The following is a 288,358-nucleotide window of genomic DNA, read 5'->3' on the forward strand; positions in this document are numbered from 1 at the left end:
TTATTACAGAAAATGTAAAATTAATTTCAAGCTCCAGCTTGTAAAGTGGGAACGTGAGACACCTGTCAACATATAGACTGTGGCACACAAAACAAGGGACTGTTGTTCAAGTAAACATTGTCGGGCCAAAGGATAAATCACCACTGATAGGGAGACTCAGAGGGCACGGGATCTTTATGACCCCAAATCCTTCGCCCTGACCAGTGGTGAAATCCCAAAGTACTATATGTACACCACCCACACATAAACACACACACAGAAAATGCAACTAATGCAAAGCGCTTACCCATTGACAGTGTACATTTTGTTTCTCCCCACTAACTGGAATAAACTTGTAATAACATTCCTAAGCGTATATTGAAACATTGAAAGCCATTTCAATAACTATGGGCTTCAGCTTAATTTATTCAATAACAACAGGCTTCAATTTAAACTCCCTGTTACAGCCTTACTGGTCATTGCAGATTTTAAAAATCAAAACTCTTTCCCACTGCCTTTCCTTACTTACATTTGTATATCAAAGCATTGCACTCAATAATTTCCATTTATAGCCACATGGGCTTAAATATGAGGACACTGGAAATACACAGATCACTATACTCAAGTGCAGAAGCAGTCAGGGCAACTCTTGACTTTGCCCCTGCACAAATGAAGGAGGTTTATGCAGTAAGATGAGCCCAGTATGCAATTGGTGATTCCATATATAATATATAACATAACTGACATTTAGCAGACGCCTTTATCCAGAGCAACTTACATCGGTTACAGTTTTTTACGATGTTATCCATTTATACAGCTGGATATGGACTCAGACAATTGTGGGTTAAGTACCAAGGATACTGTAGCAGTGCCCCAGTGAGGGATCAAACTGGCAACCTTTCAGTTATGAGTCCTGATCCTTAGCCACTGTGCAACACTGCTGCCCCAAAAATATGGTTGCATATTGTGGAAAAAAGGCTGAGATGCAGGTAAAAAAAGACTGTGAGTCACCTACAATCCCACACAGTAAGGGACTGTTGATGAGCTTTACTCTTCAATTTAAAAACCAAACTGTTGTATACCTGCACCTGACCTTTATGACACCAGCTATCTGTGACACACTGCCAACATTTGAATAAGGTGAACCAAAGAACTAGTAGTACAAAATTAATGTACAGTTCATGCCTCCCTGGGATTTCTGTTCAATCTGTATAATTCCAGTGAGCCACAGAAGAACCATTATTTATCACTTGATCCCAGGAGTGCTGTAACGTTCCAGGCCTGGCAATCATGGATCAACTGATTTCAGAGCCGCTGCCAGCACAACCATGCATATACCCTCCTGTGTCTGTCTGATGTTGAGTAAACCTTGACCAAAGGCTGCCTCACAAAGCACAGGTGTGTGCTGGGTGAAGAGGTCAAACCAACATTGATATTTACTTGTGGTTGTGACAACTGTATGCTCCATGTTAGTACAGGCTTTCAAACTTGATTCCTGAATTGACTAGTATTGGCTCCTACCAAGTCCTGTGGCCTAATCAGTCCAATTAGTTATTTAAGGAGGTTATTTAGGCAAGGTGTTTGTTTTACCTCCTTGCATATACAGTAAATACCATTTATTTCTTAGAATGGGAACTGGGTGTTTTGCCCTAGAATTACAAGCTGAGGTACCTAAAAAAAATCAGAACCAGCTTTCAATTCCAATTCGTGTCTCACAAAAACAAATTAAAGAATCAGACAGCCTGAAAGTGGGTTGCTGCATACATCAATTCAGTTAACCTCAAGACATGGTGGAATCCAATGTTAAGTCTCTCCTCCCTTTTAAAATCAACAAAGTGACTGTTTCATAAGGTCATACTTTTTCAAAACAAGAAACACCTACTTGTCATTTTAAGAATTTGTCAACAGTGCACACACCTGCTGGCTAAATCAAATGCAGTGAAAGCTTGAGAGTGCAGAATCTAAGAAGGCAGGTAAAAGCCATGATGTAGAGATAGGTCAATAGTAGCTAGCTAATTATTATATAGCTAATAAATGAAAAGAATGTTTCTGGAAGGGCCCCACATGATACACTCGTTAACTTTTCATGTTAGCTCCCTTTCTAAGCTACCTAGCTGATGAGATAACTACCTGGCTACTGAACTTAACTGCATCTCCCACTCAAGTACTAGCTCAGCACCTTGATACTTACTGTAGGCACAACCTGTTTTAACATTTAATTCTCCTTTACTGGTATCAATGATTCAGTCTGTAACTAATTGAAATTTTATTTCCTGATGTTAACAATTAACCTCTTACTAGCTGTAATTAAGAACACTACTGTCATATTTGCATGACTCCACAATTATTTACCATTTACTCCTGTTGCAAAAGATGGCACTGGTTAGCATTAAGTACATCATTTAACTGGTGCAGGTTGGCCTTTCGTAACAGTAAAGGCTAGGACACACATGCATTTATTAATAGCTAGACAGCTGGGTACTTCAGTTTGGTGGAAACTCTGCTCTGTGGCCTTTGCTGCCATGTGTGGATCATGCAACACTCAAGCAACTGGAGAGACAATTTCAACCAGCCATTCTCCTGTGAGCCTTTTCTTCTCATGCCTAACGTTCAACAGTGAATAAATAATTCATGTTTAATTATACATGAACCATCACAAAGCAAAGTCCTAATTAATTAAATCACAATTGTTTGTTGTATACTCTGCAGGTAATTATTATTGTTCTTTGGTTAATAATTAAAATCAGTGGCTTGCCATAAGCAAACGCTTGAACCCACTTCAAAGTGTATTGATCTTTATGTATTTGTGTATTGATCTGATAATGTATATGGTAATGTAATCTGTTAATGTAGTCTTCTAAATGTGTAGACTTTAAAGGTTGATTTGTTTGGCTTAAGACAAAGAACTATTCCTTCCTATAAAATATGAATTTCATCCCAGGATGATGCAAGTTCATAAGAGAGTTTACTAAGCTTACTAAGAGTTTACTAAGCGCTTACATCTTCAGGTGTTAACAGAAAAAGGATTAGCCACTTTTGTGTGAAAGGAGAGTCTCTACATTAAGTACAATCAAGTAAAAAAGAAAACAGCTGCTAATGGGATGGGTGATCCTTTAAATTGGAATGCCTCTTAATCATGCAAAACAATGATCAAGAAAGCAGATTAAGGTTAATTATCAAATTGAAGTATATTATCTGTTTCAGGTACTTTTAACTTGCTGATGTAACCAAATCTGGCTGTGTAGCAATGTGAGTTTTAGGTGGGTGAGACTCCAGACAAACTTGAGTCACAAGAGTAAGTTTAAAAAGCATGCCAGGTCATGGTGCACCATGAGGCCAAGGATAAAAAGGCATGAGACGAAGGATTAGAGGTGAGCACAGGATGCAGTTAGAAGACAAGCAAGACTGTCAGGGAGGCCTCAAACATGGTATACATAGGAACTCTAGAGAGAACAGGCATCTGCTCTGTGACTAAGTCAAACTAGAGCAAGGCAGATATAAAGAAGGGGGAACCATGGTGCAAAGAGAGGGCAGACAAGCAGAGGAAGAAAGTCAGCAAGCTCATCTGGCAGGATGTCAGGAACATGGAAGAGAGAAAATATCCAATTGTTTCAGTGATCAGTTCATTATGGCTCAGCTAACACTAACATATCTCATTACAAGGGGCCAACATGTTGTCCTAGTTGACAACTAAGAATCCAGCTAATTTAGAATTTAGTCCATTCCTCATGTGAAAATGAGGGAACTAGGGAAAATTTAGATTTCATCATGGCAGGGTTTCACTTGTTAGTCCTTGCTGACAGCCCTGTGTTGTCAAAGGGATGTAGTAAAGAAAGCCTGTACTTCAGAGTCTCACAGCAGACATTGTTTTAGCTACAGCAGAGCTCACCACCACCCATGGGCGTAAATTATGGGGGTACTGTGGGGGTTGTAACTCCCCCAATAATCAAAACCGGCCAATACAACCCCTCCCAAATAATCATATTCATGGAGACCTCAACCCCCCCAATGTTCAACCCAAAGTTACGCCCTTGCCAGCACCTGTCTGATTCTCATCATCTCAGTACCTTCCCTGGTTCACGTCATGACTTAGAGCAGAGCTGAAACATTCAGTAGGCTTCCACCTGAGGTGGGTGCTCTTAGAGATGAAGGCCACTGCCATCATATCACAGTGACAGAGGCCTTTCACATGTGACATTTGAATCCTAACATACAGTCCTAAGATGTCTCACTTAGGTGTAAACAAAATTATGAGAACTTTGTTTGGTTTCACAACGGTCAAATGATGCCATCTTCATGTCCTTGAGATGTGTGATGCAACTTGTTTGTAATATTGGTATTTTACTAATTCCAGCACGTGTTTTAATTGCTGTGAATAAAAAGTGATGTGTAAGAAACAGAAACACCATACCCTTACTGAAAATACATTCCTAATACGTTGATCCTGGGCCTTGGTCCCAGACATGACCATCACTTGCACTGCCTGTGCTCAGTTCTTGAATTACCCAAGCCCCCTAGGGCCAAAAAATGGTATCATACTAGGGAATACATCAGTGTAAATGTATCCAGGATATACATTTCAAGTAATCTGATATTTGGGTATGCAACAACCCGCCAAATCAAATATTTGAGTAATGGCATTCCTGTCATCAGTGCTCCTTTTATGAATTGTTGAATAGTGAATTACCTTGTTTCTGACACAAATCATAGTTGTCTTCTCTGTTCTGTAGTTACAAAATTGTTGTTCAGCTAATTCCTGGAGACCTAAAAAGTAATTTACCACCTGCTATGTGCCAGTCGAGAGTCTGGACTACAATGGTTCTTTCCAACAACGTGTTCATCTGTTTCAACTTCAAACCTCATGTGCCAATCCACTTATCTGGGAGAGGGTAGAATTCTATTGCAAATTGTGAAGAAAATTTCCATTGCTCTTTGGTCATACTTAAAATGGCACCGCCAGCAATAAAATACTCTAACATACCCCATAAACATCTATAATATGGGGAGTCTTTTTGTGTCTACTGAGCCTTCCAGTTCTGACATGGATTTCTTAAAGTGTTGCGCCAACTATATGCACCAAAGTTTTTCTTTTTATGCATTAATGCAGATGAAATTAGGGTATTACTGGAAATGAGAATGCACTGAACAGGGCTTTGTAAAATGGTTTTGCATCACTTCATAATTAAATTTGTTTTCCATTAATATACAATGCACTAAACTACCCTTAAAATGTGGTTGCTGTGAGCAGACTGGAAATTAGTGACTCTAGGAAAAAAGCACCTGTTGCATGAGACCTAAGATTTTAGGGGGGAGTGCAAGTAACCTAATTTGTCCATTACATTAGATTCATAAATTCATATACACAGCTTTATAAGGAGTAGGGTGGTGCTTGTGAGTAGGTAACAATGAGCAATTCGGTTTTCATCAGACTAAAAGCTGTAGGTGAGTTAAAACAAATCCAATAAAGCCTAAACAAAACACCCCTTGCCTCTCTCCACAGTACCACAGAGGACTTGAACCAAGCAGAGAGGAGTGGAGGCAGCAGCAATGTGGAGACAGAGAAATGGGCTCTGATAGCCTCTGAGACTGCAACAACCAGGATGTGTGAACAGGGAGCAGACATCACTGTATACATTTGAGCAGACATTACTGTATAAATTTTCCTCCATGAATCTGAAAATTATATTTTAAGAAGAAAGTAAGAGTGAATAGGAGATGGAAGATTCAAACATAAGCAATATGGAAGTTCAAACAATAGCCTAGCTTGATCTTCAGTAAATTCAATACCTCATTATATTATGGCACTTGATACACCCCCATTTCCAGGGGAATTTATAATGCTTACCCATCTTACACATTCTGCCATCTGACATCCAACTTTCAGGGTACAAATCATTATATCATATCATACCACAGGCCACATGTTGTATCTATGGGATAATTACGAATAAAGGCTAAAGGAGTAATCTGACTTTTGGTGTATCCCTTCTGGCAGTGAATGAATATACAGTATGTACCTCATCAGCTCATCTCATGGCAGTGTTTAGTGTAATAATACAATAATTGGTCCAAGCCCTTATGCATTCCTGAATGCAATTCCTTTCTTGCTGGCTTCCTTACCTTTGGTGTGTCAAAACCATCCAATTTAATGTTATGTCATCTCTCCACATTGTCTACTTGTTATGACTCAAATTCAGTCTAGTGAGCAGAAGGGAGAACAGCACCCTCATACTAACAATCTACTATCATCAAATCCTACCCTGCTCTCAGACCACTTTGCTCTGCTTCTTTTAGTCATCCCTTCCTGGAATGGCCACTTATATCAGTCACATTGCTGTTCTACTCTGGTCGCAGAGTGGTTGAATGAGTTCCCCACAATAGTTAGGACAGTGGGGTCACAGTCCGTTTTCCTAAAAAGACTCAAAAGTCACAAAATCTGATTACATTTTTGGCTCCCCACATTCTAACCTCTCCCCCTCCTAAGACTGTGTTAAAACCTGATGTCTGTTTAAGCATTTGAGGCAGTAGCCGGGCAGCAGTACAATCTAGCAATAAAAAAAAAACCCTTTGTAGTGATACAAGCTCAGTAGTAAGCTTGGTGACTGAAAAATAGAAGCACATGGTACTATGCAGGTAGTAGTATATGTTTATGGGCCTGACAGTAGCTGCTATCTCCTTTGTGAAAAAATGTTTCCACAATAACACCATATTTCATAGATGGCAACCCTAATGAATCCGGTTGTCATAAACTACATTGGTTATGAGCATCAGCCAAAGGAATAAATGTAAATGTCTAACAGGTACACTCATTCAGCAACACCCATAACAAGAACATGACCTAGGAACCTTTTAAAGTCACACTGTTAAAACATTGTTTCTGTTTGTTTAATCACATTAGAGCATTGCACTGAAATTGATGTTTCCTTAAATTTACAATGGTAGCACTTGAATGCAAATACTTATGTAAATTTAGAATTGTCAAGATATTTTGTATTATCATGCAGACCCAAAAATGTATAACAAAAACAAATGTTAACCAAAGATGAATTACTCTTGATTCTCAGTGGCCATATTGAGACTTTACCCCTAACACAAATTGTACTTGTGTAGATGCTTGCCCTATGGTCATGGGAAATCCAATTATTTGCAATGGCAGTAAAATTGGATTTTCAATAAACCCATACTCTAAAGACCCATATACCTTCTTTCCCTGTGTCAGCTAATCCCGGCTCATACATATTAATGACTGCTTTTTCAAAGCAGTATTTCTCACAATCCTAATGAGACATCTAATTATTAGACCTGATCCTATAATAGATTAAAGATTTATTATGACAACGTAACAGCAATGCGACAGCAATACAATATTCAGGTTTCATGTTCCACAGCATATTCGGACTAATTTCTTCACAGCTTCATTTTTGTTTTATGGTTCTTTTCCTTGTTCCCATTAAGCAACTCTGTGACAAATGGACACATGTCATAAATTTATTTTTAAGACAAAAAGAGACAAAAGCTATATCATTAGGTTATTGTGTAACTGCATCACAGCTTATGCTTACACTATGGGTTAAAGCGATCTTCAACATTGCTTAACTCATGTTGCCTGCATTCCTTACAGCTGGTTCATTTGAGTGAGAGTGTTGGAAATTTGCTCCTGTTTATAAGGCTAATCAACAGATAATAAGATGCTGACATAATGAAAAGTAGGCAGGAGAGGGAAAGAGTGACAGCCTCATTGCGCCTCACTCCTCCTTTTACACAGCAGCCAGGTACACCCCTGCATGAGATCAGCCCCTCCATAAGGGAAAAAGAGCCCTTCCCAAAGAGGGGTACACATTATTTATGTGTGGCCTGTTCCACATACAGTTGTGTATCAGACAGGTGTTCCTTGTTGTTGGAATGGTCTGCATCTCATATTAGTAAGCAAGAGTAACCGAGCCACTGATACCAACATCATAAAAGCATTCATGGAAATATCATTGATAGAATACATCTTGAATACACTATGAACACACATTTCTGTGAACAGATACAAGACCATGCTAACTTGTCAATGCTTAGACATGATGCATGTAAATTACTTGTAATACGTGGAAATATTATTGACAAAAAAAGGTGCACTTTCAGCTTTGGACTTGTACCATTCCATTTGAATTTATACAGCATTTGGAACCTCTGGAGCACCATGGAGATGTATTCTACCGCTTTACAATATTTTCAATATTCAATATTCAATATTTTCAAAATGAGTCCTTCCATTTATACTTGTTTCTGTCAGGCTGACATTGAGAAATGCATGTTCAAAGAGCCAGATGTCATTTGGACCAGATGTGCCGTTGGATGTTAAACAGTTTGATGATGAAATGGATGAAAGATGTACAACTTGGCAAAACCAGCCCTGTTTTACCTGCCAAATTCTGCATTTCTGTAGCTCTCACCCTGGAATAAGTGAAGTGCAAAAATTTTATCTGAGCCCAATATTTCACATTTGGGGTAATTCTAAAGGCTCTTTATAAGGAAACCTTTATTTAAACTACATATTGCTTCTTTCTTTAAAGCAGAGATAGTGTTAAGACCCAAACACCAAGGCCAGATATCCCCACGTCTAATATGCTGAGATGAACACTAGTCTCCACAGACCTCCTTCATCCATAGACCTAATATGCGGAGGCTTGACTGACCAAGACTGAGATTAAGACCTAAGACCAACACTAAGACAGACCAACTCTCATATGCAACAAAAAGAAGCAACAACAAAAATGATTTTACCATATTTTATTTTGAACGTAATACTGTCCATTGTACAATACATGTTTGATTTTTTTTTCAAATTGAATTTAGATAACCAAGTATTCTTCCTGCTAACTGTGACTTGTGTTCTCTTTGGGACCCAGGTGTTGACAACCTGACTAAAACCATGTTTATGTGGTCTTCAGAGGTCATGAGACTGTAAGCTCATGACTCCATCTCAGGAATTTCTTTTATGTGAAAACTTCAGACAAATAGTTTCTGAAAAAAGTAGAAATGAAATCTGGACTCATTGATGAATTTGAGTTGATCAGTTAGCTCTGCTTTTGAGAAGGTATTTTTTGAGAAGGAAACAATTAAACAAGGTCAATTCACTTTATTTATTTATTTTTTAAAGACCCACCACCACTCCCCCTCTTCGGAGGACAACTTTATTTTTAAATAAAGGCAATACATTCGTAATAATATGGATATCCATAAAAGGGGGGGATTGTGTATAGCACAACATACAGAAAGTGAAATAAAGAAAACGCAAGAAAAAACAAAGTGATGAGTAAGACGGGACGAGTAGGACGGGACAATAGCACAGGACTGGGAAGACAGGACTAGACAAGACAGTTGACGAACATGAGGAGGCAAGTTATTAAAGATTGAATAAAGTAAGCTATGATTCACATTGGGTGGTCACGGTTTGGGGATGCTGAAGGAGGTTATCAGATATATTCAGTGTAAGTGACATGTGTCTATGTGTATGTGTAATTGTGGTAACTGATAGGCAAAATAAGTAAATAAATTAAAGAAAGAAAAAGGGGGGGGGGGGTGAACCGAGAGTAGGGATGTTAGGGGTCAGGGGGTGAGCTGGGGTGGGGGGAGGGGGGCGCCAGAAAAAGGGGAGCAGGGGGGTATGTGTCTGGTAATATACACGGCTTGTAGTTATATTTGGATTGAATTTAGAAAAGTTAGAAATGGGTACCAAATGTCTTCAAAGGCTGATATTTGGTTCTTTTTGTGAGCATTACTTTTTTCCATTGAAATGTATTCTGAAATTAGATTAGTCCAGTGAGTGATGTGACAGGATTTCCTTGATTTCCAGTTTTGGAGGACTACTTTCTTAGACAGTTAGACAGACAGAGAAATGAGCAATGGATTCCTGAGTTTTGATGGGATGTGAACTTTGGAGATATCACCAAGGAGACAGAGTGTTGAGGATGGTGGGATTCTATAGCTCAGGATGGTGGAGAGTGTCTCAGTAACCGTGATCCAGAAAGACTGGACTGGTTGACAGAGCCAGATGGCGTGAAGATCGTTGTCTGTGCATTGTGAACAGATATCTGTGTTGGCTGGTCCCATTTTAAACTTTATACTTTGAGTGATGCGAGTTCTGTGAATGACTTTATATTGTATGAACTGCAGGTTTGTGTTAGTGGTCATGGAGAAGGTATTCTTACAGATTTGTTCCCAGAAATCAGGGTTGGGAGAGAGGGCTAGGTCAGCTTCCCACTTGGTTGTTGGTATTATTATATTATTTGAGTTGGAGATCAGTATATATAGTTTGGAGGTTAAATTTTTAGAGTTATTGATTTTCATGAGTTCATCAACTAATTGAGAGGGTTGTAATGTGTTGTTGGTTAAACTGGTTTTGTCTTTAATTCTGAATCTAAGTTGTTGATATTGAAGGAATTGGTCTCTCCCAACCCCATATTTCTGTATGAGTGTGTTGAATGATATGAGTTGATGATTCTCAAACAGGTGGTGAAGGTGTGTGATTCCCTTTTGTGCCCATGTGGAGAAGTAAATAGGTTTGTTCTGCAACATGAAGACTGAGTTGTGCCAGAGTGGGGTGAACTTATTTAGTGCTAGTGATGATTTAGTGATTTGATTCGTTTTCCACCAGGCTATCAGAGTTGTGGAGATAGTAATGAGTTTACAGTAGTTAGATTTTTTAATTGATTGTGGGAGGAGGGGGAGGTCTGCAATTGAGATGTTTGTACTTTGGTTTTGTTCTAGTTCCAGCCAGGGGTAATTGTATTTGTGTATTTGGATCCATTTGACTAAGTACTGTAATTGATTTGCGAGGAAGTAGTGAAGGAAGTTTGGTGCCTCAAGCCCACCATATGATTTTTTATTTTGTAGTGTTGAGAGTGAAATTCTGGGTTTTTGGTTTTTCCAGTAAAATTGTGTTGTTAATGAATTGACTGTTTTAAACCATTTATCTGTAGGGGTAGTGGGGATCATAGAAAATAGGTAGTTAATCTGGGGTAGGGTTTTCATTTTGACTGCGGCAATTCTTCCGATAAGTGTGAGAGGGAGTTTGGTCCAGCACTTGTAGTCGTCTTCAATTTTTCTGTGGAGGGGAGTATAATTGAGGTTAAAGAGCTCTGACAGCCTGGGGGAGATATTAACCCCTAGGTACTTGATATTGCCAGTGTGAAGAGAGAGGGGAGAGTCCTGAGCTCCAGAATCCCAGGCATCCTCTGAGAGGGGTAATATGACTGATTTATTCCAGTTTATAGTGTAATGTGAAATTTTTGAGAATTTATTGATGATATTGAAAATTTCTTGAAGTGATACGTATGGGTTCTGTAAGTAGAGTAGTAGATCATCTGCATATAAACTGATTTTATTTTGTGTGTTGGCTACCTGAATTCCTTGGATTTGGCTGTTCTGTCGTATTGCTGCTGCAAGAGGTTCAATGAAAATAGCAAAGAGAGAAGGCGAGAGTGGGCATCCCGGTCTGGTGCCCTGGTGCAGTGTGAAACTTGGTCAATTGGTCAATTCACTTTAAATTTGGATGGATGGGGATATGACATAGACCAGCTCAACCAATCTGTTTATGCCAATGCAAAAATGCACTAGAATAAACAACACATCTTCATGTGTTTCCATTACAGGGCAATATTGATTCATTGATTCAAAAAAATCATTCATGGTTTGTACATGATGATGATGATATATGGCAAATTATACAAATTTCAACTGGCAGAAAATCATTGAATCCCATTTCAAAAATAATCAGGATGCCATGCTCTCCACAATCAACATCAAAATAGTCTGCATTATACTGACTAATCTGAATTTAGTACAGTGGTCAGCGCTAGTATATCTAATTACATCCCTTGGCAGTAAGATACAAAAAATGTACAGTATATGTCTGAAAAATCCCTCTTTCCTGAAATACAGGTTTCCAACAAGCAATCAGAGATAGTGATGCTGAATAAGGCCTCAACTCCACATAGGAGTGAAGCATTGTATTATGCTGATGCAGGACTAATCATCCCACCCACCCAACAGAACCAGGTGCTCCACATGGACCAGAGCCAAGACGAGGCCATCTGGAATCTGAGAGGTAGCTCTTTTTGGACACAATGCTTGAGGCGCAAACAATGCTGATGGTGCAGTTGATATTAAAAGATGGCTTGGCCTGGCTTGGCCTGGCTTGCAAAATTCATGACTTAAGTAAAGGGATCTCTATGTCATGAATTCATGACTGTACAATTATTGATTCATGAGACTTTTTTTCCTTCAGCCTGTCTGTAATTTAAGGCATCCATTAAATATACCACGAAATGACCTTGTCATTGGTGTAAAATATGGCTTAAATGTATGTTATAGTTATAACCTGAGTTATAACCTGACCGGTCCATATTTATAAAGTGAACCAAGCCAGAAAGGTCATTCTGTTCCATCTAAAAGTCACAGAAATTGAGTAATCTAGTAGCTTCTCTATATTTTTTGGGTAGATATGTTTCCCATCCATCAGACATAAATTAGGCCTGAGGCTTTCGGATGAAGATTTTGTGCAGAGGCAGACAGCTTAAATGAGAGTACCAACACGATTGAAGGAGTCAGTGGGGAATTCAAAGGTTAAAGAAAACCTCAGCTGCCAGAACAAATAACTAAATACTCTCTGCTAACTGCAGTGAATGTTTCAGAAACTCTGACATGAACACCATAGAAAGATATTTTTAAAGATGATGAAAATGGCATTTTTGACATTTTAGCATGAGCAAAGCTTAACCTTGCTTTAATGATTTAACCAATATTTGTCATTGGTGATTTAAATGAATTTTAATTTCTCTCAAAGATGTCCAGAAGTATTTCCACAATAAATCCACAATAAATGGGTGCTTGGCTGTATCAGGGGCACATATTTAGTAGACTGACCTTAAAAAGCTCTTTAATGAATGCCTAGCACATCAAACTCTTTCCCTGAGTTTGGGTCTGTCAGAGAATTATGTACTGTATCATACAAAGAGAGAGAAAACTCTCCAGCATATTTTCGAGAGAACAATATGATCTTGTCTATATAACATAATTTATTTTTGGTGTTATTGTTTTAGATGTCTTGTCATGTCAATATGCTGCAATCATTTTTTGTCTCCATTAAAGCAAAGTGTAATAATAAATAAACACACAGTTAAAAGACACAAATAAATGTGGATGAGCTGTAGAACTATGTGATTCATTGGTGCTGAAAGGAATTCCTTTGCCAGAGAGGCAGTCAAAGATGATTTCTTTTGTGGTCAAGATGTGGGATTCCCAGGGCAAGGTGAAATGCAGGTGCATTTCACTCACAGAAACATTTTCATTTCCATTTAGATGGTTTCCCCATTCACAAGCATGTGGATATGCTCCATACTTTACATTAACCATCAATCATCAAGTGGATACACTGTTTACACTGTCTAACTTTAAAAAGACCTGGGAGACACATTATGGGCATTTAGTTTCCAAAGGAATGACGTCAATACAGCTGCATATGTGCGTAAATCCTTTGTATTAACATGCCCTCCACAGCAAGCATATAGCCCCATTCTTTCATTTTTAGCAAGGAATATGCTTGCTTTTCCCATTTTTGTCCAGGTCTTGTAATTTGCAGCGTCACAACATAAAAAAGTGCTTTGTGCAGTCTTTTGCATACCCCAGACAGTGGTCTTCAAAACCTCACATTCAAGAGCGAGAAACTTGCATTTCAATAGGCTGGGTGCTGACAAAACACTTTCTAGATGTTCAGCACTATGTTTACCAGCATTATTCGTAATTATATCATAATCTCAAAAGAACTACTGTAGGCATCTGAGCCTGGCAAGAGTCAGATGAAAATAATCTCTTATTACATCTTCTAATAGCTGATGTAGCAGTTTCTCCTCTTTAGTGAGTATGCAATAAAAATATTTAGTCTAAAGGAAATCTTTCTGCAGTTGACAGGATTCCAGGACAACAAATCAAATACCTTCACTATCAAGAAATTGATTCTCAAGGTACAGAACAAAGAATCAGTCCCACAACAGTGTGTACTGTGTGAGACAAGAAAGTGACAGAATTTAGCAATCGTATTGTTTTTGTGACCCATTATTATTATTATTATTATTATTATTATTGTTGTTGTTGTTGTTGTTGTTGAAAAACATCAAAATTGACACTTACAAGAGGTCACACTTTGGACTGTGTCATACTTGGACTTGCACTTTTTGTATATATGTTGTCTGACTGCTCTCAGGCAGTGTCATTTACTTTTATTTTGTTCATGTAAAATAACTACATAAGATTTCCTGCGACAATTATTATTTTACTTCAATGCAATGTCAAGTTCCAAAGAGATCATTAAAGGTAAGTGAAATTATTGTGAAATTTAAAACTTCAATCGAGAAGTTCAAGTTTTTATGATTTCTTATTAATTTACTATTTCAGACTGTAGAAAAAGGCAACTGAAAGTGAACAGGTTAAATCACCATTGTTTCCATTTTAATGCTACCATCATGTGCATCACTTTCTTTGACTTTTGTGGGAATAAAGTCAGTTTCTACACAATAACCATTCAGATTGTGTAACAACACATAAAGCCAACACACAATAATACATTCTTTAACATATCCATAGCTCGCCATGACTGAAGCTTGATAAACAGGAATACATACAAATATTTCAGTATGTTAAAACAGGGAGGATCACATGATTTTTATTAAAGTCCTGTCTGCTTCGTCAAATTTCCAAGGAGTGCGAAGGCAATCGTGACTTGGAAGAAAATACCTGCATACACTCTATGCTGGGATGACTTGTTCAGGCTAACGGACAATGTCCTCAGGACAACAACACTGCTTCACTGATATTTCCACAGGTAATGCTTACAAAATCTAATGCGCATCACATATACCCTGTAAATATTAATACTGGCTTTCAGCTGTAAAAGGGTAAAAAAAATATTATACGTTTCTTCTCGAGGTCAGTGATATGAAGAGAGGAGAAGTCATCATAAATAATGTAAACAATCTGTTCCATGTGAGTGGCCTCTGCTAATACACTTACCATGATATCTGCAGTATCTCTGTGCCCTATGCTTCAATCTTGATGCTAGTCAGCTAAACCCCTCCTCCCTGTATGGATCCTATATGGGGTACTGTACCCCTGTAACTGTACCTCTACAAAAATGCACATAAACCAACATAGTATTTTTGCAGGCACCTGCAGTTTTGATTGTGGCCAACATTATCATGCTGCAGAAGAGACTACCCCAATACATATCCTTACAGTCAGTTTGATCATTGGTTCCATACACAGAAGAGAATTATCAACGCATTCAACTTTTCTGAAAACATTTTAGTTTGTTTAGTTTATTATATATTTAGTTGCACAAGGCATGAAGCAAGGACATGAAAAACAAATACATATCTTTCAGTCTTTATCAGTATGTTTCTTCACAGTTACAACAGGTATTTGGCTGTACCTGGAAGAAGTAGTCAACCAAATGATTGGCAGTGAGTAACAGTAACAATGTTTTACCTCCAGTGTGCAAAAAAGGGCAGCAGGTGCCATTGAATAGGGCCTGTTCAGCTGTGGTTATGAGTGAAGACCAAAAGAACAAAACATGCTCACATCCTTTCAAAGGATGATTAATTAGTGATATATACAAATATAACTGAATCCTCACCACCCAGAAGAGGTTGTAAAAATTAACACCAGGTTTGTAGTAAAGTGAACTGGCAGAAGGTGTAAGCAGCTTCCCACAAAAGCACATGAGACTCCCTGCCTCTAGGGGGCACTGACAGCGACGTAGGGTCGCTACGTCGCTGTCAAACCTCTGGCACCCTGAAGAGCAGTTGACACCATGAAATTCCAATGTCAGAGGAACGGTGCCATGCAGCAGAGAGCCAGGCCAGAACACTGTGCACAACAGCTCTTCAGCCTTTCATTGGTAATTTCAAAACATTGTCTCAAGGTGACAGCCGTTTTCAGGTGTACTGAATACCTTAAGTGGCCGTAAGCATCATGAAAAACGAGATAGATTCAAATTGCTATCCCAGAATCCTGTTTAACTATAGTTAGTACTCCCCATCTATCTCCTGTTAGCCAGTCTGTAATGGGAATGCTAAACAAAGTGACTTTTCAGTGAAGTTAGGGAAAAGCATGCTACTGTTATGCCTGCTTGTGTTTTTACAATTTATAAATAAGATAAAATATTAAAGGACAAAGTTCAAAAGCTTTAAAATGTCACATTTCATTGTCATTTTGCAACATTGGTCACAATAAACGTTACTCTTATGGCCCAGGTTTTGAAACCAGCTGTATCATTTACCAACAATGACCAGGACAACTGTGGAGCAAATTGACCCTGCAATTCTTTAGCCACCCATGAGTTGCATGGATGACATCAGTGGAATAATGTTTACCCTCTAATGAGTGTGCAGTCCCCTGTGTGCTGTAGTGTGAAAATTAGGCTTTGGCTATGTGCAAGTTAATCAGAGGATTGCATTTGTACCATAACAAAGTGCAGAGCTTGTTGTAGTAAGACCAGTGTAATATAAAATTGGAGAAAGTGTTGCATAAAAAGCAGTTTTAATATTTTCTAAATCATCTTGAATAGGAAACATGACAAAATATTCAAAAGTGTGAGAACTGTTGGCCTCAGAGACTCATATAGTCAGCTAAAGTAAGGATCTCTGTCTTTAAATTCACCCAAATTGGATAAAAAAAAGCTGACAATATCCAGTGGTTTAATCAATAAGCAGTTTATAGAAACCTGAGAGGTCACTGGAAAACTGCTGTGGTACACTGAAAAGTATGTTCACATGTACTGTGCTTTTACAGTATTAACAAATATTTTGCATTCTAAATTGCATTCCATGCTCTATAGAATTCACTGACACTTACAGTAGACTTTCCATCACTGTATGTGACTGAAAGAGCAAATAACACAAGCTTGCAGTATCAGAGGTGATACAGCTCTCCGTAGAAATTCTGCCATACTGGAGATATCTGTCAGCCCGTCAGAGAATAGTTAAACTAAATCACTCCAGCAAAGCTGGAAAACAAAAGTAGAGGAGGGAGAATGATGGCAATCAAATTTTGACCTCATTCACTTCATGCTAAGCCAGTTGATACAAAGGAATATCATTCATATCATATCAATCATTCATACTTAAAACAGTTCTCCCCCATAACACTGCTAAGACTTAGAATCACCAGGATGTCACTATGTAACGCAGTTCGCTGTTTCATAGAAGTGACACTAGGATGATACAGCTGCTGACTAAGCACCTGGAACTGTCTAGCCTTGTCTCCATGACCCTCATGATAGCTTAAGGGTCCTTAGGACCATTCCCTGAATAGTGAACAGTGGTTTTCAATTACCATTCAACATGCCTATCTTATTGGACCCTGAAACTAATTCGAGGTCTCCTGGAAAACATCAGTAAGTGTTTTATAATGAACCCCAGGGAAAACATTTAGTTGGATGTTGGATGGCCAAGCACATACTAAGTTAACTGCCCTTACAAGTCAGATTTATCAGTGCAACCTGCAAAATACCTTTCCGGAGTTTCATTTTCTTATAGAAAAAACGTGTGTAAATGTCACTGTGGGAGTTATACACCAAAACTTTTATGTAGAAGATGGCATTTTTTGTAAGTAAATATATTACATGGGAATTTCATTTTGCTGTAAGATGAAAGAAAAAGTAGTTATTGGTGTAGTCATAGATGTAACAAGCTCCTCATTTTCAACAATACTTGGTTCAAGTGCCCTTTTTAACAACAAAAGCTCACCATATGAGCTGTTGGAGTACAGCTGCAATTTGATTGGCCTGTATCATGTCTAACTTTATCTATTATATGAAAAGTTCCTAGGACAGTTAAACATGAGATACCTTTTAAAATCTCAAATGAAGTACTTTTAACAGTACTGCCAGCAAAAAGTACTTAGTCTAACTGGAACACAGTTGGACTGGTTTGTTGATAATTGTGAGTGCCTAGACAATGTTCCGTATGAGCCTGTATCCAATTAAATGTTGACCCTTAAATGATGCAACCAATTATGCAAAGACAAACAAAACATGTCAAGCTGAGAAGCAAACCGATGACCAACAATTTCATATTACTAAGTGCTGAAGCACTAGCTCTCAAGCTGCAATTTGCTGTTTTTTCAACATTCTCAAAATATTGCTGCAATGTTGAAAGAAGGTTATGTGTTAGGTAATATACAGCTGTGACTCTTTCCTGTTGGACAATGCCACAGCCTGGAAACCTGATCAATAGCCTGATGATGTAAGATGGAGGGTTGTATTGTTTAAACTCACTCAGCAAAACACTGCAGCTCCTGGGTGTTGTTGCTAGAGGGTGGCGTGGGAAGGGAGGGGTACACCACCTCCCTTGAGCTACAACACATACCTGCAGTGTTTTTGACTGGTACATTTTCAAGGACACCAACAGCCCTTCTCCCAAAATTAGCAGAGTACCTCATAAAACATCAAATCAGAAAATGAAATTTAAATTTGTTGGGAAACCTTCAATGAGTATGAGAATGTAAAAATGTTTAGCTGCAAAGCAACACACAAACAGCCCATACTATATAGATTTAAGTTTGGTACATTAACTACATAAACTTAAATAAACACATGAACATAAACTTTTATTAACCTTCAAGGATTTACATGTAGTTCGGCCATCAGTTCGAGACCTCAAGCTAAAGCGCACCTGGGTTCTGCAGCAAGACAACGATCCGAAGCACACCAGCAAGTCCACTTCTGAATGGCTAAAAAAGAACAAAATTAGGGTTTTGGAGTGGCCTAGTCAAAGTCCTGACCTGAACCCTATTGAGATGCTGTGGCATGACCTTAAAAAGGCTGTTCATGCCCGAAAACCATCCAATCTGGTTGATCTTAAACAATTTTGCACAGAAGAGTGGGCCAAAATCCCATCACAGCGATGTGAAAGACTCATCACCTCTTATCGCAAACGCTTGACTGCAGTTATTGCTGCAAAAGGCGGTTCAACCAGCTATTAGGTTTAGGGGGGCAATTACTTATTCACATGGGCCTATGTAGGTTCAGATGTTTTTTTTCCCTTAATAAATGACATTGGCACTGAAAACTGCATTTTGTGTTTACTTGTGTTTTATCTTTGTATAATATTCAGGTTTGCTTGATCTGAAATGGATGAGCGTGACAAACGTGCAAGAAATGTCAGAAATTGGTCAGGGGGCAAATACTTTTGCACAGCACTGTATGTTAGAAAGTGGTTAGGTGTTCCTAGGTGCTTGGGTGGCATTGTATGGAGGAGGTACTCTTCAGTTACCAGTTCCTAGCCTAGTTGAGGAGTTTAAGTGAGCAAAGTTAAAGTTAGAGTTAAAATTGTCAGGAAGTAAGGATACTTTAGTAAGTAATCTGGTGCCAAATATAGCTACAAGGAGGAAGTGGAACTCAAGGCACAGGCAGCTCTGAGGCATATAGATATTCTCTTCCATGACCTCAGGTAAATACAGCTGAGACACTCTACATGTTAGTTTTTCAAGCACAGATGTAGCATAAAAAATTACAATAATAAAACAAACAACCACTGTAAAAAAAGCCGCTGTATAGGAATACCATAACCATAACAAATTGTCAGCCATGCCAAATTCCTGTAGGAAGTACCTGAGAGACTCTTTACTCACCTGTCACCTGTCCTCTGTGGCTGACTAAAAGCCCAAACAGCTCAAATTGCTTCTCACTCAACTCCTTAGAGGAGTCTCACAAGACGTTTCCAAATGCATTTAACATTCATGTGGAAAAGAAAAACATCTGGGGACTAGGGCATGAACTCCCTGCCATGAAAGTATAACACATTTACTCTTCTTCTTACTCTTTACTCTTCTGACTCAGATTATTGTAGGAGCCCGTATGGCTTTTGAGTCAGTTCAGTGTACCATGACCCATTCTGATCAGCAGGGCCAACTGTTAATGTCCTTAGAAGCAATTTACACACAGCTGTTCAATCTCTGATTGAGCACTGAAAATGGAAATTAGCTGATTGTGCCTAATTAACATCAGATGGCTAGACCATTTTCCAAAATACATTTGGTGGGAAGAAAACATTTTGTCAAAGGTAATAGTAAAGGACAGTAAACAAATATTAGTTATCACAACATCAAAGGTCATTCAAAAGGAAGGCTTTTGATCCAAAACAGGTTTGTTGCAAAAAATCCAAATTTTATTCCTGTATTACTCCAGTGGTTTCACCTAGTGACTACACAATTCCCTGGCCATGTATTCCACAAACAGAAAGAGTGGGGAGCTTCTCTGTATGGTGGGCAGATGATAATCTTCAGGTGTATGCATGCCACATTGCAACCACACTGTCAGCTGCACACTGTCTGTCACACATGGCCATGGCAGCATAGGTTACTTAGATAATACAGCAATCACTGTTAGCTGAACAGAAGCTCATTATAAAAATCCTTCCCACTGGGTTTCATCAAGGGCTGGTGTCCAATTAGCACAGGCACTGATGTCTGACAGGTCCATCCAGCAGTGTCACGCCTTTTGTGGATCTATTCTGGACATGGTTAATCAGGGCTTAAACTGAGATATATATATATATTACAAGTGTACAGGTGGGTCTTGGGAAGAGATGAGGCACATCTTCCCTGACAGCCTCATGCAGGGCTTCTGAGACACTCTGAGCAGATGTACTCTGTTTCTTTAATGCTCTGAAGTGGAATGCTTTGGAGTCACACCCCACACACAGCTGCAAGTTCTCCCTCATGAGAAAACAATAAATGTTAAAATATAAAATCCCAATGTGATGTTAAAGTATATTCCTTTGTCAATGCAAACATAAAATCTACCATAAATCTAGTGATTATTTCAGGTTTTATGGATGAGTTTTATACATACACTGTGTAAAATATTGTACAGGCAGTGCTGCTGATTTTCTGGCTCAATTACTGCAATAGATAAATTAGCTTTCGGATGACAGGCACTGTGGGTACTAAGCCTTCATTCCAGGCATCTGAGTGGTGCAGCACTTAAGTCCATAACATTAACACTTTTCACATATTCAGAATGCTCCTAAAATCAAATGGGGGAAGACTGAACCTCTGTGACCAAGAACCAGTGTAGATATGCAAAATGGCTACACTTAAGATTATGATGTCCTGTTCAATCAGCATTGGTGCTATGGAGGTGTTTATTGCACCCCCAAATGGACCTCAGTGCACCCCCAGTTCCCTCCTTATATAAATTCTATAATTCTACATAGAATTTATTATGTTTTTTAAGATGTGACTTTTGGTGCCCCCCACCCATGGATTGCAATTGTCACCCCTCCGTATTTTCTCTGTGGTGCCAAGCCTGTGTTGAATCCATATTTCTACTGATCTTACCAAATACAAACTCACAGGTTGGCAACTGTTTCTATACAGTACTATCAAACTACCAGAAATATCCAGTATGGAAATGTCATTAATAAGTATGACAGCCAGGGTATTCGGAAGAGGGGACCCTGAAGGACATATCTGAAAAAGCTGTCAGTAGGGAGTGAATTAAATGTAAACCAATGAGGGAAATTACACAGCTAATCCACTGTGGAATATAATCTTAATAATTAAATTTCAACCTCGGACCATTAAGTAGTTACATACCACCAATTGCTTATATATCTGCAACTGCCCCTTATGTCTGCATTTTTTCCTTATATTTTTCTACCCAAGAGCAGACATAACAGCAGGGCTTTAGTCTCTGATTGTCAATCCCCTGACTGCCATAAAGAAACCCCCCAGCATTCTCTTGGATTCCCTGTTTTGGATTCCCTGATCCCCTCCCTCTTTATTCTCTCTCTCCTTTTCTTTCTCTCTCTTCCTCCTCTCTCTCTCCTCTGCAATGCAGTGTCAGCCTTTTTTCCCTTCCTTTTCTTGGGCGGTCCCCTCATCACCCGAACAGAAGGAAGTCCTGCATGGTGCAGTAGCAGTATAAAAATCTTTCTGCACCATTTCCACTTTATTCACAACCTAAGACTACAGCTCCCCCTGTTGAGCGTGGTTGGTACTACAATCATATATATCTATCCAATATTGGCATTGCGTGATGTTCTTTCAAAATTCAGGGATTATTCAGCCCTCCTATTTTCCAGGTTTTGTACAGCTTTGACTGAAATATATATGCACTACACTCATCATTACTACTAACTTTTTTCATTAACATAAACATTCACACTCAAACTTAGTGTAACAAGTAACAAAAAATTACTTTAATTTTGATAATAAATGTTCAGGAAAAGCAGATAATGTAGATTGATGAATCTTAGTCTTGCACATAGGCATAATAGTGAAATCTCCATTTGAGACCATTAGGCAGTTAAATATTATCACTCTGACAAACTGTTTAGATACCTGCAAATGTCCTTTCTGCCTGTATTTTTTCCATAAGGATAAAGCAGACTGTAGACCAAACAGAGGCTTTAGTCCTGCATGTCATTATAAATACACAAAACCTTTAAGGTTTGGAGAAATTGTCTCAGAGCTAGTAACAAATTGTTTCACAATTGGAGGATCTCTCAATCTTTAGGGCATGAACTCAAAATACGACTAGATATGATTCCAAACTACACCACATGAATGAACACATCCTTCCTGGATGGCCTGGTGCTATAATGGTAAATTGGTATAGTGGTAAGTTACCTTATGTGTGTGTTTGTTTTTGCGTGTGTGTGTGTGTATGTGTGTGTGTGTGTGAGCACACATTTGGGGATGGATGAATCCTCTGATGATGTGACAAGTATTCACTTGTCCTGTCTGGTTTAACTGTTAAAACAGAATGATTAAGAATAACTGCAGAAACAATAAATGGCAACTTTTAAATGACTGTCATTTTTAGTATTGCATGTTTCCCCATGAGAACCACATTAGGAGGTTGTCGAGTTTTTTGGGTTTTTTAACATCCCATGATAATGGCTGATACTAATGAATATTAGCTACTACCTATTTCACCAAGTCACATAAAATCAGGCTCTCCGATTTGCTTTTTCCCCCCATTCCAAATGACCCCTTAATTATTCAAATGAATTGAGTGCTCTGGCTTCAAGCCACAGTGGCCACTGTGTGAACCTAGACTGTCAAAATTAATTGAAACTATCCTCATTAATTGAAACCTCCTCATAACCATAGTCAAAATATAATAGTGCTGAACGCTGGATTCTGGAAGGGTGAGACGAGGTTATCTGTATCAATAGCGAGACCATTGTGGAAGATGCGTGGGACACAGCTGTCACAAAATTCACAAATATGCAACGATGCCATTAAGATAAGACAGTAGCTTGTCGTTTTGATGTTCCAAATTAGCTCAGTGCTAATTCATCTGTAAAGCCTGTTGTGCATCTCATTTATGCTGCATTCCTAATTGCTTCTGGTTGCAATTCAAAATGACTTTTAAAGATACAGATTTCAAGTGGAAATGACAAACGGAGGTTTGCGAAGAGAATTATCAATGACAAGTTGTGGCTGACAGTGTCTTTCATTACACTGAGGTGAAGACTCAAATCTCACTGCACTGTTCTTTGCCCTTCAGTTTGAGTGATGAATCTGATCACGTTATTTGTTGTTCTTACACAGACGTTGTGTGTTCATTTCAGGGTAAAACAGAGCTCACAGTTCTATTTTTGAATAAAGTTCCTCCTTAAATCATCAGCTCAAAGCACTCTACATTTTTCTGAGCACTCTTTCCCAGAGCAGCTTACAGAGCTGAAGGTTTTTACATGTTCTCCAGTTACACAGCTGGATGTTTATTTGGGAATTCAAGTTAAATACCTTCCCAAGGGTACAACACCAGTGGCCCAACTGATAACAGAACCCACCCTGCTCCTTATAGGTTTATAAGCAGCAAAGCACATTTTGATTAGACTCAGTCTGGGCATAAATCTAAGCTTGAAGTGTACTCTATTAGGCAAACTGTTATTTAACTTATTCGAGATCTCAAAAGGGTATAAATAGAGTATAACTGAGCACTACAGTATAAGTCATAGTTAACATCTTGCGTGACACAAAAGTCGCAAGAGAAGAGTTCTACTTTGGACACTTTGTTGGCAAAAAATGCACCTGTGCTCAGTATAATGCAACATGAAACTTCTGCAATTAGTCCATCATATATTGTCTTTGCGTAGCTACTCGTCCTCCTTCAGGGCAACTTACAACATGCACCATTTTACACCGTTCACACTCTGCCATGCCTCTACACAACCGTTCTTCCGCTGGTTGGTGGAGAAAAGCACTCTGCTTAAGGACACAACCGCAGTGTCCCGCCTGGGTTTGAACCCGAGACGTGCAGTTTTTTGACAGCCCACTCCTCCTAACTTCAGAAGGGGGCAGGATGATCGAACGTGGAGGATGGGAGAAAGGGTTTCTGTCAGCTCAATAAACCAAAGATAATTAAACAAATCCAAGTGCATATCTGCAGCTGCGCATTTGCTCTGCCGCACTCCGGAGCGTATAAACACGGGGATGAGCTGAAGTCAGCACTCTGACTGTTCTAGCAGTTGAGTCCTGGCCTCACTCTCTCTCTCCCCCAGCCAGTCACATTGTTTGAGCTAAGCAGATGCAAGCCATCCTGGTTTTGTCTTTTCGGAGACAATGCTGTTGCATAATGGGCTCTTGTGTTGGTGCGTAGAGCGCCAATCAGACAAGTCCACTCTCATCATGTGATCACCAGGGGTTCTGGACTATACACACCTACAGACTGGCTCAAAGGTAGAGGGGCTGAGCTTTAAGATCCAATGTGATCTGGATAGAGAGGAATTGTGTCCAATTCAAGCGTATTATTTTTTTTTTTTTTTAGCTCAATTGCAGATGTGCACTTTATCCAGAAACCCTTATAACTGTGTTTTGAGAATTGAACCACCAGAGCAAATTTCTTAGTTTATGTTTATACTAAGAATTTTCATCTTATAAGCATCATATACTCTACATGCTTCCACATAGTTAGGGGCCCTTCAACAGTTTCACATGAACCTCAGTAAGGCGCACAATGAGAGAAAGGCTCTTGTTTTTTTTTTTTTTTTCTCATAATATCATGCAGGCATTAAACAGTATTACTGGTAAAAAGTAAGTAAAGCTCAGACCCAAACACAGAATACAGAAGTAAATAATAAAAACACAGTAATTCAACATCCTGTTAATGGTTAAAATGTAGTGACTACATCTCCCATGAATATTACGAGAACAATGATCAGACATCAGCTGTCATTCCCCTAGAGATTCAACAGCTTGATTATTCCCCTGTGTAATGAACCTAGGTCTTCCATTCAGTGAGGTTGTGCAAGGGATTGTTAAATTGCTGCTCAAATCACTTCCATCCCAAACACTATATGAAGTCTTTCTGTCTACTGGGTTTTTCAGACATAGGGCATCATGTCCTTGAACAGATTAAGAGGAGATCATCAGATATTTTTAGCGATTAGCAGACACCCTTATGCAGGGCAATTTACCTTGTGCCCAACCTAAAATGTAGTTGAATGTTTACTGAAGTGATTAAGGTTAAGCACTTTGGTGAGGTGAACAGCGGTGTTGCCTAAACTGAAATTCAAAATCGCAGCCTTCTAGACATAAGGCCTGTTCCCTATCCCACAGAACCTCACCGCTGCTTCCTATATCCATGGTCAAATTCCTGTGACAAAAAACATGTGTTGCAAGTTGACATTAATCACTTGTAGCTAGAGGTTATTACATGTCCCTAAATTCTTACGAGAGCTGCAACTCAAATTGCTGAAGAAAATCAGTGTCCTTAATGGACTTCTTTTTTTGTGTTCAGTCAACATATGTTGTGGTTGTAACCAGGCACCTGTTTCTCCAAACAAAGAGAGGAGAGGTTCAAACATTCAGGGATTCACGTATTTGTTTCTATACCACAGTATCTGAAATTTGTAAAATATTGTTTTTCATTTAAATTATATTGTTAGGTTAAACGGTAGAATATGTTTAGTAAGCACTGAAATATGTTCATTTTCATATCATATACACAGCAAATATTTTTATCTTCTACAAAAACTGACAGAATTGTCCTTTACTGGAAAGCCCCTACTGAGAGAGGTGACAGGAATGGACATACCTAGTGGGTTATCAGATCACTTCACTAAAAATACAAAAATATGTGTACTGATTAGATGAAAAAGCACAGGATAAACATAAATGACAAACATCAAACAACACTGAGTCAGCAGGCAACCCGGTCCTTGGTTTGACTTCCACTTCCACTTGGTTTGTATGCCCTCAGGCTTACAGGTTACAAGTGGAGACAATAAGTGAAGGTGACACTCTGACATTCCCAAATAAGGATGAAACAGGAAATGAAGCTCATTAGATCCATTATTCATCTCTAAATCCAAGTTCAAGCACCCCAACCAAATCCTGGTGCGGGGCTCCAAAGTTTAATGATCCGCTGAAGCCCAATTTGAACATTCATGTTGAGTTTCAATCATGAATACATCATCAAAAGGCCAAGGGCGACAAGTTGGTTAGAAACATGCTTAGATGAGCTCACTTTAGTTAAATGATTCAAAAAGACTCTCTTTTCACTCTCTGGTTAAACTCACTAACTACCTACATTGGAAACTAGTGTGAATTTTGAATCTATTATTGTGTATATTTTTTCATTGCATTTATTTGTCTAAAAACTAAGAGTGAGCAAGAACTTTCTTTGCACGCTATTCTTCAAAGTGTCAACTTAACAGCAGGAAATAGGTGAAAACATGAACTGCCCCAATATCACTCAGGACTACTGTGATTAAATAAAATACGAAAAATAATACATGGATACAAAATAGATCTGTAAGTAGTACGTATTCAAATGTATTGTGTCATATTTTCTTCTATGTCTCTTGAAGAAGTTATTAGAAGAGAGAAATGCCTCATGAAAAATAGGGTTGGCCTTTCTAGGATATGGCTGTTTGGCTGAACTCTTAGTTTGTCCCACCCTTGTTCAGATCTTTCTTGTAAACAGTCAAAAAAATAAAGGGGAGGGGGTGTTTTTTTTTGTCATTAACGTGTCAGATGTCATGGCAACTGGGCAACTCTGTCCCTTGATTGGTTAGACCCCCAGGATCGTCCGTTCCCGTTCGCAGTGAGAACTGCTGAGTGGACCCTGCTTTTTAAAACCCCCCCTTGGGAGTTCATGGCCTCCCATTATTTAGCAGATTTGTTTTTGCATCCTGGCTGAACCTTCTAGTGTGAGAGCAAAATCTCCATTAGGATTATATATGTACCTTTGCAGGGACGCGGGGGGCATAACCTAACAAATGTGTGGGGTCAATTGGTAAGAGCTACTTTCAATTTCTTATTCATCTGGAGTTTGGGGGGGGCGGGGTGGGTGTTAAAGTCTTGTATGTAAGTAAATTGTTTGGTGATCGGTTGTGGTGAGCACTTTTCCTAGGGGAGGGGTGGGGTGGAGGTACTGATAAGTTGGAGGGAGGGGGGTCTTAGACGTTTAATAGGGGATGTATAAATGTTGTGATTACAGTAAACTAAGCAGAAATTACCCTGCACTGTTCATCACAAAATTAAAAAAAATATGAGATGGGATACTGAACGTGTGCAGAGTCAAAGATTGTGGAACATACTGCAGAGTTCTTTTTGCCTAACATGCCTTGTTTTAATATGATGGAGCCCAATAGTGATTTTACTGGAAAAGAAAGAGGATGTGCATTTTCATAACTAACATTTCATTAGGAAGATGACTGTCCATATTACAAAAGGTATAAGCAGCATCTTACGTCAGAGCATTGGCATTGTGCCACACAAAAAGCTGGATTCAGAAAATGCTTTGGTTTACCAATTTGCCACAGGCTTTTAATTATTATTATTATTCAAATCTAGTTTGCTTTATAACATTGAGAGTGACCTACTGTTTGCCCAGCATGGTGTTCTGGTTAATACAGATCATTACAAAGACACTAAGAGCGAGCTCCTCTTGCTAGTTGCTACAGGGCAGACCAGAGAGAAGAATGCCAAGGTTACCTGCTTCTGGCTCAAGAGACTTCAGCGACCGGTCAGTAACGATTGACAGCAATCCAGGGCATGCCAAAGGTCAGACAGAGGTTGGAAGCTGATGTAGACCCACCTCCACAGACCTTCATTATCAAGAGGTGTGAGAGTGAGGGAGAGAGGGAGGGAACAATCACTGAAAAACAGTTTGCACTGCTTAGCATTGCGCTAAAATGATTTCAGAACAGTTCAGGACACACAGAGGAGCATGCAGGTCATGAACAGGACCACCACCCTTACTTAAAGGGAAGGATGCACCATAACTAGGCACCTCTCTTTCTGCTGGGTAAGCCTGCTCCATTCATTAGGGACATGATACTGACTTTGGAAGAAAGGCGCGTCTTGGGGGAACAAATGATTGCACACTGGACTATTACTGCAGTTTCGGAGGATGTTGCTGAAGCCAACGTGAAGACAATCAAAACTGTACAAAGGACTTAAACCCTGGAGACTGACATTAAGGAGATGCCCCCTTGTCCGGGCGACCCATGCTGGACCCACCACTGAGGACAGCTGTGCATTATGGAGACCCCTATTATGGAATTATGGATTTTTTTACAAAACAAAACATAGAGGAAGCAAACACCTCCCTCCTGTTGCCAGGCATCTTCCCCTTCTGCTCCCATGAGGATAAAACCATGAAAAAAAACCTGTCCTGAAATATTTTCTTTTCCTTAGCAGCAGTCTCACAGCAGTGTGTGTGGGGGGGGGGGGTAGTCACAAACAAACAATGTTGGCCTAGGTATATTTGACATCGACCTCAGAACACAATGGCTTCAGCAAGTCCCTCCTGAATCTAAACATTGCTAGATTTCTCTCTGGCCAGTTAAACTGTGCTCAACCAGCAAAAGGCAAACAATTGAAGGTTTTATATTTTCCAACGTACTCAGCAGTCATAACTCGGAGGGCTGAGGGCAGTGGATGTATATAAAAACAAAGCAGCAGGTTACCAGCGCTTGGCTGGTCCAGTCCTCTGTACAGCAATTAGGAATGCACAGCACTGGATCTGAAGGTGCCACTAGTAAGAAGGCTAAATGGTTGTCGTGGTGTTTTGGTGAGGAGCACAGCTGGTTGCAGTACTATATTATTCATTAGGACCATGAATGTGGCCACAGTCAAGTCAAACTAGGCCAAGTTTGCTATGGATCAAAAAGTAGAATGGGCAAAGTGGCAAATGTGGCAAAGGGATGGATAAGCTGGAAAAAATTTTAAACGATGGCCAGAGGCTAGAATTAAGGTTGAACTCAGGATTATGATATTATACAATATGTTGCTGTGGTTGTTAGTGTGTATTTTGTGGTACAGTTATCAACCAGCAAAACCTTGACAGTGCTTAGACGTGTATATGAGCTCTGTCAAGTGTGTGTGCACTGTATGCACAAACAGACCATTATTTAGCACATACAATGAGTAGATACAGCTAAAAATAGTGAAAATAACTGAATGATTACCTATGTAAGTCAGCCTATAGCTGTATCTGTTTTAAACATATTTCTACAATAGTAAGGCACAGTTTTGCTCATTTTAACATAGTAGTTGTTACCTACCAAGCGGAGTACGTTAATGTAGTTCTCCGATATCCACTAATTATCTTCATGCGAGAGCGCGAGTGCAAGCCGCAAGTCAGCATTAAGCAACTGACTAAAATTCTGACAGTACATGCAAAGTGTATGAACAATATTACAACAGATGTTGCACGGAAGCTGGCGTCTGTGGGTGTTGAGACAAACAATCGGGAAAGTGAACCCATTGTGTAGGTAGCAACACAAACTGCTAAATCATGTATTCATTATTTCTTTCATTTGAGATTTCTTTCATTCTTTCTCTTTGAAGAGTTCCAAGAGAAATGCATGCACTGAGGATGATTCAAAATGTCAGTAAGCCCATTTTTAGAGGGAAAAAAAGTAAAGTGGTGAGTTCTACAATATTAGCTTTTGTAACTACATAGAAAGGAGGAAGGATATTAAGGCTCTGAAACCACAGCTATGTGCTGTTTTATGCGATTTTTACTTATATGCAAATAAATCATATCCCACTTGATGACAGAAGTACGCAGTGTAATGAAGACTGAACACTGACATCTTCAGACATTTAACAAAGAGTGCATTCTCGTATATTCACCTCAGAGCAAGCGGTGAATACTGTCACTAATGTGGTCCCTTCGATTTGTGCTCCAGATGTCATTAAGGTCACTATGCATACAAATTTGCAATGATCAAAACACTTTTATCTTACATTGATGTAGGTGTCTCGAAGCCCAGTATCACTTATATAATTTACTATAGAAGATTGGACATAAACTGTCATGGAAAATAACTGGCATGGGTAAAATTTATTTTATGGTGCATATACAGTACATGTCTTACAACACCAAAGGGCCTGGTTAGTGCACATTTGTCTTGATGAATGAATCCTTTTGTCAAACTAATCACAGTAAAACAGATCATGTAGAGGTAATATATTATAATTACTATCATATATTATTGTGTTGGGTATCTTCAGTGTATGAGACCCTAATTGGAGCTGCACAGAAATGTCACTGTCAATAAGCGGTGTTTTCCCTTATTACAAATAGATGAACTCAACACTTATACACATTTTTAGATAACAACATTGTTTCTCTGCAACAAATGCAGCAAATATCTACAATATATACCTAAATACAATATGTTCCTTAGAATAATATATATATATCCTAAGGAATAATAATATATATTAAGAACTATACATAAAGAATTATATGCTAAAAAATCAATTAAATAGTCTTAGTTACAACTTAGTTATATGATTATCATATTGCATAGATTACTACATACAGTGTTATTAAAATTTCTACTTTGTCATGAAATGTGCCTATGCAGACGAGAGGGTATGTCATAGTTATCCTTTGATTTATCCTGATATTCACCAAAAAACAAGCGTTTTTCCCCAAAAAGACGCTTGCTACACCTCCCTATGGTTGCAATTTCTACTTCAGCCAAGATGTACCTGACAAGCACAGATGTTTGATGGAATAATGATAAGGGGAACATTTTCTTGCAAAAGTACTCAGTATTCTCATTATGACTTTAACCTTTTCTCCTACAATTAGGTCAATGCGTACTGTCTTGTTACAAAGTCAAAACTACAAGTACTGCAGTGTGCTGTAAATTACAACAGAATCTTACATCTACCAGGCCTTTCTGCTTTTTGTGCTGAATGTTACTGCAATGAAAATTGATTTGCTGAAATACATATTTGTCCCAGCAGTACTCAAGCACATAATAGCAGTACGATTTGATATGGGTAAAATGGTAGGCACCGAAAACGGTTGAGATTTACAATACCGGAAGTTAAAATTCCCTTTGTGCATACCCATATGAAACATTGTGCTACTGTACCTTGCTACCAAATAATTTAGCCACCTATTTCATTATTTGAGTTATTACCAACCACACTAGACAGGAGATCCCCATTAACTTAGGCATTAGCCATCATTTACTAGCTAGCTACTTGTGAAACATGGCAAGCTAGTTATTCAGAAGGCCTACTGTCTAAAACAGTGGCATTATAAGACCAGGCTCCTGATCAAGGCTGGAATGTAGCACTACGAAGCTCTTGCCAGAAACTACCCATTTAGCAAATGATTGTTAAATACATACATTTGTCAGACTTGGCACATCTTATCAATGATGGACACTACAGGATGCGTCCTACCTCTTACACCAATGTTTTGGGGTTTTTTTGTTGCACTTTTTCCCCTTTAACACTCATTTTCTTAGTCACTAATTATGCATTTAAGCTTGTCACCAGTGCAACGACAAATGTTGAACCATGGTGCAAGGCACCAATTTGTGGACTCCTGGCCATTGTCAGCAAATGGCACACCCGGTTTTTAAACCATGCTGTAAGGGCTCAGCCTATGCTTGCAACAAGTGCTTTTACCACCTGAGCCCTGGCAAGTGTAAATGTATAAGCGGGAAAATATGTGTCAGGAAATGAGCCCTGGTTGCATACCCCACATGGGAGTGACATTACCACAAAGGCAGCAACAGGAGTGTACTGCCAACATATGCTCAGCATTAGCATCTGCACTGCTAATTAATCACACTCAATAGTTTTCTGAAATATCAATTTTATGCACAATCTACGGGTAAATGATTGTGAACACAAAAGCTAATGTTATAGCTGCTTCCAAGATCCATGTCATCTGCTTCATCCTCATCATATCTTTGTGTGCATCACAGTGACAAGATGTATATCTGCAAACTAAGTAGCTACAGAGGTAGCATAGTTATGCTGTATATCTGAGAGAAATCATTCTACACAAGCTTTTATTCAATTTGCAAGCAAACCAAAACTGATTGTTTTGCTGCATTATACTGACACATATTTTGTTTCTGTCTATCAATGTAGTGTACATTAGCTGGCAATAAGCCTTCAAGTGAGAACTTGTGCTAATACTACTCCTCTCAATATGAAAATGTCATGCAAACTGAAAAGGTAACAAATCTGAATGAAAACACCTTTGTATAAATGTAACATCCACAGACATCTACTGCCTACAGTTTGCAGAGATACTGTTTGATAGCAAGTATTCATTTTCTGTTTAAGATGGTGATGAAACTTCCAGATTCCAGCGCATGATTAAACTATTCCTATGAATATGAACATAAACTATGCAGCACAAAAACAATAAAGAACTGCTTAAACTGATGAGCATCTAAATGGAATACTATGACACCCATTCAGTAAATAGTTCTGAATTTCAATCTTTCCCATGCAGTGACTGGTCAAGTTATCAGTAGGGATAAATAGGTAAGTAGTAGACTACTTAGTTTGACTTACTATTTAGATAAGTAGATAAGTAGTAAGTCAAACTCTCCCACACACTTGCCAGAAGTGAAGCCAGAGGAAGATTACAGAAGGATCGTGCCATGAGTTCACAGAAACAACCTGATCTGCATATATTAGAAATGGAGTCCCTTTAAGGTCTAATTGCGCATGAGTATAGTTTATAAACATAAATGTACACAACAATCTTCGTACATTTGTACATTCCTTCCGAATCGTTTTGATAAATTATGTTCAAATGGATATGAATTCTACAAATACAGTTGAATTAAAATGATCATATGATCAATTTTGAAAATTTTCTAAATTGTTAAGCAGACTGTCAACAACGTATAAATTAACCAATGCAGTTTATAATCTCTATTTTCATTCTAAAGATGAATTTCAAGAAGCATTTCTGTGAAACCTGTAAAAAATGTCAGAAAAAGATCCTTTGATAGCTTGCGCTATTACAACTCAATGAACAACGATTGTCAGGAGAGACTATGCTTCTGATTTGTACCATTAAGAATTCCCAAGACCATGTGTCTCCTTGAGCATTAAACATTCCATATCCTCTTCCAGGTTTCCCAAAGGGACGCTACTGAGAAGCTGGCTCACCAAGTCCCGGCCCAGACTTCTGTTGCTTATCGCAGGATTAAAGCGGCCACAGGTGACGCTCATGCGAAGGAAAAGGATGAAGCGCACAAAAGTAGCAAAGGCCACGTAAGCGGTAAATATGGTTATTGTGCATGTAAGACTGACCAAAAGCAGATGGAGGCTTGACCCTGTAAAAAGATACCGACAAAGAGCTCCCCCTGAAGCTAAGGTCCGCGAGAGGTCTTAACGTACTGTGCATTGTGTCACGTCTTTGTCCATGGATGACAGGATACAAATAAATGTTTGTTTTTTGTTCTGTTTTCAGTAAAGCGAATGCATTTCACAATTGCAGATGAATTTTAAAATGACAACAATAAAGGAGTGGATGTTCCTGACTACGTGTTAAAATTGAACTTTTAAAAACAGCAAATTGCACATCCTGCAGTATATTGGTCATCTTTAAAATTCTAAAAATCAGAAAGATGCCAGCCATTTTGAGAGAAAACGATGAGGAAAGACCAGAACCTCCCCTGAAGTTCAAGATAGTGTTAAAGCTCTGCTCTTTGTCTTGCAGAACCTCCGTTCGAATGCCTCATTTCACTTGAGTCCTTGGCACAGAGGGCGTCAGAACCTGGGTTAAATATGGAAGACCAAGACACCACAGAAGATATAAGTTTTCGATCCCTGCAAAAGCGACGAACTAAAAGCCAAAGCAAACAGAAAAAGGGATTCAACACTTGTTATGGAAACGAGGAATCCACCACAGAAATCTACCCCACCTGAATAAGCGGTCATTTAATACACAGTAATTTGTACATCATCTCTTAAATACACATTTATTATGATTCATTATATAACAATGAGTGTGACTGTAAATTATTTACATTCAGTGCCAACATTTAGTTTAATAACATATTTAATATCCTTGTAATCTCTGGTAATTTCTTTCTGGTCCGAGATCTGATTTGTCTAGATTAACTGTGTTCAAGTAACAGTGCCACTTCATAACTGCTGGATACTAGTATACCAACAGCTCGTAAAAAATCTCTGCTACCCTACTTTTTCAGGATAATTCTAACCCCAATCACTGTAAGTAATAAGTGGCTGCTGATCCAGAATCAGCACTTGGGGCAATATGTATATATGTCTACATGTATACCAGCAGCTCTATGCAGTGTTTCATTGTTAAGACAACAGACAAAAACACAGCTTCCACTCCAGAACCTTCACCAATCTGCAATAGTACTGCAGCAGGGCTAGGAGGAAAAAAAAGTCATTTTGCAAAGGCGACAAAGTGGCATCTACCTATCGGCCACTCCCACGTATATGTAGACATGTGAGGTCATCGCAAGTGTTTTTATTAAATTTATAACTTCGCTCTGCATTTACTACATACACATTTGCAAAACCTGAACAAACCAAGATAAGGCTAATTTTGATCAACCCACAATTAAATAATGTTGGGCCATAGAAAAGTTATTTTTAAGATATCAGCATGTCATTCACGATAACGTCGCATAATTTAAACAAATAAATGTATTATTTGGATTTGTATCACTGAGCATGACTCAGAAATAAGTTTCCTTTATGGTAGGCTGAAAAAGATATAAAAAAAAATTAAACAAAAAATCTCTGCATCCAAAAATTATCCTAAATAGAAATAGGGTTTTAGTGTTTTTACCTGACAATCTGATTGAAATTCCTTGAAATCTGCCTTAAGTCAAGTCCATTTACCGTCTCTTGTACCAACGCAGTGAGTGTTAATCCAAAGTGCTAGTTACTCCTTCTTTTAAAGATCAGAGCTCACAGCTGAAAAATATATTCACTAAATCCCAATGTACTGTTGTGTAATGATAGACATTAAATAGTAGCCATTTTTTCTTCATATTACGCATTAATATTTCCATGTAATATAACTGCATAGCACATGTGGCACATCAGTTTAGCAGCTGTTCTCGTAAATTACCAGTCGTTTGTGGACAAACTTCATTTTTCTAAAATCTGAGTAGGTCTGACACAGTTAACAGTTTTCCAAAAATATCACAGATAAAATAGCTCATATGGAATAATTGTTTAAAGATCAGTCAATGTGTTCATTTTTTTAAGGTTGAGATCTGTTTGTATATATCTGGTGAATATGTCAACAGGTTTAGGGATAAGATTTTTTTTTTCTATTCACTGTTTTGTAATTCATTTGATTTTCTTATATATGATCTTCTGTCTGGGGCAGGGTATACAACGGCAGACACCAGTGACCTTCACATTTATGAATATCACTTTTTTTCTGTTGAGTAAAAGATGCCGTTTTTGTTGTACCTCATGGGTGTGAAATACCTTTTTTGCTTGTATTGCACATGGTACTTTTCAGAAAAATTAGGAATGCTTACCACTGACGCCCTCCAGGATTAATTTCAGTTTCTGTTTCTACTGAGCCCCCAAAATATAACAAAGGAAAACAAAACGCACAGGGGGCCAGATATTGTCAGAGCCAACAGTCTTGGTTTATAGAATTGGCCAGAGATTCTGACTCTGGTGAAACTAGTGCATGAGGATGCACTGTAGACTGGCCCGCGCTTGGCCATCTTAGTAAAAGGATGTGTTTTGACCCCAGCACCACTATGGGTGTTGCTACTTTGCGGTGAATTTTTGCTGGATGAGTTTGTACTTCACAAGGTCTTGGTCCGACACGGATGGCCGCAGTCTCTCAAGCGCCTGCCCAAAGTCCTCTGCTGACAGTGTGAGAGGGGAATCCTCTGTATCCAAACCTGAGAGAGACAGGGACAAAATAGCTGGTGAAGTAAATTCCTTACCGTTTTCTCTCCTTTACAGGGCAGCCATTTCCTACACATGTTGTAACTGAGCAGGGACTGCCCACTTGTCTGAGTGATACATGGTGCCTTTGGTCCTATGGTTGCTGCTCCTACTGCTTTAGCGGTTTAGCTGACCTTGGCAAAGCTCTTTGTGGTCCTCACCACAAACCCCAAACCCCAGTGCAAGTACCACTCACAGGCCCTATTGTAAACCCTACATGAGTTTACTCTCATGTTTGTCAGATCATCCAGACAAGAGGTTTTAAGACTAACAAGATCCTATTAGCTAACAGTACTATCAGCTATTCATTACACTGTGCATGCACTGTAAGAAATATACACTGATACAGTGCATTTTTGCCTAGTCATGGCACATCTTTTGCATGAAATTAGAAAAGTGGATAACTAAAGCAATAACATTTCAAATACTTCCCCAGGTACTCTGGCATTCCCTCACACTATTTCAACTAGCTACTAATATACAACTAGCAAGAGGGAAAAGCCCTCTTTACAAAGGTCATTCAAGGTAATGCATAGATATCTAAAGCATTATAAGTAAATTTATTTATTTATATTTATTGATTAATGAGCAGAGAAGCAAGCCCTAGTAGGTGTGTGACAGAGTGGTGTGGTAGATCAAATTAAAGGCCATCTAAGAGCTGACCAGGCAGCTGTGAGTGTAGCAGTAGCTTTTCTTAAATGAAAGATGTCACAGCAATGTCTGAGCTGATGTTTTCCTGTAGAGGTCTTCAATCTTTCTGAATGAGCGGTGGCCTTTTACTAAACTGATGAAGGACAGAGGTGAGGATGGCAATGTTTAAGGGACTTCAGAGTTCTCAGCTCTTAAATTTGAGGACACACTGATGATATTCAGCTAATGACTACATCATAGAAGTAATGAAGGGCAATGGGAAACAGAGGAAGAATATGACAGACTGAGATATCTCCAAAATGAGGCATAGCAAGGAATTTATAGGACACTGAAGAAATAACAGAGGGTGATTTTTTCCCCAAGACTATACTTTCCCAACGTTGTGAAGTGAAACGAGCTGAATGTTTGTATTCTCCAGTCCATCACTGAGAAAGATTTTATTTCCCCTTTAGAATTTATTTTGAGCAAATCTTCAAAAGTGCTAATATTTACACAAGCTTTGATCTGAGAATGTTTTTTTTTGTTTATTTCATTTAATGTCAATTTGTTCCATCTGTAAGAGTTCTGCCAGGTTTCCCAAGGTATGGAAAATGTAAATACCATGTGCTGTTCAATTGTATGCAATTCATTTTACGTTCAGGAAATGTCTCTCACAGCCATTTTAAATCCAACCGAGCGAGTAAGATGTGAAATTCATCAAGGAGTTCACCAGTGAGTCATAAAGCTAGATTCACCATGAGATTTGCTGACTCTTTGATACTATAAGTAATGTGGTGGGGGACCACATTAGTCAAATTAGATGAGCCAGGGTATATAATCCGTAGAGTCATTCACAGGGAAAAAGGAGATTGACAGTACAATTTGAATTTGGATAAATACGTGCTGTGTCAAGAAAAAAGAACAACAAACTATACTGAAACAATGTTCTAAGATGCTGTTTTTGCCTATCATTCACTGCTTTGTCTTTAAACTTCACTATGGCATTTTAAGTCAAAACATAATTTTAAGGATTTAAGTACTGTCAGGTGAAACAAAATCTGTAACTTTTTAAAATTATTTTCATTTTGATGCCTTTATTTCCTTATGCCCAACAAGTGGATTATAACTATCATTTACTATGTATATCTAATTAGAAATTGAAGCTTTGATCTAGAAGATGATTTTATGTTTTCTGGAAATCCAACCTAATCTAGGTAAACTGTTCAGTTGGATGTACTTAGCACATGCCCAGTCAACTATCCTTTCGGGAAAGGTACTGTATACAAATGCTTACTATGTACATCAGAACAATTTTCCTAGATTTGCATTTCTCATACAACCAACCTTTTTGACCACAAATGTTATTTTGGAGATAGAGAAGTTTCATGCAGCACACATGAAACAGGTTCACCAAGTAGAGTGAAGCCAAAAAGAACTTTTTGTCTCATCCACTGTTTGAAAGTTTCTGTTTTAACATTGAGACAATGGTCCATGTTCATAATTACACATTTGTGCAGCATATTGTGAAAACTGAGAGAATTGCTGATTTTAACACTGCTAGCATATGATAAGGGTTTTCCTCACATACAATGACACAATTATCATTTTACTACGGTTTTATGACACTAAAGACTCAGTGCTGATGATCAGCAAACATGAATGTGGGTCAAGGTAAGAAGAGTTTGAATCCCAGCATGCAATTCAAGGGCTTTTGTTTAAGTGATTCTCAACAATGGAGTTAATAAGACTTCAGAGGCAGCATGACAGGGGGCCTCAAGAAGCTTGAAGCAAGGCACAGACCTTCGGTGACGAGGGCGATTTTCCGCTTGATGGCCGATGTCATGGCATCAGAGCACAGGGCGTACATGTCAGCCCCCGTCAACTGAGGGGGACAGCGTTCGGCAATGTTGGGGAGGCTTACGCTTGGGTCCACCTTGAAGCTGCGAAGAGGAGCGCAAAGAGAAAGAGAGAGAGAGAGAGAGAGAGACAAAAAGAGAGAAAGAGAAACCAGGTGTTTATGCGTCTAACACAGACAGTCAGGATCGGCTGTTCTGACAGTCCCAGTCTGAGGACTGACCAGGGCCTTAACACTGAGGGAACGGAATTGGGACGAGGCTGGATGTCAATGAAGCTGATGGAACTCCAACTGAAGTGGAAAACGTTAACGAATAAGAACTCATTTTCCAGAAGAGGGAAACTGATCTGGCTGCATGTGGTGTCAAAGAGAATGAAAGACCTGAAAAGAAAAAGACTAGAGATGTACAAATGAAGGAGTAGGAGGAATAAGTGAAAAAAGGTGTTCAGGGAAAGAAAGAGCCTGGATTTTGACAAGTGGTATGAGGAGAGATATGATGCTGTAATACTCTGCATTATGTAAATTCACAGCTGCAATTTAAAGCAATGATATCTCAAAGACTGTGTAGAGTGAATGATATTGTAATCCGCAATCCTCTGTATTTTTTTTTCTTTTCATTCTAGAGCATTATTTCTTTAAGTCTAGCAATAAAGAGTGCAAATATACTGTAGCGTATTGTGTGGTTAGATGGGACCAAAGGAATGGCCTTACCAATCATTCAGAACTGTAAAATTATCTGCTGCCTCTGAGACACAGAATTTCGATAAATGAAACAAGCATTTTAAAACTAAAACATTTGTGGTTGGTGTTTTATCACACTTTACACAGCATTCATGAAAATTATTAAGAGTTAAAAAGATTTAGAAATTGACTATTTCTAATACAGGTCACAAGGGCCTCAATCACTAAAGTTATGAAACCAATGTAATTATGGAAACGATTTTCTGTTCTGCAAAAAAGTAGGTGTAAGACAAAGTGTGCAGAGCCCAGGGCTCAACATTGATTTTTCAGCAATAACTGCAACCAAATTCACTTTACAATACAAAGCCTTGTAGGAATTATGCTTGATTATGTCAAAGAAGCCCTTTTATTAGCATTTATTTAATCTTAAAATGCTTGTTTGAGGTCTAATATTTTCCAATTTCTGACAGTGAATTCTAATACCTACTTTCTGACAATGGCCTTTAGGACGTGAAGCTGAGACTCCTTGTCTTCACTGATCCCAACATAGACCAGCTTGTCAAACCTGTTGATAGAGACAAGAAAACAACCTTGAAATTTGGTGATGAGTGGCACACCATATGACTGTTAAGTTTCAACGACTGATCTTCTGAGAGCAGGTTTACCATTTGGATGATAAAGAAATATCAAACATACAGTACAGGCACTGAAGATGACAACACTCCATATTTCTGATTAGTAGCTCTGGACCTACCTGCCAGGCCTGAGCAGTGATTGGTCAAGCAGGTCTGGGCGGTTGGTTGCTCCAATCACAAACACATCCCCTGTTGAGTGCAGCCCATCCAGTTCAGCAAGGAGCTGTGACACCACCCTTTATTAAGAAGATCAGACATGTGTCAAAGTCTTCTTTACCCTACAACCTCAACTGTGGTTGGATACCTATTTTTATACTCCTTACATTCCATTTCTATTTTACTTCTACTACTCCAATCAGAAAGAAATTGAGGGGTGAGATCAACTGGCAATGCTGACAGAAGGTTTAAAATTATGTTTAACTTCATTTCCCATGAGTACCTCTGCAAAAATGGTGCACTTGGTTGTACCCTTTACTGGCGAGGATCACTTATGTGTCCGTGGTGTGTGTGTGTGTGTGTGTGTGTGCGCATGCGCGTATTGTTAGAGTTACTGTCTGTCAGAACACGACCCACACCCACCGGTCCATCACTCCCCCCGAGTCCCCACTGCGGCCTCTGTTGGGGGCCAGGGAGTCCAGCTCATCAAAGAAGATTATACAAGGGGACGCGGCTCGAGCTTTGGAGAACACTGACAGAAACAAACAAGATTTACTCAATAATCGATTAATGTGTTCAGGCAACAGTGTGGAGAATGTAAGTCCTACTATATTACAGCCAACCTTGTTTAACCAAAGTTGCTTCTGTAAGAATCAAGCTGTAGAGATGGATAATATTTAAAATGTGATATATGTTAATCTATCTGGATATTCCACAATACAATGTACACAAAATCACGTACATCACGCCAACAAATAAAAAGCGGATTTTTTTTTAAAAGCTCACCCTCTCTGACATTTTCCTCACTTTGTCCCACATACATGTTGATGAGTTCTGGTCCTTTTACACTAAATCAAGACAAGACAAATTCAATCAACCAAGGACATTTGTACCCATACAGTGTCCTCCGCAATGAACTGCCATAGAGGAGCCTCAGAGTTGACTACAGGCAAACACATGTTCACTATAAAAGACAGCAGTCTGACCAAAGAAACTGAGACTTTCGTAATATTAGAGCAAAGGGGATCTTATCTTGTTCTTAAACAGAAATTTAATTGAAACACCATAAATGTAACAATTTCATACAAATTACACCTAAAATAAAAGTCTCACTATCCTTTCAACTGAGATGTGCGGCACCTCCAGACATACAAATTTTGTTCTACGTTCAATTTTATGTGGTTTATCCAACAGGCAGCAGGCCTGGGATAGAGATGCACCAATGTGAAGGACTATGGCAGCCTCTCTCACTGGAGCTCTGCTGCAGTCAGGTTACCTGAGGAAAGTCATGGCACATTCAGTGGCCACAGCCTTAGCTAAAAGGGTCTTTCCAGTCCCGGGGGGGCCGTAGAGCAGCAGGCCAAAGCGCCGGAGCCCCAGGGACACCAGCTCTGGGTGCTCCAGGGGAAGCTGGATCGTGTCTAGGATCTCCTTCTTCACATGCTGCAGGCCGCCCACGTCCTGCCACTTAACTGTGGGAATCTGCAATGGGACACACAAAAAAACAACACTACCTTTGGTTCAATGAAGGGCATTAACATACCACACTATACAAAGCATGGATCTGAGTGATCCACCAAGCATACACACAAAATTAACTGCTTGCTTGGCAGACTTTCCCGCCACATCCAGGAAAAGCGAAATGCAATACATTACAATTATTCTCCTTCCGTGCATGGTTTCGCTTATTGCCATCATCTTTTAATATGTATTCAATTCCTTTTAAAATGTATTCAATTCCTTACATACTAACTATTTTTTACTTAAATGTGTGTAATGTAAGAAAGTAGTTCAGCTGAATTGTGTAGAACAAACACAACATTTGGCCTGAGCACCCACAGATCACATCTTGCATTTTTAGAACGATGCTCCTGAAGTTTCATTACCGGTGAGATGACACCTCTGCAGGCTTCCATTCCAGAGAGGCGACAACAGTAACATGTAACTGAGGTGTATTCAAATAAATGAATTTCTTATGCTGCACTGAGATATTGCGTTGCAAAATATTGTTGTTTTCACATTGTCTTATTTCAATCCTGTAATATCTACGCCAGTGAAAGAACGGCCACATGGTGATGGGCTGTCTCTTTCAGGAGGTGATCCTATCAGACAGCACACAGGCACAGGTTCATACAGCACCTTGGGTGCTCCAATAGCCTGGGAGTGGGCCTTCTGCAGCTGCTCCACAGCGCTGGCGAAGTCCTCCGCCAGAATGGACACTCCTGAGGCTCTCAGGTCTCGCTCGTCCTGGGGACTCGCCCCTCCCGGGAAACTGCACAGTAACAGGCAACAGAAGCCGATCCCAGAGTGTCCACCAGCCCAAGAGCAACAACAGGTCGCTTTACACTTAGTCTGATCCGTGTCAGTCCAGCTCACAAGCGAGAAAGCAAAAACCACACTACCCCACTGATATTAAACCACATTGAAGCAGCACAGCGCTAGTGCCACATCCCGAGGATGCCGGGTATCGGTTGACCAGTCTGACACAGAGGCACAATCTCATTGTCCAACAATATTACTACAGAGATTGCAACAGAGACTCATTTTTACAGCAGTACTGCCACAGACAGTGCACGGACAGACAATCTGGACAAAACCAGAGATATGACATCTCAGAAAAGAGCCAGGCCCAGGGAAACGTGTACCAATTCAGCCTGTGAACCATACTAGAACACTGTACTAGCTATACCTACCGTGGACTACCACTATACCCTAAGGGACAATGGGTAAACCAATAAACGCATGAAAAATGATTAATAAGTTGTATGTGCAAACACATAGTAGATATGAGTGTGGGTATATGCATGTGTACACATGTACATGTTCATCTATGGATACGTGAATGTACATTATTACAAGTATCACAACGCAGTATATAATTGTCACTGCCATCGTTATTTATGTTTGTAACTTGTTCTTCTATACTCAATATAGTCATAATCATTATTTCTGTACTGTCATTCAATCTTGACCATTGTGCTGCTTTTTATATTACTTTGAATGAGGAACTTAAAGTATTTGCATTTCTTCAGTTCTAGTATTTCTCACAATTTTGTTTTATGTTCATTTCAGTGACTAAGTCATGATGTGTAAGATTTGAAAAAAAAATGCAGTACATACTTAAATTTGTCACATACTAAAGGAATGATTGTGTTAAATTTGTCAAAGGTAAGGACAATTCACCACAGTGGTAAAACTATATGCCCATTGAGCTGCTAAACAGGTATTTGATGATTTTCCTTCATCTAATAGATTCCATCTTCCTGTTATTTCAAATTAGTGTATAAGCACAAGAAACCAGGCTAAAAATTTTAGTTACCATTCAAATTGTTTTCCATTCAACACCATGTTTTCTTTTTGTCTTCCAGGTGTGTGGATTGTAAGAGCACAATAACCAACTCACCAAGAATTTAAAAGCCTTCGGTGGGCAGCTTTACCGGCGCACGTCATCAACGCACAGAAGTCACCCAACAGAAACCCCTGAGAGAGAGAGCGAGAGAGAGAGAGAGAGAGAGAGAGAGCGAGAGAGAGAGCGAGAGAGAGAAGGAGAGTGCAAATACTCATATAACAACATTAACAAGTTTTAAATCCTTGCAAACAATACCCAAAACATGAAGCACATCTGAACAGCTCATTGTTATGTATATCACTTACACATAGCTATCATATACAGCATGTGGTTGATGGTACTAGAATGTTAAAAAAAAGACACAGGGGGCCAAAGCATGTGATTTCTTCTAGGAATAAATGTAAATGTCATAAATGTAATGTGCACTCATGTAAGAAAACTTCTACATTCTCTGTGACTTCTACCTAGCTCATGCAAATGCTGCTGGAGCATTGCTTTGACATTGCACGAACATTACATTAGGGTGCATCCCTTTGAGCTGAGTGGTGCGGTGCAGTGCTTGGGAAAAATTCTGCGGCTTGAGCAGACCATAATCTCGACTACTGCAGACACCGTGGTGGGGCAGAGATGGGCCGTGCTCCTCACCGCTGTCTGCTTGGCCATCTTCCCCAGGTTAACATCCTTCCCCAGGGGCATCCCTGCGCTCAGGCTGACCAGCATGGCACGCCTCTGCTCCTCCGTGTGGCTCTCCAGTTCCACCTGGTGGACGAACGCTGCCGTCACATCCGGCGACAGCTTGTGCGCGTTGCACACCGTGCCAACCACAACGACACTGCAAGCAGGGGAGAGGAGAGGTAACAGTTATGAGACAGACATAGCACAAAACTAGCTGTTGCTTTAGGGGCCAAAACCAGTTTCTCCCACCGCTCACAAAGAAAGTGATCATGTTAACACAAAGTGAAAGTTATAATTTTCAATAAGAAGGAAAGTTAAAAAAAAAAAAAAAGCACTGCTCTAGGTGATCAAGATGCACTGAACAAATCAATGCAGAATCGAGTGTTATCTAAATGATCTTTGCAACATATTGGTCAATCTGATACATACACATGACAAAAAAAAACATGACATAGCTGCTTTTGATGTGAAAAGCAAAGAAATAAATGTGCGAAATGCGACCTGGCTTTCACCAATGGGCCACATACTGCTGGCTCTACTCATCCGTCACCGCCAGAGGTCAGAGCGGAGACGGTTCACCTGGCTGGGAGGCCGGCGATGAACCGGCAGAGAGCAGACAGCACCCTGGGCTCCTGGCTGGCTCCATCGTGCTGTTGCCCCAGTAGGTGCAGGTTGCTTAGCAACAGGATGCAGGGATGGTGCAGCCCAGCCTGGGAAAAGGCAGTCTGCATCCTCGCTTCGCAGGCCGCAGGCGTGTCTGCGCAGAGGGTGACGCAGTCCACCTGCATGGTGCAGATATCCGAGTCATGCAAGGCCTTGCAACAGCGGCTACAGATTGCTATTAACAAACTACTGCCCCTTCTTTGCAAAACACGTACTTATGAGGGGAACAGGACCGTTACGTATAAAGCCCTCAGTATAAAACACATGCAGCACTAATGTTAATGTGGGCCTGTGGATAGGAAGATACCTTCAGAAAGTGCAGATTTAATCTCCTGCACGCTGCCCTGACAGTTGTGACTTTGCCACTTCCGCTTGGTCCCGACAGCAGAACAGTGCACACGCCCATCAGCACAGCAAAGCTGTGCAGTAAGGGAGATCACAGCAAAGAGGCAACAGAGAAGGCACTGGTAAAGGGTACTAGTAGAAAAAAAAAAAAAAAATCAACAGAAAATGATATACCACTCACAAATGAACATTACACTCGTTTGTAAAACTGTTGCTACATACGGTTTATGAACAGTAAGGTTAAAAATTTAACAGATTTAACAGCTGTTTCAGGTTTCATCAAAAATAGCTTGTGGTTGTTTGTTGTAGTTCAATTGCAGTCAAAAAATACAGCACGAAACAGAACTCTGTCCAGCTTTTCTGTGCCAAAACTGAACTGACCCTCCATTCACGTAAGGCTGGATGACAGTGACGAGTTGCTCTACTGTATTTGAGAGTCCAGGGGGAGACAGGCTGGTCCAAAATGATGGCGTGTCACCCAAACAAGAATATGGGACAAAGCTGTTCATGGAGCCACCCTTAAAGGTGAGAAATAAAAGAATAGACAATTCTCACCACTACAGACCTAGCATAACATGTTTTAAGAATAAGGCAGTAATGTTGTAACACCATAATGATGTCACAATTATGCTATGGATTCCTCCTTGTTCAGTCTCAAATTTGTCCCTCTGTACACAACAGAAATTTCTGCTCAACAGCCATTATGTTCACCAACTGACTAGTTTGTACAATCACCATTATAAAAAGACCTCGCGTATGATGCAAAGCTATTGTCGATTCAGATATAGGTGACACTTATTAATTCACGGGATCGTGGATGTCAGATTCTACAAATCAAGGACGATTGCTGGGTAAAACTAACTAGCAAATGGCAGCACTGATAGTCCTTCAGAAAAGCCTTCTACACATCGACAGCAACTCAGAACCAAAAGTGTAACTTAGCATTTTACCAGTACTTTAAACAAACTTTTTTTTTAAAATCCTCACTCAATGTAAGATGACCACAGAAAGCCACACCTGTACTAATCTGCATCCCTACATTAGTTACGTTACACATAAGCTAGTGACATCCAAGAAAGCAACACAAAAAGATGCATGTACTGGCTGGGTATAAATACAGTCATACAATGAGCCAGTATGATTATTGTAACTTGATTTAATCCATATTCCTCACCATGTACAAAGAGGTATGGACTGTATCTGCCAAAAACCCTGATGGACTGATGCCTCCATTCTCTCCAGCGGTGCCACAGACATTCTTGACCTTAAAATACAGAACTGGCCACCTGCAAAAAGCAAAAATCTGTACAGAAGACAAAAGGCAACACCACATTTCCATCTAATGCCCTAAAAGGAAACCAGCACGAGGCTTTCACACAGACTGAATGTGTATACGCTCCAAGTCACACACAAATAACCACAGCTAGCCTTATTTTCCACTGTATGGCCACTGTAGTCATACCGTCTCTTCTACACGCAGTTACAGCAAAGGTCAAACTAATACGAGACGTTTGTGGAATAGGTTACCTCAAGAATCCGTCCGAGTTATTCTCCAAAAACTCAGCACGACCCTCTGTGGGAACGGCCAACACATCCCCCTGCTGCACCAGCCTGCAGTGATAAACAACACACAGCCGGGTCAGGGAACCTGCAGCATTCAATGTTCCCCCCCCACCCCCTTCTAAAAGCCTTCACTAACCTGGGTGTGCTGAAGTGCTCAGACAGGATGCTGTCAAAGGCCCCATGGGAACTGTAGTCCGGAGATATAATAGTTTGGATGTGGAGCTCTTTGGCAAACGGTGGCGACGCTGTGCGGGACCAGCTCTCTGACAGCTGTATGCCAGGGTGAGGCTGTGGGACATTGCACCTCTGAAAGGGTTCGAGGAAACAAAGAGAGCAATACAAACAAAACAATTAACAAAATCAGTGCAAAAAGCAAGATAAGCAGCAAAGCCTTGGTTTGGGAGGGGTGGTGGAGGGTGGAGGAAAGGGTTGATAGAGCTCGTGACAATGAGTGAGTGAGTTTATGTTCAAGTTCATTAAGCTTATGGTTCAAGTCACCTTCACTGGTTTGAGAACATTCTCACAACTAAGAATCAGAACTTTTCAGAGGAGACAATGGGGCACAAAACAACCCTAGAACCACACTGTCACAAAGCCCCACTCTAGGACAATGAAAAGGGAAAAGGAAGGGGCACAGAACTCATCATCACAAAGTGCAACCTATGTGGTACCACAGGTCCTTGCCTAAAAATAGACTTTTGTACTTGCTTTGCCCCTGCCATAAATAATTCTGTATATTTGTTAACGGGCCTCTCATGCACAATGGACCACCACATTTGGGAAATACACAAGTGTAGAGGCACCATTTCCATTTATTACTGACTTGCTTCATGCCAAGTACCTGCAACTACACTGAATGTACACACACGTTACTGTATTCCAAGGACCAATTACTCTCCAAAAAGTTAAATACAGAAATAAAAAAGAGTGGGACAACCACATTTGACGGCCGTATTCCTGACAGGACCAACAACGTGTACACACACATCATCATCATCATCATTTGGAGACAATGAAACCGAGAGAGTGCACGTAATACTAAGTTCATTCAATTGTAGATACAGGGTTGATCCCATTCCCCTGGATGTCTCACCTAAGCGTGGTGTTACTGCTGCTTACCTTTATTTTCATCACTCTGTTGGCAACGGGCACTATGTCTCCATTCGACAGGCTGAACCACAGAGCCGGGGAAACGAACCCCATGTTGTCTTGCAGATCCAAATCGGGAGACTTCACAAAATCGACCACGACGACTGAAGCGAGGTGGACGCATCCTCTGCTCTTAGATGCATCCTTACCAGAGGCTGGATCGCCAGCCCTCCCGGGAAACGGCGAGTGCTCTCCTCTTGCAGAGGTTTTCGTTTTGTCCGAGGCGACGCCTATCGCCGACAGTACAACCCATTCTTGGTTGAACAGCCCGAGTTTAAGAAGTAAATGCTTACTTACAAAAACGGATCCATCCACGTCTATCCCCGCTTCATGTTCTTCCTTTGGTTTAATCCTCCCTTGCCTTATCAGGCTGGCGACGTCAACAACTCTAACATCAAGCCTGCACTCCAATGCCTGAAGGAAGGCAGTGAAACCCGAATTCACCAATTGCTTGTTGTCTAACAAAGATCTGCCGCCCAGACTATCTGCGTAGTGCGCAAAATCTGAAGCGTACAATGAAGTTAAAGTTCTAGCGGTATATGCATTGTTTGACAACTCCATCGCGCCATGGTTCTGCGCCAGCTCCCTGCAATCCGTGACCGTCACACTCGTATTGACCGTAATGACCCCTTGTGTCACAGGTGTGCATTCCAACACAACCAAGTCAAACAGATGCTGGTGCACTTGTGCAATATCATCCCCGAAAAGCGGATGGTAGGGCAATAGCAGTACGTCGCCTTGCCTGGCAACAAGAGTTTGCTTTTGACAAGACGCCAGTATGAGCAGCCCATTAGAGAACTTATCCGAACTTGCCCACTTGAAGCTCTGCCTGCTCCGTGCACCTATCACAATTTTACTCAGACCTATAGGTGATATTAAACGCACGGTGCCCTCTGTGCCCATTTGAATGCTATAATGTCGGTGGAAAGTCTTGCTTGTGAACAGTTTCAAAGGCGCATTGCAGCTTTGGACTGGTCCGCACTCAGTTGTTTCTTCTTCGGTCGACAAATGGGCACAAAGTAACATATCCAACTTCGCACTAGACTGTCGTCTCCGGGTAGACAACAAAAGCACACACCTGTACTCACTACTGTTCGGAAATAAATTACTAAACTGATATTTAGAAACAACGACGTTCAGAGGGTTTAGTTGAGAGGGGAACGTCTCCAAGCAAAACAGTTCCACTTTGGCCGCCATATTGCCAAAAGCCGCATGCGCTGATAAACATAGGCTTTCGTGTGGAGTATCGAGCAATCAAACATGATACAATTCATAATACTGAACGTTAGAGGGCACTATACACCAAAAATTGGTCGAAATTTCTTGCACATCCTCTGTTAATTTATTTACAAATCACGAGGTGAATTAATTATGGACTCAATTAACTAAGTAGGGCTAGTGCTAGTTATCCCTATTTTCAGTCGATCTAAATATTTTATTTTTCAGCTTTACATACATAAAATATGAGCATCATCCTCAACAATGTTTATAATTGCCTGAATTATATTATTAATTATACGACGCTTCCGCAGCAGCAGCTTGTAAAGTTTTAAAGAAGAAGAAGTTTACAAGTTTCCTCAAACGTATTTGAAACTTACAATCCTTTGCTTTTGGCCTACGGCTCAGACGGCTGTGAGGCAAAGGGCCACGTCCAGAGCGGATTAAATGTAATCATAGACTGCAAATTTCTTTCAAAATCATCAGTAAGGACTGCCTACAGGCATCTGCTCTGAAACACAAAACACAAAGACTACAAAGACGATTATAATTATTAGAAATTATGAGACTACAAACAGACACCGAAGAGCTGAAGAAGACTTAGCTTGATGCGGTTTTAATAGATAATCCTGGTTCGGTCCTTTGAAACGCAACTAAAAACACATTAAGAAAAGTCAATCCAAACACAATGACTGCTTCCCATAAGAGAAGACTCTTCATATTTCCGCGCTACAGAGGTTTTAGTAGAGTAGTATTTTAGTTTCGAGTACTATTCAACAGCTGAATGCAATACAATCAGCTGACGTGTGATAGGATATGGTTAAGTCGTCCGACAACGATCCATGCATTATTCAAGCTCTTTGTCACATCTGAAAACATTAACAATGTCAACAGCAATAATTGTAGTGGTAGACCAGATAATGGTTAACTTAATTAAATTGTGTTTTGTTTCTAATTGAAAAAAAAAAAAACATTCCGCAAAAAACATATTTCAAAGATAGGCGTGGTAGTTTACAGTCCATCATAGTTCAACAAATCCTCATTATGAAAACAAATAGACCCACAACGGTGGCGATGATTATGTAATAGCAAGCTATGTAAGCTCCACGTCTACAAGTAGCAGCCGTGATAAATATTTCGGACGGCAACGTGAAGGATCTGACAGAACCGCACCGCTAAATGATGTGTCCTCAAACCTATCAAACGGCGCCTGAGGTAATTTAACCCCTGAAAATTGTGATGGGGCGGGACGCTATAATTCTTTAAAGCTGAATGGTGGCGTGCACGGAATGCCGGCGTGGATAGAGGTCTACGGAGAAGAAGCGAGAAGTTTAGCAATTAAAGTGGCAAAGGCTGACAACATCACTTGAGGAAAATGACCTCCAAGTGTCCTAGATGCGAGAAACCTGTCTTTTTTGGTAAGATGATGTCGCTTTAAGTGCGAGTCGCTGCAAACCAAGGTTACTGTTATGAAGGGAGATGTCTTTTTCACTGCTGTGGCTATGGGTAAATAAAACCGCGAAAGGAAGTTCAAAGTTTTGTGACTACAATTTATTATTATTATTATTATTATTATTATTATTATATATATATATATATATATATATATATATATATATATATATATATATATATATATATTTTTTTTTTTACAAAAGTATTCATTTATAGCCTGTAAGTTGTTCTTGTGACAAGTCATCGCTGTATTTATTAAGTACACGTAACACTCTAAATGGCAGGTGATATGTCAGCCGTTGTTCAAGCGAAATTAAATGCTTAGGGCAGCGAATAAAGTTGTCCTGGCAACATGGATTTTATTATTAACGTTGATTTTAGTATGCTTTATGCGCTTATAATCAACAACATTTGGAAACAATTGAGATTCTGGAAAGTGCGGTTTATTGTTGGTGTTGTGAATAACCTGTGGATTATTTTGTCAATTAGTAATGGTGTAGAATAGATAACCCGTTCACAAGATAACCGAAAAGCTTAAGTAATTGGCCTGTGCTTCATTTGTTAAGCATGAGCTTCGCCAAAATAAGCAGTTGTGGTATTGCACAGTATCGTACTGCTTTTATCAGATTTTTGTCTAGTTCTGAAGTGAACCGTCCACACTCTCGTAATAACAATAGCGTATGTGTGCATTTCAATGCATGTTGGAAAGATTAGGGCAACGCAGATGTACACGATTTCCTATATTCCCTTGCATAGTTGTGCATTCAGCACTGTACTGGGAACTCCTCATTTCAGCATAGAATATGCATGGGACTCCCCAGTTTGGTGGGGGGAAAAACAAGTTATGTAATAGTCTTGGCAGTGGATGGAATGCAGAATGCAGAGGCTGTATCAATAGGCTATTGTCACTGCAAGGAGCATCAGTTCTTGAGAGGAGCCCCCTCGGCCTTGCTGTAATTGTATTAGGAGGTGATGTGCTGTTTCTAAGAGCAGTGATTACTTCAGCAGACCCAAAGACAATGCTTTCTTTTAGGGAATGGGTGTAGACCAGCGTTTCCCGAACCTCTGCTGGAGGAGACACCTTGTCCTGCATGTTTTAGATCTCTCCCTGCTCCAACACAGCTGATTCAAATGATCACCTCGTTATGAACTGCTGAAGCTACTTAATAACAAACTGATCATTTCAATCAGCTGTGTTGGAGCAGGGAGAGATATAAAACATGCAGGACAAGGGGGTCCTCCATGAGAGGTTTGGGAAACGCTGGCGTAGACGATATCCTAAAGGTGTCGTATCCCCACCCCCCGTTGCAGTTCGCGTTAAATGTACACTAAGGTTTTAGTGAAATAATGTACAGTTTGCAATAATTATGCACAGAGACCACTTTACAGCTGGCTACAGGCAATGGAATTTAATTCTTACATTTGCACTGCATAAACATTGCAAATGAAGCCATATATAAAGGTAATAGTCTCATTGCCTATTACCACTTCTTTAATGGCATGCACCAAGTGGGTCAAATAAGAAAGTAAGAAATGGACCCTACTTATCTCGCTAAATCGGTTGCATCCGGTAGGACCTGGCAGTTGGCAATGGTTATAATCACTTGATAGCCAGTCTGCATTTGTTGTTGGGGAGCAGATGTGATTATCTTAACTGTAACTTCTGAGTAAGCGATGATTACAATGTAAATCGTTGTATACATTTGTGTACAATTTAAAATGGAGAATGTATTTAACTCTTGTGTCTAGTTTTGGAAGGCTTTGGCTATATCGTATCATCAGGTCAAATGACCATTTTGAGAAAGCAGTGGAAGTCAAACTTGTGATCGTCTTAAGACCCATTCTGTTTGCCGAAGGTTGTTCAAAGTTTTTGTGGATCGAAATGTACATTAGTTTTAAAAAATGGAACAGACAATATAGATGAAATCATCCCACCTGGCTGACCTATATTTTTCCGGATTCATAAAAGCAGACACTCATTGCAAATTGCTGAACAGTGTTCATTTCCTGTTTCCTGGCTAACAGTGGAGTAGGTATTTGCTGTGAGGGAGGATTGCTAGCACCACAGTACTGACCAACAGTAGTTCAGTCATCACCTACTAGAGAAATGATGACCTCACAAAATGTCCCATGCTTGTTCTTTGCTGTCCAAGCTTCAGTCTGTAGCTTCTGAGATATCAATGTTTTGTCAGGTGTAAGAGTTAATGCCAATGTGTTAAATTGCAACCTCTTCCCAACTTGCAAGGAACTGTGTAAAGATCCATAGTAGGATTACATGAGGTGCATTCAGTGATTGTAAACAGTAATCAGTACCATATTCAGAAGTGGGGCATAGTCAGTGATTGCTGTAATAATTTAATAAAATGATTTATTATTAATAATAATTAGAATGCATAAAATTGTGTCCTATCAAATTATTCACAACAGCACACTAGAATACAAGTATTTAGGGTGATTACAACATAAGATTCAATATTTCAAAACCCTATTGAGACATGAATGCCTAGATCTTCAAAATTCTAACTTCAAAAGAGTCATATGGTATTTGCTGGGACTACTTGTGGGTGCAACTGTGGAAAAACATTGCATTTTAAATGAGGGGGTTCCCAAATTTCCTGTCCCTGCTGAATGTGGTCATTAGCTGTTGTCAGTCCTGGAAATTCAGTAGTGTGAATGTGACTGGTCTAATTTGTGCCTGTATCTCTTTCCTCCTCGCAGCTGAAAAAGTGAGCTCCTTGGGGAAGAACTGGCATCGATTCTGTCTGAAATGTGAACGCTGTAACAAGACCCTGTCTGCCGGAGGACATGCGGAGGTAGAGAGGCCCACGTTACCCAATATCTTTGGGCTGTAGAAAGGGCAGTGAGAGGGAGTCCTCCTGGTGAAAGGAGACCATCTGAAGGAGGAAGGGGAGGTTGGTTGGTCGGACTAATGGCTCTTTCTACTGTTCCGCTGAAAGAAGGCTGGCTGGCGCAGTTTAGGTTCTGGGTGGGTTTTCATACTCGTGTATCCGCGTCCATGTCCTCGTCCGTGTCCGTCTGTCCATCCAGAGTCAGCTCTACCTGCTAGTGTCATTGGTGTTTGCCTATGGGTAGAGTCAGACCGCTTCATAGATATTTTGCTCTGTGTGCTTAAAAACTGCAGAGAGAAACTAGGGAGGGAAGGAGGAGCACACCACCATTGCTGCCCTCCACAAACCACAGCGGGTAGATGGAATGGTTGTGCTCTGGGGACAAAGCCCACACAAGCACCTTGATCAAACTGGAATAATCATGGTGCTACCTTGCTGGCTCACTGGGAAAAAAATGTAACAGCTGTTGATCCTAAATACTGAAGTATAGCCTAGATTTTCAGTGCAAAAGCTGGAGATTGGTCTTACAATTGAAGCTCATGATGGAACAATTTTTCCTTTTTTCTCCTCTCAAAATTAGCCTTTCAAAGTCCCAGTATTGACAATAGTTAAAATGTCAGTGCCATAACACTTGGTATCAGTTTTGTGGCATCATTTGGTGTCTGCTACCACTGAACAATTATCCAAAGAGAAACATCTTGTCTTTATCGGCCTCCTTACACAAAAACTTTACCAAATGGTTAGTTTTACTGTTGGCACATCAGTAAGGGGTAATTCTCGGGGAGATTGACCCTAAATGGTCCTCTATTGACAATAATTTGGGGAGGGTGTCTGTTCTGTATACTTGCATTTACTAGGCCCTAAAAGGACTAGACACTAGTCTGTCTGAGGAAATGGTCAGTACAAAGCTTCTAAAAGCGCTTCCCTCTCCTTTGTCTTTGATGGGAAAACATGCTGGAAGAAGCACTGTATTTTTCCTGTTTTCATTCTGTAATTTTGACCTAGGTTGTTCACTCGGAATTGTCCAGTTTGGACATATAGACACGCTAGAAGTTTGACTTGTGACCTGGAAGTGAAGGTGACACATTTACACGATTGCCATGAAAGCAAGGAGGTGAATTGCAACCATGTAATATTTAACTGTATCAAGCAAGGTTTTTTTTTTTTTTTTTTTTTTTTTTTTTTCTAATTTGGCAACATGCACCAATGTCTCAAGGGGGGACTCAAAGGTTCAGTACCAATTCAGGCTGTATGTCATCCAATTGTTTCATTTGTGTGGAAAATTGATGAAATAGGGCTCTACATAGGAGATTAAAGATAATAAAGACTCGACCTTAATCACAGGTGTGGAGGAAATAATCATGAGAATTCCTCATGTACAAAATGGACTGCTCCAAACAGAATATGGTAGAAAGTAATTCAATCATATTTCATTATGATGGAAAACATTTCTAAAGGGAGCATGTGAGAATGAGAAATTTGACGAGGGGTGACAAGAATAGATTTTAATAGCCTGTGAACACCATGTGCTGTGCGTCATGTCTTCCACTAGGTGTGCCTTTCCGTTATGCATTTAGAATTCCAAAACCTACAAGTCTAAAAATCTGGAGTGGAGTTTGGGCGTTACCTTCAGGAGCTTGTGTGTTTAAGGACCTTGTTCTGAAATTACATCAGTTGTTTGAGGTGGTCTGCTGGGAGGGAGATGGCTATTCAGCTTTTGACAGCGCACACACACACCCCCAGACACGGAAAGTCTGTAGGACCAACCTGTGGGACACATTTACAAGGGTGGGAGGAGAAAAACAATTTGGTGCAGGGAGTTCACCGATTCATCCATTATAGGTCTGCTGATTACCAGTTTCTATTTCTTTCTATTTTTCAAAGCTGTGCAGCATGCTTCTCTACTGAAGCACACCTTTTATTTTTAACCAGAGCTTGGCCCTCGCTGTCAATGTAGTTTAGATGCACCTTCATTCTTTTCCATCATATCTCATTAACATTTTGTGCTGTCTCCTGATTTTGAGCCATTTTTTATTACGCTGCACCCAGTATTTGCATAGAGGCAAAAATAGTTTAGTTGTTTGCTGTGTGGCTGGGTTCTCTTGAATGATGGATTCTTGCCAAATGTGCCATGCATCTCCCTTTAGTATATTAAGAATTGAGCACTTGGCTCAAAAAGTTGTGCCTTGTAGGGATTATGAACCATTAATAAACAAGATTTTGTTTTGTCCTCAGATAAGTAATTTCTTCAGCTGATTTTGCAGAGTTGTGCATGTGTGGATCAAAACATGTCTCAAACCACTTTGCTGTATAATTAAGTGGGGGGGAAAAAAATCTAGGAAGGCTATCAAATCAGAGAACCATGGGAAGAACAATTAGTTGGGAATGTTAGAATGTTCAAGATGGGAAGTGTTAGTGCGTCATTATCTCATAGAAACATTATTAATTATTTTTATATTCATAAAAGTCTGCATGTGACTTTGTGTCCTCCCTATTTATCTGCAACTGCCATCTTGGCCTTGTTGCTCCACGTAAACTATATTGAATCAAACAACCTCCCACCAATCTCGGCCACCTCGGTCGTTCATGCTGGAATTTTGTACCCGTCCTCTTTGTCCTGACATTTGATTGTCCTATGCCAAGGAATGAGACAATTTTCTGGCTCGCTGGTCTACAGCAATCCAGGCCTTCTATTTCTGTCACCTCTGCAGTGGCCCTGTCTTCCCTTGTGAAGGAGAATGCCTGCAGGACACTAGCTCTGGTTCAGCTTTAACAAAATGGGGTAATGATTCAGTGCAAGTCCCAGTACCACCTCATAGTACTGTATGACAGCTTGCAACAAGGAGAGTTCAAGATGACTGAGAAATTGTACATTTGTTTTTAATGGACTTATTCAGCTACGTTTGATATGTTTGTATAATTATTCAAAAGATATTATCAGCAATAAGACTAAAGTTTGAATGTTTTTATTTGACAGGAGCATCAAATTTCATATCAAATGGACCTTTTTTCCTTGGGAAAGTTTAGATTATGGATTGTTTTTATGAACCTGTTCACTGACCCTGACTTAACCTTTCCCAGAATTCAGGGCATTGAGCAAGAACTGAATGGACTGGTTCTCAGACCCTAAGCCCCCTTCCACATGATCCCAACAGGCCCCAGGCAGGAGCATTCACACAGTGTTTTAGAGAATGACAGTGTCCTGAGTAGACAAATGACTATTTGCTTTGGCTTCTATGACATCTGTCTAGGAATGTTGTTGTGATATAAGGTCTTATTCCAGACTGAAGTTTGGAAACTAACGGTTCACTCTTGACCTGTTTTGTGTACTTCATTTGTTCCTTAATAGGCACAGTCACCCATTAAGTCTTGGTGTAGTCATCTTGAGACTAAATTGTGACTAATGACACAAGTTACACACACTTTATGAATAAGCTTAGCCCAGGGTATGAAAGATGTTGACCCTGCTCTGACAGGAGTGAGGAATGATCACTGTTAATAAAGCTCAACGATTAAAGGTGTTTTGAATTGAATCAATTCATTTATCTGTCACAATTTTTGCACTTGGTGATAAGACTACCAAGGGCTACTCGGCACAGCACCCATAATAACCCAGTGTGACTCCTTGTTCTGTTAACCCAAGCCCAGGCTGACTGCTTGTAAATATTGATTCTTAAGCTGTAAGTTGTCATATGGTGACATGTAGGCTGCTTTGTTCTTTCAAGTTGAGTACTAGACCAAAATTAAATTGGTATTGATTTGTACATTCAGGTGCCTACATGCATATTAAAGTCCCACCAGAAGTCAGCACTTTGACAAGCCTTTGTTGGGGGTTGACAGCGGTGTGTCTAAGTAAAATGGCATCCACCTTTGACTACCTCAGACATTTACCAGACTATGAGAGGCCTTGTTTAGATGGGTACTGTAGAGAGACAGCAGGAAACATTTGCTGACTAATGTTGTGTTAGAAACTGGAAAAATGGTTTGTACCACCCAAAGACACTGAGGTGATTGTGAAGTGGGGAAGAAAATCTTTTTTTTGGAATACCCAAAGAAGGATGAATTAATGAGTGATGAGCAAACTGTCCTTGTTGACACCAGTACTGTTGAGGGAATACGATGCTTATTATGGCTTATTGCTTATTGGGAGGGGAAAGTCACAACTTGGACGTATAGTGTATAGACACTGTTAAGACACTGTATAGACTCAGTGAGTATCTATTCAAATTCTCTGTCCAAAATAGAATAACATAATGGGGGGGGGGGGTAAAATATGCCTCCTTATATAGTTAACACAACCTTGTGCTTTTTCTTTTTCACCTCAATGCTAAATAACAAAACTTCTGGTTTGAGAGAGATTCTCAAAACTGGATGATGTAAGTTCAAAAGAGAACAATGTCATGAAGAGGTCAATGTTTCCATCCTCTTGCACAGAACCACACCTGCTTCCGTCAGGACGACTGAACAAATTGGACATACCTATACTCACCCCACTCTGCTAACATTATAAAGACACCTACACAAAGCCTGTATTCTGACTGGTGGAATGTGTCAGGTCATATTTTAAGTAAGGTTTTATGCCTTTAGCAAATTTTGACTTCTATAGCAACAGAAGCTCTTCCAGCTCACATTAATATTCCAAAATAAAGACAAATCACTGTGCAAGAGCTTAAGGTATTCAATGTAGACACTTTAAAAGTCTCAGTAAAGGCATGTGAAAATTGTCTTCAGGATGGATAAAACTAAGATGCTTTCCATCCCATCCCAAGTCCTCCCCATTTCAAGAGCTCTCCCTCAGCCTAGACTCTACAAGCCTTTCAACCAATAGCACTGTCAATAGTCTGTACACTGTAATAGCGTAATTCTTGATAGCCAACTGTCTTCCTCCTCTCAGATGACAGCGGTGAGTCAGGCTGGCAGATTCTTCCTCTACAACATCCAAAGGATCCGCCCCTATCTCACTGCGTATTCAACACGCGTCCTAGTTCAGGCCCTGGTCCTCTCACGCCTGGACTACTGCAACTCCCTCTTTGCTTGCCTTCCTGCGTGTGCAATCAAATGTCTACAACTAACCGAAAATGCAGCTGCATGAATTGTCTACAATCTCTCTAAATGTAGTCGTTACTTCCCTCCTCATCTCACTTCACTGGCTTCCTGTTATCACTCGCATCAAGTTAAAAACCTTGGTGCTGGCATACAGGACAGTGAATGGGACAGCCCCCTCATACGTACGACCCCTCTTCAAACCCTGTATTCCCTCAAGATCGCTGCGCTCTGCTTGCATAGGTCAACTGACTGTCCCGAACCAACGTGGTTGCTCTTCTCAGGCACGATCCCTGTCTGTACTTGTCCCTCAGTGGTGGAATTAACTCCCCACGGGGGTTAGGGCAGCGAATCACTGAAAATCCACCTCTTCAGATTGCATCTCGGTTCCACTTCCATCCCCACCCCCTAACACCTGCTGATTTTATGTGTAGTATTACGACGTATTATAATTTGTGTTCTAGGGACTGTTATAGTACTGTACATGGCTTTTCTCAGAGTGCACAAGTTAGCTTGTGGTAGGGCTTGAATAATGTTATGCTCACACTCAAACTAGGCAAAGATGGTAACCTGGTGGAAACCAAGTAACCTTTCAGATGTAATAAAAATTTAGTATTAATACATGGAATATTTCTTTGATCTAAGGATGAAATGGTAAGGCAAACATTTCATTCCACTTAAGGCATTTCATGAATATAGGTCTGAGTTTATGGACTTGTGCTTGAACATGAAATTGAAATGCAAGTCAACTGATTCACATCTGGCATAGAAGACAACATGGCTTTACCAAACGGGCTGAAATTTGGTACATAGTATTATGCTGTCATATTATCTGTACCATCCAGATGACACAGAAACATGGGCAGAATTGAACAATGAGTGAGCTGGGAGATGATGCCACCAACTTTGACGTAGCTTTGATTGGAAAATTAAGCCTTTCAGACAGATGGGACAAAGTGTTTTTGTTCTTAAAGAATTGGGTGCCAAGAGTCATGACCCTTGCCTCCTGTCTGCAGCTCTGTCTCCATTTGTAACTCAGACTAGTAGTACATCTGTCATTTTCTGACGTGAAGTGAACGTGCTGTCTAGATATTGCTAACTGTGAAATATATTGAGTATTTACTAGCCATTTAAATGCTATTTAAGTTTCAGTTCTTTTGGATCAAAATGGTATACGGATACTTGAAATTCATTTGTGAACTACAGTACACTATCAATTAATGTAATCCCATGGTACAACCCACCCCTGAAACATATTGGCAGGGTCACTTTAAGTATTCCAAACATCAGATCCTCACAATTTATTTCCAGTAATAACACAGCACATGCTTTTTTTGAAATGTCTGTCAAAGCAAGAATAGGCTGAATATCTGAAGAAATCGTCCTGAAACCGCACTTCCCTCATAGGAAGAAATGTATCACATTTGTGGAATGTTTCTATGAGACAGTGTGCCTTCTCTTAACTCCCTCATCTCAATCTCAAAGACTCAGCCCTCAAAACATTTTTAACCCTAACATGGACCAGTCGAAACAATGCTCAAAAGGTGTGTTAAATTTTAGAACTTTAAAACACCTTTTGTTTCAAGGTTATCCAGAATTTTTTGTGATCTTTTTGTCTTTCTGTATACACACAAGCTGTATCTTTAGAGCTATAATTTTAAATCCTGTTCATTTCCAGCAAAATCCACATAATTATGATTAGCGTTATGCAACGCAGGGGTAGACTTTGCTCAGTGCAGAGGCATCTGTGGTCTCTGCTTCTGATCCAGTGATGCGGGGGAGAAGGTGACTGGCCACATACTAAGGCAATATACCCATGTTTGACTCCCCTTTCTGGTTTAATGAGTCCATTGTTTTCTTATGAGAGATGAATCTGTTTCCCATTCATGGCATGCAGTGTGAGGGAGTACATGTGTTTAAGAGGACATTTGGGAGGGATTTCACTGTGTGCTTGTGCTGTTTCAGTGGGGTGGAAAGGTCATGGTGAGAAAGCGGTGAATCACACTTAAAAGGCATCATGGGCTTTTCTCTGAGAAATTCATTCCTTTGTAAATGTAATTGTCAATGTAATTCATTACTTTTTGTATGTAATTGGATCTTGCTGTGATAAGTGATTTGAAAATGAAACCCAGAGAAAGTGTTTAAGTTTATGTATCTGTTCAAAGTGATTTAAACATTCCAAAAGTGGATGACATTTTGGTTTAAGGAATGTACTTGCGTGTGTCCCGTTTTACATAAATTAAGAGTACATTATAACTTGTAAATGCTTGTATTTGCAGCACATGCACCATTTATGGACAGGTTTGTAAATATAAACTAAATTTGTAATTATAAATTTTGACCAAAGCAATCCATACCAGATGGTTGTTTAACAGAAAAAAAAATCGCCACTGTGCATGTGTTCTCTTTTGCAGCATGAAGGAACTCCCTACTGTCACAAACCATGCTATGCGACCCTCTTTGGACCGAAAGGTAACACTTCCTAGACTTAAATTCCATCAGCATATATCTCACTGATCGGTTCCACAATCTGCAGTAATATGTGGTTCCTACAAAATGGTTCCCTAACACTTCAGAAGGATGGTCAGCCACTCTTCACAACCCAGTGACTGGCTGAGTCAAAATAATTCTTCAGCCTATTGCTGAATTGAAACTACAGGCAGATTTTTAATTCAGATGCTGTGAAAAAAAAACAATGGCAGAGGGGCATCATTTTTCATGTCTGCAGACTATTTGTAGATTCTATTTGTATTCTATTTGTATTGTGCATTGCACTGAATGGTGTCACCTCCATTTATTCATGGAATGTAGTATTTACTTTTATCAGTGCTGTTGGTAACTTCAAGGCATTCTTGGTATAAGTTTCTACTATTTAGTTTCAGCTGTTTTGGTTTCTGGTACTGTATTCAGACCTCATGGAAAGCCTCCACTGAACCATCATTAACATACCAATGTAATGTCACCCAAGCATAGAAATACCCATGAACTTGACTAGTCCATGTAAAGCTATTTGCACAATATAACTGAGCTGTCTTTATATTAAAAGCAATGCTGACTGGAAGGCTGCAACTTTTAAAACGAACAAAATGATATGTCTCAACGCCAGCTCCTCCACAAAAATTCCACTAACAGCAGTGTCCGTCTTTAGGGTTCAAGGGAGGTTTTGTGTGTCCAAAGCTTCCTGTTGGCCTGTTTCTGTCACTTGCTTTTATTTTTGGAATCTCAGTATTGCTTTTTTCTGGTGTTACACAAACGGTTTACTGTTAGATGTTTATGAAGGATGTCAGTGTTGAAATAGATGCTTTTCTTGAACTTTCCCCTATAAACCCTAACTTGTGGTGTCATAGGTAAAAGATACAAATGTTTAGTAAATCATGCGGATGTTTGTTATTCCAAAATTCATTGAATAACATTGCACATTGCCCGCTGTTCAAAAGTCCATTGAGAAATGAAAACTTAACAGATGCAGCATGATGGATTTGAAGAAGAATTTTCCCCATCCAGTCAAGGCTTGCAAGCCTGTAATTTAAACCATGACTTCATTCTATTGCTTTTCTAGATTGACATTTGCTAGAGGATTAGTAATTGTCTGTTTAGTCTGAAATTTTATGGTATCTAAAGCTTTTGTTGAAGACATTTGTGTTTAAAATCTAGTGTTGGGTAGAGATGCATATACAATAGTGGAAAAAAGTAACCCAAAGCAAAGTCATTTACTTTTTCAATTCTTGTAAATCTTATTCTCATCTTTCCGTATGTGGTTAGATGTGGTTGTATTTGAGTGGTGAGATGGAAACAGGGGAGGCTGAAACATTACCTTTAAATCTATCATTACTTTCCCCACAACCTGTTTCCCTTTATCTTCCTTGATTAACAATAAAACAAATCCCAATCGGGTAAATGGAGTAAATGATTATGCTCGCGAAACAGCGCAGATTGTCCCTAGATTTAAAGGTAATGTTTCAGCCTCCCCTGTTTCCAGTTCACCAGCCGCCACTGATTGTACGTCCTTCGTAACACCAATACTGGTTTCAATTGAGGTACACCTCAACACAAACCTTGGCTATAAAGCTGTTTTTTCTAGTATGTGGCATCTGTGTAGTTTGTCTTAATCCAGGTACCTAAATTGGACTATTCCCTAATATTTTATCAGTATTTTAGATTAGATTTAAATAGTGAAGTATCTAATAAAGGTTTCCTAAATTAAGAGGATTTTCAGCAAAGATGCCATAGACTAAAGTATATGACAAACAAAACTGATTTTTAGGGCAAAAATTGTTTGTTTCATCAAATAAAAAAATTCCAGTTGCTAACTGACCTTTGAAATCCATTTTGAGTTATTTTGATTAGGAGTCATTTACATGGTGCCACTGTGACTTAAGGGAAAAGAATGAATAAAATGGCTTCTACCCAGCTCTTGCAGTAAAGTAGTCATTCCTGAGTGTAGCCATTACACAAATTTAACATTCAGGCTGAAATGAACCCAGTTCAGTAGCACCAAATCTCTCATACTTGAGCAACAGTTTATTGGTTCTTTTGTAGCCTTTTATTCTCAGTGAGATCTGTGGTTTTAGCTTGCGTAATCTCAGTGATATTGTGTGAAGAGTAAAACGGCGAGGCTTCAATGTCAAAACTACTCCAAAGCATTTCCCTCCCCACATGAGTCATTCCCTCCAGCTCCTCTTTTCAGCTCCATTACTGTGGCTGCTGCAGTCTAGAGTGGCGAACGTCAGAGCCGGCCAAACCCAATCATGTGAGGAGGGTGCTGGCGATTGGATGGGAGAGGAACGAAATGAGGTGGCAGGAGATTGTCAGTGCAGAACAGTTGAATTACACTTCTAGTCTGCTGGGATGTCAGGTGCATGCGATGTGAGCACCACCACTGTGGCCCAGTAATGACGTCAACATCTTGTGACCATGTTTCCTCAGGCGTAAATATCGGAGGGGCAGGTTCCTACATCTATGATAGCCCGCCACCCACACCGGTCAACAAATCGGCAGACAATGCCTCAGACGGGTCTCCCACCACCCCCTGGACCTCATCCCAGATGACCAAACCACAGTCCAAAGGTAAAGGGTGGAAGGGGACTGACCACTTGAACCAATCTTTCTTCCCTAAAGTTATTCCCTAAATATACCTGCTGAATCAATTTGAAAATTGTTTCCATCCATTTTATGATTCATCTAATCTGGTATATTCAGTGAACTCCCATTGATAAAGCAATAGAATGTGCTTATTTGAATTATTTATCACTTTAATAACCTAAAGGAGCCTCTTGACCTGAATCCCTCTCCAAACTGCTCTGAAATAAGATAATGGGTGCAAAACGGAAAAGTTAGTCCAGCATCTCCCCTAAACGCATGTAATGAGACTGTTTTGTACAGAGGAATTTTAATTGGCCTGCTTTAATTGCACTTCCCAAAATGTTGGTTTTAATGAGTCCCTTACAACTGGTGACAGCTAAAATGGGGGCCACTTTTTGACTTGGGCATGTAGTTTATTGGAATTATGGAATCTTATCTGAGGGATTTCAAAGCAAGTGTTTTAACTACACTTAATTATGTTCAGTTTTTTCTTATAATTGATCTTAAAAGTTGGGTCTTGTTGCATGTTAAAAGATTAGAGTTTATGTAACATTCATTATGATTATAATCTCAGCTCACGGTCAGATCCAAAGGAACACACATAAATACACATTACATTGGCATGTCCCCAGCAAAGATGAAATGTCAAAGGTGAAAAGGCCAGAAAGGGCTATGGGCAAAGGGAGTGTAATGGAGGGGAAGCTTTGCTGCTGTACAAGCTGGTTGCTGTGGTTGAGGTGGAACTTATGATCGACGGGTGTTCTATCAAGACTCCACTGCCAATGTCTCAAAATAAACCTCTTATCATTAGTGTATCAATCACAGTGACGGCTGGTTGGGTGGGTGAGCTAACAAATGCATTATACCCATCAATAGTTCACGCTGCAGCAACAGCAGCATCACATCAGAGATACCAAGTTACAGCAACAACACTCTATACCTTGTTATAGCAAGTGCTCTACAGCAACACTATAGAGAAGTACCCACAAGAATGGCCTGATGCCAGAAAAATTTCTCTCTCTCTCTCTCTCTCTCTTACACATTAGCATTTTTAACAAAAACATTCTCTGGATGAATGAATTAAGATAAAATGCATATTTTGTTAAATGTTCTTTTAAAAAGAAGTTTGCCTTTAGGGATGGGGTGTTATTGATCCATCTATTTCTCCAGCTGCCCCCACCTATGTGAAAACCTTTGCAGGAGAGACATCACTTTGCCCTGGATGTGGAAAGGTTGTGTATTTTGGTAAGTGTCATTTGGTCTGGAGTCAATTGTCAGCAGGGCATATGAAAATAGTCTCGGTACAGTGATTGTAATACATACAGTTTTCATGCTGATGGATTTTGTTCAGTGGCTTCTACAAATATGCTAAGTGAGCACGCTGTCCCTATATTGATCTCCATAAATTCACATACTGATGACCTGGGCCTTGATTCATGCTTATGACATCACACATTTCATTTCTTTGTTGTCACATTGCTTGTCCAGCTACTACCAAATCACAAGCCAGTGCAAACATTTTGTTGGCCAATGCAAGCATTTCTGCAGTCCTGAGTTGTTCTACATTATTGAATAGATACAAATCAAAAGTATAAAATCACATTATTTACTTAAATCAAGCAAGTGATGAACTGTCTGAAAATATGAAGCAAAACTGAATGATTAACTATACTCGCTTTTTATAGTGAAAGCTATTGATTTAATGTGATTGTTTTGACTGTGAAATTAGTCCAAAGAGTGTGTGTGTGTGTGTGTGTGTGTGTGTGTGTGTGTGTGTGAGAAACAGGACCATTTGATTATAGTAAAGTGGTTAAAACAAATTATTTGTTGGAAAAGGAGATTTGAGCATTCAAAATCCTTTTTAGACTTTTTACAGAGTAATGAGAGGTTTGTCAAAACTGTAAATCTAAAATGGAGGAAATACTGTTAAGCTGCAGAGGTGTAATGTTAGCCTCACAATCCTGTAAAGTAGTAGCATTTTTCCCTTTTCTCACTGTTCTTGGAACTATTTTCGAGACATTCTGTGACATTTCAAAAAGCTAAATAAGAGGCCCATTTCTGGCGGAGGGCCCCTGGCTCTCTCGCTGAAACGGCCCACAGCATTTCCGCAGGGCAGCAGTGGAAAGGCCGAGCTGTACGTGTCAGCAGACAGGATACTCCCCCTTCTGTTTTCATTTCAACACTGAATGTGCATATTGTGAGCTTCTGTGCTCTGAGGCTCGCAGGCCTAAAACAGAAAGTGACAAACTGACAAACTCAGGACTTTCGTCACCCTGTTAATTCCTCCTACAGAGTACATGTAAAAGGGGAATAAAATTTTGATTCCACTTCTGGAGGAAAATGAGGTATGTACTGCACAAAGGTATACATTGTTGCAGTGAAATTGACTTTTTTGTGAATATATCAGCATTTAAAATATTTGAAAATGAGGCATGTACTGCTTTGAATATTTCTCAACATTGTAGTTGTAATGATTCCCTCTGGTGGACAAATTTGATACCACAAATATAAAATTTAAATTGATACTATGACAGACAAGGCTTGAAAATGAGGTATGTACAGCACAAAGGTATACGTTGTTGCAGTGAAATTGACTTTCTGTGCATATATCAGCTTTCAAAACATCCTGAAGCACTTCAGTGTGGAGGCCATTAAATGAATGGAATAGTAAATATGAGGTTTTTGTGGTGATTTGCCATTGTCCTAAAACCAGGCGTCAAGGCAAATGGGCCACAACTAGACAAAGCAGCACCAGTTGATCCAGCACTTCACACACCTTTCAAAAGAAGCGTTATCTGTGAGCTTTGTAAAATTATGCAGGCTTTAGTAAAGACAGTTAAGTTTGTTCAGCAACCTCTGCGCAGTAAGCCATTTATCATAATCCAGTGTAAAAACATAAAACAATGTTTTTTTCAGATGAGAATTCGATTGATTCCCTCATTAGCACTAGTTATAAGCCTGTCATCATCCATGTAAACTGCAATCCCGATCCTGTGTGTCACGTTTTATACGGCTCTCTTACTTGTCCACATTACCTAGACCACTGACTCAGCTGAGTGTGGTTGAACACTTTATCATTTTGTTGTCATTTCCATGTCTTTGCCAAGTTTTCCTATCTCACGGCAGATTCCACACACGGCCATCAGCAGGGGTTTATTCATCACTGGGGAAAGCATTTAGCAATCTCACTGAATAGTTTTTTTGTGTCCTGGCAAACAGCGGAAAAGGTAACGTCTCTGGGAAGAAACTGGCACCGACCATGCCTGCGCTGTGAAAGGTGTAAGAAAACGCTGACCCCTGGTGGACATGCGGAGGTACAACTCACAATCAGAAACATATTTTTAAAACTATTAAAAGCCTGTGTGGTAAAAATAAAGACCGGACTGCTGTCAAAAGTAAAAAATTAACTCTTTCAACTGAGCAATGCCCTATTCAGGCTGCCTTGTTGGGAGAATTACTTCAATAATTACTTTGAATATTTCTCAACATTGTAGTTGTAAGGTTTCCCCCTGGTGGACAGATTTGATACCACAAATATAAAGTTTAAATTGATACTCTGGCAGACAAGTTAAAAATTAAAAATATAAGTTTTGGATGTTTTGTTTAGTTACAACTACTGTAAAAACTGTATTTGACAGCTGTGGTTTCTTATTCACAGCACGAGGGGAGACCATACTGCCATGTGCCATGTTATGGATACCTATTTGGACCAAAGGGGGTGAACATTGGAGATGTTGGGTGCTACGTCTATGAAAAAGACAAAGAGCAAATGGAAATTTCAAGTCAATCTTAACAAGATGATTATGGTAAAAATGGTAATCAGAGCTTGCTTCGCATCTTTTGTATTTATGTAATCTGCAGGCATCATGTCCACTGTCATGTGGCGTTCTGAAAACCAAAATAATTTGTCTTTGTTTTCCCATCATTTCAGGTCCAGTTGAAAGAAGATGGCAAAATGGAAACTAGTTACTGCTGTGGCATTGCTTGTGTCAAACACTTGGATGTACTTCATATGTTGCTATTTACTTAATGTAATGATATGCTTGTGTCACTAGTAAAGGTATGTCTAAATTGATACTTGGTTAAGAGGCATTTAAAGTTGTGTAGCACTTTGCTTACTATGTACAACCCCTCTGATAGCACCTTTATAAATGTATAAGTGAATGAATTCATTTTATATAGTAGACTGTAGATAACAGAAGTAATGTCTTTTTTTAAAACGTTTTATTGCAAAAAGTGTCTGAATTTGTAAAATTACTCCAGTTGCTCTTTGAATTTTAAAAAAAGGTCTGTCCCATATGAACTTCATCCAGTGTGATAGACTGAGGAGTGTCTGATCCAAGAATACCACTGATCCAGATTTTGGGTGTAAAAACTGCTCCCTCATTCAGCTTTTACCATGGTACATAGCAAAATTAATATATCAGTGTGGTCATTCATAAGTATCCTCTATCAGTTGACCATAAGTTACTTTCTGCTGTTGCTTTTTGGCAGCAAGGCACATTAAATTGCATTATCATAAGTTAGAGTTGCTATCTTTTGTCTGTAGAGAAGCAAGGAACCATTCTTCTGTCACATGCCAAATATTGAGCAGAATCATGTAGCTTCCAGTAAAAAGCATCCTCTTAGCACAGTGAGAAAATGTTACAGTGAGGCACATTTTAATATGCAAGATTAGCTACATTCTGTGTGTTTTGCAAAAATGGTAACATGCTGCTCTCAATGCATCTTCATTAAAAATATATTAAAGAAAAATATATGGTAGGATACCACAATGATTGTTAGCAAATTTATATAAAATGGCTGCAGCAATTTTGTATTGTTCATTGTTTTGCTATTGTGTTGTTTATAAGCCTTGAATAAACGACTATTTGTAAACATAAGGTGGAAGGGAGCCATATTGCTGGGACGGGGTGGTGTGGTAAGTTCTGAAATTTGAGCCATTATGATTGATGCATGAAGCAGAATCAAGCAGTGGAACCAATAAAAAAAATCATTTTTGTGCAATTGCTTAGAGTACAAAAGAAAAGTAAAATGTGTTTCAGGTTTGATTTACTAAGCACTAAAATTCAGCCTAATGTGACATGCATAGGGGATGTGATGAAATGCCAGTAAATTGGGTTAAGGCCTTTATTCAGTCTAACTGCAATGTTCAATCACAAGGTGCTTTGTCCTTTGCTTTAACTAACCCCTTAAAGAAAGTAATGTGTTTTCCCCATTACTTACATGATATCAGTTTGTCAGTCACTGAAATCAAAAATGTGCAGGAGACTAAATGTAACCTGTTCTGATTGCAGTTTGGATGTGTCATCTCATCTGAATGTAAATCCCACCTGGATCACTAGAAAGACCAAAGTCACTGCAGACATGGCCCTTTGAGTATGAGCCGGGTTTTCTAGTCCAGTATTTTTGCAGCAGGCACCGTGGGCCAAAAGCTGAACATGACAAAACAAATCCCTTTTGGAGTTTAATTTTTATATTCAGGGAATGTCTGAAACACTCCTCTGGTTGGTCAAAAACTGAAATGTTTGAATTTTGAAAGAAGAGTGTCTACTTTGAGTAATGAAAGTACAAGGTGCTTTGCCTTTTACCATTCATTTATACTGAAGAAAATGTAGTGATTTGGTGAGATGTTTACATTGCATTGTATGGATATTGCACATCACTGGAGCAAAGCAGTACCAAAGACCAGCTCCCAATGGGGCTTAATCATTTATTTTGTGCGAATGAAGAAACTGAAACCCTTGACATTCAAGTGGAATGAATCAGGCTACCTTGTGTAAGATTTTGGTCTAGATCCCTAAACCAGCTAACTCAGTGCAGCATAAGATAGCACAGATCCTCTCACTTAAGGTATGCTAATACCTGTATTCATTTGTCTAAGATGGCCTTATTGTAACCACAGTCCTGCTCATAGACTTCAACTATCACTTTGGCGGCAGCTAGCTGCTGCGACAATTGACACTTCTAAAGGAACCAGCGATGGGTGATTGTCTTCCCTAGCAAGAACACTTCTCAATCTAATTACCAGACCTCCGGTAGTTCACCACCGGTACTCTATTGTCTATCCTGATCAAAGACGAAATAATCTCATTACCAAACCCCCGGTATTTCACCACATGTATTCCCACCCTTATTGATAGTTATTTGATTATTTTCTATCCTGATCAAAGCTCTGTATCAGTATAAAGAATGCTTTCACTAAGTGCTCGGGGTCAGATTGACTCCGCTGAACCCAGAGTGCGTTTTCACGTATTTCTGACAACTGCCGTTCCTGTAAATAAAGAAGTCTTTTCTGCGAAGATCGGAATTGCGCCTTGTTTTTCCTTACACTTGACATTCTTGAATCCTGTAAAGTTACTGTGAGGGGCATACATTTATATTTCTGGTTTTGAAGTTAAGTTACCTGGTGTTTGGCAAACAGCTTATCTTTACTGTTTTTCATTTTCACGACATGCACAACACATTGCAGAACTGTAGAAATAGTGTGTCTGAAAACTTGTTCAAAGAAATCCTAACAAGAAGTGCACTGTAACAAAGTTTTACAACACAATAATCCTAGGGAAGATTTAGGCTAGTGGCCATTAACATGGAAATTTGACAATCCACCCCTTATCACTGTAATTCAGAATGTGGACTTTGACTTGTTAGTAGGTAGAGGAAATAACTTTTTTCTGTATGTGATAATGACATCAAATCTGATTTAGCAACAGAGCAGTGTACATCATTTTACCATATTTTTAAGCAGACCCACAGTAGCCAAATATTGGAAGAGGACACAGAAATGTATTAGTTGAAGCAAAGTATGTATTATTATCTGTAGGTATAGGCAAATAATGTGGAGCATTGCAAAATTTTAGTCTTTACAATTGTTATGCCTTGATAAATATATACACAATAAATTTGAATGGCCTGGAATGTACAGGTTAGGAAAAGCAAAGTAGTATATGCTTGTGACGAAGCAGCATTAATTAAATATATACAATGCAGAGCCACAGAACTTTTCTGGATTGGGAAGTATAGATAAGTACATTGACCAAACATTTATCCAGACCTATAGACTTTGTACTCTATTGTGTTCTATTTTAGTACTTCAGTAGTCTATTTAGCTTAGTATGGGTTTGTCAAAGAGTTACAGAGTTATCTAACTTGAGACAATCAGTGGACATAAAAGTGTACTTACTGAGACATCAGGGAAGAAAATTGCAGATTGAAGATGCTGTAAATACTGCACTTTGCAGAACCTTGGTGCCAAGAGATCTCAAAATTCTGCACAATCTTTGGTGCCAAGAGACTGCTCACAATCTCCACAAATGCATTTCTGTTTTTGAATGATCTTACTCTGTTATAATGGATACACATACTACATTCCTTTGCTGTGTACATTGGAATACATTACATTACATTATAACATCATAAAATCAATGGAAAGATAGAATTGTATGTGAAACAATGTCAGATGCATCTAATGCATGTGTCTTGCAACTGAAAGTTTGTAAATCACAATTGTGATGCAAGGGTCTTTACCAAAATAGGATCTCCATGGAATATTCAAATGCTGCTACTGACAGAGCAGTAAATGTACCAGTGAGTGGATCTAATGTGTAGCATGTTGTCACTGCACAGAGGTATAACAACATTATCCCTCAGCCTCTCTTTACATTAAAAGGGTCATTGGGTGCCAGTAGTACAACTCTACCCTGTAGTCACACTGAACTCTCTATAGTGACACAAGCAACATATATACTCTTAACAGCTCTTGAGTATGAGGTGCTCTTTCCATCCTGGGATTCAATATGGTTTTAGGGAGTGTGAGTACACTTGACTCACACTCTCTAAATTACATACAAGCTACCATCACTTTTTTTCCCCACAGACACACCAAGATCATTAAAACAATTTGTTTATGCTTCTTTTTATTTACTTTGTCGCTTTAGTTAAAGGCAAAGCACATTATGGTTAGATTTAATGGAAACAATGTCACAGTTTGAGATTATGACAATTTGCTAAATTCAAATATTTCAGCTCTTTATGATTGAGAATTCTGTGATATTTACAAGAATCAGCTCAGCATTAAAATGAGATCAATAAATCCAGTAGTATAAAGAACAGCTTAGATAATGCCATCACCAAATATTATATTTCATCTCTTAATAGTTACTTCAGTGGAAACCAGTTACTGTATGTTCTTTGCACCATTAAAGTACAACAAAATACTACACCAGCAGGACTATGTGGGTGAGGCACAAAAAGACAAAACTATTAAACTTACTAATTTAATATCATTAATTAAGGTTTCCAATGTGGCTACACAATCAAAAATAACACCAAACAAAACAGTAATAAAAAACATACATGTTGGATGAGGTATTACAGACTATCAGGTAAGAAAAAATATCTTTTATCCAGCTACCAACATTATTCACAGTGAAATATAAAACTAATTATTATATTAAAATAACTAATCTCAATTCAGACTGAACTGCAACTGAAGATTTCTTAGAATTCTCTGTGCACATTCGTATTTATAACAGCAAACACTTTGGCCTCCACATTTAGAACATACATTCATTAAAGATGTTAAGTTTCAGTAGTATGACCATTAGATGACAATATTTTCATTTATATGGGCAAAATACAGACAGGTGACAAAGGAAAACCCTGAATAAATGAGTGGAGAAACATAACGAATGCAGATACTTCCACACAGGTGTACTGCATGGTACAATTAAGCAATTAACATCCAATCATGCTCTGTGGCATGTATAAAAATTCTGAGCAGGCCCAGTTGATCTCGATTTTGGATCAAGATGGCAAGAGGAAAAGTTCTAAGTGACTTTGAAAGAGGGTTCATTGTTGGGGTATGGATGGCAGGAGCTTCAGTCACAAAGATTGCTCAACTGGTTAGTGTTTCAATAGGAACAGTGACTAAAGTGACATCTGCATTTAGATCTATGGGAAAGACATCAGTAAATAAGGTTGGAATTTGTGGTCGACAGCGCACATTCGATGACCGTGATGCTCATGCATTAGTGTGATATGTAAGGAAGAACAGAAGAGCAACTCTTCCTCAGGTGACTGAGAATGTCAATGCAGGACGTGATCAGACTGTGTCAGCAAGAACAGTCTGTTGACAATTACATAGAGAGGGATATTATAGTAGGGTTGCAGTGCATAAACCCCTCATTACAAAGATGAATGCACATGTGAGAGTTCAGTGGCACAAAAACCATAGGCACTCGTCTACAGAAATGTCTAAAAAAGTCACATCGTCAGTTGAGTCATCCTTCACAATATTCTCGACAACTGGGCGAGTGCATGTGTGGCGTACACCAAGAGAACGGCATTTCTAGCAATGTGCTGTTATCAGGTATCAAGAGTATGAATTCATTTGGAGGCCACAGTGTATACAGTTATAAACAGGAATGGGCACAGAAAATGTACCAGTGTTAGAAGTCCAAAGTGATAATGTCCGTGAATGATACTGCATTTTATTCTTCCTTTGGGCATTGAAAGTAGTTAATAAGACACTGAGAAAAATAACTGAGCAGGCAAGAGAGCTAGATGGTACAATTTTCAGGGGTTATCAAATAAGTATTGTATGTGAGAGTGTACAACACTTTCACTTGTAAATGAGCATCTCTGCCATATGTTTCCAATTCACCACGGATTAAAAGTAACCTCTCCAAAAGGTTTCATTTCATAACAACTTCTGCAGTATTAGAAAGAAAGCTTTCTTCTGCTGTATTGTTCTTCAGTGTGAGGGAGGAATATAATGGAGGCTGGATAACTGATGACACTTGTTTCAATCACATTTTTTTGGATTGGGACAGCCCTCAAGATGGTGACAATTCTACCTTCAACTCTCAAAATGTGGGGCAAAGCTAAATTTGGTAACATTAAAATGGATTGGAATGCAGCTTTAGTTTTGTAAAGATCATGGCTGAAGGAACTCTTCCTACAATTGAATCAGCACCATACTGAAAGGTAAGTAAACCTGTTGCCAGTTTATATATATATATATATATATATATATATATATATATATATATATATATATATATATATATATATATATATATATGTCAATAATACCTTAGGGACCTTCATCTCCATTTGATGCCAGTGGTTTTGAACTCATCTCATTTAGCTCAGTATTGGCTAATGGGTCTTCAGAAGTACGGGTGTGTCTGAAACAGAAATGCAGTAGCCAAACATCATGAAATCCATTAATCCATTAGGTTGACTCTGAGAGACAAACACAGATTTGCTTGTGAGTTTCTCCTACACATACATACCTGCCCTCCTCAATGTCAAGGATTGTTTCGGGGAGACGGACATTCAATGTTTCAGGCAATAGGAAAACCACAAATCCACTGATGACGGCCGTGGCTGCAAAGATCAGAGGGGGTGTGAATACCCAGACGTCCTCCAGGAGCATGACCATTGGTGCCAGGGAACCTCCCAATCGAGCAACGAAAGAGGTGTAACCAAGGCCGCACTGCCTGTTGGAACACAGAAGAGAAGATTGTATGGAAAAGGCATATTCTTACAGTCTTTAATACATTTTAAGAATTTTCAAAATTCCACATTTTAAACTTGCCTTTAAAAATGGCAGGTAACTGACACCTGGAACAACTAGTAATTAAGCTCCCATCCAGTCATTGGTCCAATTATGTAATTACGACCTGATCTGGATCAATGACTGGCAGATCTCCAGCAAACTCCTCTGAAGTCCACTCCTCAAACATTTTTGTTTCTTTGGAAATAGACAGTTGACAAAAATATCAACGGGAGCAGAGAGGCACTATAATCCCATATTCTGATATCACTTGGAATCTACAAAATATTTGATTCGAAATTATGTTGATGCAACTTCATCTTCCTCAAGTGCAGTTCTGTTCCAAAATAGACATTATGTATACCTTTGTATAAAATACTGAAGATGTTCCAACCACAAAGCGCTGTTCAGCAGTGCTGTATTCTTACCTGATAACAGTAGGGTACAGTTCTGCCGTGTAGAGGAAGGCTGTGGTAAATGCTGCTTCAGAAAATCCTTTCCCAACAACTGCTACCAGAGTCCGAACAAGAGCATAACCTGAAAACGTGAAAAGAAAATTGTGGACACTGACAGTTCATTTGGTCAATAGCACAACAAAAGACAATATTGTGATACATTCATCTACTTATTCTTGTGACTGAACTGGCTGTCCAGTAGATACGCCCAGACCTTTCTCTGTGTGAAAACAGAATATGTTCCATGCTCGGGAAAAACATGAAATCAACCAAAAAACTGCAGAAGAGGATTCCACATTTTTTAGGGAACTCCAGACATTTTTAGCAAAGCTAGCTGTAAAATTCTTAAATAGCTTGCTAACCCAAGTAGAAATCAAAGTGGTCAATCATGGCAATATCACTGTAATTCACTTCTACATTTGCATAAAACAAGCTAGCTGGCTAGCGAATTAGTCTTACTTTCCAAATCTGGGTGTGTTTTGTTTACAGGGAACATCAAATAGGACCTTACCAGGGCTTGACGTTTTCTCGTCATCAGTTTTTGGTAGGCGGAATGTGCAATATGATTGCAATGTGTTCACACTGTATATTTTGACCAATTATGTCATTTTTAATGAACACATTTTATGTTAGTAAGGACATTCATTCTAATGAAACAATTAATTATTAATTATTTATTTCACACCACAATTCAAAGAATAACAGCAGTTCTTAAATTTCAGATTACTTGATCTGATCCAACATCCAACATCCAACAACAGAATTTACGGTTGCAAGAATGAGTCTAGCAAGTCATAATCTGCATTTTCTTCTTGAAACTTTGATTTCCTTGACCTTTGTGTAGAAGTCCGCCACAGATCTATTGCCCTCCCGAAACTGAAAACCTCAAATTTGGGCCTTGCATGTGACACCAGCATGAACTTGCTCTGTATGTCTATGGGAAGGGCTGAGCGCCAAACAGACTTGATCCTCCACAGACAACTGAATCCCCTGTCACATACAGCTGATGAGACTCGCACAATCTCATACAGCATCAAGATGTTAGCACAACTTTCCTGATTTCCTCCATAACATGCATTTGCGATTGCCAGCCAGAGTGCATTGGAAACAAATGCCTTCAGATGCATCCACCACACAGGACTTGCTCATTTGCTGGAGGTGTTGAGGTGTTGCAGCTTTCGTTGAAAGCAACCTCGTAGTTCTTTGTTGATCTCCATATATTGCAAGCTCATCTCCTTGCCGTGGCCACACTTTTTTGCACTTTCACAAAGGCTCTTGCTGCTCGCAATACTGATGTTGAATCATCTGTTTCACTCTCCACCCGATTGGTAATGTGTTTTGCAACATTGTCAATAACTTTAAAATATATCTTGTCATTAGTTTTCACATTTGTCAGTTCAATCCATCTGTACATGACATTTGAAGCACTGGATCATGCTGGAGAGCAGCAGTGAGTGCTGTTGGTTCACTACCCAGTGTTTGTTTCAGAGCAGTGAGCTCCATGTTCATCTCTAGCACATCCACCATGCCATTCACAGTCAGGTTTTGACTCTGAAAAACAAGACTCAGACCTGAGAGTACATATAACAGGTCCCTCAGGAAATGAAGAAAATTCACAGTCCTGTAGGAGATCACTCACAAATGCTGGTTGTCCTCAAAAGTCTGCAGTTGTCTGGCCAGTCCATGTTCATATGGGGCCAGCAGGACCTTGTATGATGGAGCAAGGACTTCCAAAGCCCATTCCATGTGTGGCATCCAGCACGTTATAAGAACACGTGTTTACATAACGGTGTTAATTCCATTACAGCTAAATACCGTACATAAATAAACATTTATGCAAATACTGAGGAGTAATCTGTCCACAGATGGTCATGCAGGTAGCATGAACATTATGAATGTACTATGTGTTTAATTAGTAAGTTAATAATGATGTAAAAACGGTCGTGCTCATTGATTTGTATGGTGCACTCAGCTTCAGTTATTGCTTTTCTCTTCTTAGTAGAGCACATTCAACTTGATCGCAAGTGCAGAGTATCAGCATTCTGCCTTATTTTACTTTACATTACTGGCATATATCCAGAGAGACTTACATCGGTTAGCAATTCAGCCTGTCTGTATGAAAATGGATGTACCAATACAGCCTCTTAGTGACTATTCTGGACTCCTACCAACATTGACAAGTCTCCACTATTTATTTATTTATTGGCATTTAACAGTTATCCATTTATACAACTGGATATTTACTGAGTCAATCGCGAAAGGCACAGAGATATGTTCCCCGAAAGAATCTGTAGGATAATCTTATGAGCTGTTTAATAAACTCAATACGCGTGAAGCTCTCCTTGCTGTTGTTAAATATACTGATCTTGTACGGATGGATCAGGGCGTCTGCTTAGCGGCTAAATGTAAATGTACACATGACATAACTGAAAACCTATCAAACTGCAAAGAATTAGGCGGACTAAAATTACGTTAAAATTAGTCAAGATATTCCTGAAGAAATGTTACAACATCCCCACAGCAACGGCTTCTGTTCGGTCATTAGAATGTTTTCGTTTCGCAACACTCTCAAGTTTTAGAACCTACGTCTTTTAGAACCACGGCTTTGGTATGACAGCTGCTGTTGTTCTGGACCATTGTTACGTACATTACCCTTGACTATAACGCTTAAAGCACGGTTAATTCTTAGGCTTTAGGGGAAGACTAGCCTTACGGATCGATGCAATACAATTCCAGATGAGCCATGGGCCAAAACAGGGCCAGTATGGCGATCTCCAGAGCCAAACTTGGGGAGAGGGTAAGCACTTTGAAGATACTTCTCAGTTAGCTTCTCTTTCCGAATCGCCAACTGCGTGTAGTAGAATGTGTTTCACCGTCACAACCTCCGTATGAAGGACCTTAGAAGCAAGATGAACGCAATCCTCTCGGCACGAAGCCAACGGCTTTTCGTCGCATTGTAAACCACAAATTGCAGCCTATTACAGCATATTGGGCGTTCTGTGGATGATACAATTGATGAATCACAGATGCCTGAGAGCTAGGAGAAACTCCAGCCCCACCCTACCTGGTGGAGCAAAGCTAATTTGGTCCACTTCTGTGGACTTCTCGTCATTGTCCGCGGATAACAGGGTTGGGATCAATCCTAAACCATATAATTCTACTTCCCCTTTTAATAGGCACATCAATTTCATATCAGTTCAGACAAATACAGAGACAAAATATTTATGATACAAAATGTAATTTTTCCCATTAATACTTATTTCAAACAGATTGAACAGCACATGTATTCCACGTTATCCAGGCAATTTAGTGGACGATTTAAGTTCTTCATGCCTGGAATTTATTTACCACTTAGAAAAACAAACCTGGTACTGAAACTGCATGTATTCTTTTCTGATAATTCATAGTTCCTTAACAGCTAGGAGAGGGGAAAAGGGGAGGAAGGATCACGACAGTAATTCCTATTTATGTATGATTAAGAAACACTGATATGAGCATTGGATTAACATGACACAATGTCAATTTTATCTCCGCAGATCTATATGAAAACAGAGGACTTCATCCTCTCGGATCCAAATATGTACATAATGAGACCAAACTACAACAGCTTACACGATCCCCATCTCCGCAAGTTCTACCAACGCAGGAACATGCAGGACCAGTTAAGAAAGGGAAATTTCATTACAAAAGACAATGAAGTAAGACATGAAAATACAGTCTTTCTACAGCTGACAGTTATGCCGTTCACATAGACCCTATCTTGCAAAATCATTTTTTACGCAGAATCAATCTCTATCACAGTGTAGAGACCAAATGTTCCTGCACTACCAACATTTTCCAGTCCTTACTGTAGCTTATCACTTGCATGTCAACCAGCATGTAAAGTATGTCCAAATAGACTGGTTCTGTGTTTATGTAATGAATTTGTCACATATGAAGGTAGACTCTGCAGAGAAGGAAAGTATTGGTGTTACAAGTCAATATACTGTGTCACAGGAGGAACCCTGAGAGAGACTTGTGGTAGTAAATAAAATTAAGTCCTGCAGTGTCTCAATTTCAAGTGTAACAGATGTAATGGTCATTGCATATTATGTGTCAGGTACACTCAGGTAATATTCAAAGCCACTATATCTCTTTAAAATATATTTCATTAAACGTTTATGCCACAAGAATGGTTTAAATTATTTCATCTTCAAAAAAATTCCTCAAATTCCAATGATGATAAATGGAGAAAATAGATCGACAAAATGCCATTTAAACTTATAACATAACCATGAAATGGATTGAGATTTCTGTGACATTGATGTTATCCAAAGCCCTAAAAATTTTTTTTAAATATCATTTAATTGTCATATTTTTTTTCTCAGGTGAAATGCTCTTTTCATGACTTTAAATCTCACCAGAGATATCTGGAAAATCTCAAGCTTATATCAGACCGCACCATTGGTGTGATACAGGTAGGAAGCACAATGTTGCAATTAATATTTTAATCCATCCATTTGCTGTGTTTACAATAAAGCTTATTTGCACTCAGAAATTTGACTCATTTGAGCAACTTTCAATGTGTCTGGTTGTTTTACAGAGGGACAAGCTAAAGAAATTCCTGGTACATCAGGAAAAGGGCCTGATTTCCAGTGATTTCACTCTTGCTGACATGAGGGAGATTTTGCTGGAGGATGAAGTGGACTGCCTGCGACAGCTGATAAAATCGGAGGCGGCCATGTAAGAGTAAACGTTAAGAACTGGTAAACCCTGTGCATAAAGTAATTGTCATAAGTAAATACAGAGCAAAAATAAAGGAACTCTCATAAACAGACAACAATTGGACAGCAAGTTTTGCCCATATTTTGCGCCGACTACACACTGTCTCAAAGCATGAAATGGAGTATTCCCTCCTTAGTGCCGAATAACCTCCCACACTCACTGGATTAAGGACATAATGTATTTTATTGGACTAGAAAAGCCCTATGAAGCTCCACTGGTGTATTCCATGCTGTAATTTATTTTAAAAAATCATAGAATTTTTTATAAAACTTATATAAATATTACCACCCCCAGTTCTCCTCCATTACTCCATTACTCCCCCATTACTATTAAATTAGATTAATTCTTGTTTTAAGTATAGTTTGCCTTTTCCTCTCTCTTTTGATGCAAATTGTGTATTATTCTGTTTTTAATTGTGTCCCTCCATGCAAAATTCAACATTTGCATTTCAGTGAATGAAATGTGAGCAAATGGAAAATATGGTCTTTCTTTTTTATATAAAGGGGAAGAAATAAGTATATGATGGGAATGGATGAGAGTGAACAGGAGTTTCAAACAGAACTGGTAAGAATTTAAGTGAGAATTAATAAGCAGATATGTAGATAATATGAAACGTTTTAAGTTCAAAAACACGGCTAGTTACTTACACAGAAATCATGTATGCTCCATATGTTAGACTACCAATGTCATGTCAACTGCTCAAGAATGTCTCTCAAAGGGCTATGTGACTGCTAACATGGCAGGTAGTGTTGGCAGACAGTGGCTGCTGTAATTGGTGTAAAGGATCTGCGTTTGGGTGTTAAAAGGCCTACAGCATGAAACAAGAGAAACGGTTTAACTAAAACTGAAACTGTTAATCATAGATAGAATGAATGGAATCATATAGCAAAGTTGCAAGGGGAGTGTATTATGAAATGCAACATTCGCAAAGGCTCTAAGTGGAAGCAGAATCTGAAACTGCTTTTAGCGCAAGCTGTTACTGTATCAGTGATGTGGAAGGTGAATTGCATAGAATCTAAAAGTATTGGATGACTTCAAGGTCATTAATTAAGTTGTATCTGAATTCTGTGTGTTACAAGTTATGGTACAGAAATAAATGCTTGTAAGCATTAAACGATTAAGTGAATGCTCTCTGTCTTCGCAGACATTTCTGAGGAACACCCAAAAAATTGGTTTGACTCTGTGTTGTGTGGGTATGGGGTATGTCCCCCCAACTCTGTTGACATGGCAGATTCCACTCAAATAATGTGGCATTATTTCATTGCCCCAGTATCTGCTGAGCTGGAAATCTGAAGAACGTGCTCGGCTCAGGAAGATTGAGAGGGAAGTGAAGAGTGAGTGGAACAAGGAGAGGCTTCTGAGGGAGGCCCAAAAAAAGCGGGAGGAAAAGGTACTCATAATCATTGTCAGCAAAGCAGAGAAAATTTTAAATTTAGAGACTAACAATAACCATTTGCTTAATATGCAAAAAAGTCTCAAAAGTTGTTTCTCTTCTTGTGTAAATTAACAAGCAAAAACGACAGTTAGTATTGCAGTATATAAAAGAATGAGTAACTAGTATGTATGCTTTGAGCCGTGTTTGTTGATGATGTTTTGTGTACTGTCTACAGTGATGCTGCTTCAGATCTGATCTCTCTCCCCATGTCTATTTCAGAAATATGCCACAATGGTGCGGAAAAATACCCTGCAGCAGGTGCAGATGATTGAAAAAATTAAAATCTCAGAGGAATCTGTGATAGAAGAACGCATCAGCAAAACTAAACAACAACCAGCTGCCACCACACCAAGAGCACCAGCACTTACTGAGACCGTAAGAAAGCGTAAGCTGGTGGCAGCTGAAACTCATCAGGTAAGATGAACCAAATGGTGGCATTAATCCTTATTATAATAACAGGCAACACTAGCAATCTAGAATGACTACAGGACAGAAATTTGATGCCAAATGGGATTCATTTAGTCACTTTTAAATATACATAGTGGAGTAATCATACACTGCTCTTTGCAAGTATCAAATGCACCATCTGCATGCAAGGGTGCTAGATGACAACAGGTAAAGGTGGTATGTCATTATCATCATTATTATTGTTACTGTCCTTCTTGGTTTTAGGGGGTGTGTAGTTATTAGATAAAAGGGGAAACAATGCACTGATATAACTTGTCATTTGTTGTTTTATTTCAGAGAGCCAAACCAAGAGACAAAGTGCAAAAAGGAGCCATGAAATCTAGAATCCAGATCTCTGCTGTCTAGACTGACAAGACAGAAGTTATGAATCAAGTGAAGGCCAGATGGCACATTATGACACGTAATGGTTTCCTATTAAAATTGATTTCAAGTGAACAGATTGATGTAATGATGTCCTAATTAACGCATACAAACTTTGACCCATACAGAATGTATATTTTCAGTACTCTCAATCACATAGGCACGCTATGGATTAATGTATGTTTTTGGTACGGTATATAGTCTGTTTCGCCTATGTGTCATCTATTAGCTGTCATGCTATCTATTATATAGCCAGACAGCATTGCATTTTATAGTTCCCTGTATTTTAGAAAAGCCTTGTTATTCTTCTGGTATAGCTAACAAGCTAGCTGAAAAGAGCAGCAATGGCTGGTCAGCTACGTAAACAGAATATAGTATCTAGTCCTGTGGCGCAATTGCTTTCTAGTAATAATGTATAATAATAGCAGCAAGGGGATCAAAGGAAGACAATACAGTACAGGAAACATGAATGAATTAACCAGAAAAGCCTACTACATCAAGCTAAAAACTACCATTGCTCTCCAAATATTCACAACCACTAAACCTAAATTGTCTGATAACTGCTTATCACCTCCCTACACTAGCCAAAGTGCTAACATTATCGGGACAAGAATTGCAATCTTGGAACTGCTTACAGTTTTGCAGATTGCTCTGACATCAAATTACAATAAGCAAATGGTTTCCAACTTACAACTTTTCTTAAAACTTTAACAACAGCTAAACATTTAATAATCAGAGATAGGAACATACAGAGACAGGAGTGATGAGAGTGGGACGGTCATTCATAATAATAACTGTAACATTTTGTAGTTCCTTAACAAGGGGTGTGAGGTGGAGGGCTTTAAAAATTGTAGTTTGAGCATATCCCTTGGTTTTCCCAGTAAACAAAGCCAATGAGTATAAAGTTTCAATTTTAAACAACATATGTAAAATTGTTCATCATGAAAAATCTACTTGCCCCTTTAACAGTTCACTTGTTTCTCTTTATAATATGTAAATAAAATCTTGAACTGTGAGTTTAATACATTTTGCCGTTAGCTATAGCATGACACAAAATTATCGTTGCTGTCAGCATTGTCCTGTTAAAATTTCATGTTCATAATTATATTGAGTATCTCACTTTTACATTTCTGTGCTTATTAAGCTCTCTGTGACAATCCCATTATAAAGGTGCTGTTTTAAATGAACTTGTGATTCAGTCAAATTGTACACACTGTGCTTTATAAATGTTCATACTCAGCCACTTAGTTCCCTAAAGTGATCTATGTTGAGTTTTTAACACTTTACTTGAACACAGCAAAGCAATGATGATGATGAATGATGTTTATAATACCTGTGGGTATAGCTGTGTTGAGTCCAATCAATGTCCCTGTAATGATGAGTGACCAGGCCTGCCCATTCCTTCTCCCAATTCGACTGAGGGCAAAGTATGTCCCCAGCTTGGCTGGAACTTCAATGGCAGCATATACGAAATGTGTGAGGTATATATTCAAACCAAACCCTGTGATTTTGAAGCTAATTCCATAATATGTGAAGGCAACAGCAAACCTGTGAAGGAAAAAAACAAGGCCAGTCAGATATGGTTTTGTGGGGACAGAAAACAGTAAATAAGCATATTTAATGTAAATTCAGATATTGGTTATGTAATTGGACATAAGAGGTTTGCAGATTGCATGCAATATAAAGCATGATGTTTCATAATGTACGCATCAAAATAAATGCTTTCTAAAACTTTACCTAAATGTACAGAAATTTTTCAGCCCTCATTGATTATTCCTCTTTTTTTTGCAACATCAAATCTGAGTATATTAGAATGGGATTTTTTCTGCTCCTTTTGAAGGCTTTTGAAGGGACTCTCTACAGAAATAAAATAAATCAGTGATATCAGTGACACAAGGTACACAGGTGTACCTTGTGTACCATATTTAGTGTGAGCTCTCAAGAAAATGAAATGAATTTCATTTGTTTAAAAGGGTGACTACTTATCAATTAAGCAGTTTTCAGATTTTTATTTTTAAATAATTCTGAAGATCTAAATACTTTTATTTTCATTTTATCTCTGTAGAGAGTCACTTCAAAAGGGGCAGAAAAAATCCTATTCTAATATACTTAAATTTGATGTTGCAACACAGCAAAAAGAGGAATAATCAATGGGGGGTGAATTATTTCTATCTGCTATGCCAGCCTGTAATTTAATAATAGTCTGAGAAGGTTAAAACAATGTTCCCAAACTGTTTTCATATAAATACTTGAGCATGCCTGGGGCACACAAGATGTTTCAAATTGCAGAAGTGTTTCTGTTTAAAGGGATAAATAAATGCATTGTCTCTCTCACCAGAAGATTCCTGAGCAGATAGTAATTTTTCTCAGTTTTGGTGTCCTCACCAGGTCCATATAGGAGTGGTCCTTACTGGAGCTCTCGGATGCAGTGATCTTCCTCAGTGTCTGCATTGCCGGACATGGCATGACAGTGAAAAAAGTGACACCGATGTTTTACATGTCATCCTCATGTGCTGTGACTATATGCTTGCAGAGTTTTGCTTTGATTTTACATGTCATGTACTTCTGCTTTGATATTCCCATGCACTGGCATATTTTTTAAATGAATGAAATTTGAAACAAAAAGAAATTTGGAAACAGTCACTGAAACATAATGACATATCTAACTACGTCAACTGAATATTTCCTTCCTTATGTCCCTGTATAGTTCTGTTCCACCTTGTAGGACTTATCCTCTGCAAATGTGCTCTCTATGGCCGTAGCATTCTTAAAAGCTTTGTAAGTTGGACTTCCTGTCTGTCCTGAATGCCGGATAATTGTGGCTCAGATATGCAGTAGCATGTTTTAGCTCTGCACGGCCCTGTACACAATGCACCTCTGTGTCCATTTTTGCAGTGTAGCAGCACTTCCCATTCATTTTAGCACACCGGGCCAGGTATGTTTGGGCCTTCTCCACTTTGCCATTGGCCAGCAGCCATCTTGCTGACTCAGGGATCCACCTGTAAGTAAAACAGGAAAAAAAAAGTGGGCCCAGCTACAATGGGCACTGAACCAACAGACCAGCAGCGCAAGACTTGATCTATTATCAATCGTACCACCAAGAGATGATGGCAGCAAGGCAAGGGGAGGTAACCACAAGCATTAGATGCCTCCAGTCGCGGAAGTAGTAGGCTAGCAGGGCCAGAAGCATGTTGCCAATGCTCCAAGCCAGGCTGACAATTGTGCCAGTAAATGTGCGATGCTGAATGTCAGTCCATTCTATGCCTTTAAAAAAGCAAAATGAAAATAGTTCAGTCATTCGGAAGCACATATTTAATCTCACCACAATGCACAATGTCTTGTTATTCTTAAAATGAACAAAAAATATTATGCAGCAAACAAAATTATCATTAATTATATAATTATATAATATAATATAATTAAGTCTTCTATTTGCATGTTACTGATATAACATGATGAGGTCAGTGGTGGCATTAACAAGAAAAAGTGAAATAAATACGAAATGTAACGCTTGCTTAATTTCTTCATTTCAAGTCAATCCTACATTGCTATAGGATTGAATCTGGGCAGTGGTGTGTATTGATTTAAAACCCTGTTTTAATTTAGTACCACTGAGTACCTCAGTTTGTCACTGATACTCATTTAAGTTTCTCAATGTTACGTTCAGCACTCTCTGAAATTAAAAGAAAACATTTTGTCTCATACAGCATCGTTTTAACATTTAATTTAAACAACTGCGTTGTAGTTGTATTGAATGTAGGCTATAGTGTTGTTTTCTGCATAATTTCAAGGTTTTCTGGGGGGACCATATCAACCCAATTAGATTAACCCAACTAACCCAATGATATTATCCCTTTTGATCAAACAAACACAATACATCTGCTACCATTGTCAAATTTATGTTTACCCACTTGCCAGATAATAGAAACATTTGCAGATTTAGCCAGTATAGTCTCTGAAGCTTACAATGAAAAAAAAAACATCAAAGCACACAAATGTTTTTTTTTTTTTAATTCTCAGACCTTTTGGTAAAAATGTAATTTTGTTATGGTCGAATGGGATGGCATTTACAGTCAAACAAAGGGTACGACCAAAGGTGCAATTCTGATTTTTTTCAGTAGGGCGCACAACTTCTCACACAGAAATATTCAAAGAAATGGGAAACATTAAATCATACATTATTTGATATTATGCTGAAATAAAATGTTGAAAAGGCATGCCACTGCAGTTATCAAGGTGAGAAGAGGACTTACAGAGTATTACCACCCATGTCTGAGGTAAATTATTTTCATTCTGAGTATCTCTGAATTAAAGCTATTACTAAAGGTTTCAGAGGAAAACATTAGAAGGGATGAGAATGTAAAGAGGGTCACATACTTAGGGCAAGTGTAGTGATTGTCATCCCAGTCAAGGCCACTCCACAGAGGGCTCTTGTGACAACGAACATCATGTAGGAGACAGAGAAGGCAGACACAGTTCCAAACACCGTGGTAGACACAAAAGACAGCAGGAGCATGGGTTTCCGGCCAAACCTGCATTCAGGGACCATGGGGAAAACATCAGTGCTAATTTGTGTAGGAAGAGGCACATTCCTAGGTGCTAACAGTCAATTAAGCACACTGAATTCACCTTGTCAAAGTCAACATCTGGATGCTTCAGGCAAGGGTAGATGTTTTTGTCTCTAATCCGCTTGTTTAAACCCCAAGGTAGATGAGGATTTGCTTCTACACAAGCGTCCCTCATCTCTCTCTCTCTCTCTCACACACACACATACACACACATACTGGCAAGATTGTATGTTTATGGTCCTTTCTAGTCACTGTACTTTATAAACCACCTAGACTTCATTCACAGTGTACCACTGACAAATCATTTTGTGCTTTAAAAAATTTGAATACACATGTATATGTGTTCTTTATAAAGTTTACTCAGTTGGCAGACATTTTTTAGACAGGATAATAACATGTTAACAGAGCTTGCTTGCTTGCAGTTATGCAAAGAGAAGAAACAAGGCTACCATGTGCTGTGGCACAGAAACAACACTTTTAAGGTTAACCAAGTTAAAAGGATGATTAGGTTTGTTTTTATGCTGACTTCCCCATCTTCGTTATCTATGCTGCAGAGACATGTGGGCACCAATGTTAATGATCAGATTCACTGGTATGCAGAAAGCCACCACTTTACAAGTGCATGGTTAAGGAATGCTGTTACAACACCTCAGTGTGGTTGCCAGAATGCTATGGACAAACTGTTTTTCTGTTAACCATTTTTTTTCTAAAGCTAACTGAGAACCAGCTAATTTACTTTGAAAGTATTTACCACCTCATCTGTATTTTTTCAAAATGTTTTACTAATATATCAAGTAGAACAACAAGGCAAAATGAAAACATAAATATAAACAGGAAGGGAATCTGAGAATGAAAATGCAGAGAGTAATATATTACTTCAAAAGTTAATCACTAATGTCCATCACTAATGACCCTTAGAGACAAAACAGAATGACATGTAATGATTCAGCTGTGAGAGACAAACCTGCTCACAAGAATTAAATTGTGCTGGGCGTCAAAATGGGAAAATACCTGCACACACTACAGGGCTCAAAAATCACAGATATCCATTACCACCTTGTTTACTGATTAACCTAACACATTGAGTCCAAAGACCACCTGCCATGTAAGGCTTTGCTATAGTAGTTGGATATTTCCTGGGCTCAGCTCAGGTCTGCCTGAAAGCCCTGTGTGACACAGATTGTGACGTGTTGTGATTCACTTTTTTTTGGTAACTTCAAGGATTGAAAAGAGAAGCATGCCCGCACTTAATGTTCCAAAAATATGTTTCATTGTGACACCTTCTTGATTCTGGTGAATCTTCAGCAAGTTAACACTGTCCGGGTAACGGGGACTTCAGTACCGTAGTATAGACCATAGCAAATCATAGGATCTGATTACTATTCTGGTATAACTCGGCCCATATTACATACATACACAAAACCTATGTATGTGACACATACCAAGAAGGTTCCTCCCTTCCTATTGGTGGAATGGCCTTCATTTGAATGTAGAATTACATTTAATGATTAAGGCACTCACTTCGTGCAAGTGCAAGCTGAGTGGTACAGTCTGAGTTTGACCACAGATGTATCATTTGCTGACAGTGACCAGGAGCCCACACCAGTGCTTCATTCCAACAGTGGACACGGGTGGATAGATGGGCCAGGGTGTTGTTGTCTCACAGTTTTCCGGCACCCTCCCACTCATCAGGCAGCTGCGAGTTACTCAGATGACTCCAGTGTAGTAGTACCCATCCTTCAATGAGTGTTAACTCTACTGTAATGAGCTGTGTGACATGTACTGCAATAAAAAGCCATTGGCTTTGGGTGAGTGTATAGGAGGATTTAGGGATAGTGCTGTGGTTAGGGTGCATATATTTTTCTTTATCTTCCTTACACAGTATAAACAGAAATTCATTGTTTAGAAGCTGTTTCACAAGAAACAAAAAATTATGATGGGTGCAATTTTCAAACTTAAATCACTGTTATGTATGTTTTACACTCCAGTGACAGGATTATTAGTAGTATAAAAAGTAATGTATGTTACGATATCTAAACCGAATAAAATAATTTAACCGTGTATCTCATATTGTTCCTCATATACTTGACACATATGGAATACACACACAGCATTGTATTGAGCACTAGTAATAGCAATGCATTGTATAATATAGCAACATTTCACAACACATTTGCAGAAAAGACACACAGAAACAATCCAAATTGTTGACACCTGGACTTTTTTCACTAATTGGTTCACACAGGAGTGTATGTTTACACTTGACAAGAAAGAAGGCACATACTTATCTGATAAGTATCCAAACAGGACTGCACCAATAGTGACCCCAATAAAAAAGAAGCTTGCTAGAGCCTGGTTCATTTTTTTGTCATCACAAACCAAATCCCACTGGAAAAAAAACAATCAACATAGATTTACAGGTGACAATAAAAGCAAATACATGAGACTTTGTCACATGATCAAAACAAAAATGAATACACATTACATATATTCACACACAAATGCAGAGCTTGCATGACATGAGATAAGCCCAAAAGGAAGAAATGTTCATAACCTTTCATGGCGCCTGAATTTATACTGGCCTTCTTGCAAGCCTACTGTATATAACTGTATATAAGATGTTTCATTAGGATATTCCTCTGTCTAAGGTCAACCATAGTGTAATCACATAATGTTGCTTCTTCTACTTTCACTGTTTATGATTGATTTTGTGTTGACAATCAACATTACTCATCCTTTTCAGCTATATATTTTATAATGGACTTTCTTGAATTTCTCTGAAATAAGCTCTGTGATTTGGAAATAGTGCTATGTAAATTAAAATGCAATTAATGTACCAAAGACAACCCTCAGCAATATAGCTCAGTCACCACAGTCTTAGGTGGACAAACTGTAGCCAATTCCCAATTAACATACCAATGTCATGCACAGTGTTTATATACAGGCAAGTAAAGTACATGTGCCAAAAGCATTTAGATGTGAAAAATAAAGCTGAGAATTGGCTGCTGACTTCAGATGTGTATCAACAGGCTGAAGTAAGCAAGCTTTCATAAGCTTTCATAAGCAAAAGCAGATGCTTTCATAACAACTTTTACATTACATTATTGTCATTTAGCAGATGTTCTTATCCAGAGTGACTTACATAAGTTACACATGTTATCCATTTATACAGCCAGATATTTTACTGTGGCAGTTCTGGGTTAAGTACCTTGCCCAAGGGTACAACAACAGTTCCCCAGTGGTGGAGTCGAACCAGCAGCTTTTTAGTTTCTGCTCCTTATCACTATGCTACACTAATGCCGCCTAATTACACAAACTGACACCCATGGGCCATCCATTTTCAGTTTTATTAGGAATCCTCCTGTAAATGAAAACTCTAACAAATTATCTGTCTGTATCGCAGTGAGGGTTTTGATGAAGTGATCACCTGAGTGCACGCATGTAGTCAACATAATCTCAGAAACAGAAAACTCTTGCCCCCCTCTCTCTCTCTCTGTCTATATATACTGTATATATATGCATACTGTATATATATACACACTTCATAATTTCACATGTACAATAAAATGTAATCATTTTGCCACATTTTTCAGAGCAGAGACAATCTTGGTAGGTTTCCCAGACACCCAGAGCAAAGCAGCTCTCTCCTTACCTGTGAGGCGGTGGTGGATAGGAACTGGGAGCGGTTGTACACCCAGCCATGCTGGCAGGGGACCGTGGCAGTGGATACGTTGGAGAGAACCCCGAGGGAGAGGTTGAGGTGTGGGGAGGCAAAGGCCTTGCAGGAGCTGAGGGAGCCGTCGGGATTGCGGGGGAGGCTGAGTGAGAGCGTGTCGGCATCGGCGAGGGCCCCCCCATCCTCCAGGTGGGGCAGTGCGCAGCGGTGGGGGGGCACACCAGAGATGAAGTTGTGCAGGAGGAAGTGAAGGGCCACAATCAAGCGAGGGAGACAGAGCAGGTGCAGCACCAGGAACTGGAAACTGTTAAATCCACCGACCTCCGCCAGGATCTCCTCGAACCTCATTCTCATCAGCAGTGTGGAGCAAGAAAAATGAGTCCTCTTTCTGTTCTCTTTGGAAATGTGTGTGCTTTATTTGGAGAGGGGACACAGAGGGAGGGCGTGATTCATCTGCAGAAGTCTACAATAGGTAATTGGTTTGACCTCCCTCTGTGGAAGTGACCCCCTTGATACTCTAAGTTGCATAATGCCAGCTGTAGTCACATTTCTCCAGGAGGTTTTTTGGCCAACAGACTCTTTGGTAGAACATTTCTTATTAGAAGCCAGGGACACAATCATCCTGCTCATGTTCAATCATCTTAATGAACACCAGAAAAGAACTTGTTTTGATTACCGTTCTTGCATGCAACCCAGAGCAAAAGCTAAAATGAGGATTATGCTTAAATTAAACTACCTGCGGATGTTGAATAAAGCAACTAATATTAAAGTAGCAGTTCTTGGCATATCAAACAGATGTTGATATTGCTGAATATCTCTCTTAGTGCTTCATTGTGATAAATTCATTGAAATAAATCTGGGCTTGTTAGCACTATGTTAATGGTACATCCTGTTTAGTATTTGGCACATTTTTTCCATTTCATCCTTCTGAATTTCAGTTCAGTTTTAGGTGACAAAAACATTAGTTGCATCCTTTTTGTCACATTTTAGTTTTTTGTGTTGTTATTTCATACTCCATTTCAAAACTTGCCCTTTCACTGAGCACACACAAATATACCTACATTCCATCTGACTATACTCCATTCATGTCTTTAATTGCTATCGTCATATTCCATCCTAAGGGCCAGGGACTTCCAGCTGTGTATTTGATGTATCCTGGCACCAGTGGCAAACCCATCTAAACTAATAAAGGTCTTGCTTATTAGCTGGCAGGTTGATTCAGCTGTGCTAGTAGCTGAATAAATTTAAAACATGAAATGCTTGGGTCAACTGTTTAATGAATGCATGAAAAACAAAGTGGGCATATTCGTACTCTAATTTAGAAGCTTATCAAGTACATGCAATACCATTTCCATTACGTTAACTTAAATTATACCCTGAGGCCAATTACTCATACCTAATATGTTGCTATAATATACTACATTGTACATAGCCTCTGATGCCTGCTAATGAATCGGTCTCCAAAATGAATATAAGCTACAGCAAGTTATACTGATTTTAAGGAAGTTAAACCAACGAGGAAAGTATGTAACTTGGAGAGAAAACAAAAATTTCTCTCTGTTCTCAACTCATGTGCTTTATGTATAATATTACAATGCATAATGTAATTATGTGTGTAATTATGTTACAATGACAGCGTTGCACTTTCCATACCTCCTCCATAATGCTACCACAACTTATCCGAGCTTGCAATCTATGTCAATATTAACGTAAGATACTGCTAGAAACCAGTGTTTGTGTAACAACGGAGTGTGACCCGGATTTTGACTTTTTCAGCCAGCGTGACCGAGGTTTTGGGATTTGGGAAGAACGTCCGGAATGGTTTACTTTTTGGCGTCCGGAATGGTTTACTTTTTCACGGCATTTTGACTATTCCATCAATGAAATTTCGAACAGACGTTTGGTTTTAGTTACCGATTTTAAAGGTTTTCCGTCTAGTTATCGTTACGCCTTTGTGAGCACTATTTAAAATCACAGGTAACCAGTAAACTTAACTTGGTCGAATATTACCTTATGGTTCCAATGTTCTAGAGGGTTTGGAGTGGAGACCACATTGGCTATGGCGTTGCATTGGTTGAGCAGATCATCTTCAGCATATTTCATCTCTCTCTTACATGTGACACTGCGTTACATGCATATGTACAGTACAGTGCGTACACCCCTTATCATAGGTCGTTCAGACTTGCACAATACAACGCTGACTCCTCCATCCAGCTCCAATCAGTTTTTTTTTTCATTACAGGATGCTCTGAAAAATGCTTTACCACAAATTTTTCGAACTCCTACACTGGGAAATTCTTTACTGCACGTTTTGTAGCTCGTAATGAGCTATTAAAAGACAGTGTGGTGTGTTCTAATACTCATACAGCACACATCAGTCACAGGGGGTGCATTTCAAGATAGCAGTCACTAAAACGAAGCACTTAAAGCAGCTCAGACAAAGCAACCAATATTCACATATGGTATCCAGTTACTCAAAATAACTGGTCTAAAAGTCCATCTTCTCACTGCCATAATTTAAAACCATATAGCAATTTCGCATCACCTGTTGAAGAAATAAGTCAGGCGGAGCAGTTGTTCTGATTCAGAGGAGCAAAGCTTTATTCTTGTGCCCATACGGGGAGAGTCAACACATGCACGCTGGACAGGTGATGCAATCTACTCTATTATAAAGTTAGAAACATTGTCTTATATAGGACTTTCCGTCTAGAGCATACTTGACTCAGGACACACACACCCAACATGACTTCTCTCTTTATCATTTTGTTTTGACTATACAGAACCGCTCCGAACGGGTTCTGGTTCGCAGGTTTCCTTGTGGTAGGGCGCGGAGACTGCAGGAGCAAGCAGCCAACTATGATTCCTCCTTCAGGAGGGGCCTCTTGCTATATTATACAGCAGGGTGAGCAGTAGACATTCACACTCACATTATTCTTCCACATCCCCGTTGTATCTATCCATGTATGTTAAAATGTCCAATGATGCAAGCAACAGCTCAATATCGAGTATGAAGTGTGTTGAAGTTGTCTTCCATTAGTGAAGGAGAAAGAGAGGGAGAGGTTTGAGACTATATTCAATGAAGATGCGCTATATGTACCTGTAGATAAACTAGATAAACCTTTTTTACACTGGGTGTGTGAGAAACAGGAGGACAAGCGTAGTACATTGCAGCATGGTTTCGGAAAAAGCTTGAAGTTGAACCTGATTCCCTCCCAGATGTTTACACAGCTGATGTCAAACACGTGGTGTGAATACTCTTCTAGTACAAAACATCGGACTAGACAAACCCCAGGCAACTTTAAAATGTTGTTTATGAAAAGATTTTCCTCTCCATTTAGGGACTTTTGTTATGGTTCCAGAAAGACACCTGAAATAACAAAATAACTGACAGCTTAACTGACAACTTTTATCTCAGAAAATTCCAACATTCCTGTTACATAACCCAGTTCACCTAACCTAACCATATGTTTGCTCACACAATTTGGAATCCTTTCATTGCCAGTCTTAAGTGGTGTTTGTCAGATTGCTTACAGGACAAGTTCACATTCAGATCTATTGGAAATATCCCGATATTCCAGTCACAATGTCTATAATATCATAATGATTCATGTTTTATTTATAACTCAAACACAGCTGAAGTATGGTTCCATGTACTGAATTTCAAGTAGATGGAAAGCTACAGAGTAGCTCAGGGCACTAGCACAACAAATATGGCTAGAATCTCAATTACTGGATGTCAAACACCACAGCATGTATTCAATTCTCCAGATACTGATCATTTGTACGTAATTTGTACAAATGACTCATACTCATGTCAGGGAGGTTGCACAAGACAGTTTGTTTGAAATGGTTAAACCATTGTTAATTGCATGGATTGAAGTCTTTGTCATCCAATTGGATTTACCTTGTACACAGGTCTTTAGATGACTTTGATGAACAGGACACAGCAAAACAAATGTTTACATGTCAGCTTGAACATAGTCCACGCAATGAACTAGGTGACCATTTTCATACATGAAAAGTTGAATAAAGGCAGTTGAAAAGGTAAACAACACCTTACAGAATACTTACCAAACACCGCTGAGACGCTGTGACTGGAATGTTTGCTTAAAGAAATTCTCCTTTTAATTTAGGGGTAAGCTTTTATTTTGGTCTGGATTTATGTCTGCCAGGGACTTCAGTTTTACCTCTGGCTAGAGAGCAGCATCCCATTCTTCTTGTGGAGGACAGTTCATCCCTTTGTTATCAGCAGAACCCCTTTCACATGCTTTCATGTACACATGGGAAGGTCTGCTTGAAGCAAACCTCTCCAGGCCATGCTGCCATTTCCACCAGTCACAGTTTTTCATTTCCTCTTTAGAGATCATGGAATTTTGGAAGAAATATCCTTAATATTACAGATCTCAGAACTTTGAACAACTATGTACTGCATGTGTTAATATTACTCTACACAAACAGGTATTTAATGTCTCATTGACATGCTGCATACATAACAGTTGGAAATGTATGAAATAAATACTGAACTTCAAATCTCAGAAAATTTTATGAAGTTGATTCCCACTTGGTGAAATGCTTCCTTATGTTAGGACAAAAACAGGCAAATAACTGAAAAGATGTGCAGGCTTTTAATAGCATGGGTCTGTAATTACTGTTGAATAACAAATGATGGCTGCTTTTTTTTTTTTTTACAAACAGTGATCCATGAAAAAAGAACAAACATATACTCCGGTAATAGAGTCCTCACAAATTTGTCCAATATTTATGATACATGCCATTTCTTAAATGGCCAGTTATTATTTGCCATGCAGGTTAGTTCCATTTAAATTCTATCTGCAATGTGTAAACATTATGTTGCAGCTTCAAAAAAGCTAAAATGTGCACGCTTAGTCACCCATGGACTTTATGCCATGTCCCAATCCTTCCTTTTTCTTTGACTCTGGATATACTTTGTGCTAGTTCAAGGACACAGATGACAAAATTCAACACACTGTCTTACCAATGGGAGATCCAAAGTTAAGCAGGCAGGAGATAATAGAAGAACACTCACTACTCCTATGACTGTCCCTCATTGTGTTCAGGTAGCTAGTGGAGGAGTAACATTGGTTCCTTACAATGGTGCAGCATTGTTTCAAATGAAGCACTGAAGCCAGGGCAAGTTAAGTTAAAGTCAACAGAGAAGCTATTTTATTTCTTGTGATAACTTAGATAGCCATTCATTATTTGATTTGGAAAAATACTGTGTATTACTAGCATCATTTAAATTGCAAGTATTTGTGGCTGTTTTGACTTTCGCTTTAGCTTAGGAACACTTATTGAACCAACCCCTAGGAAAACAGTACTGCATTTGTGTTTGTTTTTTGGAAGCAAAACAACAGGTAGAAAGCTATTGGAGTGAGATGTCCAAACTGTTGCTAATGATAGAATTATAATTATAATTTTTTAAAGTACCCTGCTGGTTCCATGTTAACAGATTTTTGTTAGATTAGTAAATGAAATGATGAAGAGGTCATTTCTGCCACGGTGTCATCAGCTGCTTTTGCCTTTCTGACTGCTCTTTCAATGAAAGCTCTCCAGATCCACTGTCAAAGTGCACATAAGTTACATGATGTCATAAGGGATCTACACTAGACTGTTGGTAATCTGACATGGCACACTGATTGTGGGCTAGCATTGGATTTGTTTGGTCCTTCCTTCGTTACATGTCCCCCCAATGTCTGTGAATGTGTATATCTGAGTTTTTTAGTCACATTTCATTTACTTATTCACATGTCCACCACAAAGATCCCAGTTACAATTGTGAGCTAAATAGACACAAAGCAAATTTCATTCAGCAACAGGTCACATCACAGCACTTCCATGACTTCAGATCAGTAGAAATTCTACATTTGCAACAGACAGGGTCAACATGCACTTAAATTCAATTCAAGGGATTAGAGGATTTATCAAGAGAGAATACCAATAATTTCCTGGCATAATTACAATGTTTTTTTTTTCAGTTGACACAGTTAACAATTATTTTTATTTTGTAAAATTGTTCAAACGAGGATGTATGAAAAATGTGACTTTCTACTTGGGTTAACATTGGTCTATATAGGTTGGTGGTTATACTAGTAGTGCCAAGCTAACAGATAATGTTATCACAAAATTTTCCACTTTGAGGAAATAGTACAGTAGTAGAATGGCAGGAACATGAGGATATACAAGCAGTGACCTGCAGCTTAATTGTTGGAGTTATTAAGGAATATGTGTTCATAATTCTGTGCAAAAGTGCTATAGGAATAAAGCAATACCACCACCTCAATCCTACATTCCTGGAGATAGGTATATGAATACTGAAGCTTCCATTCTCCTTACACCAACAGGAATAACTGTCACAGGCCTGTCAAATGAGCCATCAAGGTTCAAAATGTGCACACTGCAATTGACATGTTTTCCAGCAATTAGCTGCTGAATCTTTGACAAATGACAATGCTATTTCCTGAGCATTGCTGCTGATGCATTTAACCTACATCACAAATGGATTTACATTCTAATCCAAAGTTTTGTCATGTGAATTTTCCATAGAGCCAAACTAAAAACAAATGTTTGTAAGGTCAACATTATTGGACTGACTTTTTCAGTATGAAATCATATGTCTACAATTTAATATGGAATGGATAAAATATAATTGATACTTCAAATATACCACCATGTTGTACCTCTGTGTTACACATTATAATGTGTATGATAATGCTATATATTCACATGGCCCCATTAACAAGTGTTCAGCAGTCTAATGATTAATCTGAAAATATGTCGTTTACAAGGCCCTTTTGTTTATGTATTGGAAATACTCATGGCACCTTAAGAAAACATTACTATGCACCTGAAAATACTTTCACAGAATTAAGACCCACAAGTAATATCTGGTTTGGCTACAAAATGAAACAATTACCAAACACAGAGATGTGCACACCAGCGAAGGCCCCATTGCAACAATTAGCTTCCCAATCTTTGCAAAATTCACACGTGCCAATGTAGTTAGGTGCTGAGCTGACAGGTATATCCAAACAAAGAGCCATGTGGATCAAAACATTGCCGCATAATTAAAGTTTATGTTGTTAAAAATTGTTAGTTAAAGAGCATAAACAGTGTTCAAAAGATGTACTGCTTAAAAGCAACACCTTTGTACAATAGATGTGAACCACACTAATCTCGGATGGATCTTGGAGTCAGAAAGACAAGGCTTTATGAAACTCATTAAGAGTGGAGCTACCATGTGCAGTCAATCACTGACTTTTATGAACCAAAACAAAAAAAAAAAATAATAATACCTTAATCCACACAGCAAAGGAGAACAAATTCAGATAAGTGAAATAAGTGTGTCATTAATAATATCACTCATTCCGGAGCCTAAGACAACCCATCAGGGCTGATGCCAAGCCGCCTTCTAGTTTGGGTATTTCCCTGTAGCAATGTGGTGTTGTTGTGCAATGACATGAATGACAGATTCTACACCACATACAACCTAAGCAGCAGGTAAAACAGCTGCTCAGTGCTAGAGCAAAGTACTTGACTTGAATTGCTTTTGAAAGCATCGATCTTTGCAAACCAAAAGTATGTAAGCTCTGTCACTGTAGAGAAGGGTTCCAGCTAAGCAAAAGACTATTAAATGTATCATGGACAGAGACAGAGGCTCTCTTCCCCATTACTACTTTAAAAAGACACCTTTTAGTCTAATTTCAATTAAATGGTAGGGACATTTTCCTTGTGTCCATTCACTGGTGCTCATGAGCACAGAAGTAATGAGAAAACAAGGTTAAGTTGTCTCCGCTCGGACATATTACCTTATGAAATGGCAATGAGCACCAAGAGGTTTATTATTAAATTAACTTAAAAAATGGTACACAGTTGCAGGGTGATGAGACATATTTTTATAAAGCAGGTTATTAAAAAGGAAGCAGTGGGATCTCAGCTGCTGTTATATTAAAGGTCAGTGATGGAGGTGCATGTTCCCTAACTGGATTACAAAGCTAGTGTGAGGTCAGCAGTTACTTCAATGTCTGGTCTCATCTGGTCCAATCTGTTGTGAATGAGCAGAAACCTTGTAAGTCCTAGGTCTCAAAATAAGAGAGTAATTTTTCCAAGATCAATAAATTCCTGATGGGGAAGCAAATGGTTTCTGTGGTCTTCACAAAAATATTTAAGAGGATTTGGACAGAGCAAATGTGGACTGCAAATTTTTAGCAAGTTTCATAAGATTGTCACAGGCAGATATTTATGCAAGAAATACACACATGGCACAGTTTTCTGTGGTCTGTTACAGATTAATTTGAGCCTTCTTAATAACCGTATTTGTTATGAGTAAATAATTGAACTTAATTTATATGAATTTCTGTACCTGTTTTAATGTCTAACCTATCCGGTGTGAAACAGAAGTGTACAGTGAAGAGACAAGTCAACACTGCATAGGCAAAAATGATGTTTTAGGGGAATGAAAGCAAAGGTACAGTGACAGTTCTGCCTCTCACAATGAACAGGGTATGCCATACATCTCTCATCAAAAAAAATGTCAGTATCAATCAACTGCACATCCATATCCGACAGTAAGACATCACTGTGGTTTTATTACAGCTGAGCTGATCTGAGGTTCATGCACACATTTTTGACACTTCCAGAAACGATGAATCGAGCAGCTCTGTGGTAGATCTGTTTTGGCACTGGCTGCCTATACATCTTCTCTGTTTAATTCAAATTAGCATCGATGTCATCACAGCTGAATCTTTGTAAATGACTCTAAATGGTAAATACATATGGAGATGGCCTGAGGCTGTGGTTTCTGGCATGAAACTGAGTGGCACTTGATGGCTTTCCATAGTCTCTCATTCATCATACAGAATGTACACAATAACAGAACTAAGTCTGAGATTTCTCATGGAAGTATGATGGCTAAATGTGAAATATCTGAATTGCCTCTCTTCCTTTCATTTCAGTACCTGTTAGCAGAGTTATTTTGCGCTGTCCTCTCTATGCTCACCATCCCCTCCTGTCTCCTCCAGAATAAATGTGGAACTCTTTTTTGCGCACATTTAATTTCACTTTTGTTCCCTGCTGAGTAATTTTATGCTTCATCCACCCACCACTCTGTCTCATTTAATCAAAAGAACTTCCACGATTCATGAGTCATAACATCAATGGCAGCTGCCTCTCTGAGTGAGGGATAATGTGTATTACACTTTCTAAGGCTGGCCCATTTGGTCCGTGCTTTGTCAAGAGTGGTATGTTACCCAAATGCCTTTAAAAAAAAGAGTTAAATAAAGAATTTTATACATCTTTGTTTTGTTTGTTTTACCAGATAAAAATAAAGATGTTTCCTCTCAAGAAATAATCGTTTTATATACAGACTTTAAAATACTATTAAACATCAAACCTAGCATTTTAAAAGACATGCCCATTTTCACAGGCTGACAGGGGGATTTAGGGCACTGTCAGTGCTTCAGGTCCTCATGCCCATATTCATACATATACTGTCTCCCCAGACCAAATAAATGCTTTCAGACCATCTGCATTCATTTAAACACCAGACAAACTGTCCATGATCAGATCAAATTTATAAGCACATCATTCTGCTCTGATAAAGCTCCTGTTTTTCCTGTTCCTCTTTAATTCTTTATTGCAATATATGACTACAATTTCAATATAATGATGACCTCTGCGCGTTAAACATAATGTCATTTCGTAACACGATTTGAGCAACTCAAATTACTCAAATGCGGCCAAAATGAGAACAAAAGTGCACCTCATACAGGAATAAATTGGAATAAATATTAGAATATTAGAATATACAACAAAAACATACTTTACACTTTATTAGGAACAATTATGCCTAAATTTGGGGATGATTTTATAAATCTTCATATGTTTTTAAGTCTGAGATAAAAACAGACATGACCTTCTAAATAATTCATTTGTACATTTAGATCTGAAAAGATTGATCATTTATGTGGATAATTATGTTACTTTCAGTACTGTCAGTACAAAGTAATTAATAGCCATTTAGTTAAAAAGTACAAATATTACAAGAACATTTCAACCACAATTTGAAGTTTCAAGTATGTTTTAAGAGTTGCTGTCAAAATCTCAGGATTTATATGAAGCTGGTACTAAAGCTTGGAGTTATTCACATTCAAAAACATTTAATGTGAAAGATCATTAGAGGTGGCCGGTATAAAATCTACTGATTGATGAGAGAAGGATAAGCATATAGCACCATGGTAGCACATTTAATCACTTTTTTATTGTTGGTACTGGAAGCTCTCATCAATGAAACAATGTTTTTTTCTTGTCCTAAAGTCACAGGTTTTTTAATCATATTCACATATTATTGTTATTACTCTTTATTCCTATAAAAACTAATATATGTTGTTATACATTTGACTATCACATGAAAAATGGAATATATTTCAGTGTATGTAAAAATATATGGCAGAGAATATATTAGAAAATATAAATTATTCCAACCTTCATGTTTGCGAGTATATCCATACATTGCAGAATATCGAAAATGACGATTAATGTTTTCTACAATATACACATAAATTAACATACAACGTTGCAATAGTAGTTATATGTTCTTATATACTCCCTAGAGTTTCACATTAATTCAAAATCATTCTTTATCTTTTAGGTTTTCTATTTGAACATATCATATTTGTAAGGGCAAATTCTAATTTGTGGCTAACTAGCAATGTGTCAAACTGTATGACATTTTTAGGTCTTACTGGCTAACAGTTAGCTGAGGACTTGGATTAAAGCTGGCGTAGGATGGTAGGATGAAAAAGAAACTGAAAGCAGTTTTTTTAGCCTGGGGCTGATACCTTGAGGCAATTTATTATTCTTAAGTAGACAGAGAAGCATGACTTTACCATAGGGCACTGATGTCTAGAGAGTCTGAGTTACTATCTGGCTGTGACCCTGACCTCGGCAGCTTCTCGTCTCCCCTTGGTGGGCGGGATTTGTGGCTGCAGCCTGATTTTCCGCCCGGGCTTCTCAGTTGGCTGTGATACGCAGTCCTCCACAGGGCTACCCGCCTGGGCTTTGAGCTTCAGAGGGAGAGCCATGTTGGCCCGGAAGGATATCAGCTGTCGGCGCACCTCCGTGACTGACGGCTGCTGACGCTGGGGGGAGGGGCTGTCTGTTCGGGCGGCGGAGTAGGTGCGAGGGGAGGCGCTCAAACTGCGCGAGGACAGAGCCGAGGGAGTGCGGAACACACACCGCAGTGGCCTGCGCGGGCTGCCACAGTGTGCAGCTGGGCTGGGGTGTGGCTGCACTGGCCTTGATCTCTGGCTGTAATGAATGTTCACGGTGTTCTTCTGTGGTTGATGCCTAAAATGGTAGAGGAAAACCAGCAGTGATTTCCTGTTTCCATGTTCCTGGGTACTGTGCAGAAATTCAAGTTCCCTACATAAAGCTATCAAAATTGCTGTTCGGCACTACGCATTGGTGAAGCTTGTTTCAAATGCACCACCAAACTGACTATGTGCACTTTTGACAAAAGGTGCGTATAGGGTGTGATGTCAATAGGCTGAATAAGCATATCTACATCTGTGACCCCAATGTACTGTGGCATGGAACATTTGACAAGATAGGGCTGGCTAACATGTGTTGGGTAAGAGTAGGCCAGATACAGAGGAAAGGTTTCAGTTTCATTCAGTTTTGATAATCAAAACTATAGCCAACTGAAAATTGCAGCTAAGTTGTTACTAAGGAAATAAATTAACTAACTAACTAAACTAATACAGGAATTATATTGAGTGAATGAGAGCAGATAAAGTACAGCATTTCAGTCACATGACCATGATTGGTGATAATGTTGGTAATGAAGTTTTAAACACCTTGATTCTTATGATATTCGGTCTTCTGACATGCTTTCTTATAGTGTAGGAGTAAACCACACGTTGCATAGGTAAAGTCTACATTGCTTGAGCATTACTGGGCTCAGTTATAGTTTTGGTAAAGGATACATGAAACTAAATCATTGTCTTATCAATCAGCCAAGTCTCCATTGGGAAGAAGGAACATCTTCTGGATGGTCACTTTAAGCGGCCACAGCAGCCATCTGGGTCCTAATTTCCTTTCACAGGACAATGTGGATATTCAAGACTGCGCTTGCTGGTTTAATCACACACCAGATACTGTACCTGGCTTACTCCATTTAAAAACCCATGCTAGTTGGCAGTGCACATTTTCTTATTTTTCAATGTTCTAAACCACCAGACAGTAGAGTTAAATGTAACTGTGAAAAATGATATTATAATAAATTTTTAATATACTGTGTGGCACTGACTTAACCAAAATGATGAATAAGGTAAAAGTCCACATTATAGTTATTCTTTAATCTCATTTTAATGTACCTGTTGTGAATATTTGCATCTCATCATGTAATACATATCAGGTATTATCACACTTACCGGTTTACTACTGAGGATGTGGATTTGTGAGCACTGGATGCCATGAGGGAGAGAGGAGAAGGAACGGCAGCCACCAGATTGGCCGAGGGCCTCCTAATGGGCGTGACTGGACGGGGGATCCTGCTCTGTGACCGCCTGCCTCCTTGCTCTCTGTCTAGGACTTTTGGTTTCGGACCACAAACCTTTCTGCCGACGGAGTCCTCCAAGTCATGTGTATCTTCTTCAGAGCCAGTAGCTGACAGAGTCTCTGAAGTTCTCCGCCTGTCTTCCTCTGAAGAGGCGGACGACGAGGTCCCCGAGGCCAGCCTCATCAAGTGTCCCTGGCGCTTGTCCAGAACTAAGCGAGCTAGGTCCTGCTGCTTTAGCCGTCTACGGAGTCGATCTTTGGAGGAGACGGAAGCCGAATTATCAGAACCCGTGTCTTCTTCAGAGACCAAAACTGGTATGCGACTTTTGTGTCTTGCCCTCGGTGGTTTGCTTGATTCTGGGTTGCCTGTGGGCTTGGCTGATCCCTCCACCACTAGCACCTCCTCTTTCAGTACATCTGGTGGGGTACTGTGGTCAACTACAGGAGATACCTCTACCAGGATGTGCTCAGACTCCATGGGAACAAGAGTAGGGACATCCTCTGGTTTGAGCTCAGATTCATTTTCAGTGGACACATCAAGACCGTTCTGGATTTGAAGTTCTTCTGGAGGGCTTTGATCAGTTGTTTCTGACTGAGCAGCTGCCCGGACTGAACTTCTTCTCTCTATCTCTTTCTCTGTGTAGCTTATGTCCCTAGTCCTTGTCATCTCTCTCTCTGGGACTTCTCTATCTGCTAAGGGCTCCTCCATTGCACTAAAGAGCTCATGGTCATAATGCTTTACTGGCTGCTCACTGGAAGACATGACGTTTAAGTGGGAAGTCTCAGCGATGTGGACAAAAGTGCGCTCAACTTTGGTGAACGGGGAGGATGCAGATGTGGCAGCAATCAGGGGCTTTGGTTCCGACTTCAGTACAGAGGACAGAGTCCCAGGCTCGGAAACATCCAGCTGGCTTCCCATAGGCTGAGGCTTCTCACTCTGGGGGGTGACAGTGGCCATCATTCCCAGGTCTACTTCAGGGGCCAAGTCCCCAGTGACTATGGACTTCCTCATGTCCCCAGGAGAAAACAGTACGAGAGTTTTGGTGGCCTCCTCTAGCTCCAGGTCTGCTTCAACAGTGGACGCTGGGCCCTTTGATTCCTTCTGTTCATCTGCCATGAGGGTGGAAGGGGCCCCATCCTGGCTGGCCTCGCTGCTTGACTCGCTCTCGGGAAAGTCGGCCTTGTCTTCATCCTTGTGCTCGAGAGACCGAGCGGCAAGGTCATGATAATGCGGCAGGACGCTGGTTAGCACAGCAGTTAGGAAGTCCACCCGTTTCACCCGCAGCTGGGGAAGAACTTGAAACACATCCTTTTCAGCAGCCTGGTCCTTTGTTCTGAAGTCTGACGGCAGACTAGAAGGCACCGGCAAAGGTACGCCATTCTGCTCAAAGTGTTTGATTGGCAAAACCTAAAGGAAAGCAACACAAGAGAAACCAGTTACTTATCCCACTGCAACACAAATGTGACCTCCCAAAGAAACCGAATGCAGAAAATATACCTGTTAAATATTTGTAAAGAATTAAAAACCAATATATTACGAAGCACTAAGCAAATCCTGCTCCGTTTTCTGCTATGCATTTGTCAGCAGTACTTTTTTGTTTTGCTGCCCTTTACAGTTTTCTCACATTCTTCTGTATTTTGATACACAGCATTAAACGTTTTGAGCAAGCTATTACTACTGCATGTAATCTAACAATATGCTATATTATACTTCAGACATTTTTAATTAATATGGTCAGATTCTTATATACTAGAGGACAGACCCCTCCCAGTAGGGGTCTAGCATTGTATAATATGTTGCTAATGACACAGTGATTCTGTCTAGGCTCTTATGTTTATTGTACAATTATTATTGAACTAATTTCCGCATACAGACAGTGATTTAATGTTTTCATCATTAAAACTCGGAGAGAATTCAGGCTCACGATCATTAAATTGTATAAAGGCATACTGAATAGCAGGAATATGCAGAAAATTATGTCAATATTATGCATACACCAAGTTACAGTAAATATGACAAACACAGTAATTTAAAACACAAGACAATGTCAGCTATTTAATTTCCAGCGAGTTCCTGCCGTTCTTCAGGTTCTCAGTAACAAATAATAAAGTGAAACTGAAAGATGTATTGAAATGTATTGAATGAACACAAGTAAACACAACACTTTTAAAGTCCTCCCCAAATCCTTTAATGACATTTTGGTTGTATACAAGCTTTTCAAGATTGTCTAGATTACATACATGAATAGAAAAGGCACAAAAATGCATTGCACAGCGTTATTATTTTAGACGACTCAGCCCATTATTTTGTGATTTCAAGTGTATCCCTTAATACAGTGGTTAGCCATATATACAGCCTTTGAGCAACTATACTGCATGCCAATATACAAGTAAAATCAACAGTTGGTGTTTTATGTATATATGTACATTTGTAATGTTTATTAAAAAGCTTAAAATACATGCTTTACTTGTAGGTATTACAAGCTGACTGTACAGTGTTATTGCAATACAAAAACTGCTTATATATCTCATGTTGAAAAGACACTCACGGATCACTCTGCTGTGTCTTCCTAATCATTACTCAACCCAGATGTTAACATGGTGTGGTTAGCATGAATTGCAGAATGCAAGCACCAGCTTTTATCCTTAACCATGGGGTCCCACTCTCCTTCACTGCCTATAGCGTGGCTGATATTATAGGGGGTGTTGGATGATATATTATTTCCTCAAGAGGATCATGCACTTTGTAGTATTACAGCAGTGTTGGGCTTGCATAATGCTACAGTGTAGACTGGTGAAAGTTTTTACCCAGGGTCATTAAAATGGAAGTACAGACACTAAGAACTGAGCAGTCATATTTGATACTGCAACTGATCTAAGTCGCATGGTACAAATATAACACATTTCATGCCACTACAAGTACCCTGGTCATGTTTCATCCTATTTTCCTACTGTACACAATTGGTTATAGATCCACTTAATAACTTATGTGAGTGAACGGTACGCTGCAAAAATATTTTCTTATTTTCATATTAAGATGATATCAATATAGGAATGTATACAATTAAGTTCTTCATAAAAGGTTTCATATGTAACTCCCATTTGTCTAAAGATTTTTACTTCAGGAAGACGTGCATCCTGAAATAAGAAAAAAAAGGAGTGACATAAGAAAATATCCTCAGGATTATGCAAAATTTTAGAAGATTAATTTAATGCATTCTTTCTTTAAAACCGATAATCCAGTAAGGACGAAACTTCTCTTTGAAGAAAATTATTTTTGTAGTGTATGCATGCATTCTCTCATATCATTTTCCTCTACAGTATTCTTTTCCTCATCTCACTGCAACTATTATAACTATACCCACATCAGTTTTATAGGCAACAACAGGCACTAAGGCAACAACTTCTACAGTAAACTTTATACATGAAAGAGTGACCTATCATCTCATAACATAATTAATGACCTGATAACACAATTATTGATCTCATAACCCCAGTAATACTGGGGTTCCATGTACAGAAAATACATGTAAGGTCCACACTGACCCCCACCGTTCCAAAAACATGAATTACAGTGGCTACTGTACATGTTATAATTCAATTAAATTTTTTTTCAAATTCCAGTCATGATGATGAAGTCTTTAGTCTAGTACACCTGGCCTGTCAAAAATAACTGTGCTGTACAACATCAAGACAGAACTTCCAACGTCAGTATTCATACCTGATCACCTCCAAGAAGCACCAAAATATTTGTGGAATTTATTTTATTAAACAGGTGAATAGGTTACTTCTACAGTAACCGTATAGCTCATAAAATTTGAAGCCTAAATTAAAGACATAGAAGACACCTTCAACAAGGTCAAAGAACAATCATTTAATTATGTGAGAAATAAAAACATCCACTAAGATACTGAACTTCAGATTGGATTTTATAACGGCAATTTTATACTAAATAATTATTTTCTATATTTTATATATCAGTAATAGTACTGTCAATGATCCGTGAGTATCTTTTTACAAGTGGAAATTTACAAAAGCGACAAAAATAACTATATATAGACAGATATTTTTCCTTGTACATTTATATAGATTTTGAAGAGCTTCATGCGAGTAGTGTTGGAAGTTAGAAAACTTATATTTTCCTGTACATTATTAACTGATGGCAAATTAATTCCAATCTGTTGCAGGGGAGAGATTACTTCTGGTCTCTTTTGGAGCCAGTTGAGTGTATAGCAACAATGCAGCCAAATCTACTAGAAAGGAACTGACAGAAAGGAATGCCAGAGCTCTAACTGCCAAGAAGGACCTCTTAAGAACCATCTTATGAACAACAGCATGGACCTTTTCACAATGACAGAAACACAAGTAAATGAATGCAAAGTAGACAATAAAGCATTCAAATATAGCAGCACATCTTGGAACATGTACATTCAGTGTGCAGTGTTTTGCAATAGCTGAAGCTGTACCATTTACAGGGCATGCCTTTTGCAAAGTCAGTACCACCGGAGGTAAATGAGATGTAAAATGCCCGCAGAAAAGAGGGGTTGGAGAGCCCTCGCTGATTGTATTTGGAAAACCATTATTACTGTGCCAAATCAGTAACTGTCAGAGACAGAGCTCTTCACTGTTGAAATCCTCAGGTCAAATCTTCAAATCAACAATTCACTGACATTTTTCACTAAAAGTTATTTCATACTTCTCCCAATGTAAAATCTTTCACTGCAGACATTTTTCATGGGGCACAACTCATTTTCACCTCAGTACAATTCACAGGTAGATTGTAATTATTACTTAACAAGCTGTACATGCACATGTCTCCGGGTGTAAATGTGTATGTGAAGCTACTCCATACCCCCTTCATTGCATCTCCATTACATGATAGTTCGATCTGGAAGACATGTTGCTCAATTTGTTACGCTCAGAATCAGCAACGTACACAAAATCATTCTTTTTTTAAAACACTGAACTGAGGAGTTGACAAACTGTCATTGAGAGCGAACTGATAAATGCTGAAAAACCATGGAGTTTGAAAATTCTGTGATTATCACCGCTTCTACACCTCATCTGATAAGTGAAACAGAAGGTCAAAAAGGAGGTCTGTGACCTCCTCTGTTCAGTTACTTGTAATTATGCTCACATTCTCACTGCTATTCATTGCAAACACTTGACACAATAATATTAAGTGCTCGGTGAGGCAAATTATATACAGGCAAAAAAATATGCGATAACATTCCTTTAACAGTAGCTGATTTTATGCATTCACACAAGAGACATTGAGAGGGTTACATGTTCATCTTCACCTGCAAAGAAAGCTCCAGTACCTTAAACAATGTATTTTGTTCAGAACTGGATATTTATGAAGACACTGACAGTAAAAAGATGAAGAACCCTGTACCGTATTTGGTTTTTCAACTGTTCAAACAATTTTTGAACATTATTCAATAGCATCACTCAACATAAACATCACAGACAACGAACAAGCTACAACTGCCGAAATATTGACCAGTGAAATATTTCTGTATTTCTAGATAGTATTGCACACAGTTTATTTATTCCTCATTAGCAGCAAAGTAATTTATCAAAACCCATTGCAGAGTGTATCTACACTTCGAATACAGTTTCCCCCTCTTTTGACAGAAAATGAAATATCCAAAATTAATAATGGCTATGCGAAGGATCCACTCATAAACTGAAACTTGTAATGACCTGATTCAAAATAAGTGCTTGATAAAAACCTGATCTGTTTAAGACCATAAGGCAAAGTAGTTATACTGGTGGTAGCTTTTTTTAAAAAAAATTGTGTGATGTACTCGTACCACAACAACAAATTTTCACCTTTCTGCTTAAATCTGCACAGTCAGAGCTGACATACAGTATCATCTCAAATTTGGAAGTGTAATCCACCACTCTAAATTACAGGGCAGTGTAATATTTTAATATGCATTGCAATGATGATTAAATGAACAGGGTAACTTAAAAAATTTATTTGCATATGGAACAAATTTATACTAATGTAAAGGACATGAAGGTAGCCCTTAAAACCTGTTCAAGGACAAGCTCAGGACACCCGTGAGAGAAATAAGTGGTACGTGAAGTACTGTTGTTATTGAAGATGCAATAATTATTATGAACAAGACTGCACAAGACTATTACACCAGGAACACTGAGCTGACTTGGTGGTTATGAAACAATTGCTTCCTTGGTGAAATTGAACAGATTAACAGGTAGATTACTGAACAACTTAAATAATTGTTACACTTAAATAAAAATTAATGGACAGTCCAAGGTTTGTCTAATAATAACTGAATACATACTAGGTATAAATTTAGCCTGAATTCAGTGACTACACATGGAGGTGCCAGGGTATATGATGCACTATACTCTACCGGAGACAATCTTTAACTGGCTTTAACAGCCATTTGCTCCCTGACATTTCATCAAATTACCTTCTGTCAGACAAATCATAAACAAAATGCCAAGGACAAGCAACTCTAAAAAATAGAACATGTTCAACTCTTTTCACAAAGACCATTTCCCTTAGCAAACTCAGGCAGTGGCTACATTCATACAAAATGCTACTAGGTAGTACTGCTGTGAAATGGAAAACAACTGTTGTGCAAAATTAAAATGCAGCATTCATCGTGAACATAGCCCTTGATGCCTTTACATAAGCAACCGTTAGTCATAAAACACAACAGCCTCCAGATCAGCAGGGATCCAGGTTGTGTGAACATGCCAATAATGAAATTCTATTCTAATATCCCTATTAAGGTTTTTTGATCGAAAGGAGAAAACAGTATATTATTCTATTACCACAAACTTCAATAAAACAATATTGCAAGCACAGAAACAGAACCTCTGAAATCGACTAGAAATGTGAAGACAACATAAGGGTCATTAGATCACATTTGCCAGGACTTTGACATGCACTGTGATGTCATGTCTATGTATTCTCAGTGAAGGTGCAGCTGCATTTATTTTTCAAGTTGTACAAATCATAATGACACCAGCGAGACAGACAATGGGTGGCTTCACTGGTGTCAGTCACATTATGTATAGGTCAAACATTAAATTGTTCAGAAAATATTTTAATAAGGAGCTGTAACATTAAGTGACAATAACCAAAATCTTCTACTCCAAACTGAAGAGTCTGTTTCCTCTTTCTCAATTCAAATGGTGTTGTTTTCAACCAAAGCTTTCTTTATTGCCTTTACCATCCCCTACATCTCCACCTCTGTAGCTCTGTAGTGAAAGTAGCTTCTCCATTCAACCTCAATATAAAGTGCCACAGTCAGGTACAATATTTGCATCTTATTGCACTGTTACAACAGCAACAAAAATGTTCAGAGCTGTTTTGTACTTTTCTGACTACAGATCACTTTCTTTAACTGCAGTGTACACTACAGCCAATAACAGTAAATCCAGCCATGCTACACACACCACATATCAATAGAGATCCTGTATGTTAATGATTTGGTGATTTGATAAACATATTCACAGAGGCCCATATAGCTATGTCAATCACTCCCTACATTAAATGCAAGGAATGGACTAATAACCATGACTGTAACTGAAATAAATCATGGCTCATCATGTGCTTCATATTCATTAAACCAGAAAATAACTCGTAGTTAGTCACTACAGCTTGGGGTGGGGCTTGAGGCTTTTGTGTTATTCTGCTACAGGGATAATTCCAGCTCAGCGTCACTATGAGTCACAGTAAGGGACACTGTAAACTCATTCCCATTTTAATGTCAGAAGTTATACTTTGTCCAGTATAAATCATTCCTGCAGATGATCAGTAATTATCTTCATTTTTGACTGTATGACGTAAGTATAGATGCTTAATTTAAACATTATGGAACTTTATGGAAGCAAATTTAAACATTTTATAAACACAGGTTAGAATAAAATGTGTTAAATAACTTTAATAATAATAAAATTTTAAAATTCCCCATTAGTGAACTAAGTGCCAGAAACCTTGAGCTCAACAATTACTATCTTTTAGGCCAGCTTTTCAAATATGGGAAGCCATGTACATAACACCTTTTGGTCCTGCCAGGCAATCCTCATCTCCAAGGAATGATTAACTTTGCTAGATGAAATGCAAATGCTCCTACTACATTAAGCAGATTTCTGAAGATACAAAAAAAAATGGAGAAGTATCCACTGGAAGACTACAGAGAGATACCTTGTTAGCCATGTCATCTATTTAACATGAAGGAGGTACAGGAGAAAAAACATAAAACCTCATAAAGGCATAAAACCTCAACTCTGCAATATACGTTGTGAGAGCATTGTGTACTATATGCTGTTAAAATGTTTTCACTAATTCACTAATTCCACAGATTTTGCTAATAATTTGGTAGATTCTCCTTTGCTTTTAACAACTGCTGAGTTTTTAACAAACCACAATGTTTCCAATGTCAAGAGTTCACACAGTTCACTGTCTTTGGAAGACCATCTGGCAGGTTCTTTCAGTATTAAAATCACAAATAATGAGGGTACAGGCTCAGCCTGTTTAAGCAATGATGGTTTCCCCTCATTCCAGGTGACACGAGCACTTGATGGATATGCAGGTTATGCCTGTCTGCCTCATCCCCCTTTGCAAGAACAAGAGGAGTTCTCAAGTGAGATATTCAGGCAAGACCTTCATTGGCATCCCTTATGAAAAAATAACATTATTAATGCAAAATGTAAGGAAGTTGTTTTTAATACATATGGCCATGTATACTGCATATTTATAAAATATATAAATTACTGCCACTTTCATATCTGCAACTGTACGCCTATGTTGTAAAATCACACATTGTAACACTAGATGCATTCTAAATTGTATTATTCAATATATATGCATTACATTGCATATATGTACTGAAGGGCATAATTGAGAGTGGCAGTAAATTGTATATTATGATGTATACACATGTATATGCAGCATACATTAAAAACAGACTCCTTATATTTTGGATTTTATACTTGACCACAACTTGATACTTCTTCCGTTGTTCCCACTTACACCTCCCAATTACACGTCTTTCATGGATAATTTAGAAACAAAGAATGTACAAGAATTGAAATGTCTCTGACGATTCCAACAGCGCCAGTTACATCTCCTCCCTCTTTCACTCAAACAGCGGCCAATAATGAGACATATTGCAGGCGAGCACTCACTCAGCCACCCGAGGGCTCGCTAGCTCCCTCCAGCGACACCCCACTTCCCTCTCCGTCCCTCAGCCTCGTGCACCACACTGGGCCCTGAACGCATGAAGCAGACCGAGTTTATTGCATGAGTAGGACCTTTTTTTTTTTTTGTTTTTTTTTGTTTTTGCTCATTACATTTGGTTGGGGTTAAGTGGGTGGAGAAAAGAAAAAAAGGAGAAAGAAAGCGGGGGGTTCTCAGCTCACGTCTTGTTCATTAATTTGGCCAGCATTTGTTGGATTTGCAGCCTGGACACGCTGAGGACTGAGTGTCTGGGCCGCGGGCTCCCGGGCACCAGCGGCATGTGCCTCCGGGAGGGCGCGCGGGCGGGGCTGCTCTCCGCAGAGCGGCTGCGCTGGATGAACGTGCCGCCCGGGTGAGGGTACTGCTCCGTCTCCAGAGTTGAGGAGGAGAAGACATAGGATGCTAGTCTTCTCAATTGGTTGGGCCTCGGGAAAGACTGTTGGGAGTGTTGCCTTTCCTCCTCCAACTGAAAAAGACCAATAAGAGCGGAGGAAAGAGGTGTCAGGTGGGGGAAGACTACCTTCTGCTCTGCTTTTAAAAATTGCTTTCTATCTGCGCATGCTACAGGGAACGATGTGGAGAAGGAGACACACAAAAAAAGAGAGACGGCATTTCTTTTTTTATCACTAGGTTGCATAGGCTAGGAAAAGTATTTCCCATAAAATAAGTAAAGAACTAAACAGAGTATGTTTGTGCGGGTGCAAAAACGTCTGTAAATCACGCTGCAGGCACTCTAAGCTTTTAACCACTCAACAGCTGCCACTTTACTGCATATGCTACACTGAAGATGTCCAGAGGCAACAATCCTAGGGATTTAAATGATGAGCTATTTTCAGATGTACCTGTCACAGGCAATAAAGTTCACTATTTTTAGGCAAGAGACATCTTTAACATTTTTTTCTAAAAAATGGTACAACACTGTATACGTCTCTGTAACACAGCTAAAAATGCAGACAAAATAAAGGTATGCATAGCTCAAACTACACAAACTGAAAATCCATGATTATGGCAAACCCTTGTCATGAGGCAACTAAGTCTGTTATATACAAGTAAGGACTACTCTTTTTTGTGCTTACCCCAAACACTTTTTTCTTCTGGCTGCTCCCATACCCACGGCACCCTGGTCCTTTATCCTTGAGGAAAGTAACTTGTGGTACATTCAAGCAATATGCTGAGCAGGGACGTCAGTGATGTCAGTGTGCTTGCAGCCAAAGTGTGAATCCGACATAGTTCTAGTATTCTGAGGGTTCAAGCAAATATTCTGGACAACGCTGCACTGGGTCTCTTTGTTGTGAATATGACTACAGAATAGCAGAAAAGGGCATGTGTGTTTTAGATAGAGGCATGATTCTGGTTTAACTGCCATATTATCCAGAATATCCTTTTTACAGCTTTTTAAACTTTTTATTTCTTTATTTTTGTAGTTCCAGAACATACAACTGAATAAAAAGAGAGGACAATATTCATTGTTTACTTGCTGTCCAAGTGAAACTCATGCAGCCATTCATATTGACAGTGATTTACATTTACATATTATCTATTTCACAGCAAGATCAATACTGAGGCAGTTGTGGGATAAGTATTTTGCCCAAGGATACAACAGCAGTTCCCCAATGGGGAGTCGAACCAGCAACCTCTCGGTTACAGGCCCTTCTGCTTAACACTACACCACAGTGCTGCCTTATACCATATAGTGTGCCATTGCTTAGGTTTACAATATTCCAATTAATTTCTTAAAGACTACATTGGATTATTTCTTTTATGCTATTGTTTTCCCTATTTTTTCCTCATGAGTGTTATCATTAAAAAAAAAAAGGTACGCATAAAATCTTTATTGTACAGAACCATAATCAGACATTGGTGTGATTATGTAGTATGTACCTTTCAGTAAAAATAAAGTGAGATGAAACTATTACCACCCTCCATCATGCAACACATCACTGTGCACACCATTAGACTTACACACCTAATGATAAATGGTATGATGCCCCTTACTGGTAGTAGACTAGAAGCTAGCTAGCAGTATAGCATTTCCATGTCCCACATTCAAGAGACTTGCGATAACATGGCAACTTTTTAGCTACCTGAGTGAGCTAATAAAATTGTGTTTTTGTTTTTGTGTGTGAATGTGCACTCTTCTTTTGTGAATAATGTACGATGTTACACAGCACATCTCAGGTAACATAAAAAGGAGCTACATGTGAATAATTTACACATCAGTGGTTCCAAAAATGTAAAGCAAAAGTATTTTTACTTGAGTATTTTTAATAAGGTAATTTTCAACTCATACTCGGTTCATTTCCAGGAGTTTACTTTTAATTTTAAAACAACAAAATTTTCTCTGAAGAACAATACTTCTACTTGAGTATGATTTTCCATTCCTATTCTCTCAACTGCTAACATGGCCAACAGGGGACAATTGTGACATTGATCTATCCTATACATATTGTATGTTATACAGTATCTCTCATAATCTATTCCTCTCAATAGCCACCAACAACATTTCTGACTTATGTACCCACAAGGTATTCTCTGCATTCTATATAGGTGCAAGTTCTAATTAACTTAAGTTGATTTTTAAAGGCATACCAATGAACAATGATCAAATTTCAATCAGCACATAACTTACTTTTCTTAAAAAAAAAAAAAAAAAACAGCTGGATGGCATATATCAGCAACTTTATCAAATTAATGGGCAGAGTAATTGGCAAACAATAGGTTGAAGTGGCTAGCTACTGTGGCATTTTAGGTTAGCAAAATTGTTCTCTCAGCATAAATAGGAGGAGGAGGAGCATAAATAGGAAACAAATTAGGAATGACAAATATTCTGAAGCGCTGTATGCAAAGTGATAAACATTGGACAAGTTCTCTACCAGTAATAAATGCAGGTAATGAAGGCAGAATGATACAGAAACTGCTGGCATGTGTCTGGCTACAAAATAATTGAAAATCAGTTACCCTCAGTCCTATAACTGCACTTTTCCTGTAATTCCCCTAATTCTTAGCTTGTTTACCAGTTTCCTTTCTATTTAAATGGAGGCTTCTCCTTATCAAACGACTGTGGGTTTACTTTCAGATTTTCTAATACAACTGAAGGAGGACATAAAGATCACTTCCAGGGGTGCTTAAGATTCAAGGCTTTAAGCCATGTTGTCTTTGTCTTCACTATAGCAGCGGAATTTATGGAAACAGAAAGTTATAGCACACAGGCACAATTCTATTCTAAGAGGTAAATTTTCAAAATGCATTTCCTGTGCTTGTTATGACAGTGTGGTGCTAGGCACATTACCCAGTTACGATGAGAGCACATTTAAAATATCAGCATGTGAGGATTGATGTAGCTTTCAGCACGAAATTATGACCCTGAAACAGAAATGTCTCCCATTTTTGAGAGCTCCAGAGATGGAAAAAGTGCCAGTAAGTACTAGTTAAGATCAGCTTACCCACCCCTAATTGTAGGGGTGTAAGAAAATATCGATACACTTGAGTATCGCGATATTATGTTTTGCGATACTGCATCGATTCTCAAAAACACTGTATCGATTTTTAGTTTACCTGCAAAGATTCGTGGCAGACAGTCGTTAATTTTGTGTTGTGTTTAAACCCCCGACCGCTAGATAGCAGTGCTGTAATGTATCTTCAGCCATTTGACTCTTCCACTCCAACGTAACAACGTTAACTGAGACAGGAAGTAGCGTTAATGGCGCTCCGCTAACGTTAGCATTAGCAAACCTAGCTGACTAGTAATGTTACCACCGGTGGCTGAATCCAAAAGAGTACACTTTTTTTTACTCAGATTGTATGCATATGGTGGTGTGTTCTTTATACTATGACAGTTTTCCTAAAATTAGATTTAAAAAAAGCAATATATCGCCTTGCTTATAGTATTGCAATATATTGAATCGTAAGCCCTGTATCGTGATACGTATCATATTGCCAGATTCTTGCCAATGTACAGCCCTACCCAATTGTAACTGTAACCATTATGACAGCTATGAATCAACTTCTCCTCTAGCTGCCATGTGCACGGTACACAATGTTCAAAGAAGTTAATCGGAACAAGCAGTTTGTGTTCACAGAAGACAGGTGAAAGTAATACATAGCCCCACAACATGGAAGTTGCCATTAGTATCACCATGCATGCCCCAGGAGTAAACATATCCTTAATTCTGTAACTGTGCACCATTTTAGAATTCTGAGCCTAAGATGTGCCGCAACTTCAAAGGACATCAGGAGACCAGAGAGGCTCAGCACACATGCTGATAAGCTTGATACCCAACACACAGAACAGGGCTACCCCCAAAGAAAGGGTGATAACTAGTCCTTGGCAACTCCAACATATGGATTAAACCTTATCAAGTGAATTTCATCTTCTACATCTTATGTTCTACGTGAAATGATACCTTTGCTTAGCTCTTATCAAAATTGGCATACAAGGCCATTCAAATTTTCTGCTGTTTATCTTTAACTTCAAATAATTTGGGGAAGTGTAACCTTTTTTGGTTGCTTTCATGACACTGAATTCATGGGTCCCAGAGACTAATGAAACCGTTTTGTAAATAATGAAAACAGTGAAAGTTGCTCAGTCTGTTAAATCTACCTAAATCTACATCTACCTCTAAATGCACATTTTTAATGAACTAACTTTCTATTAAACCCTGCAATTTTGCTAGCAAATGTGTTTCACATAAAACAAAACATAAATCAAAGCCAGACACACCTTGCTTAAGGTCAGATATGACGCATACAAACAGTGTTTAACCTGAAATTTACAAAAGGTGATTCTCCACACATATTGAGGTGCTATCTTCAGTCTAAGTGCAGGTAAAGCTGAATACCGATTAACTATTTCTGTTCTCTATTTCTATGTATTTGTTATTCTTAAAAATAAGACTGAAAATTGTACTACTGCATAGAGGCAAACATTTCCCTCACAAAATATGCTTTTAAAATAGGTAAATAATTTAAAAAGTACATTTTTGTATTTTTTGGAACTCCATATACAAAAGAACAACATAAAATTGGATAATAAAATGCATACATAGATAATTATGGCACTGACAACATGTATAGAGTTTCTGGAATTATTTGATAAGTAAGAATTTTTCAAAACATAAAGTGAAACTATAATAATGTTACTGAATGACATACATGCACTACTTCAAAACAAATTTAACTCAAGAATGAAATGTGAAGGAAATAGCATGATTTCAGCGAATGTATTTGCAACAAACCTTGCTGCTTATGAAGGGGAACATGAAGATCAGATGAACCCTGTGATATGCACAGTGTTGCTTTCACCACCACAAGTGTTAAATAAACAGAGCTGCATAGAGGCGAAAGGTGACATACAATGAAAAAGCCAGCATGCATACGATAGGACTGACCCAAGCGCAGGCGTGAGATATGCACCGCTTCAGTCTTAACCAGCTTTCCCCTGATAGCGAGGGCTCTTACCTGTCTGTGTGGGCCAGCCGGCTCTGACTCCCTCCTCTTTGGGCGTGTGGAAGGCAGTGAGTGGCACGGTGACTGGGCGGGGCTGCCGGGGGGCCCTTCCTGTTTGCTGTCTGACGCGGACTGGCCCCGCCCGGCGCTCCTCCTGGACGTGTCCTCCTCCGCCACCGTCAGCATCCCCCGCGCCGTCTTCGGCCGCACCACAGCCTCGGCCCCGCCCCCGTGCCTCCGCCTCTCCTCCTGCTCCTCGATCGGCCGCAGCTCCTCCGGCTCCTCGTCCGTCGTGCCCGAGGTGGTGGGCTCCGCCCCGGGGTGGAAGTCCTTCAGCTCCGTCTCCTTGTCGATGATCACCCACTCCTTGCTGTCGAAGTCCTCCTCCTCGGCCAGGGGCACGGACTTGATGAAGGCGTTGCTGTGGGCCTCGTGGTCCACGGAGGCAGACGCCTCCTGCCGGCCGCTGACTTGTCGGTCACCTTGGCCCGTGTCTACAGATAGCATCTGGGCTGGCTGGGAGGAGTACACCTGCCTGGAGGGCGAGCCCAGGATGTCCATGCGGGACCTGGAGCACAGAGCACAAGCACACAGCATCAGCCATCATCCAGCTGACCTGGAGCCACCTGGATCAAAGTTAAATCAATGTTTGACACATATAACTGATTCAGACTAAAACACTGAAAGCTGCTTGTATTTCTCAGTTCAGCATCACAAAGAAAGAAATATGCAGTGGACCACATGAAAAAGCTAACCAGATTTCAATGTTAAACTCATGCAGGGGTGTCTTTTCTCAGCTGTTTGAACACAGTTCCAGGCAAAATTTCTGATACCTGCTCTACACAGGAAATATTTTTCTGGCAAGCTTCTGCCAAGTCTTTTACATCAATTCAACAACATAACTATCTATTGTTAGGGCCTTATTGATTTTAGCCTACTGTACAGCCTACTTTTCTGCATCAATGTTTGTTAAAATGGCAATGTCCTGTGGTGGTTTCTGACCGGCAAATTTGCATGAAGGCAACACAAACAAACATGGAGGAGAGTGAATGTGACACAAGGCTACACTTGATAAGTGTTTTCTATTTACCTTTTTATATTTTAAACAGTAATATTTTATACTTTGTTACATGCTTAACCCTTTCGCACGTAACTTATTTTATGCTATGTAGCATGCATGTTACGTTACATGTTTTCATTAGCGTTAATAAGCTTCTCATAGCAAATGCTAATTGAAAACTATTTTTTTAACGTTAAATCGCTGTTTCCTGAAAGCTAACATTAGCTAGAATTTTTCCAATCTAGTGTTTTAACAGCACTGGTTTTAGCAGTATGTACTGGTTTTAGCGTACACAGGGGTGACCATACGCGCAAAAGGGTTAACTGAACACAAATTTGCACAAAGGTTCTGAATAAAAGGAGAAAAATAACAAAATATGAATAAGTACCTTTTATTTGTCGAGTATATAATTCAAAACGTAGTAAGATATATGCCCTTCCATGTGGTCATTTTATATTAACTATTTATTCATTGAATTTACAGAAAATGTGCTATATCATGACATGTATCATTATCTGGATATGAAATTACCTATATTGGGATATGAGATTTTGGTCATATCGCACAGCCCTAACGTAATCTACATACGTACGTTTGGATGGTTAAACCATTACCTGTACTGCTGTATGCTTATATTTAGTACTGCTTTTCAGCTTAATGCTTATTTACTGTCCTACTGGAGACACTGTATGTACAGTATGTGCTTGCTGTTATTACTCCAGTGATTTAGTTGGTATATTTAATGCACCTTGCAATATACCCCTGTGAGCTGCTCTGGAAAAGGGCATCTACCAAGTAAAAGATCAGATACATACATATCGATAAACGCACAATATTAACATCCTTTTAGATCGACCATGTTGAAATGAACGCTCTGTTTCAGTCTGCAACCATTCAGAGACGTATTTTGGTCAAAGCAGCTGTGTAAAAAAACGATGTCCCTGTCTCTTATAGCTCACCTCTGGCCGTACACGTCAGCCCTCCCCTCAGCTGCAGAGAGGCGGTCGGACTCGGGGCTGTTGATACGTCGGTATCTGAGGGAGCGCACCTGCATGCTGGGTGACTCTGGAGGAGCGCCCCGAACTGGGGACACAGGTCCAGCTCCTCGGCTGGGGTCCTCCTCCAGGGCACCCTGCGTCTGTGAGGCCAGAGAGGACCCCGGGTGACACACCTGAATACACACAGGCCCCAGGGAAGGAACCCTCACACTGTGAAACTGTTCAGCGCTGTACTGGCCACAGACACACTGGTCACAAGCCATATGATATATACATGACATGCAGCACTCATGCTAGTATAGTTTGCTGTATTTCCCTCTCTTCCTCTTTGTGTGTTTTTATCTCTGTTCTTTTCCTCCAACACTGTGCAGGCCATGGCTGGGAGGGCGATTCAGGGAGGCTTGCTGTAGTGGCTAGCCACGGAGTTACCGTCCATCAAGTCTGATGGCTCTTACTGCCCCAAATCTGCTAAAGTCCCGCTAACTAAACAAAGTGAAAGACCACTCCTCCTCCCCCACCCACACCTATCTAAAGCCCCTCCGGTTCCACACCCTCGGATAATTTCATCTTGGTGCCCACCTCCTGTTTGCCAGGAAGAGGGAGACGCACCTTACTGATGCTGATCCTGAGTTTGTTGCGGTTAAAGTCTGTGTCTTCCCAGCCCTCTCCTTCTGCTGGCAGCTGGCTTGCCTCCCCATGCCGGCTGGGCAGGACTGGCGGGGCATTCTCTTGGTCACTGAGGTGCTCGTCCTGAAGAACATCGTCCGTATTCTCCCTCTGAAGGTCTCCGGGGATCGGGGTCATGTTGACAACCCTGAACAAAAGGGGACGTCAGTGCATTGGCCTTGTGTGTCACCAAACTAATCAGCGGGGTCATTTTAATTGTAACTCCAACCATTGTGAAAAGATGAAATTTCTTCATATAACCTACATCAATGTAACTCAAAGTACACCAGAAGTCTCTTCAAATGAAAATAAATAATTAGAACTTTCCTTGTAGTACATCATTATTTACTGTAGCTTAATGTCAATGAAATGTCTTAAGACTGCATAATGTTTGTAAAGAGATTTCTAACCACATATGACAACTGACACATGACACAGTGTCGGTTATGTATTTATACAGCTTATGAAGAGATATGATTGCTTATGTTAAAATTTATCAAGCATTATCCAGGTATAACATTCTTAAGAAACATATATATGAACTGCTTTGGACATTTAAATTCAACTCAACGAGAAAGGTAAAATGCTAAAAAACAATTATTTTCTGTAGGCAGATTACAAACCGTGTGGAGTAGTATTAGGGAGAAGGGCTTGTAACCAAACAGGTTTCTGGTTCTATTCCTTGCTAGGGCACTGCTGCTGTACCCTTGGGCAAAGTACCTAACCCACAATTGCCTCAGTAAATACCCAGCTGTACAAATGGATAAAACTGTAATCTACTGTATGTAAGTCGCTTTGGATAAGGGAGTCTACCAAATGACAATAATGTAAATGTAATGTAAAAAACACCAAAGAACAATAGCTCATCAGCTCACAGTGGGAAAGCACAAATTGCCATACCGGTTAAAGCAATGTCCTTTCTCAATAAAACCAGGCATAGATAAGGCCACGCAGACGTAAACACTTTATACATATAAATCTTGCTCAAAATTGGCTCAAAGCCAATTGGCACAATGGTTGATTCAGTGTTGCTGAAAGTGAAACCAGTAATTTAATTGCATACATTCCATGTGCATTTGTAACACTGAAATTTCTTGCTTTCCAAATCGAAAGGCTTTCTTCTTCTGGTACAGTTTGGTTACAAGGAAATGTTCCTTTCATCCAAATAAAGACGATAAATAATAACGATGCAAATGTTTAAAATGAAAAAAAGATGCTTAATTGGCATGGTTTGGGAAAGGGACAACATGTTTAAAATTGGTATTAACACTGGGCATTCATTTAACTGTTGAAAGAAAACTGAACTGCAAACCCATCTGAGACTGCAAATGCAACTCTTGGGTAAAAACTTCAGACAGGTAAAACTATTGTGATATTTTAAAAATTATTCAAAACAAGTATTTAAACGTAACACTGGCAATTGACGAAATGCCTCAGAAACAGTTTTCAAAAATACCCCTCAGCATCAATATTGTGATTGTTCCACGCGTTGCACAGCCCATTGGCTTTTCTTCATTAAATTTTTCAGGTGTTTAAATTCAAATGTATGTTGTGCTGCATTTGACGAGAGCTTAAGGCATTGTCAATTGTGAAATCTGCTTGACAGAAAGCATCTTTTCATCCCTCCTAATCTGTAGCCATCTTAGCGTTCCTTTCTGACAAGGCCTGGAAAATAATGACGTCCCCTGAGACAAAGCCACCATATTTGTAGGGAATTCATGCTGCAGTGTGCTGTGCATGCTAAGCAGGACACTGACACAAAGAGACCATCACCGCCCACGAAAAGTGCACGGCACCAGTACCTTCTGCACACAGACCTCAACAGGAACAGTTTTTGTACATAAAATTAAGAGTGAAATTGAAATGGCCTGTGTTCACATTAACAAGGATTATCTTAAAGGCTGGCATTATGCTAGAGCAGCAATGTGTCGTGAAGCACTGGGTCCTTACCCCACCATGGCTGCTGTCTGCCTTGTGTTGTGCTGTGGTGGGGTAGACGTGCTAGTCGATAGCAATACATCTGTCCCTGCTTTCTCCCAGTCAAACGGCTCGTTCTCCGTTATAATTCGCTCCTTCATGGTGTTCTCAAACACTGACATTAGAAGCTGTGGAGCACAAAAACGACAGCAATGACAGATTCATCTAAATATTTAAAATTCTGAGTAACAGACCAAATAAACATCTTTTTCTGAATAAAATTAATGACTGCTGCAATACTAAAAATAGTAAGAATCTGAATCAGAGGGTGGCATATTCTGTTAATAGACCATTTAACAGCATATGCAACAGATATGTTTCAAATGTATATATTGTAAATTCACAGCTACTCAGAGTACGCCTGTGCAAACGTGTATCAACAAAGAAAGAACCTGTGTCAGATGTGTCAGATTTGATGTAATCGCCAACACCAATCCGCTAAATAAAAGTAACAAGTCTTACACAAGGCAGCACACAACTGTGTCTATGTTGTATTTCTGTACTCTTAAAATGGTAGACATTTTCCAGGTTCAAGATCACAATAAATGAAAATGTAATATACTGTAACAAGTTTCTGTATATTGTGAGAAATGTGACATTATGTAGCAAAATAATTTTAGACTAAACATTTCAAAACATCCATAACAGTATGATACAGTATATTGTATATAACTCTTTCACAGGGAACAAGCCAGTAAGAAATGTGATCAAACTGAATTATTCGAGCTTTGTACCTGGTAGTCTGGCTTAGTGTAGTAATCAAGGCTTAATACATGGTCGAGGAAGCTATGGAACTCTGAAGGCATGTGTTTCAGCAGCATCCTGTGGTCATATCGCTCTTTGATCAGTCCCACTTGCTCCTGCTCAAAAAAAAAAAAACACCAATCAGCTACAGCAAGCATTTTTGTTACAATCATTCACTTGCTTTCTTCCTTTGGTAACTGTGAATGGACATGTATAAACATTGGGTAACTGTTAACTGGTTTTAAGTGGTCAGCCTACCTTATCCTTTATTTTTCGCCATGGTAGCTGCCCAACTGCAAATTCTACCAACATGTAGAGTAAGGACCACAAGTCATCATGGCGACCCATTTCCTGTTTTGAAGAGACAAAATTATCACTATTTGCACAGTTTATTGAATAAAATGTAAACATTGCTCTTCACCTTATAGAGACATTCAAAAGTGTTGAGTATATATAAAAACAAAAACAAATAAATAAAAAAAATAAATTTAAATAATTAAAAATACTAAAACATTATTTTCTAAAATTCTAAACTTTCTAAATTCTGATATAAATCTTTACATCATCTTGGAAAACAGAACACTGTAATATACTAGGCAGGTAGGTCTATGTGTTGTTAATTTTTAGATTAAAACTAAATCAATGGCTGTGGTACAGTACAGTATAGAAACAGTTTACCACAGTTATTTAAGCAGACCATCACCGACACAGCTGAGTGAACATACTAATGTAGCAGAGCTGCAGCAGTTCTTTTGACTGCCACTAGTAAGTGTCATCAGATTCACTCCCATTGTACAGGGAGCACAGGAATTAGGCATAGATTCTAATTATGCTAAGGTTGGCTAAGTTGCGGTTATGTCATTTCTATCTGCAATTAAAATATTTTTCCAAAGAACTATACAAGGATCTTCTGTCCTTTCAGAAGAGAACAACCCACTGTGACCGCAGCTCAAAGAATATCACAGGTTTGTGAAATACAGTAGCAAGAAAAAAAAAAAGCCTGAAGGAGGCAGCTGTCTAGATATGGTCATAGCACATAACACTTAGTAGTCAATTAGTATTCCATATTACAAAACTGGGAGTATGATATATTGCCTGTTGCGTGTCTTGATTGAATTTCTTTTTTGATATATGCTGCTTTACTAGGATATCCGCTTGGCATCAACAAATAAGTCACATGCATCTGTACTTGTATGAATGTTGTCATGTCTTACACAAAAACTGTAGGGGTAGACAGAGTGAGTCAGAAAGACATAATTACAATATAGCTTTTTGCAGAGGAATAGCTGTAAAAGTATTGTAAAAGTAAAAGTAAAGTAATGACGCAATGTACGACATCACTACCGGTGACTCGAGGCCTAACCACAGAGGTGAGAGACACAAGGGGAAGAGTAACAGCGCTTACTTTGTTCTTATGTGCATTGACTGAAGCGTAGCGCACTGTTCCCCGAAAACCTGCAACAGACCTAGGCTAAAAGGAGCAAAGAAGGGAAGACCGTTAGGAAAAAATATACAGTATAGCGGACCCACGATATTAAAAGTTAGACAAGCAGAGCTAAATAGAGCTACGCTGTCTCTTGTTAAATCGTAAAATCTCATCTCCGTAATACATTCATACTTTAGTTGCGGGTTGCTGTAGAAGCAAAAAATTTCAATTCTAAAACATGTTGCAATAAAACCAAGGCCTTGACAACATGATCATTTCAAGCTGAAAACATGCACGTAACTAAACATTCACATGATGGAAATGTATAACAAATCCATAGTCAACTAATAAAATTATAAAAAACAAAATAACAATGGGTAAGGCAAAGATATGTTAGCCAGGGGTCTCACCGGGGTTTTTTAAAACGTACTACAATCATTAATAGAAATAAGGTTCTATTTCTGGTATTCTTTTCTCCGTTGCTGTTGCTCTGGTAAGGGTGTACACTAAAATACATAATAATAATGGTGGAGAGTATACTGTGGGTGTTGGGTAGTGTTGTCACTGTACATACATTACATTACATAAACAGCGCTGCCAGTATGGCCTTTGGGACAGCACTCTCAGTTCCATCCATCTGGAACACTGAGCAGTGCTCAATATAAATGCTTTGTGCGTCATAATTAAACAGGGAAACTCCCCCCTCCCCCACCACTCTGTCAACAGCCCCTATTCCCTGTTTAGCAACTGGACGCCTTGCTCCCTGCATGGTCAAGGCAGGAGGTGCTCGTTCTGCCAGACATCGGCGTTTCGCCTACATCGCTCCCCAGTGGTGGAACGAACTCCCGGTCTCGCTACGGACAGCTCCTTCACCCCAGTCCTTCAGACGGGGCCTGAAGACGCACCTCTTCAGACTCTACCTGGACTGACCCAGCACACAATTGCTGCCCCCCGCCCATCAGTGCTGTAAATTGCTGTGCTTTTTTAAAAATTGCTGTGCTTTTTAAATTGTGCTTTTAAATTTTGTCTCTTGTTGCCGCCTTAACCCTGACGCTCATTGTGCCGTTTTGAAGTTGTTGAAGTTTGCCGTTCGAAAGTATATCGTACTAGTTGCCCTTTAGGCTGTAATTGTAAAAATCTGATAGTACTGCGTCCTCAAACAGACCTTGCTCTCAGCTGAGAACTGTCTCATTGTGGAACTGTACACATCCTGTCCCCGTACTGTCGCTGTACCTACTGTATGCACTTTTGTAAGTCGCTTTGGATAAAAGCGTCTGCTAAATAAATAAATGTAAATGTAAATGTATTCCCAGCAATGAGTTGCCATCAGGTGGAGGCTCATCATACACTACCAACTATAACCTTTGCAATACTCAGACTAATTTGCCATGTATTTGGTCTATAAAAATATATACAGTATATACTCTCACCCAGCCAGATATTACATTTAAATTTTATTCATTTGGCAGATGCTTTTATTCAAAGTGACTTACAAGTGAGGTAGAGTACAACGCAAGCAAAAAACCCTAAGGAGTCAACAGTATTACCTGCTAATATATGAAACAGAATGGCGACAGTGTTACCTATGTGTGTGTGCTCATGCGCGTGTGTGTGTGTGTGTGTGTGTGTATGGGGGTATGTGTACACTGTATTTATAGTGGCTTCTGTATTTGTCTCCTGTGGAAGTAAGAACAAAGCCCAAGTGAGACCCCTGTGTCGTGTATATAGCAGACGGCTCAGTGACAGCACTCACAACTTCACTCTGTCAAACGGTAATTGATGGGGGCAAGCAGCTGGTGAGGGAACGGGTTCACGCATGCGCTTCGAAAAACAAAAGGCCAAAAGGAACTGTAAAACATAAAGCAAACAGTCAAATATGAAGGGTGGGGGGGGGGAGGTTACAACACAATACACAAAAAATTAACCAGTAGCATTTTTCAAATGAAATGGTGACCTCAAAAACAGGCAGCTCATTAGCAATGTAGAGTGAGACAGCGATACAGGACAATCACAGTGGTGGCAGTTTGCCTAGAGTGTTCTCATGTAACATAATGTACTGTACCAAGAACACCTCAGGTGCAACACTATATGGACTGATTCGCTGTTCCAGTTTTATTCACCAGCTGTAATCTACTACAGTCATTTTCCAGCTGTCGGAGTATGTGTTCCTTGTGCACATCTTTATTTGTTCAGCGCATGTATTTAAACCAGCTCAGAAAATTGCTGGACCGTAAATTCAGTCTCACGTCCAGATTGTAAAACCAAAAAGCGTGACAATCTGTTTCCAGAACACCTGCCATTTGCAGTGTACACTGCAAAAAATCCAAATCTCACCAAGCATATTTGTCTCTTTTCAAGTCAAAATATCTCTTTACACTTAATATAAGACACAGTCACCAAACAAGCAAAATTTCCTTGAGCTGCATCTTGAATATCTTGTTTGGTGAAACTGTCTTGAAAACATCTTACTTTGAGTGGCATATCAAATTAAGCAAGCCTTTTTGACAAGTCAGAAGGTTTTTAAACTGCATGACACAAAAACACTTCCTAATACCAGTTAAAAATGGATCAAAATTAGTTTTTTTCCACCTAATTTTAAGATCCCTTTCAAGAAATCTTAACAAGTGTATTTCCACTAGTTCCACTGGCAGATTTTTTCACTTATCACTAGCAAAAAACACCTTGTATTAATTATTTTATTTCTTATTTTTGAAGGGCTATTTTTTGCAGTGTATTATGTGGAAGCTGTACCAAGAAGCACTACTGGGAAGACTTTGAAACTGTATGTTGCTACGTGCACCGCATTACTGCTTACTCATGTGAGAAGGGTTTAATTTCAGTTGTAGCCAATGCCACATTGACCTTGACATTACCATGTGAGGATGATAATCCACAAATTCGCTACTGTGCCAGGGCTTGGCAATGTAGCATTCAGCAACTTACAAGACACACTGAGAGAGGAGCCCTTCACATGAAAGTATAACAGACTGTAGTGGAAATCTAGCAGATTAATATTAACACCTGCATAAATCTGCAAATTACAGCTGAGGACATAACATTTGAAACATTTAGAACTCACAGTGCCAAATGCGCTCCATCACAGGGGAATGCAATTTTAAAAAAATGACTAATGTAAAGTAGGAGTTTCAATTAAAATAGTGGTGAAACCAGGTGCTACAAAGGCTGACATCTGCGAGGATCATCTTTTCAGGCAGCCCTACCACAATTTCCAGGGGCAAAAATCTGGTACTCCAGAGAGCGTAATTTCCATTCCAATCACACCCGGTTTAAAGAGACAGGCTTTAAGTATTCCCTCGCCAGTGTTTCCAGGTGTGTGACGGTGTGTGCCTGTACGAGCCGCGCCTGCTATTTATTTTCTGCTCCATGATTTATTCATTCCCGTGCGGCTGAGTAGGATGGTTCCGAGGCCCGGCAGCACACTTTGGGGGGGGGGGGGGGGGGGGGGGGCTGCTGTCTGAAGCTTGTTCCCTGCAAGAAGGCCCTGTCATGGGCCAGCAGCTCTGGGGGCCTCCAGTAAAGTGCTGCAGTGCAGGCTGAATAGGGAGAGGCTCAAGCTCCTAATCAATGAAGACCAGTTGAGTCAGCTCCACAAAAAAAAGGAAAAGGGGAAAAAAAAACAACACCCTCCCTGGCCCAGCCTCAGGGCATTGCCCACTGACGCATGCAGGCACATTAAATATTCATCTCACACAACTGCACTCAGGAGTCAAGCTGCAAGCGAAAAAAAAAAAAAAACTGCATGTAGCATACAAGATGGAACGGCCAATTTGTATGCTGAGCATGCTAAAATGAGCAACTGCTCCATTTCCAGGGGCTGTGCAAACTACTCTGGATTTTAATAGTTTGGTCAAGTGATTCTTAGTTGGGATTTTTTTTTTACTGAACTGGTGATTCAGGCATCCAATGAGTAGCTTTCAAAGAAAGCTACTCATTAACGTGATTAAGGAACCAAGTATAAAAATAAAACAGTCTGCATATTTAATAATGGGAATTTCTAAAAATAAATCCATAGATCTTTTTCAAATTACAGTGGAAATAAAATTTAAATAAGAATACCATCAGAGCCACAGTGAAAAATTACATTTACGACTTCATGTGTGACATGATCACTTGTTAATGTTTTTTATTAGAATATGACCGACTGCTTAATCAAAAATACTGTAAAAAGCAACCTTTCTTTTTAAGTAACATTTTATCATTTTAAATCCAGTGTTTAAAATCTATCAATGTGACCTACCCATCATATGAACAATTCAGTCAAATCACTCTTGCCCTCCAAATACACCTTTTAGTTTTGAGTTCCTGGGTGATATATTTTACTTATATTGTATAAATTTTCTCTAAGACTGAGCATTCTGCTTCATTGTTTTACTATCAAGAATTCTGAAATAAAAGCAACACAGATAGAATTGGGTACATTAGTTACATACAGTAAAGATACTGGTTTCAAGAAGTCCTATTTGTTACAACATTTTGGCTCAGATTCGGTCTAAAGATAACTAAACATGTACTTTGACCTCAACTTCCAGTTTTACATAAAAGTTGTTAAGATATTTCCACTTTTACATTGTATTACATTATATACATTTAGCAGACACTCTCATGTAGAGCGACTTCCAGCACAAAAGAACAGGCGTGTCTCCATTCAGGCTGAATGAGCAACAGTGTCAGATCTAGCTAACAACACTCTCAGAACAGTGAGTGTGAGCATAACACTATTCAAGCCCTACCACAAGTTAACTTGTATAAGCTGACTTGACAAGGGAAGTCAAGTATACTATCATACATCAGTCACTAGATCACAGAATCCAAATGTATACATATGAGCGCACATGAATAAAGTCTGGTGACCGTAGAGCTCATGGTGTTAAAAGATTCTTGCTTAAATTTGCAAAGCTGGCTGCAACATAATATGACTTTCAATGCTGACCCACCTTCAGTACTGACAAATACGTTATTGAGACATAAGACAAACTAACCTTTGGGAAAGTTTATGAAGAACCAACTTATAAGTAAATAAACTAAGCTGCAATTCACCCAGGCACCACTGAAATACAGCAGTGTGACAATCTCTTCTTTCATGCAACATTTGTTTCCTACATTTGTTTCCTGCGGACGACCACATATTTTCCTGCCTCTTCATTGACTACATAATTGGTGTCATAAATGAATCCTAATACTGTAACGCATACATCAAATGATAACCTGCCTCATGCTTCTTCACTCATCTGTTCTCTTTATATCACATTTCTAGGTTTATACAAACCAGAGGCAGCAAAGTCCCTTTAAAATGCATTTCGCATAATTTCTCAGTAATTACTGTTGGCATGACTTGGGAGGGACCAAGTTAACTCTTTAAATCAACAAGCAGCCCCTTAATTCTCTTTCACAGTAATGCGCTTAATACAAATTACTATAATTTGAATGGCCTCACACCAAAATCAATGCTCAAGAACTTTTGGGGACTTCATATCGGTGGATTTCTGAAGCTAAGCCCTTAAACTAAGATCTTAAACTAAGACCATGGCCCACCTGATAATCACATCTTTCAGGACTTTATAAAGGATTTTTTGTCTCCTGCGTTGACAGTGGATTTGCAGCGTGCAGCAAGCTGATTTATGTTTTACTCAAACAAGTAAGAAAATTTAATCCCACAGCTAACTAACCCGGATTCAATTGAAATGCCTTTCTTTACTATGTGCTCACTCTCAAGCTTACAATATCACAGACAGTGTTAGCAAATCAACTAATAGCTTTACAGAGGAGGGTGATATACAAGTTCGCCAGCAGAACTGAGCTAGGATTTAGGTTAAAGTAACAGACATCGCCACCACCATTAATTTACAGAACAACAGAAACTTACCAGTCTGACTTCTCCATTTGTGTTGGTATATTGCCGTGCAAGACCAAAATCTAACATGTAGCATTTCCTGTATGTAGAAGGGAGCCTCCCCATAGCAAAGTTGGACTGGAAAGAAAAAACAGTTATCAATTAAATGTATACAGATGAGTACAGTGTAAGTATTCACATCATTAAAGATAAAATAAAGAAACAAATGGCATAACAGGATGGGACCAGGTTTTAATTCAGCCCAGTTTTAATGAACCAAATATGTGCCTGGCACTCCAAACGCATTAAGTAAAGCAATTAAGGCATCTGACAGCCAACTAATTAACAATTTAATCATCTAGCAGTGCATTTAAACCAGGTGCACATTTCTTCTGTCATTTTACATTTAACTAAAGGATAAATTACTTCATTTCAGTTACTTCAGTAATTTCATTACTTCAAATACTTCAGTCATCATAGATGTTATTTTAAATATATATATTTTAGTCAACCTGTAAGTCAGCTGACAGCCCACATCTTTTCAACAGTGACAACCTAGAGAAACAGGCAGGAGGGAGGGAATTCGGGGGGTTGCATGAGTTTGGGAACTTGACCATCAAAGCAAGGATCATACCCCAACGCTTTCATTAAGTGCCCTTGGATATTTAGTCACCACAGTGAGGCAGGACAGCGGCTGCTCCAGGTCAGTATTCCCACTGGCACACTGGATTTATTAGACCCAGAGGAGAGTGTCCCCACTGGCTCACTGACACCACAGCAACCTGGGTCATCTCCCATCCAAGCGCTGACCAAGCCCAGCCCCACTTAGTAGGAACTACACAACACATGTACGCTACAGGGTGGTAAGACTTGAAGTGTTGACCTGGGTAACCTAGTTATGATATCATTTTCTAAAAAGCGATTGATCACTCGTTTTAATGGGTCAGAGCAATCCCTCCGCACAGATCTGTTGCCTGAGAACCACGAGGACTAGAACTGAATTTATTGTTATAAACAGTTACTCTCGGAATTCTGCACCTCTGGCAAGATTACTGATTACACTGGTTACAGAGCAGCTGTCAGACAGCCAGAAAAAAATACACTTTGGTTCCCTCCCTATAATATCCCATGGTTTAAAATTCACTTTGAAAATAGTCTACAGAGCAATAAAATATGTGGATTGGTCAGTAGAACTAATAAGGTATCAGACACATTCCAACAGAGAGGGCATGGAAAATAAGTATTTGTTCTCATTACTGCCATATTAAATCATATGATGTATCTGAAATGAAGACAGAATTTGTATTATACATGCACAATGAATAATCGTGTTATAATTACATCAAGAGTTTTCTAAGGAAAAGGATCATCCTATCATCCAATTACAGAATCACTATCATATGCTTCTGCTACTTAATGAGATGCTGCTTGTCCACAGATAACAGCAGAGCCTTCAATGGAGGGAGCATTATCAGACAATAAGAGGCATAGCTGTTTCCAAGTACAGCCAGCCCAAGAAAACTACATACTGGCTTGATGTCCCTGTGCAGGAACCCGACAGAATGAATGGCTTCTATTGATTCCAGAATCTGTTTTCCTAATCGCAGGGTTGTGCTCATGGTGAAGGTTCCACGCGGCTGGCTTCTTCTGAGATCTGCAAGGTTCCTTCCCTAAGAGGGAGATAACACAACCTTTAAGAGACTGCTAGTTTTTATACTTTTCCCCTTTATGGAACCTTCTTTGGATTGTACATTAGGTCCATCTCTGCAACAGCCTCTGCAGTCACGCAGGAGTGTGATGGCTATTTTTCTCACTACGAGTCCCACAGTGCACCGCAGCGACATGGGTACCAGTTGAAGGATGGGTACTACTCCACTGATGTCATCTGAGCAACTGCAGGTTCCTGAAAAATTGTGGGGTAGGTGATAGCAGTTAGGTGAGTAGGCCCTACGATATCCTCAGCTGAACAAAGCTAATTTTTTTCTGCTGCTGTGGGCACCCAGTCATTGCCGGCTGAAGACACAGCTGGGATCAAACCTGGGCCTTGGGGCTCAGTCTGTTCTCAAGGCAAGCATATTGCTACCTGAATCACTAAGGAGCCGTGACAGCCAATAAAATTAACATGCTAAATTAACATTCACTCTGCAGACAGTTGTGTTCTGTTGTTGAGAAGCTACTCTACGGTATGCATCACCCCTGAGTCCTTCCTGTTCCCACTAAGCACCTGTAATGCAGAATTCATTACAGTGACAGCTTCATTTTACCAGCTACTTTGAAAAAGCATTACAAAACATTAAGAGTAAATACAACTTAACAAAACAGTACGCACGCTGACTTTCATGCCATTGACTTGATTTGTTTAGCAGACGCAGTTATCCAAGTCAAATTCCATTTTCCATAACATTTGCACAGATGGATATTTTCGGAAGCCATTCAGGTTAACTACAATACCTTACAGAAGGCAGAACAAGAGACATTTGAACAGATGAGATTCAAACATGCCAACCTCTGGTGACATGCCTAGTTGCCTCTGCTACATACTGTAGCCTACCTACATGACATCAAAGACTGAAATCTCACAACAGTCTTGTGTCAAAAACACAATTGATGCTGTTAAGTTAATAATACCATGAACTATGGCAAACACGTAATAATAAGTAATTCTCATGCTTTTAAAGGATGACTGATAAAAAGGACACTGACATATTCTGGATGCTCAACAACACCTTTTGAAAACGCTGCCTTACATTAAGCCCTTTTTACCTTAATTATTTTTGACGCAGCATTTGTATGCTGCTCACCACACTTCTAATTACACGCTCTCGACAGACAGGTTATCGTAATGCACTGATAAGCAGATCCAGAGAGGTAATTTCATTTTTAATTGAAAATGAGAACAGCTATCACTCTGGTCTGTGATGGACTGAAACATATTTTTGAACCCTTAACAAATGTCAATGCCATTACATACTGTTTGTTATTATTTTACCAACTGTCTACCTTCGTACACTGATAAATTTGTGAATAAAAACCCAACAAGTATGAACAAAGGAGAATCACTGTTTGGTGTTGGATTAGGGGCAGTTTCGGGTTCATGTGTCCACTGTAAGACCCATAAGCCCATAACTGGTCCTTCAAACTTCCAAAAAGGCATGACATCATTGTTGTCCTGGACAAAAGTATGCTCTACACATACCATGTGAAAAGGTGTACATGTCTTCACTTCAAATGTCCTCATAGCTTTGAGGGACACCTAATTACTGATATCATTCAGTGGAGCTCTAGTGCTCTCTCACCCATTCACTTGCTCTAATATAATATTATCCTGCAGTGAAACAGAGCAATTTGTACTCAAATCAACAGTTTTGCAATTCATAATCATCTCAGAAATAATATAACATCACGAAAAAACTGAGATGAGGGCTGTGTCAGGAATACGGCTCTGCATTACTGTTTTATTATACGCTGGTGCTGCCAAATAAAAATAGCAAGAGAAAACCTTGCGGCTGTTTCACGGTATTCTCTTCATGGTAATGCTTTCTGAAATGTCAGTGTTTTACTAACCTGCTCTAGACTGTGTCAAGCCATGTGACCTTATGTAATTTAGAATTAATGTGAACATAGCACACACACATAAAAGTACAGCTCAGTCTCTCATTCATCCACTATTAATATGTGCGCTAATTTATTCAACATCTAAAGCTACACCGAAATGCCTTCTCTTGAGCTTTTGATACAGCAATGATTGATCTGTGAGGTGCCCGGTATTAGTTGAAGTGGCACTAAATAAACATTTGTTTCATTTTATTTAAAATTGGTTGTGTTTTCTGAATCCTTGAGATATTCCATTTTCACTCAGGTATTCATTTTCGATAAAGCTCTCAAAATACATACGCTTACAGTTTGCGAGTTTTTGAGTCAAATTTGTATCGTCCTATTTGCTGCAATTTTGGATTTGGATTAGTTTTCTGTTCATGCTTTTCTGATCTGATTTGAACAGCTCATTTCTACCATTCATGAATTCTACAGTACTTACATCAAGAAAAAAACACAAACCAAACAGCTAACAGGTGTTTAACATTATCTCCACATATATAAAAGCATTCAGCCACACAAAGCTGTTTTTTACTGCACCTATTGTTAGTAGATGAGAGAGGTGGAAGTGGGCCAAAACTGATGATAATTCTGATGTGGGCCCATTAAAATTAAAAATGGCACAGGAGTTTACAACTTGGATATCGGTTTTGGGGAAGGGTTACAGTTCTAATGAGTTTTCTATATTTTCTGCTGACATACCTGTGCTGAGGACATACTCCCAATTCATTTGCATATTTTGAAGCATATAGACAAATGCACTGACACTATCCTAACATTTGAAATGCTTCCTAATTCACTGATTATACTTGATTATACTGAAGACTGCAGATGGCGGGCATATTCAGACACTGACATAGCAGGTATGGTAGTCTAGACAGAAGGCAATGCAAGGCAATGGAAATGTACATTTGTTATGAACAGGACAGAGAAGTATACGGTGCAGTATATATTCTCCTAGACTAAAAAATAAATATTGTTTTGGTGTACACTACTTCCAAACTCATTCAGTTCTCCTGTGTTTTCAGCATGAGGTTTTATTTTAATTTGAGACTGATGATCACATGTAATCACTACAGGTAATTAGTCAAAAAGTGAAAAATGCTTGTAGGTATGTGTGTGCACAGACAATTTTAGAAAGATTTTAATTTAATAATTTGAGAAAACATCGACAAGGTGAAATCATTTACCTGAAGTTGCATTACCACATAGTTGAACTTCTCATTTCTTCCACAGCCAATGAACTTACAAACATGATTTTTACCTACAAAACAAAAGTAAATGCAAATACACAAGATTAAAATAGTAATGATCACCAATATAGGTATAACACATATTGAATATATTAAATACATCCACCCTGTATGTATCATTTATAAACATGGATAAGGATATTTTCTTAGCAAATAAAGGCACAAAAGATCATGATGACTCATTCAACAGAACCGTTAGAGTAATGCTAAGGAAAAGGCACTAAATTAAAAACAAATAAGTTCAAATGAAGTTCAAGTTACATTTTCAGCTAGATTTGTGTGCATTTCCTGAAGAAAATGCAATGTGTGGTTGCATGTTTGCAATATGTATGTGTGTGCATTACTGCTGCTCTTAATGTCACTGTTGGAGCTTCTGTCTGCCTTCTTATGTCTGTAACTGCGCATATTTGCCCATCCCTCCTCCCCCTGTGTCTGATGGTACTGGGCAGTAGGTGTGTAAGAAAATATCGATACACTTGAGTATCGCGATATTATGTTTTGCGATACTGCATCGATTCTCAAAAACACTGTATCGATTTTTAGTTTACCTGCAAAGATTCGTGGCAGACAGTGGTTCATATTGTATTGTGTTTAAACCCCCGACCGCTAGATAGCAGTGTTGTCTCTATCTTCAGCCACTGGACTCTTCCACTCCAACGTAACAACGTAAACTGAGACAGGAAGCAGCGTTAAGGGCGCTCCGCTAACGTTAGCATTAGCAAACCTAGCTGACTAGTAAAGTTACCACCGATGGCTGAATCCAAAGAGTACACTTTTTTACTCAGATGTTATGTTAATCTTTCCCCTCAAGAGCAAAGCGAATCTCTAGAAAAGCTTGTTTTTTTTTTTTTTTTTACTTGCATTCATCCTACCTGTTAATGTAAAGATTTTGAATGCAGTATAACACTTCTTTATTGCTCATGACTGAAATATAATATCAGTGACCTATCAGTCTGTACTGTTGGTTTATTTGGCAACACTCTTGTCCCGAATGACTCACAAGGCCAATATTATATGATACATTAAATACCCTTAATAGACATGAAGATGAACAACAGCGCTAAAATAAATACAACCACACAAGCATAGTGCTTCACAATTATCGTCAAGAGAAACAATTTCTGTACTTCATACTGAAATGAATGTAGAAGCAAATAATGATCTATGGGAGCAGCATTAACATAAGGTATTGCGCCATTGTGCCTTCGGCCAACCACATTAATAATCAGGTTGAGCCAATGTGTTACTGACAGTTTGCTCCTGTCTTTCTTGATGAGAAGAATAATTCTGTTGATTATGCACTGTGCATTAGATTTACATTTCTGACTATTCATATTACAGGTGTCAATGGTTAGGTAAATCAAACAGTGAATTATTGTCATGGACATAATACAGGTGTGTCATGTCTCTTAGCTTCAATGATCCAAATCTAAATGCATTTTTGCTGGTTAAAAGGATTTTACCAAATGAAACTTTATATAAGGAAAAAGATTTATCTTGGAAAATTTTGTTTGCTGCCCCCCAGACTGTTGTGGTCGCAACTGGTAAGATGTGGAAGCAATTATGACTCTTAACAAACTCTTACTTTAACTCTTACTACTCAAACTTTTATTCATGTGCTCTTTTCAGGGGAGGCCATTTTAATTCTGGGCATTTTATATTTTGACTAAAATGCACATAGTTATTTACTGAGAGGAGAACCAGTGTGACCAATCGTGGATGTGGGTCACTGAATAAATGCAGTCTATTGTTGATATTCATTTCAACATTGGTTATTTGGCCCATTAAGGAGCAGGCAAGACTACTCCATCTGGTAAAACCAGAGCCGAGTTGGTTTGGAGGGATATGAATTCCTAAATATTTAAACCCTGTTTTGAAGCATTTCAGAGAAAAATCCTGTTCCTCGATATCCCGGTAAAAATTCCTTAAATAACTTCAAATTTTGTAAAAAAGATATCACAAACATCACTGCACAATCTCTGTAATATTTACACTCAATGAAATGTAGATTGAAATTAGTATAACGCTGTCATTTCACCATTACTATACAATTGTACAAGGTCTTAAATTCTCACATATTACTCCCTATATATTCTGGCAAGCTTTTATGAGGTCTCCTAGTTGTCAAATCTTTACCAAAACATGTAATTTATTGTACTATTGTGATCAACAGACTTGTGTAAGCCAAAATTCTATTTATCAAAAACTCCCATTAGACATTCCCCCATTTACCATACAAACACCCATAATTGTCTCTTGTTCACAACCACGTCACGGCCAACCCACTTCACTACTGTCTGTTTAACCTCTAAACCGCTGGAGAGGGGCTATAACATTCGGACACCAGAGCAAATCCCAGAGACACTCTTACAGTAGGTGACAGTGGAATACACACTCTAGACTACAGAAGACAAGCACCAGTAAACCTTCTACATTCCTATGGGTAAAAACTAAAAATGAAAGGAAGAGTTTGCTCAACTTCATTCAGACACCCACTATACTGTAAGGTAAGGAAGGATCTTAAAAATACATTTCATTTAGTATTTTTCAATTCATTCATTTAGTTTCATTTCGTCACCATAGCCTAATCAGGGCAATCAGTGCAAAGTTAAGGGCAACTTTACTCACTTCTTGAAAAAAATATACTCCCAGGGAGAGTGCTGATTAGATGTTTACCATTTTAAAAGCCAATGTTTTAGTATGTGTTCGGTGTATCCAAATAGAGCTCAATTTTCAAATTCTTGCTTACATCTTTTCACATAATTAATGTTGAGCTCCAGGTAACAAGGTGTTAAACAATCCACATTACTAAATAGTAAGACAGCATTGGTAATTTCTCAGAGAATGAACCCAGGTGCCTTTTAAGTCACGTAATAACAGGGCTGTTGTGACAGTGTCCAAAAGGTTCACTCTCTGACTGCTGCACACAGCAATGACACAACAACTGCTGTTGGACTTTTCTGACAGCTCCCAGTAAATGTGAGTCACTCTGCCCGAGTACACTGACTCACGCATTCTCCAAGTGGGCCTCCCTTTATGCCAGGCAACTGCCATTGCATTTGATGCATTAGTGCAGCTTCATGCACCTTGAAAACATGCAACGCATCATTAAAGGTCATTTTGTCTGAAATGCGCCGCGTGACGGCTGTGATTCAACCGCTTCGTCATTACAGGACCGGGTCCACTGGATTTTTAAACGATCACATTCAGGATGGCTACTTGCTTTCGTAATTTCTGTTTCTATGCTATTGTGCGTCACGCTCTTTAATTTTGCACAGCTGCCCATCGAGACAAATCATGCAGTGTAGCTGTTCTCAGTAGAGTAGGCATCTAGGTCCTGCATACAGGTACAGCACGGGCCCACATCTAGGTTGTTGGAGCAAAAGTGTAAATTAATATCAATTCGTTTCTGATGCAGGGTAGGAGGAATCAAGGCATGAGGAACATCTCATTCAAATACTTTTGTGCAGGCACTGACATTTTCAGCATCTCACATTTATATGAATTTCCCACTGAGACCTGAGTACATTAAAACAGGAGAGGAACTGCAGCCACAGGACATCAAAGATACTCATGTGTGTTCTCTGAAGTACAGCACACAAACTGTACAGCTGGTTAAATACTTTGGCCTGTCTGGCAGTCACAGAGCAGGTCCTCCAGGCTGGAAATCAGAGCGAACTCTTCCCAAAGACACAGCTATATCTTTAGGGTGTCGCAACTAAAACAAACTGCCAGCGAGCCCATAATCACTGCGTATATCAGCGTAATCTGCTTCAGCTCATCTGGGGTGCAGCACAGTGGTTACGGGCCACTCAGGTGATTATGACAGTGGACAACGCACAGTGCTGTGTTGGTTCAATGCCTTCTGCTAGAGGAGATTCCAGTGGGCCACGCTGTTTATGTTCCATCAACACATTAACTGGGACATTTACTTAATTAGAGTCATATTTTTTGTATATCCGGAAATGCAAAACAGCAAGCTTTTGACAGCGAGCACTGCACCGTAGGCTGTCTTTCAGCCCTTAAAATGGCACTGCACGAGCTGTTTTAATTAAGTCAGCACTAGTATCTGGCAGGTGTTTGATAAAAATTATATTTGATAAAGATTACAATCTGTTTTGATTATTCCACCAGCAAGGAGTATCTATTTCACATGCATTTTTTCCAGTTAATTTTCAGAGTATGTGTATTCCTTTAAAGCAAACTGTAAATGTTCATTACATCACCTGGCTTTGTATCTGTACCATTTCAATCTACAGTAACATTATTGGTCATTTTGTTTGTGTTATTTCTTTGGATGATAAACGTATTTTCATGGACAAAACAAATAATTTTGCAGGCGCAATGGCTTCCATTGGGTATCTGTTGAAAGACTGACAGCATACTGTGTAAGTAATGTCACTGGGTTAATATAGTGCCTTTCAACCATCAATCGCAATATTCTTCACAGTGAGAGATGAACTGTCTCCTATACACACCCACTTTCTCTCAGAAATATAACATCCTTTTCTCTTTGTACAGGACACATGCAAGAACTTCAAGAATGACTGGTTAAAAATAAAGCGAAATTAAACTGATAAAAAAACCAATGCACTCTTTTTTCTTGAAGAAGCTGTGTTTTCAGTGAAAACATTACTATGTGTCATAAAAAAGGTGGCATGCAGTGTAAAAGAAATTGTCTCAGACCCCTAACAGCAGCTCCAATTGTTATAGCAAGCTGCCTGTCCTAACTTCTAACCTCACGACTCAACAAAGAAAGCCTTTGAGCCCTTAAAATGTACTTCTGTGAAGGTGGGTAGAGTTCACCGGCAGGGCTGCAGAGACTGCCCGGTTGCACACCTCTCCAAAGTAAAGATTCATGCAGAGAAAAAGGGGGGGGGGGGGGCTGCGGAGAGCACAGAAGACAGGATGATAACAAGGCTGAGGGAGAGCTCTCAGAAGCTCAACAGTAGGGCAATCTCAGCTGCTATATTCTCAAGGCAGGAGTCACCCTCAGATGATGTTCCAACTTCCTAACATTTTATGTGTCTTCATTCTTTTGCTGAGATATCATTAACCAGGGCAACTTTCTTAACTTAAATATAGCATGGTATCTGTTTGCACAAAAGGATATTTATATCCTTTTTCTGATAATATCATCTACCCTCTGAAATCTATGAGGAATCAGTCTTTATTTTTTAAGATTTACACTCTCCACCCCCTCAATCAGCCATTTACCAGCAAATGGCCAAAAGATACACTATATGGACAAAAGTATATTGGCCACACCTGTTTTTCAGGGTTTGGGCTAGGCCCCTTATCTCCAGTGAAGGGCAATCTTAATGCTTCAGCATACCAAGACATTTTGGACAATGCTATGCTTCCAACTTTGTGGCAACAGTTTGGGGAAGGCCCTTTTCTATTCCAACATGACTGTGCCCCCACTTTATAGCAAGGACTATAAAGACATGGTTTGATAAGTTTGGTGTGGAAGAACTTGACTGGCCTGCACAGAGCCCTGACCTCAACCCCATCGAGCACCTTTGGGATGAACTGGAATGGAGATTGTGAGCCAGGCCTTCTCGTCCAACATCAGTGCCTGACCTCATAAATGCTCTACAGAATGAATGGGCACAAATTCCCACAGAAACACTCCAAAATCTTGTGGAAAGCCTTCCAAGAAGAGTGGAAGCTGTTATAGCTGCAAAAGGTGGAACAACTCCAAAGTATATGTATTTGAATACAATGTCATTACAGTCCCTGTTGGTGTAATGGTCAGGCGTCCAAATACTTTTTGTCCATATAGTGTATGTTACATCATGTAATACGGAAACCAGGAGAAAATAAAGGATATTGTATTCCTTACTGATGAAGCTCTTCTGTGACACACATATTACAGACTATAATGCAAGGTTTCACAGTGACTGCAGAATCATAGCCAGAGTTAGGTAGCTTGCTGCTTGTCCTACCTTGCAGTTTCTTGAGAACTGCCACCTCCATCTTGAGGACCTGTTTAGGCTGCTGGGCTGACTCCACCTTCAGTGCCACGTTCTCCCTTGTCAGCAGATCAAGGGCTTCATAGATCTCTCCAAAACCTCCCCCTCCAATTTTCTTCAGCTGAGCATGTCAAAGCAAAAACAGCTATTAAAACAGAACATTTTTTTTTTTACAGGTCACCAAATCTGCTTTTGAAGTGGAAAAGCTATCACCAACAGATCTGAATCAGGGTTGTCTTTATTTTGAAAACCTTTGCAAAAATCACATTTCAAATTGTGTTTTCTTGGCACTAGTTTTTTGCTCTGTTGTTTTTAAAGAGGTGCGTTTTAATGTCACAATTAACAATAAACTAAAACAACAGGGCTTCATACATTTATACATTTGGTGACTTGTGGTACACAAAGTTAAATTTACTTCTGAAACAAAGCTAAAGTTTAATTAGAAACACAATGGCAATATTCTTAAATATAAACCTAATGGATCTTCTTTTGGGTGTCTCTTTTTAATTTAATGGAGAAAACATCAATAAGAGAAATATGTAATAGTGACAGGTAAAAAAGAATGCAGCTAAATCACCCATCACATAAAGAGTAACCTGTACTGCCAGTATATGGCCAGGTTAGTTGTTGATGGGTAAAATCAACCTAAACTAAAAAAATTGTTGTTCTTTACCATTACTATATCAGCTATCCATGTCAAAAGAACACAGGCTATTTCAGGTTATATACCATTCTATTCCCTATACTTTAACAGACATTTCCTACCAAAGCTACTGAATCGATGTATGTGTTAGAGATGATCTAGCCATAGCCAACTCGTTCAATGTTTAGAAAATCTTCTCTGAAACCAAAGCATGCTCTGTGTTGGTGGCTTCATCTTTATGTTTTCATTCTGACCTCACTGGCCTTTCTGCTCATCTCTTGCTAAGATGGCATCAGAAGGCATATGGGAGATAGTATCGATCAGACAGTGAAATAAGTGCCTCAGTTCCAGCTGAGTGGCTGCAATGTTTTCGTTTCATGGGAAAGACAGCTCCACGTCAGCAAAAGGCCCGAAGGTCAGCCGAACACGTGTCACCACTTCTGTTGGCAAAGAATGCCCAAGTGCCCGAGAGAAACCTACTCGCTTGGGCATGACAGCTGAATGTTCTAGACAAATTGACCAAAAACAGGCAAGGTTTTTGGATTCCAAAGTGCAGGGTATTGATTCAGAGGTCAGCCAATGTGTTCTGACAATGTAATCTCAGAGGAAGTCTGATAATCACTACTGGAAGTACAGTTTTGCAGTTATGTGTTTCCATTTCAGGAAGAGCAAAAAAAGTGACAAAAAACAAAATCACCCCCCCCCCCCCAACCCCCATTCTAGAGATGCTTGTTTGTTGTTATATTTTTGGCAATGCAGTACATGGGCAAACTAAAATAACTATTTGTTCCTCACAGGGAGTGAGGGAGAGGGATCATTGGACAGTCTGCTGGGCCTTTACAGTTAGAGCCAGTCTTGGAATATCGCCCTCAGACAGAGGAGTGACTTGATGAAAAATTATAATGTTGTTTGAAGTCGGGGTATCACTGTGGTTCACACAATATCAGAAATAAATGCATTTAATGGGTCCCAATCTCCAATGTAAGACTGTGTCTGAGGATTGCAAATGACCAGCTCATTTTCATCCCAAAAGCCTTCTCCAAAAGCCCTGGACAGATTAATAGTGTCGAAACACAGAGGCAGTGTGCTTTAATCCCTGCCACATTAAAACTTCAAGGGTCAGTGTCATACAGCCTCCCTCCCACAGTGTATAGGCAGGGTAGAAAGCATATTGTAATTCCACTACTCCTCTCTCTCCTTCTGCTGGATTCACAGGAGACATCTCTGCATTCAAAGGCACTTTCACAACCAGTTTCTAAAAGTTAAAGGGCTTAAACACTGAATGTAGCATCTGGGTGAATTCAAAACTGCTTTTTCAAATCTGGCTCCACTCATTCAGCCACTTGCAACTAATTTTGTGGAGAGGCCAAGTCTGCCTTTGTGATGATTATATATATCGCAACTGCCAGCTGTTGGGTTGCCAGTCCAGGGCAATTAATGTCATGCAACTGAACTGATTCACAACCACTGGAGCCAAGTGACACCTCAGTGTCTCCTTCTAATGGCACTTACCTTTAACGCAGTGGTGAAGAAGCACACTCAGACAGATTTTACTGCTAGTGCTTATCTGTTATTGTAGAGTTTTAAATCAGTCGAAAGTACAGAATGGGGGGGGGTGGGGGGTTAATGCAGTGTAAATTCCAAACAGAAATAAAACACTCACCACTTTCCATCGGTCCTTGACCATGCAATTGGGTGGCAGGATGTCAACCTGTTCCCCAGCCCCATTCATGTTTGCTTGGTCCTGGATAGCTGGCCCTAGGCACTGCATCTGCCAGCCTGACAGAACGCGGGCAGCTCCCAACTTAAACGAGCCATTTATCTGCAGGGCACGCAATGGAAACATCTCAGTTCCGTCTCTCCATAGAACCCACTGCAGCTCAGTAGCACAGAGGACAAAGTGTCACAAAGCATGTGGCGCTTTCCTCTCTTAATGTTTCCGTGCTTCTTCATTTCTTTTTGCTTTACCCGCTGCATTTCAAGACAATGAATCTACCAGTCTCATCTAAGGACACAGGTCATCGGTTATTTCCTAATCCTAATAAGACGGTTTAACTATGGATTCTATGCAAATATCTACTATCTACAATGGCCTTGTGTTTATGGCTTTTGGGAGCCCGCTAGCCAAGATGCCACAGAACTCACTTCAGACACTGAAAGGAATTTAAGTTATCCGTGACTTCACAACTACAAGAAACACTGAATGACAAAAGCACATACTTACAGGGTTTGTACTTATGGAAATGAAAGCTATTGGTGATTCCAAGCTTACTAGAAAATTAGCATCAAGAATTTATCAACATTACCTTTCACACTTTGAATTTACACAGGAAAATATGGGCAAAACAAAAACATCAACAATAAAAGAAACACAATATCCTGTTCTACATGTATTCAACCATTTTTAAAGTGAGATTTAAGCCTCAGTGAAGCTGAACCGCAATGGACATTCTCCTTCACAAATTTAAGCAAATGTTACTCTCTTCTGTCACTTACACAACATTGTCATGGCGTTTACACTAGCTACTACAGGATTCAGCAGTACCTCAGCATGGCTGGGTATCTACTGTGTTTATTTACACTGCAGAGTGGTGAATCAAGGTGATTTTGTTCACATGCACCTTCCATTAATGAACAATAAAGCAAAGACATCTATTTGATTCCAGTTTTATGGCAGTTGAGTGACAGATAAAAAACAGGCAGTCAAAGTTATTTGTCTTGGGAGAAGGTTAATGCCACCACTATGAGCAGTAACAGAGGTTATCCACCTAATCCATGGTTATCTGTGTTTTCAAGTCAGCTTCCATGGGCATATAGAAAGTCCACATCTGCATTCAAAAACACTGAAATTTGCTAAAAACACATGCTACTTTGAATGCTATTAAGGCTACACAGTGAAAGTGTGATGAACCCTGAAAGTGAAAGTGTGATGAATTATTGTTCTCATTCATCACCCTGAAAGTGATGAATGAGAACAATAATTACCATTTTGCCATTCAGTGATATAAACATAAAATGTGTATGACATGAGAAAAAAAAACAAGAAAAATGCAAACCTTTCTTAGAGTCAAGGTTAAGGGCAAAGTGTATTATGGGTAGAATAAACAGAGGCCACAATTTTGCAGTGATACTATGGTTTGTCTGGGATTATAACCTATTGATAGTGTACTGTATGAGCTGTGAAGAGAACCAACACTGAACTTCCCTCATTAAATCTAGGCATAAAATACACATCTTTGCATTTAGAACACATCACACTGTGAATCACCAATTATGAACAATCAAACCAAACTGAGGTGTTCCCGTGGGAAAATTACAGTCATATACCGCATAGTCTTGAAACTAGACCTTAAACCTGGTGAAAAAATGGAGGTACCTGATGACAATCATCCTTTTGCAAGTGAATGGTGCTCCTGATATTCAAGCAAACAAAACATCTTCAGATTCAGAATATGCACTTCCCAGGTGCGAACTCTAACAGCTTGGTTATTGTAACAGGTTTACCTGACTGATTTTCAAAGCTTTATGATACCTGAAAGTCAAGACCATTATATCACTTATATATTATCCGCTGTGTTTACCCAATGAATTATAAATATACGGGCAATCATGGAGACTCCACTGAAGTGAGACCAATTTTCCACTCAGCAGTTTTACGCTTTCAGGCTAAATATTGGAATCAAGGGAATGAGAGTTAAGGAAGAGAACGTGCCATTCTGCATGCAGCGCCCAGGTCCAGCAAAAAACCATGCACAGCACCGTTCAGGAGATCTTGAGTACAAATCATGCCAGTGGCCATCAATAATCTCTGCAATCTAACTGTGCATAACTGCTCATAACAGTCTACGTGTCTGCTGCAGAAAACAGCAACAAAAACGCACTTTGAAGATACCTATAAAGGTAGAGAGAGAGAGAGAGAAAGTGGAGAGAAGGATAGATAAAACAGAACAGTGAGGGAAGGAGAGAAAGAGTAGCAAAAAAGAAATTAAGTGAGGCAGGGGAGTAACAGAGGGAGTGACAGAGAAAGAGAGGGAGAGTGGGGAGAGAGAAAGAGAGAAGCAAGACCAAGCAGACGAGTAGTCCATACACAATGCATGAGTGTGCCTTAACATAGCAGAAGTCTACTCAGCATTTGTTCATCTTGCAATTCCCATGAGTCTTTTCAGCACTGCTTCACTAAATGGCCCCTTAAACTGAGTACTAAGGGCAGAATAATGGTAATCATTACTAGTACTGAGTAAGTAGCTAACTAAGCCCATAGTCATTCATTAATCTGATAAAGATTCATTTCTACTAGCAATGCAAAGCATTTTACAACCACCAAACCACTTAATTTGTAAGATTTATCTTTTTAATTTTTTTCTTAAATCTTGCTGGCACTGATACGACGAAAAAGTGCCTTAGCATGTAAAACATGATGTTGTGTTTAATTTAAAATGCAGTTAATCCTTTAACGACATTCCACTTATTGATCCTGGCTACTGCAGCTGGTTACATTGAGGGAATGGTGCAGCTTGTTTTTCCTCTGCAAGTAACATCCAATAAAAACTTACAAATTTTCTTTTTCATACTTATTTTATTAGCCACTCTGTTTCAACAGGTCAGACTCATGTTGGAAATTACAGATAAGAAAATGCAATCCTTTGTCATCTTGTATAGTTGTGCACTTGTGCAGTTTTAAACACAAAGTGAGGGGGTTTGTTCTGCAAAAGCAAGGGTTCGTTGCATTCAGGTTTTTGTATGGATAAAGCAAAAATAATAAACTCCTCTGAATCCCGGGAAAGAGAAGCTGCAACAGCCATTCTGAGGTGAAGTGCAGCCACATTTCCAGGGACTTTAAGAACATGTAAACCTCTCACCATATTAAAACACCTCTTCAAAAACCTTACGTCTTTGATAAAAATCCTAGGTTTCCCAATTTAGTCGACACCAAAACCCTCCTCTGTTATCCTACAAGTCAAGAAATACAAGAAAGTGTGTTACAACCGCTTACTAATGAGATCATAGCAGCCGTTCCTTTAAAATGCAGAATCAGATTCAAAAAGAAATTTGGAGTTGATTCAGTATAAGTGCTGAAGAGAATCTGAGGAAACAGTTCATTCATGGAGCAGTTTCTTTGGTCACAGCCTACACAACCTTTTCTGTTCTTTCAAACAGAAAAAAATACAAAGATTGTGTAAAATATGGCACATACTAATTCTGCCTTCGATAAATTTCTCTTTTCTTCAATTGAATCTTATGTCTTATTGGTCCTCTGCCCAACAAATCTGATACAAAAAAACACTATTTCAAATATCAACAGCTGTGTGAAGCTTTAAAATGAACAGTCTCAAATAGTAGTCCTTTCCACACCATGAAGCCAGGCGAAAGGTAACCTATTCAAAGGAAGCCAGCTGACTTCTGAAAGCTAAAGACAAATGTAATGATGAGAAAGAATGAAAACAATACTTATCATGCAGGCCAATGCACTTACGTGCTACACAGAAAACATACTTTAATGTATTCTGTTTCTACTGGCTAACTCACGGCTGGACTTGCAGCTTATGGCTGACAATAGCTAACAACGAGAATATGAATAATGCATTTTTTGACAACATGCAGTGCTTAACAATCAAGTCTAGAACAAACTTACACATAGGCCTAATTTCGCTATGTAAAAGGAAGCAAACCGTCAATATTGTCAAAACATAAAGAAATGCCAGCATCCATTACCTTACCACATACATGGTAAGGCTGGAATTCCAGAAAATGAATAGTATCCATACACTGACACAGAGTACCAATATAGAAACGTATACTGTGCAATATCTGAGTATAAACACTTAATGGTTGTGCAATACTTTGTATCCGAATGTGCACTTTACCTGTTGCTGAATATTTCATTCTGCATTTGCTGCTTTATTCTTACTGATGTATATATTCTTTTTACCCTCTTGTATTTTATTTATTGCATGCTTACCTACTTTATTTTTATCTCCATTGTTTCTTGACACTGTAATGAACAATTTGACCATGTGGATCTTTATTTCATTTGAAATTACAGTATTTACAGTAATACTTTCATGTATTAACTAAACTGGGACTATGGGACTATAGGTCATCTCATTATCAATGACCTAATTTATTCTACATTATACTGACACATATATTACTTGTTTGTAAACTACACAGAGGCAAGTAATTAAGCAGCAAGCAGTAATTTCTAAATGAAATTATGAATTAAACTTAATGATATTGTCTTATAACATTTTATATCCCACACTGAATTCAATGAAAAGCCACATCTTGCTGGAAAGTGTATCTACATAGCCTATATTCATAATAGAGGTATTGCTCATTTGTGATTACTAACAGTCATGAAATATTTAGAATATTTAGAAATGAACATTTTCTTTTCATAAGGCAAAGGAAGGCCTGAAAAGTCTGTGCATAAATACAAACACCAACAAAGACAACTGAACACATATCACAGTTTTTAATATGGATTTTTTTGCTTAGATTTAATTTGTGCAAATATGAATTTAATCATCCTAAATAATAAAGTATCGTTTACTTATCAAAATATATCACAACACGGGCCCAGTTCTTGTTCCAAACACAGACCACCACTGGACATTAAAATCACTTTCATCCAAACAATATATAATATTTATATAATAATGTAATAATTTATAAATTAGGCCTCCCACACTTAAAGTAGGAATCAGTGTTATCAATGCAGTGAAAGGCACTTGAATTCTACAACTGGGTAAGCTCATTTAGAAAGTTCATTCGCAGCGTGTTTTTTTTTTTGTTACACTACTTAGCATGTTATGTAAGTACTGGAATCTCTCAGATTCATTCATAGATCTTTTAGTTTTCATAGTTTGACAAAAAACCTGTATATAGGTGGAGCTATGTCCAACAAAGATTTACACCATAAATTAACAGATTTAAATAAATTGCTCCCCAAATCATAAAGCCTACAATTAGGCTACAAATAAGCATGCATACCAAAAGTCAACCTAAGTGACACTTTACCTATTTATAAATTGGCATTTGCTTTGACCATTTCCGAATTGTTTCGTTTACCTGGCACAGAGACTAAGATAGGTGGGCATTCCTTTCCGTCTTCGTTTGGTAACCTTCATTTGGGACTTTGCCGGGCCGCAAAACGTCAGTGCACTTTCCAAACACAGAAGACTCCTTTGCCTCCGGCACAATTCGAACGAAAACGAATATCCTTTAGCCACTTGGTTCCAACAATTTTCCGTGTAGAATCGAACTCATTGTATTGACTTTACCGTTGCCGAGTCGTCAACCAACAGTAATGCTGATTCAACTGATGCATTTATCGTCACAATGTTCAATGAAGCTACCGCAAACGTTCCTCGTGATCCTGCGCAAAGGATGGCAAGGATACATTTACTGTTAAATCGCCCTGCGGATGAAACCATTTTCTATATTTGTTTGTTTGATTTGCATTCCCATAACATGCGTATACATACAGATCTATATGGATTCACATTAGCTAATAAAATCAAACAGTACAGTATTTCTTTTCCGTTATCAAAAGGATAGGTATCATCTCCGGATGATGCCTAATTGTAATACATTGTTCAGCCAAGTGGGAACAGGTATAATTTGAATTACAACTGTAAGGCTGCCGTTACACGGCGATATATTAAAAAAGAAAATCGAGGTAGCTTGCTAGCCTGAAAAAAAAGCCTATTTTAAGGAGAAAACTACCACAAATCAATGTATTAGCACATCAGCTGAAGTATTGCTTGTTCTGCTATGTATTCTTCGCGACATGGTTAAAGGCATACTCCAGCTATATTAAGCACTAGGTACGTATGAAAGGAAAAAAAACGCATTTGGATAGATTTTGCACTACGGTAATCCTCCTCCAACCTGCATTTCGCTCTCCTCCAACAGTAGCATTTTTTTCCGCACTGCAGCTCCAGGTCTTGCCGGATAGACACCCAGCTAACTGCACTCTCGCGATAGGCGGCGCACGTGCACGTCGTTTTCCAAAGAAACATCATCCACCCGAGCACAACTGGTCCCACCTTTCATAAATCCGAGTCCAATAAACGTCTTCTTCTTTTTTTTCCCTCCGCCTCCCAAAATCGTCCGAGAGAACAGTCCATTGGACCAATTTTCAGACATGGCGTCAGCCCACAGGAATCAATTCAGCGCGGAGCCCAGTCAGATTCGCCGATATCAATGTTATTAGTACGTATCGCTCATCACAGGAGCTATTAAAGACCGCGCAGAATTGACTCTCTGAAGTAAAGCTCAGTCGGCATTATATAAAATTCCATCGCTTCGTGAGGGCGTGTTGGAGCACAATGGGATATGTTGTTCTGCACGTAACAGAAGGCCTGCAATTTTTGCCTTTTACAAAAAAAACTACAACTCCCACAAAAGGAGGACAGAGCGAGTCGTAAACGGCCTGAATGTTTTAAGTCATTTATCTGTATGCTTCCTTTATCGTTTAAGAGTACCATTTATTAATTTGTTTTTGGTGTACAACTGAGGGCGTCACTTGTTTTAATTTAACTTGGTTTTCTGCTTATGACGATGTATAGCTTTGAAACACCCATGTGGGCGTTTGTTAGTATGTTAGCCGCCTAGCTACTTCAACTTACAACAGACAAAGGTGCCAATTCACAGAGCAGCGAATGACAAAATACAGTAATGATATGCATACCAGTGATAAGGTGACAATACATGAGCAAGGAAGTGCTGTCGTCCTGACCTGTTCTTCTGCCGTCGCAATAAAACGAAAGATTTAGTGACTCTGAAGAGGCGCATTATTTCGTTTCCAGGGTCATTGCGGTTTTGTTCTGGTTTGCTCTTGCACCATTTTCCACCCTCCCCTTTCTCTGCCTCTCCTCCTGAATCAGCATCACACGGATACTCCCAGAATTCACCGCGAAGCTTGCGCTCCCCGAAAAAGAAGCTCGCTGACTGATTATGGATGTTTTCAGTTGCATAGCAACGTCAGTAAATGGTCACTTTAAATGTTCTCATCACTAATACTCATGGACCAACAAGTAAAAATTAATTAAATACGTCTGACATAGTAATCGTTTAGAAATTACGCACTGCAATAAAAGTTGTTCGTTTTAATGTTCATCAAACGTCATTACACAAAGTCCATCAAATTTAATTAAAGACATAAAGATACTTCTATGCCAAATTTAAAAATTGAAATAAATTTTGAAATGACATTTACTTGATGCATTTGATAGCTAGAAAATAGCTCAAGCAAATGGAACATTTTTTCTTTATATACTTCTACTATATACTTCTAATATATACTTTTACTCACAATCACATTGGACATACTGGTTACATATAAGGATCCCTTTATTTGTGCAGATGATATTTTGTGGGGATTGTCCACCAGGAATAAGGATTCTCAATGTCAGGACAGAAAGAAAATAGTTTTTTTTCCCCCTTGCAAAACCCCTATTATTTTTTTCATAAAACAGGACCAAAAACATTCTATACATTTGCTGCACTGTAATGCAAAAACAGGCAGGTTGAAAATTTATGAAACAATGAAATTTCAAAGATTTATCCATAATGGATGTTATTCCTATAAAGGATTTGAGGCAATAATAGATTTGATTGAGGTTGTTAAAACTGTTGGAAATCCTATAAACTCCTCATAATTCAAAGAAGAGCACTGAAAGAACAAGAGTCAACACTTGACGACTTGCTCGTCATACTCGACCCTCTGTAAATCTTATCTGTGCCTCAGGGTGAGAGTAAGAACATCAAGCTCCATGATGCAAAGCAGTGTCACCGTATGTCTGCATCTAAATATGAATTCATGCTTGCTACTTGTTTATTTAGCAGCATTTCCAAAGCCTATTTACATCATCTGTAACATGGTGCTATTTTTCTTTGTAAGACAAGCAGACTTCCCTTTATGTTTTGCTACAGCCACATGGAAAGGCTTAAGGACATTCAACTCTTAAACACAATTATTTTGCTATACTTTACCTGCCACTTAATAACTTATCACAAAAGGCAAGAGGTACTTCAGAACTCCTTTCTGGGGAAAAAACTGAGGAAATCGTTTTCACAGAGGTATATATGCAAAAGCAAGATACAAATCACTATTAAGAATGTATACATGCTAAATACCACCATGAAGAAGTTCATCTTCTGGTCACTTAATATAAACTGCACAGTTCCTGAAAATGATCTGTTTACATTGCTTATATGTATGAAGATCAATTAAAGCAACTGTGCATTCCCTTTCATGGCAGTTACATTAAGTCATATACTGGATTTGGGATATTGCGGTCTGGATTCAATGGGCTGTCTGGATCCTCATCATCTGCATTGTCCTCTGGGCTTAGATCTGCCTCAAATATCTTCTGTAGCAATCCATCCACAGTTTTGTATCCTAAGGGGGGAAAGCAGCAAGCACATGCTTATCATGAGAGTCAACAATGTACAGGTCATAGATGCCAACATTATATACATGTTCTTTTGTATAATCAAACCCCCAACCTGTGCAATTAATTGCATGTCTTTCATCTGCTCTTTAAATTACAATGGTGCATATTAAGTGAAGAAACTGAAGAAACGTGAAGGCTAGATCATTTTTAATGCCATTGCACTCCAATATGAATATGCTGAGATTAAAGGTTCTACATTAACAATGGCCACTCTGCTGCAAAGATTAAATTTTGTGTGTGTGTTGCAGACACGTTTACTGAGCGTGTTTTTGAAACAGTCAAATTTAAGTATGGTCTATCCTATTAAATATTATCTACTTCACTCATCCCAAAATGGCATCAGGAAAAGACCTGAAATTACCTGAAAAAAACTCACAAGTCACAAGTCCACTCCACAGCAGCAGCACACACAGATAATCAGTAACTGTTTAGCAAGACACAAAACTGCAGCCAAGGCATACTGGAGCACGTTAAAGCAGTTGCCCATAGCACTTACTTCTTGAGGCAATTCTAAACATAAGTGAGGGTTTTCCCTTAGTGGTTTCTGATGGGCCCAAGTCATTGTCCTGCGTCTCCATGCCGTCTATCAAGCTGTTCTCCAGCCTGTCTCTGTCAACAAAACAAATAAAATGAACACTACACTTTATCTGCTACACTCTTCATCGTCAGATTTAGTTAAAGAATTCATGTTTAGTTATAGGGGGAAACATGCGTCCAGGCTTATGACATGTTATACTGGCATTTACCCCATGACTGTATGTTTTATAAACATAGTAAAACACACTGGCAACCACAGGGTGAAAAGCATCATAAGTTGCAATCTACAGCACTTCCAAGAGGCAGAGATGGCTTAATTGGCTGGCTTGGATCCCTGTGATTCTTACTGATCAACACCCAGTTCCAGTTCCTCAATTTTCTTCTCCAGTGATGACTGTAAATCACTCTTGGCAACTGTATACTCCACGAAGAACGCTTCCAGCACAAACGCTACAAAAATGCTGTATAAAGAACAGACACAACACCTCTCAGTCACTTTTCCCTGCTAAGGCTTAGAGGGGTACCTCAGTCAACCACAAAGCTAATGGCTATCTTTATGTTTTAAAATTCCAAATTTAAGAGAAGAATACAAAACAATCATTTCAAAATCACCAGAGTAGCTAACTGCAAAAATGAGTAGCAGCAGAACTCACTTCATAAAGTTCATATACTTACATCAGATGAGGTTAGTGACAGCTTGATTATATTACTCTTACACCTATTTGACTTCTAGTTGAATACCATTTGGTCACAAGAAAGGGAACACCTATGAAACATTTCCACTGAGTGAGAAAAATAAATTCTTACTTTATGATGACGATGACCACTACAATATGAAACAGAACAAAGAAGATCCGCGCTGATACATGGGTGACTGTGGCAAAACCGCTGGACAGGAGTGAAATGAAGTTAAAGAAAAACAGTAACATTTCTGACCAGTGTTTTTTTTCCAGAGATCGCCCCTCTCCTTATCCCCTCACCCCTTCAGCATCTAAATATGTTTACATATGTCAACATATTTAGACGCTGATGTCCGAAGACAAAATGGATTTCATGGAGTCTAAATTATGGTCCCCAACAAGCCAACAGGCACAAACAGTAATTGAGAAAGTATTGTAGTCAGATAAGAGAGATTTGACCTATAGCATTTTCAACAGGACAACAAGTGTGCAGCTCTAATGATTTATGACAAGAGCAATTTACATTCACTGAAGATGGACCGTACTTTTTGAAACAATGATTGCTATTGGGGGCTTTGAAGTGTGCTTGTGGGAAAGGATATCATGCCACTGGTTGACCACTGTGAGCTCCAAAAGGAGGATGAAAGAGGACACAATGTCATTGAAGTTGTTCTTGCAGTAGTTGAGTTTGGCAAAGTCAGTGCCTTTCAGGAGGGGATTTCCACAGTCCCGATGCTCAGAGTTTGTGGAATTGGTCGCATAAAATGTCACTTTACCCTTGAAGAGTTCCATTCCCACCATGGCAAATATGTAATACACCACCTACAAATGTCGGAATTACAGTCAGTACACTCACAGAAATATCTGCCGATTAGATGGCTTGCATTAGGAGCAGCAACCACCATCAGGAGGCGCCAAATCAGAGTTAAGTCTGCAAACAGTTCAGTTTCACACTATGATAATTTAGTCATCCTGGAAAAGGAACACAATCAACTAGTGTTGTAACTGTACAGTGAACCCAGTTCATTTGAACAGGAATTGTCAAAGATGTCAACTGTGTAAACTTTGGACGGTTTACAAAAGGCCAGGTTCTTACACGGTGATCTAAGTATACATTTGAAATTGCAGCACTATCCAAATTTGTTTCTGGTTCATGGCAAATGGGTATGGGTAAAATATAATCATAACCATCCACACTGAGGCTGCACCCAATGTTGGTGGATATTTAATGAGCCCGACAATAAACAGAGAATGATTCACCACACTTCAACTGACACAGACTGGAATGCCCAGAATAATTTGTTGTTTTATGGAATAAGTATCCAAGTACATTTGGAAGCAATTTTAATGCAATATTATTTTACCTATTGGTAATGTCACACATAAAATCATTTTTATTGAGGTTGTTAAATGTGTACATACACTCACTGAGCACTTTATTAGGCACACTATACTAATATTGGGTAGGGCCTCCCTTTGCTCTCAAAACAGCCTCAATTCTTCGTGGCATGGATTCCACAAGATGTTGGAAACATTCCTTTGTAAACTCTAAAGACTGTTGTGCATGAAAATCCCAGGAGATCAGCAGTTACAGAAATACTCAAACCAGCCCATCTGGCACCAACAATCATGCCATGGTCAAAATCACTGAGATCACATTTTTTCCCCATTCTGATGGTTGATGTGACCATTAATTGAGGCTCCTGACCCGTATCTGCATGATTTTATGCATTGCACTGCTGCCACATGATTGGCTGATTAGATAATTGCATGAATAAGTAGGTCTACAGGTGTTCCTAATAAAGTGCTCAGTGTATATTCTCACACAATACTATATTATACTATATTGTTGCGATACATCTACTTCAGCCAGTATCCAAAAAATACATTTTATGCCAAGGGTGTGCATACAGGGTTCTCGGTTATTGTAGTTAAACAAATACTTACAATAATTAGCTGGCCAAATGTGAGAATTGCTGGCCCAATTTTGATAAGAGTGTTAAGGATGGTCCGGAATCTGGATAAGGGAAGAAATAATGTTTCATTTTTGTTTTTTTTTTTGAACAAATTTTAAAAAACCAAGCCTTACTATATGCCAGCAACTAGTGCAATGGAACAAATCCAGTAAAAAACACTCTAGTAACAAGCTGCAATGTGTGGCTAAGGGGCCCCACTTTTTCATTGATGCTTAGATACAGAAACACAGAAGACCATGCCCTGAGAGAGCGGACATACACCACATTAAATGGTTAGGTTGTCTCTACCAATAGGCCTCTTCACTCTAGTTACCTTTCTATACTGTCTACAATCCGTATCAGCCTCAGGACTCGCAGGATGAAGATGATGTCCAGGATCTCACGGCTGGAGTAGCCACCAGCTGAAACAACACATTCAGTTCACTTTCTACCATACACTGACCAAAGCAAGAACCATTAAATGCAATCTTGAGAGATGTAATATGATTATTATACAGTGAACTTAGTGAAATAAAAGTCCTGTAAAATGAGTAATCAGTCGCTGATTTGAGCCGTTTCTGCTAAACAGGGCTTACACTAAATGTTTGTAAACTTTCTAACAGAGAAATGTTTTGATAAAAACAGTGTGATGCATGCACATACATGCACGGTCACATGCATTCAGCCATAAATGACAGAGGCTGTCCCTGGAGTCCCCACATTACACTTACCACCAGCTGACACCATGAAGCTCCCACACCAGTGATGCACCGCTTATATTTTGACCTGAGCCTGACCCGTAACATGCAGAATTTGACCCAAGCCCAATCAAACCAATTAAAAAGGCTTACAGAGTCACCAGAACTCACTGTTAGGAAAATCACATTTACTGAACATTTACTTTTTTTCTACACATTCTTATATTAGGATCAGACTGCCAACTAAACTGTTTGTTCAGTGATCAAATCACAGAGTGATTTATCCATCAATCCACGGTAGTCCAGCAGCATTGCTAAGGAAGGCATAATATGCCTAGAAAATGTCCTTGAGTACTGCTACAAGACGACATGCTGGTTTCACTGCTTTGGCCAGGATGTAGACTGCGATCTGAGGTCCTTGCCTTAAGGAATGCCCTAGTGTCTGGGAGATTTTCTTAGGAATGTTGTCTTGTCCAGGGAAAAAAACAACACATCCCGCATAATCAAAATACTAAACAAAAAAATTAAAATACTAACGTGCCCATGTGAATTATTTTCAACCCTAACCTGTCCAACCCATGGTTTTAAGAATGACCCACACACCACTACCTGACATCTTCAGCTTGCAGAGTAATGACGGATATGATGTTTACATAACAGGCAAACAGTCCTTTGTGAGGAGAATCAAACCCAATCACTAGCAAGAGCAGAAACCACCACCAGGAGGCGCCAAAGACACATCTGACCTGTGTCAGAGGACAGCCTCAGTAACCTACAGCCCCATCTGATTACACCTTCAGTCAACAACAAGACAACAGCATCTGCCTAAGGTTCGAACAATCCATCTCTCAATGGAGGAGACTTGCATGTGCCACTGTACCGTTTCTGTGCATTTCCTTTCATTTTCACTCCCTGGACAGTTAACTCCACATAGCTCTTCATTTCACAAGATGGCAGCATGCTGTGTAAGTTTAAACAATGTATTCTGAAAATGAGGCTTGTGAGTCGTGAACATTGTGTATATATTAGAACATCTCTGGCAGCTTTTATCAAGGTACTTTACCACAGTATGAATTCAACTGTATACACTGGTTGCTAAAAGTATGTGATGTCATGTCATTTATGACATCATATAATATGCAAGGAAGTAGAATATTGTCAATATTGTCATGTTCCATTTACAGCACTGTCAAACAGTTTGCGAAGTTGCGAATTGATTTATGTGATTTTATGAGGTACAGTCCACTATCTAGGACACAGCACAGCTACATGCAGAGGGAATGCAAAGTTGTTCCCTGACAACATAAAGCTGTATCCCCCCATAAGACTGAGGGAGAACACACTGACACGATAACATAGATACACTTCTCTTACAAGGATGAAGTCATGCTTCTAACTACACCTCCCGTTGGTCAGAGCAACAGGGACACGGTCTCTACTTACATGACCTCAGCGCAGAATTGGTTATGGTAGCAATCAAAGCGGAAACAACGATGATGGTGTCAAACCTGAGGAGGTAAACAAGAGATATGTCAGACACCACCGTGCCTTGATGCGTGTTGTCTCCTGGTTCTTATATAAAATTTGCCGAAATGAGAAAAAAAAAATCCCTTCTGAAAAAGGTCACTGGATTACCGAACTCAAGACTACCGACAATGGCATCTTGATGAAGAACAGATAACGCAACTGCTCATAAAAACAGATACCACAGTGCCTTTAAATGTGTGACGTTTCATTGTGAAGATTCACCCACTGTGGTACATGAAGTGCTTTGGAACTGTGAACCACTGAGCTTCCAACTTGAGAGTGCCTAAACTGCACTGGACAAATATCAGCAGACAACGCTCTCTGCTTAGATAGCAGCAGATTCACTCAGCACGACTCCCCATAGATATTAGGAGCATGCATTACTCTGCTGAAAACAACTCCTCGGGCACAAAAAGTTAGAATATAAGCTTTCACTGGCCCTCACGTGACTCACCAGTTCCAGAACTGGTGCTTGGCGAAAAAGGCCCGTGGCTCAAAGGTGTACAGCTTCAACAGGATCTCCAGCATGTACAGTCCCAGGAAGACCCACTCCACGTTGGAGATCAGCGAGTTCTCCTCATCGAGCCCAATGAAAACCGCATTCACCACAATAATGATATCGTAAGCATAAACAAAGGCCCTGCAACACAGAGCACACCTCACTGAATCAACACATTCCTCCCTGGACTGAACATCATCCTAGTGCTATATTTAGAGCACCACACACACAACACAACATTTGGAACTTCAATAAACCTCAATTACCTCAACTAACACACAACCTGGAAACAAGATAACTGCAGTAAACGTTGTTTATAGCTTACTTGTGCAGGACCATACGGCAAATGAACCTGCTGGCTGCAGAGTTGTATAGCCCAGGCAGCCAGTTCTGCAGTGGGTGGGTCCGTGACTTTACTGTGATAACCTGGATGTTGAGGAGGTCAGCCAGCTGGATGAATGCCATTTTCCCTGTGTACGGCAAGCCAAAACATCTCTACAGACAGTCACCTAAAAGTGTTTAAAGTCCACAAAAACAACTTTGCCCTTTATACCACACCTGACATAGACCTGTTAAAAATATTTTTAGCATCAAAAAATGAGCTGGAATTTGTTTTTTGAAGAGTAAGCCAAAAGCATAAAATCCCTTGAAAAGAAACAAAGCGAAGTGTGACTGTTGACCAGTCTAAGCTACCCTTGATTGAATTCATATGGAATGGTTCTGCTGACTGGCTATAATGGAATAACTGGAGTCTGTGTTCAAGGTTACAAGACTGCATGGTCACCTAGCACAGGACGCATCAACCCGCCTCCATCTGAGGCAGCACACTGACCTATGTACCCTTTTTTGTCCACATCGGAGACACACCATAGGAGCTCCCGGTGGGAGTTACTGAGGCCGGGTTGCACCATGCGCACCAGTTGGTTCCAGCGGGCTTGTGTGATCCCAGGTTCCCCTCCCCAAGTCTCCTGCAGCACCCGGAATGCCCGCACCATCTTGTACCGCTTGGCTCTCACCAGCTGCCTCACTTCTTCCTGGAGATCACAGCCACAGTTACAGACACCTGACCACATGTCAACTGTTCTCTGCAGATATGGCCAAACACAGATCTAGAGTTAAGAATACTGCTTATAGCGTAAAATACTAAGTGTTTAGTTGTCTTACCTTATAAAACCCCACCAAGCTGCTTTCCTTTTGTCCACCATTACATGTAACCCTTCAGATACTTCAGTAGTGTCTACACTATCTACAGTGATTGGCTGTTATTTTCAGAGAGATTTTGTTAATGGTTTGATTTTGAAAATTGATTTCAAAATATATACATTTTGGGGTGTGATTAAAGGATGTAATTGACAGACCAGGACTGGAACAGCAAATGGCTAAACATCACTGCCAACATAACAGGTGTACAAAGGAAACTTTCACCACTTTACCTTAAGGTATTTCTTGTAGTTGTTGTAGACCACAGCAAGGAACACAGACATGAATATGTATGTGTTTATAAGAATATATACGATGAAGAAAACAGCAAAGACAAAGCTGGCATTGTAGGCTGGCATCCTTAACAAAAGACAACAAATAAATTTACATTAGACATTTTAAATACCAAAAATACAAAAGAAATCAATTCAGATGTGCTAAGCACCAACACAATGCTTATTTCATATCATCCAAAAGTATTCTTACATTTTTAATCATTCAAATATATAAAACATCCCACCCTTTACCAAAAAGCACCTATTAAGTAAAACAAAGTATTGAGAATTGATATTTCAAAACAAAAAATCATTATCTTACATGACATCTGGGCTATTAGCAGTGGTCACTAATACATAAAGCTCAAAGACAATCTCCAGGTAGTCTGTGAAATACTGCCTTCCTTCATTGGTTACAAGACCCCTTGGGCAGAGAGAAGAGAAGTAAATTAATTCAACAACAGTTTATCATATACATGTAAATTGTACATGTTATCAAAATATAGCACACCCAGACTATACTGTTGTTCTAAACTCAGATGTAGCCCTAACATTCATGATCCCACAGTTTGACAGGAGAAGTGAGTCAGAAAAGGTACTGTGGATAGCAGAATTCAGAGTTACTATATTTAACTATGGTACTGTATAGTGAGGTGACACTTGGGTTATATATATATACATATATATATATACATTCAAGTTCAGATGGGTATCTCTGAAGTTAAATGTCTCAGAAACATTCTGATATGGAACACTCTACATGACTCTACATGATAAGATTCAGCCAACACATTAATGCATGTACGTGACGGCATTGCAGGCTACACTTGCCTTTTTCCAAATAGCTTGAGTGCCATGAGCGAAAACATTAGCACGGTGAATATAAACAGGAGGAAGACGTAGAGGATTTGGGGCAAAGCATTCCTGATACTTCTGAATGCCCGTCGAAGCTACAGACAGAAAACAAAAAGCATAATAGTAATGCTCATCAAATACAAATTATATGGAAGCAGATATACACTAGCACATTAAAGAATCTCACTACAGTGTGTCTGTGTGGGCGACAGGTCATTTAGTAGACACTCTTATCTAGGCATCTCAAAAACTGGCATGAAAAGTAGCACAAACCACACACCACAAGTTAGTGCCAAATTTAGTGTTGGTGTGGCAAGTGCATGAACATGTAAGTGCAATGCACCAGAAACAACAGACTATACCATACCAAATACAATGTTAGCAAATACCCTGAGGTTAACTTCTAAATTAATAAATAAGCATCAAATAAGAATTAATGTAATTCTTTTACAGACCACCAACTTAGCATGTGCCTGGCATGTCTACTTAAAACACGTTCATTTTCACATTCATTTTCAAATTAATCCAGGCTTTCTCCTCACAATTGGAAATACATGATAATTGATTATCGGTAAGATGAACTGGTTATTTCTGATTTTTTTCAGAGGACATCCCAGAGTTGCTAGTTCCATGCAGGTAAACGATCCTTAGTTGGACATACAACATACAACTTAGTTGGACTTACATAAATATATATCAAGAGGGTCTACAGTTTAAAGAAAAAAAAAAAACATACTCCAAATAGACATTCTCTTTGTCTTTACTTTATTCAGTAATTCAAAACAGAAACTGAGCTCAATGCTTCGGCCTTTTGCCTTCATCAGAGACAGCTACATCATTTTCTTACCATTATTCTCTAACTCTGAAAATATCTTTTTATAGCAAAGTCTGTTGTAGTTTGAGAAAATGTGTAGGCTTTTCCACTTTACCTGGCGGCCTTCTGTAACATTGACCAGGAACAGAGGTCGCAGGACCCTTGACCATCGTACGCCATAGTAGCCTGCTGCCTTCATAGACCCATATATTATCATGTCCACTAGAGTCAGCTGAGGGGGAGAGGAGCGCATGAAAGACTTTAGGTGGTCTGGCTTTCAAAACCAAGCAGACCACACTGAACAATGAGAGAGCAGGGTGCAGAGAAGCAAGCACGTTGTGCTCACCATCACAATAGTAATTGTTGCCCAGTATCCTGTTCACATGTTACTGTATGATACAAAAGTTGCTTATTTCATAGCTCTACCTAACATCTTTGCACAATATCTCTGCAGTCTCTACCAGTCTACTGCCTTCTCAGCTACCTTACATGAATGATTACAAACAAATTGAGGCAAGGGTAAATGGCATCTTCGGTTCATTGCGGGAGAGAGCTGATCTCAACATTATCCTTATGCTTTTCGAAAACCAGCTCCTGAGACTGCAGCGCACACACAACCCACAGAGCAGCAAGACCAACCCATTTCGATTTGACTGAACATGGCACATCATACGTTTCTCCTGTCACCAGCTAAACTCACTGATGAGAAAGAACCCAAAAGGCAGGAAAGCAGACTTACTAATATGATGACAATAATGCAGATGTTCTTGGGATCCTTCCAGAATTTCTGATGTGGGATGACTTTGGCATAATGAATGAGCCGAGCTGTGAAGACTGTCAGGCATATTAACTCCGCCACCAATGTCGCCTGGGACAGAAACACTGGTGAGCAACTGAGAAACACCTGTGCCACTGCTTTAAGTTAGTGGTGCCCACTGGAGACCCACGCCTTAACTTAACTGGCGCAGTTGCCTGGATGGGAGTTTGAATCACAAGCTGTTCTCGGTTTTCATCAGTTACTTGTCGAAGGGCATCTTTAAAACCCTTACCACTACTGATTGCTCACCAGTTACTTGGTACCTATATACAGCAAATACATACATGCCATGTTCACTTGCTGTAATGCTTGAGGTATTACATAATACATGCACCTTTAAATCACTGCTTAAGTTGTAAGTTTAATTTTAGTGAGATCACAGCCTTTTACACACAAAAAATAATCTTCATTTATTAAATGTCAATCTTTAATAAACGGGTCTTGCTCAACTGGGTCACCTAGAGAAATGAGTCTAATGTAGATTCTTACCCATATGGGCAGAGGGATGAGTGCTGGATCTTCAAACAAGGCTAGAGCCAGGTTCACAATAATGAAGGTGTACAACAGCACCTTCATGCCCCAGTGATTGTAGAGCATGTACAACCTGATGGGAGCAAAAGCACCTCTTTGTCAGAGAAGTCATAGACACAGAGCAGAGTACAGCAGAAACACAGTACAGTACAGTAAAAACCAGTAGATTCAATTCTGTCCCTTGTGTCAGCATGGATTGTAGCTTGACTAAACTTGTGATGTACAGGATTCTGCCTTTTTTCAGAGATTCATCTCACTTCCTGCTTCCTACTTCCTGAAGCATGCTGACAATAGGAGTAATGTGCAAAATATGTCCATAGCAGTGAACACTTGTGGTTCCCACTATGATACAGTATCTGTGAGCTTCTGAGTGCCCAGGAGATGAAACCACAAACATCTGTATCTACTAAGTGTTTTTGTAGGTTTATGTTGTCTACAATAGGATACAGTGTGCAGGAGACATGCTTAACTTTTGGGAGGCTTATGTTTTGTACGGACAGCAATCGCTTGCAGTGCTAAATTCATTAGCATAGCCTACCAAACCATAGTGTGAGCTTGCAAAACTGCTGTTTAACAGGCACCCACAGTGGTTCTGAGAAGACCAAGTGTTTGGTTGAGCATAACAAGCACTACCAAATTTGGTATGAAAATATAACAGACTGTTTTGTGCTTTCAACTGCACCCTCCTACTGGCGTTAATTTTCAACACTTTTTACCTTTTTCTTTGACACTTCAAGTCGCACAGCACACTACAGTGGAGTGGGTGCTCATTGGAGGATAGGCGTTTCTACACTGATACCATCTGAGCAACTTACAGGTACCAAACAAATTACAGGGTGCCCGAGAGCAGTCAGATGAGGGGACCCTGACAAACCTATCCGCACCATCCCCGTTGGAACAAAGCCAATTTGTTCTGCTGCCATGGGGTACCGATCATCCTCAGCTAGGCATGGTTGGGATTTTACCCAGGGCATAGACCTCAGCTTGTGCTCAAGGTATGTGCCTCATCCACTAAGATACTCATGAGCCCCACTTGCTTGCTGCTTTTACAAGACATTCAGAGAGGTGAGCTGAGGGTGCATGAGCTGTCAACGGCTAGTGCTCTTTGTGTGCCATGTTGACTGTTCATCATACTGCTGCACACACAGGCATCACCTTAGATTCAGTAATGCTAGGGCCTTACCTGACACCCTGAGGCGATGTGTCAAAGAAGATGTTCCTGTTGTACTGGGCATCGGACACATAAACTGCCGCCAGCTCAAGTTCCTGACACCACAGAGACACATGACACAGACACAGAGGGAGGTGGTCAGGATGTTGAAAAAGCAGGCCCATAACATGGAGAGAGGCCGCAATACAGACAGGCAAAAGTTACTAAAATTTGTTATGTGAGGTCTCAGGTGAGCTGCTTAGTACATTATAAACAATTATTATCGCGTGGGAAGACTTTTTCAAATGACAAAATGTGTAGAAAGGACTTCATCCCATCTTTAAAGCATTCTGTTGTATGGAATTTCATTACTTTTAATGAATAGATAAGGTAGTACAAGTTATTTTAGAAAAACATTAATAAGAAATAGTTCACTGTATGTTGTTGTGCATCATTTTACTTGAGAGGCACCAGGACGCCGTAATGATCTATGACCGAAAAGATTTTGTGAAATGGGAGACTAAAATGTTACAGAAAATCAGTATTTTCTCCAGAGCCTTGCAGAATATTATTTAAGTTGTAATACTCATGGCAGACAGTCACTTTGGTGGGAGATAAAGTACTATATATTGCACATCAAACTATCTTTTTGCTTCAGTTTTGCGGGATATCGGCATTTCATCCAAAAAAAACCCCCCAAATTTTATGCATACGATGTCAAAAAGAGCTGAAACAACCATTCAAGCGTTGCAAACAGTCATTTGTGAGTTTAAGAAATACACAGTGCATACCAAACTGTACTTTTTGCTTTACTTTTTGCTGGGAGGAAAGCTTCTAAGGTTATGTCATGTGCACCAAATGATACTTTAAGTAATGCGGATCACTTGTATTTTTTTTTTTTTTTCAACAAAGCGAGATAGATTTGAGACATGGCAAAATATCAGTAAACACCACCATCAGTAAACTTCACTATCGAAGTAGATTAAAGTATTTGGTTCTTGCTGAAGCTTTAATTGCACGAAATCATAACAATATGCAGCCAGTACTTCACCGGTATGCTACATATGCACTCGCTAAATAGCAATAGAGCACCATTCCCATGGGCGTCAGTTTGTTTTGAAAAGTGCTGGGGACAACAGCGGGTTCGACGTGTTCATACCTTTTTAAAGTGGTGGGGACGAAATGGGCCACGACAAAAAGTGGTGGGGATATGTCCCCAGCGTAAATGACGCCTATGCCAAAACCAAATGTACTTTGTTTAAATGCCTGTTTTCTCATTGTTTTAAATAACATGCTTGGAATGTCGATGGCGAGATTAAATAACTTAGCAAAACCGTAAAATATGACCCTAACCATGAGCGACATCACTTACATTTTTAGTCTCATCTTCCAGCTTTGTTGAAGAATTTCCACCGTTACTTGTGCTTGGTTCTCCGGGTGGCAACGTATCAGTGCTTTCTATCTTGTCAGCCTGAGACATTGTTACATTCACAGTTGACTGCGCTGTGCAGAGAATTTAACTTTCTCTTCAATTTCTCTCAGTCAGCGATGCAGAGCTGCGCACAGGAAATCCCGTGTTAGCGCTAAGGGCTGGGAGTCGACTCTGAGAAGTCTGTTCAACTAGCAACTTACTTTTGTTAGAAGATGTTAGGTCCTGTCTGTTCTTTCCCACAAACGCACTGAAAAATGCCTTTAATAGACAAAAAAGGCAAACTAATCATGCATATTTAAAGAAGTGTAATTTTGAATTGTCCTGGAAAACGCAGGCAAAAAAGACTAGTTCAGCGTTTCTTTGCTGAAGCCATGATTTTTGACCCATCATGTGACAGAAACCTGGCGGAAATAGCCAAGGAACACCAGACGGAAACTTTTATGGATTCTCCTGGCTGAGTGTTAGAACTGAAAGCGAGGCGCGTGCTTTCTTCTGGCAGGACAAATTTTATGATGAGTGGCATACTTAACTGGAAAGTGTACCCTACGATTTGCCGCGGAATTTTGAATTCTCGTTGCTGAAATATTACATTTTCTATCAGCTGGCATTGCTGTGCTTATAATTCGCCAAGTGTCTTCATTAAACAGATTAGTAAAGCATTAAAGGATAAAAGTTCATTGCTTTCCTATAAGGTATATTTGTTCAACTGAAGTTAAAATCTTATTGTTTAACATATTCTCTTGTTTAGAGCTGAGGACTAACATGCCATAATGTTTGAGATAGCTGTAATCTGCAACAAATACCACTGCAACATTTTCAAGATTCTCCATATGGGTACCAAATATGTGTCTGTTAATGGTAATCACTAAATAAACATCCGTGCAGAACTAATGTGAATGTTCATTATTACCTGTGTTTAAGCTTCTGGACAAGTTAATGGTTCATAGCATATAAAGAGATAAGCAGCCTTGGTACATGATTGATTTCTAGAATTTAAATATTTTTTTCAGTTCCTTACTAAACAGCAAAACATGACAATGGATCCTAGGGTAACAGACGAGCGAACAGTTTTTAAGTCAGCAACTTGCACTCAAAGTGATAAGTAGCAAGGCATTTTCACTAGTCAAGTCTTCTGGCAGCAGCTGTAAAAAAAAAAAATATGTGGTGGTAGTGGCCAGCACTTATAAAAATAAAGGTTGTTTTTATATTCATGACAAATCTACCAACATGTCCTCTGGTTGAATATGGAAGATTTGAGGAACGTGTTACATTTGTACACAATGTATACATTTCATTGGACAATTGAAAGTATTACATGTGATGATTCAATGATTTTCAGTTGTCATAGCTGTCATAGCTAAACACAGCTTTTCACTTGTTAGGTGAAGTAGTCATTTTGTAAGTGGAAAATATTTATTACATTCAGCAATATGTAATTCATTAATACTGCTCTGTTGAGTGTAGCATACACCATGTCTGTTCCAAAAAAAATAAGCGTGCATATAGATGTGAACTTTTTGAGTTAATTCACAGGGTTGATCACAGAAATGGTGTTTTACATTTGGTGTCTAAGTTCCTCAGATTTCTGTGTTCATAATATTGTAGTGCTCTAAGCTAGCATTCTAGCATGCACCAGTTCCGTGCAGTTTTATTTCATCCAATGTCCCTCAACCCCCTGTAGTGAGTACACTGAAAAAGGCTTTGGTCAAGAGTTCAGGAGTGAACAAATTATGGAGTGTCTTCTCCCAGTTCCAAGGGGTGTGTGGTTGCTAGTGGACAGGTGAGAGGTAGGAAGTAGGGGCATCCTGATAAATGATTTGACATTGTTACATTTCAGTGAATCAGCCCAATGTGTTGTAAGAGAGCAGGTCAGTGTTCCTCAGCCTGTTAAAATAACACTGTTTTCTCTCATCCAAAGAGTTGCATTAGCTTCTAAAATTTTTAGCAACTTTTTGCAACCAGCACACCCCACAGTTAGCCTGTATCAACAGAGAATAAATGTCTTCCCTCTGTAATTCCCACTCCCGACTCTTTCCTCCATGTTCACACCCAGCAGGCATGGTCTCCCATTGTGTGTAGCCTGGTTATGCGGGTAAAAACAGGGGAGTGATTCTACACATAAGATTATGGGAGGGGACATGAAGTTGGAACGCATCTTTCAGGTAGATGGGCCATCACCATCTATATTTAAGAGTAGGAGGATACTGAAATGGATTCTTAGCTGAATAGGAAGCCAGCAGACACTTGCCACAATAGAGATGATATGCTCATATTTACAGGTCATAATCAGTACTGTGGCTGCAGTTTTGGATATATTATAACAGAAGAACAGAGCAAAAGCAGATCTGAAATCTGACTGAAAGATTTCATAAAGACTGTTGGATTGTAGATGGTGCTAAAGTTGTGTAGCAACAACTTCTTCAATTACTCTGGAGAAGAAGGGAAGGTTAGTGACATTTTGGCCGAGGGCCAAAACGTCAGGTTTAAGGCTGGGTTGTTTTAGGAAAGGGGTGATAATAACACTTTTATGAGCTGATGGAACATTGCCATTACACAGAATTATTCACAATGTTTGCAATGAGTGGACACAGAGTAGGAACAGGTTTCATTTTAAAAATAGTTTCCTCTATGTCATTGTGTGTTAGAGAAGTAGGAGATTGGAGGTGGTGAAGAGTGAACTTTCACTGTGCGTAGGAGGGTTTCATAGGGGACTGGGCTGCTGGCTTTAAAAGTTGGAGAAATAGTGGAGATGTGTAGTAGTATAGTTGGTATAGCATAGATCTTTTTCAAATCCACACATTCAACATCTCTTTATCAGATATTCACTGCTGTCAAATACACATTGGTTGAAAAAACACATTGGAGACAGTTTACTGAGATAGGTATTATTTTAGACAGATACAACCCAGAGGTATGAATGCTGTATAAATTTAGAAACAACATTTCAGACTTTATACTAAAGATCTCTAAGATTTGAAAACTGGTATGTGAATTTTAGATATGAGTTGGGAATGTTTTTAAATTATCCGTGCCATTCATTTAATATGTAGAGAAAAATTACAAGAACAAATGCCATTGAAAATATGCAAATAAAGGCAATTCAGTTCTTACTATGAAATGTGCCAAGAAGAGGAATTCTGTGTTCATATGCAGTATATCAAAAGAATGAGCCTTCATATTATCACTGAACTCCATTTTAAAATCACAGATCTTTGCAGCCTAGGTCTTGATTAGTATAAGACAAAAATGTGTAACTTTTTCATAGTAACAACATTCCACCTCTTGCAAATTAAAAGAAAACAAATCCATACAGCCAAATAAATTACCTTTCAGGACATTCGTGTTACAATTTCTATGAAATATTTTCCACCATGTTCTTCTGACATTCATAAACTCTCTTTTGGCCCCATGCCATTGATGGGGCATTGATTTAATGTACTGGATTGATCTATGGAGAGTAAATAGCACATAGCAGCAATATATGGCTGATATATATAGCATACTTGCAAGTATTTGACAAAACCTATTCCATGCAATTATGTGCTGATAATTTCTGTAAAAAGGCACTTTAAATTTTTACAAATTGCACAACAGTACATTTCATATATTTCACATTTACTGTTCATGATTGCAATGGAAGCCATTTTCACAGGGCCCTCTCACTATGACTCCCCAGCACCCGAACCAAAAATGGTAAGTAACAAGTACACAATAACATTTTTCATATCCGTAGTCATAATGTGCAATGTCCTTACCCTACATAGACTGCTTTAGCCTTCACAGACTAACTATTTCATAAAGCACTGCTAGGCAATATTTTGCTGAACCTATCTCTAGCCCCTCATAGTAAGCGAGGGTGGGAGGGATTAGCTCTAACAGAAGAGAAGGCTCCAATATGAGTGATCAAGTTAGGCTCCAAGCTGTGTGCTCTCTCTCCTCGCATGGATCTTGCTATTTGGTAGAGAGCCATGTCCTTGGCCTTCCCCTTGACACAAAACACCTGATCCAGGTACTCAGCAACCCTGAGGGAGGCATTCCCAGGGAACAGCATGGCAGGAGTGCAGCACTCAGTTGCTGGGGATACGGCATAGAGCTGGGGGGAGAACCGTCGTACCTCTAAGAGGTAGTGTCTTCCTATCAGCTCGGCGGCAGCCATTATGTAGAGGGTGAAAAAGACCATGTGGGCTGCAGAGGAGGAGTACGATGTGCAGAATGAGTGAGCCCAAAGCAGAGCGGTACCCCCAAGCAGTCCCAAGCCCACCCACTCCAAAATGCGGTACGGCTCAGGGTTCCAGTATCTTTGCAGTCTCTCAGGGTGATATAACTTCACATACAGGGTCCTTGAGGAAAACTTCCTAGACAACAAATTATTGATCACAGGAAAGAAATCAACCATGGGTAAGGCATCATCCTCGAGGACAACAACATTTTTAGGCTGCACTAACTCCCAACCTTTCTTAAGGCAGTAAACGTAGTCCCTCTTCTCCTTCTCAAAAGTATTAATGTAAGCTTTTCCTCTCCCTGATTCTTCCCGCGAGCTTCTTACTACACGGAACCTTTTTTCCAGTAGGGAAGCATCTTCATTTTCTTGGAGGCCACTTTCAACGTCACACACCAGCAACTCCGCACAGCCCTGTCCTCCACATGTTGCCAGGAGGGACACCAGTCGCTGCATCACCTGAAGCAGATAGTGATAGTCTTTTCCCTCTGTTCTCCGTGCAGTTACCACAGTAACCAGCAGCTCTGGCCTCCTCTGGCCGGCCATGTTCGTGAAGCCTGGAGGCTGATCCGAGATAGGGTCTTTCCAGAAATGCAGGGCTTCTTGACCTCTTCTGTAACTCTCTTCCAAAACTTCATCACTCATGGAGTCCAGATAAAAGGGTTTTATGAAGTAGTAAGAATAAAGCAACCGATGACAGAATAGTGGTAGTACAATGGCAAACGTCAGGAGACAAAGGGCCAATCCCTGAAATATGGGGCTGGACCACTGCAAATGACGTCTCACAAAAACTTTCCATCGAGGCATTTGTGAACACAGTAATGTTGGCAGCTTTAATGTATAATTTGTCTGCAATAAACAAATTCAGATTTGCACAAGGAACTTTGGTTCTTACAGCCAAAGAGCTTTTAAAGTGGTGCGTTTGTTAATCTTTGTCAATACATTAGTTGTGAAAGGAGCAGGTCCTGGTGATCCATCTGATATAAGGAACTGATTTGTTGCATTCTTGTTAGCCTGACCAGGCTAGAAAAGCCCCCGCCGTGACGTTCAAACCTACTAAAGTATTACCTGCTGTCAGAGTGAATAGGAACTACAGGTGAGATGTCCATTTTTGGATATGTGATATTTTCTTCCATCTTCTCCTCACAGAACCTACCACAGAAAACAATACAAATATTTATTTATTAGGGTAAAGAAGGTAATCCACTATAACCTGTCCTATATATCCATTTGATTTATTGCTTCATATAAATATACTCTCAAAATGCATCATGTGGAAATTGTACCTACCATCAACAAACCTCACACCCCCAGTATTATTATATCTATGTAAATGTAAAAGCATACTTAAGATTTACTGTATTATTTGTAATAATAAATCAATTTCTGTTGCAGTTCAATTTAATTAGCCAACTGTGAGAAATTGCAGGGTGATAACCTTTTATTTGTTTCATCATGTGTAAGAAACCCCAAGGGTGTACAATTTACATAAGATTTTGCCTCAAAACAAAGGTAAACGAGGAAAGAGGATATAAAATAAGTGAGAGATGGTTAAAAAATGTTCAAGCAATATTACAAAAGTTTAATTTTACTAATTTTACTAACCTAAGATGCTTTTAAAGCCTGTTTGTATTTGCCCTGAAAAGTATATTTCAATTGATAACAAAGAGAATAAAAGGCTCAGAAGGAAAACACAATCAGGGTGCAAGAAACCTATTCTTTCCCATAAACTCACCCAAATTCACATTGATTCCAATAAATTCCTATTAATCCCATGGAAAAATTGACTACTTAGGTTTTTAATTACTGCCAGTTTGTTGTATTACCCATTATGCTAAAATGCCATAAACCCCAAATCAGCTTGTACAGAATATATAAGCACTAAAAACTTCTATCCGCAAAGGTCTAAAGACTATCCCATTGTCTGAATGTGTTGATGACTAAGTTGTGTTTTAAGTGGTCTTTCATTCAATCTCAAACACAAACTGACCCTTTAAGTCAGATTTGCTGTGCTAGTACAGATGACAACTTCAACTTTGTGCACTAATCTGATTTAACAGACTAATATTTCTACTGTACTTTATGTATAGGTATATGTACAGTATAAATACTCTATACTACATTCAGTTCCCCACAACCCGTTCCATAATGGGAATTTCCTGGAATACACTTTGTCTTAAAAATATGGACAGGCTGTGGCCACAGAAATGTAAGGTTCATCCAACCAATACTGGCGACATTACCTAGTCAGCTGTATTACTTAATTGTAAATGTGCTTCCGGAAAATGTTGTCCCGTTTTGTTAATTGCCTGAATGCCAGTTGCTGAATTAAATAAGAGAAAAAAATGTGTGAACATAATCAATTTCACAAATTCGCTTTTAACTGCGTATATTCCATTCGTTTCAGAATTATAAACTGGAAAATAAGAAAACTGCAAGTATTTCTGTGTATGCTGGTTTTCATTCCTACAGAGCTCTCACTTTATGTTTAATTGTGCTGTTAGCTAACTGTAGAACACAGTCTTATATAAATTCTTTGTTAACTAAATATGGTGATAAAGATGTACTTTCGCTAATACGGAAAGTCAGGAAAGAAGGAAAGTCATTCAATCAATATCTTTTGTGACCCCTTGAATAAATTTTGTACAGCTGCCTCAATTAAATATAATCAACTACTTTTTCCAGGCACCCTTAACTAATTACTCAATCAATTAAGGTGAATACTTTTGAATACTTGCATTTACAGGACTAAAATCAACAGAAATATCACACATATACTTGTGTTAGCGCAAGCGTATTTACAACAATCAATATCTGTAAAGGAGAGCTGATATTTGAGTTAAGTCAAATTGAGATCAGTCTTCAGCTTGATCCATATATAGTAATTAACAGAGCTCTGCTGGAATGAAAACCACCATACACAGCAAGTCACCAGGACTGGTAAATACTGAGTTAGAACACAACAACACCTTTACTCACACAGTAGTCACGCAGGTGATAGTTAGTTAGTTATGTATAATTCAATCGGATTTTTCAAAAACTATATTAATCAATACCAATTCAAACGATGACGGGTGGCCTGTTTGACATCTGGTGAGCTACAATGAGCTACCACCAGACACATTCCTGAACTAATTTGTCCATTCCACATACACGAAGAACGAAGAAATTCGTTCGTTCTTGTTGATATCTGCCAAGTCTACTGTCGTGGTGAAGTTATTATTATTATTTTTTTAATTATACATACATATATATGTGTGTGTGTGTTAGTGATGCTCAGTGACAGTGTGATCCCAAATCCTATCACCAGCGTTAGCTTTAGGTTAAACGACCAGATTCATTAGGACTTTAATATCACATACTTGTAACCACAAGTTCATCAAGATGTGCTGTACAAAAAGGTTCACAATAGCACAATTAAATAAAAAATATAAACCACCATCACTACCTTACTTGCTAAACTTTATAGCCTGAACCGACCGGTCGGTACTTCCGGGTTGTACTCATTGTACGCACTGTCTTTGCAATGTAATGTTTTACTTGTTGTTTTCTAGTTTGCGTTTCGTTGACGAAACCAGCCACAGAAACAGAAATACGACGCCAAACCCCCTGTTTAGGAAAAAGTTTTATGGTAAACGTGGTTTCATGTTTTTGAGCGTGAGTGCATAAGGTAGAAAAACGGATGGACGTAGCGTCAACGCTCAAATGCGTACATTACGGACGAACAGCGCAGCCTACAACTACATTTAAAAAAATAATAATAATAACCCGAGTTGCTAACTGAACAGGGAAGTGGGTCTTATCGACGCTTTGTAATAAATTTTCAAATGAAACACTGTGAAGATCGTGAGAAAAGGGATGTTGGGGTTTAGCGATAGCTCTTTCCCACGCTGTAGGTGAGAACAGTAAAACGAAATGGTGAGATAACGTTTGAGACGTTGCAGTAACCTTCGACCGCCTTACAGTGATAAACAATGTCTTTGTGCGGATATTCAGATGTGGGTCCTTCCGAATTTGCTCTGAAATTAAGGCTCAATTCAGTTCACCTGGCAACACTGTGCTGCGTTCAACATTCTAGCTGACTAGCTAAGTTAGTTGACTATCATAACGTGAAGAATCAGGTCACCAGTGTCTAAAGATCAATCCATGCATTGAGACCGATCATTTCGACGGAAGTGTGTAGTAAAACAATGGACGAATAGCAAACAATAGACAATTGCCGAAATAAAATATCACTGACAAATGATGGATTTTTAAACACTTCACCTCTTATTTTGTCTGGTCTTGATGACGGTGCTTCATGGCCGCCGCCTGTGTTATTCCTGTTCTTTGGGGTGCTAGCTGGCGTGATAGGAACGTGACGTAATTACGGTAACAAACGCGCACAAATTTACCGTATTATTTACATAACAACATCTCGCGCTAAAGTATGTAGTATTTTCAGAATGAGAATCAGAATCAGAATAGACTTTATTGTCATTGCACGGTGGGGGTGCAACGAAATTGTTGGTGGTCTGCAACAGCAGCCCACTGAGGAACATTTATGTACACACAGTACAAATAAGGCACGCGACACAGGAGAAAAAGTATACAAAATATACAATAAAATACAATGAATACAGTAAAATACAAATTTACAAATAAAAAAAAGCTCTCCTAGTGTAAAGAATTCGGAGACGTGCGCATTGTAGAGACGTAAATTTGTTTAAAGAGAAATAGTCTATAGCCACATCTACCAACAAAGGTGAATTATACAGTATTATTTAAAAATTAGTGATTTTAAAATATGGCTGAAACCATTTGCTGCTTTCAAAATCCAACATTGCTGTTTCAGAGCATAGATGCAATGTATTTGAATATTTCAACAGTGAGTAGACCACCATATCAACCTTCTGATACAATGATTTGGGTCTTGTATTTATGCACTTCGAATGCTCACAGGTTGCAAACAGATGAGCGATTATCTGGCCTGGATTTGTACATACAGTATTTTCCTTCCTATTTTGTGCGCTGGAGATGCAGATGGTGGAAACTGGATAAAATGCATTAATTGTTAACTGGCTCACTCTCTCAGGAGCCGGAAAAGGCTTTATTTATTAATTAATTTATTTTTCATTTCTTCTCTGCTATGCCTATAGCTTTTGGTGAATCTTTAAATTTGTGAAACTGTCAAGAGGCTTGGCTTGTTTTGCTTTCTTGATTCCAGAACTGTCAGCATACAATAAACTGGTGCACAGTGTTAAAAGATAAAACACACAGGGCACTCTGGAATGTGACTACTGAAGACACAGGGAGGCTTGGATTATACTCATTTACACCTATTCTTAAATAAAGGAGTATGAGTGTGTAATTGTGAGTTTAAAGTTTCACCTTGAAATAAATACATTGTGGCCATTTAACATTTTAAGAACTACATCTTCTACATTGGGAGACTTCATTGGGAACTGGTATCTGGTAATCCTCAGTTAAATGATTTTTATTCTGTTGTGAACACATTTGCGTGCTGAATGATCCAGGTACATATCGTAGCAATAAACAAATCATCTGTGGAAATCAAATACAGAAATCCTTCATCGGGGTTATGTTCCTAAAACCCCCTGCACCAGCTTCTCTGGAGGTGTTAAAAAGTGATGGGGTGTTGTCTGTCTTGCATGGGGGCTGCTCGTCTCCTGCAGCGTAAGAAGGAGCTCGTGGACTGCTGCCTGCATACGTCGTCAGCCAAATGTCGCAGGACGCCTCACAGGAAGTCAGGTTGAGAACGCTTCCATAGTTATCTATCGGTATGTTTGTCCACTGTTGAAAGTTGAAGTACCAATGATGCATACACTGATGCTGTGGCCATACAGTTAGAGTAACTTTAACATCCCAAGTAAGATGCATCTTATTTTTAAGCAGAGAGGAATGATGAAGACAAAAGAGTAAGGGGAGCAATCGAAATAAGTGTTATGATGTTTTGTCCATACTACTAAATAAATATTGCCAGGTTTTTTTTTATTATTTACACAGAGCACCGCATTTCATGTTTTCAGTTTTCACTTTCAGTGATTTTTTTTGATGTAAATCAGTTCAAGAATAAAAAAAATTATTCTAGTTTAAATTCTTTATTCAGGTTTAAAGAAAGATTGCCATGGCTGCTGGCTTGAATGTGCTGTTTGTCTAAACTCACATCTGTTAAGACTTCAAGCCAAGTTATCTCAAAATAAAATTTTGGCTTTCTAAATGAATGACTCAGATATTCATTTTGTGCAATCATTCCAAATCCCACTGTGATGACCTCAGACTAACACCTTAGAGGAGAAAAAAAAAAAGTTACGTTAGGACTATATTTATAACCTGTTTGTAGCCGGCCCATCTTTTCAAACTGTATACTCTGTGCAGCTGGATCTCATCCATACTCATGATACCTTAAGAGAAAGCCAGACACTGATGTGGGTGGACTGACTTTTCTTTCACTATTTGCTGCCCTCGTGTGGTGTGTATGCGAGTAGTTTTTGCCCTGCATATAGCCATGAATGGTGATGACAGAGGAAATTGTAAAATAATATTAAAATAATATTTTACAGTTATAACTACTTTTTAGCAACAGCAGTGCACTTACACATGATTTACAGGGGATCTAACATGACTAAATATTAATATCATTAAACAGTTCCCTAGAGTTTTTGCAAAATAGTTTGTGTCATAGGTGTATGCTAAGAAGCTACACTTGTTTCTGCACTTGCGTCATTAAAAAGGCTTTAGAATGGATGTATGTTGCAGTAAACCTAATTCTACACAAGTATCACTGAGCTAAGCTCTCATTTGAAATGGATATAAAAACCATATTCAAGGTTGCTTTTCATCACCTTCAGAATATTGCTAAAACCCGTCACTACAGGATGCAGAAAAGCTAGTTCATACTTTTGTTACCCTGAGTTTGGAATATTTTAATGCTTTCCTGTCAAGATGTGCAAAGATCACTCTGAAAGATGTCCATTTGGTTCAAAATGTAGCTGCTTGCATTCAAACCAGAACACAGAAATCTGAACATATAGCCCCAGTGGTAACTGCTCTTCTCTGGCTACCTGTTAAATTCCAAATCGACTAGAAGATATCTCTACTTAGTTTTAAGGCCTTAATTGGGCTTGCCCCTCTGTATCTGAGAGATCTCATTTTTCTGTTGCTATGTCATGGTCTAGTGCCAACAGCCTCAGGTTCTCCCTCATGCCTGTTCTGGCCCTGTCTCCCTTCTATGCTCGATTGTGGTTTTCCTTACTGTACCCAGGTTACTCTCCTCTAAATAATCGCTCATCTATTGTATTCTCCAGATGCCTCACCTGCTCACCTGTGACCATACCCAGCCACCTTGTCCAGTCAGCCAGGAGTTCCGCTGGTCTGACGATCCCAGTGGTTTTCCTCACCACCATTGTCACAGGCTTGTTTTGGGTGCGCCAGGACTGGGATATCTGTAAAGCTGCTTTGCGACAAATTATCTTGTAAAAAGTGCTACATAAATAAAATTGGACTGAAATGGTCTTATGAAGAATTGTCATGCATACCATCTAATACACAGCCAACTACCTGCATTAACCGTAAACTCCTTAAACATCTCATGCAAAAAAAAGCAATAAATAGATTTGTGAGGCCTTCACATGCCATATTTTAAAAGAGTGTAAGACCAGAACTAGGCTAGACATGCATATCAACATATTGAAATGAGCTTCTCTTTATTAGGTTTGTTTAATGCCTAACCATTTGATTGTCTTAGGTTTTATTGTTTCTGCACTTCAACCTGTAGAGATATTTATGTCTGGGTTTTCATAACAAGTTAAACAACTTTTGGTGCATGGGGCTTGTTTACCATAATATTTCAGTCCCAATAATTTTAAACCGGAAACATATATGTATATGTAACATATGAATGCAAATTGGGAAAAGGAAAATCTGGTTTTACTGCCTTGTTCTTAATTTAAATGGTACACAGAACCGCTAAAACTAGTTGACTACGAAGGTGGAGCAAACATGGACTTGATACTTACGCAGCGGACAGCTGCATTAGCCAATATATTTACAGGTTTAGCCTTTTTATTACTCTGTCCAGTACTGCGTGCTGCATTATAAAAAAGACGGTATTATTTCCAAAATATATTCCGTAATTCTCTATCCATTTTAAAAGGAAATGCGTCATTTCTTCAGACTTGCAACCCCGTTGAGTGCTAGTTGTCACAACTAATTAATAAACTTAAATAGTTGAACTTTTTAAACCATTAAACACTTACTACACAACATCACACTTTATTGTTGAGAGACAGTTGCAGCGAATAGCTACTAAAGAACAATACTTTCAGTATTTGCCCATTTAGCTATTGGCTATAGCTAACTAAGCCAATAGGTAGCTAGCGACATCAAAAAATACACGTAAATTGGCACTCGTTCCAATTCTTTTCATTTTGCCTCTTTCAGCTTAGCATCTCTGCTTTCCACCAGTCCGAGAAGAACAGCATCCGCCTCCAGTAAGGTAGTGTCAGTATTTGCCCCTAAGAAGCGGGAGGTGAGCTCCAGGTCGACAAGACGCAATCGTACCCTGCTGCCCCTCTGGTATTTCTCCCCGTCCACATTCGGTCGTTTGCAGACACAGTGAAACTTGGCCCCAAAGTCAATGTACAAATCGTCATCGACAATGTGAAAGATCTTGCCCACAGTGATTTTGTCCTTGGCTGGTCCCATCTGCATCAGAGGAGAATGTCGCAGCATGGTCGCAAAAGACTTCCCATCCTTCACTGGCGATGGCCGAATTTCCCCAGCCGTCTGATCTTGCTTCTGTTGCAGCTCGGAATGCAGCTCGAATGCGGCAGCAAAGCCGCTCTTTCGCTTATCCGCTGCTGGCGTGGACGTTTCGGTCCCCGAATCTTCTCCTGAATCGCCATGGCTTTCTGGGTGGAACAGTGCTGCTCGAATAGAAACCGGTCTTCTCATAAAAACACGGACACATGAAGCGCTCCTCACGGAACACGCCACTTTACACAACGCGGCCATGTTTGGTTGTCGCCAAATTCGCAAGGGATGATGGGAAAGGTCAAACACCGAGAGGAGACTAAAAGGGAACAAAAACTAAAAAATTAATGAAGCATGTAATCGAAGTAAATTATACGAAGTATACCTTTACCGTGATTACAAAATGAGACTAGTCTGGTCATAGGGTTCCAATCTGGCGCACCTAAGAACGTCATGCAGCGCAAACGTTTCAGCATTCTCTGATCTGTACATATAAAGGATCTGTGTTGCGTAGTTGATTCGTTGAACAGGGTGGACCGTTGGTATGTTTAGTAGATCAATAAATCTTCACAGACTTTTGCGCAGTGTAGTAAATTCTCACATGACCTTTATTTCAATACTGTTTTCACGCTTTATTACGTTTGAATTTCGTTCCGTCGATTTTACTTGATAGTCCTATTGATTTAGCAGTTTATGATGGTCAGAATAAGCTATTCCCAATGTAACTCGTTCACAAAACTGCACATTTTCCCGGTTCTCTGGCGTTTTTCATATTTGAAACGCGTTAAAAATATTTTAATATTTGTAATATCATTCATTTTAGTTTATGACTGACGTTGATTGTAGGTAAAAGTACAGCATTTACAACATGTGTGCGACATTACACTCACACACATGGATTAAACGAGAGGGGGCGCCATCCTCGGTGTACCAAAATATGAGCTATCTTGACGGTTGTACGTCCTCTACGGTATGATGTCAAGAAATAGAACCAAACTCTTAGAAATATGGTTCAGTTTGCGGAATCATTACATTACATTTACCATGAATGAAATTAATAAGTACAGTCATGATTTAATTGGTGATATATATATTCACCTTAATTTAAACACAAATAGCATTATGGGCACCCATTCAAAAATAAATCTGCTAATGTATTTGTTGGACAGATAATAGACAGAAATTTATCTCTTTGGTTTACTCAGAAAAAAATATGTTACAGCCTGAGCAGATATTTCCTAAATCAATTGAGGAAGAGAGTAGTCTGCATTTAATGAGAGCTTTGACACTGCAACCAATATCAATCATCAGAGCCCTTGTACTATCAGTAGGTAGGAGGGTCATTTTTTCATGCAAATGTTAATGCCTTCTAAAGAGGGGGTTGGATCTGTTTCAAACAAGGGATTAAACAGCTATGAGCAGAGATGTTGTCGTGCGAGGTAGTTTTCCTCAAGTCAATGGTTTGTTTATGGAAGCTGGCAAGTTTGACAGGTAATTTGCCACATAAATTTACAGGGGATCAGAAGCTTAAGAATGCCTCACTGTTTGAAAACGAGGTTAGAGGTCAGATCCAATGCCATTGAGAATTTACAGGACATAATTTTAAAATCCAATTTATTTTGAAGATGTTAAGTATTTGAAAATCCAGGGTATTTATGGCCCCCTCTGAATAACTTCTCATTAATGTTTTCCCCTCTATTTGTGGAGTCTTTTTCCATATATACTTAAATAAGAGAGGCTCCAATACATTCATGCCATTATGTCAGGCTACTTCCTATCTCATCATATGATAAGGTTCCATAAGCATATATGTGGTGTATTTTTACAGTAAGTCATATTATACAGAACAGTGACCAATTTAGTCACTATACAGATATTTGTATTTAAATGGACGAATGAAACATTGAGGTAAATTTCCATTTTTCTCCATTGGTTACTGACATGACCAAAAAGGTTTCTTATTCTGAGTATGTGGGTCAGTTTGGTGTGAGAACTGTCTTTTACCTCTGCCATGTAATGGGACCAGAGGTGAGGCATGGGATTGTGCAGCAAAATGATGGACCAAACACAATGTAATGTGAAAAGGACAGTTGGACTTTTATTGTGGACTTGTATTTTATTGACAAGTATGCACTGCCCACAACAATGACACAAAATATTAAGCAAAAAAAAACTTCAGTCCTTCTTGGAATGCTGTTATGCGAGTTTAAACTGTTTCTAGTGGGATATTGGACCATTCTTTAAGAGAGAAAGCCTTCAGTTCTACATTCTACATTCCAGAACTTACCATAAAGTTTCAAGATCTCCTTGATCTGGTGATAGAGAAGGCCACAGCAAGTGTTTGACTTCATCCTGGTGTTCTTGAAGCCAGTCTTGAATCCATTTAGTGTATGGGGGCATTATCATCTTGGAATACCATAGGGTGTACCTGGTTACCTAAAATGGCTTGGCTGTAACTCTACCATGCAGAGTAATAATTGGATCCAATCACTCCCATGAAATGGCTGTCCATACCATAAGAGATCCACCAACAGGCTTACTTTCACACTCTATACATAAACATAAACTTATCCAGACAGAGGAAAAATGACTAAGAAAGTAACGGATGACCACATTACTTTCTTCCACAGCTCAGAAATCCAGGTTATGTGGTCATTATACCAGGTTATGGTTTTTGCCACTGTTCCCCTTGACACATTTAATAATTTTGCTGCTTCTGTGACTGAATGCACCTGCAATTCAGTCACCAGTTATTTGACCTTTTGTTAGATCTCTCATGTTGCTTTAGAAACTAACATATTGAAGTGTTGATTTTAAAACATCTTTTATAACAGAATTATATTGGTAATTAGTATTAACATAAATATGAAACACTTGTATGGGCTGTCCTTTTCTATTTGGTGTTTTCATTATTTTGTCTACCCAACACATGCTACATATTGTTACACTGTTTTATCAAAAAGAAATGTAAAATGTTTCTTAGCTAGCTCAATATACATAATATATTTTCCTGACAGAATTGGATCAAGGAAACCAATGCTTTTAGAATGTTTCCTTGTGTTTAGAATGTTGTCCTCTAATATTTTCTGTGATATAACATTTTTATTGATAGGCAATATTGCAATTTGCAAGTTTTCATACTTGGAACAAGGTTAATACATATTGGGAGTGGTGATTTTTCAAAGTAATATTCTTGTTCTGCATCTTGTCTCTATCACTCCGCAAGTAGAACTTTTTACCTTTTAAAAAGACTATGCCCTGCTGTTTCAACTACTAGCTACTACTACTATGGACTGTTATTTAAAAAGATAGTGAAACACAATGACACGCAGGACTGATTCATCACAAGGGGTACTATTTTCTATACCACTTACACAGGTCATTGCCCATTGCCTCCTGGGGATACTTCTGTTTTCATTATGAAATTCCCTCCAACAGATCATTTGGGTGGCTGTTTATGAACACAATGTGTGTGACACCATTGGTTTGTTTGGGGGCTCAGTTCTTAAAACTCCAACAGAAAATGGTCTTCCAAATGTAACTGAATCCTTTACAGCGACCTGTTCATAACAAGAATAAACATTACGCTTAGCGACAGTATATTTACTGCATAGATGCTTTACATTTACATATACATTTACATTTACATGCTTTGACAATGATCCCCCCAAAATAATGACTATAAATGTTGAATGTACTTCCTGTAGGAATGGGTGTAAATGTGTGTAGCTTGCTTACTGTTAACACTGAATAATGAGTTGAGTTCAGAGTATGATAACTTGGTAGTGACCTGTGGGGAATTTTTTATGATCAGTTCGAAAGTATTTTCTTGTGGAATATGAAGAACAAGCTACAATGCTGCATTTGTTTAATTTTCAAAAAATAAACTTTCAGTTTCAGTGAAGTTGGTGATTTCTAGATTCCAACAGCCAAACTAAACAAAACAATTCAACAATTCAACAAGACATCAATCAATTGAAATATCAAAGGCTGTATATTGAGCCAACTTACATCTAAAGTGTTAAAAATAATTATATTTATAAAGGTTGACATATACTTATGACTTTTCACTTCCCCTTTAAAACAGGTTTCAACTGCCTTTTAAAAAATCAGATTTGAATTGTAACTGACATGAACAGTTTCCCTGTTTTCACAAACCTTACCCCTTGGCCTTATGAATTTGATTGAGCTGTCTTTTTGTTGCAAATTATACCTTTTACTATTATTAGAACTGATCAGATTCACCAATGAACTAGTGATCAGTTCTTCAGAGCTAGTGCATGTTAACAAATTCAAAAACACCACAAGCATGAAGGAGTTCATTTAGCTAGTTATATCTTCTTTTGTTGACCTAGTTTACTGGCTGGGTAAAGCCCTTTCCAAGTCCTCTTTAGTTTTTCTTAGGTGGGTTGATTAAATTAGCAAGCTATTCAAAACAAGCAGCTATCTACCTAGTTATCCAGCTCATAATTAAACCAATTGTTGTGATTCTTTCATCTTTTTGCCTTGCCCTGACTTCAGCTTAAGAGGTAACTGGCAGCTTCCTCAAAGACATTAGTCCACAGAAGACACTAAAAGTACTTATCTTATAGGATCTAGAAGATCTGATAGTGGACACTTAAAATAATTTTTAAAGATTGATGTGCACAGTGCAGCAAATGTAACCTCATTGTACACTGCTGTAAATCGACGCTACATTTCGCTCGATGTTTGTTTTTCATCGATTTAGAACACGAATCATTCCTGAAAGAGATCGATTAGTTATGTCGTCTGAGGACCATATTAATAGCATAAATCAATTTCATAGCAAATGCGTGTGGCGCATAGATATAGAATAGTGTGGCGCCCGAAGAATAGAGAGTGATGCCAAATTAAAATGAATAGACATCAAATGCCACGCATGTTACAAGTGTCAGTTCTGGTTTCCAGTATTTATGCATTATCAAGAAGCTTTGGGAATAATTTCCTCTCAGCTGAACAAATGTGTATTTGTCTGAACTGTGTAGAGCTGAAGTAAATGAGAAAGTGCTTATAAGCCTCAAAACATGGCGACATATGGCATCAACGGCAGACGCCAACATTTGACCCAGTAATTACATAGCTCAGTTGAAAATGGGCCCGGTTTTCGCCGTCTTAACAACTTTTCATGTCTAGTTTGCAGTCGGCCGTTTGCGTGTGGTGGTCATACTGAGCAGCGATACAAAAACAAAAAAAATCACGTAGACCTAACGGTATTATCACATAAACTCGTTGGTCATCCTTAGTATAGACAAATCCGTGACGTGCTACTACGTAAGTGTCGGACCATTGAAATAAAGACCAAACGTGGGTTGAAAAACAGAGGTTTTTGTTTGCAAAATAAGCAGAACAATGAGATACACAACGGCGATGTCATATTATTGCCTGGATAGGCTTTTATACAAAATCCGTTTTAGCTATGTGGTCACTTTCGCGTACCTGCTGTCTGTAAGATAAGCGATGAAGTGGTTAAGCCAGAACAACTACAGCCGGCGTTTATATTCCCTGGGCGTCTGCGCATGCACGCAGGCTGGAGAGAAAAAAAAAACTGTCTTTTTCGCTTTGACGTTCCTACCTTGCAGTGAGCAATTCGCCCCCCTCTTGGAACTTAGCTCGCCTCGACCGGCAGCCAGTGCCAGCCGCAGTAAGGGAGTGCGTGTGTTTTCTCATTGTAATGTGGGAGATTTTTTCCTTCCGAACATCAATAACCAGCTGGTGGATTTATAAAGATTTTTCATATTCAGGATTTTTTCCATTGGGGCGAGTGAACGTGTAAACGGAAAATCAAATTGCCTCACCAGGTAAAAAAAGCCTGCGTCTTAATCTTGTGGGTACCTATTAGCAATGAAATTAGGGAAATTGAGTTATTATTGATGTTAAAACGTTGGCGCAGCGGTCTCACGCTATGCAGAATTGAATACACATCATTATGAACTGTCACGCTATTGTCTACGAGTAAAAATGAATTTACCGTCTTTGTTTGCGATCAGATAGATGGTTATTTAGCTGGTTATTAACGACGCAGCGAATATTCGCTTCATCATAAATCGAAGGTGTAGTATAAATATATAGTTAGCTAGCTAGTTACATGTTTACTTCAGAAGTGAAATGGATAATTTGGTAAATTAATCGAATTTCTTAGCTAACAGATGTTGCTAGCTAGCTAACGGAGTAGAATGGGGCGACTATAGGAGGCAGTTTAATGCTGTATTGGTCTCTAGGTAACATTACTGTTTTGTTCTTTTGTTTAGGATGTTGCGCATGATGATGATGCGCTCCGAGAATATTCTAGGAAAATTACCCTCAGGATTTTTCACATTATAGTTTCGAGAGGAGAATTTTGAGAAATTCTCGCCTCGCGTAGCGTTGGGTGAACCATTGGTGGCAGCCAACAGAATGCGCAGTGTCTTTACAACAGCAGCGTTATTGTGAGAGGACGCTGTCACGCAGCCCATACATAATTGCGAGACATTTAGCGCATTTCAGTGGATTACAATATGTTCTGCATTTATTGTATTGGAAGGACAGTTGTCTGCTATGATCGCTTGAACAGGTCTGGAACACATAGATTGACAGCACGCCAGCTAATAACTGCAATTGCAAACGTCAAACTCCACCCATGAGAATGACCGGGCATACTACTACAGTTATCATATATGGGATATAATGTTCTGAATGTGGTTTTCTTGTTGGATATAACAGATCGACAGGTTTATATCTATTTGCTGCAGTATCTGCATCACTCGGTGCAGCGCATGGCTAGAAAATGGAGCATGCCGTTATACGCTGCCCCGTTGTGCTGCTACTGTATTGACGCGAAAGAGAAATATATTCATTTCCCGTACTGCAGGTACAGGTTGTTTTGACGAAAAAATTGGGAATTTTACTTTTAAAAGCATTGGCGGTGTTTGTGAAAGTTTCAGAAGCTGCAGACTTCACTTAATTGAATGAATTCATTCCTAGATAATTTTTGTATCATTCAAAACAAAACACAAAAGTTTCATATATCCACTTCACAACGCTCAAGCTCTGTATCCTGGACAGAGATTGCAACATGTTATTCGTTTGAAATATAGAGGACGTTGTTGGCAGAGGATTCTTTAATTACTTTTCCACGAACGTCATTAAAGGACAGCACAGCAGGATTTAGGAAAAGTAACGAGCCTGACTAATATTTAAAATGCAGGGTAAACTGTAGGATACTAAATGAACCCTACAGTGTAGCCCTGCTGTAGTGGAGGTTGTGACGTTGCATGTTTTAAAAAGATGCCTTTAAAAGCATCTGTGTGCAAATACTGTCAGCAGTGATTATTAATATACAGACACAATTCCAAAGGAGATGGGAGATTATATCCTTTGGAATTGTGTCTGTGAATGGAGGCAACAATGTGTTTTAATATTCCAAACTGTGATGCTTGGATTAAAACTATATGTGAAATACCAGATCATAACCTATAAAACAGTGACTGCTATATCACTGCTGCTGGTATTTGCGCTGAGATGCTTTTAAAAGGCCTTGCAACAACACAACCTCCACTACAGCACAGGGCTACACTGACCTAGGGTTCATTTAGTATCATACAGTTTACCCTGCATTTTAAATATTAGTCTAGTTCATTACTTTTCTGTAGTCCTTTGTTACAAAGATGTAACAAAAAGATCACAACAATGCAAATAATACAAATATCCTGCATACCAAGTGTTATGCTAATTGGACTAGTAGTTAAGGTGATTCTTAAGGGCTGTTTGCCTGGTCGTCATGAGTGGTAAAGAATATGAATAACTCTAAAGTATAAATAACAAAACCCAAAAAATCTTGTTATGAAAGAATTTCAGGTGCCTTGTTCAGTATACACATCTGTTGTGTGAACATTTCTAGACAGGCACTGAGACAGCATCCACGTGTTTGAAAGACTGGCATTTCATGCAAGGGTAAACCTAATAGGTACCACCTTACATGCATCCAGAGCTAACTGCAATGCATCATGTCCATTAGGCTTATATGAAAACATATGGCCGAAATTCTGTAAGGATTGCAGTTTTCCCTCAAATTTAGAAAACACATAACCTGTGAGAGCACTTTTTTTTTTAATGAGTCATTTACATTTACTGACATGGTCACATTACCAACACCAAAAACAAAAAGTATTTTTCCAACAGAGAGTTTGGTTTATCAATTTATATCTAGTTAGTCAGTTAGCTAAATTGAGTTGTGGCTATGCTAATGTAGGTGGCTAATTGGGGCTGAGTCCTCCTGTGCCTGAAAGAAGCAATTAAACCAGCCAGATGATGCATGGAGCAGAACAAACTCACTGTGTGGTTACTGAGAGCTTCCATCAGTGGTTTTGTTGCATAATTTAGATCAAGTTTGTGGAAATGCAAGGAACAAAAATTACAGCATATCACACTTTAGGGTTGTAACGTTTTAATTTGTATGATTTAGGCCATTTTTAAATGTTTAAATTTTGATGAGATGCCATCTATCTCCATTTCTAATGTACTAGGTTGCATGCCAGTGGCCCCAACTGCAAGCACTGTAAATGAACTATTATACACTGTGAATTAACTATCATTCTCAGAATTGTCAATCATACAAATGTTCAGCATGAGGAATTATGTGTAGCAACTTTCAAGACATTATATATGTTTGTTATAAAAGCTTAAAATGGCCAAAAAAGCCATGAGCAAGGTGGAAAATAGCAGCTTTTGTGAAACTGTCATTTTTCACTGTCTAAGTATGGCCCATGGTCTTCTTAATGACATGAGATGAAGTTTTTAATGATTTTGATGATTCCTGTTAGTTATTCACCACCCACAGCAAATACAGTGAACTAAAGCCGTTTTCACATACGAACTTCGGACAATGTCTGGAGAATCAGGTCCGCACATTGTCCGGAGTTGCCCTTTCACACATGTAGCACACAACAGGAGCTTGTCCGTGTCAGACAGACGTGTTCTCACCTACTGGAAATATTCCATTTGGTTTAGGCGAGGAGTGGTGCCTGGGTAGAGCACAGATTTCCTCGTGGTATTTTCCAGTTAGACGCCACTTGCATTCTCACGAGTGAAAAGTATTGACGAGTTCACGTAAAGTATTCGAGAGTTGAGTTGTTTTCAGGTTTTTCTTTTCAATGTCTTACCTTTCGGTGGTACGGGCACATAATGTAGCACGGAGGAGGAGAAGGTGAACATAGGTATTGTACTTTTGGGTAGCCTATAAAAAAATATCACACATAGCCATCCAAATGGTGCTACCGATAAACATAATTTATTATTAATTATACATTTATTATAACAGGAAGGTAAGTTTTTGTTGTTCGCTATGTAATGTTAGGTCACCGGTTCACCTATCTCACTATACCTATCACTATTACTTATCTACAGCTTAGCTAGCTACTAACCAGATAATAAACTACTAACCAACATTATTAATCATCGTAAGAGACAAGTTTTGGCAGTATAGCTATAGCTAACTATCTCTTTAACGATCATTGGACTCAAAATAGCATGTCAACGAAAGAGTGGAAAGCAATGTACAGGCACGCAGAAAAGGGTACGAAGCAGATGTTTGTATTCTTCCGGTTTTGCGTCAGTCACATGATAGAGAGATAGAAATGTCATCAACACACCCACTCGCTTGCCATGGATTCTCCGGAACATGAACCGCTCTATTCACACATGGACTGAATCTGACATTAGACAGACTTTGTACGAGGGAGCTGGCAGAGTGAAGTCCGTCTCACGTCCAGTCCGACTGATTCGGACATTTGCGTTCTCACATATAGCTCCTCCGGGTAATAGCTAGATAAGTTCCGGCTTTCAGTGCATGTCTGACAGGGGCTTAAGTCAGCAAAAGTAATTTCTTAGTGGGATTTGCAAAGGTGCAGCAGGAAGGGACAGAAATGGTTTACATTCCTGAGCAAGGGGTAATGTGTGGAGTAAAATAACCCCAAGGTGCTGATTCAGACACATCACAGGAGTTTGACAGATGCTTCCATCAGTTGTTCATTCATTATACCTACAGAAGACTGTTTAGGCTCATGCAAAGAGAGAGCTGGAGATTTTGCATGAATGGACTGGTATCCACACCTGCTGCAGACATTTTTAGGATGCTGAAAGTCAAAGAAGGTATCACAAAATGACACAAGGTTAAGGAATGTAATGAGTTACTGGCCATAATCTAAAACACAATGTAAAGCAGCTAGCTGGTAGGGTTGGGTACCGGAACCTGGTGCCAATATGGCACCAGTTCCTATACAACCGGTATCTACCGGATTGAATCGCAACGTAGACTTCGGTCCCTCATTTCGATGCCACTTAAATGCCTGAGTCAGCTGTCGATTGAAATATTTGCCCTCTGGTGCTCCTAAACGGATGTTACAGTACTGTAACTGTTGTTTAGTGTTAAATTATTGTAGTTGGGTTAGGTTTCATTTATTATGTGAATTTGTTATGTAAATTTGTGAAGTGGTTTGTATTTATATTTATATATTTAAGTATACTTTAACCCGTTCGAGCGTATGGTCACAACGGTGTGATTTGGCGTTTAGTGCGTATGCTAAATATGGTGCGATTAGAACACTAGATTGGAAGAATTCTAGCTAATTTTAGCCTTGAGGAAACAGCGATTTAATGTTACAAAATATAGCAAATGCTAACTGAAAACTATGAGAAGCTTAATAACGCTAATGAAAACATAACGAACCATGTAACCTAACACACGCGCTACATAGCCTAAAACTAAGTTACGTGCAAAAGGGTTAAACTGTTAACAGTTAATATATTGTTCAAATTCAATTTCAAATTTGCCTCAGCAATAAAAAAGCCATTCTTTAATGTCGTCAACTGTCGTTTTTTGCTTTTTTTTAAGTATTGGTTCAGGCACCGTTTAGGCCGTTTAGTATCACTTTAGTACCGGTGTTGGAAAAAACCCAAACGATACCCAACCCTACTAGCTGGGCAGAGAGCAGCAGTATTGCAGTATTTTAAGTCCCTTATTTCTGGGAGGAAATACAGTGATGACAGAGTTAACCGCCACAGACCTCAAACGCTAACCTTTTGTTGCAGGGTGTTGCTCATCAGGGTGTGATTTGTTTGTAATTTGCAGTGTAGGCATCAGTGCCACAGTGAAATGCTGACTATTTACTTGCAACAATTACATAGTTGTACAGTCAACCAAACAATCAGCAAATCAGTCAATCAGTCAATTACACACTAATAATAAATACACAACATGATGACCATGGTGAACAGAAAGTAAAAAAAAAATCATTTGCAGCAATAGTATTAAGCAATGGTAAATACATAGGATATACATGTAAGTGTAGGACATGCATGTAAGTGAAATTTAATAGGTTTGATTAGCTAGTGTAGGGTGTAGGGTGATAGAATAAAGATAGCTAATTTTAGGTAATCCTGATTGAAGCAGAGCAGTTAAATTCAGGTAATCCTGTTTGGAGCAGAGCACTCCAGGTGGGGCATGCCTCACAAGGACAGCACCTAAATTACATTACAGGACATCCCCTGCAATAGCAGAGCACAGTTCAGTCATGTTGCAGAGATGTATGTCGTGGAATATCCATTAACGCCTCAGCAGGTGTTGCTCAGTCACAGTTTGGGTTGCAGTGGAAAATTGCTACATTACTAACATGGTGAACCCTTTTGAGATATTTGAAATCTAGCACACCAGATTTCCCTCTGCTCACAATAGTGACCTGACACTTGACCTTCATTCTGAATATTTCAAATCAAGGAGTCTGAAATGGAGAAGTATGACAGTGATATAGTAATAATATTGCTGAAGGAAAAATGTGGTGTGTTCAAAGTCCTATTCCTCTAGCAATTATATATTTGAAACAACTGAAAGGAGCAGGTCTAACTGGCTGGATAAAAGTCACAGAGTGAGAAGGAACTTAAATTTGAACACATATTGGCTGGTTTCATAACAATAAGTCTAGTACCTCCTTCTGTGATCATTTGTTTTGTACATGTAAACAAAAGGCCTCAGTCTGTCTACACTTTTAAGATCTCCATCCAAACCTTGCCTAACATACATATATTGTAAATGGAGGCATTTTTCCTTATTGCATCTGCCAAGACTAATGTTAGCTTGGAGGGGGGAAAAGAACCTTCTCTGGAGACCTGGAATAGTCTATTACAGCCCCCAATTGCCCATTTGCTAATAAAGGGCTGTACTGTGTTTTGTATTTGAGGAAAGATGGCTTTAAAAATTCTTTATTGATATGATTTCATGCCTAAATTATATGCTGTCACACAGCAATGTTACTTACCTTTCAGAGAAACATGAATCAGAGCTTTTTCTGTTGAAAAGGCCAATCTGTTGTGTTCCTGGCAGACCTGGGCATTCAGGTTCCTGCAAGAGAGCATACAGGTTGTTCTCACCTACTCAGTCTGTTTTACTACCCAATTGCCTGAAGTTACTCTCTGAGGATTGTATTTGTACATGGGACTGCTAGCCCAGGAGTCCCTGAATTCAATCAAAAAAAAATATATTTTATAGTGTCATTTTCACCCTGGAAGTTCGATTAAAAAAAAAACAAAACCAACAAGCAAGCCAGCCCAAAGTCTTTTTGCCACCCTTTTTCTCTCTTTTCCTCCTTACCACATCCTCAAGGTAATCCTCCTCTCAAGACAGCCAGCCTTTTAACTGAAATTGTAACATTACGCTGGTGTGTTTTTGTCACTGTGCTGAAATTTTGCTGAGTAAGTGCTGATCTGCTCTTTGCTGTATATGTGATAAATTCAGAGAGGCAGCAAACCCCTGAGTGTAATGGTTCCCCTTGCTAGAAGGAAGTGTACTTTTGTGTCAATGCCCTGTTTAACCTCTGTTATTTTACATTTATTCATTTAGCAGACGCTTTTATCCAAAGCGACATACATAGGTTACAGTTCTTTACAATGTTACCCATTCATACAGCTGGATATTTACTGAGGCAATTGTGGGTTAAGTACCTTGCCCAAGGGTACAGCAGCAGTGTCCCAGCAGGGATCGAACCGGCAACCTTTTGGTTACGAGTCCTGCTCCTTAACCACTATGCTACACTGCCGCCCCATGTGCTGTTATGTGCTTATGTGTATGTTTTATCCCATTTTGCGCCACTGATATTATTAGTAGATCTTCAAAGCAGCATGAAAATTATTATCTTTTACACTCTATCTCCTTATATCCCTGCAATCGCTTTTTTTAATGTAAATTGCCTTTGTTTAAATTAGGTGCTGTGTCCTTTGAAGCCCTTGGGGCCAGATGAAAGTGAGAACAGTTGGAGATCAGTGTGTGAAATTGCTAGCTCACTGGTTGCCGTTGTTCCAACATCCAGGCAAATTTTTTGGAAATCTTTAGTTGTTGTTTTTTTTGTTTTTTTTTTTTCCAGGAAAACGGACAAAATGTTCAATAAAAAGAATCAGACTTAAGGCAGTGTGACTTTGAGTACATATTTGATAGGCATTTCTTGGGTCCTTTTTTGTTAAAATCTGGGGCCAGACAACACATGTTGAAAACATCACACTGAAGTGTCGATTGGTAAACACGTGTAATTCATCCCTGAGCCTCCACAATTGCTCTCTGCTTTCGGTCATATCAGGAAAACCTTCAAATACAGAATATGTATTTGAAACAGTCGCCCTGTTTCCCTAGATCAGCTGTACATGTTGTACACGAATACAGGGAGGGGAAGTCAGTCTCTGTGGGCAGTTTAAAAGACTTATCTTTTTCTTTTTTCTCCCTGCCCAGCTTTAGGATCAGTTAAATGGTTGGATCAGGTTTGCTGGGTGGGCATTGAGAAAATTAATTTGGGGACCTTCTGCGTGCTGTCACAACATTGACTGCTTTTGGCTGTATGGGAACAGTGCTTTACACGCCATTAGAGCAAAAGACAAACTCCTACAGTAAAAGGTGACAGGGTGACCAACTGCTCAGTGTCTGTGGTCAGATCTTTTAATGCCACTGTGTTATGCCTACAAATCCTTGCTTTTTGGTTTCTCTTTTGAGTGGTCAGTCTGCCTTGAGGCTTTTTATGACTAAGCATTAGTTTTGCCATTGCAACAGTTTAAAATGTCTGTTGAATGTAAGCAGTGGACTTTGTGAAATTGAGCCTAAGATATGTTGTTTTTCAAATGGCCCTCACTAGTGCTCCACGTTGGATGTAGATACTTGGAGGTTATGTTTTGATCCATATCTGTGTCACTGCTGTCTCTTTATCTCCTTCAGTGGAAAACACTACCCTGTTTTGTTCTTTTTTCTGTTTTCTGCCATTCGCCTCTGGTCCCACTGAATACTGTATGTTCAGGACAGATCATTTTAACAATGAAAGAGTCTGATCAGTAAGCTTGTACTGTGCTGATACTGCACGTAGATGATTTTTTTCTAAAATTGACCATATTTGAAGTTCTGTACAACACACAGCACTCAAAACACAGCACAGACACAGGCAACTGTATGCATCTCCCAAAGTATAAGCTGCTGTCAGCTGTTACAAGGTGAATTAGCAATGGTTGGATAAATGTACACATATAATTATTTGTATTCCACAGGCGTTTGCAAATATTGTTAGTTGTACATAACACTCCTGGATAAAATGTGGCATGAATGATGAGAGTTATCTGGACACTTTTAGGCTCGCTAATAAATGAAGGCAATTTTATGTCAGATGCATTGTTGTCACAAGAAGCAGATTGGTTCTCTGTTTGAATAAGGTGAAACTGAGGAACAGCCAGGTTGGGATACAGTTACTGCCAATATGTTCTCAGGTGCCACCCAGGTTTTCATACAAATTTGGAACAGGATGACAAATTGCTTTTCTAAGAGCCTCAATGTAGAAGTATTGTTGGCAACCTGAAGAGAATGTTATATTTCTTTCCTGGTTTGTAGCAGGTAACTCTTCCTTGTTCCCATTTGTGTTGAATTGGTTGGCACTTTGTACCAACAGACCTCCTCTAATAAATATTTAATATGATCAAGGCCATAGTGGATCATTGCCAGTCTTTAATAAGGTGAGTATAGCTATGCATGAAGAGTGATGTTGTCAGCTCCAAGTTTCCTTCAGCACAACATAGACACATATGGCATATATTCAAGGCTTAGGAAATGTGATTTGTACCTACATGCAATGCCACATTGTATACATGCATTGTTCCCTGAAGGAGATAAGTTTGAATTAATAGTTACTTTATATTCAAAATACCATTTTTTTAAAATTTAGGCATGCCTGTTGCATACCTATTTATTCATCTGTATACCTGTTTATATTTATCAAATTTTCTTATTGGTGTAATGAGCACTGCAAAGAAAAATAAAATCATACAAAAATCATGAAATCGTGTCAGTTGAACACTGTTGGAATAATTTGTGTACTAAATTTTTCTTTGTAACATGACAATGAATTGAGATGGAGAAATGCTAGAACCCTCATTTGAATCCACAGATATATGCCAGTAAGGTCTATGGATCTTGTTTATGCTCTTTTGACCTTCCCCCAACCTTTCGTTACAGTGAACCACTAAATCATTCAGGGCATGTAACCAGGGATCAGTGCAGGAAGAGGTTTGTATTTCACTTCTCTGTTACTGGGAGTGTAGTTGGAGGTAGTGCTGGGGACACTGATGACAGCCCTCTTAGTCCCACAGTGAAGAGGTTTTCGATATTGTGTCTGACTACCTGAAATCTGATTAGTAGATGCATTCTGGATCTTGAGTGGTATTGACTACACTTTGTGCTGTTTTATAAACAGAGTTGTGAGGATGTGTGTAATTATTTTTTGGCATGTGTACTGGCATGGCCAAAAGAAAACTCAATTTGAAATCATTGTATGTCAAGCACTCTTTTACAATTGATTCTAAACAAAAGTGATTTTTTTTCTATGGAAGCAGGGAGGTCCTTACAATGTCATATCAAGTAATGTGTTTTATGTTATGTGATGATATGTTGTGCTATGCTCTGTCTCTCAAAACTCATTGAAAGCGAATGTTACCTGGCTGGACGGATGCAATTTTTAGAAATCTTCTGCCTGAAATATTCACATACATTTTTATGTACTAGTTTTGCCATTTTTTTTGCAGAAAAATATCGCTTATATCTATATGTTGGTTAACTTGCCTATTAGCTTTGAAAAACACATAGCATATGTTTTCACTCTTTGTCTTTGTAGCCATGTGTTTCTATCTACCACATGGAAGCAGCATAGTGCTGTTGCTGTGATATCAACATTGAATAGATACGAGTGCCGTTTTTTTCGGAAGCATCTCACATGGCCTCGGAAAACTGGAGGTATGCGGCGTTTCTGCATCAGGTATAACTAAAGGGGAAAAACACAGGAAGAAAACATGATGGGGATAGCTGTTATTGCGCTAAAAATAGCAATCCGATGTATCGCGATGGCTATTCCGCCCAGCCCTAGCGGCATGTAAGTGGCAAGGAAATGAGGGACCGAAATCTGTGCTGCAATTCATTCCGGTAGATACCGGTCGTATAGGTTTCGGTACCCAACCCTAATCAAAAAGGGGGCAAATATATCACTGTATTTAGGGCTTTATGTCAAATCAGCTCAGGTCGCTCACTTACTGTTTGAGTGAAGCATCTGATGGTCGTAAAAGACGTTTGGCTGAGTTTTGAGAACGTTTGCCGGAAATGTCCCTCCTGCTACATAGCACAATGTCATCGTTTCTCAGACTCTTGTAATTGGCTCCCATTCTGCATCTGTTTTGGATGGAATTCAAGAGGAAATAAGCTACTGGGTGTCTGCTTTGAGAAAGCTTGAAGCGCTGTCTGTGGGTGGTAAGCTATGTGTCTCCTAGTGTGTTGCAGACTATAATAAAAAAGGTATTACAGGACTGAGGCGGCTCTACTAGACCTATAGTGCCAGTGAACCCCAGAGGAATGCTTCATGTGAAAGCTTGCTTTCAAGTGCCATGCTGTGAATTCAGCTGCACTTTTGGGACATAGCAAACATTCTCAGCACCAGGTATGTGCCCCCCTAGTTAACACAATCTCAGCTGCAGTCAGATATTAGGCCCAAGACCGCAAAGAAGGACTTGCAGCATATTTTGGCCTATTACAGCTTTTGTAAACTGTTGAACGCAGCAGAAACCTTCACTGATATATTTACTGATATCTCATTCAATGGACACGACAGTAGACTTTTACAAATGGCAGGCGTAGGTAACGCCTCGGTCTGAATAAGTCAGAGATGTATGACACTGTTTTCTCCCGTGGGGTGACATCAGGCTGCTGTTCACAATCGTGAAGCGCATTCCTAGGGCTGCTGCTGAACAGCACATACCGTGTAAGCATGAGAAGAAAAAAGTCCCCACCCCTTACCTCCTACAGCGCTTCATCTACTGTTTGTGCTTTGAGATGGAGCCTGGCTCCATGGCAACCCGATGTCGGGAAGAGAGGCGGGACAGACTTTTCCAACCTGAGTCATACTCCTGAACCACGCCCAGCCAGCCTGTGGCGCTCCTGTTCAGGGGACGTGAAAAATCGAAGTGGAGGGGGTGGACACCGTGTGGGAAATTTTGAGAGTTGGCTGCTCTGCAGTGCCAATGGCTGCATATTTACTGCTGATGCAGGCCAACCAACCCGTCCCACACTGTGGCAGGGTATGCTGACTTAATGAGCAGCCAAATGAATGTATCTCTCTCATGGCATGTTTGCATGCCGTAGAACTTTTCTTCCTTTGATTCCTGATGACAATTAACTGCATTAACTTTAAGTTTTATTTAACTTGTAACTGTGTTAACTTTACGTTTTACTTAAGTTGTTCCCCTTGACTAAAGTGCCCTGATGCCAGGCTATATTATAACAGTGTTAAAGTGGAATTGACTTAGTGACAGTAAATTGATTGACGGCATGATGAATAAGGGCTCAAATATGTAAAAACCTTCAGAAGGGCTTTGAGTGATTGTAGGAATTATCTCTGTCAGCTGTGGAGGTGGGCTTTTCACCACCCCTTGATGATTTCCATCCCTCCCTGTATTTGGAGGTGAGTATAAATACAGTCTGGTCTTGCAATCTGCCTGGGGCGAAAATGCCTTTCATAAACAGAGGAATACGGTATTGCTTTAACTGGATTTGTATCCAAAAGACACACCTTCCATCAGGATAATTTGTTATGCAACAGAGAGAGTGGTGCAGCTACTGAGGTTGCAAAGTAGAAAAAAGTCAATACAAAACCAAACAGTACATGATTAAAAGTAACACACTTAAACATTGAATTCATTCAATTGTGGATAAAGAGCTGGATTTTTGAACTGCATTCCTCCAAAGCTTTATTGTGAAATAAAGAGTAAGGGTCTGTTTCTTCAGTGTGAAGTCATTGTTAGAAAAGGTATTCTGTGTCAGTTCTTGTGTCAGATCCTTTGATACGCCTCTGTTTGTTGATGCTAACAGTGAGAGGCTTTCAGGTTACAGTGGTTGAAGAAAGGCTCCAAACCCTGGCTGTATTGGTGACTCTTCTGCGCCTCTGGAGTGGGTTTCAATTTGACAGAAGCGATATAGTGGATAACCTGTATTTGCAATATCAAATTCACATTCTTGATTATTGGAGAAAGAATGCTGTTACACGATGAGCTGAACTTAATGGTCTCCTTTGGTTTGTCCAAGCGTTTGCTCCCTTTTCATTTTTCTGTTGGTGTTAACTCGAAAATGTAACCAGCGCATGGCGTCTCGTAAGTCTGCTTTGTTATGTGTATTATGCACAGTACAGAGGCCTACATGTAAGATTGAGATGAAACGAGGTAGTTGGCACTACTGCTCATAGTGACTTTTACTTCCACGTTGAATCTACACTGGAATGCCCAGTTTAGTGCTAAAGTGTAGCTGCCAGATGGGTGTGGAATCACATTTGTCAATGCTAGAAAGAGCAGTCACACACCTGTGTGTTAATGAGAGAATGTTTTTTTGTGTGTGTGTGTCTGAGTCTAGCCTGTTGGTCGAGTAGTGTTAACTATATATTCCTGCCGGGGTTAAAGCCTGTCTGCACTTGCTGGCATAACCCTGCTGAGGGAGAAAAGTCAGACAAACGTCTGGACTTTCCTTGCGGTTGTGAGCAGATGCTGTGATCGTTGTTGATTTTCTCAATGTCACTGTGGTCCTTGAGGCTGTCTGGTTCCTCTGTCAGTGAAGAATGACAGTGCAGCACTGTAGCCTGCGTAACGTTATGGACCCTACAGGGCACGATGGAAGACTATGTGACTGAGTTGGTTTGACAGACACAGCAGCTTTTGTTGAATCCCTTGCGGTGGGTAAGCTACCATAAGCCTAAATTTTCATTGCTACAACGGAATTTCAGTTTGGCTATGGAGGTGGAACTCTGCTTCCCTCTGGAAGTCTGACAATATTGTCTACTGGCATAGTACAGCCAGTAGTATATCTGTGAAAACCGCAGTGCTGTAATGCTGCACTTTTTTAGGGAACAGCATTTGTCTCTTTGTGCCCAAGGGGTTATGTGCAGCTCACAAAGTGTCCCCTCTCCCAGCACCGCCATCACCCATCTCATATGTTATTCTGTCTGGCTGGGCTTGCTGTCTCCTGGCGTCTCATTCTGACACACAAGTGGAGTTGGAGAAAACATGCATGTTGACTGATGACAGAAAGTAGGGAAAGTTGCTGGATAAAAGTGGGTTGGCCTACTGTCAATTGTATGTCATGAAAGAGGGGATGGGGCCAACATATGATTTCCAGGAGGGAATACCCTCTAGTGGTTCCTCCTGTCCATCAAACTGTAGTTTTTTTTTCAGTGCTCCAATCTGTCAAGACAACTTTGAGGCATAAACTGTTGGTTAGAACTACAGCGGAGCTGTCTAGTAATTTTTGCAGTTGTTCTTTAGGTCATTATTTGCCTGAAGTCAACAGGACAATGGGGAAAATGTATTCTGTTTCCTGCATAGAAATTGCTGTGATAGGTTTGGTCTAACTGCTGCTGGCTTTGTTCTGAATAACACAACATAATTCACAATGATGATTTTGTTTATAATGGTTATGATTAGATTGTGACAGTCGTGATGATGATGGTGATTATCAATCAAGAATTTAATCATGTGTTTTGTTTTTTGCACTGTTTTTTTTTCATTTGAATGATTTCTGAATGTGGAATGCAATCAGAAGTAACATCTACTTACAAAAATTACTCAGTTAAAGTGGGTTGGTTTTAAATTTTGGAAGCCAGGGGCTCCTTGGTCAGCGTGTTATGTTAGTAGTGGCTGGTTTATTTGATTTCATTTATCTGTTTCAGAATCTGGTGTTTGGATTTTATACGCTATGGGTGAGCTCTGACAAAAGGATGCTTGACGTGAAATAGCCCAGTATTTTTTAGTGGCTGACATTGTCAGGTTGTCTGCTGTCAGGTTGCAGCAGGACTCTGAAGTCTAGTTGGTGCTGGTGCTGTCTCTTCGCTTGCCGGCAGGAAAAGCTGGAATGTACTGTAGCGGGAAAAAGTGTCTGACACTGTCAGAGAATAAAGCAATCTGTCAGATGTATGCCCCTAATAAAGAACACAGTATAGCAATGAAACTTCTACTTTCTTTCTAGAGGTATTTTAGCGTTAATACATTTTATTCTAACATAGTTTAATGCCATATATAAAGTGTATTTAAACATGTATTTCCTGAAACCAGTATTTGTTTGTGTTGGCAGTAGCCTGGCAGGCATTGTACTGTCATACCCTTGACGAAGGCTTGATTTATGGTGGCTCTTACTGTAATTTTAAAGAAACACAAAACATTATGGATAGATTGTAAAAGCATTTATGTGTTTCTTTTTCTGGGATGCATATCTTTTCTTAGGTCCTCATTTTTAGTTTGCAGGGGTTCTGGCTTCAGTTTTGGTTCTTTGCCTTTTCTGGCTTTTGATCACTTTGCTGCAGGGGGTTATTTTTGAGAATTAGACATTGGATAAAAGAGGAAAGAGATGTCTTTGAAGCACTGGATGAAAGAAGCAGTACAGCTGGAAAGAAAATGACTGGAAGAACTGGTGGAAGGATAATTAAACCATCGTCTACAAGATACCTAAATATTTAAAGGCTTTTTAGAACTAAGGAGCCCAGGAGGAGAGAGGAGAGATACAGATTTATATTACATTACTACAGTTTTGCGTATGCATGTATCTTTTGGTTAAGGAACCAGAATTGTCTGGTTTCTTAGTTTATCTAGTGCTATATGATTGGGATGGAGACTCTGGGCAGTGTTGGGGAAGGAAGTACTCCATAGTGTGTACAGCCTATTTATATCACACACAATCACCAGATTCAGGTTATAGGTTTGATCATAGTATATTTCTCCTGGTAAATTAAAGATATATAATTATACAAAAGGACACAGATGCTAAGTTCATGCTTTAGTGAAAACAGTAGCTGCTTCTGCATCTTGATGAATAGATGTCTTTTTCTCTTCTTGCAGTATAGTGGTTTTCTACTGTTTCTCATGCAACTCTAGGCACTAGGCACAAGATGACTTGTCACAATATCAAATTTTGCAAAATCAGAAAATGATGAAATGTGATGGAAAAAAAGATGACAACGGCCCTTGGAACATACCACAAAATCAAATTACCGTGTTATTTAGATTAAAACCTGCTAAAATTGAATATATTTATTTGTTATTATTATTTTTTTTTTTTATTTGATATTTTAAAAATATCATGTTACCTTCAATATCAAGTTACCTGTTCTGTCCATTAATCCTCAGCAGTACTGTGACAAAAAATACTTATATAACCAGTTCATTACTTATAGTAATGAACTGGTTAGTTCTAATCCTTTGAGTGTGATATTTCATATATGAGTAAAAGAAAAAAAAATAATTTGATGAATGATGTGATATAGTTTTGTTTTCCAGTTATTTCTTAGGGCAATATTGTTTTGTAATTATTTCAGATTGTGAACTCAATTTTATGAACTGTATGGTATCATGAGCTGAATGTATCATCTCATGCCTAGTATCCACACTAATGTGAGCAAACAGAAACAGATTTCCTGCAAGTTTTAGAATTTTTGCATCATTCTCTGATATGTCTCCATATCAGTCTGGTGATACATGATAGGCTGATGTTTCTGTATCAGTATGTGGTTCTTGACAGGGATACTTTGGTATTGGTTATTGCTCACCTTGACATTGCCTGAATATACAGTACCTTTGTATGCTAGTGGAAAATGGGTATCAGACAGTGACATATGCCCTTTGGATTTGTTGCAGTATGAGTTTCTGTGCTGCCTGCTAATGGAGAAAACTCCACGTACTTGAAAAGAGCTTCATACTTGCTGAAAGAGCACACTCTCTGAGTCCACAGGGAGTGCATGCTTTGCTCTTTCAACTAAAATTGATTGGAAAAAGAAATTACTCCATTCCAACAAGTCCAATTTTAGCTTTAAGGCATTCGTTATAGATTTGTGTCTTCACTCAATTATACTTCTATAGTTTGCTTGAGGGTCAAGACACACAGATTTGTATGAGTGGAGTTCAGCATTCAGAACTAAAAAAAAACAGAATTGCAGTAATTCCTGTACTTTGTCAAGAATCATGTTAAGATGATCTCTTAAAGTAGTTTTCCTTAGGCGGAAAATTAAATGTTAAAGTGTGAGGTCTTCTATTGTCTGTAGATGAAAGCAGAAAAATTGATTTGGTGGTCTTTTCCTTCAGCCATAAAAGTCTGTCTCATGCCTTGAGGGAAAGTTAGGTGGAATTTAATTCTTGCCTTTATAGTGTCTTGAACCTGGCTATAAGCAAATAGGGGAATAGTGTCCTTAAATGTCCATGGTCCTAAACTGTAATAAATCATTTTACATTTTTGCATGTGCTTTATTTTGGACTGGTGGACTGTAGCGATGCCCAGTTGAATGTGACACTGATCTCCCACTAGCTAGATGTATGTTATCAGCTTCTGTACCCACAAGCACTCACTCTCTTAGTGGTGCCATTCGGAGTTTTGCTGGAGGATATAGCTGTTAGGTTTATCCAGCCCAGCAGAGTGGTCAGCTTCTGCACTAGCGCCAAGTTTTGTCCTTTGGTGGCATTCTCACCATTGCATTGTGTCTCATGTGTTCAATTGCAATTGCAAGCTAGGCAGCATCATGGCAGAAGTGGTTCTGGACCAATCTAAGCAGGGTGTGTGGTGGCTAGCCAATGGAGCGTGTGGTGAGGAGCAGATCACATTTCTGCCTCCTACGGCTCACGCTACCCTGCAGTGCTTTAGAAGAGGAATGGATGTGCTTTTGGTCTCTGTCATTTCGTCATGCTCAGCAACTGGCTGCTCTTGGTCTGTAAGCCTGTGTCTGTATCGGGTTTGCCTGGCACTGGTTCATAGGGCAGGTGAGGCGTCACGCTGAGACTGGACCACAGGACAGGATTTGGAGTGTTGTTTGTTGTGAAAGATGAAACACTAGTGCTGCTGCAAATCTCAATATTCCACTCTGTTGGAGCAAGATCTGCTTCTGCATAATAAAAAGCATGCTACCATCAATGACTGTAGCAGTGAGGAAAGAGGTTTCATTCTTTTACACTTTTACACTCAATTGTGTCATAAATGAGGATTCTGTGAAGGGCCAAATGCAAAGCAAACTTTGATGCAGTCATGAATAAAAAAAAAGTTCTTGATAGTTGCTCGAAGAGCCCACAGAGCATGTGAATTTGCAGTTATAACAGTTTAAACAGTTTACAAACATGGGGACAAGCTGCGATATTGTAATCATATTTACACTGACTTTGGGTTTAAAGAATAGTCTTTTCAATGGGTAGGTTTCCAAAATAATGTTGATTATGTACGCACCTAGGGCTTTTTAAATGTGAGGTATGATCATTTTGAACCTATTACAAAGAATTGATAATGATAATATGCTATCATAAACATTTTATACATTCTCAGCATTTCTGTTAGAAATACATAGCAAGGTTATGTACACAAAATGTTCCTGAAAAAAACTTGGAGATTGACATTTTCCTGAAACTGGCATTAAATTCTCTTCGGAAGAACTGCAGTTCAGTGCTAAAATTAGAGCTGTAATTCAATTGATGATGTTCTGCACTCTACTAAACATTCCAGCACACATCAGAGTTACAAACAGGCATGTGTAATGCACGCATGCATAAAGATTACTCAAATAAACATAGACAAGCATAATAGTGGTGATCTCAGAAAACTGTTGAAAACTGGTTTGAACAAAAACATGGACCACCAACTCTGATCACTGACATGAAGCCCGTCTATTGCTGGCAAAAACAGGTCTGCCTAAACCCTCCTATGTTCATCAGTGTGAGTGCCTGTGTATCTCTTCACAGCAGGCGTGCAGGATGTGGCAGTGAAGATGCTCTGTTTGCTTGTCGTGATGATGGCCATGTTCCGGGCTCAGGCCTGCACGGGCCCTGACAAGTGCTCCAACTCCTCCTCCAAAGAATACTGCTACACTGTCCGTATCCGCAGCACTGTGCTGCAGGGCCTGCCCTTCGGAGGGGTGCCCACCGTGCTTGCCCTTGACTTCATGTGCTTCCTGGTGAGTCTCCCTCCTCCCAAGCCCATCGCCAGGACCCTTTGGGAGCTTTATTTTTATGGTTTGCCCCTTGAATATCTCAAATCAGACCAGGTTCTGGTTTTGTCACGGGCTGACAAGTAGACGGAGTTGCCTGTGTCTAATTGTGTGAAACTCATATTCCAACATGGAAAGTGAAACAATACATTGCCCTTTGTTTAGGTATACTGTGAGATTCAAATGGTGTGTCTGTTTGTTATGGAATTATGTGGTCCCCCTCTCAAGTTGCATTGCTAAGCTTGCAACACTTATGTGATGGGATGTAAAACTTAGACTTAAGCTTTAGTTGGACTTGATTTTAAGGTCTCAGACTTACAATGGAGATTGTAAGGTAGATTTTTCCATTATGTATACTGGAAGGTAATGGCTCAGTCTCCTTCATTCTGGAAGGGAAAAATGGTCATGGTCTCACATACACTGGAGCTTGTCCCATTTGGATGAGGCTCTGTGGATTCAGTGGTATTAGTAGCTGTAGTCTGTATTTCCACAATGACTTAAGAACCTGTGCTCCCAATTTTGGTATATTTGGGAAAGGCGTTTTATAATAAGGGTAGTATGATTAGCATATTGGGATGATATCTTACACTAGTGAATTTAGTAGAATGATTAGAATTATTAGAATAATTAGAATAGTAGAATAACTATACAGTTGGTGCCTGATGCAATGTTTGAGAGAAAAATTGATAAGAAGCAAAGAAAGTACAATTATATACATTTTGCAAAATCATATTATGTAGATATTGATTTCTTGCGTGTATTTTGCTTGCTTGTAAGATCCATTATGGCCAAGGAAGTGTGCTAAAGGTGGCACAAATGCAGAAACCTAATGTTAAAGCTAAATTTTTGATGCAAATGATTACAGATACTTTAACAAATGTTTTAATTTAATGTGTGGCATTTAGAATGTTTGTGACTTTGGAAGTAGTTTTACGCTTTGTTCAGAATTACACTCTGTCAGATTTCTCTGTGAGTTGACTTAAAGATTGGTTCCTCTAACGATTTGACGCCATCTTTGCTTCACGCTCGCCAGGTCCTGCTCTTTGTGTTCTCGATCTTGCGGAAGGTGGCCTGGGACTATGGACGCTTGGCGCTGGTGACAGACGCCGATAGGTAAGACCACAGCGCTGGTGGAGTTAAAAAATCGCTGTGATGACTGTGCCAGTCTGATGTTCAGTCTGATGGAATGATTCAGTTTCTTTGATCATATGCTTTTTTCTTTTATTCTGTGAGGAAGAAGCTTAGTTGACTTTTTTCCTCTCACAATGCTTACTCTATTCCCAGCCCACAAAATTCCCCAAAATTAGGAATTTTACCCAATTATTGTTTTTCATTCTTGGAGGCTTAATTGGTCATTGGCTCTGTAAGTTTCTGTTTTCTGCAGTTTACCTGGACTAACAAATAGAAGATGATGCTGCAGTATGGATCTTTTCATGTAAAAAGTAGGTCGTGTAAAATGATCCATAATCTGACTTCATTATTTTTCCTTCGTTATTTTTTCAGGTCACTGCTAAGACAAAAAAGGGCACAAATGCAGATTTTTAATGAAAGAATTTCACATTCTGGCTATAAATTACAGCAGGAGTGGATGTCTGAATGAATGCACCTGACCTTTATTATGAAGAGCTAGTTCCCTGAAATTGCTTGTAGAAATTATGGAGAAGAAAGCAGGTTATAGTTAAATATTTTGGAGAAAGGGGGTTTCTTAATTAAAACTAAATTCATGTGTCCTGTTTTAATGACTAATAAGCATTGGACCTTTCTCCTGGAAACAGCATAGTCTCACTGAGTGACACAATGGTGGGCTACACTTAAGCACCAGCAGACACACTGAGGGAGACAGTATGGCAGAATTGCCTTTCAAACCCATGAGACATGACTAAGCTGTTTCTCCCCTCCATCCTGTGTCTGGCTGCCAAGACATAGGTTTCAGTTTCATTTTCCCTGCTCTGTGATCTTAATTTACCTGTAGAAAATGGATTGGATGATGACTGAACAATTCATGCCTTCCAACTTAAAAGTTTTGGCACAGGAGGAGGTATATTAAGATCATGAATGCCATCTGTTGTGTAAACCTGCTGCATATTTAAAGCCTGGGTTTACATTCTTCTGTTCACTGGCACCTTTACCTCTCCTTTCAGATCTTAACAGAGGTGTAATTTTACAAAAATACCCTCTTTTTGCTTTAGCTGTCATTTTGCTGTGCACTGAGAATATAGACTGTAGACGTATACACATAGAAACAATAGGAAATTTGTTTTGACAATGAAGTATAATTTTTGCAAGGTTAGTTTAATAAATATGGACCCTCCCTGAAGACAGCCAGGGAGATGTAACAGGGCATAAACTCCATTTTGTAGGTGAAAAAGATGCAGATGCATGGGACAGACCTTGAGACTCTGAACTCCGTGCAATGTCATGAGACGGTTGTTATCTCATTAAAGGAGTGGAGCACTTTGTCCCAGCCTTTCCTTCCTGTGCTTCGGAGTCAGAGTGCATCACTTATCCTCCTGTGAGTGCCTCTCCTGTCTCATCCTAATTACATCTGGATGACTAGATTTTGAGATCAGGACAATCATAGGTTGTGTGCTCTGCACAGCCAGCACAGGAGCCTAAAGGATCGGAGAGTCACAAGAGGATTTAGCCATCTTACTCCGGGTTACTTTAGGAAAGCCAAGGCAAGTCACAGTAAATATGGAACAGGCCTCATTGGATTAGGCCTCATTAGTCCCATAATCAGTCCCATAATTATGAAGGCATTATGGTTTAGCACTGCTTTATTGTCCTTTTGCCTGCACTTGGGGCAAAAGAAGACACACAAGGAAATTTCTTGCTGTGAGCTTCGGATCTCTTGTCCCATAAAATTAGGCCCTCGATTTCTCTCTGACTGTGTTCTGCTGCTGCTAGAGTGATTGGCGGAGATAGGACAGAGACAGAGGGGTTGTCTGATGCATGACCGGACAGTTTTCCACCATGACTGCTTCCCGACTTCCCCTCCCGTGCGCTGGTGGGAGTTCTGCGGTCGCCTCTCCTTCCTCCTTTCATTGTGTGAGAGGGCACCGCACAGGGGGGTAGGATGTCAGGATGCTGGATGAGGATTTTGCCTCCCTTTGTCACACACACACACACACACACACACACACACACACACACACACACACACACACACACATACATACATACACACATACTCCACAAGTTCTCAGCTGTCCTCACCTAGCCTGCCTGGAGGACAGCTCGTGGTCCTCTTTTTGTAAACTTTGCTACAACAAGAGGGTCGCCCACTCCACAGCTGCGTTTGCGATATTGGAGCTGGCCTCTCGCTGTCTCTGCTTCTCAGTGCTGCATTGAGGGGTTTAAAATATGTCATAGCGTGGCTACCATTGTGTTCTGTTTCATTAGTAGCAAATAGTCTTTATCTGTGCATTCTCTTGCAATTCTGAAACCATTGAGTGTGAGGCTTTTGAGATGTTTTGGTGACCTCTTGTCATGCCAAGCTGATATGTTTTCCTTGTTCTGTTTCACTTCAAAGACAGAAGAAACGATTCAGTGAGCTGGAAGAACGGGAATAGTATGTTTGAACTTTTTATGTTTAGATATTTCTTGATTTCTCTTTCCAGACTGATTTTCTGGCATCTCTCCCTCGATTGCTTTCTGGCAAATTAACATTCTCTCTCCGTAAACTGGTAGTATGTCTGTATGTAAGTGTGTACGTGTGTGCGTGTATGTTTGACGGGGGCTCAGTGTCTGATTTTCGCTTTGGTATCTGATAGCCTCACTCCTGATCGTTGTTACTGTACCACAAGTGCCTCAGGCTTTGGCTTTAGGATCTAACACTGTCTTCTTTGGCTCCTGATTCTGAGATGCTAAGTGTACCTTTGTTTGTGCATTCAATCTTTTGCCTGCATGCACCTTTCTGCCTTTCACTTTGCCAAATTACAAGTGGGAAGAAGGATTATGAGCCAGTAAAAAGGTAAAGGGCATCTGACTGTGATGTGTTCTAATCAGTGTCAATAAGGACTTCATGTCCAGAGCTCTCTTGGGATCTGTGTAAGACTAGCAGTGGTATGACCATGGAGGGTAAGTGACTTCAACATGAGGGCTTTGGAGTGGTCTCTGCCTTTGGAATACCTCCATCGCTGCCGCACAATTGGCTACTGTGGACAGTTGACTCGACACTGATCCCGAGAAGTTCTGTGTGATGTAGTCCAGTGTTGTAGCTCTCCCTTCAGACTCTGTTCAGCAGGACATGTGGCATATACCCAGTGGTGCTATTGGGAATTGGGATCAGTCTCTGCTCTTTTTTAATCATCAGCACTCAGCTGCAAAGACACTGTTTCCATTGTCTTGTTTTGCACATCTAAAGTCATATTTCCTGAAACCATGGGTTGTTATTCATTGTACCTCATTTGAGCCTAAAACCCCTCTAAAAACTGCTCAGCACAATTGGGTGGGTGTAATCGATCAGAGTTCTGTAATACTGATTCAGGTTGGCCTTCTGGACAGCCCCCTCAGATTGATTCGGTGTTGGAGCTATGGCAGTCAATAGAGCTGAGCTGCACACTGCCTATGGCCCCAGTCTTGCTGAACAGCAATGTGCAAATGGGGCTCAGTCCCCTCTGGGGATCGTGAGCGGTGGAAAGAAGCGCTCCTTAACGACAACTAACCCTATCTTCCGCTGGCATCTCTGGCCCCCTGAAGGACCAGTGCTCATGGATGAAGACTCTGCTCTCAGTGTGGCTGATTGACCAGGAAGAGCTCAGCAGAGGATGCGAGGATCTTGTTTTGACCGGAGTAATAGACTTGTACACTAATTTGACCCTTAGGCCCTGTAAAGACATTGTGTTGTTCGTAGACAGCCTGAACTGCATGAAATGGGTCTGTGGAGTCTTGAGGAGGTGTGGAGGATGTGCTGAGGATATTGTAAAGAGTAGTGTAGAACATACTTGTGAAAGTAAATCTTTGCACTGCCAACTAAAAGACTAGAGCAGTATTCATCAGCTGAATGTTATTTGCTTAATATCAGCCCTTTGTTGTGGATGGGATTAGGTGGAGGTCTTTTGAATTGAGTTTGAAATCAGTACCTTCAGATCTGTCAAAGCCCCACAAGGATACATAGAGTGAGGCCTGGGTGCCTGTTACCCAACTCCAAGCTTTCCAGACCGTTTCATTGCATCAGAGTTGACCGTGCAAACAGAGAAAAATAACCTGAGGTCAATTGACCAATACCTGCACTAAAAGGTTTTTCTCCATTTCCAGTGTGGCCTCTGCTTTACACTCGGAGACACCTGATCGCTATGAACGACTCACCTCAGTTTCCAGCTCTGTGGAGTTTGAACAAAGAGACAATGTAAGTCCCCTGGTGTTCCTCAGCAACCTGTCATCAGATCCTTGGACTGTCACCCACACGAGGCCCAGGCCCCAATTCTGTCCTGTTAATTACTTAATTGACTCTTTAGCTGAAAGTCTGTTAAGTAATTCAGGATTCAGGGTTAGAAGATACACAAGTACATGTCAATGCTAATTAACAATAAGAAATGTCAGTACTAATTACCAGTTTGTTTCTACTTCAAAAGGTATTTTAAAATTTACATGAAGATGTGAGTTTTTAAAGCAGCACAAGAGATTTATAAAAAAGTTCAAAACGTTTGTGTCAAAATTATAGGTACCTCAGTCACAGAAATTAATTGTTTCAAGGTAAACAGCGTTGAAAATCATGACTGTATTTACCTAAAAAGGAAAAACTACAAAGGAAAAGAGGAACAATGGTCACAATTTGTATCTGACAAACAGGGATAGATGGAAATTTAACAGGAAAGCTGCAAAAAAACCCCACAAAACAGCCTAAAAAAATTACCACACAACTAATTCTACATTTCTATGACCTAGTCTCAACTAACACTATATGTGGTGAGCTTCACAAAGCTGATATTTATGACTGGTAAGTGGTTCAGAAACTGTTTGAAACCAAGGCTGGTGCGCTGCACACATAATCTGGTGTAATAAAAACAAAACTTGGAGGAAACCCTCAATCTACTTTGCCTGTTCCCATTTGTTAAGCATGGTGGTGAATCTGTTATGGCAAACATCTCATGGGAGTGGTTGGGACCAATTATTTGCCTGCATTGTACAATTACAGTCAAGGAATATGAAGCCATTTTAGGTGTTTCCTCCAAATGTTCCTATATTCCATGACCATAATGCCCCCATACACACTGCTAAATGGATGGATGATGTCAGACACCTACCATGGCTTCCCCAATCACCCGATCTTAACAAGCCTTTATGGAACATTCACACACAGGTACCCTGGCTGTTATCCACCTTGCCTTGATGGAAATATACTTGACACTTCACTGTGGGCTTGATAGATTTAGTCTTAATCGACAGATAATTAATTATGACACAAGGCGACATACTTATGTAATTTATGGCTTAGCTGTAGTAAGACAGTAATGTTCAATTACTCTCAACACTGTGCCAAAATGTTTTGTTAAGTTAAAAAATGTGCCAGAGTGGAACACAATGTATTTTTTAAAAGCACTAAATAAACATTTTCTGTTACATGTTCAAACGACTAGAGTAAACTGAAAAGAGGCTTTCAGTTAGATCTACAGTGGAGAATATGACAAAAAAAGTAATTGGTTAATGCACTTGTGTCCCAGCTTGTACTTTGGCCAACTATTGAAACTTGGTCATGCAGCACTTCTAATATTGTGTCTCCTTGTATGGCTTTTGCTTGTATTGTACTCTGCCTCACTTGTGAGTTGCTTTGGATGAAAACATCTGCCAAATGAATAAATATAAATGTAAATGACAGCCTGTGCCCTCTGGATGTTGAAAACACTCCAGAGAGGAGAGCTGAACACAGATTAGGTGAGAGTAGGAGTTTAGTAGATAGTTTTCATGTGCAAAAACATTTGTGTCTCATACACAGCCCTGGTCTGATGCTTGCAGAGACTGGGTGTGCCAGCAAGCTGCATGAGTATGTGGCAGGGTGCAGGATACTGTAGGTTGATATAGACCAAATGGGGTTTACAATGAGGATCAAATGAGGGGAGCAGTATCTGGCAGGGAAGGAATGTGGCAGGACATTTTATCTACTGTTATATCTTATAGATTATATTCATGTGACTGAGACTTTATCTGGAAAGGGGCCAAAAATAGAAAGATGCTGAATGTTGACCACAATGGTCAAGGACTATGCAGCAGTGCCACTGTGTACCAGACTGAGCTGCCCTTTCCCAAACCTGTCCCCTTCTCAATGACACCCAGGGACCCGTACACTTCCCTCAAGATCCTTTACACGTGACAGGACGCTAGACATCCCGGATCATCTCCTCATCTCTAATGCTAGTCGACAATTTCATGGTTCCTCTTGTGTGACACTTCAGCTTGAATTTTAGGGCTGTTTACTTGTGGTTGATGAAAGTCACCTCTACAAGGTCAGGGCAGGCAGCAATCCCATCCACACCACTTCTTTACACATTTTCTGTTGCTTTCAATTGCATACTGTGTTTCACTTTAACACTGTAACTGCATTCGGACATTTTAATAGGGAAAACATATTTTTAAAGATTGTACAAACTGCATATTTTATATGAACTGTGGTTATGTAGATTTGAAGTGAGGGTTTAATGTTTTGTATGAGGTGATTGTTCATATTTTTGCCTGTAATGTCAGCTTTGGGATGACATGGAAACAAGCTGAAATGGATCTGGCAGTAGCACTGGCTCTTAAGATAGTTACAGGGCTTGTATTCATTGCATCGTTTTATTATTTAGGACTACATTACAAATCCGAACAGTTTTTTTTTTTTTATATTAACGCAGGTAAAAGCCACAATTGTGATTACATCTCTTGTAATGGGAGAATCTGTGCAGCATGTCTGAATTTGTATGCTTCTTTTTCACAGGGCTTCTGTTCTTGGCTGACAGCTATCTTCAGGATAAAGTAAGCACACCCGTGACCCGGGGTACACTGAAGAGGAACATGGGGCATTGTGTCTTAACAGAGTGCTCTGCTGATGTGTGTGAAAGAGCAACTGCTTAGGATGTCAGTTAAACCAGATTTATAAATAGTCTTGTAATGGGATCAATCTGTTCATTCTGTTGTGAGTGCCACCAGTGGTCAACTAGAGAAGAACCAGGATGTGGGAGGAGGGATTTTCCCTCAGATCCCTCCAATCGGATGCCTCCTGTCTGTTTCTGTAGGGATGAAGAGATCCGGGAGAAGTGTGGAGAGGACGCGGTGCACTACCTCTCCTTCCAGCGCCACATCATTGGCCTGCTGGTGGTGGTGGGCGTGCTGTCCGTGGGGATTGTCCTGCCTGTCAACTTCTCGGGAGATCTGCTGGGTGAGTGTGTGAGGCAGGGGTGGGTGCGTGATTAATCCAATACACTGACCTGTCCCTCAGCTGCCTCTCTAAGAAGGCCAAGAACCGCCACTGACTTGGGTAGTGGATGAGTAATTGCTTTCCTGGCCAAGAATATCTCAGCAAGCCCCTGTGGGTGGTGGCAGACAGAAATGCATCTTCATCTCTTAGGGTTTTTCCCTCCATTAGTGCCCCGGTGACTATAACCCAGGCTTTTCTCTTGCATTCTGTTGGCAGACCCAATTTGGAAACATTTTTTCAATTACTTGAACTGATAGGCACTTCCAATGTCACTGTGTGTCCAATTTCTCTCCCGCCTCTCACTCTTTGCAGTAGATTATGCAAGCATTTGTCCTAAAATGTTTCCCTCTTTAATGAGATTGCGCTCTCTCTGAAACTGGTATAATGGTGTTGTGTTTCACAGAGAGATGGCTACATTCACCGTGGCCCGGGCTATTGCCCTGGGCCGCCCAGGCCCCGTTTGTGTTCAGTTTACTTTAGTGCCCTTATTTTGAGATGCAGCCCATGTTGGCTGTAGGGGAAAGTACTGTGAGGATGATTTGCTGTTGATAGAAGGGTAACAGCCCAAACTAGGCCACAGGGCAGGGACCATTGACGGTCTTAATATTGCTTCCCTCTCTCGGGCTTGAGAGATTAAATCAAGGCTCTGTGCTTGGAATCAGAATAGGGCCAGCATTTTTGTAACCCTGCTGCAGATCAGCATGTCAGATTCTATCAGACCACAGAGAGACCCAGTAAACATAAGGCACATGAGGCAGTGCTGAAAATGTGGGAAACATTCCTCATCTTGTCAGTTATACAGCGGTGGTGGGTAACTACAGTTTTAATATTTCATGAATAGAAAAAGCAGGGGGGTTACAAGAAATAAATTTCAATTGTTCAAATGTCAAGGAATGAGACAGCAATTCAGGTTTAACTAATGCACATTTTGTATTCCTGCTAGAAAATAATGCATACAGCTTTGGGCGAACCACTATAGCAAACCTGAAATCTGGGTGAGTATCGTTTGGTAATGTATCATGTGTTCAGATGATAGTAAAGGTATAAGTAAGAAGATACATGAGTTATGTGAGTTCACTGATATGTTTTATTTTGGTTGCATTCCCAGGAACAACCTCCTCTGGCTGCATACCTCCTTCGCATGCATGTACCTGCTGCTGACAGTGTATAGCATGAGACGGCACACTTCTAAAATGCACTACAAAGAGGATGACCTGGTAAGATCATGTGCAGATAGGTAAATACACTTTTATACTGCTTCAGAGGTTTAAAGGGTCCAAGGACAGTTGCACACAGTATTATCAGTATTTTCCATAATCTTTAATAATGATTGATTTTATGCTTTTGGGTTGAGAGGAAAAGAAATAAATGCATCTGAAAAGTGAAGACTGTTCATCTGAATGTGACAACCACGCATGACGTCAGTGGGTTTTCTCATGTTGCCTTATAAATCCTTTTCACCTCGAAGCAGATCCATTCTTTGGATTTTAATTTCTCAGTGCACCCTCTGTAAGTGGAACTACACCTTATGTGAACAATATTATAATGAGCCAGGCATTTGCACAGATGTTGTTGTTCCTACTGTTTCCTGATGACATTCCCACAAGGCTTTTTTCTTTACCAAGCTTCACCTATCCAGTGTTCAGGCCATTGTGTGCAATCCGCTAGAGTCTTTAATTAAATAATTGCAGCGGTAGTAATTAATCTGATATCCGCTGTGAAGGTGAGGCAGAGAGGGTCAGACTGACATTCTCAGCATCAGGTTATAAGATACACTTACCTTTTCTTTGATATCCTCCTCCAGGTGAAGCGCACTTTATTTATAAATGGGATCTCCAAATATGCTGAAGAAACCCACATAAAGCAACACTTTGAGTAAGTCATTTTGTTTGCATCTTGGTTAGTAGAAGTAAATAAGTACGTTTCTGTAACATTTGTGTGGTAAATTTGGCATTTGGTACTTCTGCCACACTTCTCGCTGTAACACAGCTAGCACCAGTGAGAGCCAAAGCTGGCTGACGTGGTACTACACAATTGATTTTCCATTGTATTGCCTGCAACCAGAGCTGTAGCACGTGACATCACACTGAATGCTGTTATCTGCCAAAACGGCTGCCTGGACTTCACCTGCAGTCCAAGGCTGAAGGTCTATCAAGAAGCAAGACTCAATGTTTTTATTCTGTTTGCCTCTAGTGTATTGTAATCAGCAGTGGCTGCATGCTCCTGTCTTCTTTCTCTGTTCATCTCCTCAGTTTTTAACAGCAAAGTTAAGGTATTCAGCCTAGTAATGCAGCTTTCCGGCTCTAGCCTCAGCTTGCTTGTGAAGACATCATCAGTAATGCTAGCAGGCTAAATTGTTACAGAGCAGTATGACAAATAAATTAGGAAAAAGGCCTGAACATCGAAAGCTGGTCAGGTTTCTGATCTTTTTATCTTTTCACAAAATTAAAATTAATTTATCAGGAAAATACTTTGGTCTAGTACAGATGGACCTAGTATTACCTTTCTTAATATTACACATTTTTTGTCCTGTTTCAAAGGTTTTTCGAAAGCTGCTTGCCAACTGCTGGAAATCACTTTGAAAAACTTTCACCCTCGGAGTAGTCAGTTATAGCTTTTCCTCTTCTGGTTTATATAAGTACACTAATAATATCACACTTAGCTATAGAAACATGGGTAGCAGTGTAGCATAGTGGTAAGGAGCCGGGCTTATAACCGAAAGTTTGCTGGTTCAGTCCCCTCAGTGCCTCAGTAAATATCCAGCTGTACAAATGAATAATATGTAAAAAATTCTAACCTATGTAAGTCGCTAAGGATAAGAGTGTCTCCTTAATGACTGTAATGTAATGTGAACATTGTGACCAGCTTGTCAAGGTTGGTGGGATGGTGCTGCAAACTAGTGGCAATGTTCAGTATAGTGGTAATATTATTTTTTTATTTTGAGACTTGTCAAGGCATCTCAGGTAGAATCAGCAGTCTAAACACCTAGTGATATGCTGTTGCTAATGCTGCTAGCCTGCTGAGGTTACATCTCTTCTGATGGCTGCATTACTGGTAATGTTTCTGGAGTTGGGTCTTGAGAGTAAATGCATAAAAACAAAAAGGCAAGCTCAATGAAAACAGGTGTTTGCTTTTAACTGCTTCAGTTTCAGCTTCCTAAATTCTTCTCCCCAAGAGAAGTTAAGAGTGTTGAATACACATTTGTGCTCCAAGCTGTTTGGTTGTGTTTGAAACATTTAATTTAAATTTTGTGTGTTGTGCTTAGTTTAATTACAAACAGCATACAGTTGTATGCGGCAAAACAACCTTGTTCTCTCAGGCAGCAGGATGTGTGTACTTCAGAAGAACACCATTATGACCTGTAGTGGAATCATTTATCAATATTGAAGCTCTTTGAAGCTAATGTATAACCTGCTTAAAACTTGGAGTATGTACAGTGAAAGATTTGACACTTTTGTGATTATACTGATGTTGCCATATCGTGGTGTAAATTCGGTACTCAGTAATAGCTCTGCAGTGGGAAATATGTGAAAATTTTAGTTTTTTCCTGCTTTCTAAAGTAATTAATGGTGCTAGGTTAGGGGGTATTATTAACAATATTACTTGATGAGTAGTGTGGAGTAGGGGAAAGGGTTCTCAAGAGTGCTAATGGGCATGTGGGTTTCAGCTTTCACCTGAGAGATAAATTAATTTGATTGATTGATAGTTAGAATTGCCAAGTTGGAATAACATAAAAAATCATGAGATCCTCTTTTTGGTTAGTATGTGCTCCCAAATAAGTGAGGTATTTAACTGTGTCGGCATGGAAAATTTCAGATTATATAGATGAAGGGGGTCATTTTATAAAGTCATTTTGCATGGTAGCATTGCATTCTGGTTTCACGATGCAGACTGAGCTTCTTCCAGTACTTACACTTACACTTACATTGTAATCATTGTTGACTGGTCATCACAAAAATTATTTTACCGTATATTTGTCCATATCACAAACTGACCTTTGACTGTCTCTCTCTCATAGGCAGGCCTATGAGAACTGCACTGTTCTGGAGGCTCGCATATGCTACAACGTGGCCAAGCTGATGTCCCTGAATGCTGAGAGGTAAGGTCTTCATCCCATTCCTGACCAGAGTCCCATTAAAATTGTTTAAGTTCCCACAGCAGGAGTTCCACTTTGTCATTTTGTGAATTTGACTGGCTTATTAACCATTTCAAATTGGCCGTGATGCGGCTGCATGTCAGAGACCTCCACTGCTTTACTACAACAGCAGAGAGAACCAGTTTGTTACTAGTGTTACGGCCAGACTCCTGCCAAAGGTGACTACAGGCAGTCACAGGGCAGTTAGCAGGATAAATACTTCGCACATAAAAGTACAACAACCCGGCTACTCACTCTTTAGTTTTTGGTCCAGCTGGGACCAAAATGTGGCATATCCGTAACACGAGCCAGTGGGTCAATGTTTGCGTTTCACAGAGACATTTCTTTTTAACCTTATCAAAGTCTTGCATTTCTCCCTGCACAAAGAAGATCGACAAATAAGTGTCAACATTCAAAAGCATTGGTAATTCCTCTGGGGATTATAGGTTGTTATCCCCCAGGGGCTGGGATGTGATGTGACTGGTCATGCTCAGTGTAGTGAACATCTGGAGCAGTGTTAAAGCATTGTAGTGCACATTTACTCTTTTTGTTGGACAAGTGCCTAAATTTCATCCCCGTGTCCCGACCAACATAGTCTGTATCATGTTGTGAGTCTTAAAACTGCTGTATAATTTGTCCCAAATTACAGAGAATCACAATACACTGTAAAACCAAATACTTGGCCATCCTTTTCATTCAAGGAAACCACAATGACTAAGACCGTCAATGGTTTTGTTTCTAAAGTGAAGTCTTGACGAGGCCTAATCTATGACTATATGAATACATTTGGATAGTTGTCACCAGACTATGCTGCTGACTATGTGCTGGTAGCCTCGTGCAGAATGGGAACAAAAATCACTCCAAAGGCAGTTACAGGGTTATATAGAACTTCCTTAAAGATCTGATGTGGCTTGAATGCTTACTAAACCACCTATTTTAAACATTTAATTCATTCTTCTTCAATCGCAAAAAATAATTTTCACATTTAAAATTTTTTGTGTAAGAAAAGAAAAAGGGAGCCTTGTGATATTTCTTTTCTTATGACACATTGTGTGTACCTTATGTGTTCTTATGTCAAGGTAAATGATCTTTGCAGTGTGGGGTCTCATCTGATGATGGGTGAGTGAGTGAGTGAGGGAGTGAGTGAGTGAGTGAGTGAGTGAGGGAGTGAGTGAGTGAGTGAGCAGGATGTGAAGAATGTGTAAGCAGTTGGTGACGTAACCGTTGATGGTGTCACTCACAGGAAGAAGGCAGAGCGCAGCAAGAAGTTCTTCACAGACCTCATGGCCAAGGAGCACATGCCAACCATGATTAACCCTAAGCCCTGTGGCCACCTCTGCTGTTGTGTCATCAAGGGATGCGAGGAGGTAGGCCCCGTCAGCTGAAAGTGGGTGTTATTATTCTTCTCACGGCACAGTAAACCAGCACAGCCAATGATGTGTCCCGGAGACTGACATACTGAGGCTGTTTTTTAGAAATCTCCCTCAAGCACCAGATCACTGACACCTGGAACAAGAACTGATTCAATTTCCAATCCGATCAATAGCTACAATTTAGCAATTAAGTCCAAAGTTGGAACTGAGGCCTGTGGAAAGACACTTGTGGATTTCTGGTGTCCAGCACCAGTCAGGGGATTGCATGAATTGGCTTTCATTGGTCATGGATTATGATGTATCATTCCATATAAATGGCTGCATCTTTGGCTGCTTGAAGCAGTAAAATGTTTGTTTTGGTGTAAATGGCGCAGTCGATCTGCATGTCAGTGGTGCATAATGTGCACAGAAACAAAGACCTTGAGGAACAAATTCTGTCTACCAGTCAGGCATTAGCGCATCATCAAAGAGTTCCAGAATGCAGAGTCACTATGTGCTTTGAGATTTAGGGGGTTAATGGAGGAAGAAATGTGTGATATCTTTCTATGGATGTATTTCAAGAATGTGTACCATTTGAAATCGTTTATAGCTCTAAAACTTAATAAATACATAGCATTGTCTGAGCATATACTTTTATCTCATCTAAATATATGTGCAAATCATGTAAAAACAATAAATCACAATCTGTTGATCTCATGTTTTACTAAAAAAAATAGTGCCAGGTATTCAAGCAGTTTGTCCCATAACATGTCTACAATGGAGAGTCTGTTGAGATGGTGAGGAATTTTTGCAGGTTGAAGGAGAGGGACATGAGGCATTGCATTCTAAGAATAGTTTTAAAAAATTTCAGAATTCTTGTCAGTAGCCCCTTGTGATTTAATTAGAAGCAAAAACTGACTGCATTTACATTTAGGCTGTGTCATCTGCCTGATACGAGAAAAGCAAGAATAGTGAGTGTATTTCCCTGAATGTGATAATGTGACCACCTCTCACCATCGATAGGAAGAGGCTGTGAGCTACTACACCAAGTTGGAGGCTAAGCTGAAGGAAGACTACAGGAAGGAGAAGGAGAAGGTCAACACCAAGCCCCTGGGTATGGCCTTCGTCACCTTCCAGAACGAGGCCATGACGGCAATGTGAGTCATCTGACAAAATTTGCTGGGTGTGCCTGTGCACGCGTCCACGTCTGTGTGTCCACTAACGAATGTGCGTCTAGTGCCCTTATCAGGAGCGAACTGTTCTGCTCCTTCCCTGGAGCACACATGCTGTGCAGAGCAGATACCGCAGCAGTTTCCCTGGTTTAGCTCTGACCACAGCGCTCAGGTGTGAGCGCGCTTTCGCTACGCTCCTTCTATGGCTCTATTTCATTCTCTGTTCCCAGAATCCTCAAAGACTTCAATGCCTGTCAGTGCCAGGGCCCCAGATGCCGCCAGGATCCAAAGTCATCGCAGTTCAGCGAAAGTCTGCACGTTTACAACTGGAGTGTCAGCTATGCCCCCGACCCCCAGAACGTGCGCTGGTAAGAGGCCAGTGGTCTTCTTTGTTTTGGCACCCAAACTTCTGACACTGTCGTTTATAATCACCAATGTAGCTATGCAGGACTTTGGAGAAATTGGTGTGATTCATTGGCTATTGAAACATTTATACCATATTCCTGTGATCACCATGAAATGCTTTATCTTGCCATTCTAGTGTGGACATGTAATGTGAAACAAACAGTCATCACAGATGGCTGGTTGCAGGCCAATGTTGATTTGGGATCCTTGCTATATTTCTGTAAGAGCGGCTTGTCAGCTTGATGGTTCATGCTTCCCGTGTGTCAATGGGGGTGTGTAGTCACCACAGTTGGGTATTGTACACTCGATTGTTTGAAAAATGGTGTAGTGTTTGAGGAATGAGGAATTTCCAGGAACAGTGTCCATGTGTTTTGAACTTGATATGGTAATATTGAAAGATTGAGGAAGAACTTTTTTGTGTGTAGCTGTCATAATAATTCAACCAAGCTTAAAAAACTGTCACCTTAATGAATGTGTATGCATCACCCTGTTATATTTTTTTTGTTTGGATGAGAAGGGCCAAGGAGCATCTGCACTCTGAATGGCTTCTCAGCTACACCCCTACCAACATGATTGAAGTTACAATTTACCTTCATCTACTGTATGCCTTCTATTTGGGACAGATACAATCAAACAATTCTGTTATTTACATATGTATACTTGCTATTGTCAATTGTTGGCCACATCTGAGAAACCTAGTGAATTCATATCATATCAAATTTCTGTGTAAAACCTGAAAGGGATTGAAACCGAAAGACTTGCACTAAAGGATTTTTCTCTGAAGATGAAAGCCTCTGTAAGCATATGAGGCACAAAACATGGATTTATATCGAAAATAAATAGTTTTTTGTGTGCTGGGTCAGTCCAGGTAGAGTCTGAAGAGGTGTGTCTTCAGGCCCCGTCTGAAGGAATGGGGTGAAGAAGCCGTCCGTAGTGAGACAGGGAGTTCGTTGCACCACTGGGGAGCGATGTAGGTGAAATGCCGATGTCTGGCAGAACGAGCACCTCCTGCCTTGACCATGCAAGGAGCGAGGCGTCCAGTTGCTGCTGAGCGCAGGGGTCGGGCTGGTGTGTAGGGCTGGATGAGTTCTTGGAGGTAGGCAGGGGCTGTCCTGTTGATTGCAGAGAAGGCGAGGGTCAGGGTCTTGAATCTGATCCTGGCAGCGACAGGAAGCCAGTGGAGGGATTTCAGCAGGGGAGTAACATGGGAGAATTTGGGGAGGTTGAAGATTAGTCGGGCAGCTGCATTCTGGATGAGCTGGAGAGGCTGGGTGGTATAGGTTGGGAGGCCTGCGAGGAGAGCGTTGCAGTAGTCCAGTCGAGGGAGAACTGTGGCCTGGATAAGGAGCTGCGTCGCGTATGTTGTCAGGAACGGATGAATCCTCCTGATGTTGTGGAGGAGGAATCGGCAGGCCTGTGACGTGCAAGCAATGTACTCCTTGAAGTCCAGGTTGCTGTCAAGGATGATACCCAAGCTCTTTGCTGACTGAGAGGATGGTATTGTGGTGCCATCGACAGTGATGGAGAGGTCATGCAGGGGGGAAGGGCCGGCTGGGATGAAGAGCAGTTCCGTTTTTCTGAGATATTGTAGTAGATTCTCACCGTAGATGTCAATGCATGTGTACCTGCTATAGAGGTTCTTATCAAAAGATATGCAAATTATACTGGAAAAAGGTCACATGTCAGGAAAATTGTGATTGTCTAATCCCATATAATCCATGCCATTATTGTTACAGTCGCAGATAAGATCTTCCATGCTCTATCTGGTTAATGCCTCTGGCTAATTTCCTTTGTAAGGTAGAAATATGTAATACACACATATTTCTCTAGATGTCTTGTTGACATCTGATGTGTTGTAAGATTGCATTTATGAACCCTGTTTCTTTTCCAAAAAGTGTACTGTCCCTGTAGAGTATACAGCATTGTTCAAGGTGTCTGGAATACGTTACACTACAGGTTGGTCATGCCTTCAGAACTTGTCTCTTTGCTTTGAACATGATTTCACTTGGGGAATAATGTCAATGCCCTGCTCTGTATTAAACTTAACGGTGTTCGTAAACACCTAAAGTAAGCCTATACGCTTTCAGCCTGTACCTTTTTTTTAGGATCACTCATCAGCAAGTGATCCTAAAAAATGCTGTGCACTCACATCAGAAGTACTCTAATGTGGTGCACAGCATCAAATGCTTCTATTTTCGACATTGTAATTAACATCATATTATAACAAGTAAAACCCATTGTTGTTTTTTGTTAACTTTATTATCTACTCTTGAGTCATCCTCATTTAACGTGGATCTAGTAGGTCTCCACATACTTTCCAAATTTCTTATTTTTGGTGTCTTGAAGGCTAAAATTAAAACAATTGAAGACTTTTTAAAGCTTTGTTTACACATTGTAATCAGTAATACCTAAGGTAAAATCAAATAGTTCACTTTTGAATATCTTGGTTGCGTAAGTCTGCACACCCTTTTTCTTTGGAAAATACATAAAATTGTTGCTGTATGTATGTAGTGGTCAGTCCTTAATGTTGCTGTTGGCCTCTTGGTGTCTTCCCTTATAAGATGCCTCCTTGAAAGGTCGTCCCTCTTGAAGGGACGGCCTGATCTAGGCAAGGTCCTGGTGGTGCCATATTTGGTACGTTTCTTGATTATGGCTTTGACTGTGTTCCATGATATGTTAAAGGCCTTTGATATCTTTTTATAACCCTCGCCTGATCTGTACCTCCAGAATAATTTGATTCTTGAGACTTCTGGTAGCTGCTTGTTTCCCACAGAAACTTCTAGATCTACTGTATATTGGCAATTAAACAATTAAATCTGTTTGAAGATAATTGTATAAATTGTGTTAATTGTGTAAATGTGTGATTCCCCAAGTTGTGGCTGACAAATGTGAAAAGACTCCGTGTCATTATAGGTTAGTTTTATGAAATCTCCTGGTTTGTACTGAGCCATATCTATATGGAAATATAAATATAAATATAAATATATGTAAATCGACTCTGTGTAGCCAAAGCACTGCATTATAGGACTTCTGTATTGCTTCCTTGGTTGTTCATGAACTTATCTAAGCAATAGACAGTGGTTCAGAAAAGGATATTTTGAGGTATCCCTGGATCTCCCCAGGATTAAATGAAAAGGAGAAAGGGAAAAAGCACCTGTTTTCTATATGAGATGTTCATTTTGGTATCTCTTGAAGCCTAAGGAAAAGCACTTTTTTGGACAGTCTGTCCCTTTAACAGTTGTCCCCAGCATAGAGGCTGCACCTGCAGAGACTTTGTGCATAGCTCGCTCCGCGAGTCCCACGGGCTCTCCGACGGGAGAGGACCCTGTGCGGAGTCTCTGCATCAGCACTCTCCCTCGAACCTCTTTGGCATTCTGCAGAGGTTGCTCCTATCTGCTAATTACACATGGAACTGGGTCACGCTATAGGAACGATCTCTACAGCAGTCATCACTCCCAGCCGCACGTCAGAAGCTGGCAGGATTCCAACAGATGTATCGGGTAAAGACAGCCACAGGCACGCTGCAGCCTGACAGAATGAGAAAAGACGACTGTTATATTCAAACCCCTCTCATCTGTTTTGCGCCCTCCGCGCAATCAATCTGAGTCTGACCTATTGCTAGTGGTGAGAATTCATTGTCATTTTCTAATAGCTGCTTAGAAAGGCTTTTCTGGGCAAATCGAGAGAGCAGTTTTATGTCTGTGCAAATGAGGTTAGATAAGAAAAAAAAAGAAATGGCTGATGATTAATGCAATATTAGCGGTGCTACACATTCCTGTCCTTGAGTTCTATCACGAATGATAAAGCTGTTTCAGTGAAAAGTCACTCACTTTTCAGTGCTTGGTGCAGGCAGAGCATTAATGTTTAAATTTATATTTTAGTTTTGGGGGGACAGCATTAAATGAAGTCCATTCGGTTATGGAGTAAGCTGCAGAATAAGCTGTGCTTGAGCGATTGTGTTAGAGCTTCAAGAAGGAGGCTGTATGTGAATGAGGTAGAGCTCCAGAACTCATTACTGACCTCCGCCCCATCAACCCGCAGTCAGCTCTTTTCCCAGAAAAATCAGTGCAGAACCCCCTCGAAAGGTTAAACCTGGGGGGAGTGCACATGCTGAGACTCACAAAAACTGTACATACGGTATATATGTGACTGCCTTCCCTGACATATTATAACCATTCATTTGACCTTCAATGCTGTGCCTGCAACACTGCATTACCTAGACAGGGGGTTTGACAATATTGAAATGTTAAATCAATGTTATGCTTTTGTATATATTTTAGTACACATATAGGACATATAATTACAATAATGCCTCTTTCAGTCATGTATTTTTGCATATACTGTACAATTAAAGAGTTTCCATTTTAATTCAGCCAATTCAGGGAATTGATATAAATTCAGTTCAGGAATTTAACATTGTTATTATCCATGAAGATTTTTTAATTTCCTGAATTAACTGAATTGAAATTGAATTGACCTCTAACTCTCATGCAAAAGACTGCACATATGAATGAATGATATACTTTGTAATGTAAGATATATATTTAAATATATTGAGTATAGCTTCCATGTATTGTTATTTTAGATTTGACCATGTATGTTTGGGGAATAATACCCCTGATCCCACACTTGTAATGATATCACCAGATGCCCTGCTAACCTGTGAACAACATGCACAAAATACGGTGCTGTACACATAATTTGACTGTATTCCTCACAGAGTTTCTACACAAACTGGTGATCATTGATTTAAAAATAATAATATCACACCCAAATTTCGCCCACTGTTTTGTTGTTATTGCTGTTGGCACTTTGTAGAAGTTAACTTCTGCTTTCTTGGATTTTTTTCCTGCTTAAAAAAAGCTTTGGAGACAGGGAGGTGTTAGACTCTGTGAGCATGATGTGATCTTGTGCATTCTCACACTGCAGGTGTGAAAATTGCCACCAACTTGCACACCTACTCTTATCAAGGAACAAATCAGTCACTTAGGCGTGACTGGGTTATTGTGTTTGACAGCTCCCGCCTCAAGCCTGTCATAGTTCAAAGTTATTTTCTTGATTTCTTATTATTAAGGGACTAAATAATTGTCCAATAAGGGATTGTTCTGATGCTGAAATGACCATGCTGTAGTGTAAACATAATCTTTTGAAAATGAAAAATGAACCTGAAGTGAAAAATTATTCTCAATGGAAGCCAGATGAAAGCATTCTGACAGAATGACTTGCCTGAAAGGCTCGAATGTGAGTGTGATGCAGTGTAACCGACTAGGTGGACTATTTCAGTCTGTAACTGCGTATCAGCTGATGCCGGTCTAACAGTGGCTGACCTTTTTCCGCTTCCGACAGGGAGCACTTGTCTCTGGGAGGCTTGCGCTGGTGGCTGCGCTGCTTCATTATCAACTGCATCCTCTTCCTCCTGCTCTTCTTCCTCACCACTCCTGCCATCATCATCTCCACTATGGACAAGTTCAACGTAACCAAGCCTGTAGAGTACCTCAATGTAAGTGTGGACACCTACTTATGCGACTTACTGCTCTGTCGATGGGGGTGGGGGGGTGGGCGGTGCAACAGTGCAAATTACTGAATGTGTGTTGCATTCCCTGAATAGTTTGTGTAGTGTTATGTTTTATAAAGAATAGTTCAATTCATTTAAAGTCCAAAAAAATCAGGATATCAAGTTATCCATTCAGAATCCAAATTGTTTCTATTATACTAGAATAAAATTGTCCAGATGAGAAGCAAGATTGTTTACATCTGAAAGTGAATACTCTAACCACTTGGACAAATCTGGCCAAAGTGCATAGCTACTGCTGAGAGACTCCAGAGAACTGACAGAATTGTCTCTGTATTTCTGTCCCTAGAACCCCATCATCACCCAATTCTTCCCCACTCTGCTTCTGTGGGCTTTTTCCGCCCTGCTGCCCACCATCGTCTATTACTCTGCCTTCTTTGAGGCCCATTGGACCAGGTACAGGCTCCCAGCCAGTGTGACGTTCACTGTGTCTTCCTCATGCACTCTCTACACCCTACAGATGTGATCTTATGAAATCTTCACATTTGAAAAGCCAACTTTTCAATAAGGCTTCATCATGTGATTTTTCCAACCTTTTGGATTACGTCAATTTAGAACATTCTGTAGGTCTGTTGAATAGCTTTTATTAGACCCCGGAACTTTATGTAAGGGTTTCAGGGGCAAGGCAGACTCAGCTTTCTTCTGTTTGGATAAAGTGTGCTACCCGGGTGACCTCCTTTCTCTGTGCATGCTTAACAGGTCAGGAGAGAACAGGACTACCATGCATAAGTGTTATACCTTCCTCATCTTCATGGTCCTTGTGTTACCTTCCCTGGGGCTCAGTAGGTATGTACTTCAACATTTTCTTTCTGTCCTCGAAGACCAGATATGGTAAAATTAGCCTGGAAGCATGTGGTCTTTGTGAGGGATGGTCAGATGTTGTTGTTTTTCCAAAAATGTTGCAGAAGTGATGCATAATGATAAAATCGTACACCTTAAGATTTTAATTTTATGAGACCTGTTTACTAAGTATGGGCATTGTAATCTTGTGGTTAATCTGAAATCCTCCTTTTTTGATTGATTTTTTTTCTCTCTCAATGTAGTTTGGATGTTTTCTTCCGCTGGCTGTTCGATAAGAGATTTTTGGACGATGCCCCTGTCAGATTTGAGTAAGTAAAGTCAGTTTTTCACTGACTTTTCACATTTTCACATTTTTATCACTCTATATGCCTTGCATTTTAAGATTTTGAAGTCTCATTTCATTTATTATAGAGTGTGATCCTGCTGCGTGTGTAGTTGTTTAGCTTAACATTTGCTGTGTTAAACCCTTTTACCAAATCCCTGTGTACTGAGCATATAGGTCTTTGGTTTGTGGAAACCAGGAAATTCTGGGGCATATTAACTTGTCATTTATCCTGATGTTCAACCTTGAGAATGGTATTTGAATGTTTATGAATATATAAAAACAAAAGAGCTTTTTTCTCAGCAGTACTCAATACTCAATACTTCAAGACTAAATGATGTATGAAGTAATAGATAATATTAGTTTTTTTTGCAGCCTGGCATTGTTAGAGAATGCCAAATTCTCTGCAACAAGTTAACATGCAAAGAACTGGATTTTTCTGAAGTGCTTGGGGAAAACAGTCTTATACAATTCACATATTCAGTTTTAGAGCCTGTAGAATATTTGTATATTAGCATATGCCTAGTCAGAACAGTATGCTCTTGTGCGGAGTGTTCTCAGTATCCATCCTGCTTACGCAGTTGCGGTTCTGTGCTGTAGTGGCAGCACCAGCAGCAGACGCCCTGAGCCCCTCTGTTACTCACCTTTCTGTCTGCATGTTCTCTAGGTGTGTCTTCCTCCCGGACAATGGTGCCTTCTTTGTCAACTATGTCATTGCGTCGGCATTCATCGGCAATGCCATGGACCTCCTGCGCATCCCAGGCCTGCTCATGTACATGATCCGGCTCTGCCTGGCCCGTTCGGCCGCAGAGAGGCGCAACGTCAAGCGGGTAAGGGGCCCATTGCGTTAGATAGGCAGCCACCTGCGGTTCCCAAAGTACATCACGTTACATTACATTATATTAGCAGATGCTCTTCTCCGGAGTGACTTACATAGTTTACAATTTTTGCATGTTATCCTATTATACAACTGGGTATTTTATACAAGCAATTCAGCTTAAGTACCTTGTCTAAAAGCACAATATCAAAGCCTAATGGGAATTAGGGTGGCAAACTTTGGGTTTGAAGCCATAATACTTAACAGTCTATGACACTGCTTCCCCCTTTACTGAATAAATAAACCAGCTGTGTGCAGATATATTAAATGCCGGTATATTAAATTACAGTTGCTTAGCTTCATGTGTTTCAGATGAGAACATCAAGTCACATTTCTAGCTAGTTCATTATTGTAGGTAAACATATGTCTGGACTGGTATTTGAAATCTGTCCTAATAACAAATTGAGCAGAATGACATGAAAAGTCACTGTCCAGATTCAAGTGGGATTTTGTGATGAGTGGGAGGGACCTCTTAAGTGAAAACAAGCGATGTTAGTGACCTCCAGTGTTTTTGACATTGTGCTTTTGTCCTGAATAACTCCCTGCCTCTTGACTGCAATGTCCTCATCCCCTACAGCACCAGGCTTATGAGTTCCAGTTCGGTGCTGCCTATGCCTGGATGATGAACGTCTTCACTGTTGTCATGACGTACAGCATCACGTGCCCTATAATTGTCCCCTTTGGTGAGTCCCTCCTGCATAGTGGCTCTTTAAGGGGCCAGTATCTTCTGCTGTCCACTGCATCCACATATAATTGTTACAGAGAGGTCAGCACAATGACAAACTATCCAGTCAGCTTGTATAGACCGTATTCAGATAGGGATGCTGTAAAAAAGCATACTTGTGTCTACTTCATAAATTATGAAATTTGGTACTGGGGAATATGTGATTTTATATGAGAGGTCAGGTGGAACTCATACCATTGCCCCCAAGTATTTGTTTTTTGTGCATTATCTGTTCCCAAGGAGCAAGCTGAACATCTAATTTATACGTTTATACATTTATAATTTACTCAATTCTGGTTGACGAACACTGTCATATTACAAATCCTGACTGGTTTGCATTATGTTTATTTGCATTATGTTTTCATAGGGAGGAAACAAGCAGTAGAGACTTGTTAACTGAGAGACAGTGTGTGAATGGTTAGCTGGGAATGTGTCTGCTGGTAAAATGCTTCCTCCTGCTGTTTTTAAGGAGTATGACTCACTGGGTCATGAGGTCTGTACTGCAGAGAAGAGAATGCAGCCTGAAGTGTCTGGATCAGTGCAGGGCTCACAGACTCTGTTCATATCACAGCTGGCATGCAGCATTCTGGCTAGCAGTGCTGCCCTAATGTAAACCTGACATTGCCCAAATGTTACGTTATCACAGCAGTTTAAAATGTTGTCATGATATTAGATTGGTGTTCCAGACAGAAGGCTTCTTGGTTTCTTGTTCATTTTGAGATTGAATTTTGGACCTTCATCCCCACCCCCACCCCCGCCCCCCTACACTTTCCCGTCTCCCCCAGGTCTGATGTACATGCTCCTAAAACATCTGGTGGACAGATACAATATGTACTACGCCTACCTGCCCTCCAAGCTGGACAAGAAGATCCACTCAGGTGCAGTCAACCAGGTGGTGGCTGCACCCATCCTCTGTCTATTTTGGCTTCTCTTCTTCTCCACTGTGCGCACAGGTGAGACATATTGGGGATGGGGGATGAGGGAGCAGGCCGTGACCCAACAGAGCAGATAAACTTGTGCTGTCCCTCCTGTCAGGCCTCCTCCAAATCTGCGCTTTCTCAAAGTCGTTGCAGAAGAGACCACCCACCTACAGTAGACAACAGATGGGAGTTGCAATGTTGCATGTTGTAGATTCTTATTTCCTAAATTATGCCACCGTGTTTTTTCGTGTTGCCTTGGTTTCATGGTGCATGGAACGTTGATGCATGGGCTGTTTTACTTCAGATCCTTCAGATCCTCACCTACTCTCCCTACATTGGGGGTTTAAATTTCCCTAGTGTGTAATCCTTCATTTATTAAAAAAAACATTTTTGATCCAACATAGCACCATCTCTCAAGCAGGTAGGTCCATTTTCAATCCAATGTTGAAGTGATTGAAAGTAATTGTGACTCATTTACCGATTATTTAAGTGACACTGTTGACTTTAAGGATAAAATCGGAAAAATGCTGGTGGCCAGCCACTCTTTGAACCTGCTTTCAGACTTACATGAGATACCTACAGATAGATAAATGTTGAGCAAGACCTTTAAAGTGTCTTCTGCTTGTGGTCTGTTCACTGCCACGATTTGCTAAAAGAAAGTCCTTTGTGACCTTTAGTGAAAAGCTCCAGTAGGCACTTAGCTCGGCTTGTTTAGGGTAACTGCGTCTTCTCTTCTTCTCCTACCCCTGCATTTGAATTGGACAGGTTTTGTGACCCCGACAACCCTGTTCACACTGGTGGTCCTCATCATCACCATCGTAGTCTGCCTGTCACATGTCTGCTTCGGCCACTTCAAGTACCTCAGCGCTCACAACTACAAGGTACGGGTCTCAGTGCTCAAGGTACGGGTCACGGTTGTCAGGTTTGTCTTCTCGGAGATGCAGCCAATTGTAAATTCAGGTAGTGGCAGTAGGTACCACTTTGTCTGCTTCGGCAGTGCTGTGACCCTCTTCTCATCTTCTATGACAGATCGATACAAAGGACACAGACGTGGACGGGTTAGAAAATGGCCGCCCGGCCCGCTCCTCACCCTCCAACAAGTCACAGGTAAGTGGACCCGCTCACTCACTTTCCTCAACATCATAATCTTTATCACAAATTGATGATACAATAGATAGGAATTTTCATATGACCAAAAAGGGAAGGTGGTGAATGATGTGAAGAGTTCAACATTAATAGTTACCTGATTGCCTGAGGCAAGCAAAAATATGTATCAGGTATGCAAAACCAGCCGGTGACCAATTGTGCAAGTGATGATTTAGGGAAAATATAGCATTTCAGTTCGCAAAATCATGGTTTCTGTGCGCCTACTGCCAAGCAAGCACATCAGCAGTTGTGTGTGTATGGGTCATTTTTTGGTCTAAAAAAGAATGCAGTGGGTCACGTTGGGGCCTGTGAAAAATCATATCTTAGCTCTTGACCAGAAACTAGTTAAATGTGACAGTGGAAGTGGACCAAAGCTAGTGAGACAAGTTGAGCAGCTTTTTTTTCTTCTCAGTGCACCTTTCACAGCTGCCCCCCCTCCCAGCCCCTCCTAGTCAGAAGTCTGAAGTGTTTCTTAACCACTGGGTTCTGTCCCAAAAAGGACCATGGCAGTTTCACTACTGGGCCACGAGAGAAAAAACCTACCTCTGTTAATGTGTATGAATTAGCAACAAGTGAAACTTTTAATTAAGTGACCAAACAGCAGTGGTATCTACTATTGTGTCACAGGACTCATTTTTCACACTGAGGTTGTTGACAGTTGTAACTAGTTGCCTAAGTAGATTTGTAGGTAGCTCGTTATTATAACTTTGTTAGCTCAGCTGGATAATATAACCAGCTAGCTAGCTATGTATTACAGTTGGCTACCAAGTTATTTTATATCAGAAGATATCTTTCAGCGTGAAAAGTTTAACCGACTTGGTTTCACATACTACCACAGTCTGGGCTTGCAGACACTGCTCACTGGAGCAACTAATGCAGTTTCCAACATTAAGAGTTTGTACAATTACAGAAAACCTAGAAAGTTAGAACAATGCTAGGACAAGTAAGTGGGATTCTCATTGTTGTGGACAATAAGAAAGACTGGCTTGTCTAGGTTTAGTCACTTGTGTAGGGTTTGTCTGAAAAGGGGTTGTCCTTAATCTTAATTATAATTTTCTTTCTTACCCCTCTCCCACCTTGTAGCAGATGTATATTGCCCAGGTCCTGCAGGATGCCAACTCAGATGAGGCTGGTGCGGGCAGTGGGGAAGACGACGGCCAGGTGTCCTCGCAAGACGAGGACATGATCAATGCGGGGAACAGCATCAATGAAGCAGACTTCCAGTCGGGTGAGGACAGCCTCATAGCCAATGAGGTCCACCAGTAATGCCCTCCTGCTCCAGAACAGATAGTGGGACTGCAGGAGAAAAGGCGTCGCCGCGGGGAAGAGAGGAACCGAGGGCAGCGCTGAACTATGTCAAAAATGAAATCACCAGATCCACATCTCTACTCAGATTCCAGGACCATCAGGCCTGATTCCCCCCACTGCAGAGTCACAGTTAGCTACAGGGCACCTGACACCATGCTGTGCACTGGATGCTGATTTGTAAATCTCCTCCCACCAGCATCACGGTTGCAGGAACTTGTGTTCACAAATGCAGGAATTTTGATTGGCTCTGCACAGAAAGGCACAGATGTACAGCCAGGGAATCTCCGCGAGGGAACCAGGAGTTGTGGACAGATTTGCAAAGATATGAGCCTTAGAGGTCCAAGCCTCCTTGAGTTTTCAGGGGCCTCCCTCCAGTGCACTGCATTTAGGAGTTACATTGACACTGCTTGTCCCTAAGATGTGAATATTATATTACATTTGTTTCTTCAATGCCATGCAGCCCCTCCATCTGCACATCTGTGGAGTGGAGACCAGCTGCAGAGATAGGACGCCTTTTTTGCCCCCTTTCATTGGCTGCAGATGAGGATAGACAGCAGGAAAGTCCCCGTACAGAGCCTTGCACATCCCTTATATGCTGAAGCACAAAGGTGCATTTTTTGATGTTTGTATGTTTAACCAGCAATAGTGCTGCAGCACACCTACCGTCCTGGTTTTGTAAAGTTGTTGAAAGCGTTTAAAGGCCTGTCACGCTACCAAAAAGAGAAGATGCTGTAAAAATGAGGACTGCCATTGCCGTATCCAGGAGTGCTACACTCTTGCATGTTCAGTTGTGCTGAGGCATCGGAGCTGAATTGCTGAGGCGCGAGTGATGCTCTGAAATGGCCCGCGATTCCACTACAGCCGGTTGCCCGATTTCCCGAAACTTGGTGGGAGGCAGATGAGGATTTGGAGATGTGCATGCCTTGAGACATGGAAATGCAGTGGAAGTGCTACATGGGGAGAGTTGACCAGCTATAAATGTGAAGGCAATAAGTCTGCAGCCCTTCTCTGAACTCTGAGATGTGCCCGCCGTACCTAAGATATCATGCATCCCTTAGGGTTCCCCAATTTCATCAACACTCCATCATGATTTCTCCCCACAATTAATGCATTTTGACATGGCTTTTTACCTAGTAATAATGCTTTGCTGTCTTTATCTTGGTTGCTGATACTAATGGTTGACTTATGTTGTGTGTTTTTTTATTGCATAGGACATTTCCAAGGAATAGTACAGTTTTGTCAACTGCAGAAAGAAAAGATCACTGACTCACCTGTTTCTTTTCAGACAATTGATCTACAGTCTTTAATGAATTAGTCCCACAGTCTTTGCGGGGAGGCCAGTAGCATCATCTCGCGATTCTTCTGGCTGGATGTGTTCAGTTTAGAACAGCCCTCCGACACCTCTCTTTCCAGTTTCTGCGTGTAGCCCTCCAAATAAGTAGGACATTGAGGTGCCTGTGCCCCACCCCGCATTTCAGTGGCAGAAAGGGAAGCCAGAACTGTCCCGGGAGAGCGCTGTGCTGGACACAACCTGTAAACCGCAGTGACCACCAGGCTGCAGCGTGGCTGATGTTCACCTCAGAGAGCCCAGCTGTGGTGCCAGCCTAACACCAGCCCCTGCCTCTAATTCAGTGTTCCACAATTCCGCGGTGGCTCAGACGCTGCCAGCTCGGACCGGCATCTGGAGACGGGAGGCTGACACTCTGATCTGTCCTGGCCTGTGTTTATGTATTCCCTCTGGGAAGATCTGACTTGTCCAAAAGAATGACATTGTTCTATGTTTTAATATTTATAACCATTGTAAACAGTTTTTTGTTGTAGTTTTGCTCTTTTATTTTCACCTTTACTACCTTAATTGATATGTGTGCATAAGTATATGTATGTCTGTATATATTTACACACACGTATCATATATATATATATATATATATACACACATATATATATATATATATATATATATATATATAATGTGTGTGTGTGCGTGTGTGTACACACCATCTTCGAAGTGGAATATCAACATGGCACTTGTTTTTGTTTAAGAAAACATAGTTTGCATTTACATTTTTCTGTGACACTTTATTTGGAGAACTATAGAGAATTTCAGAAATAGTTGAACTTCTGGAGTAGCTCTGTCTCAGTGAGAAAACTAGTTTTGTGGGCCACATTTATGCTGGACATCACCTGTTTTTGTCACAGAATGTGCTTTATATGTGTGGATGTCGTCATTAGCACTGTTGCAAAAATGTGTGTAGTTTGGTAACAAAATAATGAAGCAGAATTATTTTGAAAATGAAATGCCAATTATCTGTTTGCTGATTTTTTTTGAGTGGAAACTAGTTTTCATGTACATAAGTCACAATGGGAGTGGATAGAAAAATGATCATTTTTTCTCATGATACCCCTGTGAATAATGTCTGCACATCTAGAGACTGCAGTATTTTGAATGTATAGTGTGATTTTAGATGTGAAGGGGATACAGTAGGATTGTTAAAACAAACAACAGAAGTGTATCACCTCTGTAATTTATAAGCATCTCAGCAGACGTAGAGGCTCATTTCAAAGAATCTCCAAAAGCTTGTTTAGGAGTCTAAATAGATTAGTAAATAGTTTGTCCTGCAGCCTCTAGATTCTATGTGAACTGTGAATAACCACTTTGTGTGACAATGCTCTTCAGCAGGTGCCTGTTCTCTGTAAGAAAAAAAATCGTGTGATGAAAGAGACAAACTGAGACTGACAAACTCAATTGAATGAAACATTTTCATTTCAGGTTTCCCCAACAGAGTACCCATATTGAGTCTGATGTATTTTTGTGTAATTGAGTAATGCATTTTTGCCTGATTTGTCCCTTCTGAATGGTTGTTAATTGTAATGTAAATGTAGCCAGTGTTATGTCTTGCTGCTCTTGGAGATATTCAGATGGAGTAGGATAAGTGTTTGAAATACAGTACCAATGAATAGCGATGCTTCCATTATTTCCGTCCACGCCTGACATTATTTTGCTACTGTACACACTTTGTGTATTGTGTTACACTTTGGGATTGGATTTGAAACCCAAGTAAAGTGCCATCTGAGTCTCTCTGGCTGGGCAGAAATCAGCACTGGCCTCCAGTACATTTCTCTTTGGCGAGTTCAGTCGGGTGTAAGTACTACCACTTGCTGTGATGGAATGGTGAATTGAGCGGCACTGACCACAGTCTCATGGAAGACGTGCACTTAAAGTAACTATCCACTAGAGGTCTCTGTATTCATTTTTTTTTGTTGTCTCAAGTTTTGAATGGAGACAGATTGTTGAAGTTCTGTTAAGATGTTTGTGTCAATTTGCGTTCTGAACATGCAATATTGTAATAAACCAGAAAAATGGAATAATAACTCTTCTGTTTTGGAGCGGTGTGACTCAAGCAAGATTTTAAACAGACTCAGGTTTTATTTCATTTTCATACCTTTCAAACATTAGTTTACAGCTTTCTGTTTGATATTTTCCAATGTGTTACACATCCAGAATTCCAGTGTATGATTATTATTTCATAATAATGTGAAAATGTTCTTCAGTAAATGTGCATTGGATACTGACAGCATAGACAACATACATACTGACAACAGTGCAGCAGGCAAGAAATTCTTGAACAGCATGCATACACACACAAAATAACAAATTGAATTTCCTGATTGTTTACCAAACTAACACATACACATGGGCTTGCATGGAAAGGATTTTCGTTTTGAAGACAACTGCTATTACAAAACTACTATGGACGCAACAGATTTAAGGTAGTTTTCTAAAAGGAATTGTTTGACAAATACGACATGTTAAAAATAATAAATATACTGTCAGGTATAGGGGTTTGCATGGGATTGGCTTGACCTTCAAGACCAGTGGAGATGCAAATATGAAATATTTTTGTATATAGCCTTCAAACAACTGCATTATCACCATAGAGTTATGGTAGTGTGGTGTTATCCAGAACTCATGTACAGTTTTATGTAAGTGATGGCTTGGAAGGGGGTAAATTGACATGTACAGTACAATCACTTGAAGTTTTTTAAACTTTTGGTGTTCATAGACTGTGTTCATAGTGTCCCCTGCTAAGATTACACTGATTGTGTTTCATTTGATCTTGCAGTTTTGTTTGGTTGTATTTTTTATTATTCATTTTTACTCTTCAAAAGGTTGTCTGTATGGGTGAAGTGTTTGTCAGACTTTTTCAGTTACTTGAACAATAAAAATCAATATTCATCCTTAAGATCATGTTCATGCCTTCAATTTCACACTGTTTCTTTTGTTCATCCATCAAGTAAGTCTGAAATACGAAACTGGGCTTTTTAAATACCATCACCAAAATATTGTCTTACTTTTACTTGTAATGACGTATCAGCTGTTATACAGCATTTACAAGTCAAATTATAATGCAACACATTTATTTCCAGAAGGTATCAGGAGGTATAAGGAGTTACAGATATAGTTCAACTGACAATGAAATAACACAGAATTCTTTTGAACAAACAGTTTAATTAACTAAAAACAAATAACTAATTAACTAAAACTGTAAACAGTTGGTAAAATATTGTAATTTGGTTATTGATTTAGAAAGTGCTGCTGATGGTTGTTTTGAACAAGATCGAGAATTGTGTCATTAGCACAGCTATATGAAAACATCTCTGGTAAAACTTGAACAAGAGTACAGGTAATTGCAGGTAACTCACTGATGTGTATAGTAAGTGAGTGCTATTTTGTGATCTTGCAAAGGCCACTGAAAGCTGTCATTGGTGTTTAGAGAGTTTATGAAGACCTTCCAACTTCCAAGTCCATTTTTGTATAGTTTATCTGGATATAAACAAATTATTCATTGAGTGTATTCAGTAAATGATATGTCCTTTCTGAGACAAGATGGCCATTTTCAGAGAGAATAATGTAAATAATGTGATATTCTAATATGGAATGGCTATCCAAGAATAGTTATCTCTAGTGAACTAAGAACATCAGGGCTATGTGGAGCCCTATTACTATAACTTTGGTATCAGCAGTTATGTTCATGGGATGTTCTCTCTGAGGATTGTTCCACTTCTGATCAGACTGTCTGAGACTGTAAGTTCTTCTCCCTTAGCAGGCTTTTCAAAACTGAGTTTTACCATTTGGTAACACAAGTGGAACTTTCAGCTCAAGAGACCATTGCAAGCACTTACATAGACAACAAAGCAACCCTTGATCTAGACAGTGGAGACATAGCCCCCTGATTTGGGATATTTCAGCCAATGTGATAACAGCCAGCAGAATTACAATAAATAGCTGAATCATTCTGCTTGCCAATGCCATTTAGCTAGCTAGCTGTTGTTATTTGGAGAGATATGGTCAGGCAAGGCACACTGCATGAGGCTGGAGTGTTGAGGACCAATGTGAAGTTGGGTGTCCATAAATGCATTCTTCAAGATAGCCAAAGTATTTTCTCATGCTGGTACTGTAGTTTGCTAAGCGGGTTAGCTGTTTAAATGTGCATTGTTAGAGAGATACAGGTGAGTACTCGGTGCATAATGCACAGATGAAAGGTACATCGTGTACTGTGCTAGGTTAATGGACCTTATTTTATGTTATAGTTACTATAATGTTGCATATTATTCTGCAGGATAATTCAAGTTTAGCCTGCTATTACAACCATCACACTTATTATGCTATTACACATGAATTTGAATGTGCAAGACTTGAATAGTATGGTGCTCTCACATGCAGATGAAGTTTATATATATTTGAACATTCTAGTTTCGTTTAGTCATTTATTTTATCCATCTGCAACTGTTGTATTGTCTATGAACGCTTGCTAAATTTGTTTAGGACATTATCTTGAAATCCCATTTGTACGGTACTTTTTTATACAAAAAAGGGGGTTTGGCTTTGCCATTTTCATTTCTGAGGGGCTCCAGTTGCCAGAAAACTCCTAGAGAGGTCATGAGTGGCAACAGCTTGAATTCATTCTTACTTTCCACTTTAGGATACCTTGGGGCATCATACCAACTGGCCTACAAGTCCTGTTGCTTCCTGTCAAGGGGATTATAGTCTTGTATGTATCTTCTCAGTGGAAAATAGAATTTTTATTGCATAGCACACAAGATCCTGTAATCATTTATATGAATACTATTTATACCATGAGCTAGGATAGTACATCAGAACTGAAAATGTATTCATGAAAAATGGTAAAACCAACCAAATTAAAGGGGGGGGGGCTTCCAGGTAGCTCAGTGGTCAAGGGATTTACTTTGAATGCAGGCTGAGCTCTATGGCTCTACAGTCAATGCCAACCGTGCCATTAGACAACCATGGGAATAGGAGGATAGGGGGAAGAAGGTCAACCAAGTCAACCACTTGCGGAGGTGCCAACCGCTTTCACGTCGCTTACACTGCCTAGCTTGCTCGACTTTAAAACGTCACACCTTAAGTTAATTGTGAACAAAGCAAGTTGCGAATGCGCAGTTTCGGCCACTGAAAGGTTGTATATAACAGTTGTAAAACATTGCTTGGGCCCTGTGGCCATCTTGTTAAAAGTGCAGCCATGCACTTGGACTGTTCTTGAGCTGCCCCACTTTCATGTCCATGAGCAGCTTGAGATGCACCATCCACAGGTCTCCACTTGACTTCATCCAGCAATTCTTGCTTCACTTGGCCCTCAGCTCCCTCCCCCAATGCCAGTCTACTCTCCCACATTCACAGGGGGCACTCTGAGGGCCTTTGCAGGTATTCCTGGATTTGCCCTTCTTAATCTTTCCTCTTTGCTGGTTTTCACCCAGCTTCCTTTGAGAGCCTCTCCAGCCATTTCACCATGCCTGAAGGCTAGACCTATCTGAGATCTCCCAAGCTGAGGAAGGTGATTCTGTGTTGGCATGTGTGCTAACAGAGAAGTTGAAGCAGTGAAGTGTTAACATGTCTGCTAACATGATGAAAAAGGTGTCAAAGTGTTAGCATATACATTAGTCCCCCAGTGGTGGAATGAGCAATCGACCCTAATCAGGACAACAATCACTTATCTATGTCCATAGCCTTCTGTAGACACTCCTTTGGACTGCAGCTGGTTTCATCTGACTTGGATATGCTCTAATCTGCTGGTTGAACTAAGTGCTGTGTTTTGCTTGGATAATTAACAGGAAATTCAGTGTAATATTGCCAGGGAACTTTATTCAGGTTCTCCATACTATATATTACATTGCATTACATTACATTACTTCATTTAGCAGACACTCTTATCCAGAGCAACTTCCAAATAAGTGTATCACTACGCTAAGAATAGTTATCAGGAAGTATTACAAGAGGTCAGTAAGACACAATGTTAAGTGCTAAGCTAGAGTGACTTTTTTATGAAAACAGTAATCGATAGGATAAACAGACATAGATAGACATGAAGGTAGGCTAGAGATGCAGCTTGAAAAGATGAGTTTAAGTTTTTTTCTTGAAGGTGTCCAGGGAGTCTGTTGTCCGAATCTCAGCAGGAAGCTCATTCCACCAGTGCGGAGCCAGTACTGAGAAGAGGTGGGCTCCAGAGATGGTGCCCTCGTATTTCGGGACACAGAGGCAACCCGAGGTAGCGGCATGTATGTTCCTTGTGCTCTCTTTTCACCCCTCCTCCTTCTACTTCTCTTTTGGATATCTGTGCTATTCACAATGCACTACACCCAGGGCCATACAGTATGTATCAATCTTTGTATGCAACTTGCCGCAGGACCATGTCTACGCACAATCCCTCGATTTGTGTACGGAGCTTTTTCGTCAGTTATCAAACGCCACGTACACCTAACTGTCCTCATAAATCTGAGCGTAAATCAAATTAGCATGAGATTATGTGTACATGAACGCTCTTAACGTCCACTCCCACAATTGTTCTTATATGGACCGAGAGATGCTATTAATTAGTTGAATTAGCATATTAAAGATCAGAGATTGATGTTGAGGATCAATGGCAGGACGTAAGAAAAGAAATAATTCGGACACAGAGATAGAGGTGATGGTTGATGAGGTGGAAAGGAGAAAAATGTCCTTTTTGGAGGCCAGACTAGCGGCATTTCAAATTGACGGAAAAATGTACTGACTGCTATGAATGCAGTTTCACCAGAGTACAGTGGAGGAAGTGAAGAAGAAGTGGTCGGATTTTAAAAGAGAGGCCAAAAAACAAATAAGCACACACAGGACCAGTGTGTAACACTCATCAATGATTGACACAAGACCCGTTTTCTTGCATCACAGTTAGTTCCTGTTGGTGTCGCCAATCTGCAAATTACAAATTTTATGCATACGCCACCTCGAGACCGTGCGCAGAGGTACGCATGTTTTCCCGGGAAGTATCTTTTCATGAATACCGTTTTATGTGTAGAAAAGTGCTCAGCACGATTTTAGTGTGTACGCACCGTTGATACATGTGGCAGATGCTGCTTAAATCTCAGTCAAAAACAGCCAGATAGCTAAACACCTCATAGTTCAATCTGCTATGAGCGAAGCAACCGTTGCTGTCTCTCAGTACATCCTTCTGCAACTGACTTGAAACAAAAACCATCCTCTGAGTATAGATTCCCGCCAGTTTGTTTACAGCTACTAACGATGCAATTTGGCTGAGAATGTGCTGAATTATTTCAGCCAATAGATGGCAGTAACTGTTCACTGTGTATGCTGTATATTCCTACTTTGCAACCTTGTTTGTGCTTCACACATTTTCTCTATCTCTACACATTGCTTATCCTTATGATACATACACTAAATTTAGTTGTATTTCTGTATGTATGTAGAATATAAAATATAAATATATATATATATATATATATATATATATATATATATAGTATATATGAGCATGGACAAATTCAAATTTTTACAAAAATTCTTTGCTAATGGTAATGGTAAATTGAAACATTCAAAGACATTAGTATTCCTCTATACATACTCTTTTGGACTAAGGTCATGGTATGTTGGCAGTATACATTTGTATATGACTGTGCTGTATACTAAATGATCATCCATTATAATTATGTGATAAAGTCAATACAGCATGGCAAAAAATATGTCAAAAAAGTATTCAGTCATTGTGAACTGACATGATGGGCTCTTTGCATGAAATAAGGTGATTACAGTAAAATTTGACTGAAACCTTGTAATTACTGTGCCCTTATCAGTACTCCACACAATACACATGAACTACATATACTATGTATTCAGAGAAGATGCTCCAGAGGAAGCACAATCAGTCGTGTCTGGAAGTATTGTTAAAATAAAACACTACATGCCACTGCTTGAGAACTATGCCTGATGATCTCCCAAGTGTTTCCCAGAACCATCCATCCAATCAGCAGGAGCCTTGGTCAGTGTGTCATTTTCTTCATCCTTCAGCAACCAATCAAGAATTAGCCCACCCAGTCCTACATGTTTTTGTGTCTGATTGTGCTGAGCTGCATTTCCACCATTATCTCCAGCTGAGGTCACTTTGCCTCTGACACGTTATCTGTTCAGCATGTCAGAAAACTATGCCTCTTATCTCTCACAGCTGTACATAAAAGTGGTACTGCTGACCAAAAAAAAAATGCTCAGCTCTGTAATTCTGTTTTAACCTTGCTGGCTGTAAGGTAATAGTACAAACTGCACTGTCTAGTGTGGTTATCTGGAGTCGTGGCAAATTGTGCTGACAGGAATCCCTTGTGATTCTGTTCTACAGTAATTACAGAAAACCAACTGCCATGAAAGAAAGGAATGTTTACGATGGAGCAAAAGAGATGGGACTGAGAATATGGAAAAGGCCTTTCAGTATGGCTTTCCCCCCAAAAAGCTGTTATGTCAGCTTCTTCTTGCATTTCTTTTTAATTCTTTCTGTTTAGTGTACAACTGGCAGGCAACAGGTGAGGCAAGTCACTAAAAATATTAAGGAGTCATGATGGAAACATCACACTTGCTGGTTTTTGATTAGTGAACCCCCCAGAATTTACTGGAAAGCTGCTGAGACCCAAGAGGCCAAGGCTCTGGCTGCCTGTATGTCTGCTTACAATACATATAATACACCTGACCATTGTGGAGACAGCTACTGTGAAGTCCTTCATATTCACTTAAGTGTATCTTTCACACTTGACAAATATCTTCATCATGACTAATGAGACAGGTGAAATATTAAAACCCTAGTCTGAAATTTGCTGGATTGCTACCAGAAAATTTTCAGCCTTATCGTCCCAGACAGATTGTGGTTTTATCAGGCATGCATACTGCTGTAGAGTTCAGACCTTATTTATTCCCATAATGCAACTTACAGTGGAAGAAAACTGAAAAGCAACAAAGTGCAGCACTGAAATCCCCTCAGTCTGAGTTCTCAAACACCCATCAAAGTGATATGGAGTAACCGAGCGGCTGGATTTTTTCTTCAGTAAGCGACAAGGATGTGACTAGCGTCATTGCAGGAAGTCTCCCGCTAAAATCGACACATGGTCCAATTAGACCATTAGACAGAATTTGCTTCTGTACCAAGGGGAGAGAAAAATTCCAGTGTATAGATGACATAATTTCAAATGCATATTCTAGTGAAATATATTTGAACAAAAAGCAAGGTGTAAGCACCGACAACTTGTCACATTGTCAGTGATGTTATGTTTACCTGCTGTTTCCCAAGTACTATGTCCACTTACATATTCCCATCTACTCAATGCATTCTTTATGCCATGAAAGCTGCTGGGTCTTATCACTGAGGCACCTACATTACTGGAAGGATTTTTTCATTCTGTAACAAACAACAATGCAAGACAGTAGTACAAATAACATTTTTATTTTGAAGTTTTGACACAGTGGCTTGGCACGGCACCAGACAAGCCACATACTGCTGGGTTTCCAGGGCAGTGAGCCTGCATGGAGATCAGGCAGAAGATAAAACCCCTGCCCCTGCTAACCTACACAGTATATTTAAAGCATATAAACTAGACACCAGACCTTGTGTTTTTTACCTAATTATTGCAAAACAGCCCTGTGAGTGGGCAACTAAATTATTTATGTGTGCATGTCAAAGCAAGTCAACACTATTTCAACAAAGGCAGGGGGAATGCAACATATGACCCGTCATTAAAATGCCAAGTAACCATGCAGTTGTCCTGCAGTCTTGTATTTGTTTCAACAAAATCATACTACAGAGACTCAAAATGCTATTCAATTTCATACCATAGTTGGATATAATGGATAGAACATTTCAAACTATGGGATCAAACACCAGTGCACTTAAAGTCCTGTTCCAATTCATACCGATATATTGAGAGGGAACAAGGAGATATGGCTAAAGTCATGAGTGCTTCAACTAAGAAATGTTTCTGATTTAAAAGGAATTAAATAAGACTTGAACTTCCCTTTGTAAATGACAATGCATAAAAATGCAGGGAAAAATGAAGGGACAAAAATGTGTTCCCTTCAACATCTTAAAACCAGATGTAAAAGCTGAATTTGTGGTCATTTCTGAAATATAGGTAATAATGGCAGGACGTAAGATGCAATACTTTGTAGTTGAACTTACATGTATGAAACACACAAACAAAACATCACAAATTCATGGATGCATACATTGCAGTTGCATCCAAATGTTTCACATTCCCTCTTTAACATCTAAGATCAGAACACTTCCAACAAGATTCAGAGTTTAACAGGGATTAAAATGGCCACAAAGTGTCTCACTGCGCTGCATATTACGTGTTAGTGTTTCAGGCACTTGCTATTCTTGTCCCTCAAGTAAATAAATGGTCCCTTGTATGTCGATGTTCAGATGAGAACATCGCATTGCTGTTCACAATGAACCCCAATTACTACACCAGTGGAGTTTTCTGGATTTTCGTGATAATAGAGACAGAAATGGTATTTCAGTAACCACTGCAGGCAGCCCTACAGGTCCTACTGGTGATAAGCCTCATAGATCTGTATTTCACATCAAGACACACCTGCTTACTTTGTCACTGTGTCCAGGTCATACACTGGCTCATGAATACTTTTATACAGTGACAGGCGAAACTGAAGCAAATTAAAGAAATCAGATGAAGACAATTAAAGGCAGCATCAATCACAGCAAATATGACAGTGTTTTGATAACACTTTTTTAAAACACAGAAACAACACTGTTTGAACATGACGGAGTATAAAAATATGGCTTTCTACTTTCACCTCTTACCAAGACTATGCTTTCTACAAAAAGTTAAGTATAGAGTTATGTTTCTTAAAAAAGAACTTTTGAGGTCATTTGTTCAAATGCATTGGTCTGACATGACGCCCCCCACCCCCTGCCATGGAGAATGACTCTGCCTTTGTGTCCCACGAGTAATGGCTTTAGGGAGGGTCTAGACAAGGCTTCGGAAAACGAATGACAGAGCAGCTCCCAGGGCCAGACCCAAAGACAAGAAGAAGGCCATGATGGCTCCGGCTGTCTCTGCTTCATGAGGCAACACTTTTCTGTGGAGAAAAAAGAAGGGACACGGCTGTGAGTGTATACTTATTAAAGGAAGGAGGCTCAGAGGCAATGCAAGCTACCAGGAGACAATCTATATTGATAAAACCATTTATGTGCTCACAATATAAGTGCAATGAATATGCAGAGTATGCATATTAATTATTAGTGCAGGATATGCCAAATACAAATATTCAGGTTTAAGAATATTTAATACTATTGACTGCTTGCATTTAAGATGACATATGGCCTAAATATTCAACAATGACAGCAAGTATAAGTCTGCAGGCACAAACATCCTCCAGAACATACTACAACTTATACATCAAAATTAAAAGTTCACTACGACCTGTAATAGATTTCTAAGCAATATACCACACAATCATAGTTGAATTTACAGAGAGAAAGAATGTGGCCTGCATTTTTGCTTTTGTGGAGCAGAGCCGGTGAGCGGGATAGGCAAGGATGCGTAGTAAAATAGGATAGATGGGCATTATACCCTGTGTTTGAAAATGGACTGGTGGTGTGAGAGTGTGTGTGTGTGTGTGTGTGTGTGTGTGTGTGTGTTGGGTGGGGCGGGGGGTGCGGTGACTGGTTTCTTACTTGGGTCCGAAGCACATGCACAGGCTGGCCAGGTACCCGTTGGAGAAGGCGAAGGCAATCATGAAGACGATGAACCAGGCGTCGTGTTGGAAGAAGACCGGCAGGTTGCTGCGGGGCTGCACGTTGCACAGCATGAAGAGAGGCACGAAGACCGTGCGTGCCAGCAGCAGGATGGGGAGCAGGGAGCTATCCTTCCCTGGCTGTGAGGAACAGGCGGGAGGAGCGCTCACATTAGCGCCTACCTCACGTTTTCCAAAACAAAATGCCCTCTGCAGTGTGTCCTCTTAATCCGGCCTCACTGGGAAAACCGCTCCTTTTTCTTGGATGTAAGAATGCATTGTGCATAAGCAGCGCCAGAGAGCTCTGCACATGCATGTTTGATGTGTGAAGCTGTACCAATATGAACTGCAAAGGCAACTGAAATATTTGTTTTAGTTCAGTGAATTTCACTGGAAGATGTAATTTAAGTATATTTCTTTTAAGAGTCCAGACTTATGGGGCACCTCACGTAACACCACACTCACCAGTGATGGTAAGCGATGAATACTGGGGAGTATAAGGAGGGGAAGATGCTGAATCGCAAAATGAATGGCACATCTCTCCCAGTGTGGGGGCAGATTCACATATTTCCTCTTCATCACTTCAACATGATGTGTATGCAGCAGGAATTTAAAGTGGGAAAACTGACAAAACCAAACCTTTTAACTGCATCCTTCTGCAGCTATTTCCCACATTCTTCCAGGACATTTCTAGTGTAGCAGGACTGTGGTCCAAAACAAGGTGTTCCAATGCCCCAAATCAGTTTCAAAGGGATCTTTTTGAGTCCTTTGACCGATGCAATGAATCAAATTACTGTGCACAGACTCATTTTCTATGAGATCTGTGAGCATCAGAAATGAAAACAATCAAACTGAAAAATAAAATCTTTCTCTAGACTGAGCAATTATCATTGTAATAAGAAGCTGTACTTTGGTGCAAGGCCCATTTTCCAGGAAAGAGGGATATTTATAAATCTGTTACCTCGCTCGTTTTATTGTAACCATGTTCTACCCCTTGTCTGGATTTACTCTGGAGAACAGCAGTGATGATACAGGAATGTCTTTTCATCAATGAGTCAGGACTTCTCTGTACATACCCTAGTTTTGCATTAAAGGTTGGTACCAGGGCCATGTCTGAATGTTTACTAGGTGCTACACGCATTGATGCCTACCAGCAAGCATCTATGCAAAGCGAAGTCAGAATACTGTGATGTATTCTGCAGAAACATTGCACATTGCATGACATATCAACGCTGTAGGGGTGTTTGTCTCGGTGACTCACCCATGTACACACTGCTGTCAGGCTTCTCCCAGTCCAGTCCATCAGATTGAAAAGCAGGAAACACGACACAGGGATGAAATACAAATCTGTGGAGGGGGAGATTGTAAAGCAGATCACTTAGCATATTTTCACTGGAAACTAGATCTTGAAACTAGGAAATGAAATCTTTCCCACTATGACCCTAAGGCATTCTGAGAAGTATTTTGAGAAGTGAAAGCAAGAAAGGGTGGATTATAAAACAGTCAATCATCATCGAGTCTAATTGATGGACCTATTGATATGTTATGCTCTGAACATAAGCCTCTTTTTAAGGCCAGGGCACAAATATTATAACATTACAACAGTAAAAACAATAAATGCAACAACACTCAAAAGAATAAAATTTTTTCTCACTTCATTTTGCTTCTCCTATTTTTGCTTTGCTTCCCAATCACATGTGAACTACAACAGCAAGTGAGAATATCATAGAGCAGTACTGGAAATGACCAATGTTCTTTGTAATCTCTGGATGAGACCAGCTGGGTGACAGTTACAGAAAGCTTCTGACGGCAGGACCTCCGGCGGATTTAGGCCCATCTGGGTCCCGCAGTCCTGCAGACATCACACAGGCAAAGACACACATGTAGGAACATGCGTATACGAACCCCAGGCGCTGCCGTTGGCGATGGTGGACTTGACGTCCACTGTCACTGCGGGGAACGTGCCGATGGTGATGGTGAAGGCGAAGCACACAGACAGGGCCAACACCCAGATCTGCGGAGTAGAGAGAGAGGAAAGTGACTGCAGTTGAACAGCCATCACTCCCGCGGCACACGGAAGAGAAACATACCTTTTTGAAGATTGCCAGCATAGACACAGGTGCTCTGCTCTCTGCTTCTGTGTGACTGAGGACTGGTTTGTTCTCTGAGTTTTCTGTGGGACAGCATGGGGCAGAGCTACTTACTGGACACAGCTTTTTGCTTTTTGCTACATTTTCAATATAGTTTTCTTTATATACAGAGGAAAAACAACAGCCTCACTATTGCAAATCAAGGTGTAATCTATTCATGACTTTCTCACAGTGTAGATCCTCATACGATTTTCCCCAAGAGCACTTTATGGTCCTCACTTCCACTCCACACAATGACACAATGACACTGTTCCTCATTTTTCCCCCTCAGTTATTCTCCCATCAAGTGATGTCAAAAAGCACACGCTCCCCCTCCACCGGATAATGTTTGTTTAATGTTTTAGGTCTAAAAACTAGACTTAAAATTTACAATTTTACTGACCAACAGTGAGGGAGTATTGAATAACTGAATACTGAAGTAAATACTGAACCAAAACTTTAACAAAGTTGAGGAAATGTATACAGCCGACAGCTAATAAAGTTTACATAATGTATAACTACACTGCAAACAAATACAGTGGAAATGGGTAACACTCACACACACTCTGGAGCAACTAAAAAACAGGGACATTTTATGGGTACCACTGCATCAGTAAAAAATTCTACAATTCTGCATATTATTCATTATAAACCCTGGGTGGGAGCAAAGTTGTTCCACTAGTTGTTTTGGATCTTATTTTCCATTGTCAAATATATTTACAGTTGTGATAATGCAGGAGAGCAGCCCCCCTAAATCTGATTATGATTATCCATATCCATACTGCACCCTAAGTTTAGTGTAACGTAACAGTAATTTCTACATTTTACCAGAAACAATACCACCATAATCACAACAATGCCAGCAGATACGATTTCTCCAGTGATGTGAACTGACCCTTCAGCAGATTCATCTTATTCTCTTCATCACTGGCCTTGGGCTGATGGCTGTCCTGAAAATACTGGAAAAACTCCTGGAATAGAGAGAAGCCTCAGTTAAGATTACACACTACAATGAAATGTGAGGAATAATAACAACAACAGTTAATCCCTGTTTATTCTCAGATGTGAAAGAAGATCCACTTATTGCTATTCCTGCCTTGAAAACCCATGTTTTGCAGAAAAGGAATGATTATTTGAACACTGTCATAGGAGATGACAGAACTGATCTGTTACACTTACCTTCAACATTTCTAATACTTCTCATTTACAAACACTGATATCTGATGTTGACAATATTGACATCTCCTTGTCTCTAGTGAAATGTCCAGGATTCAGAAACAACAACTAATGAGACAGCAGTCACAATTATTTCAAAAACCCAAGAGATTTGTTTCTTCTCTTTTGTTGAAACATTCAGCATATATATTGCAAAACTGTTTCAATGTCAGCACTGACTGCATATGCTCCACTTAGTATTCCTCTCAAAAGGTGACTTCAACATGTCCTTCAAGAGAGACAATAAACTATCTCAATGAGCAACACTTTGCCTCTCAAAGATCAAAGGCTTGAGGTGCACCAAACTCTTGATGGATTTCATCAGCTGGAGGTTCTCGATTTCCATGACTAGCCAGAACCCTTCTGTAGTACCCTCAGCCCGGGACTGAAATAATATATCAGGGCACGAGATGAATAGGACTGTAGAGTGTTCTTACCCTTCTGGGCAGCAGCATATAAGAGAAGATGGCCATGAGGATCACAGCGCAGGCTGTGATGAAGTAACCGAATGCACTGTCCTGCAGCTCAGAGCCACCTTGGGGAAAAAAAAAACACCCCAGAAGGTTTCAGACTGAAACTGGTGACTCCAAGCTCAGGGTTTTGCTGTATGTGATGTGGCTGCAATCACAGCACCCCGAGTCCTCATAGGGAGGTGAGTAAATATAACTGTGCGGATATATTTGAGGGACTCACTTGCCAGGGCGCAGATCATGGAGAAAGCAGCAAAGGTGCCGGCGAGGCCTTGGCCGCTCATGATTGGTGTGGTGTAGGATTCAGGAAGTAGCCCCGCCATGCCAAAGAGGCTGCCCTGTAGCACGGCTCCAAATGCTGGGGGGGTGGCACAGACATTCAGACTGGAAGGGCTCCTGAGAGGGAATCACCTCACATTGTTGTGCAAACTAACATTAACATAAACATGAACACTTTTGACTTAGTACATCACAAGCCTCTGAAGGAAATATTTCAGTATAAATTCAAAGTCTGTCTCCTGCACCTCCTAAAATGACTCTTAAAAAGGAATCAGAAGGCAGTCGAGTCAGGAAGATGGAAAGAGGAGGGGAGCTCGTTAATGGAGGATCAGTACACTCTGGGGGAAGTGAACTCACAGTTGATGCAAACAATCTTGATCATGGTGATGATGAAGAAGGTGAGGGGAGGCACTTCCACCCTCACCATGACTGCTGTCAGCAGGAACACCACCAGGATCACGATCAGGCTGCCCATGATCCTTACCTTCTGTGGGATCCTGGGAGGAGGGGAGGTCAACATTCAAAATGCCCTGTTTACACAAGCAGAATCAGGGAAGGCAGAAGCTGCTGCTGGCTGTATCTCCACCCTGCTACACACCACTTACATAGTGCATACATCCCTCTTACAGAGGCCTGGGAATCTGTTTTCCTAGGTTAACCTTTGGTATAAATGGGTCTTCCCCGAAGTCGGTCTGACCCAGTTAATTCCCAGGTCTGCCTTGGTGTAAAAGGGAACCTGGGATTCATTGTTAATGTACGCCATACTTAACATGACACCAGTATCACAGATGAATTGAATGGTAAACACGGTGCTTATCCATATCCGTCTTGTTATCCAAATAAAACCTCCACCACATAGCAGATTGCTAGTTGGGCTAATGTTAGACATTTATGCTACCTACCCACCTAGCCACAATAATATTTCAATCCAATTTTGAAGTAACAGCACCATATACATTGTTTTAAATAATGTTAAACAATAAAAAGCAGTAGTAGATGTGAAACACACAAGCTAACCATTCAGCCAATTACGCTACAGTACACCTTATTTATCAGGTATCACTAGCTAGCTGGTTAACTAACAAATCATAGATGTCAAATCATTATATGTGACTTAATGCAAACCTGGGATTGGGGTAGTCTTGTGTAATTGGAGGATCTCAGGATTTTTTTTGTGTTCACAGTCTGGTATAGTATGTATTGAAATCCTAGATCCTAGGTAGAAGCTAAGTTTTTATGTAAAAGTGGTTTTAATGAGACAGATTACTGAGATGTAACAAATAACACCATAACATTGCTGTGAGGACCCTGTCTTCATTTCAACAACAGGAGCACAAAGCCAAATTTCTGACCAGAACAACCTGACACAAATACTTGTAAGCGCTCAACTTGAACATTTGTCAGTATCATTCCACTTCATATAAAATACTTAGAATCCAGCTGCAGGCAGTTCTCCTGTAGTCGGTAATGTGAAATACAAACATGCTGCCCCACCACATATGATGATGTTGCAGAAGTAAAGGCTTACCTCTGGTGCAGGAAGGAGTTAAGGCAGGTGAAGGCCAGCAAGGGCACCATGGCACACAGCGTCATCACGTTGTTGAACTTGGCCTCCAGCACGCTGCGAGTGTCAATGATCACTGCTGTGTTGTTGTCTGTCAGGTTAGCACTGGCCTGTGCTGGAGTGTCTCTCAAACGCTGGGTAAAGTACTGAGGAGACAGAGGCAGCTGCTAGTCCTTGGAAGCCATGCCATCCAAACTAGGACTCTGCCCTGTTCTTGTTCTCTGTCCCTCTGTACAACTGTCCATGTGTAATTCAATACTCGCCCCTGCAACATTTCTCATCCCACTCAGTCACACTCATCATTCTACCTGGGAAAAGGCAGCTGGGACCAAACAGAGCGTTTCTTGGGGCAGCTCATTCTCCTTCAGAAGCCTACCTTGTTTCCATATATTATGAGCCCTGTGTGAATGTTCTCAAAAATGGTCTCAACAACTTTGATGCAAGTCATGGCTCCGTGAGTGATTGCACATTTTACAAAACACTTTAATGACGAAGTGAGAAAGAAACAAAGGTATGGATAAAGGAGAATGGATGGCGCTGTACCATGGTGGCGGTCATGAAGAAGTTCCATGGCAGAAGTGTTCCCAGTCCCAGCATGAAAAATATCAGCCATACAGCATTGTACCTGTTAAGAGAATCGGTGATGAGAAAAGACTACATTGCTCAGGTGGACACACATCTGTCCCTATGTTGTGTAAACCTGGTACCAGGGATGGAAGTAACGAATTACAATTACTCTCGTTACTGTAACGAAGTTGATTTTTTTGTGATATTCACATATTCCACTTCATATATTCTTGGAAGTGGCTATTCTTACAACGAGTTGTAACAATTAGTTTTAGTCTATTCTTACAACATTATTTGGAGTTCCGGTGGCGCATGAGGTTATTTTCGGACTGAGAGAAAGACATGGAAATGGCGGCGTCTGCTCTCCACGAAGGGGCAGAATTTGACTCCTACGAGTCACTTTAAAAGGCCGTGGGGGAGTGAGAGCAGATGAGCAGACCTCAGTGAATCTGACAGCTTATGCTGTGATGCATGCCTTGATTGGTATCATCTAAAGTGTGTACACAAAAAAAAGCGCCAAAGCGTAGAATGTGGTTCTGCAAATCATGTCATGCTGCTGAAAATTTCTAAATGCAATTTTGACTATGACTTTGCCCGGTTGACTTTGACTTTTTAGCTCACAGAGGTGAACATGTCATGGCCATTAGTCTGTCATCTACCCATGACATTGACTACTGTAAACGCTTTTATTTTCGTGGGTTCTGAACTAAGTGGTTTTGGCAAACATCACATTTAGTGGCGTTCTTAATTTCGTGGTTGCGATGTATCTAAACATGAACGATGCCGACTTTTCAAGTTGCACACCGGCCGTGGTTTCAAGATGATAAGGCGAAACTTTATTACTGTAGCTTCATGTCTATTGAAGCAAGAACTCATGTAGGCCTATGTCCACAGAATAACATGTTCTTGATTCTGTGGCAGTGTGTTTTATGGCAGTATGTTTTGTTATGGTAGAATTTCATTGGTAACGTACAATTTGGAAGGAGTAGCCTAACTACTTTAACAACTTGATGAACTTGCTTGTTATTACATTTCAACATGTTCAGTAAAAGTTTTTTTTCCACTTCATGAATGGGTTTGTTAGGCGATTTTGTCCACACACAGACAGACAGACACAGACAAGACAGACAGACGGACAGGCAGACAGGATGATTTAGAGATAGTTAGATGGATAGATAGGCGCAGCCACAGACGCAAACATGGCATAACTTTTTCCCCTCCCCAATGTAACGGCGCCGAAGGTGCGGCCTGTGTTTTATCTTTATTTTTCATATTTGTACACGTAACCGTAGGAACAGTTGGAGGTTGTGAAGTGTCAATAATCAGCTATCACCTCTATTGTTCCCTAGGAATAAATCGGTAATTTCCGTCGTAAGAATAGAGAAATTTTTTATTAGGCTATTACGACAATGAACGGCATCCAAGTCCGAAAATAAAAGATAAAAAGATGGCGACAACCCTGAGGAATGTCTGCCCTGTGTAAAAATCGAGGTGACCCCTAGCCCAGTAATACTAGGGCGGCTGGGGTTATGCTTGGTTAGTCCCCAGCTCGAGGTGGGCTAGGTGACCCCCACAAGACATACAGAACAAATTGCCGTAAAAATAGGTGCGAACTTATTCTTACGACAGGACAATGTCTGCTATCGTCGTAAAAACAGACCGTATTTTATTCTTATGACAACTTGGTATACATGTTCACGTCGTAAGAATAGTGAAATTTTTTATTATTATGACAATGAACGGCATGCAAGTCCGAAAATAACCTCTGCGCATTCGACACCGGAAATCCAAATAATGCCGTAAGATTAGACTAAAATTAATTGTTGCGACTCGTTGTAAGAATAGCCACTGCCTATATTCTCCTCCGGCTAAACACTCTTCAATTAGGCTATGTGATCAATGTCTGGTCTGTTGTCACCGCTACCACGATGACAGACGGCAGACTCACTGGACTTGCCCTTATGAACATTCATCCTGAAATGAAAATAGACAGTGAGGAAGTTCGCAAACAATTCGATGCGACCAGGAGAAGGAGAGTAAACTTCACATAGGTAGGCCAGATTTCATTATTCATGAATCAGTCAGTGGCGTTTCTCTCTCCCAGCTCTCTCTCTCGATGTGCGTGTACGTGCGTGGTCAGGTTTCTGTGCGTACCCTAAGAAGAAATCCTGCAGGTGCCCCTGTTCGTTGCTAACCATAGATCATTTGGGGGAAGCCTGGAAAGCAGCATTTAGTGACTTAATTGAGAATAAAAATCAGGTCAACTCCACATATCTTGGTTTGGTTGAGCTAACGGGTGGTGATGCTAGGGCTATTGCGACTGCACTAATGGATTTTCTGGTCAAATGTGGTTTAAAAAAGGAACATCTGATTGGCATTGGGACAGACAATGCCTCTGTAATGACTGGCATAAATACTGGTGTTTACAAAGTCCTTTGGGATGAGTACGGCCTGTCCAGTCTTGTGCTCATTAGATGTGTGTGCCATTCTCTCCAGCTAGCTGTCAGCCATGCATCACATGACACTATACCAAGAAGTGAGGAGTACCTTGTGAGGGAGACATATAATTGGTTTTCTGTGTCTTCTAAATGGAGGGATGCTTACAGGGCAGTCTATGAGACAATAAACATTGAAGAAAAGCCCCTGCAAAGCATTCAGGTGTGTGCAACACGGTGGCTGTCCATTGAGCCCGCAGTTGACTGCATCCTGAACCAGTGGGATGAGTTGAAGCTGCACTTTGGACTTACAAAGTCTTCTGAGCATTGCTACATGGCGGAGACACTTTATGCAATGTACAGTGACCTTCAGAATGTACTATACCTAACATTTTAAGGTCAGTTCTATCAGAGGGCCAAGCAGCTGCAAAGGCTTTTAAAGCTGAGCAAGGAGACCCGCTCAGGCTTTTAGAAACTTCAATGACGTGTTTTAATCCAATGACAAGAATTAATGTCCTTGAGGAGGCAATTGATTTTAATTTGTTAATATACTTTATTTTATATCATGTTTATTTATTTCATTGAACTTTTTATTAATGCACTTTATTTTATATTATTTTTTATTCCATTTAAATATATTTATGCAAATACTTATGAAAATTAAAAATAATATGTTATATACATGCTCTTGCCCTGTCTGCATTGCCTGGGAACTCGATGTACTAGAGGTATTACAGGACAATCTATCTGCACCTTGCCAACCACACAGTTAAAAAAGTAACTAAGTAACTTTTACTCATAGTAAATTTTAAATAAGTTACTTTTTACTTTTATTTGAGTGGATTTTTACACAAGTAATTTTACTTTTACTTTAGTGCAATTTCACCATAGTAACAGTACTTTTACTTGAGCAAAATAATTTAGTACTCTTTACACCTCTGCCCGGTACTCACTTGTCCCGTGGAGCTTTGCTGGCTGTCATTTTCCTGTTCCAACAGTATTACTGCTTCTTTAAAAAGGCTAGAAATCCACCTGCAAGAGAATGACCACATTTTAACCTCTGCTGCCATATCAGACACCCACCTTAAAGTACCGCATTCATCTTTAAATACTGCTTATGTGACTTGATTTCAGGGGAGAGTTACATCTAAAAATTAAGGACATTATCTAAAACACAGTAACATTTCAGCGTTTTCTCACAATCCAGTCTTAACACCAACAGTTCAGCTCTAAAAACAAAGTTTACATTTTTCCAACAGCATTTAAAACTGCCAATTCTGACACTCACTATGCACCAAAAAGTCCATATTTACATTCTCTTAGAACTGGTTTCCTTTATTTTTCAGTCTTGTATGGTACACTGTTAATACAACAGTGTAATTCCAAATAAAGAGCTTTGATACAACTGCTGCAAAGCATAACTGTAACTGAAATTAACACTTGTTTAAATAAGCTTGATAAAGTGTTGCATACTTTAGGAATGTTGGAAAGAGAACAAGTGCAAAATGATTTACAACACAACTCTGGCAGCCATTGCAATTAATGTCAAAATTCTACAAAATTCAACTTTACAAAATAAAACTTTTCCTTTAGTGCAGTACTGCAAATACATGCCCCATCCAATTTACAGTAAACCTTGCATGCAGTAGAAATACATCATGTCACAGAAATACCATGCAACTGGTGAAGAAAAAAAAAAAACAAAAACAGTCAAAATACTTACTAAGAGCAGATGTAATGGCAGTTTTGCCAATAGCGTACTTAGAAAGGGTTGAGCCCGTCTCCGTTTATATGGGTTGGTGAGATAATCTGTTTTTGACCAGCCTTTCTGAGAACTCTGACGTCTATCTCCCCATCACCCACTTGCAGTTGGCACCGGCGTGTATGTTTCTGAGTCTGATAAAGTGAAACTAATAGTGTAGCTGATGCTGGTGGTGATAGCCGATGCTGAGGGCTGAGAATACCACATAGTATGCATCCCTCTCCTCTGCCTGCCTCTGCAACAGCTGGCTGAACAGGCACAGGGCCAGCGAGGGCAGTTGAGCTCTGCACTCTCATTAATACAGCATTATCCAGGAGAGTCCAGGAGAATGCAGCCTGATGCCCACTTCACAGAAAAATGCTGGTTCTGAACCGTGTTGGATTTGCCACAAGAAACTTCAATTCACCAAGCTGCACAGCACGAAAATGCCACATCTGAGGCACCTTAACCCTTTCATGCAGCCGATGACAGCTGTGCATTACAAGCTCCGGAAATATCATTGCCATGGTAATCTTATCTTATCTAGTATTCTGGCAGAAACCCAAGAAGTCGCTTTTTCTATATTTTTCTTTCTAGTGGCCTGGTTAATCTCTGTGCATAACAAACTGATAATAATCTTATTCTGTTAGAAACTCCATAAATGAGTACACTCAGTGACAAAACCTGGTTGTATTGTTGGAATAGGCAGTATTTTCTATTTCAATAAACACATTTTTTCAAATAGGTGATAACCAACTGTAAAACTGAATTAAAGATTGTGTCCACTGATGTAATGTTACACTTCACAAAAATCGCAGTGTCATATCTGCTTAATTTGATAATTGTTTGCTTACTAAACTATCTTTATACAGTAGGTTTTCTTCATAATCATTAGCTGAACAGTATGCAATCACACAGAATTTCTAATATAATAATGTTATATTATCTTTATATATATATTATACATAACATCTTGTTGGTGTTGTTTTTTATAGTCATGCTAGGAAAGTATGCTTCTTAATAGGCATTTCATTATAGGCATGTAGGCAGGCCTTCGGACTATGGGAGCAGAGACTCAGAAGATGCAATTTTGTATGAGTATTCTTGAAGCCCATTTCAGGGTGCTAACATAACCTCAGAAAACTTTCACATCCTTAGCAATAGCCTGCCACAGTTTGATACAGATTGATACATCAACCGGAGTGTGACGTCACCAAAAACTGTCCACAAAGTCAAAGTCAAATAAGAGACAGCTTCACCTTTTATGTGGAAAATAAGTATGGAGCAATATCAGTGCAAAAAAGAACTGAATTTAAATTTCAGCTTGAATGAGGCCTACTGAACATTTTTATCTGAAACTGATAAAATTCAGCTCCAAAATGTTAAATACAACTTTCAATACTTGTAATTCAAGTTTGTGAACCTTAAATTCAAGTTAACCCCAACCCTAAAGTTGTTACATATTCAACTTTTCAGATGCATCCATATTTGGTTTAAAATTAAATTTCAGTAATTCAAAAAGTAAAACACCAAATGCAGGGCAGGACTTTCTTTAGCAGCCAAAGGATAATTACAGATAAATCTTCCCACTGTGACTTATAGACAATGCTGACTTGCATTACAGGTACAAGTGCATTGTGATAAGCAAGGAATGCATGCATCAAATTCCATAATGCAAATACATGACATGTGCCCTTTTCTCTCACCAGCATCCCTTAGCCCTGATTGTTTCTCGACTTTCTTTGAAAATTCACATGTTGCTTGGACATTTCAAAGTGGCTTATGATGTGACCAACATCATTTTTGAAATCACAAGAGCTCTGCTGAAAATTGAGGAGCTCTACTAAAATGGCTCGTTTGCAATTTCAAGAGCACCACATCAGAGCGCTCCAGACAAAAATATGTGTTATCGATGCTGCCTCTACACTGGCATTTCTCATCTGTTATTAGAATAGTTACACTCACGTATGACTCAGTATCATTGAGAAAGTTTTACATAGGAGAGAAATAATTCACATTTTTGGTTGCGATAACACACAATACCATGGACAGACTCTTAAGGAGTTTAACAAAGAACCTGATGAGCACCTCCGCACCATGTGTACACACTGCCAAGCACTCCATTTCTCATAAAAGACACAGAATGGCAAAAATTCAATAAAGATGGTAATTTTTACAAGGTTCAATACATGGTGTCCCTGGACGACTTCAATGGTCCAAGTGAGGAGAGATCTGGGAGCCTTTAGCCAATTTGATCTTGGATGGCCACTGGTCAGTGTTCTTGCTTTTCTCTACAGGTAATGGATACAGTCTAAATGTGAAAGCACTTCAAATGTTTGCCGACTGTCTGCCTCTGTGTTGGTGTCTAAACTATGACAGCCAGTTAAGTCCTGAGTCATCCATTAAGCACAAGAGTTCCACTGCTGTTTGTGAGAATTAGAACCACACCGCAATTTAGGAAACTGTGCTTATCACATGTCTACATTAGCACTGTCTTTGCTGCAGAACCAGACTTAAGAATAACCAGACATGTTAGCAACACACTAACCTTGTACATTTGGTAGTGCATTATGACTAAATTATAAAGGTAAAACAGGCCTTTTGCATAAGTAAATTTCTGTTTTAACACAATGATGCTTTATAAGAGAAATGCCAAATCACAATCCTCTCTCTCAGGAGAATGACATGGAATACATGACACAGAATTAACCATATTTGATATTTCCATTAATGATGTTGGATTCAGAATCTGTAAGGGCTTGGGTAATAACTGCCACAAAAAATGCACAAATACACACACACACAACCACAGCTGTAGTGTAGCACCAAGTGACATGACAAAATAATACAAAACTGCTTGCAACTGCACCCCAGCATTGAATGCATTCCATAAAGAGGACAACCGCTTTGATTCCCAAAACATGTATTTTTGTGACATTTTAGTGTCGTATGCTGTAATTCTCAAATGAAAGGGGCTATGGCGTGAGGTACAAGGCACTGTGAATACCAATATTCTACTAACATGTTATTCTTATAAATATGATAAAAAGGTAAGAATCAAAACATATTTAGTAGTAACTGTATCTAACATTACTGATGACTCAACAGATAAAAAACAAAACAAAGAAAAACAGAACCAGAATATGTGACTCCTAACTCTTTTCATGGAGTTATTCTCTATTAAAACCAGTTCTGGATCCTGCCCCACACCCAGCAAGGAATTAGAAATGAATACGAATGACACATGCTTGACAAAGACAAGCCTGGTACTGCTGCCCACGGTAACAACACCATGCCATACAGGGGAGCAGTCTCAAAAAAGGAAAAGAGATATCATCACAGCCGAGCTTACACAAATATTGCAATCAAGATTTTACTTTGCCCTGACTTGAGACACATACGGCCTACGGTTCTTCCTTGTATGTGAGAAGTGACTGTGCTTAATGTAGTTGCACAAGGCCATCCATCAGCGGAAGCCATAAGAGAAGCTTCATATATTTCTGGCCAGTTTCTGCTGTTTTTGAGGGACAGGTTATATGTAGCCTAAAGGGTGAAAATGTACTTTTTGCCTGTGACAATTAAGAGGTGGATACAAAGCAGAGTTCATTTCCACAATACAGGTTGACATGGTGCCACGTTTTACATTTGCATCATTTTACTACATTAAAATGATCTTCAGTTGAGATTAAACACAAAGAGAAGAGTAGAGAGTCATTCCTAGCTTTTCTTGCAAAACTCGAACCAATGTAATTTGGATTTGAGGAAATAAGAAATATTCAGCTAATAGTTGTAAATATTGCAAATTTTAGGATGAACCACACACACAAAATAACTGCTTCAGCTTCGTCTTTGGAGAGATGCTTTTCTACATTTCTGAACATTGGGTAGACCCAGTATTCTTCATCTAGGTCTTCTCACCAGGACAGAATAAAATATGATAGGTGTAATGCAAACTAATGAACAAATACCTGCTGCATTTGTGAGCACACAGACTCCCTGTGTTCTCATGAGTTGCTACCAGGAACATTCGTGTGGTGAGATGGAACAGGCAGGTCTGGTCTTTTTGAGTCCTGACCCAAAGCTGATAGTGCTAAAGCTAAAGCACTACCAGAGTGAAATCCTAACCATCCTCAAATTCTTTGAGATCCTTCAATTCAAAGACAACAACATTTACAGACTTCTGTTGCTATCATTAACACAAAAGTATAACAATATGTTTTTGTACACATAATAGTCAATTGTATACCAAAATTGGAAACGCTAACGGCAATTTGTTCTGTGGCTTCCCAGTGATTTATGGTAGATGACTCAGCCAGTTTTGAACATGTAGGCCTCTGCTGACACTTGGAACGAGCACCTTTACAGTCTAAAACCATTCTGGAACCAAGAAAAATGAGGCAATTTCATACTTTTTCGTGTAATGTGCCCAGGATGTATACATTTCTAGCTACCACAGTGCACGATAAACATCAAGTTGTGGAAACTGTGTTAGATGTTTTAAGGAACAGTGCTGATCTTATTGGAAAAAGATCTGAATACAGACACTGTCAGTGAATTATGCATTCAGCGGTGGGGTGTCAATGGGTCTTGGAGATAGTGCCACTGAGCTGTGATTAACTCAGCATGTGAGGAGGGGAAGCTGATCAACTGCTTTCGCATTCACAAATGAGGACTCAGACATCAGACCAGTCTCAAACCCAGCCCCACCCCAGGAGATCACACTTTTAAAATGCAAATTCTTGTATACATCTGTATACAATAGTACTGTCTTCTGTTAGAGAGGGGAAAGAAAAGGGGAAAGAATTTCATTGTTTTCTTTGTTCAATTGCTTCTCGATAACCAGTTGTCTGCACTGTATTCCGTATTATTTTTGCAGTCCTTGCTAACTTGCATAGCTAGCCACCCTCTTTGACACAAAACCATATCAAAAAAAGATGGACAATAAAACATACATAGATGAGGAAGGAGAGCTCTTATTTGCGACAGTCCTAAATAATGTAGCATATGAGTTGCATGCATTTGAGAATTAAAAGTGACAACCATGCTCCACTGCAGGCAATGCTGGTTTTGGACTACTATGAAAGGTGCTGATTGGCTTTATTGCTGCTGCTAGCAGGCTAGAAAATCTGATAGACTGTGTGGCACAGTTGACAGTCCAAGCATATGTACCCAAACGTTTACTCTCGGTAATTATTGGGCAATCCACACATAGTAAACGGAGACCCTCACTTAGTCCTACTACCTCGCTAGTCTCCTCTGCTACAGTGCTAGATAGTTCAATGCCAATACGTTCAATTTCCAAAAGATTCCAGAAATACCTCATTCAGTATCACTGAACGCAGACAAATACCGACACAGTTGTTTTAATTTGGCGCTAAAACTGAACGCTTAGTAGCGAATAGGCTAATTATCTACCTAGCTACTACACAAGCTTGAATTCACAGGGGGAAATATGGCACATGTTAGACAGTAAACACGAGAAATACGTTTCATTATTTAAATATTGTTTACTGTAATTTCTGAAAATTGACAGAAGAGGATAAAACAGAGTGATCATATCCGAAAACTCTGTCAAGTACACCGAGCACAAACTCGCAAGCATTAACTCACATCTAATAAGTTTAAAATGTGCAATCTCGATTAAAAAATATCAAGCTACGTTCCAACACTTTTAAACAATAGTTTTCTTAATTAAAAGTAAATTGGCAAATGTGGAAAAAGCAGCTATGCATGAAAAGTGGATCTTCTGTTACCTTTTGCAGGGAAACGACAGCGTCCACGGCTTGGAGCACTTCAGGAACAGTGACAGGAAAATAAGCACACGTGCTTTTCGATTTTGATTGTTAATCGACGTCCTAGTGTCTGCAGGAGGTGTGACAAGATGCTATCCTGCGACCAATCTCTCTCTCTCTCTCTCCTCTCTCCTCTCTTCACACACACACACACACACACACACACACACACACACGCACACAATTTCACAACTATAAAACAGACTCAAAATGCGATATCACCATGTACCATTTTATATCACTCAAGTGCATCTATGGAGCCTGAATCGTCCAAATGATTTAGTAAATTTGCACCAGCCAATGTCAGATTTGTTGGAGGTGCCTTTGTGATTCGTGTGCTGTTTGTTTGTATTTACAGATCCAAGTGGGGTACGAGCTGCATACCAGTCACAAAACTGAATTAAAATGTCTTTCTCTTTATTTTAAATCTGTAAAAACAAACAAACCTGCACCTACAGAAAGGTTAAGGCAGTCCTGAGAATAACAGAGAACAGAGAAGTCTGTGGACAGTCTGGATTAAATCAATTTGGCACAGATGAAGTAAACTTTAGAAAAAACAAAAATGCACTGTCTGATTTACCTGAGTTGTCAAGGTAACACAGACTAGCTATGCTGAAACTCAGTTCTCAACACTGTTCAGTTTCATTACTACTGCACTACTGGCCTATTCTGGTGTCCTGTGAGCCAAAACATACATTGTACCATATTTTCAAACCAAGGTGTTTTGTTGTTTTACCTCAATCTTGAATACAGCACTATTATTTCAATTACATAAGATAAGAATGTTTAAGATTAGAACTTCTGGATTCACAGGTGAATAGAACACAGAAAGAGAGAGATGAAGATACTTATATGAACATGCAGCTTGTCTATCATAATTAATAATGGCAAGAAAATGATAGCTGTATTTATATAACTTGATTTAACAATAATATTGATGATGATAAGATTTTTAGATGATAGATATTTTTAGACATTATGCCTTAACCTGTGATAGGCCCTGTCAAACATATTTAATACATTTTGAACTGGGGTCCAAAAAATCAGCCACATCTGATTTGTTGCTGAAATATTTGTACATGGATGCTCAGATGTTTGTAAACACCAACAGGCGTCAGAGCAATTAGGGAAACACAACTATTCCAGTATGGAATAAACCTGAGGGAAGTATTGGTGTGTACTGATACTGAAAATTCAATACAGAGTTAATGTAAATATTAGAGGAGTCTTATTGGGCATACCAGAGCTACAAAGTGGACATAGTAAACTGATTTTGCGTAAATTGATTTTGGTTTTATGCCAACAGATGGATGCATTTAACCTCTAGAGCCAGAACATACTGCTTGTGTATATAAGTTTGAACATACCTTCAATGTTCACTAACAATCAAATACAATTTAACACATACCATAAACTGTTAAAAATTAATACCATTATATACAGTACATTTGACATCAGTAGCCTACACTTCTTTCCCCGATATCAAACGAGCCTTGTCAGGCATTACAACATAAGTAAAATGTAAATGAAGATCAACCAACCAGCACAGAAACAATGACTTACATGGAATGTAAAAAATAGGTCTCTCTATTGATCTGGAAGTCCACCCTGCTGCTGCACCTGGCTATAGTCTCAGTGAGAGGGACATTTTTTGTCTCCATCTCCCTTGCCTTCCACGGCAAACAGATCGGAAAAGTACAGCACCAACTCACCAGACTGGATGTTCAAGGTGAGATTTGTATATATCCAAAAACAACCCTCTCTTTCATCCACCCGATTTCTGTTTTAGTGTAGTATTTTCACAAGGAAATGTGTGCAGTGACAGATGGAGTACTGGACTTGTGACCAGAGCTGTAGGACTGAAACACATTGAGCAAGGTATTTGACCTTAAATGACATTCTGAAAATTGAATGGAAAGGGTTGAATGCACTCATATTTGGGGTAACACAGCTCAGGCTGTATTTTCAGAATGAAAAAAAAACATGACATGCTCACTCAAGAACTTAGATGAAAATCTTATCAACCTTCAAACCATAGAAGAGTTTCCATGAGAATATGTACATGACTTGAGCTATTCACATTAAGCCAAAACAGAATTGGTGCTACAAGCTTCCATACAGGGAGACAAGATTTTTGTCTGATGGTTGTAGCAAATAAAACTAGATACAAAGATGCAAATATGCCTACACCTGTAGTTGCTAGGCCCCAAAAACCCTCTGTGGAAATGCAAGTAATGAGAAAAAATTGGTGTAAATGTTAGTATTTGCTCTCTAGAGGGGAGTATCTATGAGATACTCCAAGCTGGTCCGTCAGCACCCACTCTCATGATGTGCAGTGGTTTTTGTGAGTCATGGCTGACATTGTCCACAGTAACCATGTTTGTAAGAAAGTGTGCAAAATCGATATTCCTGCACACAGGAGTCAGGTAACTGACCCAGGAGAAAGGTCAGAGTCAGGAGACTGTGAAGGGAGGGGAATGACCTTGCTACCCTGATCACATTCTCTCACCAAAAGACAGCTATGGGCATTGGGATCTGCTGTGTGTGTGTGTGTGTGTTTCTAATTCTCTCAGTCATAACAGAAACTACTTTATTGCCATGGGTTTATTATCTTAGCTTGATACCTCTGTAATCAAATCAGAATAATTAAAGTGGTAAGTTCTGAATTGTGTATAAACTAGTGTGCTTTCACTGTCATGTAAAGTCATTGCAATAAAACATAATTATAGATAAGTTCTACCTGAGACAAAGGTAAAACCAAGGCCAAGAATGTTCAGGACGTAGACCGTTAGTATATTCCATTTCATACCAATGAATTAGACATTATTTGTCTTCCTTGCGTATGTCGCAACAAACAAATTACAGTGCTTGAAACAGTTAGTTTTAAATGTTCTGAGCACTGTTAACAGTGGGATTGCTGTGCATATTTAACTGGGGGTTTCAAAATAGCATTGGCAGCACATGGATTTACTTTGGACTTTGGTTCTAAATTTTTGGTTTTACTGAAAGGGTGAGGCCCATATTTTGCTCATGGCTCAACATTCATATACACCTTGTTTAATCTAAAAAGAAATTTTCTTTGTATCACTGGACCTGATCTTTACAGCTTTTTCCCTTTTCAATTATATTTTGAAAATGTTTGTGTCCATAGTGATGGTTTTAAAATATTTATGAACAAAATTACCATAGTCATAAACATCAATGCCTTGGAGTAGGAAATGGATCATAATTTTGAAAAGCAACTTCCTGCAAGGTAAGCCCAGAATGCAACCGTGCAATTGTTATCCCTCACCCTGACTCCAAACTAATGAGAACAAGGACATCGACACATCCAGACAACGGTTTCAGCGATCACTCCTTGTTTGTAACTGTATCTTGATTGTCTTCATTGTTCTTAACATGTGGCGAAGCCATCACAATTGGTCAAACAGGAGATGCATTGTGGAATTCCTCTGTTACCAACATTATGCACTATTATACAACTATACAATTATACAACTATGCACTCTAAAAATAAAAAAACACACATTTGAACTGCTTCTGTAATGACGGCCATTCCAAGTGTTATTTTTCAATGACGCATTGGTTAAAACAAGAGCTTGAGAGGGCTCCCCAAGTAGCTCAGTGGCTAAGGCTGTGAGCACAAACTAGGCCCTAAAGCATGGATACAATCCCAGCCGTGTCACCTCACAAATCGCTGGGTGCCTACAAGCAGCCTTCATTCTGACAGGGAGAGGGGCAGGAATGTCTTACTGTTTTCAGGCATTCTGCAATTTGTCAGGCACCTGCAACCTGCCTGGACAATGCCAGTGGAGAAATATCTGTCCTACAAGGAGCACCCACCAAAATAGCCATTGGCTACATGCAAGCGTATAGCAGGACTATGTTCGTATTGCCTCAGTGCTCCTGAGTGCAGGGATTGTCACAATAATTATGCCACTAGTAATTCCAAAATAGAATGCGGTGAATGAAATTACCATTGTCAGAAACATAAATGCCTTGCAATATTAAATGGGGGAAATGAAGAGTGGGTGGGGAAAGCATGAAAAATAATGTTTAACTTTGGGATACTTTACCTCTCTCCTTTGGTGGTCCAATAAAGACTATTAAATTAACACTTTTATTTTTTTCTGTTTAGCCCAGCATGTTCCCATCTTCATCCAAAGGTAATATTTCATTCCTCTGGATAAATCAATTTCATCTTTCACATGGTGTAAGCAGTGCCCCTGCATTTGCAATGCCTTCAGCAGAGATCTCGAGGCATGAGAGGAATGGCCACGGTTTCAGTATTCATATCAGGCATTATTGACATCAGATATTCTGTCTTGTTGGCTTAGGGCAGAGTACAGTGAGGGTTTCCCCACACTGGCTGGCTCTTGTTTTGGAAATTCCTTATCGGCACCACTATAGTACCCTATCAGTGATGCTCAGTATCATTATCTGATCTGATTATTTATATCTGATTATATCTCCAAGTACCTAATTCTTCTGATAAAATCACATGAACCCTCCATAATTAGAGGAGGCGCTTCCAATGTTTGGTTTTAAAGCAGGATAATCTCATTAACCCCAATTAACCCTATCGGATCTAGTACTATTGCATTGCTGCAGAAACACTAATTACCCATAATGAAAGGTACAGTAATCTGGAATAAGTGAAGAACTATGGCATCGCGGAATCAGTGTTGCTAGTCCCTAATGAATTTGTGCGGTGTCACTACATGTGCTATTTGTGCTTCTCTGATAACGTAAGAAAAAGAGAGAAAGAGAAAATGCCTCTAATACTGTTTCTGGACATGCAAACACATTTCAGCCTGGATTTAAAATGTAATGTAGAAATATGTTCTTAGAGCTGCTGTAATGTTTACCTGTTTTCCGTCTGCTGTACATACAGGAATGTAGACATGGATCGAACTCAAGTATAAAGACAAACAGACATGGGTAATGATGACTAACTGAGCATGGGTTCTGTGTACTATGGAGCCTGGGGGAGGATTCCACAAGGGCTTCCCACATTCTGTAGTTACCTGCCAAAAATACAAGACTGAGCAGTACTACCACAGTGGTTTTGATCCCTTCGCTTTTTGGATAAAATGATCAAAGCAATATAAACCTGATTAGAAAAGAACCAGCGTATGAGCACAGTAACCATAATAGAATAGCATTTGAATTTGCTTGATTGAAGCTGGTTACCCTGTGATGATAACTTGATTGCAGTTTGAGACAAAATTGTATTTTTGTTTGGATGCAGATTTGTAAAGCAGCCATTGACGCAACCACATTACTGATTGATTTCTTGCTGTGATCTGTTTTTGAATAGAGTGCCATTTATGTTGGTAGAACTACACTACATTACCAGTCTGATTAGCACTTCTACCATTGGAGCTAACAACAACACACAGGTACAAGCATGCTAGTTCTTCGTATGGACTTGGCCTTTTCATCGATGCAAAAACAAAAAAAAAAACAAAAAAACAAAATCAAATAAAAGATGTTCAAGTAAAGAGTTTTCAGAACAGCAAAGCACAGATTAATTATTGGCAAAATATACAGAGAATGCATATTTACCAATAATGCCCATCACGTCAATGGGAAAGTCTCTCTGTGTTGTAATACTTCTTAAATGAATGTGGTACATTATTGTAGCTAAAACAAGTTTTTTTTTTTCTGACACTAATTAATGGATGTTTGCAACCACAAAGTGGTATATTCTGTTTCAGTGTCTAGCATGCAGGTATCTTTATACTGCACTTAGATAACTAATCTTCTCTTTCCTCCCTCCACCCCCCAGGTCAACGAAAAGATCTCTGCATGCCTGGCTGACATCTCCAGATGGATGGCCTCCAACCACCTCAAGTTTAACCTGGAAAAGACTGATATGCTGTTCATCCCGGCCAAGCCCTCTCCTCTTCAAGAGCTCTCAATTACAGTCGATGGCACCATAGTAACTTCCTTCACTTCTGTGAAGAGCCTGGGTGTCACCCTCAACAACAGGCTGGACTTCACTGACTACATCTCACAGACAACACACTCCTGTAGATTCCTCCTCTTCAACATCAGGAGGATTCGCCCTTTTTTGACCACCTACTCCACCCAGCTGCTCGTCCAGGTCACTGTGCCGCCATTCAGCCGCTGCAGCACATCCAACATGCAGCTGCTAGGCTGATCTACAATCTCCCAAAGTTCTCTTGTGTCACCCTCTTACTGAGATCCCCCCACTGGCTCCCAATCGCAGCCAGAATTCACTTCAAAACCTTGACTGTCACCTTTTCTGCTGCAGAAAACCTCCAGGACCTCATCCAACCTTACGCACACGCTCGACAACTTCGCTCTGCTACATCTGGACGCCTCGCTCCTCCCACCATCAGAACGAAAGGCCCACGCTCCTCACAACGTCGCTTTTCCGTCATCGCCCCCCCCCCCCCCCCCCCCCTCCCCCCAATGGTGGAATGAACTCCCCACCCCCCTGAGAACAACCCCTTCAATCCAACCCTTCATACATGAGCTGAAGACACACCTCTTCAGGACTCTACCTGGACTGACACCCTCGCCATTTTGACTTTGTGAATCTAAGATTCTTGGCTTGTACTTGTAGCTCTATCTCTCACCTTATATTTGTAGTATGTTTTTTGCCTAGGTAGTATAGCGGTACTTTATTGTCCCAGTGACTGTATTTGATATATGTATCCTTAGATCAGATTAGCTCTGGCTTGCTACACCGACCTTGTGCTCAGTTTCAGCACTATCTGCATTGTATGATCTGTACACATCTTGCTCCTGTGCCTGTTTGCCCACTATATGCACTTTTGTACGTCGCTTTGGATAAAAGTGTCTGCTAAATGAATAAATGTAAATGTAGGATAGGGAACTGAAGTTCCTTTAGTACATTGCAATCACCTCACTCACACCATACATCCAAAACATTGATGCAGACAGGTACGCTACAGCTGACTAATGTTACGGACAGGCCATTTCCTGTGAGATCTAAAATGACCCTTGAGAGTGCCAGGAGATCTTATTAGTCCCCAGATGAGCCTGTTATTATTGATACATGTTTTGTCAGATTTGTATAACCCCTTAAGACAACGACATTGCCTGACGTATCTGTAGGAAGGTAGACCTCCAAGGCTGACAGGCTTGCAATATCCCTGCTCAGGGAGGGCGTGACACTAATATTTAGGGGATCATGAAATAAATGGCTAAGTATGAATGATTTCAATCACTGGCACAGACCAGTGTGGAAAAGCAGGTGTGAGCCCTTTGAAAGGTCTTCAGCCTTGAAAGGACAAAAACACCCAATGACTTCAGGTTACATCACTGATGTGTCTAGTAGGATCAAACGGATATATCTCATCAAGTCTCAGATTTTTGCCAAATATAATGTGCCCTATATATTAGTGTTAACAGTATAAGTACGTATATTAGTGTGTAGAAGACCTAGAGTTCTCTGAAGGTTCTGAATGTCAGAAACAAAAACACAGTTAAGAATGTGAATACAGCACTAGCATAAATAAGCATTTTGCTCAAGTGGGGAATTTATCAGGATTTGTAAATTTGAGAATCATCATGCAATGGAATTGGAACTGAATTTGAATTTAGATTGTTTAAACTGGAATTAACACAGAACTGTAAAAAAGTTCAGTGTCAGGAACTAGAGCTGAATTAGAATTCAGACATTTAAAGCTGGAATTGTCCCTAACCCTGAAGCTCACCTATACTATGTCCGCTAATTAACAGCTACAGCTAGCATGTGGTACCAGCACTACCAAACCTTCAATTGTAACCCGCACAGCTCTGACTTAGCACCGCAGATTCTTTTATCCCAAGGACACAGGACCCTTCTATGATAAACCCTGGTAGCCAGTCAATCACCAGTAGCCTATGTGCTACAGTATATAATATATAGCTATAAGAGAAAACATCTCTTTTATGGTTTTCTTGCTTTGAAGGAGCCCCTTTTCCTTTTTGTCATTCTTGGTAAATAACTGTGAAATTCAGTATGAGTTGTGGAGGGAAAGGTCTGCCTGTCTTGGCAAATGGCCCATTTGCTGATCCCTGGCAACGCGATGAAATGCTTGCTATTGGTTGGCATACAACATGCTGGTACGAAATTGAGAACAGAGGCAACTACCTTATCTCCAGGTGAGATTATCTGAGGATCACACAACCATGCACATAGTTTTGTTCACTGCCCTGCCGCGCAAAACGCAGTGGGGTTAGGATGATAGCTGTGATGTGGAGATCAATTGGAAATAGAGGAGGCAAATGTTTTAACTTTAGTCAGCCATCTGTTATGTTCCTGCACAACTTCAAGATGAAGTTCTATTAAAAATGTATGGGCTGATGACATGGCCTGAGATTTGGCCTATGCTTCATTTTTAAAATAGCTAGCACTGTTATCTACAAAGTAGATTGATCAGGATGGTTCTGGCTAACAGAACCTGGTATCTAGCCACCTAGCACAGACATAAAAATACTTTTTTCAGCTTACTTAAACCAGACACATACATTGTTAGCTTGCAAGATGGAGCTGTCAGATTGTCACATGCCAAAGCCAAAAAACATTTGTAAACTTGCATTACCTTTAAGTGATGTTAATGATGACCTGCTAATGCCATCTTATGATAACTAACAAATTGATAACAAGTGCTGAACTTACTTTAAGTATGCTTTTATAAGCTTTCCCTTAACATATGTATACAACCACTATGCAACCTTTCAGTTATGACCCCAGCCTCTTACCACTATGCTACACTGCATATACTGCCACCCCCCCCCAGCCCCCCAGGCAGTATATGCAGTGTAGCATAGTGGTAAGAGGCTGGGGTCATAACTGAAAGGTTGCCGGTTCAATTCCCCACTGTGACACTGCTGCCGTAGCCCTGGGCAAGGTACTTAATCCACAGTTGCCACAGTAAATATCCAGCTGTGTGAATAGATAACATGTAAACACTGTAACCCATTGTAACCCATGCAAGTTACTCTGGATAAGAGTATCTGCTAAATGCCTGTAATATAACGTAATATATTTGTATACTGTATCTGTCCACGTAATTTTAATGCACATATTCAGGCACTGTGAAAATTTTGCTGTGCAAAAATCTTGGGACATTGACAGTTATTTCATATGTACAATGTTCAACAATGTGATGTTTATATTGAGCCTTGTGAGCACTGAACCTGATTTTTACCTCACTACTCCATAACCCTGTTAATGCAATAGGTAATGCTGATCAATCAGCATTAGAAATCAGGATTTCAGTGCTCTCCTTTGGATTCCTTCTTATCATTTCTCAAATGAATGCACCATTTTTAAAGCAAAATTTTAGTATGATGCAAACCAGACTCTTCACATCATATTGAGGCATGGTTTGTCATGATCATGTTGCAGCAAGCAACAGGACCTTGTTGCTATTCCTATATCTTTGGAGTGTATAGTGTTGGAAGTCCCATTTTTCAAAAAAAAAATCTGATCCATAATAGGAATTACATTATTCTGAACAGCACACTTACATGTTGAGAACTGTTCACCACAGAAACCACATCTTGTATCTCAAGGTCAGCAAACTGATTGAATGTCTTATGTAAAAGGCCTTTGAACAGCAAACGTCCAGATAAAAATGTCTCCTTTGAAAACCGGAAACATATTACGTAAATGAAGCAACATGCCTTATGTATATAATAATGACAAACAAATTTTAGAAAATGCACATATTTGTTGAAAACCCGTTTAAAGTTAAGTAAATGTCCTGAACATACATTTGGTCTTCTTTACTCTTCTTACCTACACAACTTGAGGAATTTTTTTTATTTCTTTTTCTGCAATACAGTGCAGTCCTCTTTGACAGCCTTGACATGCCATGTCTTGCAACATTTAATTTTGAAAAGTTAGTGTCAAGTTAGTGTCAAGTTTATTAGCCTTTACACAGCATTCATGGGCATCTAGTGACTATGTTGCCAAAAATTCTGATCATTCCTTCACCCACAACATTGTCAAAACAACACTAAAATAGATAACAAAGATTTCAAATGCCCAGCCATATTTTTCTGACTTCAGAAGTTGATTTTGAAATTACCCACAAAATGGCTATAATAGCAGCTAAAAATGTCACATTAAAAGTAATTTCAAATTAAGTGTAAGTCTTTTAATTGATTAACAGTCTGAAGCCTAAAAATATATAGCTTTTGTTGCAATAAATACTCATTCAGTTGTTGTACAAGTCATTCTCTAGGACAAAAATCAAAAACACACTCACAGTATATTGATGTCAGCTGTATGTCAGTATGGTCTTCTCCTTTCTATTGCAGAAGTTATTGCAGCTTGCACAGCAGTTTCTGTGCTACACAGGAGATTGTTCATAGCCTTGTCAAATCAGCAAAGTTCTCTTTCACTTTAACATTCAATTTTGATGACTACTCCAAATATTATGGCAGTGGATAACAAGACTCCCATTAAAGATGTTTATAGCAAGCCGATCAAATGTTGATCAGAGAAAAGATCTGTGACAACTTAACATAAGTCAGCAATAGACATATGAACCTACTGTTGACAAGAGTTTAACAGCTTTTTTTTTTTCAGTAAGGGAAAAAAACAGAAGTGAACGTGTTCTGTTGCAATGCCCGCTTTGTAGACCATGCTATAATTGTAATTTTGTTGCTGTTGTTGCTGTCACCCCAACTTCAGGGCCAGACATTGAGTCTGTAGCAAGCAGTAATCTCAAATGCACTGAGATATTGTGGAATGACATCAGTCTGCCCTAGAACTCCTCAGATATTTTTGGCCACTATGTCGCTCCCATGCCAGCAGCACCCTCACAACAGTGCTAGAACGATCACATGTCCTCCTGTCATTATTTTTGGTGACCTTAGCTCGTCGGTAATAACATTAACATTGGACCAATATATGGGGGGGGGCAGATGGTGAACTTTAGCCAGGTTTGGTGTGTGTAAAGCACCACAAGACATGAGAACAACTAACAACAAGTGGAACAAACACATAAATGCCAGCCATCACAAAATAGACTGACTGAGGGTCTACTTCTGTCTCTGTTTTCTCCATTGCTGTGGTGACTTACTGTCTGAAACCAATCAACCTTAGTCTTATGACTTGCAAAAGAAATCTGCTGTTTTATTGTGTCATTTTGAAATGTTTCTATTCATATACCAAATGGCACAATCAAGGACATGATGAAGACAAGGCAGACATTTCCTCAGAGAAATCTGCTCCGCTCTGCTAAATTGTCAGTTCAGAAACAATGAGCAATTCAGAGACCACTCGCATCACTAAACCAGTGGAGACTGCATATTTGATAACACTAAAGGAGCTTCATTCATTCAAACTCCTCTCAAATGATCAGCACCATCCTTCCAAAGTCCCCTTCAGTACATTGGACATTTAATGACCAGAAATAAATAAGCTGACCAGAAAACATCAGAGAGTACATTGTACCCGCAAGGACACTGGTCACTTCAACATATAAAAGTTTGGAAAAAAAGAAGGCATTTTTTTGGTGGGGGGTTTCAGCTTGTCTCACTCTCTTGACAGTGCAAGATGCCCAACAAATTAGACAGAGAATGTGTTGATACAGAGCATTTTTTGTTTAACGTTTTATAGTCTTTTAAACGAGAGGCATTTACTTCTGAACTTTTCACAGAGTGGAACCCATACAGCAGCATTTTGCCATGGGAATCATTAACAGGACTGATAAAGGTATTGACAATAATTATCAGCACATTTCCATGTTGGAGACTGCATGGTTCAGATTCATGGCTCTTATCTTGATCAGTATGCTTAAAGAGCATTGGAGTACTTTCTCTATTCTCTCAGATCAGCTTTTCCTCAGTTCTGTAATTACATTCGATTTGCTTGTGGCTGATAAACTGTCTTTGATCAACATCGTTTTAAGCCTCAGAATATATACACAGTATATGTGAATCTACAATGGAGACAGAATTTGCTGCAGCACTTGTGTCAGTGCTTGTGGTCAGTTTTGCAATGATGTTTACCCTAAATCATGTGCTGTACTCCACATGTCAAGCATCTCCAGGCAAACACATTCATATCTACACTTCTCGATTCTTGAAACAGAGATTCTGATAGACCTGTAGCATTTATCATTATTTTGTATTCATCACCATAAAATCATCATCAGCACGAACAACACTTGGTTTATGTGCATGCAAATTTAAATAACTGTTCCAACAAAAGTACACACTGATATAAACTATTGGGAAAACACTTGAAACAGACAGCCTCATGTTTGAGGTGTTTCCCTATAACGTACATTATGGCTTGATATATCGAGATGATGAACAAAACATGAGAGAGGTTTTCTTAACTTACTTGTCTCTGGAGTCTGCCGGAACAGTAGTCCCTGGAAGGAGATGTCTCAATACCAGTTGAGTTCAAAGACCACAGGTGACCTTATCTCAAAATCCTCCTATCTCTAGATTCAGTGGGAGGAGTACAAGGTCACAATCAGTGTAAAGAGCTGTGTATAAAGAGAGTAAAAAATCAATTTGTTTTTACTTGTCTATTTTGAAATAGCTACAAATGCAAATTATACATGGATTCATATAATGTTTCTCTAATTCCTCACTTGAAAAAAAGTTTGTAGTCTTTGACCCATATCCTCATAACCTTTGATCTTTATCACAACTCCAGCTTTGTCTTTTGTGCATCTGATCACCAAACCCATGACGTATTCCCCAAGTGATGACGTCTGTGTAATCAGTTGGTTCATTGTGAATTTCTTCAATGTCTCCAAAATGCATCTCAATGAAATACATTAAAAACATCCCTACACATGAAGCAAACTTATATTTATATGAATGTTTCCCTCATTCTATGCAGGGTCTGAAATAACATTTCAGTATTTGTGTCCATGATTTAACTGAATGGGAGGCATATTTACATGACCATTGTGAAAGAAAGTCATTCAGGTGATGAGACGATTATGTCATTGTTGGCTGTGTGTACATGTGTGTGTTTGTTGGAGGGTGGAGGATCTGAAAGACCACATAAAATATTCTGGTTAGTAAAATATAACTGGCAAATGAAATATGAGTGTCTGTTATATTGTTTTTTTGCTCCAACAGTCCACGATCAGGTAACACTGTATGTTATGAATAAATAGTGATGCATAATTGTGTAGCACTCTCTAGTATCATGCTTAATGTAATTGGCCTTGGATCCAGGAAAAAAAAATCATTTTAACATATCCACATATTTTCATCACCTAAATGAAATACTGAAATAACAGCAGAGAGGGATGACTGATGGATGATCAATGGAGATGTTTTGTGTCATTTTCACACTTACATATTTAATAAAGCATATCTATACAAAAAATAACCTGAGTAATTTAGCTGACTATATCACAACAATGACATTCTCAGAGATTCGGAAGTACAGGGAAAACAAAATTTGCCCTGACATCAATGTAAAAAACATACGTCATCTTTTCTTATCTGTGTGGATATTCTATATGCCCATACATTGTATTTGTGTTCAGATGGAGTCATTGCAGAAGTAGAAGGCCCAAGGGAGTAACTCTAGGCAGACTATGTATAAGCAGTAAATCTGCAAGGTTTTAATCAATTTTGTCCTTTGCCAAGCTACAATGTTATAAGACTGCTACATGTTGACTGACATTCCAGAATTAGAAACCAAGATGAGTAGGCTATTTGGGAAACATGTAACAATGATCACATGCTCTCACTAAATTAATTCCTTGACTTGCGTTTTCCGTTCTGCTTTTTTTTCTGCTCGAAAAAATTTTGAGCCAAATCTTTAACTTAGCTTGTCTTAACGTGCATATATATTCTTCTTTACATAGATTATTTGATGGGTTCTTTCTTAAAGCCAATGAGGTCAAACAATGAAGGAACTCAAACTGTGAACTATCTTTGATTGTTTCCACAGCTATCACCATTTAAACATCTGTATCTAATTGTCATTTCATTAATCAATTAATTTGAGGTTTTCTGGAAAAAGCCAAAGATATATATGACAATGAACGCCCAAGAAAGTCAGTGCATTGATGTGTCAGGACTAAGTGTATCAAGTCAATAGCCCCTGAATGGATTATAAATGTTTGTCCTACCACATACTTTCCCTATTTTTGCAGAGAAAACCAGCAGATATTTTTTAACTGAAAAGGTACAAATAAAGACCTTTAAGCTAAATTGTATGACTGGCTTCTGCCTCTGCTCTGGCTTGAAGTCGCATTACAAATATCCAAATCACACAGGCTGCATGTAGTGGACTTTGGAACTTCTGTCCCACAGCGCAGGCACACCTAATGTAGACTATATTTATTGGCTTTCACCATCACCAGGGTTTGACATAACTTCTGTTCCTTTGATTCATGTGAGTGTTAATCACATGTGAAGAAGACAGCGTCAGGGTTCCTGTGCCTTGTTAGAGTCAATATGTGACAGCCTGGTAAGGAATCTCTGAGAAAGCATAACAACAAGCATCCCCCTTTGCTGATCTGTGCAAGAATCTGCTGATACAAGGGTTGCCTGTTCTTTTTTACTAGCTTATATTGGCTCATTCTGACTCACTCTCTCGGTGCAGAGGCAGCTGTCTGGTACAGCTGCTGACTTGCTGCTATGTAGCCAGTGTGATCATCTTCCTCCTTCTTCTGTGTCCCTTTTCCTAAACCTTATGTTCCATCAGGTACTGAAACAGGATCATTTTGCTTTCTCAGAACTTGGGAGGCACAGCTGTGTTTGATGCAACTTTTGTCAATTGTAGCAAAACTTAAATGCAACCATAAAGAAAAAGAAAATTAACCACAAAATCACTTTTTCAAAATGCACCAAAAGTGTAATTAAGTCTTTTTTGTTAATCACATTTCACATGCAAACCATTTTCCAACAAGAACATAAATAATAAAAAAGTAATGAAATACACAAATAATAACAAGCAGGTATAATTACAAGTGAACCAGCTAACGTAAATCAAACCATTTTCCTTAGAGTTGTGCAAGTCAAGTGGAGACTGTGGGGCACACAGAGAATGGGTTTGATTGAAAGGAGGACTGACCAGTTTTCCCTCTGCTGGTCAGAAGAGGAACTGCAACTAATTCTTCCTGTTTATTGCATTTTGCAGCAAGGCATTAATTGGCTCTTTCCAAGGCAGGGACATTTCAAACTTTCATTTTAATAAGCAAACATATATCATAATGTGGTGAATCTAAGTATTTATAAAGTCCTCTTTAGGGAAAGTTAAAAGGTTAACTTCAGGGCAGCTAAACCCTGGTTACCGAAGACTGCGGTGTCCACAGGCTTTTTTTTCCAGGCCACATACTTCACCACCTGATTAAGTGATCATAAGCACAGGACTACTGGCGCTCAAGATCCTCTGACTGTTATCAAAAGCAAAATATATCTTCATTCTCTTGATGTGGAATGTGTACAATTCTCATGAGAATGCCTGGGCCTAAGATCCAAACAACATCCCATTATGAAATTAGCCACTTCCTTGTTACAGTGATGAAGCTTAGGCTAACCAGACACTGCTGACTGTGGTTATGGCAGAACTCTGTTGTTAAAGCATGCCCCACTGCATACATCCTTGGGTCTTTCTGCATTGATTTATATATTTCAAACAAGGACCAAACTAGTCTGAAAGAAAACATTCACCCATGCCGAGCTCTTGTCATATGCACGTGCAGGTCGTGCATTTTATCAAACCTCAGTGTTCATTTGGAGCTGACTTTTTTAGAACCAGGGGATGTCTGAGTTTTATTATTATTATTATTATTATTATTATTATTATTATTAAGTGAACAGGAGTCTATAATAATAATAATAATAATAATAATAACAACAACAACAACAACAACAATAATAATAATAATAATAATAATAAAGAGGTCCTAAGGCAATGCTAGTCTTACCTGATTTGTACTATTTTCATGCTTGAATCAATTTAGCTTCCCTACAAAACTTGGGGAGTGTTGTCTAAAGAGAAATCTCACAGGACTGTGTACCCCAGGACAAGGTTAGAGGAGTCCTGCTGTACTGTACACTAGAACCGGCTTTGTGTCTTTTGGGCCTTTCAGTGTTAATCATACATACTATATGTTGCTATGCATGTGCAGTAAATATAAATATTGATGACGCATGTTACGGCATGCTTCAGCAACTGTGGTGTCCAGAGTTAGAAAAGAATGAAGTAAAGGGGATGGGTGTCATGAAACTGCCCAAAACTGAGAAGCAAGGCCATGTGTATGCTGCTGTAGCACAGTGACAGTGACAGCTGTACCACAGCCTGCACAGGGAAGATATCAGAATGGCAGTAAGTGCTGGGCTGCAGAACTGAGGTCTGGACTCTAGCATGGCTCCAGGCGTAAACAGGTGGAGCGCAGCCGTGCAAACCTGGAGCAAGTCATACAACTTGAAATGCTGCAATAAAATGCCCAGTGACATAAAATGGATACCATGTTAAATGTAAGCTGTATTAATCGCTTTAGAGAAGTACATGTGGTGAACAGATAAATAATAATTTGGCGTCAAGGAATATACACACAGACATGTGCACTTTAATGCACAATGACACACTCCGCACAAACTGTACTGTACAAACTGTATTTTCACATTAGTACATATTTAGCCATACACTCACACAAAGTGGTATTTTGGAAATTTTGCTCTGTGCAAAAGTAATGTTTTGTTACAGTTTTGTTACACTGTTGTTTGTTTGTTACACTTTTAACATTTTGTTAAAAGTAAAGTTTTGAGTTTGAAAGTATTCTCGTTTATATTCTCAAGATCGGTCACAGATTGTGACCAGAACAGGTCAAGAGGATTGTAACATTTTGTCAGGATTCAAAAGATGTGATCAAAGTTTTATAACAACTTATTTCAAGTTGAATTCACTGCAGAAGGACAGTCACATATGCAGAGTTACCAGACGGGACACTTGATCCCCTTCATTGAAAAAATCAACCATGCAGATAAGATTTAATTAAGACCAAAATGCCTTTTTCTTCTTGGACTCATAGGCCCACTGGTGCATGGTTGTTGTTTAGTGCATGCTTTTTTTAAATGACTACATGACATTTGAATATTAAGCACATATCTCCTATCTCCAGTTACTACTCCAATTTTACTAGCCTTAAATTGAATTTGCTACCTCTGAAATTGTGATATGCAGTTGTGCGAAATATCCAGAAGAGGGCAGAATATATATAGTCTATTGTGGCAAGGGATCTTGCTGGATTTAAAATCAAACTGAAACCACTGCTTACACACATAATTATGATTTAGTATACTTTAATTGTTTAGTTATTTATTTTACACTATTTTACTTTAGTTCATATCCATATTTGTACAGCTTCCCAACCTATTGAGGCATTACATTGAACAAAAATGAATGTCTGCATTGCATCAAATGAAAAACATTTTTTCTCACTGCAAAGAGTAGTGAGAAAAACCAAAATAAAAACCAGTGTTGCTTGACTGAGTTTAAGACCCCTGTCAATTGGCTATATAGAAGCATGACTTACCAAGCTGTGTTTTGCATTAGCTGTTGTGAGGTTTTACAGTATTACAGTGGAGGAATTACAGTTCTGCATATTTTGAAGGTTTCTCTTAATCAATCAGGGCTCTCAAACTGGGGCGTGTTGGTATGTATATATGTATTTACTTCATTTTATACCTTTGGCAGCTATAGGTCCAGCAGGCAAAATATATAAACTCTTGATTGTTTTATTGGGAGATCCTTTGCTGATTTGTACAGGTCATTTAAATGTTTCCTAAGGAGAGTTGTCCACTGAAATTTTAATTTAATATGAACTAAATGTTCTGATTAAAGAACACCAGTAGGTCATTGTAATTTCACACAGTATATTGTCAAAACAGATATTATGACTATTACAGAATTTATTTAAAAGGACTGTTTAAAATAATTTAAATATTTTAACTTACCATGCCATGCAGACTACCTGTCTATTTGCTGTGTACATGGGGACAGCACAATTAAAACACCCTTTGTCTTACAGATTATATAAATGTCCATGCTCAGAGACACATTTCTATCTTGAATTCCAATATTGATTGCCACAGCATTGTCTACCAGTTATTCCTACAAAGAACTAAAAGTTTTGATGGATTTTAGGCATATTGAAACAATTTTAAATATATGTTTAAATTAATACATGCTGTGCATGATGCTATCTATAATTGGATTTATTTCAGCCAGCCACAGAAAAATGAAACATACTCTACTCAGTTCATTCTTACTGTCACAATAATTTCATGCAAATTATAGTGTCCACTGTGCAGTCATGAGCATATATAATCCTCCGACACATTATCATTTTACTGTTGAAGCACCGAACTTTGCATTCATTGCGACTCAACTGTGCAACAGAGACACAAGTCCTAAACAGCAATACTGAATCTATCAGATTTCTGTAGGGGAAAGAACTATTGATTGTCTTAGGGTCTTAATCATCGAGCAGTCATCGAGTCTGTCCTCGCCGCCTCCATAACAGTCTGGTTTGGCTCTGCCACCAAACAAGACATCAACAAACTACAGGACTGCAGAAAAGATCATTGGAGTTAACCTGCCCACACTCCAAGATCTTTCCGATACCAGAGCCAGAAAACCGGCAGGCAAAATCATCGCTGACCCCTCACATCCTGGCCACCACATATTTGAACTCCTTCCCTCCGGCAGGTGCTTCAGATCGCTACCCACCAAAATAAGCCGACGCCAAAATAGGTTCTCACTACACGCCATCACACTCCTGAACTGTTACTGAAACTAACACCTCACAGTGCAATATGTGTACAACTATAGTCGTACAGACCCAGAGCCTGGACTCCTGTACACTTTAACTTATTGTGCGGTAGCTGTCAACTTATTGTATAGTATCTGTTCATACTCTTGTTCGTTCTTCCACTACTGTTGGGTGGTATTTGTCGTTGTCACCTTGTAAATCATCGTGTGAACACACTACGAGGGACACTGGAACCGGAGTCAAATTGCTTGTATGTGTAAAACCATACTTGGCCAATAAAGACTGATTCTGATTCTGATTAAGGAGAATTATTTGAAGAAAATGGTATGGTCACCATTCAATCCAGCTGTGAGATTAACATCAATGTGTATAGTATGAGCCACTCCAGTGAGTTAGTCACTTCCTGCTGCCAGCATAGTCAAATGAGGAAGTTGTACAATGGCAAAAAAGTCAAAAAGTCTATGTGTCTGTGTGTGTGTTTGTGTTTGTGTATATCGGTAGCAATGACTAAAACTCATCAACCAGCCATGGAGCATAGCCCTGTGAAGTACAGTAGGGTACAGTATATAGTACAGTATATAGCCAAATATAATTCATAAATATTCCAGTCAATTTTATTTATTATTTTGCTTGGTAGAGGCCCTTATCCTGGAAAACACAATGCATGGATTTACACTTTTGAGCTATATAGAGAGCTGGATATGTACTGATTAAGATGAAGTACCTTGTGAAGCAATGCACTTGAGAGGCATCAAGGCAGCGATTGTGCATTTCCACACTCTGTTATTACAACATAATTTCATTTATTTATTTATTTTTTTTGTAAGGGTATGTACATGTTTAGTGAATTAATGAAATGCATCCACTCTAAATAATATGCTGTAGTAATTCTCCTAAAAATATCCATAACCATCTTAATTTGTTTTCTATTTGACTGTAGTCAGTTTCTTCAGTGTCCAGACCTGTACAGTTTTGGCAGCTCCTGCTCTGCCTCCCAGACCTGGGGCACCTCAATTTAGTGGGCTGCACATACATTTCAATGTGCAGTTAAATGTTCTGTCAAAATCTTCGGACAAAGCCCCAGAGGTGTGCTGTGACAGACCACTGCCATTCCTGGGACTCCCCCTCCCACCTCCAACCCCCCTCCATGCCTGAAAGTAAATGTTAAATGTGGCACTTATATTGACAACAATACATGGGCATGAGATTAAATTAATGGCTATGAAAGAGAGGGAATACCTACTGTAGTGAAAAATATTGCATGTGGCATTGCTGTTGATGAATAGAGCATTCCTGTGTACAATGCTCATAATGATCATAATCCTTACCAACACTAATTACTTAGACATTTCTATGCATCATTTAGTTAGTGAGGGAAACATGACTTGGTTCTAGTTTAGGGACCCCCTATACATAATGCATATGCCAGATTCAGTCACTTCGTGTTTCAATCAATGAATGACAAAGCAATGAATGTTTGTTTGGTCATCAGATCAAAATTCAAGATTCAAGATTCTTTATTGCCATGTGTAACAAGTACAATGGAATGCTTTCTCCCCACTCACTCCCGCACTAACACTCCTGAACATAAAATATAAACTTCTAAACATAAATTCTAAACATTCTAAAAATGTAGTGAAGTGACCAAGTGCAGTACAGCGATAATAGTAGCGTAATAAATATTAACAATAAGGTGGTAATGGCAAAGAAATGGGATATTGAGTAACAATATAATGAAAAGGTATACTGATAAATGATAATGATAAGGTGACCAGTGCAGTGCAGTGCAATGTAATGATAAATGATAATGATAAGTGACCAGAGCAGTATAGTACAGTGAGAGTGCCTGCGTGCTATGTAGCCAAGCTCCCGAGTTATATGTCCAGTAATTGAGTGATTAACAGTTCAGTAGGCGCGGTGCCTGTGGGTAGAAACTGTTCTTGAACCTGCTTGTCCTGGTACGAATGCTACGGTACCAGTGACCGGACTGCAGGGAGAACAGTTGGTGCCAGGGGTGATTGTGGTGCTGTATGATGGAGCTGGCCTTGTTCCAACACCTGGTCTGAAAGATCTCCTCGATGGATGGAAGTACACACCCGATGATCTTTTCCGCTGTCCTCACGACCCTCTGGATGGCTCTCCTGTCCTTTACAGTAGCATTGCCATACCACACAGTGATACCACCCGTCAGAACGCTCTCTCTCTCAGATCTGAAGTTGAACCTGCAGATTGCAAGTTATAAGCTCTGTAAGTTCTTTATAAGCTTGGACACCATCTAAGTAAAATGTTATTTTGTTATAGTTAAAATGTTATTTTGAGGCCAGTGTTACAGGTGGACATGTATGTAGTGGTCATATGTCCTGCTATACTTATTAATGTTGATAATTTACATAGAAAGACTGACAGATATTGATAACTAGCATTGTGAAAGTTAATGATGATTCTTAATATGTAACTGTTAACTGATAACTTCATAACTGATTCATCTCCACAACCCTTTTTCAAGACTGAAGGAGAACAGGATGAACCTACAGTATACTGGCAGTCAAAAATAATTTCACACCACGTAAATATTCACATCTATTTTGAACTTTGTTTGACTCACACTGCATAGTGAATCCAAGGCTTTTCCTGACATTAATGTGGCAAGAATATTTTGCAACATGAAATATCAGTATGATGCCATTTGCACTTGCCACTTGCACTGTCATGCTAGTAGTGGTAAGCCATAGTTTTGAGGCATAGAACAGAGTTTTTGAGGCATAGTCACCTAACTATGGGTAGTTCTTTTGGAACATTGGATATTTCATCTCAGCATAAAACACCATGCCAATGAGTGAAGCCATTGTAAAGCCAAAATGAGATGTACAAGATAGTAAACTCATCATGTGTTGTAGGTATGTCTCCATAATCAGGTGTTCTTAGATCAAGTAATTATTTTTCAGGCAATTTTTTTCACAGTTTTTTAAAGAACATATTCCATATTAAAAGGGCGGGTGATTGGATTTTAGTATAGTGTTGTAGTTACAGCAATGAAAGTTGTAACCAGTATGTTGCAGGTACTCTATAAGGGGCACACAACCTGTTATCTGTCATGTTCCCTGGTTCAATGTGTCTGTAATGCAGATAAATACTTCTAAATAATGTATGGATAAATGATTCCCATGAAAGAGACATTTAATCAAGTAAAACAATCCTAGCTAGATAAAAGAATCCTCACCTAGAATATGATTATCTCTGTTATTGTCAGATATTACTAAATAGCCGTCAGTGGAAACCTTAAATCAGAAGAAAACAATTGCTATGGTTTCCCAGGACAATAATTGCTTTTGATTGGCTGCTGTAGCCATAAGTTAGTAAAAAACCTTTCCCTCCCATTTTACTCCAAGGTTTTAATGTTAACATTAACACAAAATGGAATGGAAAATGTGATTCTAGTCTGACTGCTTTAGTTCTGAGTATGTTAACTGAAAACCTCAGCTATAGCTCATGTGTCCTTGTAAACCTGATTTTACGTACATTTACAAAAGGAATCTCAAACTGCTGCTTTTCTCACGGGCCCAGGAAAAACGACCTGCTGGACACTAATGGGCCTTAGTGCGGGGTCACATCAATGACACATGAGTGGTAACCATCCCTCAAGCTGTACATTGGAGAGGGAAATGTCAGGTCCTAGCTGAGTTGTCAGAGCACCACAAAATGACAGTCTTCATATACCATGTCCACAGGGCCGCAAGTGTATCAACACAGCGCATTACCTTCATATAATTAAGTGTCAATCTCTGGCATTTGCACAAAGAGCTTACTAAACTTGACTGTTGTTCCTCTTATTCTGATATTGACCCCAGAGACACCGATCCCCCCATTCTTTATCTTTTCCATTCCTGTTTGAATGGAACAAAGGTAAAATCAGGGTGAATGTAAGGCCAATGTACAGCCTGTGTTTTACTTTTGTTAATTTTTATGTATTTTTGTTGATTATGTTTGTTGATCTAACCTTTATTTTACCTAAGACATTCTTCCATAGCTAAATGTGTATTGCTGCTTTGATGAATTCATCTTATTAATAAGAAAGGCGATGTGATTTCTTTCATTTTAAACTGGCTCAGTCTTTACAGAACCAAATATTGCCAGAGACAACCTTGTTTTAGGGACATGTATGCATATCACTATTGCATGTGCAAAAACTATGCATGATCAGTGCGTGTATTATAATGTATAACAGGTATCAATTGAGATGATTTCTGGAGGGCAAGACAGAAATTGCACAAACTTTTTGAATAAAGTTTAAGCAATGACTCATAGCTTATGACTGAAATAACATTCAAAGCAGCTGAAGCAAGAAAGTGTAATCTCTCTGTTGTTAAAGCAAGAGCCTAGTGGCCAATATAAAGATCCAATATAAAGATCTACCTGAAAAACTGGAGACCCCTTACACTTCAGTGCTATGATGCCAAAATATTAGCCAAATGCATAGCTTTTCATATTAAACATGTCTTACCTGATATCATACACCACGACCAATCTGGTTTTATGGAAGGATGAAATATCGCAAATAACATAAGACAGTTACTTGAAATTATAGAACACTATGATAGAACAAAGAAACCAGGATTAATTTTTATAGCAGATTTCGAGAAAGCTTTTGATAAAATAAGATGGGATTGTATATATAAATGTTTGAAATTCTTTAATTTTGGAGATTCTTTAATAAAATGGGTTAAAGTTCTATATAATGATTCTACTAGCAAAGTTATAAATAATGGATGTCTATCAAAACCTATCACACTCTCACGGAGGGTAAAACAAGGTTGCCCTTTATCCCCATATTTATTCATCATAGCAATTGAAATTCTTGCTGTTAAAATAAGATCAAATAATAACATCAAAGGTTTGGAATTGCAAGGGCTAAATACAAAAATTTCAATGTATGCTGATGACTCAAGTTTCTTGCTGAGCCCTGACAATAAATGCCTACAAAACCTTATAAAAGACCTAGACAACTTTCCAAACCTATCTGGACTAAAGCCAAACTATGATAAGTGTCACATATTGAGGGTTGGACCACTGAAAAATACAGATTTCTCCCTACCATGTGATTTACCAATCAAATGGACAGATGGATCGGTTAATGTACTTGGTATTCACATCCCAGAGAACATGAATGAAATATCAACACTTAATTTTAATAATAAACTCAGTAAAGTCACAAAGATCTTGCAGCCTTGGAAAGGAAAACATTTGACCATTTATGGCAAAACAACTTTAATTAATTAATTAATTGTATCCCAGTTTACCTATTTATTCATGGCATTACCAACTCCTGAAGCATCATTTTTCAAAACATATGAACAGAAGGTGTTCCAATTTATATATGAAATGACAAACAAGATAAAATTAAGCGGACATATCTCTATAATGACTTCGTGTCTGGTGGTTTAAAATTACTAAATTTAAAAGCATTGAATCTCTCACTTAAAGCCTCCCTTATTCCTAAATTCTATTTCAACTCACAATGGTTTTCCAGTAGATTACTTAACACCCCATGTTTAAAAAATGCCTTTTTCCATTCCTACAAGTCAAGCCTATGCATTATTCAGTAATTAATTAAATATTCTCTAATGTCTCCACTTTTTTGAAAGAAGCTCTACAAAGTTGGTTACAATACCAATTTCATCCACCAGAAAATACAGAACAAGTCTTAAAACAAATCATCTGGCTGAACTCCCACATTATGATGGATAGAACAATGATTTTTTGGAAACAAATGTTTGACAAAGGCATAATTTTTATAAAGGATATAGTTGATGAAGAAGGTAAACTCATGTCATATACAGAAGTAATTCATATTTATGGAACTGTTTGCACATTACAGCAATACAATCAACTTATCGGATCTTTACCACGAATGTGGAAACATTCGTTTTTTTTCCCCCTCCACATTTACTTATATATACATTTATTTTGCCCATTTGTTGATCCAGACATAGCTTGTCCTTTCCACCCTGTCTACAGGGACGGTAAGGGGGCGGAAGGGCTGGGGGGGCTAGAGGAGGGAGGAAGAGTGGGGGGTGGCTAGAGGGTTGAGTAATTTTGTCTGTTCTACCCTTTTGTAATACTCCTGTTTTGTCTTAGATGTTTGCTCTGTTGCTGTCGTTTCATGTCTTGTAATATTGTATTGTGTACATGTAATATTTAAAAAAAAAAGAAAACATTCAAAGCAGCTGTCCATTCTAAATCATTCTGGTGACACTGCTTGACTCACTGCATATCTGTACACAAGGGACCCTGGCAGCAATTATGATTCACCTTCAGGTAAAGAAAAAGAAAAAAAATGAGGCATATCACTGGAGGTCTCCATCAAACAGATAGGTAATGATAAGGTGTGTTTCTGTGGCTGCATGAAGGCCACCAGGGGTTACACCTCTTCACATGTGCAGTGGACTGAAAAGTGCAAAGCATGCGGTGTTGTGGTCAATGTCAACCTCTTGGGTTGTATGTTGCAGATTAGATACAATGTTGACAACAATCAGTGACAGTTGCCATTTTACGATTACAACACCCGGGACCCTTCTGCTAAACCACCACTTGCCCCTGTTTTTACCCTTGCAAGACATGAATTGGACAGACATGTGATCAGGGCAACACTGGTTTACTATTACACTCCGCTGTTGTTTGATTTTGTTTTTTTATCTGCTCAGACAATCCAGTCTGAACAGGCAATCAAACTTTTAGGAAAAAAAGGACTGAGCAGGCATTGCGCAAGCTTGCTGGATCTCATCTTCCAATTGTTTATTCTTCTAGTGCCTCCAGTGTTAAAATGTTGCTACTGTAATATCTTCTTCAACAGGTGGTCAGTCAATAAGTCAGTGAGTGACAGATAATACCATTTCCAGGTACTGTACTAATCAAATATTGCACCAAGGAAACCCCCACTGATAATCAAGATTAGCTGTCCTTTTCAATCACATCACTGCTTCATTTTAAATCAAAAACCTGGTCAAAACGATGGAGCTATACACCAATCCTTCACTTCAATACAAATTCTCAGAGATGTTTTAGGAATAGTATTCTTCAACAAAATATCCATCCTAGTCAACCAACAAATTCATTAAAATTGTCAAGACGATATGTGGTGTGACATATGACATATGACGTATTTGCATTTATTTGAAACCGCTACTATCTGATTTTATGTGAGTGTTGTGTGTATTTCTAGATATCGTCATTGAAAATGTAAATGAAATTTCAGCTCTTATCTATATTGTGGCTCTATTGAATTGTTGCCAATACATTAGAGTGGACAAGATAATGATGATTTACTTCCAAACCATGGAAAATGGACCAGGTTAAGATTCTCACATAATCTTATCAATATAATATCTTACAATCTTTTGCATCATTTGTTAGAATTATAATCAGCATGCAAAATATGCATATTAAAATTCAATCAATATGTTTGTACTGAGAAAATGGTTGGTGATTGTAATAATGGATGAAGCATTCGGATGTTTATAAATTATAAATTATCAATCACGACCACGAAGATGGAAAAATTAGTTTGAAAAAAAGCATCAAGGTGCAGAATGGTAAATAGCTCTGTGTTTCTTTTCATAGTGTTTGAATTCAGGACAGCACCATTTCAGCTGGGCTGCAGAATATTGACTTCTTCAACAATGTTACCAAAAATCAGTGTGGAAAATAGAACCTATAACAAGCGTAGCAGTAAAACATGATTCATTATGTTCAGTCATGCATGTGCTTGACATATAGAAAAACAGTTTAATTTCTGTTTGTATCTTCCCTTATATGTATTTGTGTGTGTATGTGTATATGTGCGTGTGTGTGAGAGAGAGAGAGAGAGAGAGACAGAGAGATAAAGTCTTTGTATGTGTCTGCCTGTGTAAGCAGTAGTGTATATCTGTATTTGTACATATATTTACAGTGTGTACAGTAACATCTCTGTTTTTATTCCCCACTTGTTCACTTCTTACGATTTTCTTTAATATAGAAATTTCAGGATATCCTCTTTCCATACAAGATTCAGTAGTGTTTTCTGCATTCCTTTTTATATTGCTTTTAGGATGTTTACACATCCATAATATCCATAATATAGGTGCATGGTTGGTAAAACAATTCAATTTATGGCTTCACGATAGATTGGGCCCATAATCCCCTGGCTGCAAGCCCAGTTCCTCAGCCACCACTGAGGTAAAGGAGTAACTCTATCCATCCACCCATTGTTACATTCCTAACCCCTTTACACATCTTGCATTAAGAAGTTACTAGCTTGTCCATGTCTCAACAAAGTATCATAAGCATTGCAGAAATGCAGTTAAGTATTCATGTGCAGCTGTTATAAAGCTGCTCTATTTGCTGAACTGCTGTAGTAAAGATAGATAGATAGATAGCTAGATAGATAGATAGATACATTTACATGGGAACTGGAACCCTCAATTTCACCAATTACTGTCTTATAGCTTCAGGCCTCAAACTGTGGGTGGTTGTTGAAGTATTGATCACTTTCGGTGACTCTTGTTGATGTGGTGAAACCATGCAAGGATTTTTGTAGCTTAATAAATACACACAGCAATGGCTTACTCATTAGGACACTTTTGACTATGCCTTCCTAAGGGCACTATGTCTTCTTCTCATATACCTTAGTCAAATTGTGAAGTAAATTTTTTACCTTAAAGAAGGAGAAAATGGAACCATAAAATGTGTAGCTGTACAATACAAAATTAGTTCTGAAAATATTGCAATTACTAATTATTACTAATAAAAGTTTCAATTTTTATTATCTTTTGTGTGGCAACCTACATCTTATAGGCTAACATACAAATAATGTATAAGAGATGCAATTTCATTTACTCTAAAATTTTGAATTTTTTCCACCATGTAACATATATAATACGTGACATGTTATGGTATCATATTATTGCCAATTATGTGCGCTGTGCTTTTGGAAGCCTGACTGCACTTTGCGCTTCCATAAGCATTTGGTCATGTACGGTTCATGTTATAGTCTGACAAAACATTTAATGAGACTCTAAAATGATCACACACATGGACAGCAGCATAGCTTGGCACTAATGCATTGTATTTTTTTTAACTGCACATATTGTAAATTACATTCATTTCGAATCCAAGAAAAACACTGTGTGGAAATGCATCAAAAACATTTCTCAACAGCAACAAACAGTGTCTTGTATGAAACATGTTTTACACAAGTTTAATTAGTGCTCCTTTGAAGTTAACAAACCTTTATCAATTTTCTTAAATTTTCTGATTGAATACTGGGGACAATGAAATTGATAGCCTCCCTCAAAATATGGTATAATTTTGTGAAATGATTTAGATGTTTCATACGCCCACTATGTGAGATTTATGTAGTCGACATAGCTCAAGACTATAACTATGATATAATTCCCTTTTGCTGTGTAAACTACATTTTACAGACAGCATAACCATAAAGTCAAGAAGCATATGTTTACAATGGCCATTTTGTATATATTGCTGTACCTGCATGTATCAAACATTTAACTGGAAACGTTCGACATTTTGTTTTAAACAGCACTGTTTTAAAGAACAGATGACTGCCAATTTCATAATGCCCTGCAAGAAACAAAACAAAAAATGTTCCTTAAAGTTAAGAACACAACACATTGTAGTTAGATTGAATCTGCAGTGTTTACTGAGCTCACATTGGATACTTAGCAGTGATGTTTTGTCCCTGAGAAATACCTCAGGGAAAAAAAGGATTCTGTCTGAGGTCATTATGTTCTGATTGGAAACAATGTGAAAAAAACGAGGCTCTGAAATTAATTAAGCTTGTGAATGTTCTGATGTGCATTAGTCTATGTCCCAAATCTAAAGATGATTTTCTGGATTCTCCTCCAAACTCTCTCAGCTATCGATCAGTACACTGAAAGCTTCATACAAAATTGCTTAGATTTAAAAATTATATGGTCATATAGTATTTTTATGATGGATCTAGTGTAACTACATGCCTGAGATGAAAATAGTATTTGCTACATTTATGTAAGAAAAAAAAAATTAACCATAAGATCAATTTGTGGCCCTCAGTACCATAGCATACTGTGATTGTATTATGCACAGTGCAGTACTCATTTCAGTCAATTTATTCAACCAAGATTTACATAAAACCAGTCCAAGCAAGATCTTTGATTATGTACACCTTCAAGCTAACTCAAAAATGTATATTATGTACAATGTACACATTTACTATATGTATAACAGCCAAGATTTTACTTTTACTTTGAATCATTTGTTTGGTTTTAGTACTGATGGCCATATACCACTATTTGAACGGCAAGTCAGTAGTGATGAATTGTTTTGGCACTCTCTCCCACTGGCTTTCCTCAGAGAGTCTGAAAAACAAAAATGTGACAAACAGAAATTCAGATCATAAATGTAAAAAAGAGAAAGATCAGTAAAATGTCCCCATAACTTAATGATTCTCAGCCAGGGTGTGTGAAGACATATGTGGCTGAAGAAGTTAGATATTCCAGAATGAGCGCATTTTGTCTTTGTCAACAATTATAGCATGTCAAAAATATAGAGTATACAAACATGAATCATGATTAATGGTGAAATTACATCTCCATGTGATGTAAACGGACTGTCAAGCAACACCAGAATACCACTCAAATAACAATTGCTAATCACCTTGGCTCTCTTGAACATGTAATTTGTCTTACTGTCAGGGGTTGAAAGTAGTCTATCCACCCCAGAAAAACATGATTTCAGATGATATGGAAAAAAAAAACATGGTGGTTTGGAGACTACTGACTTAGGTTCTGCCTTGCCTAATAAATGCATTTAAACATAAAAATACAAAGCAAATATTTCCAAATAGATCCATGATTACCACTTTCATAAATTACATGGTAAGCATTATTTGTCCAGAATATTTTTACAAGA

At 39.4% G+C, this 288,358-nt stretch overlaps 10 protein-coding genes across 22 annotated transcripts in view; 2 read left to right on the forward strand and 8 right to left on the reverse strand.

Annotated features, from left to right (window-relative positions):
• Positions 1–34,971: 34,971 nt before the first annotated feature.
• Positions 34,972–49,150, reverse strand: pex6 (peroxisomal biogenesis factor 6). The gene is made up of 17 exons (XM_036550315.1): positions 47,903–49,150; positions 46,920–47,089; positions 46,748–46,831; positions 46,395–46,506; positions 45,602–45,738; positions 45,183–45,294; positions 44,792–44,994; positions 44,183–44,369; positions 43,592–43,668; positions 42,328–42,460; positions 41,465–41,670; positions 40,975–41,036; positions 40,612–40,720; positions 40,152–40,268; positions 39,885–39,962; positions 38,662–38,801; positions 34,972–36,185 (listed from the first exon to the last, which is right to left on the reverse strand). Exons 1-17 carry the CDS (start codon positions 49,127–49,129, stop codon positions 36,049–36,051), a joined length of 3,291 nt encoding a protein of 1,096 aa, XP_036406208.1. The 5' UTR covers positions 49,130–49,150; the 3' UTR covers positions 34,972–36,048.
• A 1,287-nt stretch (positions 49,151–50,437) lies between these two features.
• LOC118780476 (cysteine-rich protein 2-like) lies at positions 50,438–67,703 on the forward strand. The gene is made up of 8 exons (XM_036532991.1): positions 50,438–50,568; positions 53,324–53,418; positions 60,912–60,969; positions 63,424–63,564; positions 64,750–64,824; positions 66,799–66,893; positions 67,238–67,385; positions 67,511–67,703. Exons 1-7 carry the CDS (start codon positions 50,526–50,528, stop codon positions 67,370–67,372), a joined length of 642 nt encoding a protein of 213 aa, XP_036388884.1. The 5' UTR covers positions 50,438–50,525; the 3' UTR covers positions 67,373–67,385; positions 67,511–67,703.
• A 5,972-nt stretch (positions 67,704–73,675) lies between these two features.
• slc22a7a (solute carrier family 22 member 7a) lies at positions 73,676–90,238 on the reverse strand. The gene is made up of 10 exons (XM_036553479.1): positions 89,843–90,238; positions 88,475–88,578; positions 86,000–86,154; positions 84,718–84,886; positions 84,498–84,621; positions 83,958–84,067; positions 82,956–83,170; positions 74,569–74,677; positions 73,878–74,084; positions 73,676–73,769 (listed from the first exon to the last, which is right to left on the reverse strand). Exons 1-10 carry the CDS (start codon positions 90,218–90,220, stop codon positions 73,676–73,678), a joined length of 1,665 nt encoding a protein of 554 aa, XP_036409372.1. The 5' UTR covers positions 90,221–90,238.
• A 10,331-nt stretch (positions 90,239–100,569) lies between these two features.
• On the reverse strand, positions 100,570–150,159 carry ttbk1a (tau tubulin kinase 1a). 6 transcript variants are annotated; one of them, XM_036527226.1, is made up of 16 exons: positions 149,194–149,268; positions 148,372–148,678; positions 142,964–143,122; positions 140,631–140,778; positions 134,620–134,693; positions 131,365–131,505; positions 129,869–129,973; positions 123,964–124,029; positions 122,817–122,909; positions 122,549–122,674; positions 121,788–121,942; positions 119,781–119,985; positions 119,133–119,311; positions 117,126–117,681; positions 102,316–103,850; positions 100,570–101,230 (listed from the first exon to the last, which is right to left on the reverse strand). In XM_036527226.1, the coding sequence occupies exons 3-16, from the start codon at positions 143,069–143,071 to the stop codon at positions 100,804–100,806; spliced, it is 3,918 nt and encodes a 1,305-aa protein (XP_036383119.1). In that variant the 5' UTR covers positions 143,072–143,122; positions 148,372–148,678; positions 149,194–149,268; the 3' UTR covers positions 100,570–100,803. The 6 variants fall into 6 exon arrangements, with proteins under 6 accessions (XP_036383119.1, XP_036383085.1, XP_036383102.1 ...); XM_036527192.1 differs by having other exon boundaries at positions 119,133–119,344; XM_036527209.1 differs by lacking the exons at positions 148,372–148,678; positions 149,194–149,268 and adding an exon at positions 150,044–150,159 and having other exon boundaries at positions 119,133–119,344.
• A 981-nt stretch (positions 150,160–151,140) lies between these two features.
• tpcn3 (two pore segment channel 3) lies at positions 151,141–165,096 on the reverse strand. The gene is made up of 19 exons (XM_036533218.1): positions 164,674–165,096; positions 163,335–163,417; positions 162,110–162,224; positions 161,543–161,671; positions 160,919–161,035; positions 159,966–160,084; positions 159,457–159,558; positions 159,093–159,219; positions 158,492–158,693; positions 157,985–158,129; positions 157,615–157,800; positions 157,077–157,141; positions 155,270–155,357; positions 154,928–154,997; positions 153,583–153,802; positions 153,108–153,198; positions 152,648–152,761; positions 152,260–152,372; positions 151,141–151,708 (listed from the first exon to the last, which is right to left on the reverse strand). Exons 1-19 carry the CDS (start codon positions 164,779–164,781, stop codon positions 151,569–151,571), a joined length of 2,334 nt encoding a protein of 777 aa, XP_036389111.1. The 5' UTR covers positions 164,782–165,096; the 3' UTR covers positions 151,141–151,568.
• A 2,630-nt stretch (positions 165,097–167,726) lies between these two features.
• pgap4 (post-GPI attachment to proteins GalNAc transferase 4) lies at positions 167,727–173,292 on the reverse strand. Its single transcript, XM_036535083.1, has 2 exons — positions 173,219–173,292; positions 167,727–170,104 (listed from the first exon to the last, which is right to left on the reverse strand). The coding sequence occupies exon 2, from the start codon at positions 169,757–169,759 to the stop codon at positions 168,575–168,577; it is 1,185 nt and encodes a 394-aa protein (XP_036390976.1). The 5' UTR covers positions 169,760–170,104; positions 173,219–173,292; the 3' UTR covers positions 167,727–168,574.
• Positions 173,293–176,747: 3,455 nt separating this feature from the next.
• mrps28 (mitochondrial ribosomal protein S28) lies at positions 176,748–178,150 on the reverse strand. The gene has a single exon (XM_036545418.1). It carries the CDS (start codon positions 177,965–177,967, stop codon positions 177,377–177,379), a length of 591 nt encoding a protein of 196 aa, XP_036401311.1. The 5' UTR covers positions 177,968–178,150; the 3' UTR covers positions 176,748–177,376.
• A 5,147-nt stretch (positions 178,151–183,297) lies between these two features.
• On the forward strand, positions 183,298–231,093 carry LOC118778259 (CSC1-like protein 2). Of its 4 annotated transcripts, XM_036529742.1 has the most exons (25): positions 183,298–183,525; positions 202,007–202,218; positions 203,285–203,364; positions 204,284–204,289; positions 205,784–205,822; positions 207,511–207,601; positions 210,167–210,204; positions 210,465–210,607; positions 211,590–211,641; positions 211,755–211,863; positions 212,451–212,521; positions 214,665–214,745; positions 216,025–216,148; positions 217,157–217,290; positions 217,536–217,673; positions 223,057–223,210; positions 223,572–223,678; positions 223,982–224,068; positions 224,326–224,391; positions 225,073–225,235; positions 225,860–225,965; positions 226,792–226,959; positions 227,692–227,807; positions 227,956–228,033; positions 229,159–231,093. In XM_036529742.1, exons 2-25 carry the CDS (start codon positions 202,033–202,035, stop codon positions 229,336–229,338), a joined length of 2,517 nt encoding a protein of 838 aa, XP_036385635.1. In that variant the 5' UTR covers positions 183,298–183,525; positions 202,007–202,032; the 3' UTR covers positions 229,339–231,093. The 4 variants fall into 4 exon arrangements, with proteins under 4 accessions (XP_036385635.1, XP_036385610.1, XP_036385618.1 ...); XM_036529717.1 differs by lacking the exons at positions 204,284–204,289; positions 205,784–205,822 and having other exon boundaries at positions 229,156–231,093; XM_036529725.1 differs by lacking the exons at positions 204,284–204,289; positions 205,784–205,822 and having other exon boundaries at positions 202,010–202,218; positions 229,156–231,093.
• A 9,095-nt stretch (positions 231,094–240,188) lies between these two features.
• On the reverse strand, positions 240,189–271,058 carry LOC118788936 (equilibrative nucleoside transporter 1-like). Of its 5 annotated transcripts, none has more exons than XM_036545155.1 (13): positions 271,000–271,058; positions 252,077–252,155; positions 248,665–248,746; positions 248,086–248,267; positions 246,915–247,054; positions 246,502–246,636; positions 246,246–246,343; positions 245,489–245,564; positions 244,555–244,637; positions 244,370–244,478; positions 243,726–243,811; positions 242,406–242,605; positions 240,189–241,807 (listed from the first exon to the last, which is right to left on the reverse strand). In XM_036545155.1, exons 2-13 carry the CDS (start codon positions 252,103–252,105, stop codon positions 241,696–241,698), a joined length of 1,332 nt encoding a protein of 443 aa, XP_036401048.1. In that variant the 5' UTR covers positions 252,106–252,155; positions 271,000–271,058; the 3' UTR covers positions 240,189–241,695. The 5 variants fall into 5 exon arrangements, with proteins under 5 accessions (XP_036401048.1, XP_036401064.1, XP_036401074.1 ...); XM_036545171.1 differs by lacking the exon at positions 271,000–271,058 and adding an exon at positions 268,913–268,967; XM_036545181.1 differs by lacking the exon at positions 271,000–271,058 and adding an exon at positions 258,618–258,665.
• Positions 271,059–287,733: 16,675 nt separating this feature from the next.
• The window catches only part of LOC118791789 (vasoactive intestinal peptide), a 3,740-nt gene continuing 3,115 nt past the window's right edge, over positions 287,734–288,358 (reverse strand). The window contains exon 6 of the mRNA XM_036549235.1: positions 287,734–287,805. Within this exon, the coding sequence (XP_036405128.1) occupies positions 287,797–287,805 (9 nt within the window). The 3' untranslated portion in view covers positions 287,734–287,796. The remainder of the gene's footprint in view (positions 287,806–288,358) is intronic.

The sequence above is a fragment of the Megalops cyprinoides genome, chromosome 1 (genome assembly GCF_013368585.1).
Source record: "Megalops cyprinoides isolate fMegCyp1 chromosome 1, fMegCyp1.pri, whole genome shotgun sequence".
NCBI classification, from domain to species: domain Eukaryota; kingdom Metazoa; phylum Chordata; class Actinopteri; order Elopiformes; family Megalopidae; genus Megalops; species Megalops cyprinoides.

Coding starts and splice junctions, on each gene's coding strand:
- pex6 (XM_036550315.1), bottom strand. CDS start 49,129: ATGGCGGCCAAAGTGGAACTGTTTTGCTTGGAGACGTTCCCCTCTCAA. Junction 46,507..46,747: donor AACTCGGACGGATTCTTGAG/GTAACCTATTCC, acceptor TGCTTTTTGCAG/GTGGCCAGTTCTGTATTTTA. Junction 45,739..46,394: donor TCCATACCTCTTTGTACATG/GTGAGGAATATG, acceptor CTCACCTTTAAG/GGTGGCTCCATGAACAGCTT.
- LOC118780476 (XM_036532991.1), top strand. CDS start 50,526: ATGACCTCCAAGTGTCCTAGATGCGAGAAACCTGTCTTTTTTG. Junction 53,419..60,911: donor CTGCCGGAGGACATGCGGAG/GTAGAGAGGCCC, acceptor TCTCTTTTGCAG/CATGAAGGAACTCCCTACTG. Junction 66,894..67,237: donor CCCCTGGTGGACATGCGGAG/GTACAACTCACA, acceptor TCTTATTCACAG/CACGAGGGGAGACCATACTG.
- slc22a7a (XM_036553479.1), bottom strand. CDS start 90,220: ATGAGAATGAGGTTCGAGGAGATCCTGGCGGAGGTCGGTGGATTTAAC. Junction 84,622..84,717: donor GCTGCCATCATCTCTTGGTG/GTACGATTGATA, acceptor TTTTACTTACAG/GTGGATCCCTGAGTCAGCAA. Junction 83,171..83,957: donor ATCTGCTCAGGAATCTTCTG/GTGAGAGAGACA, acceptor TTTCCTTCACAG/GTTTGCTGTTGCCTTCACAT.
- ttbk1a (XM_036527209.1), bottom strand. CDS start 143,071: ATGCAGTGCCTAGGGCCAGCTATCCAGGACCAAGCAAACATGAATGGG. Junction 129,974..131,364: donor TGCACAGGGACATCAAGCCA/GTATGTAGTTTT, acceptor TTTTCTTTCCAG/TCCAACTTTGCTATGGGGAG. Junction 103,851..117,125: donor CGGCTGGCCCACACAGACAG/GTAAGAGCCCTC, acceptor GCTTTCCTTTAG/GTTTTGCCAATCAAACACTT.
- tpcn3 (XM_036533218.1), bottom strand. CDS start 164,781: ATGTCTCAGGCTGACAAGATAGAAAGCACTGATACGTTGCCACCCGGA. Junction 162,225..163,334: donor ACATCGCCTCAGGGTGTCAG/GTAAGGCCCTAG, acceptor TGCTCCCATCAG/GTTGTACATGCTCTACAATC. Junction 151,709..152,259: donor GTTTAGAATTGCCTCAAGAA/GTAAGTGCTATG, acceptor TTCCCCCCTTAG/GATACAAAACTGTGGATGGA.
- pgap4 (XM_036535083.1), bottom strand. CDS start 169,759: ATGCCTCGATGGAAAGTTTTTGTGAGACGTCATTTGCAGTGGTCCAGC.
- mrps28 (XM_036545418.1), bottom strand. CDS start 177,967: ATGGCCGCGTTGTGTAAAGTGGCGTGTTCCGTGAGGAGCGCTTCATGT.
- LOC118778259 (XM_036529742.1), top strand. CDS start 202,033: ATGCTCTGTTTGCTTGTCGTGATGATGGCCATGTTCCGGGCTCAGGCC. Junction 210,205..210,464: donor ACAGCTATCTTCAGGATAAA/GTAAGCACACCC, acceptor CTGTTTCTGTAG/GGATGAAGAGATCCGGGAGA. Junction 211,642..211,754: donor ATAGCAAACCTGAAATCTGG/GTGAGTATCGTT, acceptor TTGCATTCCCAG/GAACAACCTCCTCTGGCTGC.
- LOC118788936 (XM_036545155.1), bottom strand. CDS start 252,105: ATGACAGCCAGCAAAGCTCCACGGGACAA. Junction 246,344..246,501: donor CATGATCTGCGCCCTGGCAA/GTGAGTCCCTCA, acceptor TTTTTCCCCAAG/GTGGCTCTGAGCTGCAGGAC. Junction 241,808..242,405: donor TGCATGTGCTTCGGACCCAA/GTAAGAAACCAG, acceptor TTTTCTCCACAG/AAAAGTGTTGCCTCATGAAG.